Source organism: Pecten maximus, chromosome 17 (genome assembly GCF_902652985.1).
Source record: "Pecten maximus chromosome 17, xPecMax1.1, whole genome shotgun sequence".
Taxonomy (NCBI): Eukaryota; Metazoa; Mollusca; class Bivalvia; order Pectinida; family Pectinidae; genus Pecten; species Pecten maximus.
In genome coordinates, this window is record NC_047031.1 from 32,857,927 (window position 1) to 33,146,284 (window position 288,358).

The 288,358-nt window shown below is 36.3% G+C and overlaps 5 protein-coding genes and 1 non-coding gene across 7 annotated transcripts; 4 read left to right on the forward strand and 2 right to left on the reverse strand.

Annotated features, from left to right (window-relative positions):
* Nucleotides 1-30,216: 30,216 nt before the first annotated feature.
* LOC117315547 (aminopeptidase N-like) lies at nucleotides 30,217-97,790 on the forward strand. The gene is made up of 21 exons (XM_033869788.1): nucleotides 30,217-31,270; nucleotides 75,739-75,848; nucleotides 77,509-77,678; nucleotides 82,947-83,067; nucleotides 83,867-84,021; nucleotides 84,687-84,800; nucleotides 85,099-85,236; nucleotides 85,407-85,472; nucleotides 85,933-85,998; nucleotides 86,279-86,442; nucleotides 86,968-87,056; nucleotides 87,677-87,801; nucleotides 88,414-88,469; nucleotides 89,154-89,301; nucleotides 90,022-90,095; nucleotides 90,416-90,520; nucleotides 91,734-91,901; nucleotides 92,158-92,298; nucleotides 92,733-92,814; nucleotides 95,101-95,174; nucleotides 95,520-97,790. The coding sequence occupies exons 1-21, from the start codon at nucleotides 30,438-30,440 to the stop codon at nucleotides 95,596-95,598; spliced, it is 3,078 nt and encodes a 1,025-aa protein (XP_033725679.1). The 5' UTR covers nucleotides 30,217-30,437; the 3' UTR covers nucleotides 95,599-97,790.
* Nucleotides 97,791-99,587: 1,797 nt separating this feature from the next.
* On the reverse strand, nucleotides 99,588-99,660 carry Trnav-aac. Its single transcript has one exon. It is a non-coding gene; the product is annotated as a tRNA-Val (tRNA).
* Nucleotides 99,661-108,599: 8,939 nt separating this feature from the next.
* Nucleotides 108,600-134,102, forward strand: LOC117315587. Its single transcript, XM_033869848.1, has 8 exons — nucleotides 108,600-108,632; nucleotides 109,479-109,564; nucleotides 111,003-111,077; nucleotides 112,978-113,019; nucleotides 117,670-117,728; nucleotides 118,397-118,492; nucleotides 132,461-132,728; nucleotides 133,263-134,102. Exons 6-8 carry the CDS (start codon nucleotides 118,418-118,420, stop codon nucleotides 133,502-133,504), a joined length of 585 nt encoding a protein of 194 aa, XP_033725739.1. The 5' UTR covers nucleotides 108,600-108,632; nucleotides 109,479-109,564; nucleotides 111,003-111,077; nucleotides 112,978-113,019; nucleotides 117,670-117,728; nucleotides 118,397-118,417; the 3' UTR covers nucleotides 133,505-134,102.
* A 12,737-nt stretch (nucleotides 134,103-146,839) lies between these two features.
* On the forward strand, nucleotides 146,840-154,424 carry LOC117315633. The gene is made up of 4 exons (XM_033869915.1): nucleotides 146,840-150,725; nucleotides 151,221-151,316; nucleotides 151,921-152,188; nucleotides 152,774-154,424. Exons 1-4 carry the CDS (start codon nucleotides 146,985-146,987, stop codon nucleotides 153,415-153,417), a joined length of 4,749 nt encoding a protein of 1,582 aa, XP_033725806.1. The 5' UTR covers nucleotides 146,840-146,984; the 3' UTR covers nucleotides 153,418-154,424.
* Nucleotides 154,425-169,727: 15,303 nt separating this feature from the next.
* On the forward strand, nucleotides 169,728-175,634 carry LOC117315810 (E3 ubiquitin-protein ligase RNF19A-like). The gene is made up of 4 exons (XM_033870207.1): nucleotides 169,728-169,792; nucleotides 171,449-171,605; nucleotides 173,631-173,907; nucleotides 174,295-175,634. The coding sequence occupies exons 2-4, from the start codon at nucleotides 171,462-171,464 to the stop codon at nucleotides 174,930-174,932; spliced, it is 1,059 nt and encodes a 352-aa protein (XP_033726098.1). The 5' UTR covers nucleotides 169,728-169,792; nucleotides 171,449-171,461; the 3' UTR covers nucleotides 174,933-175,634.
* Nucleotides 175,635-178,767: 3,133 nt separating this feature from the next.
* On the reverse strand, nucleotides 178,768-230,354 carry LOC117315557 (spermine synthase-like). Of its 2 annotated transcripts, none has more exons than XM_033869798.1 (11): nucleotides 229,779-230,354; nucleotides 210,670-210,793; nucleotides 210,115-210,211; nucleotides 209,044-209,108; nucleotides 203,559-203,734; nucleotides 193,852-194,006; nucleotides 193,452-193,541; nucleotides 193,056-193,164; nucleotides 180,466-180,551; nucleotides 179,923-180,032; nucleotides 178,768-179,323 (listed from the first exon to the last, which is right to left on the reverse strand). In XM_033869798.1, the coding sequence occupies exons 1-11, from the start codon at nucleotides 229,837-229,839 to the stop codon at nucleotides 179,287-179,289; spliced, it is 1,110 nt and encodes a 369-aa protein (XP_033725689.1). In that variant the 5' UTR covers nucleotides 229,840-230,354; the 3' UTR covers nucleotides 178,768-179,286. The 2 variants fall into 2 exon arrangements, with proteins under 2 accessions (XP_033725689.1, XP_033725688.1); XM_033869797.1 differs by lacking the exon at nucleotides 229,779-230,354 and adding an exon at nucleotides 216,056-216,161.
* Between the last annotated feature and the right edge of the window lie 58,004 nt (nucleotides 230,355-288,358).

The window sequence follows — 288,358 nt, forward strand, 5'->3', positions numbered from 1 at the left end:
CAGCAGGTACAATTCTTACGCCCTACCTGCAGGGCAGTGATGTCTCAGATCAACACAGTTTCACATCAGTCTCTTACAAATAAATAAAATCAGCACAGTTCAATATAATTCCTTAATTTTTGGTTTGCAGTAGATTTGAATGACAAGAAGTTTGGTCTGCCGATCACCTTGCCATACGGTCTGTTGAAGCTGAAAATGATATTCTGACAAAGGAGATAGCTAAATGGAAATATTTAAGATGTATACCACATACTATTTAGATATGGGCAACACCGTTGTTACACCGATACTACCATAGTTAAGAATATGTTGTATAAATAGAGAAATTTGTACATAATTTTAACAATCCTTTTTTGAGATTAAATACAATTGTGATTTTATTTACACACGGCCTTTCCGGTCATTACTTGTTCCTTTAGAAAGTAACCATCAAATTGTTACAGATGTACTCACTGTCTAAATACAATATGTATGTCCGACTCCAGTCTTCACATATAATGATATGTTTATGTCGTGCAAGGCAAATTGGTGAAAAGAAAGGAAGTCAAAATTATCCCCGAGACAGAGTGTCTTGACTTAGTTGGATCTTGTCACGCGAGAGTTTTTCTAGACCACACGAGAATTGCCGGGGAATTTTGTTTCGTGATTCGAGGGAAGTAAACTGTGTTTGACGATGATTGCATATGGCAGCGCCATTACGGACGCTATGATTATGGTGAAGTCAGCGAAATATGCCCTGCACAATATGTAGATGTCTACACTTTAAAATGGACTCCTTTCTATGGCTTCCTTTGTGTATCCCATCATCCTCTGCGCGCTGTATGAGGCAACAATAGAAAACTATGTCAGGGTGACATCGCATCTGATAATTTATAAGGTTTCACAACTGTTTGTACGTACATCTAAAGTCTATATACCCGATTTGACGATTATAGACCTGGTCGACGGCTTTCCTATTTGTTTTATTATTTAACATAGGTGAGATAATTAAGATCAAGTTAATTAAGTACGGTTTTCAATTATTTAAATGAAATGTTAAAATAATCAAATGCGTATAAATAAAAGGATAACTTATGCATTAATAAATAAAACTGAATATCGTATAAAATCAATGGAGAAATAACACAAATGTAGATTCAGATGTTAATCTATAACGTCAATTTAACTTAAATTGAACAGTTCAAGGACGATCTGCTACATGTTGTTAGCTTTTGTATTTGGGGCCGCGGTGGCCGAGTGGTTAAGGTGTCCCGACACTCTATCACTAGCCCTCCACCACTGGGTTGCGAGTTCGAAACCTACTTTGGGCAGTTGCCAGGTACTGACCGTATACCGGTGGTTTTTCTCCGGGTACTCGGGCTTTCCTCCACCTCCAAAACCTGGCACGTCCTTAGATGACCCTGGCTGTTAATAGGACGTTAAACAAAAACAAACCAAACAAACCAAAATTAGTATTTGATTATGACCCATGGGCTGATTAGATGAGGTTTCATTTATGTCAAAAGGCATCAATGTATGTATGTATATACTCACTCACAGTATAAATGTATATTCGCCTAGATGTCATTGATTTGTGTTGACATCAAAATTATCATCTAGATAAACACGACAGTCAGGATGTTGTAATCTGACATCTAGTGGTTGGAACTTTCATAAAAATGATGAAATTACAAAAAAAAATATATGGCAGATTGAAAACAAGTACTTGTCTTGGCATATTTCAATACAAAGCCAAACGATCCATACGTTGTCTCACCGCCTCGATAGGTTGAGTTTCAATTTTTATCAATTAAATTTAAAATCATATATATTTATTATACACCATGTATATCAGCTATGTATCTTTTTAGAAGCATTGTAAACGCTGCCTGCGATCATCTTATAAGTCAATCCTGACTCTCACTGTTTACGGTTTGTATCCGTGTCCATGTCACAGTAGCGATCAATCAACAGAGAGATATGTTTACTCTACACGGTACAAACATTTACATCTCATCAGAACATTGTTGTATCCCTAATATCTTACCAACACGATTTAGACAGATCAAGTCAAACGGCCAGTATACGATATGTGTAAATAAGAGTTTTTTTTGTTTTTGTTTTTTTTATTTTACACAGGAAGTACACCTTGGATTGGAAAAAAAGAGTCGAAACCGTCCATGAAATCCGGGTGCTGCTCCTCTTCTAGTTGCCAGTGTAATCCTCACAACATTAACTCAAACTTTATGCAAGAGGGAGTGTTTTGTTATTCTGAGATACAATTGGCTGATAAACAATGTTTAGTTTTAGAAAAAAAAAATAAAAAGTTATCGTAGACGTACTTTCTTATACACAAATGTATCAAATACAAAACGTAATGTCTGTGGGGATTCGATCCTCGTATCTATGATTAGTACATGTATGTCATTAGTACCGGGGGGGGGGGGGGGGGGAGGGGGTGCTATAGTTTCGTCTTGTGTCCGTTAGTCTGTCCTTCTGTCCGTCAGTCTGTCCTTCTGTTCGTCCGTCTGTCATTCTGTCCGATCGTCCGTTCTTCTGTCTGCCCTTCCGTTATCTTGTGTTGACCCTTCTATTACACTACTTGTCTCTAGAGCGTCATACTTAGGGTATAGGTTAACCTTGATGAGGAGGTTTGTTATGCATTCAAAGTAGGTCACTGTGACCAACATTTTGACCTTTGACCTACATTGAAGGAACGTTTGTCCCTGCTCTATCTTTTACACTACCTATCACTAGAACTTCATACTTGGGGTATGGGTCATCTTATTTATTACAAATGTATCATATGTGTATTCTTGACAACTACTTTCACATCAGAAAAGGAGACTGTAATCCAACGAATAGTGTTGTTAATTTTAATATTCACCTATTCACTGAAACATATCCTCGAGTGACTATATAATGTAAATGTGACGTCACCGTTACTATTAAAAAAAAAACTCACTTTGTAGCCACTTTTGTAAAATAAAAATTCTCTGTAAACTTAAATTTATTTTCAATCAATTTTCAATCAAAAACGTAATATTTATCTAAATTGGCTATGCCTTTTGTCGGCTTTGTTTCATATATTGTAGATTTAAAATGTTGCGCATGCGTTTCTGACATAGGGAAATTCTAATCTACAGTGCAAATTATATGTAGGACATTCCGCACAGTCAGCGAAACGTAAATTGAAATGTATCCATACGTACTTTGTCATACAGTATCCCGGGACACACGGGGGTCCAAAACTCTCCGTAGATGTCATAGGGATAAATCTCCTCACATCTATCATCTACAGACAGACTGACCCCGAGTTACGACACACGGCGATTGTATTTCCACGGAAATGCATCTGTACAGCGTCACTTCCTTTGTCCTCCCCTCCGAGAAATTCTATAAGTGAATAAAACAGACAATTTCGTTCCGCCATTTTCTCATTTTGATCAATAACATGAGCGGCTGATATTGCTTAAGAGTCGTAATCTTGATTGTGTTTGACACTAGCGTCGCTGTGTGCCTATTTACCGTATTAGTGCGCCACCTTACGTACAGACGCTTTGATAGGCTATGACGTAGACACTTCCTTATATGGATGTGGAGCGATAATCTCGTCTGTCCCGCCAGTTATTCTACCTCGATGACTTAGAATAAAAGAAATTATATGCTGTCCATTTCATATCAACATTTATCAACGAATCCACTTCGCTCAATTTAACTTTCTCTTCATCAGATGCATTTAATACAGTATATTAGTCATGTCAAATAGATTAGATGTAAGATCAGGGTCAGGTTGTTCTACTATCGTCCTAAACATTCAATCGTTTTGGCAATCAGATTGTTTTCAAGTTTCATCCCGTTTTCGTAATGTACTCATATTTACGTAATGTACTCACCTTTAATAGATGCATAAAATTGAATTATGTGCATTTTTTTCTTATTTCATTTCGCTTCTTAATCAAATAACATCATTGCCCATACTAACATTATAATAGAAACACTATTATATACCTTTGTAATCCATAATGTTTTCTGCTAGTGCCGACGTGAGACAACGAAATTAACGAGAGTACCGCATTTTATTTATTTGGTTTTGTTTCATTTGTTTAATGTCCTATCAACAGCTAAGGTCATTTAAGGACGACCTCCTGTGCATGCGACATGCATGCGTGTGGTGAGTGCGTATGTGTGTTTTGGAAGGCTGTGGTATGTTCGTGTAAAGTCTCCTTGTGATAGTACGGATCTTTTGCCGATTTATAGTGCTACCACACTGAAGCATACTACCGAAGACACCCAGCAGCACACCCCACCCGGTCACATTATACTAACAACGGGCAAACAAGTCGTCCCACTCCAAATATGCTGAGCGCTAAGCAGGAGAAGCAACTACCATTTTTAAAGACTCTGGTATGTCTCGGCCAGGGAACGGAACCCAAAACCTTCCTCACAGCGGCGAACGCTCAACTAAAGGCGAAAAGTGAGGCATTGTCAAGGGAGACATTAGGAAGGAAAAAGTTGTTAAGAAAGAAGAGAAAATATAAAATCCCAAATTTAGCCGCCTCTTACGATCATGTCATGGGGGCAGCAGGTACAATCCTTATGCTCTACTATCTAAGCAACATGAAAAAATATGTACACCGTCTCGTCACCTCTGCGTAACGCAAACAATTCTTATCTCGTTATTCTTACTATCCATCTTTCTAAAATAAATCCTCTGTGTGTTTCCGTTGGTAAATATCACAAAACCGCTATACATAAACAACTACTGGAAAGGCGGTATCGAGATTTCGGAGTTTGGTCTTTACTATAATCCTATTGACATATTTATCTTCATATATAAACCAACAATTTACAGCTGAGATCGATATTACAAGTCGGTACTGCCATTTGTCTGATCCAGTTCTAATTCCGAGACATAGGATACCTCTAGTTTGTTTTAATTTTAATTGATTGTCGTTCTGTGTAGAGACGTCAGTAAGCTGTGTGACACTAAATCTAATGATTGCCATAGAGATTAAATACCCACGGTATGAGTTTTGGTTTGAAGAGATAGTATATATACATAACTATTACGAAATTGTACAACATGGGTTTTGTTTTGAAGAAATAGTTACATATATTATGAAATGATACATGAGGAGACAGGTTATCGTTTTCCCGGTACCCGCAATGCCCTCTGTTTTAATTAAAAGTATCTCTTTGACTTGATTTTGTTTATTTTCTTTCAATGAGATAATAGTTATTATATAGTTTTATATCAAAATGACAAAATCGACGGCCATACCTTAAAAAAGAAACGCTAACATATTCCTGTTTCTCGTTTTATTAAAACTAAACCGAGAATGTCCTTTAGGATGCCGTTTTTTATCAAAATGCCAAGGGCAGCAACTCTGATGAATTTAAGTCAATAATTTACCATTAATTGTTACAACCTACAGACTAGAAAACGTTTATCCGGAGTACACGTTGAATTATACTAAGTCACGTGTTGATTAAACATGTTTTGTGTGACTGATTGTGTTTTTCCGTTAGTTTTTTCCCCGTTTGTTTCTCTCGTAAGAAATTTTTACCAAAACACGTGGGAAATTTATTTTTAACTCACAGATATGTCGTCACATAAACCTATCGTTACTTGAGTTCTGTTTGTTCCAGAGCTAATCATGCAGTCTGAAGCTGGAATCTACTGAGGATCATCCCTGAGCCAATAACCGTTGACGTTATTTTTTATGTCACGTGATTTATGTAAACTAATCAGATATGCTGTTATATTGATAGACTATAAATAAGTCTTAAGTCCCTCAACACAAACAGCTGCGGGTACAAAATGACATTCGATTTTAACAGCATTTCCTTAGAGGGCGTCAAACCATCCTAGAAATTAAACATATATATCTATATTGTTAGGGACTAGCTCTGAGAGGGTGTAGATTTGAGTCAAACACGCACGGGTTTCTAACTTCCATCTTTGTTCTCTCAAAAACTAAACATAGAAACAACTTCCGGTGACGGACATAATACAAAATGACGGATTCTGGATATGCGATTGATGGTCTATAATAATATATATATATAAATGTATATGATATATTTAACAATATATATTAAGATCATTCGGTTCTGTTTTTTCGGTTTAAGTTCTGGATTTCCATTTCTTGGTACTTACGATCATAACTATCATAAAAAACAGTTCAATGCTAACATTAACGTTTCCTTCAAAGTGGCATGGTTTAATTAGATTTCCATTGAAATCAAACTTCAGTTTTCATTACGGACAGTATGATTCTTTAGATGCCGTCGTCATGACTACACTTACGATGTCACTACGGGCACGCGATGGATGTCATTTACAGGCTTTAAATCACACTTCATCTTTCAAGTTCATTTCTATCGTTTATTTATTTATTTATTTTTAGTTATCCTCACTTTGGGACAAGATTTTGTGCTAATGATAATTGACCGGTTTACCGGACAATGTTAACAAAAATCTAACAAAAAGACATTGTAATCTGTCTAACAGTCGGAGTCATATGATGACATGTGTCAAGTGGGCATCGGCCATTGAGGTCATATGGAGACGATTTTTCTAAGGGTCACCAACAACCAGATTCATAAGAAGACGGGTGTCAAGGGCAACACCAACAGACGGGTCATACGAGGACTGGTGTCAAGGGGGAAACGCCAACAGACAGGGTCATATGAGGACAGGTGTCAAGGGCAACACCAACAGACAAGGTCATATGAGGACGGGTGTCAAGGGCAACACCAACAGACAATGTCATATGAGGACGGGTGTCAAGGGCAACACCAACAGACAGGGTCATGTGAGGATGGGTGTCAAGGGCAACACCAACAGACAGGGTCATGTGAGGATGGGTGTCAAGGGCAACACCAACAGACAGTGTCATGTGAGGACGGGTGTCAAGGGCAACACCAACAGACAGGGTCATGTGAGGACGGGTGTCAAGGGCAACACCAACAGACAATGTCACATGAGGACGGGTGTCTAGGGCAACACCAACAGACAGTGTCATGTGAGGACGGGTGTCAAGGGCAACACCAGCAGACAAGGTCATATGAGGACGGGTGTCAAGGGCAACACCAACAGACAGTGTCATGTGAGGACGGGTGTAAAGGGGGCAACTCCAATAGACAGGGTCATATGATGACGTGTGTCAAGGGGGCAACAACAGACAGGGTCATATGATGACGTACAAAAGTGTATGTCAAGAGGAACAACAACAGACAGGGTCATGTGAGGACGGGTGTTAAGGGGAACCCAAACAGCAGGTGACATACGAGGACGGGTGTCTAGGGGGACACCAACACAACATTCAAAATCTGAACGCCATTCATCATATGTCGTATATCGAGCTACATAACATTAAAAATCTGAATGTCGTATGTCATTTGTCTTATTTTGAGCTACACATATTCAAAATCTGATTTTCATATATCATGTTTTATGTGTCATGAGTCGAGCTAAACGACATTCAAAAGTTCCGTCGTTGGAAAGTGAAAACATATTGACCAAGCATCACGTAATCGATTTATAATGAATAACTCATCGCTTGACATTGAACTTTGACCTATGTCCTAGACTTGTGGTGGTCGTTTCGACCATATTACTCAAGTCGACAGGGAGGGTTTAGTTACGGAATAATAAACCATCTGCAATGGGGTCAATTTTCAACGGCGCCCATATTCCATTATTATGTCGGAGTGAAGCACGCGCCGATGGTTCAATTGTCAACGGCATGCGGGGTCAATATTCAAGGTGAGAAATTGACCCGGGTATATTGTAAAAGTGTCGCGGTGAACACGATGTACTGCTTTGTCCGGATGTCCATTACTAATGCCTTCCAATTACAGAAATGGAATTCTACTGTCATTAACAGGGGTTGTTTTATATAGTAACCTGGACTGTAATTGGAGGAAGTGCGACATGACAATAATGTACTGTTAACTGTACTAATGAGCGCCGATAGCTGCCAGCATCTTGTCGCTGGAACGCTTTCTATGTAGATGTATCACCGCTTCAAACGCAGTTCAGATCAAGATGTGTACTTGTCAAAATAATAACAGGAAACAAGCTTCATTATGGATATAGTAATGGCTGACAAATGGAGAAAATCTGTGGAACACCACAGGTCAGACCGAGCTACGACCAAGCATAAACCAATCTTATAAAACTGCAAAAAATGAGAGATGGTAATTAATTTTAGGAACCGCGAAGAAGAAATAAACATGGAACACAAGTCGGATAAAAGCTATTTTCTATGAGTAAGGTGTGTCATAGATTCACCGTAATCACTAGTGCAATGAAAATGCATGTTTCACGAGATATCATATCGCAAAAGAATCCAGCCATCCTTAACAGTCGGTTGGCGTAGTGGATAGAGAACCAGTTTTTCACTGTGACGGCCGAGGTTCATCTGATGTGACGGGTAAGTGGCCCCCTGACATAACTCAAGGTACTCTGGCTTCCTTCATGAGAAACCTACCACGCTTCCATCTTGGCCAATTCTATAATATACGTAATTAACAGCAGATTACAAGTTGTTTTGTATTGTGTCTATATAAATAAAGTGTTTATGTAGTCATTACACATACTGTAAATAAAGTGTTTATGTAGTCATTACACATACTGTAAATAAAGTGTTTATGTAGTCATTACACATACTGTAAATAAAGTGTTTATGTAGTCATTACACATACTGTACCACAGAAAAGATAATTCTCAACATACTCGTACATACTAACATTGTTGTACCACACCAAGTAGGAGTTATCGCCCTTTAACATGTTATCATGTTTACGGCATGGCAGTTCATATCTACGGTCTAGTATCAAAGATAATTGATTGACCTATAAATGAATTTGTTTTTATTTGTAACAGACAATGTATGTGTAGTATATCCGGGTAACTATCATAAACAGATTATAACAATGTCAATATGTTGATGTCACGTTCCGCTATACTCTAATCTAGCGACCCCTTTATCAGCTGTTCGCTGTTACTTTATCTTTACCATGAATAATGTCATGTTGATTTCTTGTCTACAATGTGTCCCTGTCTTAGATCTTTGTTTTATTATACTTGTCTTACTACACAGATAATCTCTCTAATGACTCGTAATCTGTCTGTCTATTCAATCCGCCATCGCCTCGTCGAACAATGGAGATAGTGTTGGTCTAATGGTAGAATGGCTGGTCACATCACGGTCACTGTACATGTGTTCTACACATTTCTTCATTCTATTTTATATTTTTCGTTGTAATCAGTATTTTCAGGTTTTACAATAAAACAAGTTTTTGAACAAATTAATCTTCACCTTTTCCTTTTATTTTGATGTATAATGATGTTGTCTTCTCTTTTGTTTTGGTGTATTATGATGTTGTCTTATCTTTTGTTTTGTAATATCATGATGTCTTCCCTTTTGTTTTGGTGTATTCTGATGTTGTCTTCCCTTTTGTTTTGGTGTATTATGATGTTGTCTTCCCTTTTGTTTTGGTGTATTATGATGTTGTCTTCCCTTTTGTTTTGGTGTATTATGAAGTTGTCTTCCCTTTTGTTTTGGTGTATTATGATGTTGTCTTCTCTTTTGTTTTGGTGTATTATGATGTTGTCTTCCCTTCTGTTTTGGTGTATTATGAAGTTTTCCCTTTTGTTTTGTAATACATGTACCATGATGTCTTCCCTTTTGTTTTGGTGTATTATGATGTTGTCTTCTCTTTTGTTTTTGTGTATTATGATGTTGTCTTCCCTTCTGTTTCGATGTATTATGGTGTTGTATTTCCTTGTCTTTTATTATTATCTTCATCACTGCTGTTATTATCACCTCAGTACGTTGAACACTTAAGTTTTCCTTTTATTTTGTAGATACTTATACATATAGAAGCCCTATTGCTATCCTTGTTCGGAACTCAGTCAGAACATTTATGAATCTTATTCAATAACAAACATATACACTGGAAACCAGATGACCGTTCGGAACGCTAAACTAGCATAATATTGATAGCGTTTATTAATATTCAAATATACATGCATACACCTGATGACCGTTCGGAACACAAAGTGATATAGACTTTACCATACATCTATTATACATCTGTCAATGAGGATTCTTCACCCTATACGACCTGAAGTACGTGAACATGTCTTAAAGACCCCCGCTCAGGTTAACCTTTGACTTGTGTACTGAAACGCTTGGTCGACATCTACGTGTTTACAAAAGCGGAAATAAAGGATTTTCTGCAAAGCGTGCATGTATAAAAGGTATTAATTTCAATATTCGTGCGAAGACGCCGTTCATTTCTTTGCCAGTTAATACAGGTACATCTCAGACAGTCACAAAAGGTAAATCTGATCAGGGTATTATATCACCTACTAATCTCTGTATCTCTGAGAGCGAGAAGTCTGTAAAGAATATCCATACCTAATCCTCGCGCTAACGTAACATGATGATTGATATGTATACCAATACATGTTTTAGGGATTTCGTGAAGCGAAAAAATTATATAAGATATCAAAATATATTAAACTTTACGTCTGGTGGATAATGCAGGTACACGTGTACATGCTGATACGAAAGATCGGTTGTATGTGTGAACAGTAGAAAGAGAAATTCATGTGAAGCTTCAATTAAAATCGTTATTAAATATCTTTTTAATATTTAAGTATTTTCACTTTGATATTGTGTATTCTAGACAACCGTCTTTTTGTAGTCCCTAGAGCCTAACTGGAAATTTTGTCATAAAAATATAAAAATAAAACACTTCTGAGCTCATTTGAGGACATCTGTAGTACATTCGATTCTCTCTTAGCTAGCTAGCTTATATAACTATCTATATATATTCATATATTAATAAATAAACATACATGTATATATTAAACATTTGTTGACATGTAAACGCCTGTAATAGTCTGTTAAACTCGTATTTCCGGACAGAAACGTTACATACTCCGTAATGTCATTTGTACGTGTACATGTTGTCCGGTAATTTGAATTCCGGCTCCAGACTTGGGATATTTATATATTTGTTTTCTTTACAAATCTCTACATTGAAGACACGTATTAGGTTGGTATCCAAATGTTAAAACTAAGACATCTGTGAAACACCACCTAAAGCAATAGACACTAGCGGTATTATCAGTACAAGTCATGGTACCTCAGCTGTGACCGGGAGATCAACACCCCATGCTCACATTAACTTACCCACACACAGTACTCGCAAACTCGCCCAAAACAAAAGCAAAAATAATATATTTCTCTGTAGGGGGTAAGATAAAAAAAAGTTAACCGGTTACAATATAGTCAAATATCAGGGAACAAATGTTTGCCGGGAGTCAATAACCTTGTGACTTTGTCTGAATAAGTAATTAACAGACAACCTTGGGACATACAGTTCTCAATCACAATACACATACTTTATTTTTAAATTATAAAAAAAAAATCAAGAGAAATGTTTATATACACAGCGAGACACAGCAGTACGCCTGGCTAACTGGTTTTTGTAGAACGTGACACATTTGTGACCTCTATACAAATTTTACCAGAGACATTCACACTGTATAATGGTACAGTTTTCCTTCGATTCCACCTCCATGTATTGATTACGTTCTTTCTGCAATTAGAGACCTATTTTCTTCTCCGCTAAACACTGCAGTGTTGTAAGGCTAGACTACAGAAAGTACGTCCTACTATCTCAATGACTTCACGTCTTCCATAGGGACTCGTATAAAGTGTGCACGAGAGTTACACGTTCTGGAAGAATATGTATATGTTGTGACGTATTTGTGGAACAAAAGCACGTTCGGATATACTACAATTATATAGTTCGTGAAAGTGGAGTGGAAATATACGTCCTTGTCAACTGTCATTTATTCCTATGAGATTTCTACGATTACACGAGAGATTTGCTTTGCATGGCGGAGACTCATAAATCAGTGTTTACGGAAGTTGTGATTAGGTGAATCAATCATTATATATGAATAATTGGTATTATTGCGCTGATTTGTGTGCAGCTGATTTTTGTTTTAATTAAACAGTAGCAGTGTAATTACCGTTAAAACGCCAGTGGTTACAGGGGAAATTAGACAACAAACGATTTAAACAATTTATAGTGTTAATTAGAAACCACGTGCGCTCGCGCCAAAACCCCGAGTGTCTGCTGTACTTGTATAGCGACTCTCATTAGGCAGATGTGTAGAGGAGTCTGTCTCACATTGATGCTTGTAAACCGTTTGAGATCTTACGTAAGTTAAGCGTGTGAGTGATGGGATCTATCGAGTAGCTTCCTACTCTACTCGTGATAAACGGCCGTACGGTCCTGACTGAATTAATCTCCCTTAACAAACTGGCCTATTTCGCTCTGTGGTTTGATGCTGAACGCAGTTTTTATTGACGTGGATTTCGAGTTTTATTGTCGGTAAGTATATATACTTATTAGGATCACGTGAACAATATTAATATAAGATAGCATCTTTCTACTTTGAATCCTTTTGTCATACGATGTTTAGATATTAAAAAAATCTATTGTGATTTCAATTCCTCATTCTTTCTGTCAATGAAGAAACGTGAGGCATATAACATTGAAATCTCGTTATACTGAAAATATTTCCAGAGGAAATGTTGGCAACATAAAACCATTTTATAATCAAACGAGCAAAATGCGTCATTTGACGTATAACGGACGATTTGTCATTGTATATGAGTCTGCCAGAATCTCGGGCTGTTTACATCCAGACATAGTTATAACGATTTCGTCCTGACGCAGTGTTTATACTGCCTTACTTATACCTGGCCAAAGTTTCGTCAACGTTCCTGAATTTAAGAAAATCCTTAACTAATGTGATTATTTATTTATCTTATATATTCAGGCAATGATACTTTCTGTACTGTGATGTACCCTTTAACATGAGGATCCCCGAGGTAACGAAACTTGATGACTCACTTCCATATTATCATATTTACCAACATTCCCATATTGTCATTCTGATGAGACCATATTCTGTAACAAAGTATTAATTCATCAAATCAGTGATGTATTGTACATTTCCAATGCCGGTAGATATTTGGAGTGTTTTATATGGATGGAAACATAACCCCTATGTACCGAAATACCGCCGCGTCTAGGTCAAGGTCAAGGTCAAGGTCAGTTAGCATTGTTCATCAATTCTGTATGGTTTCTTTAAGAAAAAGGTTCCGCCATTGGACTCGGCACAGATATCGGGAAACCACAAAGTGTACGAAATGACAATTAATGACTCCACAATGTGAAACAGGTTGTCATCAAGGTTATAGTTATGGAGGGGTTGTGGAGGGGTTGTACTGTACAACAGGCTGTCATAATGGTTATAGTCATGGAGGGGTTGTACTGAACAACAGGTTGTCATAATGGTTATAGTTATGGAGGGGTTGTACTGTACAACAGGCTGTCATAATGGTTATAGTTATGGAGGGGTTGTACTGTACAACAGGTTGTCATAATGGTTATAGTTATGGAGGGGTTGTACTGTACAACAGGCTGTCATAATGGTTATAGTTATGGAGGGGTTGTACTGTACAACAGGTTGTCATAATGGTTATAGTTATGGAGGGGTTGTACTGTACAACAGGCTGTCATAATGGTTATAGTTATGGAGGGGTTGTACTGTACAACAGGTTGTCATAAAGGTTATAGTTATGGAGGGGTTGTACTGTACAACAGGTTGTCATAATGGTTATAATTATTGAGGGGTTGTTCTGTACAACAGGCTGTCATAATGGTTATAGTTATGGAGGGGTTGTTCTGTACAACAGTCTGTCATAATGGTTATAGTTATGGAGGGGTTGTACTGTACAACAGGTTGTCATAAAGGTTATAGTTATGGAGGGGTTGTACTGTACAACAGGTTGTCATAATGGTTATAATTATTGAGGGGTTGTACTGTACAACAGGTTGTCATAATGGTTATAGTTATGGAGGGGTTGTACTGTACAACAGGTTGTCATAATGGTTATAGTTATGGAGGGGTTGTACTGTACAACAGGTTGTCATCAAGGTTATAATTATGGAGGGGTTGTACTGTACAACAGGCTTTCATAATGGTTATAGTTATGGAGGGGTTGTACTGTAAAACAGGTTGTCATGAAAGTTATAGTTATGGAGGGGTTGTACTGTACAACAGGTTGTCATAATGGTTATAGTTATGGAGGGGTTGTACTGTACAACAGGCTGTCATAAAGGTTATAGTTATGGAGGGGTTGTACTGTACAACAGGTTGTCATAAAGGTTATAGTTATGGAGGGGTTGTACTGTACAACAGGCTGTCATAAAGGTTATAATTATTGAGGGGTTGTACTGTACAACAGGCTGTCATAAAGGTTATAGTTATTGAGGGGTTGTACTGTACAACAGGCTGTCATAAAGGTTATAGTTATGGAGGGGTTGTTCTGTACAACAGGCTGTCATGAAGGTTATAGTTATGGAGGGGTTGTACTGTACAACAGGTTGTCATAATGGTTATAGTTACGGAAGGGTTGTACTGTACAACAGGTTGTCATCAAGGTTATAGTTATGGAGGGGTTGTACTGTACAACAGGTTGTCATAATGGTTATAGTTATGGAGGGGTTGTACTGTACAACAGGTTATCATAATGGTTATAGTTACGGAAGGGTTGTACTGTACAACAGGTTGTCATGAAGGTTATAGTTATGGAGGGGTTGTACTGTACAACAGGTTGTCATAATGGTTATAGTTACGGAGGGGTTGTACTGTACAACAGGTTGTCATCAAGGTTATAGTTATGGAGGGGTTGTACTGTACAACAGGTTGTCATAATGGTTATAGTTATGGAGGGGTTGTACTGTACAACAGGCTGTCATAATGGTTATAGTTATGGAGGGGTTGTACTGTACAACAGGTTGTCATCAAGGTTATAGTTATGGAGGGGTTGTACTGTACAACAGGTTGTCATAAAGGTTATAGTTATGGAGGGGTTGTACTGTACAACAGGTTGTCATAAAGGTTATAGTTATGGAGGGGTTGTACTGTACAACAGGTTGTCATAAAGGTTATAGTTATGGAGGGGTTGTACTGTACAACAGGTTGTCATAAAGGTTATAGTTATGGAGGGGTTGTACTGTACAACAGGTTGTCATAAAGGTTATAGTTATGGAGGGGTTGTACTGTACAACAGGTTGTCATAAAGGTTATAGTTATGGAGGGGTTGTACTGTACAACAGGTTGTCATAATGGTTATAGTTATGGAGGGGTTGTACTGTACAACAGGCTGTCATAATGGTTATAGTTATGGAGGGGTTGTACTGTACAACAGGTTGTCATAATGGTTATAGTTATGGAGGGGTTGTACTGTACAACAGGCTGTCATAATGGTTATAGTTATGGAGGGGTTGTACTGTACAACAGATTGTCATAATGGTTATAGTTATGGAGGGGTTGTACTGTAAAACAGGTTGTCATGAAAGTTATAGTTATGGAGGGGTTGTACTGTACAACAGATTGTCATAAAGGTTATAGTTATGGAGGGGTTGTACTGTACAACAGGCTGTCATAATGGTTATAGTTATGGAGGGGTTGTACTGTAAAACAGGTTGTCATGAAAGTTATAGTTATGGAGGGGTTGTACTGTACAACAGGTTGTCATCAAGGTTATAGTTATGGAGGGGTTGTACTGTAAAACAGGTTGTCATAAAGGTTATAGTTATGGAGGGGTTGTACTGTAAAACAGGTTGTCATAAAGGTTATAGTTATTGAGGGGTTATACTGTACAACAGATTGTCATAATGGTTATATTTATGGAGGGGTTGTACTGTACAACAGGTTGCCATAATGGTTATAGTTATGGAGGGGTTGTACTGTACAACAGGCTGTCATAATGGTTATAGTTATGGAGCGGTTGTACTGTACAACAGATTGTCATAATGGTTATATTTATGGAGGGGTTGTACTGTACAACAGGTTGTCATAAAGGTTATAGTTATGGAGGGGTTGTACTGTACAACAGGTTGTCATGAAAGTTATAGTTATTGAGGGGTTGTACTGTACAACAGGTTGTCATAAAGGTTATAGTTATTAAGGGGTTGTACTGTACAACAGGTTGTCATAAAGGTTATAGTTATTAAGGGGTTGTACTGTACAACAGGCTGTCATAATGGTTATAGTTATTAAGGGGTTGTACTGTACAACAGGTTGTCATAAAGGTTATAGTTATTAAGGGGTTGTACTGTACAACAGGCCGCCATAATGGTTATAATTATTGAGGGGTTGTACTGTACAACAGGCTGTCATAATGGTTATATTTATGGAGGGGTTGTACTGTACAACAGGTTGTCATAAAGGTTATAGTCATGGAGGGGTTGTACTGTACAACAGGTTGTCATAAAGGTTATAGTTATTGAGGGGTTGTACTGTACAACAGATTGTCATAAAGGTTATAGTTATGGAGGGGTTGTACTGTACAACAGGTTGTCATAAAGGTTATAGTTATTGAGGGGTTGTACTGTACAACAGGTTGCCATAATGGTTATAGTTATGGAGGGGTTGTACTGTACAACAGGCTGGCATAATGGTTATAATTATTGAGGGGGTGTACTGTACAACAGCTTGTCATAAAGGTTATAGTTATTGAGGGGTTGTACTGTACAACAGGTTGTCATAATGGTTATAGTTATGGAGGGGTTGTACTGTACAACAGATTGTCATAATGGTTATAGTTATGGAGGGGTTGTACTGTACAACAAGATGTCATAATGGTTATAGTTATGGAGGGGTTGTACTGTACAACAGGCTGTCATAAAGGTTATAGTTATTGAGGGGTTGTACTGTACAACAGGTTGTCATAATGGTTATAGTTATGGAGGGGTTGTACTGTACAACAGATTGTCATAATGGTTATAGTTATGGAGGGGTTGTACTGTACAACAGGCCGTCATAAAGGTTATAGTTATTGAGGGGTTGTACTGTACAACAGGCCGTCATAAAGGTTATAGTTATGGAGGGGTTGTACTGTACAACAGGCTGTCATAATGGTTATAGTTATGGAGGGGTTGTACTGTACAACAGGCCGTCATAAAGGTTATAGTTATTGAGGGGTTGTACTGTACAACAGGCCGTCATAAAGGTTATAGTTATTGAGGGGTTGTACTGTACAACAGGCCGTCATAAAGGTTATAGTTATGGAGGGGTTGTACTGTACAACAGGCTGTCATAATGGTTATAGTTATGGAGGGGTTGTACTGTACAACAAGATGTCATAATGGTTATAGTTATTGAGGGGTTGTACTGTACAACAGGATGTCATAATGGTTATAGTTATGGAGGGGTTGTACTGTACAACAGGTTGTCATCAAGGTTATAGTTATGGAGGGGTTGTACTGTAAAACAGGTTGTCATGAAAGTTATAGTTATGGAGGGGTTGTACTGTACAACAGATTGTCATAAAGGTTATAGTTATGGAGGGGTTGTACTGTACAACAGGCTGTCATAATGGTTATAGTTATGGAGGGGTTGTACTGTAAAACAGGTTGTCATGAAAGTTATAGTTATGGAGGGGTTGTACTGTACAACAGGTTGTCATCAAGGTTATAGTTATGGAGGGGTTGTACTGTAAAACAGGTTGTCATAAAGGTTATAGTTATGGAGGGGTTGTACTGTAAAACAGGTTGTCATAAAGGTTATAGTTATTGAGGGGTTATACTGTACAACAGATTGTCATAATGGTTATATTTATGGAGGGGTTGTACTGTACAACAGGTTGCCATAATGGTTATAGTTATGGAGGGGTTGTACTGTACAACAGGCCGTCATAAAGGTTATAGTTATTGAGGGGTTGTACTGTACAACAGGTTGTCATCAAGGTTATAGTTATGGAGGGGTTGTACTGTACAACAGGTTGTCATAATGGTTATAGTTATGGAGGGGTTGTACTGTACAACAGGCTGTCATAATGGTTATAGTTATGGAGGGGTTGTACTGTACAACAGGTTGTCATAATGGTTATAGTTATGGAGGGGTTGTACTGTACAACAGGCTGTCATAATGGTTATAGTTATGGAGGGGTTGTACTGTACAACAGGTTGTCATAATGGTTATAGTTATGGAGGGGTTGTACTGTACAACAGGCTGTCATAATGGTTATAGTTATGGAGGGGTTGTACTGTACAACAGGTTGTCATAATGGTTATAGTTATGGAGGGGTTGTACTGTACAACAGATTGTCATAATGGTTATATTTATGGAGGGGTTGTACTGTACAACAGGTTGTCATAAAGGTTATAGTTATGGAGGGGTTGTACTGTACAACAGGTTGTCATGAAAGTTATAGTTATTGAGGGGTTGTACTGTACAACAGATTGTCATAAAGGTTATAGTTATGGAGGGGTTGTACTGTACAACAGGTTGTCATAAAGGTTATAGTTATTGAGGGGTTGTACTGTACAACAGGTTGCCATAATGGTTATAGTTATGGAGGGGTTGTACTGTACAACAGGCTGTCATAATGGTTATAGTTATGGAGGGGTTGTACTGTACAACAGGTTGTCATAAAGGTTATAGTTATGGAGGGGTTGTACTGTACAACAGGTTGTCATGAAAGTTATAGTTATTGAGGGGTTGTACTGTACAACAGATTGTCATAAAGGTTATAGTTATGGAGGGGTTGTACTGTACAACAGGTTGTCATAAAGGTTATAGTTATTGAGGGGTTGTACTGTACAACAGGTTGCCATAATGGTTATAGTTATGGAGGGGTTGTACTGTACAACAGGCTGTCATAATGGTTATATTTATGGAGGGGTTGTACTGTACAACAGGTTGTCATAAAGGTTATAGTTATGGAGGGGTTGTACTGTACAACAGGTTGTCATAATGGTTATAGTTATGGAGGGGTTGTACTGTACAACAGGCTGTCATAAAGGTTATAGTTATGGAGGGGTTGTACTGTACAACAGGTTGTCATAAAGGTTATAGTTATTGAGGGGTTGTACTGTACAACAGGTTGCCATAATGGTTATAGTTATGGAGGGGTTGTACTGTACAACAGGCTGTCATAATGGTTATAGTTATGGAGGGGTTGTACTGTACAACAGGCCGTCATAAAGGTTATAGTTATGGAGGGGTTGTACTGTAAAACAGGTTGTCATAATGGTTATAGTTATGGAGGGGTTGTACTGTACAACAGGCCGTCATAAAGGTTATAGTTATGGAGGGGTTGTACTGTAAAACAGATTGTCATAATGGTTATAGTTATGGAGGGGTTGTACTGTACAACAGGCTGTCATAATGGTTATAGTTATGGAGGGGTTGTACTGTAAAACAGGTTGTCATAATGGTTATAGTTATGGAGGGGTTGTACTGTACAACAGGTTGTCATAAAGGTTATAGTTATGGAGGGGTTGTACTGTACAACAGATTGTCATAAAGGTTATAGTTATGGAGGGGTTGTACTGTACAACAGGTTGTCATAAAGGTTATAGTTATGGAGGGGTTGTACTGTACAACAGGTTGTCATAAAGGTTATAGTTATGGAGGGATTGTACTGTACAACAGGTTGTTATAATGGTTATAGTTATGGAGGGGTTGTACTGTACAACAGATTGTCATAATGGTTATAGTTATGGAGGGGTTGTACTGTACAACAGGCTGTCATAAAGGTTATAGTTATGGAGGGGTTGTACTGTACAACAGGTTGTCATAAAGGTTATAGTTATTGAGGGGTTGTACTGTACAACAGGTTGCCATAATGGTTATAGTTATGGAGGGGTTGTACTGTACAACAGGCTGTCATAATGGTTATAGTTATGGAGGGGTTGTACTGTACAACAGGCCGTCATAAAGGTTATAGTTATGGAGGGGTTGTACTGTACAACAGATTGTCATAAAGGTTATAGTTATGGAGGGGTTGTACTGTACAACAGGTTGTCATAAAGGTTATAGTTATGGAGGGATTGTACTGTACAACAGGCTGTCATAAAGGTTATAGTTATGGAGGGGTTGTACTGTACAACAGGTTGTCATAATGGTTATAGTTATGGAGGGGTTGTACTGTACAACAGATTGTCATAATGGTTATAGTTATGGAGGGGTTGTACTGTACAACAGATTGTCATAAAGGTTATAGTTATTGAGGGGTTGTACTGTACAACAGGCTGTCATCAATGTTATAGTTATGGAGGGGTTGTACTGTACAACAGGATGTCATAATGGTTATAGTTATGGAGGGGCTGTACTGTACAACAGGTTGTCATAATGGTTATAGTTATGGAGGGGTTGTACTGTACAACAGGTTGTCATAAAGGTTATAGTTATTGAGGGGTTGTACTGTACAACAGGTTGTCATAATGGTTATAGTTATTGAGGGGTTGTACTGTACAACAGGCCGTCATAAAGGTTATAGTTATGGAGGGGTTGTACTGTACAACAGATTGTCATAATGGTTATAGTTATGGAGGGGTTGTACTGTACAACAGGTTGTCATAAAGGTTATAGTTATTGAGGGGTTGTACTGTACAACAGGTTGTCATAATGGTTATAGTTATGGAGGGGTTGTAGTGTACAACAGGTTGTCATAATGGTTATAATTATTGAGGGGGTGTACTGTACAACAGCTTGTCATAAAGGTTATAGTTATTGAGGGGTTGTACTGTACAACAGGTTGTCATAAAGGTTATAGTTATGGAGGGGTTGTACTGTACAACAGATTGTCATAATGGTTATAGTTATGGAGGGGTTGTAGTGTACAACAGGTTGTCATAATGGTTATAATTATTGAGGGGGTGTACTGTACAACAGCTTGTCATAAAGGTTATAGTTATTGAGGGGTTGTACTGTACAACAGGTTGTCATAATGGTTATAGTTATGGAGGGGTTGTACTGTACAACAGGTTGTCATAAAGGTTATAGTTATGGAGGGGTTGTACTGTACAACAGGCTTTCATAATGGTTATAGTTATGGAGGGGTTGTAGTGTACAACAGGCTGTCATAATGGTTATAGTTATGGAGGGGTTGTACTGTAAAACAGGTTGTCATCAAGGTTATAGTTATGGAGGGGTTGTACTGTACAACAGGTTGTCATAATGGTTATAGTTATGGAGGGGTTGTACTGTACAACAGGTTGCCATAATGGTTATAGTTATTGAGGGGTTGTACTGTACAACAGGTTGTCATAAAGGTTATAGTTATGGAGGGGTTGTACTGTACAACAGGTTGTCATAATGGTTATAGTTATGGAGGGGTTGTACTGTACAACAGATTGTCATAAAGGTTATAGTTATGGAGGGGTTGTACTGTACAACAGGTTGTCATAAAGGTTATAGTTATGGAGGGGTTGTACTGTACAACAGGTTGTCATAAAGGTTATAGTTATGGAGGGGTTGTACTGTACAACAGATTGTCATAAAGGTTATAGTTATGGAGGGGTTGTACTGTACAACAGGTTGTCATAATGGTTATAGTTATTGAGGCGTTGTACTGTACAACAGGTTGTCATAAAGGTTATAGTTATGGAGGGGTTGTACTGTACAACAGGTTGTCATAATGGTTATAGTTATGGAGGGGTTGTACTGTACAACAGGTTGTCATAAAGGTTATAGTTATGGAGGGGTTATACTGTACAACAGATTGTCATAATGGTTATATTTATGGAGGGGTTGTACTGTACAACAGGTTGTCATAAAGGTTATAGTTATGAAGGGGTTGTACTGTACCACAGGTTGTCATAATGGTTATAGTTATGGAGGGGTTGTACTGTACAACAGGTTGTCACTTCCGGTCTTGTCACTTCCGGTGTCGTCCCAGTCTTATAGATCCCGACCCCGCCTAACACCTATAGATCCCGACCCCGCCTAACACCTATAGATCCCGACCCCGCCTAACACCTACAGATCCCGACCCCGCCTAACACCTACAGATCCCGACCCCGCCTAACACCTATATATCCCGACCCCGCCTAACACCTACAGATCCCGACCCCTCCTAACACCTACAGATCCCGACCCTACGGTACGATACAGTAATCAAGGAAAGACGCGAATCCCTGTCAATGGAATTATAAATAGAACGTGGTATATACCTATAGACATCCCTGGCAGTGATACCATCCAAACTTGTGTCTGTTTTACGTGCTTAATGAAACAAGTGTAACTAGAGAAATGAGACGTAATGAGTGCGCGTGAGAGGTCAAAATGCAGCACGTGCAGGGTCTTAAACGAGGGCAAACGTTTTGTGGAGGGAATATATCTGTGGATCCATTACACTAATGCTAGCTATCAAGTAACGTGGTCGTTTGGCACCATGTATTATGCATGTAGACGATAAAACCATTGTATATATACACTTACCAAATTTGATATTTGTAGAAGCTTTCAGACATATCAACTCCTTTATCGTCTGCTTTAGCCTTTTCTGCAAAGTATAATTAGCGAAATTCACTGCCTTTTTAAGAAATTAACCATGATAGCTTACACACAGTAGTGGCAAAAAATGAGATTTTTTGTGGGTGCCGTGAACAGCCTGGGTTGTTTTGAAACGAAGTATTTATGTAGTAGTTAGTGGCTACGTCACTGATCAATATACAGGAGACCCGTTTCATGTTATAAGTGTAATTGGGTTTAAGTATTATATATAATGGCTTTATTATTGTGTAACTTGACTTGTGTCATATACGTTTTCTAATCATACGGCGTTATGTCCACTTCAAGGCTCTCTTCTCTCCATAACGTCGCTCTCGGATCTAACAAAACACTGCTGTGGAATAAGATATCACGTATCACGTTATCGTAGAGCAAAATTCTCTTCAGACATTTCACGTCTCTTAACCCTCGAAAAAAAATCAGCATTTTGATTCGAGTTGGTTCCTAATTTATCTGTTACAGGTTAAGTAACAAAAGCATAGCCATAAAACACGGCGATATAACGGTAGTTTCCATGGTAACCAGTGTTCTACGTCACGCATTCGTGACACCTTATGTGATGACGAGGTGAGCCACTTAGTCCGGCGATGATAAGGCGGACACTTGGGATATCGGTAACACGGTTAGTGATAGGACTGCAGTTCATTTCAGGCGCGCTTAGTACAAGATAATAAAATGCGACATTTGTATTACTGAGGTACCCAGGCAGGAAACAACTCTCCTTTCAATGAACTAGAACGTACCAACTTGTCAATACTGTAGTCCCTCACCGATAACATAAAAACAGCCTTTCTTTAAGAATCTTTTCTCATTAATTGTCTGATGTCTTTTTTGTTTGCTTTGAGTTTTCTTCTCCTTTTTTTTGTTTTTGTTTTTGTTGGCAACTTTTAATCGATTCTTTCTGAAACCTTGCACCAATACCATTATCCTCCTTGTGAGAATGAAGACTTTTTTTCTGTTTTCAATCAGATGACTCCTTCTTCACTTGAATCTGCGGGAAATAAACAGTGTTGTAACCAGTATGTTATATATCTTTTTAATTGATTTTATTCCCCGACGTTTTATTGAGAAGCCAGTGTTGGGAGACTTCCCGTGTACCAACAGACATTTATAGACATCAGTGAAGCCTGCATTCGCTTTCTTCACATTTACATTATATCATAAAAATATATTTTACATCTCAATCCATTATCACGAAACTTTTACAAAAAGATGTGTAATCACTGTCGAACAATCTAGGCTAATGGTGTGTGTTCATATGTTTAAACAAATCCGGGTATTTTTTCCATGATTGATTCCACTTATTAGTTTAAACTTCAAACATTAATCGGCCTTTACGACTTTCCGTTCCGATATTGGGTCCCCGTGATGCTTTTATCAGCAAATCCGGAAATATTTATTGCTAGGTTTCCGTTTATTAGTTGACCATATCAAATATATAGTAAATATTGGTAATTTGATAAGCTGTTTATATTATGAACAATAAAATGTTTCCCGTCATGTAATTAATTTATTTATATCTCCGAGAACAGCAATCTTCCAGGATATATTTTAACAACAAACCTAACACCATATTTATCGGGCGAGCGTTACACGTCTTGTCGATAAATTAGTTATCATATTATACGAAGGCATTATTAGAATATAGCCCATAAAAAGATCAAAGTAACCGATAAAATGTCTAAAATGAGTGATAAAAGTTAAAGTAAACTGTAAAATGTTTAAAATAAATGGATAAATAGATTAAAGTAGTCGATAACTTTTTTGTAAGAGATAAAAAGATTAAAGTAACCGATAAAATATAAGAACCGAATGAATCGTTGGCTAAGTACACGCGTACTTGACGTTTATGTTGTATTAAATCTATGTTATGCAGGTTCGACCTTGTTTTAGAGGAAAACAAACATGATAACTAGAACAAGCGCAACAAAACATGTAACCGATACGATCTGAAATGGAAGAAAGATAAATAGAGTGAGTTCGGTCACGTGTCTCACAGAACGTCAGATAAAGTAGGTATACGGTGTTAGGGTGCTACTCCGTGTTATCGGACCGTACATCTGTTTTAACGGCGCACGTGTTTTGTGACGTATAATCTGCAAAAAGTGGTTTTATTTTGAATTGGGCAATATCGAAAAAAAAACCGCTCAGGTTAATCACGCCCTTTAGAATATGTACTAATTATTGTAGGGACACAACATAAGATAAATTTATACAATCTCGTCGTTATTTTTCTGTTGATAAGAGAAAAGGAAAATTATGGATCTCTACACCTGTAAACTAGGACTAGTGATGTCGCACCTGAAAAGTAGGACTAGCAATGTCACACCTGTAAAGTAGGACTAGCGATGTCACACCTGTAATGTAGGACTAGCGATGTCACACCTGTAAAGTAGGACTAGCGATGTCACACCTGTAAAGTAGGACTAGCGATGTCACACCTGTAAAGTAGGACTAGCGATGTCACACCTGTAAAGTAGGACTAGCGATGTCACACCTGTAATGTAGGACTAGTGATGTCACACCTGTAAAGTAAGACTAGCGATGTCACACCTGTAAAGTAGGATTAGTGATGTCGCACCTGTAAAGTAGGACTAGCAATGTCACACCTGTAAAGTAGGACTAGCGATGTCACACCTGTAAAGTAAGACTATTGATGTCACACCTGTAAAGTAGGACTAGCGATGTCACACCTGTAAAGTAGGACTAGCAATGTCACACCTGTAAAGTAGGACTAGCGATGTCACACCTGTAAAGTAGGACTAGCGATGTCACATCTGTAAAGTAGGACTAGCGATGTCACACCTGTAAAGTAGGACTAGCGATGTCACACCTGTAAAGTAGAAGGTAGCGATGTCACACCTGTAAATTAGGACTAGCGATGTCACACCTGTAAAGTAGGACTAGCGATGACAAACCTGTAAAGTAGGATTAGCGATGTCACACCTGTAAAGTAGGACTATTGATGTCACACCTGTAAAGTAGGACTATTGATGTCACACCTGTAAAGTAGGACTAGCAATGTCACACCTGTAAAGTAGGACTAGCGATGTCACACCTGTAAAGTAAGACTATTGATGTCACACCTGTCAAGTAGGATTAGCGATGTCACACCTGTAAAGTAGGCTTAGCGATGTCACACCTGTAAAGTAGAAGGTAGCGATGTCACACCGGTAAATTAGGACTAGCGATGTCACACCTGTAAAGTAGGATTAGCGGTGTCACACCTGTAAAGAAGGATTATCGTTGTCACACCTGTAAAGTAAGACTATTGATGTCACACCTGTAAAGTAGGACTAGCGATGTCACACCTGTAAAGTAGGACTAGCGATGTCACACCTGTAAACTAGGACTAGCGATGTCACACCTGTAAACTAGGACTAGCGATGTCAAACCTGTAAACTAGGACTAGCGATGTCAAACCTGTAAAGTAGGATTAGCGATGTCACACCTGTAAAGTAGGATTATCGTTGTCACACCTGTAAAGTAAGACTATTGATGTCACACCTGTAAAGTAGGACCAGCGATGTCACACCTGTAAAGTAGGATTAGTGATGTCACACCTGTAAAGTAGGATTAGTGATGTCACACCTGTAAAGTAGGACTAGCAATGTCACACCTGTAAAGTAGGACTAGCGATGTCACACCTGTAAAGTAGCACTAGCGATGTCACACCTGTAAAGTAGCACTAGCGGTCGGCCGTGTAGTATAAAACGTTTGACAGATACGGTCGGTCGTGTAGTATAGAACGTTTGACAGACACGGTCGGCCGTGTAGTATAGAACGTTTGACAGATACGGTCGGCCGTGTAGTATAGAACGTTTGACAGACACGGTCGGCCGTGTAGTATAGAACGTTTGACAGACACGGTCGGCCGTGTAGTATAAAACGTTTGACAGATACGGTCGGCCGTGTAGTATAGAACGTTTGACAGATACGGTCGGCCGTGTAGTATAGAACGTTTGACAGACACGGTCGGCCGTGTAGTATAAAACGTTTGACAGACACGGTCGGCCGTGTAGTATAGAACGTTTGACAGATACGGTCGGCCGTGTAGTACAGAACGTTTGACAGATACGGTCGGCCGTGTAGTATAAAACGTTTGACAGATACGGTCGGCCGTGTAGTATAGAACGTTTGACAGACACGGTCGGCCGTGTAGTACAGAACGTTTGACAGATACGGTCGGCCGTGTAGTACAGAACGTTTGACAGATACGGTCGGCCGTGTAGTACAGAACGTTTGACAGATACGGTCGGCCGTGTAGTATAGAACGTTTGACAGATACGGTCGGCCGTGTAGTATAGAACGTTTGACAGACACGGTCGGCCGTGGAGTATAGAACGTTTGACAGACACGGTCGGCCGTGTAGTATATAACGTTTGACCGATACGGTCGGCGGTGGAGTATAGAACGTTTGACAGATACGGTCGGCCGTGTAGTATAGAACGTTTGACAGACACGGTCGGCCGTGGAGTATAGAACGTTTGACAGACACGGTCGGCCGTGTAGTATATAACGTTTGACAGATACGGTCGGCCGTGTGGTATAGAACGTTTGACAGATACGGTCGGCCGTGTAGTATAGAACCTTTGACAGATACGGTCGGCGGTGGAGTATAGAACGTTTGACAGATACGGTCGGCCGTGGAGTATAGAACGTTTGACAGATACGGTCGGCCGTGGAGTATAGAACGTTTGACAGATACGGTCGGCGGTGGAGTATAGAACGTTTGACAGATACGGTCGGCCGTGTAGTATAGAACGTTTGACAGATACGGTCGTATGTTGATGTAAATAACTTTTCACAGACAGGGTCAACGACGATGTGAAGAACGTTTAAATTTTACGGTTGGACGTGTAGCATAAACTGTTTCGATCGTCAGCAAGATTAAGTCAGAGCAGGTTGTTGGGCCTTGAGCTAATATCACGTCTTGTCTTTAATAAATTTAAAAAAATCATTACAGTTCGTCATCAATTACTTTTTCTTATTCACAGTTGAAATGTGTATTTTCTGTGAAGAGCGATATTTCATCAGTATAAGGGAACATTAAATGGGCCGTGAAGCGAATAAAAAATAAGCATTATAAACACGATTCTTACAATAAATGACACAAATGTATTCATAAAAACATTGTAAACAACATTCTGCCTACTGAATATTGCTAATGACGATAATTGACGTGGGCCCGCGGTAGCTCTAAATATACCGCATCGGGCAATGTACCCTCGGGTGAAGTTCCGAGGTGGGTGTTCGATGTACCTCGGGCTGGTACGTGTCATGGCCATACCTGTGTAATCGTGGTTGTGTCTATCCGGGAAACTATAAATACTCTAAATAGCAACACGCCTCACTTATGTTGTTCAGTGAAGTAGCCAATAGCTACAACTAATCTCCACCGCGAAAATGAATACGAAAGTCAATTGGGAGATAGATGTAAATGTCACGAGATACATTTAATTGAGACTGAATATTTCGCTACATTTCAATGTAAGGTAAAAGCTACAAGGAGTCTCCTCCACAAAATGAGTATGAAAGTCAATTGTGAGATAAATGTATAAATAAACCATACAATTTAAGATAAATATCATGAAAAGCACTTTAAAGAGACTGAATATTTCACTTCATTTTAATGTAATGTACTTTGCGCAGATACTAAGTTGTATTTAAAATACACGAGGATTTAGTGGCCTCGTTTAAGTAATAAGTATATACCTTTATATATTTCAGTGAAGTCGGAGCAGGGACATAACTTGTTACAAGGAAGTAAATACATATCGATTGGAGTTACCTAATGCTGTGAATCACAATAGGAGGGAAGTCACTCAGGAAATATACTTCTTTCAATTTTTTTCTTCAAAATCTGACTTACATAAACCTTGTTGGAAATGTTCAAAAGTGAAGTTGATTGGTGACCTTCGGATAGGCCTGTTTTCATATCGAGAAGCTATGTACGCTGTGTGGAATACCAATGACGTATATATTGTGTAGATTTCAACGTGAACGGAATTCATATCGAAGATCGGTGTTATTTATAAAGATATAAACTACTGAAGAACGAAAGGATTTAAAGTTTTGAATACGATTCCAGGTAATTTATCGGATATTTCTACTGGATTCCGTGTGAGTTTGTACCTCAAATCTCCATATTATTCAGACAACAGCAGCACAGACCGATAAACGTCTTCTGGAGATTGAACAAGAGAGTGTGATCTATACGGGAATAGTATTTATCTCGTTGCGATGAATGTTTAGATTTAACTAAAATCAATTAGAACAGGTACCGTAGCACAGAAAAAGACACCTTTTATCGAAACATGTTTGGAAAATAAGTTCGGCGTAGTGTTATGTTAATTACCATCTAATTAGACATGTTCTCCATGGTAACTGTAACGTGCTTGTCAGGATTTGTCAGGTAAGGGTGTAAACAGTTTTGAAATCTTGGTCACATCACTCTACAAAGAGACATAACATCTCAGTTGGCGCACTATATAGAGAGATTAGGATATTGTACTTAAAATTAATTAGAAAAATATTGATTGATTTAGAAATATATGTAGCTGTGTACTTCCGCTTATAACGGCACAGACTTCGGTAATGGTGAAATGTCTGTGAATCCTCGATACTCTGTACCACAAACAACTTCATAGAAATATTGGACGAATATCTTCCCATTCGACCCAGCAAAACATTCGCGGCCTTGTACGTAATTAAAAAGAGTGTTCCTACATTGTATATAAGAACAGGGACGGTATTATAACGTACTGTCAGACTCAGTCCTGGTCCCTTAAATGAGCCTGTTACTCGTTTAATTTTCAATTTTGATTTCGGAAAGATATTGTGATGCTAATTTGAAAAGCGTGTCAAAGCTACACAGCATTGTGTGTATATCTATATAGATCTATCTCCGTAAACATTCTGATTTTCGTGATCAATAACAGATAAAGCAAGGTTAAATTATATGACACAATTCCACACAGCTACGTAGTCTGAGTGAAGTCCACACTTAGAGACAATGAACGTAGTTCGTTAGTTCTGGGTACATGTATATCTAAACAGGTTAGAGATAGGTAACCTTGGAAACAAAAGACCCAGGGTATATCTAAACAGGTTAGAGAGTAGGTAACCTGGGAAATAAAGGACCTAGGGTATATCTAAACAGGATAGAGAGTAAGTAACCTGGGAAATAAAGGACCTAGGGTATATCTAAACAGGTTAGAGAGTAGTAACCTGGGAAATAAAGGACCTAGGGTATATCTAAACAGGTTAGAGAGTAAGTAACCTGGGAAATAAAGGACCTAGGGTATATCTAAACAGGTTAGAGAGTAAGTAACCTTGGAAACAAAGGACCTAGGGTATATCTAAACAGGTTAGAGAGTAGTAACCTGGGAAATAAAGGACCTAGGGTATATCTAAACAGGTTAGAGAGTAAGTAACCTTGGAAACAAAGGACCTAGGGTATATCTAAACAGGTTAGAGAGTAAGTAACCTAGGAAACAAAAGACCTAGGGTATATCTAAACAGGTTAGAGAGTAGTAACCTGGGAAATAAAGGACCTAGGGTATATCTAAACAGGTTATAGAGTAAGTAACCTTGGAAACAAAGGACCTAGGGTATATCTAAACAGGTTAGAGAGTAAGTAACCTGGGAAACAAAGGACCTAGTTGTTCTTGTTACCATGTAACGCGGGTACAGGAAGGTGTCTATGACCGCGTCTGACGTGAATTGGAGCTGTACTTTACTCACCAACTCTACAAATAGTTTGGTTTCCTGGACTAATTCTTCGTAACGTTTGAAGAGGTTGGATGTAGTCTCTGTACAAATTGTTATGTAGAGGGCCGCTCGTTCTGTCAGAGTCAATTGTCGGCGGAGTGTACAGGGCCGCGGGAGTGTGTGTGCCGTGTCGGTCCCGACAGTTGTTAAACACGAGTGGACGGTGCAGGCTCGGGATAGAAGGACAACTCGTACCGCACCAATCATTGTCAACAACAATGCACTGTCAACCCTAATGACTGTCGAGTAAGGTGGCTGTCCAACAGTAACGATGGAGGAAAATGGCAACCTGACAGGGATAGGGAATGGCAGTGTACTTCCACCGGGTGTCCCTGATGGACAGGTGGCAACCATACCCGTTACCCAGGATACTATGGTAACGTTACGTCAGAACCGGAAAGGGTGTTATTTTACGCGCGTGCAAGTCGCAATTTTCACTGTGGCGTTTGCTCTTTCAATAATTCTTGTGGTTTTACTTTTGACTTTTGTACGAAAAGAGCAGATAATACACGTATCATCCCCCGGAGCGTTACAAGATTGTAATCCGAAAATAAAATATAATACTACCGGGATATCTGTGGAATCGGATATTGTACAAAATGAAACAAGTTCTGTTTCAGCTGAAAATTTAACTCGTGTTGAAAACGCGACTGATAATACTACAATTCCTGAAAAAGTAAATAGCACGGACGTTTTGGTTCCGGAAAAAGTTTCCAGACCCTGGGATAATATTCGATTACCACGTGATATACTACCGGAAAGATACGATATATTTCTCAAGATTGATTTAGAAAATAGAACATTCAAAGGAAGCGTTAATGTGACGGTGAAGACGTCGGCTCCGAAGAAAGTTCTATTGCTGCACATCAATCTTCTGTGGATTTTGAAAGATTCCGTAAAAGTTAGAACTCTGGATGGAAGTAGAGTTTTCAATATAAAACGACAATTTCAGGTTTGGAAAACACAATTCTGGGTTATAATTCTCGAGGAGGAACTTACTCTAACCGGATATTACGTCATTGAAATTGGCAATTTCCGAGGAACCATGTACACGGATTTACGGGGGCTATATCTCAGCTCGTATGAATCGTCAACTGGTACAAGGTGAGTACAATTGTTTTATAGTTCCTCTATGTAACGTTGTTGTGGGTTATATATGACAAGCTGGTGTATGTTTTCCGTATGATATCTTGGTTGTGATATGAATTACACCTGCGTAGAGAAAAAAGTCCCGAACTATTACCGATCATACGAACGCTGGATGCGTTCAAGGAGTTCCGAACTGCAGAAAATAACATAAATCATATAAACACTTTTTATCTTTGACGTGTAGAACCCACGATAAATTACACACAGAACAAGCAACATTTATTCTATAACGATTATACGGTATTAATGTCGCTACAATATAAGGAAGAGTATACCATCTAATAAAAGTACGCTAAAAAGTTTGAAATCCTTGTGGTTTTGTCGTTATATTCACCATCACAGGGCAAATTGTACAGTAAACATTTTGAATTACAACAAACTGTTACTGGAATGCGCTACAAACCAGTATACATTCTAAACGTTAAAAATACTTAACTAAATAAACTTTACAGCTAAATATACTAACCATATAAACTTTACATCTCTCTTTACCAACCAGATAATCTTAAAAGCTCAATATTGACCAGATAAATTTTACTTTTTACTTTACTAACCAGATAAGCTTCAACGCTGGATACCTTTCACGAGATATACTTTTCACCTTGTACTACGCGGATAGACTTAACAGCTCTTTATACTAACCTTTTTATAATAAACTTTATTGCTCAATCTACTTACCAGAAAAACTCTACTGCTCACTTTACTGACCAGATATACTTCACTGCTAACTATACTAACCAGATAAACTTTACTGCTCACCCTACTAACCAGATAAACTTTACTGTTAACTTTACTAACCAGATAAACTTTACTGTTAACTTTACTAACCAGATAAACTTTACTGTTAACTTTACTAACCAGATAAACTTTACTGTTAACTTTACTAACCAGATAAACTTTACTCTTAACTTTACTAACCAGATAAACTTTACCGCTCACCTTACTAACCAGATAAAATGACTTAAAGTTCAATATCCTAAACCAGATCAATTTTATAGTTGACTATTGTTTACCGGATGAACTTGCCTGTGGAATATTGAAGATTGTAGTCTACTGAAAAACGTACTGAGATTTATCTCAAAATATTTTACCAAATAAACTTTACTTTAACCTGTTACAGTTTGAGACCTTCCCTCCGAACGAGAGCTTATCACATAAAATACTTTATTACCGATCTGGCGTTACGTAATTTATTACTTTTAATTTAACGGCTTCTGCGGATAGGTAATCTTATATAACGATGTAACACACCAATTAACTTATATATGTATCATGTAAGATAACGTTTAGTCATAACACATGGGATCTATACCGTTATCTGTAACATATCCCGGGCTAATTGACTTTTATGTGCTTTATCTTGTATCCATAAACCCGCTATATGTTTACCGTTCATTACAATGTATTATACCAACACAACTGGGGTTAGACCGCAGACCGCGCTTTGTTTTTAATTTCGCATTCATGCTGTTCTTATGATTAAATGTTTTAATTTTAATTAGACAGTTTTTAGAAAATTAAACCGGTATTGTGTCACAGAATTACTTACATTTCTGCTTCATTTTTGTTATTATGATTTTATGTTTTAATTTTAATAACCTACATTTCTGGTTTTTTTTTATTTTTTTTTTTCTATTATGATTATATGTTTTATTTTTTATTAAACAGTTTTTAGAAAATTAAACCGGTACTGTGTCACTGAATTACCTACATTTCTGCATTCCTTCTAATGTCTTTGAGATATAATCAGATCTGGAGTCTGTAAACGTAAATTCGAATTATGTTTGTATCGGAAAACTTACTGAACCACCTCTAATTATTCCACCCCTTAAAAACAGGTATTTTAGCTTGGTTCAATTTAAGACATTTCATAAATAGTTCCAAAACGAGATCATGTAAGGATGATATTTTCAATTAAATAAACAGCAGAATGTCACAGAGAGACATTATCATATAAGTTGGTTAAGAAAACTAGACTTGACTGGACCCGATCCACTTGTGATAGTTTGTCTAGGGTTATGTTAGTACTGGAGTTTATGTTTGTTAGAAAACCAATCATAACAAACACAAACCAAATATCTATTTTATCTACATAGCGCGCCTTATTGTTACAAAAAAAAACTATTGTTAAGGAATGCTGGTAGCCAAAAATCGACAGAACAATTGTTTTTTATTCTTCGTTAAGTTGATGAAGCTTGCTGCAAAAAGTTATTTCCGCCTAAGTAACTTAATAAAGCTGGCCTTATCTCCCCTTTAATCGGAACTCTTTAATGTTTTCCTTTGGGTCAGTGTGCGTTACAGCCTGCAGATAGGTGCAGCGCGTCTGGTGCAGTTTCCCAATTGTAAATCTATCGTAATGCTCCCTGGTACACCGTCTAAAATACTCCTTAGCCTTGAATCCGCGATAAAGGTGGTATGTTTTAATTCATGATATCACAAGTCTTTGAATATAAACCTCTAAACATGTGTTAGTTTTAAAAAATTAACCGCAATTTGCTGTTTATTCTAAAAACTGTCCTAGATGTTTGACGTATTTTGATTGAGTCTAAGTTTAGTAAAAAGGATTTCGATGGGCTACCATCTATTTTCAAGTGTAATGTCTGCATTAAGGAAAGTCAGAATCAAACAGTCAGAGTTTTAGTATCAGATATATACTTTTAAAACACATTTATAAACTATTATAGTTTATATCGAGATTGTGTAAAGTTCTATATGCTCGTAGAATATACATGTCCGTGATTGTTCCGGCAAAGAGCCAACAACCCTATAACATTATAAAACTAGAGTGTAGTTTTCCCAAACAGAATTACAAATATATCTGATGTGAGTAACTATTATATTAATGTATATAAATGACATCTACTTTTCTTGATGACGTCATCTGTTACACTGGTCATCAGTTCTTACATCAGAAAAAAACCCATTTGGAAACATGTTTTATGGTGTTCATACCATTGTGTTTTTATGTCATTGTAAGCAACTCGATAAGGAGGCATTAAAACAAGTGAAAAGTGACATGTAAACGACACGCATTCAGCTTCATCCACGTTATGTGTCAGTCTAGGTTAATTCTAAGAAGATAACACAACTTACTTACACCACGACGTTTCGCGAGCACAGCTCTCATTTCTTAGTTTAGATGTTTGTAAAAAATAATGACTGGTGTTCCATTTTAAAATATACGTAAATAACACAAATGTTTTCAAAATAGGAAAATGGAAAGTGACAAATGAAACAATTAAAGATATTTTAAAACATAGAATTAACTATCCCCGTTATTGCTTGTCGTAAGATGTCTTTAAATATGCAATGGTACCTCTATACCCGAGTTCCTGATAGGATCCTGTCCTGTAGGTAGGGCGTAAGAATTGTTCCTGCTGCCCCCATTGCATGATCGTAGCAGGCGACTAAATTTGGGATCTTATCTTTTCTCTTCTTACTGAACAACTTTCTTCTTCCTAATGTCTCCCTTGACAATGCCTCACTTTTGGCCTTTAGTTGAGCGTTCGCCCCTGTGAGGAAGGCTTTGGGTTCTGCCCCTGGCCGAGACATACCAGAGTTTTAAATCGGCAAAAGTCCCGGCCTATCACAGGGAGACTTAACATACGAACATACCGCAGCCTCCCAAGACACACATACGCACTCACCACACGCATGCATGTCGCACGGGAGACCGTCCTTAAATGACCTTAGCTGTTAATAGGACGTTAAACAAAATAAACCAAACTAAACCAAACCTTATAGGACCAGGGGATGTTTATGTTCCCTTCGATGTTGTCTGCCTTGTATTGTCTATATTGCAGTCTTTGAATTTGAACCTAATTAGCCAATATCGATAATATTGTGCGACTAAAATTTCGTCAATTATATTTATTTACTGTGTCCTCTGCTTAGAGAGCTTTGGAAAGACCAGAATTGAATCAGAATTTGATCATGATCTTTTTTCTTTCCTATTCATCTATTCTTCCTTATATATTTTATATTTATTTATTTATTTCCGTCGAAATACCGATGCAGGTCTAGATCTTGGTATTAGTTTTTCAGCTTTGACGACCTTGATAACGTCATACAAACCATGTAGAATTTAAAAAAATACATATATTAATTATAATCCGAGACTAAGGTTTCTCTGAAAGATGGGGCCGCGGTGGCCGAGTGGTTAAGGTGTACCGACACTTTAACACTAGCCCTCCACGAGTTGCGAGTTAGAAACCTACGTGGGGCAGTTGCCAGGTACTGACCGTAGGCCGGTGGTTTTTCTCCGGGTACTCCGGCTTTCCTCCACCTCCAAACCTGGCACGTCCTTAAATGACCCTGGCTGTTAATAGGACGTTAAACAAAAACAAACAATCTCTGAAACCTAATATTGTATGTTGTCATTGGTCGATTCCCTCCGTCGTCACGAATACATACTGTGTCAATACGTCAACCCTTTGCATTACTGACGAGTTTGGAGGATGAAACAGCTTTTTGATGCAGATTTTTTAAAAATCAATTCAATTTTGTTCCGTAAGTTTTACAACTTAATTGATAACACTGAATATATATAACAAAAGGACGAAGGCACCCACTGTTACTATTGACAACAACACATCTACCATCCACTTACTGTAAACGTGGAAATTTACGCTAATTACACGAAGTCCTTTTGATCGAAATCGTGAAAATAACCACGTTTACAGTACAGGAATATAGCAATTCACACGTCATAACTAGCACAAGACAAAATAATAATACTCCAATTTAAACAACCTTCGATACAATTGTATATGATAAGTTGTAAATATAGTTTTCTCTATACAGCATGTCTGTATGTGAAAAGAGAATAAAATTAATTTGAATTTGAACAACTTACATCATTCTTCGTCGGCAAAAAGTACTGATGCATGCGGCATGTTGACATATTCACATATAAATCGTAGAAGGTGACCGATAATGTTACCAAATATCTACGGAGGCATATAAAAACAGACTTCAGTATTAATTCGGAATTATGTGGCCAGACTCTAACTGTGATGTCTACCAGGGCCAGGTGTTCAAAGGGTGATTAGGCTAATCACAGTTTAACTATAAAAATAATAAATACTTTCTGATCAAACTGACTTGAGATACTTAGTAATTTTATACTATTTTTAGGAATACACACACGGATGTTTTGAAGTAAAGGAGACGTAAGACTTCCTCACTTGATTAAGCTAATTACTTTTAGAACACTTGGGCCTTTGTGGCTGATTACCATGTCAATGAAGCATTTCGTCATATTGTTTGCTTGTTTGTTTGTTTTTTAAGAGGCTTTATTTTTCTAACCCATTTTGAGTATGGAATGAAATCGAGAGAGAAAGATACAATTATAAAGAAAGTTTTACAATATCCAGGACAGAAATATATAATTCTTCACAGTTTTGGTAAAACCACGACAATTTGAATGATGGAAAACAGGAAGCTAATTGTACCTTATCCGTTACGTAGGAATATAATAGAAATATCAAAAGAACCAAACAAAAATATCCATACTTTCTGGCTGTCATCCTCTGTGTAAGCGTTATATATCGAGAAATATAATCAAATCCGAGAACAATCACATTTATTTCTTAAAATGCGTCTTGAACAAGTGACGAGATCACCAGTTAGACTAGCGATAGTTACGAATGTCAAAATACTCCCAAACCAAAACACACATATACTGTAGGTGGTCCACAACGGCCGTACCACACGCTCCGTAATATATCATGTCTATTCCTTCAACAGACTGATTTTATCCTTAATTTACCACTCACCCCAATCTTTAGGTTCCATCTGACGAGCAACAGCTTATGGCAAAGCCGGGACCCGGCACGAGGCTACCAACGAGTTGTCTATTGAATGATACTGTTAGATAGTTAACGGGTATATTATGATATCAAAGTACATTCAGAGGAAAAGGAATATTTGGAAAAGCAAATGTGTTTTCAAGGTAAACCGGAAAACCATTCTTTTATTAAAATGATCTCATTTGTTTGTTATTCTTTGAGATTTAACATCCTAATAACAACTAAAATCACAGACAGACTGATTTCGGAAACAAAACAGTAGACAACATTGGTATGTAATCACGATTCATTCTCCAGTGCGTTTGATTCAAAGAGATACTTACTAAACAGAATAATTCTTTGGACAGAAAATAACATTGGCAAACAAATTCGATTTTTTCTCTCGGATACTTGCCATTACTGGTAAAGTCTGTGATAAATCAAATTAATTTACAGTATTGTTACAGGGACAATGTATTGGTGTAAATATTTACCGGATGATACATAAACAATAGACATTACCTAACCATATATTCAGACCTAAATATATAGACGTTATGTTCTGTATCAGAAAAGCTATGTTAAGTGTATCTGGTTTACGGTTGTGTTGATAGCTATCAGACAGTGTTGATATCAAATCTATTAATAGGTCTCCTATCAGACGTCGACCTCCGTCCTACATTACATACAGAAAGATGTTTTCTTTTCACCGTCTTAATTTTTATGTTTTTGGTTTTGTTTGTTTTTGTTTTTTGTTTTTTGTTCTTTGGTACAATTATGTCAACAAATAGATAACCGATATAATAAAGGAAGTAGAATTCAAATTAAAACTTTGTTAAACGAGTGTAAAATGCCAACAAAAAGATAGATTTGAACGGACCTGAAAACGAAAAAGTCGAAAAATGAAACAAGCGCTCCGGACGAATAAGCGTCTCCCCATTCATCGACAACAATTGCCATACAATTCTAGGTCACGGCGACACTTGCCATACAAATCTAGGCCACGACGACACCCGCCATACAAATCTAGGTCACGACGACACCCGACATACAAATCTAGGTCACGGCGACACCCGCCATACAAATCTAGGTCAAATCGACGAATCTCGTGTCTGATCGGGAATCAAATCCCGGGCCTCTTTGGAAAAGGCAACGAGTTACCACTGTGCTATCCGATCATCCAGGCTTTAGTTCTGACTATCAATGATGTCCGAGTCAAATACTTCGTAATTTAAAGCATTTTTTTGTTACTGATTATTTTAGCGTTAACTCATTATTTACCTTTTTAGCAGACATTTACTCATTAATAGACATTGACTCATTAACTGGACATTGACTCATTAACTGGACATTGACTCATTAACTAGACATTGACTAATTAACTAGACATTGACTCATTAACAGGACATTGACTCATTAACTGGACATTGACTCATTAACTGGACATTGACTCATTAACTGAACATTTACTCATTAACTGGATATTGACTCATTAACTAGATATTGACTCATTAACTGGACATTGACTCATTAACTGGACATTGACTCATTAACTGGACATTGACTAATTAACTAGACATTGACTCATTAACTAGACATTGACTCATTAACTGGACATTGACTCATTAACTGGACATTGACTCGTTAACTGGACATTGACTCGTTAACTGGACATTGGCTCATTAACTGGACATTGACTCATTAACTAGACATTGACTCATTAACTGGACATTGACTCATTTACTGGACATTGGCTCATTAACTGGACATTGACTCATTAACTAGACATTGACTAATTAACTAGACATTGACTAATTAACTAGACATTGACTCATTAACTAGACATTGACTCATTAACTAGACATTGACTCATAATTAGGAAAGATTATTATTATTACCTCATGAATGAGACATTGACTCGCGTAGTAAGTTACTGGTGAAAATTAAAACCAAGTGAGTTCCACTATGTCTCTCTAGATCCCCCGCCATACTAATCTGTCCTCGAGATTTAATAGGACTGAAGATTAAATCTAGAGATACAGCATTTCTTAAACCAAATCATTGTCAAACTATTTATGAATTAAATAGGTTTGAAGATAGATCAAAGTGGCTTTAGGTTTGTTTATGCCTCTCATTTCCGCTGTCCTTCCACGTCATATTGATACATACAAGAGGACCCATGCAGAATCGCGGGTTTTATACCGTGTCTTCTATTATCAGTACATTCGTATTTTGTAGAAATCGAAAATGAAATTCTGTCCGCATGGCTATGGAGGGTTAAAAGGGACATAATTATATGTTTAACTTTTCTTGTTTGTTTAACCATTTAACTTATTGTTTTGATTATTGTTCCTTTATCTTTTATTTTTTCATTTCTTTATTTTTACATCGTGATAAGTGTTGATATTAAATTTCTTTTATTCAGCGGTAGATAGTTTGTGTTTCTTTGTTTCATATTCCTATTGCTGCAGACTGATGCTATAAACTAAGTAAAATTGTGTTTAACAATTTTAGATATTAGTCGGCTATTTCTATTTTGTGACCAAAAACTTTGATTTAATATGTCATTTTTTCAGTTTCTGCTTGATAGTTTTATGGTTTTCAAATTTAGTGGTTTAATATCGCATTTTCTTCTTTTCCTATTTGGTTATTTAAGTATATTTTGTTTCACAACAACAATGTAAGTGTTTCAGAATTATGTCCCAAAAAACCCTTGATGCATTTTTTCCAACTATTCTAACACCAGGGGGCAGTAAAATCTAAACATAAATATATAATCACGGGGCGCTCCCCAACAACCACCGACTGGTAACTTCATATTATGATTTTATCAAAACGGTTAAATCCTAGGCATTGTGCTTATTAGATATGTAATTATTAGTATTGAGACACCGTTTGTGTACCCATAAAATGTTTCTTTTTGACGATTTTTCCGTGTCGTTTTACGACATCGCTCAACTTTTGTGACGGAAGTGGGTCAATCAGCTGTTCATCTTTTCGATAACAAATCTAATCTCTTATGGAGTCGTAGGTTTCCAGTAGGTTTCCTAGGTCTAGTATAAATGTTACGTGTTCATTCACGTTTTAGAGACAGGCGACGTTTAAATATGTAATATTTTTAAAATGTCTTTATTGTTTGTTTGTTTAATGAAATTGCTGTGTCGTTAGTTTATGCTTTGATGTCTTGATCAGCTGATATTTGTTTATGTTGTGGAGCAACGACATTTCGAGAATCATATCTCGTACACATTAGCTAAGTACGATGACACGAACTTTCAAGGAACTACGTATACTGTACATGTACTTCAGTACACACTAGCAGTATATTAAATAATTCTTTTTCAGTAATAGAAGTTTTTTTCTCAAATTCTTAATGAAATATAGATATGTTCTAATTAATGCTTTAAATTTTGACAGTGTCAAATTATATCATCTGTTGCATTGATTAATAAATGAAATAAGTTTTCAAATATATTTAAACCCTTCACTTTTATGCACCAAAGAAAGCAATATGCAAGAAAGCTGTTCTGACAAATTTTAAGCTAAAATATTGTCAATTATTATGTTGCATTAGGAAAAATTCTGTTGCTTTGGGTGTATAGAAAGATGTCATGCATTTTTTTTATCTTTTAAAATTAAATCAATTTCAATTTATTACAAAAAATTATCAGATAGAAAATTATTTGAAAAATCAAAGAGTTACCAGGTTTTAGCTATCACAATTTTACAAAATAGTTTACTTTGAAATTTCATGAATTAGTAAATTTTCAAATATCTATAAGTTGCTTTATTATCAATTCCATATCAACATATTTCAACCCTTTGCTTACATGTGCCAAAGAAAACCATGTGCGAGAAACCTGTTCTGAGAATTTTACTAAAATTATGTTGATTGTTATATCACATAAGTTAATTAACTAATTTAGGGTGTGGAACCATGTTGTAGTTTTGTCTTTTGAATTTGTAATCAGTTTCAACTTATCACAAAAGGTATAATAGAAAACTACTTGTCAAAATTAAAGAATTGCTAATATTTTGTTATCACTATTTAAAAAAAAAAGGTTTTTCTACAAACTTTCATCTGCACATAGGTAGCAAGTGGTAAATTTTGACATATCTTTGCTTTAAATATCATTCCAACATATTTCAAACCTTTCGCTTACATATACCAGAGACATATATACAGTATATATGTCTCTGCATATACCAAAGAAAACAATGTGCAAGACACCAATTCTGACAAATTTATACTTAAGTTTTTGGAATTATTATGTATTTACTGTGTTGCACTATGTTAAATTCAATGTTGGGGAACAAAGTAGTTGTTTTTTTTATCTTTTGAATTTAAACTTTACTTATATAAAGGTATTATAAAAAAATTATTTGACAAATTCAAACAATGACCAGGATTTAATGATAACCATTCTACAAGATAGTCTTCTTCATAATGTCATCTCCACACAGGTGAAATACAGTAACACTACAGTAGGACTAGTGTACATGTAAATAGTTTATATGTTTCTTTTTTTTAGGCCAACACCACCATATGCAAACATTTACATTAGGAAGGGTGTTACAAATTGTTGGCCAAAGACTGCAGTTAATTTCCCTCTATATTCCACTGAAGAAACAAATTCAGGATTTTGAAACTTTACATAAAATCTGGTTTTAATTTCATATTGTAGAACTATTTTCTCAATATCAAACTATTTTGATATTGGGATAACACCATTTTCTTTTATTTTCACATCTTTTACAATTGCAACTGTAACAAATAAAAATTAAAAAGTTTTAAACAGGTACTGAAATTGCAGGCCTTAGACCGCAAGTAATTATCCTCTATGTTCTACTTAAAAAAAAAATTCATTAAAATGTTTTTGAGACTGCATAAAATATGGTTTTCATTTCATTTTGTAGAAGTCCTCTCTCAATTTCAAGCCATTTAGATATTAAGAAACAAATTTTCCACAATTTTCACTTCTTTGGTACTATTGCCACTGTAAGATAGTTAATTATTTATTATTGAGGGGCCGCGGTGGCCGAGTGGTTAAGGTGTCATGACACTTAATATCACTAGCTATCCACCTCTGGGTTGCTAGTTCGGAACCTACGTTGGAAGTTAACTGGCCATGGTACTGACCATAGGCCGGTAGTGTTTCTCCTGATACTCCGGCTTTCCTCCACCTCTAAACCTGACACGTCCTTAAATGAACTTAGCAGTTAATAGGACGTTAAACCAAATACACCAAGTATATTAGTATTATATATATAGACGAAGTATAGTTTGAACAGTTATCCTGCAGAAGAAAATGGAAGCTGACAATCGGTCCGGTATGTGCTGTCATGGTTATGTCTTTGGACAAGACCACTTTACCCTTTTTGTTCTGGATGGCATGCAATGGGCCTCTTGTATGTTCTTCAGTCAGGTAGTCACCAACTACTACAAGGAGACCCAGCCTCAGACTTAAAGATGCTACTTATTTTTTAGAATCTTGGCAAACTGGTCTACACTGCTACCTTACAAGAAGTTTAAATCATTTATTTGAAAAGAAAATATTATTTATTTTGCTTGGTAAGCTCAATTTCCTGGATGGCTTGTGGACAGACAGGTCTCCTGCATGTTGTTCAGAGGTAGTCACTAACTACTACAAGGAGACCCTGCCTCAAACTGACTCAGCTGGCTATTCAAAGGGTGATAAACAAAGCTAACAAATAACAAAGCAAATAAGAGTAAGAGATAATTTGCCACTTAATTTTCAGAAACTCCAGGGCAAACTGGTGTACACTGCTACCTGATAAAAGGTTGAAAAAGTTATTTAAAAATAAAAATATGATTTATTATGCATTATTAAGCTTCCTTTACATGAATTATTGGTCAAATTCACATAAATAATTTAAAACTTGCTAATTACTTAATTTTCATCTGTGATAGAAAAAGGGAGATAACTCGCTCACCTGTTCTTGATATTAAATTACATGGGTAATAAGATATTTCCCTAAGGTTATATTCATGATCGATCAATTATCGATATGATGATTGATAATGAACTTATTAGTGATTCCCAACACTACTGAAGAAGTTTTTGAATAAAAAAAATATGGCGCGGGAAGGATGTCATAATTAAATATATTTGCCTAGGCAAAATTATTTTTGCCTATGCAGAAATCGAATTTTGCCTAGGCAAAAATAATATTGCCTAGGCAAAATTCGATTTTTGCCTCGGCAAAAATATTTCTGCCTAAGCATAAATAATTTTGCCTAGGCAAAATTCGACTTCTGCCTAGGCAAAATTCGATATCTGCCTAGGCAAAATTCGATTTCTGCCTAGGCAAAAATAATTTTGCCTACTGCAGTAGGTAAAAATATTTAATTATGACATCCTTCCCCAGCCATAGACCACTGACAAAGACGCTTGATGCTGATTTTGATCGAACTATGGGGAAAGTCCCGAAATGAAATTTACAATTTAATATATTGCAATATTCGGCAAAATCATCCGGTTGATGGAAGTCTAACCGTTATATCGAAGTCTTGGAACTGGCAGTACGGGCGCTGTATGATCAATCTAATTAAAATCTAGATGGTCATTATCACTACACGTTTCTCATGTAACGTAGTGAGAATGACCATCTAGATTTTACTTAGATTGCTGTATGATATGCGGAACTACGAAAACCAGTCTAGTACTTCGAGCTCTTGGCCTACTGCCTGTGCCATTCAACCGGAGCAGACACGAAAAAACGGGCTCGGTGTCGTAAACACTTTTTTTAAACTAGGATTTTATCATCTGAGGATATAATATTGATATTATTTCGAATATTAAGGATAAAAAGCAGTGAGTGTATAATTTAGGGCCAAAGCTTAATCCAAACAATGATGAAGTGTTTCAGTCGGGCATTGGTAGAATTTGAGAGTCACTGTTGCCATGGCTGCTGTAGGGAGTAATCCTTACTTCCGAAGCGATTGATTTGAGCACCCTCTGGCGATAGAATGAAGATGAAAAATTGCATAAGGGTTTTTTGGGACATAATTCTAACTTTCTATTTCTTACTTTTTCCCCTTTCTTTCTCTCTTCATTTTTAGTTTTCATCTTTCATGTAACATGTTTTAGCAAAAATAGTTATTTTACAAGTTGTAAAATTGGAGAACTTTAAAGTTTAAATATAAAATCTTAACAACAGTAAAAAAAAACAAAAACAAAAAAACAAAATGCACAATTGAAGATAAAATGTTAAAATAAAGAGTGTTGAATTCAAAAAAGTAATAACGTAAAATGAAGCATTAAAATTGTGAGAAATAAATCAGTAATGACAAATAATGAGAAGTTGCAATTAGAAAAGTAAAAAAAAGTAAGAAAAAAGATTGAAAATAGTATGTTTGACTTATGTCCCTTTTAACCCTCCATACATGGCGACACTTGGGATGTTTACATTTTCCTTATTTCTCTTTTCCTCTCCGTCTATTCGTCCTTTCTGTACTTTATTTTTTTTCGGTGTCATACACATCCTATATCTATGTGTAAGGCGATGACTTTAACTCGGTACAGACCTCCATGACTGTTCCTGAAACAAATAATGCAATCTTGTCAATGTCTTAAACATAATGTTTCCTAAGTTAACAAATACGATAAATAGTGCCACCATTCCTAAACATGACTTTGTAAGAGATGAACATTTTCCTTTCTTTCTTTCTTAAGGCACATTATAGAAGTCGTTCAACATATACCCGATGTCACTTGGCATCTATTAACAGACTTTTGTCCTTTTTTGTTATTAGTTTCGGATTAATTTCTATCTAAAATGTTTCAGCTGCCAGATATGAAACTCTTAATTTGAGTAAAACAATGAATAATCACCTAACTCCCAAATTAGCGATTCAACAACGTTGTCTAACCAATACGTATATATTTGTATACTCTGTAGCTTTATTAACTACCTGTTTTCCCGTTATTCTTTAATCAATACGTGATATAAATGCTCTGTACATAGACATAATGGCGGTCATCGCACCAATTCCATGTCTGCATCTCAAAGTTATCTGTTTGTACAAATATATCAGAGACGTAAAGGTCTGTCGTCATGTGAATAGACATGTATGGATTTAGGTTTATCTACAAATATAAACAATATTCAGACTAGCCATGTCGGCCAGACCCATTTATATCCAATAGGCCTGTTTATATACTTCACGCTAATCCGTACACTAGATAAGTCTCCAAGTAATAATCGCTATTGACTACAAAAGGACGGTTATTGCCGACAAGTATTACTTATATAGATAGGTATTTAAAGTATCCTATTAAACTCGCCACTGATTTATGGTGGCCATAAAACACTATCTCTTTACTCCAACAATCTCAGATGATTCGGCTTCAAGTGAGAGCGTTATTGGAATGTCGTGTAAGTGAAATGTCTCTTATTCTGGAAATAAGTTTAACTTTAGGTTGAACTATTACCTTTTGAGTTTGACTTTAAACATATTTTATTGCCAAAATAGATTAAGGATTAGGCACAAGTTTTTTTCAACTTATAGACGACCTCGTCCATCATAGAAATGCATGGCATGAAAACATTGAGATAGGCATACACATACAAATTATATAACATAGACATAGGATATCAAGAAAGAGTATGTGAATACACATCAAAATTTGTTGCTGGATTTGACGTAGTTTTGATATAAATTGAAATATTACCTTATTTCCCATGAAATGGACATATCTATCTGTTGACCAATTGTAGGTATCAGCTTGTTAGATAGGTAGCATCACTGACGAGTCCTAGAAAGACGAACCATATGTAGGATGCTGGCTATTTGATTAATCAATCTATTTGGTTCTTCTGTATATAATTATAAAATTGTTTTAAAAAGGGTTAATATACTGTGTGTCGTTTGAACAATCAAATATATTAAACTGTTCTTGATGTCCCAGGTACCTTACAAATATAATTATCTTTTTTCGGTAAGTATAGACACAACATAACGCTGTAAGGTCCGTATCGACAGTTCGCTGTAAGGTCCGTATCGACAGTTCGCTGTAAGGTCCGTATCGACAGTTCGCTGTAAGGTCCGTATCGACAGTTCGCTGTAAGGTCCGTATCGACAGTTCGCTGTAAGGTCCGTATCGACAGTTCGCTGTAAGGTCCGTATCGACAGTTCGCTGTAAGGTCCGTATCGACAGTTCGCTGTAAGGTCCGTATCGACAGTTCGCTGTAAGGTCCGTATCGACAGTTCGCTGTAAGGTCCGTATCGACAGTTCGCTGTAAGGTCCGTATCAGCAGTTCGCTGTAAGGTCCGTATCGACAGTTCGCTGTGTTGATAAAGATAACACAATCCGTACTTTAGCGCTTCATACTTAACCAGTCCCCAGCTGTAGTTTCTCAAAGGATCAAACAACTGAACGACGTAGTTTTATGTTCATTAATTACCCTATTCTGCATCTATTAATGTATTGTGAGTTTAAGATGGTAATATATTTTTAAAATCATTTGAAATACCACTATATTTTAGTCCCCAGCATGTCCTCTAAGGACCAAACCATGGTACGATGTTGTTACGTAATCATTAAACACCGTATACTGTATCTATTAATACATTGTAAGGTTGACCCTGGCTGTTAATAGGACGTTAAACAAAAACAAACAAACAAACAAACATTGTAAGGTTATGATGTATTAATGTTTCTGTAAAATCATTTGTAATACCATTTCCGAGGGGCCGCGGTGGCCGAGTGGTTAAGGTGTCCCAACACTTTATCACTAGCCCTCCACCACTGGGTTGCGAGTTCGAAACTTACGTGGGGCAGTTGCCAGGTACTGACCGTAGGCCGGTGGTTTTTCTCCGGGTACTCCGGCTTTCCTCCACCTCCAAAACCTGGCACGTCCTTAAATGACCCTGGCTGTTAATTGGACGTTAAACAAAAACAAACAAACCATTTCCGATTAAGATCATCACAAGCAGATATCATTAATTTGCTGACGTAGATATCCCCTAGTATATACTGTAAATGAATTAGTGGAATCATCCTCTGATTTGGTGAGGGTTGTTTTATAAAATCAATATCTAATCATGTTAAATCTGAAGTTACAATTTCGCCTGATGAGGAAGCAGTAGAGTTGACAGTTGCACTGTTACAACACTTTAGATATAAAGTTTTGGTAATGTTTGTATTGAAGAAGACATACAGTTTCGTTCGTTGTCTAATCAAGACAGGAAATGAATGACAACAGTGGAATGTACAATAGAATGAGTGTATAAGGGTGCTGCGGGTGTGTGCCGTCGAGCTGATTTAACAAATACGGAGCCTGAAACATTTATACAGAAAACACCAAATTAAATCAATATTCAAACAAACATATTTGCCTTGAAGCAGTTTCGCTGCCATTGTTTTCTTCAAGGTCAATATCATTTCTCTTGTTGTATATACAATAAACACTCAACAGCATTATATACGTATCACTCCGCTGTGATGGGTTTTACACATTTAAAATGAAACGTAACGAAACACACAATTTGATTTATTGTACAAAATATAGTTCTCTCGTCAAATGTCTGATTTCGGGCATCAGAAGTAAATATTTAATATTTTAAACAATAGATATAATATATTCCTTATATATGTGTCAGTCAGTACTACTATCGGAGCAACTTGTAGTCAGCTTACAAAATACGAAACGTAGAGGTGTTTATAGTATACATGTCACTGATTATGCAAAAACTTCCACATCAGAACGTGATTTTTTTTACATGTGTATGAAACATATATATCTTTATTTATTCGTGTCAAATATAAACTCATTTATAAATATCATTCTACCTTTTAATTGTTTTAAGACGAGAACAACAACTCTGTCAAGGACTGTATCGACAATTGCCATGACATAACACAATCAGTAGCTGAGCACGTGATTGTCCCGTGTCTTCGTCATGCACCAAAATAAATGTATTCCCTAGCAGGAGAAAGCACTATAAATATAGCATTTATTGGAACCAGATATAGTATTAGATCACATGATAGAACAGGGCGTAGACGGGAGATGGGATATATATCTATTCCCATAGTGTTCTGTGGTTTGCAGTTTACTATAGAATGCAGTGCAATAGTTTTATGCAAGGAAGTGTAGTTTTAATGCAAATAGTTGTATAAAAAAACAAAAGCGGGTATCAATTTAAAATACGAATTACGTAATAGTGGTGAAGTGGAATAATGAATATATAACTGCATCATACAGAGTCTCGTCTTTTTTTTAACTCGTCATGGATGCTTGGGTCATAATACAGATGGCCTTTCTCTTGAAATCGTCAGTGATACTTGGGTCGTCATACAGTTGTCTCGTCCCTCTAGAGTTCGTCAGTGATGCTTTGGTCGCCATACAGTTACCTCGTCCCTCTAGAGTTCGTCAGTGATGCTTGGGTCGTCATACAGTTACCTCGTCCCTCTAGAGTTCGTCAGTGATACTTGGGTCGTCATACAGTTTTCTCGTCCCTCTAGAGTTCGTTAGTGATGCTTGGGTCGTCATACAGTTTTCTCGTCCCTCTAGAGTTCGTCAGTGATACTTGGGTCGTCATACAGTTGCCTCGTCCCTCTAGAGTTCGTCAGTGATACTTGGGTCACCATACAGTTGTCTCGTCCCTCTAGAGTTCGTTAGTGATGCTTGGGTCGTCATACAGTTGTCTCGTCCTTCTAGAGTTCGTCAGTGATACTTGGGTCGTCATACAGTTACCTCGTCCCTCTAGAGTTCGTCAGTGATACTTGGGTCGTCATACAGTTACCTCGTCCCTCTAGAGTTCGTCAGTGATGCTTGGGTCGTCATACAGTTGCATCGTCCTAGAGTTCGTCGGTGATGCTTGGGTCGTCATACAGTTGCCTCGTCCCTCTACAGTTCGTCAGTGATACTTGGGTCGTCATACAGTTGCCTCGTCCCTCTACAGTTCGTCAGTGATACTTGGGTCGTCATACAGTTACCTCGTCCCTCTAGAGTTCGTCAGTAATGGTTGGGTCATCATACAGTTACCTCGTCCCTCTAGAGTTCGTCAGTGATGCTTGGGTCGTCATACAGTTACCTCGTCCCTCTAGAGTTCGTCAGTGATGCTTGGGTCGTCATACAGTTGTCCCGTCCCTCTAGAGTTCGTCAGTGATGCTTGGGTCGTCATACAGTTGTCTCGTCCCTCTAGAGTTCGTCAGTGATGCTTGGGTCGTCATACAGTTGTCCCGTCCCTCTAGAGTTCGTCAGTGATACTTGGGTCGTCATACAGTTACCTCGTCCCTCTAGAGTTCGTCAGTGATGCTTGGGTCGTCATACAGTTGTCTCGTCCCTCTAGAGTTCGTCAGTGATACTTGGGTCGTCATACAGTTACCTCGTCCCTCTAGAGTTCGTCAGTGATGCTCAGAACGTCATACATCTGTGTCATCTTATCTTAACTCCTCGGTGATACTAAAATTTTGAAGTAACATAAATTTCTTTTTTTCGTGAACTCGTCACTAATCCTAGGGACAATCACTGTAGAAATCCTGAATACAAAACAGGAAAATCACCTTATACGTTGCTGCCATTGTAACGTTTCCACTATGTGGTGTGTCAGCCATTAACACTATCTGAAGGTGTTGTTTATGATGAATGGTGACACCGAATCAGAAAAAGAGACACTTGCATTTCATGATCTTTTAAAAGATTTTTTTTTTTAATAATTGAATACATTTTAAAGTTAATGCACATTACTTTCCCCCTTTGACCTATTTCCTGCCCCATTCGTATTTGCTCTCCATCCTTGACCTATTTCCTGCCCCATTCGTATTTGCTCTCCATCCTTGACCTATTTCCTGCCCCATTCGTATTTGCTCTCCATCCTTGACCTATTTCCTGCCCCATTCGTATTTCCTCTCCGTCCTTGACCTATTTCCTGTCCCATTCGTATTCCCTTTCCATCCTTGACCTATTTCCTGCCCATTAGTATTTGCTCTCCATCCTTGACCTATTTCCTGCCCCATTCGTATTATACTGATTTTCTTCACGTTCTCCACACCCGTCAGTGATGGTGTGAGGACTAAAAGTGAAGAAATCTAAAAAGGAAAATAAACCCACAGTGGGAAGTCGAAATCCACAGAAGAAAGGCAAACCATGAAATGTTTGTTAATTGAAACCTTTGAAAGATATTACCAGGTGTTCCGCAAGAGAAGCGACGTATGCTTCATCAACAACACCGTCTTAAAAATCTAGGTCACGGCGAGAGCCGCCATACAAATATAGGTCAAGGTGACACCCGCCATACAATTATAGGTCACGGCGACTCCCACCATACAATTATAGGTAAAGGTGACATCCGCCATACAATTATAGGTCACGGCGACTCCCACCATACAATTATAGGTCACGGCGACACCCACCATACAAGTATAGGTCCAATCCGTGCAAAAAAAAAACTAGTTTCGTATCGACGAAACCACTAGTCAGACATTGAACATTATATATACACTTGCCATAAAATGTTTATGATTTGAGAGGAGGTTTTATAACCCTGTAATCAATTGAGTAAAGTTTGGAATACACACAAAGCCAGTAAATGAAGTGATAAGTGAAATTTCTCCCTCGAGTTTGATGAAGCGGTGTGGTAAACAGTAACCAATCTGGCAACTTTCCATTCCCTGTCTTTAGGAATTAAGACACGGAACACTCATTGTAGTTAGTTGTACCTTTGTTTATTTAGCTTTGTTCTATATATTTATTGTTTGTTTACTAGCTGTTGTGTATTTTTACTTTCTTTTAAGTCTAGTTATATTTGCCTCTCATTGCAGTCGCCTTAACTTTGGTTGAATATTTTAGTTATCTTTTATTTACTCGGGTTTTTAAAAAATCTCGAAAATGTACTAACGTTAAAGTGTCTGATTTAATACAATGCCCGATATCCGACACTCGTTCGGTAACAACTCTCGCCCAACTCTCGACTGGTTTGGCAACTGATGGTGTGTCCGGTAACAAGATCCACCTCGCGGTCTGGGCTTGGCAAATGACGGCTGTCCGGTAACATTTTCTGTCCCGCGCACGCCTGGCTTGACAAATGACGGCTGTCCGGTAATAAGCTCCGCCTACCTCTCACTTGTGATTGGCTTAGCAATAAACATCCGATTGTAGGTGTGTTTTAGTTCCCAGACTAACACACAAGACTAAAACCTTAGCCTGTATATTTCAATTCACTCTGGTAACATCTGTCTCTTTTGCCATCAAAATGACAGAGTAAAGCTACAGAGCCTGTGTCTAACGTGTATTTCCGAGTTGATGTATCTGTCCGCGCTGTATCAGTACAATACAACTGTTAAAGTATCGGGGTGAGGAGTATGTTTCTGATTTACCCTGTCTATTCCCCTCAGACTCGGTAAAACCATAGTTGTTGCTTATTCTTCAACAACTCACGTGTTGTAATTGTTTGATTATCCCACTGTCATGATATTGCATGTGGTAGGATTAAAATTATCAATATCAATTTATTTTTTCACACTTGCACTGAAGTGGCACTTCCCTAATGAATCGTGCGGGTTTAGTTAAACATATCTAATTGCATTAGTAGCAACTGGGAACAATGTGTGACGATTATTGTCGGGATTTAAATCAAAGCCGTTTAAACACGTGCCCGCTTTTAGTTAATGCGTCTGGGTGCACTAATATTTGTGCGATCGCGTAAGTGTTAATATACATGGCTATGTTTGATGCCCCCTGATACAAGTATGTAGAAAGTGTAATCAACTTCATGCTGATGGAAACATCTTAAGGATTATAGGGATCTCTAGCGTAGGAGTCGAACCTAGGGTTGATAATGTATCCATAGGACGTGTATTTCATACTGAAGTATTGGTGATCTGTTTATTTTTTATCAATTTTATATTACAAGATGGTTACAACGCTATGGTAGTGACAAAAATTAAAAAAAAAAATAAAACTTAAAACCCAAAACACTAAAATACAAGAAAGCTAAAAAAGCAAGATAATAATAGAAAAAAGAATACCGACATAATAACGAAAACGTAATTTTATCTCGTAATGGATAAAACAAGAGCAGAAAATCAACAAAGGTAACAATTTGCGATTAAAGACAATATACGAGGAAAATAAGACCTGGTGTTTCGGAACGGTGAACGTCCTGTGTCATCGACGACACAATCCATACAATTCTTGGTCTTACCCTGGTTAAGTGACATTCATAAATGAGAGCAAGGTTATTGACAGCCATTGAACACGTTTGACTTTATACCATGGTAGCCCTCACACACAAGGTAGTTGTCAGTACAGTATGATTGTTATCTAGCCTTTTTGCTCGAAGTCCTTGTCAGTACACTTTGGCTGAGCGGGCTCTATCTTTTTCAGCAATATTACTCTGTAAATATTCCGTTATAATATATATCGGCACTTAAGAGTTTGTCGACATCTGAAAAAAAGAGAGACAGAGACTAAGGCGTATCTTCTGTTTATAGTGAAGTTCCATGTCGCCACATTCTACCCTTCATTGGCAGTAAGTAGTAACCTCAATAATTAAAACTATCTTAATTACACACGTATTGCCTAATGAACGTTTGGAACTACCGGGAACATTGCTTTGGAATTTTACTAATCTCCTACAAAAAAACATGGTTTTAATCTACAATAACGGATATGGATCCCTTCGGGGCATATATAGGAACGCTTTTCTTAATAGGTAGACTTACAGTTAATCAGACAAACAGAATTGTTCAGAAATTGATAGAAGACGAGTGTCTATCGGGGCCAAGCCGGGAACCTTTCTACGAATGAGTGGAAAGATGGAGCTTCCAGTACTTGGCAACAGATTCACTTTGACTTGATGTAATACAGGCACCTGTAGCTGGCATCCTAATGTGCCACAGACATGCTATTACATACGTACAGCACTATAGGTCCGTCCTAAAATAGCCTGATTGTGCTGGTCTTATCAACAACTGTAATCAATTTAGGTCAGACTTCCACGTGGAGCGATACGTGCCTGCAGTGCACGTGTTTTTGGGAGGCTGTGGCATGTTGTTTGGGAGGCTGTGGCATGTTGTTTGGGAGGCTGTGACATGTTGTTTGGGAGGCTGTGGCATGTTGTTTGGGAGGCTGTGGCATGTTGTTTGGGAGGCTGTGGCATGTTGTTTGGGAGGCTGTGGCATGTTGTTTGGGAGGCTGTGGCATGTTGTTTGGGAGGCTGTGGCATGTTGTTTGGGAGGCTGTGATATGTTGTTTGGGAGGCTGTGATATGTTGTTTGGGAGGCTGTGACATGTTTTTTGGGAGGCTGTGATATGTTGTTTGGGAGGCTGTGATATGTTGTTTGGGAGGCTGTGATATGTTGTTTGGGAGGCTGTGACATGTTGTTTGGGAGGCTGTGACATGTTGTTTGGGAGGCTGTGGCATGTTGTTTGGGAGGCTGTGACATGTTGTTTGGGAGGCTGTGGCATGTTGTTTGGGAGGCTGTGGCATGTTGTTTGGGAGGCTGTGGCATGTTGTTTGGGAGGCTGTGGCATGTTGTTTGGGAGGCTGTGACATGTTGTTTGGGAGGCTGTGGCATGTTGTTTGGGAGGCTGTGACATGTTGTTTGGGAGGCTGTGGCATGTTGTTTGGGAGGCTGTGGCATGTTGTTTGGGAGGCTGTGACATGTTGTTTGGGAGGCTGTGGCATGTTTGTGTTAGTCTCCCTGTGATAACGGGGAACTGATGCCGACTTTATAGTGCTATCTCACTGAAGTATATAACGAACGTTAAACAATAGCAAAGAGAAAACCTACACAACTCTTGATTCAGGAGAGGGGCCGCGGTGGCCGAGTGGTTAAGGTGTCCCGACACTTTATCACTAGCCCTCCACCTCTGGGTTGCGAGTTCGAAACCTACGTGGGGCAGTTGCCAGGTACTGACTGTAGGCCGGTGGTTTTTCTCCGGGTACTCCGGCTTTCCTCCACCTCCAAAACCTGGCACGTCCTTAAATGACCCTGGCTGTTAATAGGACGTTAAACAAAAACAAACAAAGATTCAGGAGATATACATACATAGTATTACTCAATACCGGCTGAGGGCTGGTTTTTATTTTTTTTTAAACTTTCAATTACAACTCCAAACATAAAATAATGTATTTAAGAGGTTGATAAAACTATATAATTTATTGTACATTGGGTTGTTGTACAATGATAAAAATCCGGATTGTTGATTATTAATCAAATAATGTTTATGTTGGAGATGTGTTTAGCTTAAACGATTGAGAATAATACTCGGTGTTAAGAATTCTACACTGTGGTGGGCGTGGTAGATTCTACACTGTGGTGGGCGTGGTAGATTCTACACTGTACTGGGCGTGGTAGATCCTACACTGTACTGGGCGTGGTAGATCCTACACTGTACTTGGCGTGGTAGATTCTACACTGTGCTGGGCGTGGTAGGTTCTACACTGTGGTGGGCGTGGTAGATTCTACACTGTGGTGGGCGTGGTAGATTCTACACTGTGGTGGGCGTGGTAGATTCTACACTGTGGTGGGCGTGGTAGATTCTACACTGTGCTGGGCGTGGTAGATTCTACACTGTACTGGGCGTGGTAGATTCTACACTGTACTGGGCGTGGTAGATTCTACACTGTACTGGGCGTGGTAGATTCTACACTGTGGTGGGCGTGGTAGATTCTACACTGTACTGGGCGTGGTAGGTTCTACACTGTACTGGGCGTGGTAGATTCTACACTGTGGTGGGCGTGGTAGATTCTACACTGTGGTGGGCGTGGTAGATTCTACACTGTGGTGGGCGTGGTAGATTCTACACTGTACTGGGCGTGGTAGATTCTACACTGTGGTGGGCGTGGTAGATTCTACACTGTGGTGGGCGTGGTAGATTCTACACTGTACTGGGCGTGGTAGATTCTACACTGTACTGGGCGTGGTAGGTTCTACACTGTGGTGGGCGTGGTAGATTCTACACTGTGGTGGGCGTGGTAGATTCTACACTGTACTGGGCGTGGTAGATTCTACACTGTGGTGGGCGTGGTAGATTCTACACTGTGGTGGGCGTGGTAGATTCTACACTGTACTGGGCGTGGTAGATTCTACACTGTACTGGGCGTGGTAGGTTCTACACTGTGGTGGGCGTGGTAGATTCTACACTGTGGTGGGCGTGGTAGATTCTACACTGTGGTGGGCGTGGTAGATTCTACACTGTACTGGGCGTGGTAGATTCTACACTGTGGTGGGCGTGGTAGATTCTACACTGTACTGGGCGTGGTAGATCCTACACTGTGGTGGGCGTGGTAGATTCTACACTGTGGTGGGCGTGGTAGATTCTACACTGTACTGGGCGTGGTAGATTCTACACTGTGTTGGGCGTGGTAGATTCTACACTGTGGTGGGCGTGGTAGATTCTACACTGTGGTGGGCGTGGTAGATTTTACACTGTACTGGGCGTGGTAGATTCTACACTGTGTTGGGCGTGCTAGATTCTACACTGTGGTGGGCGTGGTAGATTCTACACTGTGCTGGGCGTGGTAGATTCTACACTGTGCTGGGCGTGGTAGATTCTACACTGTACTGGGCGTGGTAGATTCTACACTGTGGTGGGCGTGGTAGATTCTACACTGTACTGGGCGTGGTAGATTCTACACTGTGGTGGGCGTGGTAGATTCTACACTGTACTGGGCGTGGTAGATTCTACACTGTGGTGGGCGTGGTAGATTCTACACTGTGGTGGGCGTGGTAGATCCTACACTGTACTGGGCGTGGTAGATTCTACCCGCTCGCAGTAACATATTAGCCCATTTAGGTGTAACTTTATTTAATCGGAGAAATGCCATGTCATTATACTTACAACATACCATTTTATCGAACTCAAACTTTAAAACGTCGTTATTGTTGTGTTAACCCGAAAATCAGCGCCCTCCAGAATTAAACTTATCAGTGATCTGTTCACAAATTACAGGAAACAATTCACTTTATACACGGATATGATGAACAGTCGGTTTGCGCCAAAATGGGAACCCTGAATTTCGTCATGTATATGTACAGCACAATTGTATGAATTTCTTTTATCAACATCAGTATTTATTTCACCCTTTTAGTAACCACGTGTGTTTGATAGATAACCACTAAACAAACAGTTAGATACAGTTGGAGTTTTGTTGTAAGGAGTTGGCATATTTAGACCGGTGTGGTGCATGTCACGTGTGGTGCATGTCACGTGTGGTGCATATCACGACCACAGTTTGTACATCTGTATAAGCTCGACATCAACTCTAGGTAGTAAATGTCCCCATCACATCTGGTGATGTACGAGGTAGACAGATTTACGTCATCCCCAGTTAATACTACATTTAAACACTGTACTTTTAAGAGAATTTAAATTTCTAAATATAAAAGCCATAAGTGTAATCTATGAGATTTCACGTGAATAAATGTGCAGTAAAATTTATTTTGCGGGATTTTACAACGCCGACTCAAAACTTAATGTGCCTTGTCAGCTTCCTGTTGTGTCTTTGTGGTTTTCTGTTGTCTGTCTGAGCTTAAAACAGGTCAACTTATTGTATCTTATCGTCCATTGTAGTAGATAAAACCAATCACGGCCATCGATATCCGGATATACCATGTCATTCTTTGATATGAATTCGACCGGATATTGAATCAATTCGCAGGATTGCGCATGTGCAGATTGTATTTAACGACATACACACATAGTTTATAAACGAATTGGATTTTATTATTTCCTCGATAATGAAAGTAGAGGTAAAGAAACGCTGTAGACACTAAAATTGATTTATTGCAGGAATCTCCTCTTTTATGGTTTGACCGAGAACATTTGCTACTAAAAGTCTATTCAGAGCGCACCACCCACCAGCGAAATACTCATTAGTTTTCTTTCCAGCATCTCGCTTTACATTCTCACTGTCATATATGTGTTAAATAGAAATGGCTGTAACGTTGTCATTGTTCAAGTCAACATTTTGGCGTTTAAAGGGGATTTGTCGTTTCCAAAAATCACAAACATATGTTGCATAAAACTGAAATAGTAAAAAAGTAAAAGAGGACGGCAATAGTTTTGGCATTATATTAAGTGTTGTTGTGTTGTAAATGTCAAAAAAATTTAGCCTTTTTCGCGGACACGTATGTGTTACTATAGAAATAAAAGTTGAAAAAGAATAATTTAAGCCTTTTTTTAGTTAATTATGTACCAAAACAAACAGAGAAACACGACAGGTAGCATCAAAGGTAAAGAACAAGGAATACATCACAGTCATATAAATTATATCATTACTGATATACAAACCTACATTACCGATACATCAAGGTTTATAACTGATATACAAACGTACATTAGTGATACATCCAGGTTTATTACTGATGTACAAACCTACATTAGTGACACATCAAGGTTTATTACTGATGTACAAACCTACATTACCGATACATCAAGGTTTATTACTGATGTACAAACCTACATCAGTGATACATCAAGGTTTATTACTGATGTACAAACCTACATTAGTGATACATCAAGGTTTATTACTGATGTACAAACCTACATTATTGACACATCAAGGTTTATTACTGACGTACAAACCTACAATACCGATACATCAAGGTTTATTACTGATGTACAAACCTACATTACCGATACATCAAGGTTTATTACTGATGTACAAACCTACATTACCGATACATCAAGGTTTATTACAGATGTACAACCTACATTACCGATACATCAAGGTTTATTACAGATGTACAACCTACATTACCGATACATCAAGGTTTATTACAGATGTACAACCTACATTACCGATACATCAAGGTGTATTACTGATGTACAACCTACAGTACCGATACATCAAGGTTTATTACTGATGTACAAACCTACATTAGTGATACATCAAGGTTTATTACTGATGTACAACCTACAGTACCGATACATCAAGGTTTATTACTGATGTACAAACCTACAGTACATATACACCCTAGCTGTATTCCCCTATACCGATATAACTATTACTATGATGAGTCGTCGCTCGTCTTTCGTAGTTGAACGGTTCTGGGATTGAACCACATTTTCAGACAATATCTAATTATAACAGTTTTATCGATCTACCTAGAAAATGTAATTAATACCAAGGAAGAACGAGGAATACATGACTAGTAGATCGGTTTGATTTGCCGCTGAATTAGAATGTATGGAATGTTGCACTATTAGATGGATTAAAACATTAAAGAAAAAATTATTTAAAATGTTGTAAAAAGCGAACGTTTTGTAAACCTTATCTGTCTCCTTTTAACGTAGCGGGATGATGAAACCCGAGTGAATCTGAGATAGTTTACTTTGTGTTTGATTACGTGTATGGTGCTTGCTTGTTTGTTTTAAAGAGTTTTACGTCCTCGAAACAACCATGGTCAGAGCCCAGTAATATTAAAACAGCATGACAATATCTAGTAGATGGTTAATAAGTAACAACCGATAGGACACAGAGACAATGGATTAAGTTGCAGGTTAAACAGTTTTTGTCTGAACATCGTTTCCCAAACATTCTTAATCAAGTCGTTGTAATTGTAAAAGTTCAAGGAGTAGTAGTGTACAGCCAGCCGGGATCGAACCCGCGACCCTCGGCTTACTGGTCCGCCGCTCTACCGACTGAGCTAAAGGGAAATTCCCCCTAGCCGGAAGCTAGAAGGCGACCATACAACTATTTACAATTAAAACCCGGCCTGCTACACTACTCCCTCCTTCAAACGTGTTCGCCCCCGAACACACCAACCCAGGTTCTATCTCCAAGGAAGCCTCTTGCTTTCACTTGGAGTGGTCTGCGGCACCAATGTAAAAGTTCAAGGAGTAGTAGTGTACAGCCAGCCGGGATCGAACCCGCGACCCTCGGCTTACTGGTCCGCCACTCTACCGACTGAGCTAAAGGGAAATTCCCCCCTAGCCGGAAGCTAGAAGGCGACCATACAACTATTTACAATTAAAACCCGGCCTGCTACATAATAAAAGTACAAAATTAATCAAATTATATCGATCAAACCCTGTAACAACAACGTATAAATTGATAAGACAGCTTGAAGGAAGTGACGGCCTTTTCGTGCTCGTCAGTAACCTCCCGGTGTATTTCGTATGAACGGTGTCGGATATAAGTAAAAAGTAACGTGTCAGCGCGTTATGACCGCGGCACGTCTAACGCCTGTTAATATTGGGTTCGGTGTAGTCTCTTCGCAGTGAATTAGACTTACTTGGCACAAGCAACAGATACTGGTAATAAACACGCGTCGACCCGAATCAATGTCAGGATGATTTAGTTCCGGGAGTATGGATGCACCTGATAACCGCTACACACTCTCGGGATACACTCTGACTCGAATGTAATATATTCTTTACTGCGATGTAGCTTCAAAAATATGTTAATGTTACAATTAAGAGAAATATACTCGTAATAACTTATTTCAGAAATGTTCATGTTCACAAAATCCGTTACATAAACATTCTGCTCTGTAAATTAAATAGCACGTGACTAAATCTCCAAAATATGTAAACCATTGGCCAATGATAAAACGCAAATCCCTAAGCACATTTAATACCACTTATTATATTTTGCCCTGCAACATGCAAAGCGTCAAAACGTGAAATCGAGGCTTTATCCTAATGATGGACCCGAAATCAGGACAAGCATATCCGGAATTAACTTCTCCACATGCGGTGTAACTATTAGTGGCGACATGTAATAGCAGTAGTCACAAACCGTGTCCCTGTGTGACAGACAAACAGTACTGTTAAACTAAAGCTCGTATTAGGAATCATATTCCTTCTTACTTCAGGACCTACATGCATGTATATTTAGTTTTTAAAAAATGTACATTAAAGACAAAAATGTCCATTAAGATCAAAATGGAATTTCACGAGGATGCAGATAATATATTTCGCTTGAATTCTCAATTTAACATTTAAAATTTAATTACATATTTTTAACATTCCTGGCGGTTAAACCCCGATACATGTACGTCACTGATAATTACTATGTCTGAAATGATCGACCCATACAGAGCAGGATCGGGATAATATGAAAGGAATGAGAAATGTGTATTCCCCTGCGTGATGCCGTTGGTGCAGGTTGGCCCCCTATATAATTAAGGGCATTCGATCGTCTTTATAATACTTGAAATGTGTTGATAAGACATTAGATAATAACCATCAACATTGATTTATTACGGTGAGTTATGTTAATTGATCTAAACCGACCGTTTAATACATAAATACAGACTGTTTTCTGTGTTTTTAATAACAAGGTATTGATGACACCACATTTTATCTGCTGCTAACATTCCCGTGTAATAACCAGAACAAATTTAATCGATTAGTTATAAGAGATTTAATTTTCTTTTTAAATATAATGTAATTTGAAACTGTTAGACAGAATAATTAAAATCATTTTAATATATTTTAAGGCTTCGTAATTTCCTGTATTAAATGGACATCGCGGTAAAACCTCATTCTTTGTTACTGACTGTACGTGTTTTATACAATCCTAGTTACGTTTTTATCCATTCCGATATTCAAAGTCAATTTCAATGTCCAATTAAGAAACTACGAAAAGTTGTTTTTATTAATATCTTCATGTACATATTTCAACGAAACTAATGTAACTACATTTGTATCATTGTCCATAAGGTGAAACACGTAATATATATGTGTGTGTTATAGAACAGAAAAAGGAATTACTGTAAAAGTGGAAATATTCGCGGTGTGGAAATTTTCGCTTATTTCGCTATCAGTAAATCTCCGCGAAAATTTCCACACGCGAATATATTAACACATAAACATACTAAATATAAAAGATACAAGTTAGCGCAAAAATATCTTGACGGCGCGAAAATATCCACACCGCGAACACTTTGGAAGCTGGCTAAGCGAAAATTTCCACACGCGAAAAAATCCACTTTTACAGTAGCTTACCGTGATGTCGCTTGAAATAGTTCTGCATATTTCTATTTTTCAATTGGTAATACACACGATTTAGATACTGTACATGTAGTTACATCTGACAGGTTTAATTTCGTTATTTAGATAAGAAGACAATATATAAATATGCATGAGGGTATTTCCGCTATCAAAAAAAAAAAGAATACCACTTCAATCACAAAATATTACGCGGAGAGAAATTTTCGAGATTGAATGGCCTTCGCGTAATTATACAAATTCTCTCTTGATATATATTGTAGTTAACAGACATTTGAATCTGTGTCTGGTACAGTAGTAAACAGACATTTGAATCTGTGTCTGGTACAGTAGTAAACAGACATTTGAATCTGTGTCTGGTACAGTAGTTAACAGACATTTGAATCTGTGTCTGGTACAGTAGTAAACAGACATTTGAATCTGTGTCTGGTACAGTAGTAAACAGACATTTGAATCTGTGTCTGGTACAGTAGTTAACAGACATTTGAATCTATGTCTGGCAGTCCAACTTGTAACCTTTTTGGCAAGGACTGTCCGACATAAAGATAACTTATTTTTCTACTTCCGATGTAGATACTCATTTCAGTGAGGTGACACATGAGGTTCATCCGTGTCACCAGGATGTTTATCTGGCTGTTAATGAATTTGGTAAGTTTTACTGTAGGTCTGACTGATACCTGTAATTTATCACGTCTGGTCTCGAATTTTCTGAAGGTGGGGGACACTGGGGAGTCAAATAATATGATCTGTTTTATTATTATTATTAGTTTAACATACTATATTTGCTTCAAAAGCATAAAGAATTAGGCACAAGTTATTTCAACTTTAATAAGGCCCTGTCCACAACACATACTATATAAAGTGAGAAAAAAAGCATCATGATAGGATCTGTATCGTTAATACACGTGCTCATCGTAGGTATAGGGGGCAACAAATAGCGGGTTTTCCAGTAGCTATAGACGATTATCATACCCATGTGAACTGATTCCCTCTGTTGACTAACTTATTGTCGTCTTTATGCGAGGCTTGTTATCTTATCTGTTCTCTTATTTCTAATCAGCTTCCTTCTTTCTCCTTTGACATTGTCTCGATTTTGGCCTTTAGTTGAGTGTTCGCCCCTGTGAGGAAGGCTTTGTGTTGTGTACCCTAGAATATTAAAATTATAAATCAAATTGGGGTTTATCATTGTTGTCCCTTGGATATGTCTGATCCTAAGTTTCAACGTTTGGGGAGGGGGGGGGGGGGGGGGGGTAATCTTATTTTAGAATTTAGTGGAGCAATTCTTACAGAAACCTTCGGAGCTGGTGGTCAGTCTAATTCCTGTTGAACGCTGGGCAGTTTGGGAGTGGGACGGCTGATTCGCCTGTTGTCATTATGATGTGACCGGGTGGTGTGTCCTGATGTTGTCTTCGGCAGTATAAATCTATAAATTCGGCATCATCATTTCTCGCTATCACAAGGAGGCAAATACGAACTTACTGCAACTTCCTAAACACACACACATCTACCACACGTATACATCATAAACACAGAGAAACCGTCCTTAAATGACCAGAACTGTTGATAGGACCTTAAACAATACAAAACCAACCAATCGGCAAAAGTGAATGTTTATAATATATGTTAAAAAAACCGCGGTATATTTAAGCATTGAACTGTTACCAAATGGTAGTATACAGTCGATATGAATGGATGACAGATAAATAGAATGTCGCCCGTTATCTGTCACCCAAATTGTATTCATATCGACTGTATATTATCATTTGGTAACAGTTCAATGCTTATATTTATATTCATATATTTTTTTTATTTACTTAGCTTAAGACGCGTTTAAATTTGCCGCTTCCCCTATCACTGACGTCATCAGGTTCAAATACCGGAACAGCCGAAACTTCCAGAAGGATTAATATAGTCCCTCATGTCGTTAATAATAGCAAACACATACAAGTGTTTTGCAGAAATTTGACTTTATTTTCTATTTCATATACGTTTGTAGATATCGTCAAGTTATTCACAATTGCATAATGTCTGATTGTTTAAAATCCAAGCTGTTTTTTGGCGCAATGCTGTACGGTTTACATTTAGAAGTGATGCGGCTTTGAACGGGTACATTGCACAGGACAGACTCGATTCCTCGGAAATACTTAAGTTTTTATCGACTGGATTTGCGTTATTTTCAGAAGAATATCAGTTCTTAAATTCTAAATGAAAGTCGTGTTGACAGTAGGTGAAAACGATTCCAAAGATATTTCGTTCGAAACAGATTCAAGTCTAACCAGTCGCATCTTAGCAGACGACTTTCAACTTCACATGGGCTCGATTTTGTAAGGTAGGCCTTTGACATCGGTGAATAACCACAATATTAAAATCCAATATACATAAACAATCGGAATCCATGTCGATGCTCCCGATTTTTCACAAGATTTTTTTTTTTAATATAAATACTGAACTTTTAATGTTGTCGTGTCTTACATTTCTGAAAACTCGGAAACGAGCCCCTGTGAGTGTGACGACATTGACAATTTGATAATTCCTAGATCAAGAACGGCGCTTATAGTTATTTTGTGTTGACTACATTTTGTTTTAATTATAAAATATTACTCTCATAACTTGTGAAGTTTCTTTATTTTTTGTGCTGTGGATTATAAATGCTAGCATTCGAAATCTCTCCAGGCCGAAAGTAACTGGCGGCCATTGTTTTGACCAGCAACACCCGGGGCTGTATTCCTACTCTGACCGAATCACTGTAAATTGTAGTATACAGTCTCATGAATACAATTTGGTTTACTAACGATATATAGGCAAATGCAACACAGAATGTAAATATATAGATGATAAACTAGTAAGATAATATACCAAATTATTGATTACCTGTGTTCTTAAACTCGTATCCAATCAGAAATAACTTTATATTAAGTATCGATAACTCTAACGATTCTGTGAGCTGTGTCCCTTTGTTAGACATGTTTGTTTTGTTTTGTCTTTTTTTTTTGTATGTATGAAAATGTTTTATCGAACAATAAAGGAAACATTGGTGTTCAGTGCGTCCAAAGGAAACATTGGTGTTCAGTGCGTCCAGAATGTAGGCTATATGTAGCATGAGAGTCTGTATCTAGTTCGGGGCAGTATATTGAAATTGCGATTTAATGCTAATCTACGTGCACCGTTTTGAATGCAAACGTAGTATGTGGGGAAGGTAGATGGAGGACAGTGTAAAAGGCAACTGACTGGCACGTTATTGAGAGCTGATCCGGTGATACTTCCGTCAAGTGTATGTCTTGGTCCATGTATAGTGTGGAGGCTGGTTTAACTCTGAAGTACTTAATAGTGTGGTGTAGTTGTGTTATGTTATTGTGTAAAGTTAAATCCTGTTTCATATTTAATACCTCATGTCTGCATTGCATGGCGTCTTTTAAGTCACAATGACCTGGATTGTATGTCAAAATCAACCCGTTACAACTCTACCGATCGCCAGGTCTAACATTCGACAGCTTTCTACTTAACTACCAAAGTTAACCCCATGCACCAGGTTTCGTAAAAACCAAAAGAAATACATTAATAGCTACAGACCACATCAAAATTCCACATCGTCATTCCGAAAGACATAAAAAAGCGAATGAAGGAAGGAAGATTAAGCGGCCTAGATAAATAGTAGTGACGTTTAATAGATCTAGTGATCTCTGGTAAACACACCTGTTGATGGAGGTAGTGATGTGAAGGTTAGGACCACCCTAACGTAACGTTAGGTAACGGTATCTACACGCGAGGATAGCCCGGATGTATCGGTATCTACACGCGAGAATAGCCCGGATGTATCGGTAGATACAAATACAGTGGAACTTCGTTAACTCGAACTCGGATAACTCGAATACCCCGCTTAACTCGAAGTACCTCGCCGGTCCCGGCCGAATTCTCTCTTTATCTTAGTAAAATAAACTCGGATAATTCGAATTCGGATAACTCGAAAAACTCGGATAATACGAAGTAAAAATTTGGTCCCAACAATAAAAATCCTACTTGAAATGTTCGAATAACTCGAAGTATAATTTTCGTCGATCGGTGGCAAACGCCGATATTTTTTAAGAGCTAAATTCCGTTTGTAATACTGAACATATCGGCACTACTAACCTACATGCTATTATAAGTGTTTCATAAATTCATAAAAGAAATTGTCGGTTGAATCTTATAACAACAAGTCTTGGTGATAAAAAGTACTGCTTTACTTACATCAGGTAATTTCCCAAGGCGGTCGCCGATATCAGTACACACGATAGTCAACAACTCATCTACCCGTTCGCTCAAGCGGAACTAATCTCTGACACACCGGTAGATCTACCCGGCTGATGTTTTTACAGGTGTAGAAATGACACAGTCACCGGCGCCTATTAAATCTTTAAACTGCTGAAACAATAGCGTAATTACTGCCGAGGTGTTCAGAGTACAACTGTAACGGTCAGTGCTGTCTATTAAATCGGATAAAACGCCAACTCAGTTACAGTAACATTTTATACGCACATGCGCAGCCCAACTTCCGGTGCTAATACACATGGAAATGGTGTGGTTTTCAATAAAAAGTAAGTAGCCGATCAAACAGTATTTTATATATGTCCAATAAAAGGTAATGGTTCTGTTACGTTTTGTATGCAATCTGTGTTAAACTTAAACGGTTATTTGTTTTGACATTAATAACTTGTTATTTTGTCGAATTCCGTTTTATCGTTTACCTTTTGCAAACATGACTTGCACATCAGATCGTTATTGAAGTGACTAAGTGAAAGAAACTTTATCGTGACTGTATATCGGCAAAACTACACCAAATTACAAGTGACATAACGAAACATTACATATATATTAACATGTATTGACCAGTCTTCACACTAAACTGATGAGCGACAGAGCGAAGTTATAATGATTATATAATGTTGACAAATATTGACCAATCTTTTCACCAAAAATGATAACTCGCTTAATTCGAACACTCGGATAACTCGAAGTTTTTTCGTGGTCCCGTCGACTTCGAGTTAACGAAGTTCCACTGTATAGGTTTCGGCATTTTTACCTCGGTATTTAAGGATTGAATCTTGATTTGGTCGATTTCATCGGGTCATGAATTGAGTTGCTCTTGAGACAAATTTAATGAACTGCGAAGCAGTTCATGTTGAATTTGTCTCAAGAGCAACTCAATTAATTACCCCACGAAACCGACCAAATCAAGATTCAATCCTTATATTTCAATTGTTGTTTTTTTTTTTCGAATAAAAAAAGTCGGTCTAGATATTAATATCTCGAAGCTTGTGCAAGTCCAAATGCGGAAAAGCCCGAGGAGTTCCGGATTGTGCATGTCTAGTCGGTCGAGTTAAATAAGTCGCAATTTTAGGATTAAAAACAGCATTATTTTGTCAAAATAGAAGTATCTAGCATATCTGGTCTTTCATAAAATACAAGAATACATTATAAATTTGATAATTTTAATAATTAATCCATGTTTATAACAACAATATAGAAAAAGTGAAATCGTTCCGCGGAAGGATTTTAACCATGTATTCATACGCACTGATCAGTGTTAATCTAGTCAAATTCATGAGCAAATGAAACAGATTAAGTTTGGTAGTTTCATTGAGTCCAACTTGAGTAGAAATTGAAATATTTGTCTATATAGCATGCTTTTTTATTTGAAAACATAAGTATGACTGATGTTTGGTAAATTTTTAATATATCGCATGGTGTTCGGAAACGTCTTGATTAATTAAGTACGCAGTATTCAATAACATATCTATACATATTAGTGTGTATGCTAAAATATCGATATAGTAGAGTGTACTATTAAATATCTATATAGTAGAGTGTACAATACAATATCTATATAGTAGAGTGTACAATACAATATCTATATGGTAGAGTGTACAATACAATATCTATATAGTAGAGTGTACAATACAATATCTATATGGTAGAGTGTACAATAAAATATCTATATAGTAGAGTGTACAATAAAATATCTATATGGTAGAGTGTACAATACAATATCTATATGGTAGAGTGTACAATACAATATCTATATGGTAGAGTGTACAATAAAATATCTATATAGTAGAGTGTACAATACAATATATATATGGTAGAGTGTACTATACAATATCTATATAGTAGAGTGTACAATACAATATCTATATAGTAGAGTGTACTATTAAATATCTATATAGTAGAGTGTACAATAAAATATCTATATGGTAGAGTGTACAATACAATATATATATAGTAGAGTGTACAATACAATATCTATATAGTAGAGTGTACAATAAAATATCTATATGGTAGAGTGTACAATAAAATATCTATATGGTAGAGTGTACAATACAATATCTATATAGTAGAGTGTACAATACAATATCTATATAGTAGAGTGTACAATACAATATCTATATGGTAGAGTGTACAATACAATATCTATATAGTAGAATGTACAATACAATATCTATATGGTACTTTTATCTAAAATGACTCCATTACTCTAGTAATACTTTATTTTGCGATTGTTTTTTTAACAATATCTTTACAAAGAATTAACAACAACTGATTAAAAAAATTCACTGTTTTTGCTTAACTTTGACATTAATCGGTGGAAATTTTAGGAAAGTGAAAACTAATGAAGAGAACAAAAATGATGTGGTACGACAAAGGAATCAAACATCCACAGAAAGCATCTATTATTCTATTCTCATCTATATCTGTTTGGAATATATCCGTTTATCTGTCAAGTACAACGTAGCAAAAACCGTTCTAAATATGGCTGTCTGACGTCATGGAACCGAAACAAATATATCGGTATGGTACAGAATGATCCATTGGGATCCTTAGAAGTAATACATAACAAAGCGTCTACCAGATCCAGATGACATTTTTTGTATTTTAACGACCACGGTATACATCGGTCGACATACATATCATACATTCCTGTAAGTGACGTTTACATCAAAACGTCCATCACAAATGAAAGTCACCGCGGTTTAATCCCCAGAAATAAGATAATTCTATGTAATAAGTCAGGGAGAAATCAAATCCATTATCAGAGCACCTCAAACATCCGACTCACTCAGGTGCTTGAAGTTGATATTGCTGATAGAAATGAAATACGATCGTAAACAGCGGAACAAAACCGCATATTGTGAGACATGGTTATATTTACGAGGGGTATTTGAATAACAATGGTAATTTCGTTCCGTACTCCCGACACAGACCCGGCATTCAGACATATTAATGTTTCGATCATTTTCAGTCGTTATTGTAATCTGCAGACAATACTCTGCTTACTTCCAATCAGGAAAATAACAAGAAAAATAAATTTGTCTGTCATTATATATGTCTGTATAAAGTATCATCGTTAATGAAAAACCTATTTGTTTCTGTTTATAAACAGCATATTGCTTTCACGAGATGCCACGTGATATTTACTAATTAGAAAAGAAATCCTGTGTACAGGAGCTTAGATGTCTGGTGTAATTGACATCGAGGGACATATAATACGTAAACGTCGTCCGATACTGTTATAACATTGATTGTTTGATCATACAATCGACCTTCAGCAGAAGGCATGGCCATTTTACAACCACATTTCTATAAGATTGTACAAAACATAAACAAGATATTAGCACCTTTCAATACAAATTCGGAGCTATATACATTAGAGGAAAAATTAATTATACTGTTGAATGTTGTTGTTACGTCCTTGTACGACTGGTCGGTGGTTCTAAGGATCCGAGAAGGCGATAAAACACCAAACTGGACAAAGGTCAGCCAAAAGCTTGTTACAGATTTTATAAATTAGTGAACTGTAGTTAATAACATATTTAACATTTTATGCTAGATTTAGACAATATTTCCAATATTTTTTATGTTTGTGTACAACATAAAACATCCTGGACGGTGACAAATCGAACTGAAATCTATACAGTAATTTTAAATTGTACCCAAAACACATTTCCGTCAGTAAATCTTAGATATGATTTCACTAACAATGAATTATTAGACAACTTCTGTGACAGAGATGTGTACCGAATCTAATACGATACGACCGATCGTGTGCTTTCTGTAGGATAAGTTTCCCTTCTCTGTGGGTAACAAAATGTAAACAGATTAGTCAATTTTTCGGCACGTGCAATCGCAGCACGTGCGCCAAGGGAGGTATCATAGTACGTATGCAATTGTTGATAGTAAATTAAAGTTAAGTATGGCCCCGCGTCAGAGGAATAGCAGAGGGAGGTCTCGTTATTCTTCATATTAGTTTTGTCAGCTCTGACTAATGATCCCTCCCTCGAGGAGCTGTGTGGTTTCCCCAACACAATGATATTAATTATCCAATCTTATCCTTACACTACCATTTTACATTCTACACGAGTCGGGTTTTACCACAACTATATCGTCTTAACGTGGTAATTTCCTATGGTTTGCCTTGGCATGTCTGCTCCCATCTTGATGGCTTCCTAGTCGTTGAGCAGTGTGATTGGCTTACATTACAGATGGCTTAATGTTGAAAGTTCTCTAAAATAGTTTTATCTTTTTCGGCATTTCTGTCTCTTATTTTTTCAAAATCACATTAAATCTATCTCGTGGGTTTTGCATTCGAAAACATCAAGAAACTTATGTACACGGCCAGAAATTATTTGTTACAGGTTGAGAATGTTCTAAGTTCTACAGATATGAACTTAATGAAGAAGTTCTAATAGGATCTCCATTTGTATATTTTTCCTATCCGCAACATGGACAAAATAGCAGGATTTAAAAAAAAAATTCTTCAAATATCATGTCTTTCTTAATTTAAGAGAACACAATCAATAACATTGCAATGGGTTCATCTTCAGGAAAATATTTGTCGAAAAAAAAGAACACCTTCAACTTCTTCCTACTAAATTCGGGGTGACAGTCTATAACAGACATACACTGTGATAGTCCTAGAGGCCGTTTATCGACAGTAAATCGACACACTTAGCAGTTTTATAATTACATAAAGAACATACGATTTTTTCGACTGATAGAATTATCCTTAAACCTTAAAGAAATTTAAAATGTGCTTTAGAATTAGTGTCATACCACGTCTCTGTAATTTGTTTTATTTACATTGATCCATTCAAGCAATACAATTTAAATCGGATTGTTATGGTTGTTGTAGATAAGTGTACAAGGAGCATTTTGGATTTATTGAATATATGGATACATTTCTATAACTACGCCGATTGTTGTATAGACTCTCTGTGAATTACCTCAAATCTCCACGGAGCTTCCCATATTGAATTGTAATATCTGTCTGTAGATCTTATGTAAGTGATTACTAGCTATTTATTGAAGGTCATTGTTAAGAAACGGCATTCCGGTAAATCGTTCACATTAGATAAGCCGCTGTTTCGTAAAGAAAATCTTACAAGATGCCGTAATTGATAGAAATGTACATGTACTTTGTATTTCCAAAACAACAGGAGTCTATAAGCGTATATATTTACAGACAACACAGATGTTTGACCTCTTCACCAATCACAAAATTGGATTTAGAGACACATTCTCTTTTGATCTGCACGAAATTTTCCTGTAGCATATATAATCTATGACATTCCCCTGTAGTATATAATATATGACATTCCCCTGTAGTATATAATCTATGACATTCCCCTGTAGTATATAATCTATGACATTCCCCAGTAGTATATAATATATGACATTCCCCTGTAGTATATAATATATGACATCCCCTGTAGTATATAATATATGACATCCCCTGTATTATATAATATATGACATTCCCCTGTAGTATATAATCTATGACATTCCCCTGTAGTATATAATATATGACATCCCCTGTATTATATAATATATGACATTCCCCTGTAGTATATAATCTATGACATTCCCCTGTAGTATATAATATATGACATCCCCTGTATTATATAATATATGACATTCCCATGTAGTATATAATCTATGACATTCCCCTGTAGTATATAATATATGACATCCCCTGTATTATATAATCTATGACATTCCCCTGTAGTATATAATCTATGACATTTTCCTGTAGTATATAATCTATGACATTTCCCTGTAGTATATAATATATGACATTCCCCTGTAGTATATAATCTATGACATTCCCCTGTAGTATACAATCTATGACATTTCCCTGTAGTATATAATATATGACATTCCCCTGTAGTATATATAATCTATGACATTCCCCTGTAGTATATAATCTATGACATTCCCCTGTAGAATACAATATATGACATTCCCCTGTAGTATATAATATATGACATTCCCCTGTAGTATATAATATATGACATTCCTCTGTATTATATAATATATAACATTCCCCTGTAGTATATAATATATGACATCCCCTGTAGTATATAATCTATGACATTCCCCTGTAGTATATAATCTATGACATTCCTCTGTAGTATATAATACATGACATTCCCCTGTAGTATATAATCTATGACATTCCCCTGTAGTATATAATATATGACATTCCCCTGTAGTATATAATACATGACATTCCCCTGTAGTATATAATATATGACATTCCCCTGTAGTATATAATCTATGACATTCCTCTGTAGTATATAATCTATGACATTCCCTGTAGTATATAATATATGACATTCCCCTGTAGTATATAATATATGACATTTCCCTGTAGTATATAATCTATGACATTCCCCTGTAGTATACAATCTATGACATTTCCCTGTAGTATATAATATATGACATTCCCCTGTAGTATATATAATATATGACATTCTCCTGTAGTATATAATCTATGACATTCCCCTGTAGTATATAATATATGACATTCCCCTGTAGTATATAATATATGACATTCCCCTGTAGTATATAATATATGACATTTCCCTGTAGTATATAATCTATGACATTCCCCTGTAGTATACAATCTATGACATTTCCCTGTAGTATATAATATATGACATTCCCCTGTAGTATATATAATATATGACATTCTCCTGTAGTATATAATCTATGACATTCCCCTGTAGTATATAATATATGACATTCCCCTGTAGTATATAATATATGACATTCCCCTGTAGTATATAATATATGACATTCCTCTGTATTATATAATATATAACATTCCCCTGTAGTATATAATATATGACATCCCCTGTAGTATATAATCTATGACATTCCCCTCTAGTATATAATCTATGACATTCCTCTGTAGTATATAATACATGACATTCCCCTGTAGTATATAATCTATGACATTACCCTGTAGTATATAATCTATGACATTCCCCTGTAGTATATAATCTATGACATTCCCTGTGGTATATAATATATGACATTCCCCTGTAGTATATAATCTATGACATTCCCCTGTAGTATATAATATATGACATTTCCCTGTAGTATATAATCTATGACATTCCCCTGTAGTATATAATCTATGACATTCCCTTGTAGTATATAATCTGACATTCCCCTGTAGTATATAATATATGACATCCCCCTGTGGTATATAATATATGACATCCCCCGTGGTATATAATATATGACATTCCCCTGTAGTATATAGTATATGACATTTTCCTGTAGTATATAATCTATGACATTCCACTGTAGTATATAATCTATGACATTCCCCTGTAGTATATGATATATGACATTCCCCTGTAGTATATAATCTATGACATTCCCCTGTATTATATAATCTATGACATTCCCCTATAGTATATAATCTATGACATTCCCCTATAGTATATAATCTATGACATTTTCCTGCCCTCTATTATTTATTTCAGAAAATAGGCTGTCTTCTTTAAAATACATTCTACATTTTTTATTTTATAAAAACAAGTTAATCACTTAATACTATTCTTATTTACATGTATTGAAACGTGCATATCAGTATTATAGGGTTATACCTAATAAATTCAATGGTGATAATAATGAATTAAGATAATATGTATTTTCCACATTAAATTTTGCTCGTTTACATTATATTAATTAGATTCGTTTCATTTTGATAACATTTATGGAACGGTTGCATGATTTTGTTCTGGGTACAATGTCCGTCATAGTAGAGTTATCCAGGAATCCTGGTTATAAGTGTGTATTTGATGTGACGATACGATTGGCCCAGAGCTAATGACGGGAATTAAGTTATTGTTTTGTCAAATATCTCTGACTGTAAATACTTACAGAATCTGTAAGTTTATTTAGGGAATGTGATAAATGAAGAAGTTCACGTGGTATATATTCAAAGATATAAGGACACAGATATCGTAAAAGTTTTACACTCTGGGTAAATGAAAACAACTTGACCCCTTGCTATTTTAACAGCCAGTACAGTTAAAGTGCAGAGAAGATCACAGTTATCTGCCCTTACTTCCGACTGTTTACACGTCAGTTACGCTGCTCTTATCAACATCACAGACGATACGAGTTTATCTCGTATGAATACGGGACACCGCTGACGTCACGGTAGTCTGCCATCCAACAATTTATTTTTGAATTCAAAATATATTTAGCGTATTTCTCACAAAGATAACTTATTACACATTCGCTGGAGAAATGTGCGATGTAGGATATCGCCATCTCGTTGATAACATATGTCTGTATATATGTCTAACACCTATAACACGACAAGACAAGATAAGACAACTCTACTTATATCAGGGGAGATAACTGCGTCATGTTGACAAGAGAAGATAAACTAGATAGATAGTATATTTAGATTGTAGATTATCTGTCACGTCTCGTCAGATTTATCCAGATATCCAATCCATCATTTTATATGTGAATCTCCGTAGTTTTTTCACCAAATAGTCGACATCGTTTGACTTGCCCCAATTTTAAATAGAAACAATAAAGACATCAGATAACAAAGGCGTTCTTCACCATTACACATATTTTATTTTCTATGATATACTTTTTATACCACCATTCCATACAACAAAAATACGTCCGTTGTGATCATGGGAATTGTTATTTAGTGTAGGGACACACAATGATATATGTACAAACGAGGATGGAATAATAAAGCTGTGTTATAAACAAAGGAAATTCAATGTAGATGTATGTTTGGTTAAAGGAGAGGAAATGTGATGTAGATCTACGTTTGATTAAACAAATACGATTGTAGAAATGTAGTTCTACAGGCGGCCATATAATTCGTGCAAACATTTTGTTTTTAATAGTGGCTGAAGATTCATTCGGTATAAGATTCCATATTAGATTTGTGATTCTGATTATAAACACGAGGACTATCTATCTTCTATATAAAGATTCGAAATATTTAAGAAATGTTAAAATATAGATATGTAAATAAGTCTGCATGAATCAAAAGCAGTTTTTCTGAAATGCTATGATATTTACAAATCATCTCCCATTCTTGACATGGCTGACGTTTTCAATCGTCATGTAGATATTATTTTTTAAACGATAACATCATTTAAACGTCAAAAGTGTTTTCTGTAATTATTCTTTAGACGCGTATCTTCTCAGGGGAGATAACCGGACTACCTCCCAGTGTAAAGATCGATAACGAGGCTAAGTGATCCACAAGACCACCTGTAGAGGTCAGGTCATATAAGTTTGACGTTTAAAATTATAAATGGCGGCTTTTGTGTTTATTTCTAACAGTTTAATCGAAGAAAATCAACCAAACTCTACTCAAAGAATATTGGTGTCGACGTAGATACATATGCAATACATTATTTATACCTAACCGCATGTTTCCCGAGTGATTCGACAATCATATAGCTATTTACATTACTTGTTAATTATACAGGTGTTCATTGTTACGTCGCCGATGACGGACTGTAGAAATGAAATGGTTACACTTACATAAAGAAACATGTACAATGTGTTGTTTAAAGATCACCTACTTTATATATACTCATCAGATAGATCATACCATATCCTTGTACGGGTATGTACGTACATGTATAATGTGTTGTTTAAAGATCACCTACTGTATTTATACCCATCAGATAGATCATACCATATCCTTGTACGGGTATGTACGTACATGTACAATGTGTTGTTTAAAGATCACCTACTTTATATATACTCATCAGATAGATCATACCATATCCTTGTACGGGTATGTACGTACATGTATAATGTGTTGTTTAAAGATCACCTACTGTATTTATACTCATCAGATAGATCATACCATGTCCTTGTACGGGTATGTACAATGTATGTTGTGTCTAACTTTTGACGTGTACGATACAGGTACACGGATGTCTTATGATACTGAGGGTACATTTAACATGTAGGCTGTAAATATTTGTATTGTATATGTATTTTCTAGAGACTGGACATTGACGAATAAATCCCGAGAAATATCAACTTATTTCATAAAACAAATATGGTGTTTACTTATGAAGTAAATAAAGACTCATTTTTCGAAACAAAGATGAACGATAAACATCAAACCGAACTGTAATACACTACAATTATATATAATTACTATGGTACAATGCTTATATTTCCATTAGATATAATTACTTTGGTACAATGTTTGTATTTCAATTATATATAATTACTATGGTACAACGTTTGTATTTCCATTAGATATAATTACTATGGTACAACGTTTGTATTTCCATTATATATTACTATGGTACACGGTTTGTATTACCATTAGATATAATTATGGTACAATGTTTGTATTTCCAGGTATCTAGCGGCCACACAGCTCCAGTCTACTGACGCCCGTAAGGTGTTCCCATGCTTTGACGAACCCGACATGAAAGCCAGGTTTAAACTGACAATACAACACGAGGAAGGTTTGTTTTGTTTATTATATGTATCTGTATATTATATTGTTTTACTACCAACACTTTCAGTCATTTAGACAAAATGATATTGGAAGGACGTACACAGACAGGAACGCATCAATTTCAAACTCAAATGTTACACTATAAGATACAAATTTGAAAAAATTAGTTCTATCACATTTGTTGCAACACACACATCGTATGGTATTGTCCTTTATGAAAGAAGTGGCGTCATGGTAATATAAACATAGCGAACGAGAATATATCAATATGAAACATTTTTTTTATTAATTACATTTCGGACAGGACATCTTTATGCTACTTTTTGTGTAGTTTTTTGTGTTGTTTTGATTTTTGACAGTTCAAATGTTAAAGTTATGTTTTAATTGTCGATGAGCCATGAACCAATGCATATCAGCCAGGTATAAAAATGTATTTATATCCATTGATTATTTTTTTTCTATTTTTTACATATGTTATTGACATGATAGAGAGATCAATAGTATTAGACATCAGACAAGGCCTATCTAAGTCTTCTCCTTAGATTGACAACAGGTGGTAAGAAATACTTAAGGATTAAACTGTCTTTTTTGGTGTCTATGGTCGATATAGATGCCAGAGCTTTGCAAACAAACGTCATATTGACAATGTGACATGTTTGTTTGCAAATCTCTGGCATCTATATCGAACATAAACACCAAAAAGATGTAATGCTTATATTTACATTCTCGACATATTTCTTTGTTATTTTGAAAATTATAATTGAGTTAGCATAAAAAATGCCAATATTCAGCGACTTCGTCAATGGGGTTCGATAAATGGAACAGCCTATTTTTTCAAAATTCATTTATCACATGCAAACTGGCAAAAAAAACGACATAGTCCTAGGCTTTTTTCATAAAGCCATACTTGTTTACGTTAGCTACAAGTAGTTCCGGTGGGTGAATATATTCATGCGCGGCATGGATTGATGTCACGTTTTGGGTGTCAATTATGGTCACATAGACTGCAAATCTTTTTACTTAGTTCATATCGTGACTTTGCCACCAAAATGTAAATATAGACAAAACTATATACATGTATATATATTATTACCATATATTGATTTAAGGGGAAGTAACTCCTCGAAGTAAGTAGACTTGTTCAATGTTCTTTGAAATAGTCACTTCACTAGGGTACTTAATTTGAAATACCTACAAAAGTACTCGACCATCATGTTTCAGCGAATAAAACTAGACATAAACTATTGATATTTAATTAAGATAAACTGTTGAGCATAAATATTTCGATGAATATTACTATATCCCCAATAGATACAAGCCATACATTTTAGTTATATACATTAACATGACCAACGTCTCTTTGCTGACGATTTCGAATCGTTAACAATTCATTTCATTTGTAGCGATTGAAACAATCATCGTGATTAAAAAAAATATTTATAAAAAATGCGTGCTTCCAAGTGATTTATCGGGGACTACTCAGAAGACAAAATATACCCTTAAGCCAAAAGTGACTTATTTCATATTTTTTTGAACTCACTAGGTTGTTAATGGAATATCGTTATTTGTACCTATGTTTTATCTTCTTACTAGCTTCTCGTGGTTATCCTTACCACGACTTATAATCTTACCACAAATCTTCACTATCGCTATATTTGATTCCTAAGGTTACACGGCCCTTAGCAACATGCCCGTGGAGTCCAAACAGTACCTGTCAACAGAACCCGGATGGTTGAGAGTAAACTACCACGAAACCCCGATTATGTCGACATACTTATTGGCCATTGTTGTTTCCGACTTCGAGTACAACGAGGCTATCCTAGATGGCGATTACCAGGTAAGGTTTTCACAACGAGGCTATCCTCAGTGGCGATTACCAGGTAAGGTTTTCACAACGAGGCTATCCTTAGTGGCGATTACCAGGTAAGGTTTTCACAACGAGGCTATCCTCAGTGGCGATTACCAGGTAAGGTTTTCACAACGAGGCTATCCTTAGTGGCGATTACCAGGTAAGGTTTTCACAACGAGGCTTTCCTTAGTGGCGATTACCAGGTAAGGTTTTCACAACGAGGCTATCCTTAGTGGCGATTACCAGGTAAGGATTCCACTGGCATTGGTGCGGAGATGAAGGTGAAAGGATGTACACAAACATTGAGTACTGTCTGTTAATATAAGTCCGGTAATATACAAACGCCATCATATATAGCTGTTTTATCCTTCTGGGACTCGCTAGTCAAGCTTGGAGCTAACGGCTGAAACGTAAAAAGGGAAATTTTATCGAAATGAATGAGAGTAAAACAACACAAAACCAAAACTTAAAAATTCTATCTTGAATTTTTAATGTCAGGATGCCTTTGGCACCTGCCGTTATAGTCGTGGTGGGTAAATTTTGTTAGTCACACTTTTGTTTCCGGCTAGCAACTTCTCTTTTCTCTAATACAAATGATATTCATCTGCAGCCTAATAGAGTTCCTATTTTAACAGCAATTAGTGACACAATTTAACAGATGGTTCCCGTGTTTACTACAATTATTTAAAATGAAATATAAATGTTCGGTATTCTAGACTTTTTTAGATTATAAATATAAACATTTTCCTCGTGCAATTTTGTTGGCGTAGGATTACGCAGTTCTGTCTCAATCCTGCCTTGGAAACGAAAGAAAAAAAAATCATTTTGATCGTCGGCGAAATTTACATGCGTCCACAGAGAAGCTGTCCACATGTCTTAGACTGATATGTTCATCCTGAGATCATATGCAGAAACATTTCATACAAGCCTAAAACCAACCGTGTTTACGTAGTAAAATTTTTACAATTCTATAAATAGCTGTGACTAATCAAGTTTTTTATCGGAGGTAAATATTTGCATTTTCGATGTTACTAGGGGTCATCGAATAGATGTTTGCTAGGCCTAATTAACATCCTAATTAACATCCTAATTAATATCTTAGAATATATATAAAATAAAACTTAGGCTGTGTACATCTTGGATGTTATCTCTGGTTGTACATGTAACTGTTAATAGACCGATTTGTCCTTCAGTTGTTTTTTTTTCCAAAGTTTACAAGCAGCTTTACTGATTCAGAAGTACATTATGTATATCAATAATCTTCTACAAACATTTAATAATTAGGCCAGGGAAAGAACTATACTCAGCTATTGGAAAGTTTTCAGCAGATAAATATGTTATATATATTTTCTTGAATATATATAGAATATTATAGGAATAACCAGATTAAGAAATAGCATCTGATACAAATGTAGGTGTCTGACTATTAAATCCAATTTTTAATTTCTTATTCTATGACCTCAGACCCTGACGTTTCTCAGGGCCTTTGACTCTTTGATTATTGAAAGTTGTTGGAATAGAAATCACTGGTACTGTTATCATACTATTTTGTATGTATTCAGCGATGTTGAAAAAAATATTCTAGAACGTGTGATTCTTAACGTCCTTTTGAAATCAAATATTTTATATTATGAAATTTATCGAAATATAGAGATTTTTGTACCAAATATTGACATTTCTTTAACCCATTTTGAGTTTTTGCCGATCACCTCCTAGGTATCAGCAATTTAGACCTTTATCAACTGTGACAAGTCCTAGAAGGACGAAACAGTGACTTCATCTTAATTATCTTATTTAAAGTTGATCATATCACGTGTGTCTCTTGTATCATCCTTTAAATCATTAGTGGTCTAGCGTTACAGTTCATGGCACACAAGATTCCAATGGACCCTGATGAGTTCCAGGTCATTTCCTCAGCCTTTCATCAATAAGACAGTACAGGTGGTTTAAACAGTGTCATCATTGAATAAGTGGATATATTTTGTGGAATAACTAAGTGTTAAACTTATTCACAACCATTCGCGAAACTTTCACATCAGTAATGTCGTTATATTGTTAATACAATAATACATTTCTATCTACATTGTAATTAGAAATTATTAAATCGACAGAAACTACAGCACTTGTGATGCTTATATTGTCCTTTATAAGCTTCATATGCGGGGTTTAAATATGTTAGATTGATTGTGTAATGGTAGAACCCGTATGTAAATATTATGGTATAGTATAGCGTGGTTAAAACAGACGTTAGGTTGATGTGGCTGACATACATATGTAAACGGACATGTTTACATTACTTATAGAATAAGGTACAGAGGCCTGATAAATAAACAACATTTATCAGATAAAGAAATTGTACACATCATTATGTTAAATATCATTACCCATACCATATTGATTATGACTGTTGACTTTCCAGGTCAGCTGACGATATCAAAATACCTCTAAAATAAACATGTCTAAATTGTAACGTCATGGAGGCGGCATGTGAAGAATGATTAGCTTTTAAACAATATTACAAAAGACGGCTTGATAATATCTTAATGAAAACAGAAGCAAATACATGTATCAGTGGTGTATTACATCCAAACTAGCCATTGTGAAGCGTTATGTTAGTGATACATAATCTGATATGCTGCAAATCAAACACTTTATTGTTGTATTTTCACCTTGTGTTTATGGCAAAAAAAAGCTAAATATATTAGATGTCTTGTTAACTTGACATTTTTTTTTAATTCTCAGATACAGTGAATTTTATGTATCTATCGGCATACGAACATATCAAGCACACCGTCCATTTTAAATACAAAAATCTAGATTCTCCAGTTTATCATAAAACAGCCTAGTTAGAACAAATGGACACATCTGAATAGTGCTAACAGCTAATTACACTTGTGTGAGCTGGCAGACAAACCAGTAACTGATGGCCAGACGAACAGACATGTGTATTGGGCAGACAGACATGTGTTGTAGTCTCTGTTTATAGACCAGAACAAACCTCCCCCGCAACTAAGACTTGGCTTGACTCCCCCGCACTGAGCGGCCATTAAACTTTCCTCCCCACACAAACCAACGTTTGATTCCGCTTTGTGATGCAGAACAAAGAAGGAAAGTGTTTCGTCCCGGTTTGACAGCCACAGAAATGAGATAAGTGCTGCTGACACAATAATGTTTATTATTTATAGGGACGAGTCATTGAATTCCTTAATAGTCTCTTTCTCTTCATTTAGTAATATTTACGGATTGCATTCACTCCAGCTGTTAACAGTATATTGCCGAAAAGATCAGGTACATGTCATTGATGTTCTCGATACAAATATTGCCCAGTTTCCAACACAAAGGACTACAAGGCATGCCCTTTGCACATCTTGTGGTATAAGAATTGACAAGATTTGAGGTGGAGTATCTTGTTTATTTATATATTTTTTATTTAGATATGTCAAAGATAACTTGTATCGTAAAACTGACACTTTAAGGAGTCCGAGAATACACCTGTAGTAACGCACGTCATGATTGACAGGAGTGATTAATACGGTGGCCGAGTGGTTAAGGTGTATCGACACTTTAACACTAGCCCTCCACCACTGGGTTGCGAGTTCGAAACCTACGTGGGGCAGGTGCCAGGTACTGACTGTAGGTCGGTGGTTTTTCTCCGGGTACTCCGGCTTTCCTCCATCCCCAAAACCTGGCACGTCCTTAAATGACCCTGGCTGTTAATAGCACGTTAAACAAAAACAAACAAACCAAAGATTAATACATTTGCATATGGGACCTTCAGGCTTATAATCGATAGCATCCTCTAAACTTTGCCACCCTATACGCTGTCTCCTCATCCTCTTCCAATCCTTTGACCATTAAGGCCGGGCGTTCTATATTCTCCCTAACCAAGTGTTTCTGTTGGCATCTGTCCTTATATCGCTATTTCTAAGACATTAAGGAAGGAAAAAAACATCAGAACTAATGCCGTTGCGCGGGACCCGAGTGACCTAAATGTCCCGGATTGTATGGTTCTATGACGAGGGATGTATCAGCCACCCTACTATGTCAGCACGTCCGTTCTGTCTCTTTTTAAAAAAGAATACATTATTCAGTTTGTTTGTCTTTGCTGCAGTCTGATATCAGGAAATTACATTTTGTTTTTATTTCTTTTGTTTTATTTGTTTTACCGCTCTGTATTAATGCTATGGATTTTTAACATGGTGACCACAAACGTTATGTGATCGGTGGTTGGGTAGCACAATGCCAATACAATTGCCTTTTATCTAGTCCCAGTTGTTACTTTAGTTAGGAAACGTGGCTGTTATCAAAACAGCATCATACAGCTGTTCGTCCTTCTAGGATTCTTCAAAGATGATAAGAATTAGCTTTTACGTTTTACACAGATAAGTAATCCTGATAACGTATTAAGTTAATTTTCCTACGGCTGTTATAACTATTCAATTGCACTTCAGAAACAGACTAATTATTGCATAATTACAAAATACTCTCTAACCATATTGGTAATACTCTCTAAACAAATGGCAGTAGTAATTAATCGTATCAAAATGCTGACTGGATTGCAGATTGGTATTGCGTCATACACGAGTGTGATATTTATAAACAAATGACGTGTACATGATAAATATGTCTTTAAGGTGTTTTATTAATTATAACTAAAACTATTTTTTTATTGTAAAGTATGTGGAGAAGGTTATTGTATGGATAACAAACTATGGCTGAAAAATATTACGTATTTTGTTAAACAATTTTAGCAAATTAGTTCAGGGTATGACGAAAGGAAAAACAAAGAAAACACCGTCAGCGTAACGTCAGATTCTGGTGACGTTATCCCTAACACAATACCAGTTTAATTAGGCGTATTTTCTCTTAGAAATTAAAATTGTTATTGATATGTACATATGCATTTTTTTAAATGCAAAAGTAAGAAGCTCATGTGCTACTGATTTTACATTTAATCCCTCAGTGTATGGGCTGATGTCTGTACAGTTAATAGAAAGCTCCATTCTTATTGGCCATTCTCCAAGATAATCTTCATTTCTGACAACGTTGTGACCTTTCTGATATTTCACCGGTCAATATATTCATATGTCCTATATTAATTGACTTTATTTACATTGTTTAACCGTTGTTTATCCGTGGTTTTACCGTTGTTTTACCGTTGTTTAACCGTGGTTTTACCGTTGTTTAACCGTGGTTTTACCGTTGTTTTACCGTTTTTAGCCGTTGTTTTACCTTTTTTAACCGTTGTCGTTTCAGCTGCGGATCTGGGCTCAACCAAACAAGATCAACCAGACGCTGTACGCCCTCGACTTGGGGATCAAGCTATATGACTACTTCACGAACTACTTCCAGATCACAGACGTTGTCCCGAAATCCGGTAAGTAATGATTCTATTGGTCATATCACGTGTATTGCAGGCATCCATCTCTCAAAATGTATCGTTATAATTTTAACCATTGTATATGCAGGCGTCATTAAACACCTAGACAACTGCTCTGTAGTCCCGAAATTACAAAACATATTCTAGTTTATATTTTATCCCAAATAAGGACACCATTTCCTACGTGATTTTAACCCGTGAGAAGCCTATTTATGGGAATAACTATCTGTCTTTCTAATCGTGTGTTATCTGAGGCGACGTGAAATAATGTAGGTCAAGGTCGTTATGAAATGACGTCATTTTACTATGTTGATATATCCGCTGTATCTTTACACCTTCGTTTTTTATGAATGTAAAATGTATTAAGATTGATATGGAGTTACTGGAAGCCTTTTATAACCAAAATATCCAAACATATTCTCCTTAGCTATCAGTGCCATCGGATATACGAATGAATGCTTCAAATTAGTCGCTTAAGGCCGATGACGGGCATTTTTGTTTTAAATTAATTATTCTCTTTTGTTTTAATTTTGACACAAACACTTGAATAATGACTATTGTAAAAGTTATAAGCGATGTACAGTTAACATATTGGCTGTTTTTTTTTAATCATTGTCAAAATATGTTTTGATTCGTTGACTTCAATCTAATACCATAAATATTACACAACTAAATTGTCCTACCCTAGGGATATTGATTTAACTTTATACATTCCGTCTGTTGTAGATGTATCACACATGAAGCTCATATATTCCTAAGAGACAGTGTAGATTGCTTTCCATTGCGTATGTTTCAGATCATGTGGCCGTGCCTGATTTTAGTGGTGGTGCTATGGAAAACTGGGGTCTCGTGATTTATCGCGAGACTGCCCTTTTGTTTGACCCGGATGTCTCGTCCAGTGAAAATCAGTTTATGGTCACATTGATCGTTGCACACGAGATAGCACATACGGTAGGCAATATACCATGGCGAATTGTGTATTTGCCATTTTTCTTGGCTGTCATATGACTGTTAGTCTAAGACTCACAAATCAAATACAATGAATGCTTGCCATTTTTTATATTGGATACGGAAGCTTGCAGTGAAAAAACATGTTGTCTTGTTATGGTTTTTCTCTCGGTATGATTTATGTTTGAGTGAATGTGACATTACGTAGACAGAGCATTGTTTAGTGGTCACATCGATTAACTTCCAAGTTGTTGACATACCTCTGTATATATAGTCTGACGAAGTCACTTTCATCACAATCGAAACATACATATCATTAAGTATATCTGACAACATTGAACTCTTTTCTGCAAAATAAAATTCAAACTATGGTTTCCTAGATCAATAACTTTGTTATAATGCAACGGTAACACACAACAGCAGCCGCAGAGAATTGCATTTTCATTAGTTATCTTAATTTGATTTCAATAAATCATACTGCATATATTATAATTAATACAAGACAATAAGATCACTGGCTCTGTCTATATCAATTGTAACATTTATTGATTAAAGTGGTTTTGACTATTTATCAGTTATATACACTCAAGGAGGTACATGTGAGGTTTTATCAACCCGAGAATGATATATTAACCGATGTATATGGTGCTGTTTTCCTATTTCCTTAGTGGTTCGGTAACATGGTGACAATGAGATGGTGGGATGACCTATGGTTAAATGAAGGATTTGCTAGTCTACTCATGTACTTTGCCATGGATCACGTGTTTCCGGACTGGGAAGTGGTTAGTCAACAACTGTTTATACATGCTTATATGCGTAATATTATCTATAATGGAAAGCTGTTATAATAGTCGTCGAACTTATTTACCTGATAGGATAATCAAATTATTTCATTAACTGGATTGAGTTTCCATTATCATTTAATAGATCTGTTATCCTAGAATTTATGCGTTCGATGGTTCGATTTGAAAATATTACATTACTTTGATTTGGTCTAGGTTTAAATAACGATTGTTATTTGTGACCTTTTTGTTTGTATTCCTACATCATATTCAGATCTATACACATGCTTTATTGTAGTTTACACTTCATGTCGTCGTGAAGGAAGTGTTTCCGGTTATGGTGCGAGACGCCCTTACCACGTCACATCCGGTTTCAACACCTATTCTTACACCCGATGACATTACTCAATCCTTTGATGCTATTTCCTACAGTAAGGTAAGCTATTCTTATATAGATGTATAACGTGATTTGCTTAGGTTTTAATATGAAAAAAGCTTCACCTTAACAGTGAATACAATATTTGATTCTATTCATTTTATGCAAATTGGTGAGTTTTATGCGGTTTAGTCTCTTTTAAAAACTGGAACTTTGATTTTACATTTCAGGGAATGGCAGTTCTGAGAATGTTGCTAGGCTTTGTTGGATGGGAAGACTTCAGAACAGGTTTACAGGTACATTATCCGTGTAATGTTGAAGTTTTTCTTTGAGTATTGCATTTATAATAATAAGTTTTGCAAAAAGGTACTCGGACTTTTCAAATTTGTTAAACGATTGAAATTAAAAAAATTTATTTTTCCGTATAATTGTGAGTTATGGGTAGAAGTCATTGAATCGTTAAATAACAATTCCATGATCAATGGACATGAAAGATGGGAGATGATACGTGAACAAAAACACGGGTCATTTGCCCATACAGGTACTTGTTCTCCGGTTGTCGCCCTCAGAGAGACTACGGGTTTGCCTTGTGATAGTGCCAACAGGAATGATGAACATGGTTGATAAAACATGTTTTGCAACTGTTGTAAAATGACTAAAATTTATAATTAAATACACAATTATGTCAGGTATGTTTTAGATACAGATTATGAGCTAACCAATGTTATATATTTTATCAATACTTAACTTCCACAGGTGTATGTAACTAGGTACAAGTTTAAAAACGCCGTCATGGAACAGTTGTGGCAGACGTTCTCGGAGGTGAGTACACTATTATCGATATATCTTCTTAATAGAGGTAAAGGGTAAATCTGTTTAGTTATCAGAACGGTTTGGAAAATACTTCTATACGCAATGGTGTTAAATATTACAGAAAAACAATACAGCCTGATTTGCGAAGCAGGGACACCTGGGTATAAAACATATACCTTATCATAACTTTGGGCTTTCAAACGTCAAGGAACATTAACATCACATCACTGCTAAATTTTGTTAAATTGATCAGCACACTTTCACCTGTGTTTTTGTTGCTGATTTACAGGCAGTAGAAAATAAATTTGTGATAGGAGAAATCATGGACACGTGGACACGACAGATGGGGTACCCCGTGGTGACCCTCCGATCAGATGGGGATCACTACATTTTAGACCAGGACCGCTTTCTGCTTGATGGCAACTCCAGTATGGGTGACCCAAGTCCATACAAGTAAGAGAACACAGCGTTATAGAACAAAAATTAGAAAATGAAAAGAAAACATATAAATGTTTCGAATAAGTTTATATTTACTCGTTTTCTTTCGGTAGTTTTGTTATAGATAGTTTCAGACAAAATACTTTAAAGATGAAAATAATGTTTTATTTAGTTATCACAGATTTTGCCATATCCAAAGGAATCGCCAAGCAAATGATTTGCCTTTTCAACGCATTTCTTTTTACATTTCCTGTTAACGAGGTTACGGACCTAACTATTAATTAAATCTCTCTACTGTAACTGAGGTCATTTTCGTGAGAGTGTAATTTGCACTTAACACTTGAAGGTCATTAGACAACAGCAGTTTCTTCTATCGAAGACGTGAACTTAAAACCCAGCGAAAATTACCACATTTACAGTATATAAACTTAAAAGAACTATAAAGAAAGTAAAGTAAATAACGCTTCGAGACCTAGACGTAATTGATTCATTGTTTGATAGTATTAGATAATGTGTGAACACTGATGACCTGCCTTTCAGTTACAAGTGGCACATTCCGTTTACCTACGTCACTGAAGCAGAACAGGATATAAATAACCGGAAGTTGGTGTGGCTCAACATGGATTCAGGTAAATACAACTTGTTTTCTGGTGTACATTTACCAAATCATTTATGGTTATGTTGTTGGGGTGCTGGACAATGGAGTATTTTTTTCTTCAAACCGAACTTTGCTACGACAACGTGAATGTCTGGTATTAGCTACAAGTATGAATTCAATTGACCTTGTCATTGACCTGAGAACAGAACAGTCTTCCTCTCACGTCACGTCACGTACCACAGTGAGCCGGTGTTACGAAAGATATACAGAGTCCTACGTACTAGTTGATGGAGAGGATTTCTGTTTAAATATTTCGCATATCAGTTTGCGTATACATGGTTCTTCTAGCCTTGTAAATTGTTACTAATAATTGAACAGGTGACAAACACAATGAACTGATTTTAATATTATCAACTGAAAATCAAACATTTTATACTTCTGCATATCTTTGGCAAAAAAAAATCCAGAGAAATATATATATAAACAAAACATTTTTTTAAGAAAACTGCATTGACAAAGGCACGAGGGGCGCTTTACCAATGGGAATTATGAATTTGGAATGCACTGTATTAGCTTAAAAATAAGCATATATCAATTTGATATGTGATATAATGTCATGATATCGATGATGAGGATTTCATTGGATTTCAGCGAGGATACCAAAAGGTGAAGACCAGTGGATTCTTGGAAATGTTGATTATATAGGCTTCTATCGAGTAAACTACGAGCTCAGCATGTGGCGCTCTCTAGCGGAACAACTAAACAACGACCACACGGTAAGATATTGGTTTTAGTATTTAATAACTTCGTTAATGATGTCATTAAGCTAGTCACTGTATTGATGTTCGATGATTTTTGGAACTATTGATGTATATAATTTTCCTCGCGTATTTGTTTATTTCTATATATACATGTACCCATACAACCAATTGTAACAAACAGGGGATTCCGTTGTATTATAGTGAATTAATTTCTTCATACAGATCCGTCTCCATTGTTTTAAGCAAATAACGCAATGAGTTACCCGCCTTTTACACATTACACAGAATTGCACTTTCCATTACTACCATAAATGATATTAATGTTATGAATATACGGGTAGGCAAACAAACTTGACATAGATACACTAGACATGTATAATTAATGTAAATACAAGGGTTAACATTTCTACAAGGTATATTTAATTATGGCTTTACACAACGAAACAATGTTTTAGCTATTTGTATTGCATCACCACATAGCGTGTAATGACATCATATGAAGTGGTTTATCAATTTTTAGTTTTCGGGTATTATTTCTTGTTCTATGAACAAATCATGTTTTGTTTTTTGTATGTTTCTATTTTTTTTAAACATTTTCTTACATAACGATATGAATATTTTATGTAGGTTTTCCCCGAGGCAAACAGAGCTGGATTGATCGGTGACGCCTTCAACTTAGCAAGGTATCAATTTGTGTTTTAACTAATTGGTAATTACACTAAGTGGTACGTAATGTATATATAACAAAGCAGATAAGGTGACTTAAAGCAAGTGGCTTTGTTTTATGATAGCATCTTTTATAGTTATTAATTTTCAAGATTTCACATTGGACCTAGAATGGGGGTTATCAATTCAAGGCTACCACGAAATCAATTCCCTCGCAAATATTACTAACTATACATTGATTCGTTCAATTATCAAAGCCGGATATTCGACAATGATGTGATTAGTTGTGTTTATATACTCATTTGTGTAATGTGGATATCAATGTGCTATCATGCATTGTGAAACGAGTGTCACCAAATCTGAAAACTAATTTTGTATTGCTGATAACCATTATTTCCATTGACTTAATTAATACTATCAACCCATAATATAAAGTATGCTGTCGCACTGTGTAACGTCACTTTTGATTGGTTTATACGTACACAGCGGCGATAATATAAAATATCGGAGTGTGTAGTCGTCATAAACCGCACGCGTTTTCTATTTTCCTGTGTGTGAATATTATGAGTCTATTACATAAACCTATACATGTTAATCCAAAAATATATATTAGATATAACATTGTTTTTCAAAAAGACTGGATTTGTTCATGAACATCGATGCCTGAATATGATTTTATGTCTTTTGGTCTTTTGTAATAGGGCCAAACTGCTGGACTATGACGTTGCGTTTAATATGACGACATATTTAAATAAGGAGGAGCGTTATGTCCCTTGGGAAGCTATGTTGGAATCCACCAGGTTCATCAAGGGCATGCTATCAAAACAAGGCGCATACATACTCTTACGGGTAACTATTGCACTTTCGGAAATCTTGTTTGGATAAACAAAAAACCAGTAGTAAAATTTGTCATCTCCACGTATCTTAGGAAATGATAATTTAAAGAGAAAAAGTCAAATTTTATTTATAATCGTTATCAAAAATGAAGTAGTAATAATTTCTAAGAAATTAGGAATATTTAATTAAATAACGGAGGGGATTATTTTGATAATCAAGTAACATCTTCTACTAATATTTTGTTATTCTTAATAAACTAGTATTTTAAGACAAAACAAAAGATGCACGCATGTATGGTGCACGTACGGGAGGCCGTCCTTAAATAACCTTGGCTGTTTATAGGACGTTAAAAACCATAAACCAAACCGATGACGGTCAGACGTCCGGCCAGATGGAAAATAGGTTATTCTTCTCCAGTATAAGTGTTTCTACGTCCGTGTCGTCAAATATATATATATATAAAAAAAAAATACCGCGACTTACGCCAATTTATACATTAAATTACTACAGTAATCAAAGAAACACACACTACAATGGGATATTTCGGTCATTATTCTAGAAATACGTTATCTGAGATCTTGAATATTTTACATTTTTGTGAAGCATGTGTGATTGTTTAAACTGTAAAGATGGATATTTTTGTTACAATAAAACCGACAAACTTTATAGATTATGTGTTAACAGCTGTGTTTCAGCACTATATTATGTTCTGTGTGTTTTGTTCATCTATAGCAATACCTACACGACCTCGTGGCGCCGGTATTTGATAAGGTCGGGACGTCGCCTGGGGGTATCCTTCCAGAAAAGTAAGCATGATATACTATATCTTATTTAACCTAAATTCAGAGGGGAATTATCGAGAAAGTTTTATTCTGGCAATAACTTATCTAGGAACTTTTAATTTGTATTTTTATTTAGTAAATATGTCTGACTTTACTGGGTGTTAATGCTTTGAAGTCATTCAAAGTAGCATGTTGGAAGGTTGTCACTGTTGATGGTAGTTAAAACCAAGAAACAGGGTCACTGTGGAAACCTTTGAATATTTGGAGTGAAAAGATCGGCGGTAAGTTAGATATGAATCACTTATGCATGTATGAGTTGATACCGGCTTTTTTTTATTCACTAGATATCTCCGTGAGGTAATATTGACTACAGCGTGTGACGTAGGCGTTACCAAGGCAATAGATTACGCTAAGGAGAAATTCCGCCAGTGGAAGGAAGATGGCGTTCTGTAAGTTCAGCATTTATATCTCAATTAACATTGACAACATAATCATTCTTATGGATGAATATAAAGCAATTCGAGACGACCATTTGATTGTATTGAGTCACATTACATATATTGATCTAGACCATTCAAAGACATATTGGTTTGAAATATGTTATGGAAAAGTCGACGAGAATGTGTATGATAAAGCCGGAATATGTGTAATGTCATGAGAAAATGACCTATACAGACTGATCTTGTATGCGGCTTTAAAGATTAAATTTATTTTATTTGCCAATATTCCGTTACAGTTATTTGGAAATTTATATTTAGAATTGAAACTAAATCTCGAGGATCACATTTTAATGACAAAGTATAGATATTGGGCACGAGTCCTAACATCTCCCAACATTACAACACACAATAATTAATTGCATGTTAAAACTAATGACACAGTTTTACGCATGCTCTAATACGCCTTATATATACATGTAAGCAGTACTATTTTAAGTGTCATATAAAAGGTAAGAAGGCACGGGAAGAGGAAACAATAACCAGGTTAAGTTCTGGTTATGCTGATCACTAATTTGGTTCGAATCCTAGCTAATCTTTTGATGAAGGGAGCCAGATTTCATGTCGTACGATATATTTGCGATCCTTTGCATCTCGGAAGGTCAGGGCCGCGATAGCTCAGTCGGTTAAAGCGCCGGGCACGCCAGGTGAAGATCCGGTTACGTGGTTCCACGCTCCCTAACCGTGTCGTTTGTGTTTCTCAGTAAGCTGAGAAACGGGCCCATGTGTGCCTTCGTTTGTGCCTTGAGAAAGGTACTTTACCCTAGTTACTATGGATGGCATCTGACGAACTTACCGTATGTTGTTCAGTGCGAAAGTCGCCAACAACCACAAAGAGACCCCGCCTCAAAATTATCCTGGCCGTTCAAAGGGCGATAAACTCAGCAAACGGAAACGTAAACTCGGAAGGTCCTAAAGCTGTATCTATCGAACGATAATTTTCAGACCCTTTTCTCGTTATCTCTCAGACTCCCTTACCACTATTCCCCTTTACATTCCAGACCACCGTCTCACTTTTCGTTGTTATTTTTCAGACCATCGTCTCACATTTTGTTGTTATTTTTCAGACAATCGTCTCACTTTTTGTTGTAATTTTTCAGACCACCATCTCACTTTTCGTTGTTATTTTTCAGTCCACCATCTCACTTTTGGTTGTTGTTTTCAGACCGCCGTCTCACTTTTCGTTGACGATCTACTCGGTCGGAGTACGTGAGGGGAGCGTGGAGGAGTGGGACCATGTCTGGAATCGGTCACAGGCCTCAAACGTCGCATCGGAACGACAAATGCTTATGGAGGCGCTCGCTCAGACACAAAAACCTTGGTTATTATGGAGGTAATGTCCAGTAGTTGATGTAATGTTGGATCACATTGGATCAAAAGTGATGTCGAGTGAGATTTGTCGCCTCTTACTAATAAGGCAATTTGAACATTGTTTTCATTTTATACAAAAAGACCGCATAGCTTGTCTAAATTATAGCCAAAACAAACATTTTTGAACAAAAAGACCGCATCGCTTGTCCAAATTATAGCCAAACAGTATTTTTGATATTTTAATTAGTATGTGATCTTTCTATTATCTGATTTTACAGGTACGCTAATTGGATTTTCGATGAGACAAAAATAAAAAGACAGGATGTACGACTGGTGGTCAGCTACTTCGCTAAGAACCCCCTAGGCCGTATGATCGCTCTACATCTCCTGATGAATAAGTGGGAACAACTCAATGAGCAGTGAGTCTGCCTTTGTGTAGAGTTGGTAATCTTTTGGTCGCAAACGAAATCGTAATACTTCTTAATACTTGACCATTTTTTCTGAATATTCTAATAATTATTAATATCAATATACACACCTTAGTGATAATCATATTTAAGCGATTTTTGCATAACGTATAAAACTGTTTTTGTTTTGTTTTCACCAACTAAAGTTATTATATATTCGAACTAAGATGATCACATAAATGGAAATCCCGTTCATTGAGGAACGATTCTATGCTAATTTAGATATCCCCTGAGGCCACTAGTGTTTCTATTGATATTGAAGACAAGTGCTCAAAACAAGTGCTATGTCTATGTCTGTTATAGGCAAATTCTATAACCCAGTCATTTTGATTTCTCAACCTCGCTTTGATAATGCCTTTCATTGATTTGACTGCTCATATTTACAGGTTCGGAGGAGACGGATTTTTACTAAGGGAAACAATAGCAGAAGTTACGCAATTTGTTAACACGGAATTCGAACTGGACCAGGTATGAAAATATGAGAAATTAGTAATTTGTGAAAAATGCACATTGACTCTTATTTTAACTCTATCTTAAGTGTATCTTTGGGAAACTAACATGACCGTAAGCAGCACATCCCTAGTTGGGAAGATTTCCGTTGGTAACCGGTATTACATGTAAATCCACGGTCGACAACTAATGTCTTCTCGGAAACTACTATTTATTTTCAAATTTACTTTGATCAATGATAATTCAAAGATGCTTCGTCTAGACAATGGGTAAGTATCATCGAATGAAAAAAAAGCGCTGGCAATACATTACCAAGCATGACATGCGTTCTGCTATTATTACACTCCGAAAGTTTAAACTTTTCCCTTTAGCCTATTAATTTGAAACGGAAAACATTAATTGCTTCCCGAAGAAATTATATCATGCACTGTCTCGTCGATTTGTACACAACTTTAAGTTTTATAAGCGATCATTGTAGGACACTATCATGTTATTTTAATTTTAGGACAATGATATTGTGATATTTTGGGGCATTGATATGATATACTATTTCATGACACTTTTATGATATTCTATTTTGGGACTGTTGTTTGATGTTTAATTTTAGGAAAACATTATAATATTGTTATATAGGTATTCATTGTCCATTGACATTGTAAGTTCCATATTTTTCTTTAACATGGATGCTATTCCTGTGAGAAGCAGTATGTGTAGCTTCTTCAATTATTCCCTAGCCTTAACCTTAACGGATGACAATTAATAGACAATATACCAATCCACTCATTTTTAAAGTTCAAGACATCTTAAAACTGTATGTTTCTATACACACTTGAGTGGAGGAATGTTTTTCGAAAATATTTCATTTCACGAACAAAAGGAAAAGTGTATAGTACAGATATTTCTATATTTGGGTTATTCGTGATACCGAGTTGATATACATATTGTACATAGAAGTTTGTATATATTTGGGTTATTTTTATACCGAGTTGATATACATATAAGTTTGTATATATTGGGGTTATTTTTATACCGAGTTAATATACATATAAGTTTGTATATATTGGGGTTATTTTTATACCGAGTTGATATACATATAAGTTTGTATATGTTGGGATTATTTTTATACCGAGTTGATATACATATAAGTTTGTATATGTTGGGGTTATTTTTATACAGAGTTGATATACATATAAGTTTGTATATATTGGGTTTTTTTTTATACAGAGTTAATATACATATAAGTTTGTATATGTTGGGGTTATTTTTATACCGAGTTGATATACATATAAGTTTGTATATGTTTGGGTTATTTTTATACCGAGTTGATATACATATAAGTTTGTATATGTTGGGGTTATTTTTATACCGAGTTGATATACATATAAGTTTGTATATATTGGGGTTATTTTTATACCGAGTTGATATACATATAAGTTTGTATATGTTGGGGTTATTTTTATACCGAGTTGATATACATATAAGTTTGTATATGTTGGGTTATTTTTATACCGAGTTGATATAATAGAAGTTTGTATATGTTGGGGTTATTCGTGATACCGAGTTGATATACATATAAGTTTGTATATGTTGGGGTTATTTTTATACCGAGTTGATATACATATAAGTTTGTATATGTTGGGGTTATTTTTATACCGAGTTGATATACATATAAGTTTGTATATGTTGGGGTTATTTTTATACCGAGTTGATATACATAGACGTTTGTATATGTTGGCACATTATAAATATATCAGGGGATAAAGATATTTATAAAGAAGTTATATGCTAGGAAAGGTAGTATAAGGCACTCATATTACTCTTCTTGTTCTTCTTGTTCTTCGCCTTCCATATTTTGTTCACTTTATCTACACAAATTATCCCACATTTAACTACTGACATCGAACAGGCCACCTTTATGTAAGCCAATGATAACGTTAAGATAAAATATGGACTTTGGAACAGGCAAACTATTTCGACTCGGGGTTTCAATTTTCAATTTTAAAATATCTTTACCACAATGTAAACTTAATTCGTCAATCACTGTAATCTATTCTTAACCATTCGTTCACTTTAACTCTGCATTATCTCGAAATTTCAGGTGCAGAGAGAACCCAATAGGATTTCTTTCTTGTAGATGAAACATCCATTGTTCTTTTGTTCCGTTTTGTTTCACACTTTCTGATCTCTTTTCATTGTGTGGTGATATTGGGCAAGCAGAGATACATTGCATGGGTGTCTATAAATCAGTTTATCTTGAGCTTGGGGTATTAGATGTGATCAAAATTATGTCAAATTCATTTTCAGCTTGAATCGCTGTTCAGTGCAAAGATGCCAACCATAGCGTTTAGAGAGACACGGAATTCCCTAGAGTTGATAAGGTAATGTTCCAGACACCTCTTAATGCAATTCATGACGTTAAGTAGATATGCCTCAATCGCCAGCTTTCAATAGAAATCAACGGTTTATTATAAAGATTGACGCTGACATATATAACATTTTATATTCCTATAAAAAAAATGAATTATAATTTGCGTCCATCATTGTCATAATTTAATGGTTAATATTCATTCCGTATTCGTATCCATTCGATTTTAATATTGTTTCTTTTACTTCATACACATTATGATGACATCATCAGGTGAAATAGATGTAAAGGGGGATAACTCTGACATTCTTATGCATTTTTGGGCTGATCGTGAATATTAAATTTTGTCTTATTTCAGAGGTAACATTAAGTGGATGAAAGCAAACTATCAAACGATATCGGACTGGCTTCGTCTGCACGTGGTGGGGATGCTGTAAATAGCACACAAAAAAACATATATGAAACATTTAAATTTATTTTTATTATACAACTGACTGTTATAAATAAAGATGTGTACATATTATCAGGATGTATATTTTGTTGATTGAATATAATTCATGCCAATGGATGTAAATTACAATGTTATTGATCTAGAGATATTAAGATAGCATTGATATATGTTATGTTACTGTTTGTCAAAGTAGACGGATAATCCTAACATGACGTATCAATATATATTGGAAATGTTTGAACATGACCAGACATATTTTCATTCACGAGTTGTTATGTTTTGTAAATGTCGTTGTTTCTTGAAACAAATTTGTTTTTAATTTTGTAAATACAAAATATAAGCAATATGCTGATATACTATCAAATGGTTTGTGTGTGTACTTGTTCATATAGATCAATATACTATTCTTATCCAAAAATGGTCTCTGTTGGAATCAATATAAAATAGATTAATTTAAATATGTATGCATATATTTATATAGATCTCAATGTGACATTGATATAATCTGTTCATACCATTGTACAACGTACTTACCATGCAACTATCACTTTGTCTGAATGCATAGGCTGTCGTACATGCTTCCCCCCCCCAATCTACTGGATTCTAGTATTATCATAACAATCGGTCGTTTCATTACTTACCAATAAGACTCAAATATTCGATGAGCTATGAAACAATGCATTACCCTTCGTAACCCCTCGAATGTGTTTCACACGTAACCATAGTTACAATAGGTTTATTATGAACAATTTATACGCCGGAAATAAGTTTACTCCCAAATGCAGAAAACTATAGGGGTTGTACTTTATGATTCGATATTATAAACTTAAACAGAGAAAATTATCAGAGTTTAGGGCGTGGAGTTCTGGTTATTATTATAATTATGCAGATACAAGTTAAGGTGTTATGTACCCCTTCTATATCATATGTCCCATTTTGATTTTCCTTGCTTCCAAATAGAATTTACACTCATTAATTCCTTAGCTTTACTGACGGTCATAGCATGACAAAACAGCTGTATGTTGCACTAATCATTTTTTATCAGTAATACTATCTATTAATAAATTCGTGCGATAGGTTTTTTTCTATCTTTATTTAACGGTTCACGTTATTAATCATGTAGACAGACCGGCATTTTCCCTATTTGTTTTACTGTAAGATCTGTGCCATGTTATCTATATTTTTAAAACAGAATTATGGGTCGAAATCTATTTTTGACGTTCAAATAGTTTCAGATTTTTCTTTAAAAACATTAGGAAAATTGTGTTATGTTTAGAAACTTATTGGGGATAGCTCTTATTTAATGTATCCAGGTTTGAAATCCCTCGACTACGATGTAAAAGAAATTACAATGCATACAGGGCACTATTACTATTCACATTAACGTTTGAATTCCCGTTTTTACTAAATTACTGGTAGCAATTTGAATTGTTTAGCTTAACGTTGTAGATTCACTATACCCTGATACTACAGCAGACATTTGAAAGCCATACCCAAGTAAAGTGTCATTATCCTGCCGCGCTCGACACTTTCCACAGAGTCACTATCGCTCTCTACATCAACGGAATATGGTGTCACAATATCAAAGCTCAGTCTCTGCCATCTGGTGGATAAAAGATGTACTCTTTGTACAATATTGCACGAGATCGTCATGTGGGTTGTTGATCCTCTTTAATCTTCAACAACTTAGCGATTGGTTATTTGTCCTATCATGGTAACAGTTACATAGCTAGTTGGTTTAAACAGTATTTTATTACCAAAAATACTTACAATACATTGGTCAATATATACAAAAATTAAGTACAGGCAACAAGAGTGCTAGTTGTCTTTGATATTGCAATGACATAACCCAGGGGTGCAAAGAGAGAATATATATTAATGTCAAAATAAGTCCTGAAGTTTTTAAGCTGTAGCCCCACACAAATGGCTCTTAACTCATTTGATCATGAACGTTCCATATTAAGGACTTAAATCTAGTTACCTAAATTATACCCATACCTTTATCTATCTGAACATACTATAATGTCAAGGACGTGTTAATGTACAGTGTTGTTATTTGTAAATTTTGTTTATATTAAGTATGAATACAATATTTATGTAAACAAATATCACATGTAAAGTTTAACGTTTTGTACTATTTATTGTGTAATCCATAATAAAACAAAGTAAAACACCATGCTTTGTCTTAACATTTATACATTGTATATGAAATATAATGCTTTATATTTAAGGATTAACATCAATTATTTTTTCTGTTATACAGTCATAACAGAAAAAACTGGAGTGTACTCTAAATAAACGCGAAGAGAGTACACTCCAGTTTTTTATGTTATGACTGTATAACAGAAAAAAATAATGTTAATTCTTATAATTTAATTTCGTCTTATACACACCAAGATATTTCACTTTCTTTGGCGAACTCTTTTCTGTGATAAATTATTACGCAACGTCATCAGCCAATCAAAAATGACGTTACATTTCGCAACGTCAAAAATTTTGTTATGGAGGTATAACAAAATTATTTCAGCCAATGAAAATGCGTGTTTCATACAAAATTAAATTATTATACATTCAATGTGACATTCAAATAAAACAAAGTTTTTCTACAGTTAAGGTATGGATCATTCAAGTTACTAAAATCCAAGGGGAACGGAGCTTTGTACTGAAGTGTTGAATTTTGCTTGGTCTTGATAGGCATGGTATGAAGGAGGATTTGGAATACTACGATGGCGGACATGAGCCTGAACACATCATTCCATATCATTGGTAAACTTTCATATGGCACATAAAAATATTGAAATACATCTATCTGTGTATTAACAAAGTGTATTGTGGTACATAAATAAAAAATAGAAAAAAATCAAACACGTAGTGCTTTGCATAAGTTTTGAATTTTACTTTTTTCTGTTTATCAATTCATGATTCAAATGTCCTTTTTGTAACGAGTTATATCTTTTGCTTATGACCAGAACCGACCGGAAAAACGTTAATAACAGCGTCAAAATAGAACGTGAAGTTCATTAATCACGTTATTATGAAAAGCGTAGTAAGTTCCAGCTGTTAACGTACTGGGCTACTGATAGGGTCTCCAATATAGTTAAAGACACCTGTATATTTTCGTCATCGCTTTGAAAGAATCGCACAACTAGCCCATGACATTTTGCAAATGAATGTTCATATTTATCAGTTAATATGCCAACTTATTACTTGGTAAACGTTTTGTCTGATGGTTTCACGGGTTTTGGCCGCTATTTTGGTAAAACCAGATTAAATATATATTCATTTCTGCTTTCTTATACTTTTGTACTAATGATGGCAAACGAATGGTTGAATTCCATATCTTGTGTACCTGTACCGAGTCAAAGTGTACATAGATATGAAATATTAATCGGTGAGTACCATCGCAAAAAGCGCAGTGGTAAATAAAAGATGTACTGAAAATCCATAACATTTTGTCAGGCTCCCCATCTCTTAGTTACATGTACATTAAAATGCAGATAAATTCGACACAGGAACTACGTAGTTATGGGAAACAGAACTTAACTAAATTCAAATTAAGTTGTAGATCTACGTCACTATATAGAACAAATTGTCTCTGCCGAAAATCTCTGAAATGCTCTACCACAGGAAGCTATCATTGAGTCTCATTGGTTACAAATGTGCCATTTCAATTCATAATAGAAGATGTGTATTAACAGCACCGATAATCTACCAAAGAAATCATCGAGATTCACCGAGAACAAATGCGTCTTTTCAAGTCACAAAAGAAAAAATTGCCGATTATCAAAGGAGTAACTTGGATGTCTAAAATCGCACTAGAAATACACAAACACAAAATAATTATCATTTACAATTATTGACATAATTGAATGATTATCTTTCGAATATCATGAGTAAAGCTACAAAACTGATTATACCAACCTTTTTGCATTTATTATGATAAATTAAAAATAAGCATTACAAATTTACTCAAAAAGGTTCCGACGAGTTTCGAACTCGTGACCTTCTGCGTGTTAAGCAGACGTGATAACCACTACACCACGGAACCCTGTGTTCACACCGCCTGTGTATACATCTCGCGACTGACGCTATAGGTCGTGCTGCATGTGGTGAGTGTGTTAATGGAGGCTGCAGTATAAAACACTGTTTTTATGTTCAGTCGATCATGACTACCCTTAGTCATCGATATTGTATATAGAATGTGTATCAAAACTTATTCATTTTATACTACTTAATCAGAAACAAATGTTAGGTGTAGCTTGTAATTGTTTAAGTAGGGCACAGAGAACTGCTAGTTTTGAACATTTTAATCTTGAATTGATCCACTCTTGGTAATGATAGCAAACATACGCCAAACGTATCATTTTGATGCAATATTTCCTCCTTTGTATTTGCAATTGTAAAGCGTTTACAAAATGTATTAATCTAATAAGTACATACTCAACCAAATGTGTATTATATAGTGTCTTGATAAACATAACTATCAATAGCAAGGAAAATTGATAATAATCCAAATCGATATTCATTTCCAAGACAGAAGCTTTATCCCTCAGCATGCTATCAACAAATATTGTCATTTGAAAATGCATGGCCTCAACTGTGTAAGGAATGCATCATGAGGCTGCGGTATATATTAATTTAGACTTCTTCTGATAGCCCGAAACGGTGGACAACTTTATAGTGCTACCTCACTGTATTATACTACTGATGACATTCAAAAGAATACACACAAGGTCACATAATACTAAAAACACGCAAGCCACTCGTCCCTCCCCTATTTGCCGAGGAGCAGTAACACTCCGGTATGTCTCGGGCAGGGGCTAGAACCTGAAGCTTTCCTCACAGGAGCGAACGCTCAATTGAAGGCTTAAATTGAGGCATTATCAAGTTATCAACTGATATATTAGGAATAGGAAAGTATTTATAAAGAGGAGAAACGATAAGATCCCATATTTAGTCGCCTTTGCGAATCTTAGGGTAGTAGATACAATCGATATCCTCACGGATTTCCATTCGGGCATCATTTACATAGCATCTGTACTGTAAATATGGAGCTTATGTTACCAGATGTCGATTTGAATCAATATGCTTTTAAAAACACAATCGTCAGTCTGATATATAATGAAAGCAGCATTTAAATAAAATTATCTGGAAATGATGCTGACGTCAGATCTTTGATGAATCGTAGATTTGAAATGTTTTCTTTTCGTGGCTTTATGCTAGTTCGATTAATTCATTCCGATCCAAACCACCGGCAAATCCGTGAAGAATTAAACCAAAATTTTCTTCCAAATTTAGGGCTGCGTTAAAATAAATGAATCTTCAGTTATATTTCTCTATGATAATTATATGATACACGTAATATGAAACGTAAGGGAGTGTAGACATATATGTGTATGCCTTGCGCGGTAACAGATACAATGTATACGGGTGTAAGTATGCATGCAATAAAGAAGTTTAGTATCTTAAATACATTCCGTTAAGTTTTTTTCTTGAATATTGTTTTAAAGTCTAGACATGTCCCTGTGATCCGTGGTTAAAAAGGGACTGGTCAAAACTACTTCAATGTATTTAAATGTCTCGGGCTTATAATCTCTTTGGATGCCAACGGACCAGGCCATTAGCAACCAGTCCATGCAGAGACAGGGCCCATAAATATGTTTCAACAAATAACAACTACTACCTAGATATTCATGTGGTACGCCACGGTCAGTTAGGTAAATCAGGTTCTTTGTGTTGAACTATAACTTCTATTATTTCCTTGGGAAATAGTTTCTTTGTCAAAACCACAAATAATAAAAAACATATATGGTCCCTTCACACGAACATTATACAACAACCTGGGAATAATAACATCCCCGACGTACAAAATATTTTCGTATAGTTGTTATCCACTTTGGTTTGAACAACATATATCATATAATTAGAAATGCCTCGCTTTGCTGTTCCCGACCTGAAGCTGATATACAGTTGTGTAGGTTCTATATGTGATATTTACGTCTCTGCTAAAAAATGAATGAGTAATGCCCTACCTAAATAAAGCCTTGCAGATCGAAACAATTACCGGTTTAAAGCTCCTCAAATTGCTATCGATAAATGGAGTACCTTATCAACCCCCGCCATTCTAAGGTGCCGTAGTAATGTCACGTATATAGCTATGATGCTACTGATATTATGTTAATTTTAGAATGTTCCCCTTAACTTTGGTAACTTAATCTAACATTATAATAATGACTAGGATTAGAATCAAAAGGTGTATTTTGATTTATGGAAAATTTTAGCATTAAATACTGTTATGCTGTCGTGTGGGATTTGTAGATTGTGAGGCTTCTTAGAATCGGAACACGCGCACTCGGTGCATACGGGTCAGCTGGGACATTCACTAACTTGCTGTGAGTTCGGGAATCAAAACACCAGATAAAGAAGACGCTATTTATACTGTGATTTGTGTGATATATTCCGCAGAATAAGGAGTTAAAAATACTGAATATTGTAAGTGATCATGTTATGTAATAATTATGATTGTCTATGTATCTATTAACATTTCCCTTACCTGTCGTGTAATTGTGGTTACTGAGTGTTCAGACCATTTTTGAGAATTTCTAATTTCCTGCGAATTAATTCATTTCTGAGTTGTCTTATTTGAAGTATTACCAAATATGAACAATAAGTAAAACTTTCTTAAAGACAATCATCATATTCATTACATTAATACTAAGGAACCTGTCTAGTTACTACAGAACATCATTAATCATTAACAAGTTAAAATTGACAAACACTCATTCAGATATACGTTTACATTACTAATTCAATAATTTATATAATATAGATCTCATCAGTCTATATACCACGATTTAATCCTGGATTTTTATTGATTTCAGTGAAACAGAATAATATAACCAACAAAGTTAAACGTCAAAGATAGAACTTATCAGCACAACCAGCAGGAAAACAAACCAAGTTTTGTTAGAGTGTCACAAGAAGCGGATCTAACGTCAAAGATAGAACTTATCAGCACAACCAGCAGGAAAACAAACCAAGTTTTGTTAGAGTGTTACAAGAAGCGGATCTAAAATGGTATTTCCAGGTTTAGTCATAATTGCCTTTGGAGTCGTCATAGATCTGTTTATTATTTTGGAGGAGGAGGCAAAGAAAGAGGAGATAGAGGAGGAGGAAGAGGAGGAGGAGCAGCAGCAGCAGCAGCAAGAAAAGGAAAAGGAGGAGGTAAATCATTAGAGAAAAGAGGATGATTAATATTAGAGTCAAGAATGACCATTGTTATGTCAGACTGATTATAACATGGACATAACAATACTAATCTTCAACTCGTTTATTTTTTTAATCAGATTCAGATTTTTTTGCGCACACCTAAGGACTAAGGTCAACCTACATATTTCAAAAATTCTCATGATATCGCAATAACAAACTTCAACTGTCAAAATCAATTATGGCCGGCCGATGGTAGTTTTTCCTTGTTCCTTGTTATGCCAATCGAATTGTGCCTGATGGGATAGCCAATATCCCATCAGGCACAATTCGATGGGCATAACAAGGAACAAGGAAAAGCTACATGTGGAGTAAATATTTCCTAAAATCCCCTTCTTGTCATAAAAGACAGTATTGTGTATCTGTGTGTTTCGTTATCTATTTTGTTGGGTATTCAGAAACAAAACAAACAAAAAAACCTCTACAGTAATCTAACAAATATTGTTAAATTTAGTACATTCTAACAAACAACGAAACTCCAACTTTTCCATTTTTGCAATGTGTACAAACTCTATCTTGTGCAACATTAAGTCATTCTCTATCACCTAGATCTTTAAGAAAAACACACAGACATCGAAGAATAAAAAGCTTTTCACTTTTGAATAAACTGGTCGTTTTAAATATATTTACCTCTTAACTATCTTGTGTGTAAATATACAGTACCCTGTCTATATTTCTAACTGAGCAGAAAATGGATGAATTTTGAGCACATTAAGGACATCCTATCCGTGGCTATGATTAAGAGAACGTTAAGGACACCTGATTTGTGTCTATGTTTGTGGATGTTGCAAATACCCTTTTGTAGCTATTGTGTTAACAGCTTGATATTCCACTTGTCCAAATACCTTTTCTTGTTTAAACAATCCCATGATCAGCATACGTTTTCTAGCTTTAACAATGCCAAAGTCCATATATGTTTTCTAGTTTTAACTGTCCCATGGTCCAAATAGGTTGGCTGTCGAACTGTTGTATATTTGAATTTCGAGGGAGCTACGAAATCATGAAAACCTTTAAGTGGTATCTAATTAATATAAATAGCAATGATGTCTAAGGTTAACATTGGTAACTCAAATTAAATTCCTATATAGTATATCATAAAACACACCATGCATGCAGGTAAAATGTATGCATCTACATATTTTCAACAACCCTTGTTGTTTGTGGTAGAGATATTCTGATATAAGGTAAGGAGTTACATCATTCTGTTACCGTTCTTTTTAATGTCATAATATTTCTATTTATTTATTTATTTTTCAGAATTTAATCTGGCTTTGGGGATCTGAGTTTTTGCTGAATTACTGAGATACCATACAATGGAAGGATTACCTTAAACAATGGTTATCAACCGAAAAAAAAAAGAAAGAAAAATAAACTTCTATAATTCTAGCAGAAGTGTTTAACTGTTATATAACTGAAATGATTCTGAAATGGTCCGGATCAAGTGATGCTGTTTTTTGGTATCATCTCAAAGTCATTGATAATCAAAATAAAAAAAAAACAAGGCAGAGATGGAACTACATTAATAAACAAGTTATTCAGAAGTATTGCCTTCATTGTGTGGCATTTGTTGTGTTCTGTGTGATGCATTTTCAAAAACGTGTTAGAGTAAACGAACGATTTCAAATGTTTTTACGCTTATGTGGTAAGGTGATGACTTCAGGTAATAAATTATATACTGGGTAAAACTTTGTCTGTTTTAGGGAACACGGGTGAACAGCCATGGTCGTGTTTTTGGGTATCACCATTACGATGTAACTGGGGCAAAATTCAAATAAAACAAAATATATAAGACTATAATCTCCCGAGATAACAAGACAATTTTTTTCATATGTGGTCGCTTTATACAGGTGTTAATGGTTATATTAATGTACAGACATTGGTGGTACAAGTACGGTCACCAGTCTTTCTACTAATAGTCTGCTGTTATAACAGGAGAAAGACGGTGTTTCTGGTATTAGTAGATATTACCTTCCAAAGGCTTTCATTCGTTAAGACGACGTTTTATGAACTGCATATATGACCTGAGGTAGCAAACGGCATTACAATATGGTTTGGTTTGCTTTATTTTGTTTAACATCCTACTATCAGCCAATGGTATTTAAGTATATACCATGTTTGGAAGGTGTAGGGAAGCCGGAGTTCCCTGGAAAAAAACAATGACCTACGGTCAGTACCAGGTAACTCCCCCACGAGGGTTTCGAATTCACGACCCAGAGGTGGAGGCCTAGTGATAAAGTGTCAGGACACCTTAGCCCCCGCATCCCCTTATAATTAGGCATTTTTGGGGGGATATCTTTTATGCCTCTCCCTCCCAACCTATAGATACCAGTGTACAGTAAAAATGCCCGATTCTGAAAAATATGGCACATGTTTTAGATATGTGAACATTGCCAGATAACCCTATAGTTTGCCTCTAGTAAAGTATATATATTTGTAATCTTTACAACATTTGCAATTTTAATAGAGCTCTGAAGGATAAGATAACTTATTTTTTCTGTTATTTTTAGAGCTGTTAGTACCATAATAGTAGCTTAAAAAGTGCTCAAAAATTACAAAATATTATGATATTTGACCCAAAATCACACAATTCTCTACACTATTTATTTTTTGAAACCTTTTAAAAATTAAATATCTCTGTCCTAAACACAGAACTAATCTTGTTTTGACATATGTTGTACTTACCTTTTCGGTGGGCTTCCATTTTTCGCTGTCGGCAAAACTAAATTCCCTATGTAAACACACTTTCGAAAAATCCGGAAATTTAAAATCCGGAAATCGATTCATTAATTTTTGATTGAACAAATGTGAAGCCTGTATGTACTACTTCACACTGAATATACCAACTATAGTGTACATTTATTTTTTTTATTTGTTATGCCTATCATAATACAAGAGTTATTTACTTAACAAAAAAATCGGCCATGGCCAGGCCTACCCCAAGCCCTACTGTAGTGTGCTACCATAAAACCACTGTATTTGTCCCTCTCTGTCAACTACACATATCCAGTCACTTACTGCCCCGTGTGCCAGGTGACATATCTATTACAACCGTTACATAATGCAATCTGGATGTTTACTTAATGTCATAATTCTTATCTACATTTCGGAACATGAATATAGAGGTTTGTAACACATACAAAACAAAACAACCACAACAATTACTTCAACACCATTAAAACAATAGACTAGTATTATTATAAATTATGCAGTCCGAATCAACTGAATAAGATTGTCCACAGATATTCCGTATCAAAATACAAAAGGTATGTGTGCCTGCTGTATATTGTCCTTAATCGATACTAAAATTACACAAGGTGTATATACATTTGTACATACCAACTCTATCGAACCGAATAGGAATGACATTTAATCAAGATTTAATCAAGATATTACCTCACAAATTGGTTATACCAGCTAAGAGAAAATGGTGATAGCAGGTATCGTTATATTATTGGCCGGATCTGCATTGTTAGGCTGCTTGGCTTACTTTCTAAGCCAGCAGCAGCCAGCACCACCTGATGGAGGAGATGGCCCAGGGACAGGAAGATGGCCGACAGAGATAATCCAAACAGAAAGATAATGTTTATGTATCTGATGTCAGGCGCCATATCGTATATAACGCGTCCTTGTTCTCTGTCAAATTGGGTCTAGGAGACCAACAATAAGTTATCGTCTGAATCGCTAGTTCTTTATGATGTTGGATTTGTTTTACCATGTTACTGCTTCGTACCCAGAAGACGACACTAACCATTAAACAATACCCGCTCGATTAAAGTAATACCAATTTGTATACGTCTAGTTTAAAACTCAACCCGTTTAACAGACTAGTACTATGAATGATGAGCTAACAAAACAGGTAAGAGGAATCTGGCCATCTGACTACCTGTAAAATCGAAAGTGAAAGTATTCAGCCATTTTCCAATTACACGTGTAATGCTATAACTAAATTATATGTGTGTATAAGAAATATCTGGTTATAAAGGCAATATGTTTTGGTTGCTAACGTAAACATCCCTGTATGAAATCACTATATATATAAACAACACATCACATGTCCTATTTAGTGTCCTGTGTACACATTTAACTGTACTTTATCATTTTAGATAAAACATTTCTAAAACCTTGTTATCGATGCAATCGGAACTCCTCGGCTGTGCTTATTGAGTAGCTACATTCGAGAACCTCCGAGCGGTAACTATGACTTAGACAAACGTCGTCAAGGTAAAGCAAGCATATATAAAATCCAGATCTGAACATAAGCTTTAAAATGTTCAAATGTTTACTCTTTGTATTCTATTTAGAGTACATAAATATTTTATAATACACTGCTCAGGCGTGTTTACCTATGACGCCCAGACGTGCGCTTCCCCGTCACGTATACAGTGTTGTTCTTGATGCTACACTTCCATGGCCGTGTTATCAATGATAACAAGAGGCCAAGGGCCTCGTAGCTCTCTGGACGTTGATACAGTAACGTGCCAATTTTAGTCTTTTTTTTTTTTTTTTAAATTTTGCTATATATTCTTTGTATTTTTAACTTTTTCAATGAATTTTTCTGACTTTGTGTATTGATCGTTTTAAATGAAATTTTGTACTCTTATAGAGAATTGTTTCCTGTTTCATCTCATAATATTTTCACTGTTTTCCGATGTATATGACTAGAGAAATCATATATTTTTTTTACAATACCTTATTTTTTGAACGCCATTTTGACGTTATTTTAGTAACGTCATATAGAGAAATGGCGCCACACGGAAATTATCAGTGTAGACAATTCTGTATTGCTCCATAAATACTCAACGGAAAAATAAATAAGTATTATGAGAAGAAACTATGGACATTTCTTCATAACATGACGAAATATTGTCAAAATCCGTTCACATAGTAATGTTTCATATTAGTGTGTTTGCCAGGGACGTATACGTATACCTCGCGAGACACTCTGTACACTGTAGCAGACGACATAATGTGTATAAAGTAACACGCATAGCAGCATTTTTTTGCAGCGGCACAGGGATACGTATGTTGCAGCACATTACTATATACACATTACAGTGGGTTGATATAGGAACTTTGCCTCATAACTCCTCAGAATAACGTTCGGCATGTCCCTGTGACACCGAATATGTCAAAAATGACACCGTAAATTGACGATTACTCGAAAATGAAAACATTTAACAACTCAAATTTCTTGTCAAATCTAGTTCGTGTCGACCCCAATCATGTGTCTTGAAATCCATTCTGACAGTCCCACTGTTTCTGATATCCTCTGTCCACAAAATTTTAATAATTCTACTTCCGGCAAAAACATGAGAATGACTGCGTAAGCTCTCCTGGACTCCGTCCAGAGAGCTAACAAGCCGAAAGTAAAATGGTGGCAGTAAAGTTGGTTGTACTTGGGGTAGTTGTGACAGTAGCAGTAATAGTAACGATATCAGCCGCTATACATTATTATCGTAATAGACCACAGCAACATGGAGGGCAAGGAGGCTCAGGAGGGGGAGGAGGAGGAGGAGGAGGGGGAGGAGGAGGCTCAGGAAACTCATGGACACCGAGAGCAGAAAGAACAGGGTAAGAATTAACACCCTTTCCAATACATGGAATGTATCAGATGTTGTATGTTTATTTGTTGGTTTTTTGTTTTTGTTTTCTTTTTTGTTAACGTCCTATTAACAGCCAAGGTCAGTTAAGGACGTGCCATATTTTGGAGGTGGAGGAAAGCCGGAGTACCCGGAGAAAAACCACCGGCCTACGGTCAGTACCTGGCAACTGCACCACATAGGTTTCGAACTCGCATTCCTGGGGTGGAGGGCTAGTGTAAAATGTTGTATGTACCATTGATGACGTTGTAAGAGGTTATATACGTACCACATGTAAATAGATTTGTAGTATGTCTTATTATGTGTTGCCGATATTGACACAGTCATTGAATTCTCAGCTTGGGATTTTTAACATTGTACCATTCACACGATATAAAGGTGTAATCGTTATCAATTTTCATCCTCGGGTTTAATAATGATAATTTTGATAATGAAGGCCCACGCAATTTTTGACTGCCAATGTTGAGGATGAATCATAGCACGGTTGTTGGCGATAGCATTATCGATTTATTACTGATTTATGTAAACAGTACGCACCTTTATCAGTGAAAGATAATGTTTCATGACGAGAATACATACATTCCAAAAACATTCTGCTTTCTCTTTCAGTTTCATTTAACTGATGATGAAGATTTAATTACCTTTAATTAAGCAAAAATACATTTGTAACGTTAGAGAAAACCAATGTGTTCTTTTATAATGTATATGATATTGTATCATGATACAGTATTGTTGTGTTTTATGTTATATAAAATATATATTAGAATTACAATGTTTAGACAATAATGGAGAAAACCTCCGGTAACATTTCCTATCTGCCCTCAATGTACTATATAGTCCTGTCTTAAATCACCAAACAACTAGTACCAATAAAATCCTCTAATATCACAAATTCCTGTCAGGTTATATAGCTATGTATAATCCGCTGAGTTCGTATGTACATTTTATCATTATTTAATGTAGTAAATGATACAATGTTGTTGTTTTTCTTACTGATCAGTACCCCTCCGACAGTCAGACATAGATCAGTTAGGAAACGCAAGGATGAAAAGAAGGAAGAAGAGGAAAGACAAACTGAAAGATCAGGTAATGTAATAAAGTCATCATACATAGAACGTTAGGTTGTTATACAAACTGTACATTGTCAATATACTTGATATCCAGCGATAAGTGTTGGGGAGGGGGTTAATATAATACAACACAAACAAAATGCCTTATGAATAACACATAAGGGTTTATTTTTACAATAAGTATGAGTGTCGTTGAGATCTTTTACGTGATATCCAATAATTTCGAAAAAAAAATGTTGTTGCAGAGATAGTTTTGTCATGTTTGAAGAGCATAGTTTTTAAGTGATACCATGTAGTATCAAAAACATGAAGATTGATATGATTTTTTGACATTTATCAGACAGAAATGCGCTATCACAGTCTTTATATTTATGATGATAGGAGGTACCTTTTCACAGCCATGTAATTACATGAGCAGCTTCTAAATGATCAGATGTTTTAGCATATGTGTAGACTGTCTCGTGCAACTGTCATTCAGAGGTCTGACATATAGACATCAAACAAACAGCATGTAGACAACAGATTTAACGGCCTGCAGTTATTTAGTAGCTCCATATGAAAAAAAATGTGTTAAAAAATATGTTTTTGGAAATAATCATGCATGTATAACAAATGCTGACATTTTCGAAAGAAATCGGCAGTAAAATGAAAGTGTTTGTTTTTTTTTTACTTTAATATAATATTGTGAATATTTTGTTTATTTTTTATTGGTAAACCCACAGTGCAATATATATATTATATAACTTCCAATTTTATCGCCTATGGAAAATATTATAAATTAAAACCAGCAGATATTTCCCAACATGACCACACGGACATTTAACTGAAATTGTAATTCTAGCTCAAAATCAATATGCGAGTATAATCTAGGAACGAGTATTATTAGGAAGGAGAACGTATATCTTGCTATATAAAGGACACGGACCGGTTTTACCTAGCAAATGTGTATTCAGTTTGTACTTTCACTTTCACTTTTAATGGGTTTTAAATTGCGTGTGTATGTATGTAGAGAAATGGTTATTGAAATTTTGCTGATATTGGTAGTATGCATAATTTGTAAATTATATGACAGCCATACTCCTAGTAGACAAACAACTACTGATACAGCAAGAGTAGGGCATTAGTCAGCGACGGTCAAGGTAACATATTACAGCAGTCGTTATTTGTCTGTTGTTTTCATATCTGCTGATATACATGTATAATACACGTAGTGATTAGTTTCAAGTTGTCTTTTAAAAATGGTAAATATCAATAATAAATGATGTACCTGTACATACCATAAACAAAGTAATCAACTAAGAAGTATATATTGATTTGGAAACCTTTGGACGCTTTATATGGGTTATGGTATTTCCTACTTTCATTTTCGGTTTATACTGAATGACAAACGATCTTCAAAATGTTTTATGAAATGCTTGTAATTATCATAATACTGTGCGCTATCCTCATCCCAGATGAAAGTGAAAGTAGACGAAGGGAAATCACAACAGTCCACTCTGGTGATGAAGCAGATTCCAGATCCGAGAAAGGTAGATGTACACTTTAATGTTCATAAAACCATGGTATGTGGTTTAGATGTACGATAACACGACTGTAGTAAAGTGTGTGTGTGAGAGATAGTGTGTGTGTGTGTGTGTGTGTGGGTGTGTGGGTGTGTGTGCTACTGTAAACACTCAGACTAGGAAGTTTTCCTTAACGTTGATGGGTTATACACAGTAATTAGATCCTTTCCAATGTAACCTCAGAGTTTAAGTGGAGGCGTCTGTACGATAAATATGTTAACTGTTACAGAGTTACATAGAGAATATCCAATTTTACATTGGTGTCTAAACATTTTAAAAATAAACCGTGTTAGATAGCGTCAATGTAGGTAACGTTTTACTTTCGTCATTCAATGATTAGACAGGGCTTTATTTCGTGATGAACATGTCCCTTATATTCTATAAGATTCCTATAAATATACATGTAATTGCTTCAGCCACAGATAGCATTTTGAATTCAAAGTCACTCCAGTTTATAATAACATTTAGTGTAGTCTATGACGTGATAACGAGTCTCTGGTTTATCTGGCATAGAAACTATCTATATGGAATTTTGTTTTTTCTGTGACATGTTTTATCTAAACAATAAATTTCTGGTTAAACTTTCGTAAAGGATTTCACTGCTAACAAAGATATCGTTATAACGTTTAGCGTAATCTATGAAAGGTTAAACTAAACAATAAGCCTTAGTTAAGGTCTAGTGAAGGGTTTCACTGCTAACATAGATATCTATAACACTTAGCGTAATCTATGACAGGTTAAACTAAACAATAAGCCTTAGTTAAGGTCTAGTGAAGGGTTTCACTGCTAACATAGATATCTATAACACTTAGCGTAATCTATGACAGGCTAAACTAAACAATAAGCCTTAGTTAAAGTCCAGTGAAGGGTTTCACTGCTAACATTCAGGGTTAGCACGGGCCTTGAGAAAGTCTTGAATTTCACCTTGAGCCTTGAAAAGCCTTGAATTTCACATTGGGCCTTGAACAGCCTTGACAATTGGTTTATAGCCTTGAAAAAAGCCTTGAATATTAAGGTTTCATTAGGATAAGTGAAACCCTGGCCACTGATCATTTGGATTCAATTTTGTCCATGTCGCCTCCCCTACAGAGGTTAATAATTACCATGTCAAGTTGTGTTTTTATCTAGTGGATAGTTATAAGTTGCCTTTTTTGTTCTCTTGTTTCCTCTCAAGATGACTTAGATGACGAGTAAAATGGGCCTTGAATATTTAATTAAGACATTGAAAAAGCCTTGAAAAGGCCTTGAATTTGGTATGACAAAATCCGTATGAACCCTGACATTGATATATATATATAAATATATAACACTTGGCGTAATCTATGACAGGCTAAACTAAACAATAAGTCTTGTTTAAAGTCTAGTTTGATAGTCCACACGTAAAGCTAACAGATATATTTCCTGTTCGATAGCTACATCTGTCACGAGAACAACCCTGTAAAAGTAGGTCATGATAGTCCACCCGTAAAGCTAACAAATATATTTCCTGTTCGACAGCTACATCTGTCACGTGAACAATCCTGTAAAAATAGGTCACGAAATGATAACCTGTCGTGATATCAGCGGATGACAAATTTCAGGATATACTAAATATATCTTTCAAAGAAGAAGGATGTACTTCTGTTGATGAGTAGTGTAATGCTTTACTATATTAATCTTTCAAAGAATAGCGATGTAGTTACGGGATAGTTTTCGAGTGTGTACTTCCAGTGTAGTGTATAATGTTTGGCTGTAGTTAAAGTCTTTATATACATGTTTTGATTTCAACGTGACAATTAAATTCGTGTGTTATCATATCATAATTTTTTTAACTGTATAGCTATGGTCTATGTTTTTATGGTTTTAATCTGTTTATTTTCTCTCACAGATAAGAGATTGGCTAATACCCCTGAAGACTCTGACGGTACAGGTAAGTTTTCTCTATTTTGTAAAAATACAAATGTATTGTATGCCATTTCTCCGCTTTCTTACGTTTTTTAACTTGTTATTTATTTGAAAACGAAAGTAGAATGTAAATATATTAATGTGACAAAAATATTTACACGTAATACCAGCTAACATTGTCTAATCTTAGACGTAGAAGTCTGATATTAATTGAACATTTTAACCTTAATTTTCTAGAGAAAAAAATACCCGTGTGCTATAATTGCATACACTTACACGTATAATGAATATGTAGTGTTAGTACATGTTATGTATTTAAAATGTATATCAAGGGGCTTGTGGCGGGTACAGAAGACCACCTGTCTATACAGATATGTGTTGTTGTCGACATGGAGTAGTTCTTTGTCTACAAGTTTGACTGTATTAACAGGACTGTTCCCTGTAATAGTATATACTGCCTTGAACACAGCTGTAATGAGTTAGGTTTGTCGTGGTTATGTACATTTGTATCCCCTGTACATGTGTTTTACGATAATGATATCCGACATTGAAATAAACAATATTGTATGATGTCAGATAAACCACATTGTATTGTATCGTATTATTCATTTATTCAATATTATTCATGTGATATACACGACAAATATCCACCTTATGTTACCAACTCGTGTGACGTTTTCCTATACATGGAAAACTAATGAGATTACAGTCTGCTGGATTTGTTAGGATGCCGCTATGGAAATGACAGCCAAGAGTTCGATCTTGATGGTCGGAAGGAGTATTGCTCTCCAATATTTATCAGGATATTTTGAGATATAATTTCAAATCATCATACACAAAGGAAAATGAAAAACTATACAGATATACAGCATTATCTACGAAATGGAATCTGTTCTATTCGAAGATTCTGTTTCTAACAGGGAAAACGAAATCAACAAATCTTGTGTGCAATTTACCTTAGTCTGACGAAAGTGGATAGAACAGGCTATTAATTTGGGATATATGCATTAATAGCAAACTTCTGGCATCTTTTTTTTTTATTTTTATTGAATCTCCCATGTCCTGCATTCAATTAGTTGAATAAAACAATTTACAATACATGAACCCGTTGTCTAGTTGACTTTATTTTGAAGCAAATTTTGAAGAAAAAAATCTTTTAGATCAGTTTAAAACAGTTTAAATGATATCAACATTTTTCATTCCACGATCTAACAACGTTCATGTTGTTATCAAACATTGGAAACATATAATTATCCAAACAATGTATCAATCAGCAGTACCTACCATATATGGTAATGAGTCATTAATATTTCCCAACTACAATGCCCTTGGAATGTTTACCAAATAGTGTTTTGGGTTGCATTTATTAAATTAGGATTAACTTACACGGAGTGTGTAACGCAGTCTTCACTGGACCGGTTAAACTGGAATCAATGTGGGGAACGCTTCATTAGTAATCGTTAATTAAACATAGTATAACATTGATGACATTTTTTCGAAAATTGTCCATTTTATAAAACTGATATTTTATTTTAAATATGACTTTTTTTGATAATATCATTTTGTTCTGATTTGACCAATCAAAACACTCCTTACAACGACTATTGGCAAAATCAAAAGCTGACCTGGTACATTTTACTACAAAAATATCTACATTGTAGCGTTGTACAATGCATATATTTTTCTAGTATCATTTTTAAAGTTTTAAAAATCCATCGAAAACAATACAACTCAAAATCGATTAATCGTTGTCAAGATTTAAGACCAGGGATTACCAGAACTCAATACATTAAAAAAAGATACTTCAACTTTTAATATCGAAAGTAACAGTCAATGCCATTTATTACAAATGAATGAATGAAGACATTGCTCACTGTTAACAATAGTTAGATGATACAATACGCTGTCTACAGACAAACCGAAACTACTAAATATAGATCTAGACAACACCATGTCCTTACAAGCGTGTGTGGAAATTACACAGACGACATTTATGGTGGTTGGTTACAGACGTTCACCTGGAAAACCACAAGTTCTATATACGGTGTCTCAGTCGACGTGCATGGGTAGATTTTTAAACAGATGAAACAATTGTAAATGGATTTCCACAGTATTACGTCATACGCTGTATACACATGTCAAGGTGTCGTCCCTATCAGACCTGGTACAACACACTACTTTAGTTTGGTGAGTATTTTATTATCTCTAGTGAGGGATGAATCCATTTTCAAATATACCTCGTTGAAGTCGTTGTAAACATGTTCTTTGGCGTTAAGATCTGTATTTCAGGAAAAGGGAAGCTTTATCGATTTTAAATATATGGAAAAACCACTCAAAATATTTCAAATGAATGTATGATCATAATTAGATAATAAGCGTTAAAAAGTCTATAACACAGTATAGTCACAACACTATATGAAAAATGTTTTCAAATCTATAAATATAATATGAATAAGTAACCTGTATTTTGATGATAATGAACGTAATTTTTTTTTCAATGTTACTAGAAAGATCTAAAAAGAGATTATGGAAATTTCAATAAAAACTGGTAATAGTTAACTAAACGATGATATCACCTCACAACACACTACCAATATGATATGATGAAATAGTACATAGACTAATGTATATAGTAGTTGTTACAGTTTTAAATAATTAATATTTACATTAATATTACTTACATGACGTTGTATCTTTCTTATACTTTTTGTGGGTTACCAATCATCAATCGAAAGTGAAAGTAAATATCGTGTATACGTAATACGTAGTAGTAATATTGGAAAAGTACAGAATTTGTTTTTTGAATGCGACCATATCGATTTGTACTTATACAGGATATTTAGAATAGGGAAAAATAAATGTTTTCAAACTTTCAATTGCAAACCAACCTTGTACGTTATCTATCTGCATTATAATGTTGTAAGGTCAATATAAAATGACAATTTACATAATGTACAGTATGCATATCATATATATTAATAAATTCAGTATTCATCAAAGATCTGACAGCAGTCTGTTCAACTTTTACATCGTTTTAGAGATTATGCGTCTTTATTTCTAGAGATGCTTTGTTCTGTGTCACAACGTATTAGAAAACTTATTTAGACTTGTTAGATCCCAATCGTCAAGTATAGTTATAACTAATTATTTAAACAGTTTAAATGTGATTACTTTACATGTTCGTCTGTCATTATTAGTGTGATTATTATCATTTTTTGTTGACAGATTAGACCGTTGCATGCCATAGTGAATTTGCCAGAAAAATGACAACTGGATAAACTGCTTATTGGCAAACAAAAAAGCAATCTTATAACAGCCATATTTGTAAACGAAACTGTTTACATTATCAAAATAAAACCATTCCGAGTACATATACATACTGTATAATGGAATCAACATATAACGATGAAAACCCACCAGTAGCTACTGTCAGTAATCAACGCAATACGATGTCAGTTCGGCAAATGCAGAAACCAAGCTCGCAGTGGTTTTCTGGCTTGCGAAGTTCAAACGAGTACTCTTCGGACCTCGATGAAGTGGACAACGAAGAAGTAGCTTCAGAATATATCACAGATTATAGTGATAATCAACTGACTTCATCTTCAGTCGAGGAGGAAGTATACGATGAAATTACTCCATATAGCACTTACAAGTTATGTCCTGTAGGTTTCGAGGAATATTGTTCAATAGAGGAGCATTTGACACCACAACAGAGACAGGATAGTCAAGAACCTCCAGAAGACATGATAGCTAGAGAGGACAGTGACTATGCCGAAAATGAGGACGAATCAGTTCTAGTCGGATGTCGACAAGAGAGCACACTCTGTAAATCAAGGTCTGCTCGAGGTTCGCGACCAACCGTGTCAACACTGGTTTCCCATTTTCAGGAATCGTTTGACTTACAACCACAATCTGGCGTGGTAGACAAAAGAAGACTGCATGGCAGTAATCCAAGGAAAGATGATAATGAACTGGGAAATGCGTCGTCAAACAAAATAGCATACAAGGCGATTTATCCTGGGAATTCAGAAGAAATGAATACTGTTCCGACCGAATATCACGCAACGATGACGTCACCACATCAACAGAGGGAAAATGATAACAAAAAAGACAACTGCTATCCTTTCCCTGTATATCCTGGTCCTGGCTTAGTAGCACAGGGCTATCCAGACGAGACTGATCCGCCAATACAACCATACAGGTCCGAGGATTATTCACAAGGATGGTCAGTTCCCAGATATGCAAGCATTCTATGATAGCGTTGACAGGATAACAAATGTTCGGTCTGCTGAGTGTAAAACACGTCATCAGTATTGTAGCCAACCTAATGTGAATTCGCCCCGGTCACCTGCATCTTTCTATGGACATGCATCACATTATTCGGGTAGAAATGTTCAAACACTGAACAAACCAGTGAATAGATACTCGAATTTTATACAGACAAGAACGAATGACGCCCCTCGTGTTAATAGAACACCAGCACCAAGAGGGCTACAGAGATCCATGACGATGCGGGAAACATCGCGGTCCAAAGTAAATAGGTCTACCCCCAGAATGTCTCGTGTGTCGGGGATTTCTAACTCTCCAACCTACAACAGTAAGCCTCTTGTTAACGAAAGACCCGTGTTTTCTAATTATGTCGAAAAGACTACCAATTCCTTTCGCTTGTATTCAGATTCCCAGGTATCCAGTGGAAGGCCTCCAGTCCTTGACCCTAATGCTTCTCCACAACAGGTAAATATTTATTCAGAAAGTATGTATTGACGTCATCGTAATAGCATGTCAAGTGAAAATTTGAGATCACCATGTCAACTGATTAGCATGATAATTATTGGATATTAATATACATCTAAGTATGACGTATTGAAGAGGTCATTTACAAAAAGAAAATCACGAATCATTAAGGCATGTTAAGGAACAAATACACGTTGAAACCAAGAATGGAATCGGAAAAATCACATGTAAATGGTTGTCGGTGTCCTAGGTGATATCTTAAAATCCTACTGAACACTAGAATCTTCCTTGATGATGTGTTAAAGAAATATATATTATAGAATAGAAAATCTTGATCAGGATAAACGGGAAATGAATCTGTGAATGATATGAGAAACGAGGATCACTTACGGACACTTTCCTATTTAGTAGGGACAAGCAGCTTCAGCAGATTTCCAATACGATAACGAATAAATAAAACTCGTGAGGGTACCATGATATCTAAAGGTTTTTGTTCACTTTTATGCCTTTTATATTACATTAATGTACGATTCTACATGTCTGTTTGTTAACGATCAGCTCGATATATTGTCTTCATATATTATATGTAGAATCCCAAGTCGTATCTCCGTGTGTAAATAGGTGGTGTTTGTATCAACCATAACGCTGTGTTTGTTTTATTTCCGAAGCGGGGACCGAGTCAGAAGACGATGATGCAAGTTCCACGAGACAGTGTGGGTGTTTGGAAGTTCGGCGAAGACAACTTTTTCACTACGGTTCCAAATGTATTTGGTTTTTTTTGTCATAATGAAAAGTCTTTCTGTGTCATTACTAGGGATATCTTTCTCGCCATTACATGTCCCCGAGGAACCAGTGTCAAACTAGGAATGTATACATTGCAACCCGGAATCAGACCTGAGTATCAACACGTTCTACAATGTCTATGTATATGCACGATCTGTGTATATATACGATCGATGTATAAACGGTCTATGTATATAAACAGTCTGTGTATATATACGGTCTGTGTATATATACGGTCTGTGTATATACGGTCTATGTATATACGGTCTGTATATATATACGGTCTATGTATATACGGTCTGTATATATATACGGTCTATGTATATACGATCTATGTATATATACGGTCTATGTATATACGGTCTGTATATATATACGGTCTGTGTATATAAACGGTCTGTGTATATACGGTCTATGTATATACGGTCTATGTATATATACGGTCTATGTATATATGGTCTGTGTATATATACTGTCTGTGTATATATACGGTCTGTGTATATATACGGTCTGTGTATATAAACGGTCTATGTATATACGGTCTGTGTATATATACGGTCTATGTATATATACGGTCTGTGTATATACGGTCTGTGTATATACGTTCTGTGTATATATACGGTCTATGTATATACGGTCTATGTATATATACGGTCTGTGTATATATACGGTCTATGTATATACGGTCTATGTATATATACGGTCTATGTATATACGGTCTGTCTATATATACGGTCTATGTATATATACGGTCTATGTATATATACGGTCTATGTATATATACGGTCTATGTATATATACAGTCTATGTATATATACGGTCTGTGTATATAAACGGTCTATATGTATATATACGGTCTATGTATATATACGGTCTTTGTATATACGGTCTATGTATACATTGTATATAGGGGGGTCTGTGCATATAACGTCTATGTATATATACGGTCTGTGTATATATACGGTCTGTGTATATACATGTATACGGTCTGGGTATATACCGTCTATGTATATATACGGTCTATGTATATATACGGTCTATGTATATATACGGTCTATGTATATATACGGTCTATGTATATATACGGTCTGTGTATATATACGGTCTATGTAAATACGCTCTGTGTATATATACGGTCTGTGTATATATACGGTATATGTATATATACGGTCTGTGTATATATACGGTCTGTGTATATATACGGTCTATATATATATATACGGTCTATGTATATATACGGTATGTGTATATATACGGTCTATGTATATATACGGTCTGTGTATATATACGGTCTATGTATATATACGGTCTTTATATATATACGGTCTATGTATATATACGGTTTGTGTATATATACGGTCTCTGTATATATACCGTCTATGTATATATACGGTCTGTGTATATACGGTCTATGTATATATACGGTCTGTGTATATACGGTCTGTGTATATATACGGTCTGTGTATATATACAGTCTGTGTATATATACGGTCTGTGTATATATACAGTCTATGTATACATTGTATATACGGTCTGTGTAAACATTGTATATACGGTCTGTGTATATATTAGGTCTGTGTATATACGGTCTGTGTATATATATATACGGTCTATGTATACAAGGTCTATGTATGTATACGGTCTGTGTATATATACGGTCTATGTATATAAACGATCTGTGTATATATACGGTCTGTGTATATATACGGTCTATGTATATAAACGGTCTGTGTATATATACGGTCTATGCATATATGAGGTCTGTGTATATATACGGTCTATGTATATATACGGTCTGTGTATATATACGATCTGTATATATACGGTTTGTGTATATATACGGTTCGTGTATATATACGGTCTCTGTATATATACTGTCTATGTATATATACGGTCTATGTATATATACGATCTGTATATATACGGTTTGTGTATATATACGGTCTCTGTATATATACCGTCTATGTATATATACGGTCTGTGTATATACAGTCTGTGTATATATACGGTCTGTGTATATATACAGTCTGTGTATATATACGGTCTGTGTATATATACAGTCTATGTATACATTGTATATACGGTCTGTGTAAACATTGTATATACGGTCTGTGTATATATTAGGTCTGTGTATATACGGTCTGTGTATATATATACGGTCTATGTATATAAGGTCTATGTATGTATACGGTCTGTGTATATATACGGTCTATGTATATAAACGATCTGTGTATATATACGGTCTATGCATATATGAGGTCTGTGTATATATACGGTCCATGTATATATACGGTCTGTGTATATATACAGTCTATGTATATATACGGTCTATGTATATATACGGTCTGTGTATATACGGTCTATGTATACATTGTATATACGGTCTGTGTATATATACAGTCTATGTATATATACGGTCTATGTATATATACGGTCTGTGTATATACGGTCTATGTATATATACGGTCTGTGTATATATACGGTCTGCGTATATACATGTATACGGTCTGTGTATATATACCGTCTATGTATATATACGGTCTATTTATATATACGATAAATGTATATATACGGTCTATGTATACATTCATGTATATACGGTCTGTGTATATATACGGTCTGTGTATATATACAGTATATGTATACATTGTATATACGGTCTATATATATATACGGTCTATGTATATATACGGTCTGTGTATATACGGTTTGTGTATATATACGGTCTGTGTATATATACAGTCTGTATATATACGGTCTGTGTATATATACAGTCTATGTATACATTGTATATACGGTCTGTGTATATATAAGGTCTGTGTATATACGGTCTGTGTATATACGGTCTGTGTATATACGGTCTGTGTATATATACGGTCTGTGTATATAAGGTCTATGTATATACGGTCTGTGTTTATATACGGTCTATGTATATATACGGTCTATGTATATACCGTCTATGTATATATACGGTCTATGTATATATACGGTCTGTGTATATATAAGGTCTATGTATATATACGATCGATGTATATACGGTCTGTGTATATACGGTCTGTGTATATATAAGGTCTCTGTATATATACGGTCTGTGTATATACGGTCTGTGTATATATACGGTCTATGTATATATACCGTCTATGTATATATACGATCGATGTATATATACGGTCTGTATATATACGGTCTATGTATATATACGGTCTATGTATATATACGGTCTATGTATATATACGGTCTGTGTATATACGGTCTGTGTATATAAACGGTCGATGTATATATACGGTCTGTGTATATATACGGTCTGTGTATATACGATCAATGTATATATACGGTCTGTGTATATATACGGTCTGTGTATATATACGGTCTATGTATATATACGGTCTGTGGATATATACGGTCTGTGCATATACCGTCTATGTATATACACTGTCTATGTATATATACTGTCTGTGTATATACGGTCTATGCATATACCGTCTATGTATATATACGGTCTATGTATATATACTGTCTGTGTATATAGGTCTATGCATATACCGTCTATGTATATACACGGTCTATGTATATATACGGTCTATGCATATATACGGTCTCTGTATATATACCGTCTATGTATATATACGGTCTGTGTATATACGGTCTGTGTATATATACGGTCTGTGTATATATACAGTCTGTGTATATATACGGTCTGTGTATATATACAGTCTATGTATACATTGTATATACGGTCTGTGTAAACATTGTATATACGGTCTGTGTATATATTAGGTCTGTGTATATACGGTCTGTGTATATATATACGGTCTATGTATATAAGGTCTATGTATGTATACGGTCTGTGTATATATACGGTCTATGTATATAAACGATCTGTGTATATATACGGTCTATGCATATATGAGGTCTGTGTATATATACGGTCCATGTATATATACGGTCTGTGTATATATACAGTCTATGTATATATACGGTCTATGTATATATACGGTCTGTGTATATATACGGTCTGTGTATATAAACGGTCGATGTATATATACGGTCTGTGTATATATACGGTCTGTGTATATACGATCAATGTATATATACGGTCTGTGTATATATACGGTCTGTGTATATATACGGTCTATGTATATATACGGTCTGTGGATATATACGGTCTGTGCATATACCGTCTATGTATATACACGGTCTATGTATATATACTGTCTGTGTATATACGGTCTATGCATATACCGTCTATGTATATATACGGTCTATGTATATATACTGTCTGTGTATATAGGTCTATGCATATACCGTCTATGTATATACACGGTCTATGTATATATACGGTCTATGCATATATACGGTCTCTGTATATATACCGTCTATGTATATATACGGTCTGTGTATATACGGTCTGTGTATATATACGGTCTGTGTATATATACAGTCTGTGTATATATACGGTCTGTGTATATATACAGTCTATGTATACATTGTATATACGGTCTGTGTAAACATTGTATATACGGTCTGTGTATATATTAGGTCTGTGTATATACGGTCTGTGTATATATATACGGTCTATGTATATAAGGTCTATGTATGTATACGGTCTGTGTATATATACGGTCTATGTATATAAACGATCTGTGTATATATACGGTCTATGCATATATGAGGTCTGTGTATATATACGGTCCATGTATATATACGGTCTGTGTATATATACAGTCTATGTATATATACGGTCTATGTATATATACGGTCTGTGTATATACGGTCTATGTATACATTGTATATACGGTTTGTGCATATACCGTCTATGTATATATACGGTCTGTGTATATATACGGTCTGCGTATATACATGTATACGGTCTGTGTATATATACCGTCTATGTATATATACGGTCTATTTATATATCCGATAAATGTATATATACGGTCTATGTATATATACGGTCTGTGTATATATACGGTCTGTGTATATATACAGTATATGTATACATTGTATATACGGTCTATATATATATACGGTCTATGTATATATACGGTCTATGTATATATACGGTCTATTTATATATACGATAAATGTATATATACGGTCTATGTATATATACGGTCTGTGTATATATACGGTCTGTGTGTATATATACAGTATATGTATACATTGTATATACGGTCTATATATATATACGGTCTATGTATATATACGGTCTGTGTATATACGGTCTGTGTATATATACGGTCTGTGTATATATACAGTCTGTGTATATATACGGTCTGTGTATATATACAGTCTATGTATACATTGTATATACGGTCTGTGTATATATAAGGTCTGTGTATAAACGGTCTGTGTATATACGGTCTGTGTATATACGGTATGTGTATATATACGGTCTGTGTATATAATGTCTATGTATATACGGTCTGTGTTTATATACGGTCTATGTATATATACGGTCTATGTATATACCGTCTATGTATATATACGGTCTATGTATATATACGGTCTGTGTATATATAAGGTCTATGTATATATACGATCGATGTATATACGGTCTGTGTATATACGGTCTGTGTATATATAAGGTCTCTGTATATATACGGTCTGTGTATATACGGTCTGTGTATATATACGGTCTATGTATATATACCGTCTATGTATATATACGATCGATGTATACATACGGTCTGTATATATACGGTCTATGTATATATACGGTCTATGTATATATACGGTCTATGTATATATACGGTCTGTGTATATATACGGTCTGTGTATATAAACGGTCTATGTATATATACGGTCTGTGTATATATACGGTCTGTGTATATACGATCAATGTATATATACGGTCTGTGTATATATACGGTCTGTGTATATATACGGTCTATGTGTATATACGGTCTGTGGATATATACGGTCTGTGCATATACCGTCTATGTATATACACGGTCTATGTATATATACTGTCTGTGTATATACGGTCTATGCATATACCGTCTATGTATATATACGGTCTATGTATATATACTGTCTGTGTATATAGGTCTATGCATATACCGTCTATGTATATACACGGTCTATGTATATATACGGTCTATGTATATATACGGTCTATGTATATATACGGTCTGTGTATATACGGTCTATTTATATATACGGTCTATGTATATATACCGTCTATGTATATATACGGTCTGTGTATATATACGGTCTGTGTGTATATATACAGTATATGTATACATTGTATATACGGTCTATATATATATACGGTCTATGTATATATACGGTCTGTGTATATACGGTCTGTGTATATATACGGTCTGTGTATATATACAGTCTGTGTATATATACGGTCTGTGTATATATACAGTCTATGTATACATTGTATATACGGTCTGTGTATATATAAGGTCTGTGTATAAACGGTCTGTGTATATACGGTCTGTGTATATACGGTCTGTGTATATATACGGTCTGTGTATATAATGTCTATGTATATACGGTCTGTGTTTATATACGGTCTATGTATATATACGGTCTATGTATATACCGTCTATGTATATATACGGTCTATGTATATATACGGTCTGTGTATATATAAGGTCTATGTATATATACGATCGATGTATATACGGTCTGTGTATATACGGTCTGTGTATATATAAGGTCTCTGTATATATACGGTCTGTGTATATACGGTCTGTGTATATATACGGTCTATGTATATATACCGTCTATGTATATATACGATCGATGTATACATACGGTCTGTATATATACGGTCTATGTATATATACGGTCTATGTATATATACGGTCTATGTATATATACGGTCTGTGTATATATACGGTCTGTGTATATAAACGGTCTATGTATATATACGGTCTGTGTATATATACGGTCTGTGTATATACGATCAATGTATATATACGGTCTATGTATATATACGGTCTATGTATATATACGGTCTATGTATATATACGGTCTGTGTATATATACGGTCTGTGTATATAAACGGTCTATGTATATATACGGTCTGTGTATATATACGGTCTGTGTATATACGATCAATGTATATATACGGTCTGTGTATATACGATCAATGTATATATACGGTCTGTGTATATACGATCAATGTATATATACGGTCTGTGTATATATACGGTCTATGTATATAAACGGTCTATGTATATATACGATCAATGTATATAAACGGTCTATGTATATATACGGTCTGTGTATATGTACGGTCTGTGTATATACGATCAATGTATATATACGGTCTATGTATATATACGGTCTATGTATATATACGGTCTGTGTATATATACGGTCTGTGTATATAAACGGTCTATGTATATATACGGTCTGTGTATATATACGGTCTGTGTATATACGATCAATGTATATATAAGGTCTATGTATATACGGTCTGTGTATATATACGGTCTGTGTATATATACGGTCTATGTGTATATACGGTCTGTGGATATATACGGTCTGTGCATATACCGTCTATGTATATACACGGTCTATGTATATATACTGTCTGTGTATATACGGTCTATGCATATACCGTCTATGTATATATACGGTCTATGTATATATACTGTCTGTGTATATAGGTCTATGCATATACCGTCTATGTATATACACGGTCTATGTATATATACGGTCTATGTATATATACGGTCTATGTATATATACGGTCTGTGTATATACGGTCTATTTATATATACGGTCTATGTATATATACCGTCTATGTATATATACGATCGATGTATATATACGGTCTATGTATATATACGGTCTAAGTATATATACGGTCTATGTATATATACGGTCTGTGTATATATACGGTCTGTGTATATATACGGTCTGTATATATACGGTCTATGTATATATACGGTCTATGTATATATACGGTCTGTGTATATATACGGTCTCTGTATATATACGGTCTATGTATATATACGATCTGTGTATATACGGTCTGTGTATAATACGGTCTATGTATATATACGGTCTATGTATATATACGGTCTCTATATATACGGTCTATCTATATATACGGTCTATGTATATATACGGTCTATGTATATATACGGTCTGTGTATATATACGGTCTGTGTATATATACGGTCTATGTATATATACGATCTGTGTATATACGGTCTGTGTATAATACGGTCTATGTATATATACGGTCTATGTATATATACAGTCTATGTATATATACGGTCTATGTAAATGTACGGTCGGTGTATATATACGGTCTGTGTATATATACGGTCTGTGTATATATACGGTCTATGTATATGCGGTCTGTGTATATACGGTCTATGTATATATACGATCTGTGTATAAACGGTCTATGTATATATACGGTATATGTATATATACGGTCTGTGTATATATACGGTCTGTGTATATATACGGTCTATGTATATATACGATCTGTGTATATACCGTCTGTGTATAATACGGTCTGTGTATATATACGGTCTATGTATATATACGGTCTGCATATATACGGTCTATGTATATATACGGTCTATGTATATATACGGTCTATGTATATATACGGTCTGTGGATATATACGGTCTGTGCATATACCGTCTATGTATATACACGGTCTATGTATATATACTGTCTGTGTATATACGGTCTATGCATATACCGTCTATGTATATATACGGTCTATGTATATATACTGTCTGTGTATATAAGGTCTATGCATATACCGTCTATGTATATACACGGTCTATGTATATATACGGTCTATGTATATATACGGTCTATGTATATATACGGTCTGTGTATATACGGTCTATTTATATATACGGTCTATGTATATATACCGTCTATGTATATATACGATCGATGTATATATACGGTCTGTGTATATATACGGTCTAAGTATAGATACGGTCTGTGTAGATATACGGTCTGTATATATATACGGTCTATGTATATATTCGGTCTGTGTATATATACGGTCTATATATATATACGGTCTGTGTATCTATACGGTCTGTATATATACGGTCTATGTATATATACGGTCTGTGTATATATACGGTCTGTGTATATATACGGTCTATGTATATATACGATCTGTGTATATACGGTCAGTGTATAATACGGTCTATGTATATATACGGTCTGTATATATACGGTCTATCTATATATACGGTCTATGTATATATACGGTCTATGTATATATACGGTCTGTGTATATATACGGTCTGTGTATATATACGGTCTGTGTATATATACGGTCTGTGTATATATACGGTCTATGTATATATACGATCTGTGTATATACGGTCTGTGTATAATACGGTCTATGTATATATACGGTCTATGTATATATACAGTCTATGTATATATACGGTCTATGTAAATATACGGTCGGTGTATATATACGGTCTGTGTATATATACGGTCTGTGTATATATACGGTCTATGTATATGCGGTCTGTGTATATACGGTCTATGTATATATACGATCTGTGTATATACGGTCTGTGTATCTATACGGTCTATGTATATATACGGTCTGTGTATATATACGGTCTGTGTATATACGATCGATGTATATATACGGTCTGTGTATATATACAGTCTGTGTATATACGGTCTGTGTATATACGGTCTGTGTATATATACGGTCTATGTATATACGGTCTATGTATATATAAGGTCTGTGTATATATACGGTATGTGTATATACGGTCTATGTATATATACGGTCTATGTATATACGGTCTGTCTATATATACGGTCTATGTATATATACGGTCTATGTATATATACTGTCTTTGTATATACGGTCTATGTATACATTGTATATACGGTCTGTGCATATACCGTCTATGTATATATACGGTCTGTGTATATATACGGTCTGTGTATATATACGGTCTGTCTATATACATGTATACGGTCTGTGTATATACCGTCTATGTATATATACGGTCTATGTATATATACGGTCTATGTATATATACGGTCTGTGTATATACGGTCTATGTATATACGGTCTATGTATATATACGGTCTATTTATATACAGTCTGTGTATATACGGTCTATGTATATATACGGTCTGTGTATATACCGTCTATGTATATATACGGTCTGTCTATATATACGGTATATGTATATATACAGTCTATGTATATATACGGTCTATGTATATAAACGGTCTATATGTATATATACGGTCTATGTATATATACGGTCTATGTATCTATACGGTCTATGTATATATACGATATGTGTATATACGGTCTATGTATATATACGGTCTGTGTATATACGGTCTATGTATATATACGGTCTATGTATCTATACGGTCTATGTATATATACGGTCTTTGTATAAACGGTCTATGTATACATTGTATATACGGTCTGTGTAAACATTGTATATACGGTCTGTGCATATACCGTCTATGTATATATACGGTCTATTTATATATACGATAAATGTATATATACGGTCTGTGTATATATACGGTCTGTGTATATACGGTCTGTGTATATATACGGTCTGTGTATATATACAGTCTGTGTATATATACAGTCTATGTATACATTGTATATACGGTCTGTGTATATATAAGGTCTGTGTATGAACGGTCTGTGTATATACGGTCTGGGTATATACGGTCTATGTATATACGGTCTGTGTATATATACGGTCTGTGTATATATACGGTCTATGTATATATACGGTCTATGTATATACCGTTTATGTATATATACGGTCTATGTATATATACGGTCTGTGTATATATAAGGTCTTTGTATATATACGATCGATGTATATACGGTCTGTGTATATACGGTCTGTGTATATATAAGGTCTCTGTATATATACGGTCTGTGTATATACGGTCTGTGTATATATACGGTCTATGTATATATACGGTCTATGTATATATACGGTCTGTGTATATAAACGGTCTATGTATATATACGGTCTGTGTAATTATACGGACTGTGTATATACGATCAATGTATATATACCGTCTGTGTATATATACGGTCTGTGTATATATACGGTCTATGTATATATACTTTCTATGTATATATACGGTCTGTGTATATACGGTCTATGTATATATACTGTCTGTGTATATATACGGTCTATATATATATACGGTCTGTGTATATATACGGTCTGTGTATATATACGGTCTATGTATATATACGGTCTATGTATACATACGGTCTGTGTATATACGGTCTATGTATATATACTGTCTGTGTATATACGGTCTATGCATATACCGTCTATGTATATACACGGTCTATGTACAATGTATATATACTGTCTGTGTATATACGGTCTATGCATATACCGTCTATGTATATATACGGTCTATGTATATATACTGTCTGTGTATATAAGGTCTATGCATATACCGTTTATGTATATACACGGTCTATGTATATATACGGTCTATGTATATATACGGTCTGTGTATATACGGTCTATTTATATACGGTCTATTTATATATAAGGTCTATGTATATAAACGGTCTGTGTATATACGGTCTATTTATATATACGGTCTATGTATATATACCGTCTATGTATATATACGATCGATGTATATATATGGTCTGTGTATATATACGGTCTAAGTATATATACGGTCTGTGTATATATACGGTCTGTGTATATATACGGTCTGTGTATATACGGTCTATCTATATACGGTCTGTGTATATATACGGTCTGTGTATATACGGTCTATCTATATACGGTCTATGTATATATACGGTCTATGTATATACGGTCTGTATATATATACGGTCTATGTATATATACGATCTGTGTATATACGGTCTGTGTATAATACGGTCTATGTATATATACGGTCTGTGTATATATACGGTCTGTGTATATATACGGTCTGTGTATATATACGGTCTATGTATATATACGGTCTGTGTATATATACAGTATGTGTATATACGGTCTATGTATATACGGTCTATGTATATATGCGGTCTGTGTATATATACAGTCTATGTATATATACGGTCTGTATATATATACGGTCTGTGTTTATACGGTCTATGATATATACGGTCTATGTATATATACGATCTGTGTATATATACGGTCTGTGTATATATACGGTCTGTGTATATATACAGTCTATGTATATATACGATCTGTGTATATATACGGTCTGTGTATATATACGGTCTCTGTATATACGGTCTGTGTATATATACGGTCTGTGTATATAAACGGTCTGTGTATATATACGGTCTGTGTATATATACGGTCTGTGTATATATACGGTATATGTATATACGGTCTGTGTATATAAACGGTATGTGTATATATACGGTCTGTGTATATACGGTCTATGTATATACGGTCTATGTATATATAGGGTCTGTGTATATACGGTCTATGTATATACGGTCTATGTATATACGGTCTATGTATATATACGGTCTTTGTATATACGGTCTGTGTATATATACGGTCTGTATATATATACGGTCTGTGTATATATACGGTCTATCTATATATACGGTCTGTGTATATACGGTCTGTGTATATATACGGTCTGTGTATATACGGTCTATGTATAAATACGGTCTGTGTATATACGGTCTGTGTATATATACGGTCTGTGTATATACGGTCTATGTATATATACGGTATATGTATATATACGATCTGTGTATATATGGTCTGTGTATATATACGGTCTATGCATATACCGTCTATGTATATACACGGTCTATGTACAATGTATATATACTGTCTGTGTATATGCGGTCTATGCATATACCGTCTATGTATATATACGGTCTATGTATATATACGGTCTGTGTATATATACTGTCTGTGTATATAAGGTCTATGCATATACCGTCTATGTATATACACGGTCTATGTATATATACGGTCTATGTTTATATACGGTCTGTGTATATACGGTCTATGTATATACGGTCTATGTATATATAAGGTCTATGTATATAAACGGTCTGTGTATATACGGTCTATTTATATATACGGTCTATGTATATATACCGTCTATGTATATATACCGTCTATGTATATATACGATCGATGTATATATATGGTCTGTGTATATATACGGTCTAAGTATATATACGGTCTGTGTATATATACGGTCTGTGTATATATACGGTCTGTGTATATATACGGTCTATGTATATACGGTCTATGTATATATACGGTCTATGTATATACGGTCTATATATATATACGGTCTATGTATATATACGATCTGTGTATATACGGTCTGTGTATAATACGGTCTATGTATATATACGGTCTGTGTATATATACGGTCTGTGTATATATACGGTCTGTGTATATATATGGTCTATGTATATATACGGTCTGTGTATATATACAGTATGTGTATATACGGTCTATGTATATACGGTCTATGTATATATGCGGTCTGTGTATATATACAGTCTATGTATATATACGGTCTGTATATATATACGGTCTGTGTTTATACGGTCTATGATATATACGGTCTATGTATCTATACGATCTGTGTATATATACGGTCTGTGTATATATACGGTCTGTGTATATATACAGTCTATGTATATATACGATCTGTGTATATATACGGTTTGTGTATATATACGGTCTATCTATATATACGGTCTGTGTATATATACGGTCTGTGTTTATATACAGTCTATGTATATATACGATCGATGTATATACGGTCTATGTAAAATCCTTCACCGGGGTCACATTACGCATATAGGTCTGTGTGTATCCTTTCCATCTGTCATCCCTCGTATATACGATCTAAATATATCACTATGACGTCGTCTCGTCAATTATTACATTGCGAGAACTGTTAAATAATTTCATTCATGGAAAGGTATTTTTATCTTTCTTTTTTTCAGGCATGGACTGTTTCCGATTGCATTGCGCATGTAAGAAACAAAATAGGAAGATTCGGATACGGTGACCTTGACCTTTTGATCAAGAATCGTTGCATCATGCTAGACAAAGGGAAGTCACTCTCAGATTACCCTGGGTTAAAATCACTTTACGTCATCCGGAGACCGTCCTCCAGAGACCCACATCCGTTCCACCAGACATCAAGGCCTGACGACACAGAACCGTTTTCAGACGACACGTGTGTAGCGATGTCATGTGGCCATGCTGTCTGTAAGTTATTATAGGTGAAATAAAAAGTAAATTGAAACAGGCCTGTCTTATCTTAGATTATGCCAGAAGTACTGCATGACGTAGTCGTGTAACATGGCGTCACAACATTACCAAGTAGGGAATCATATCGTGAATATCGTCTATGTAGTAAGTGTTATTCTATACTAGTTACCCAATATGACATAACATATCAAATAATTGCATTTATTATGAGATCGTTATTTTTCTTCTCTTTTTTCATTAACAATTTATTTCAATTAATACTTTTGTACTTCATTTCATTTTAATTAAAAAATCAGTTTAATACTTTAATATAAATATGTCATTTTCGACCAACAACACTGTCTCGTTCTCCTGATTATCTTGTTATTTTTTTTTCTGGATTACATACTCAATGTTTCATTTTTCGCCAACCAATCTGTGCACATGCACGTGATTTTGGAAATCGTCCCATTTACCTGAGGACACCAGCTGGTATTGATTGCTGGAAACATATCATACTCTATTTTTATTATGTCTTTCATTTTATTTCAGCTCCAGAAAACCTATATCTATACGCATGGAAAAAGATACAAAATGGCGGCATCGAAGTCACGTGTCCAGCTGTACCGGATATAAACAAGCCAGGTGAACAATGCTCAAAAACATGGGAGTTTCAGTCTATAAGTAAACTAGCATGTCTCTCTAATGACGAAAATAACTTGTTTTGTAGCAAATTATTTTCAAATGTTTTAGAAAAGAGAGGCCAATATTTATCTCTGTCCAGTTTGCAATGAGGCGATTTTCAGTAGTTGTAAAACGGCGTTCAAAGTGCTTCAACTGCGAAAAAAGTGGAGCCTCGTTCTCATTCTGTGTCAGATGCAACCGAACCACTATTGGTGACATCTGCTACAATCCTGAATGTCAAGAAAGTTTACCAAAAATAAGAGCATTGTTAAGGAACTGCGGAACGAGAACTCTGGTAGATGTGCCGAACTGTCCTTCCGTTCGCGCATGCCCAGTGTGTCACTGTGTCATAGAATACGATGAGGGAGAAAGTTGTAAACACATGACGTGTCCACGGAACTCTTGTCAGACGAAATTCTGTTTTATTTGTCTGAAGGTGAAGACGGACAAGTATTACTGGCCGTGTGGGGGCGCTTTTGAGCCATGTAGTCCTAGTCCGACACAGAATATCTAGGATTTGTCCTAGTGGTGGATGCGGGTGGGGGATTGGGTTCGAACTTCTTTTTCTTGGAACCGTGCATATTTACTACCGGGGTGTATTAACTATACATATGTAAAGGATTAAAGTGCGAATCATTAAAGTTTAAATACCCAGTGAATCACAAGAATTGTCTAAACTGGGACATAAGTTCTTCTACCAGTCGTAATAACATACAGTTGAGTGTAGACTAAAGGTTACACCCAAGTCCAAATGGAGTGCACTCTGAGTGCACTCCATTTGGACTTGGAGTGCACTCCGTTTGGACTCCAGGTAAACTTGGGAGTGCACTCCAAGTGGACTCCGAGTCTACCTGGAGTCCTATAAGACACCATGTCTGCCCCGGGTCTATAATCAGACTATATTATCATATATTAATACTTTGATGCTTTTAATATAATTTATATATAAATAAATAGATTTTTACAAATTACTTTTGTTCTGTTAATATTACTATTAACATTTATTTAGTCTACTAGGAATATTTATTTTATTGTTAATACATGGTAATAATGCCTACATGTTAAATTTTTATTTATTTAGATCCATAAAAACAGTTATACAATTTATGCTATAATCAGGTTTCTATGAAAGTTAATTACTCATTATTTCATATTTTATTAAGAAGTAAGCAAATCGTATTTCATTTAATTAAAGAATTAGAAATTATTTCAATTAGAATATTTATTACAGTAACTGTACATATATCATGACTGTAAAGGAAGTTTACAGTATTTAATGAATTATGTGTTTTTTTAATAAAACATTTTCTACATATATGTACTCAGTTCAGGCAAGTAATTATAAAATAAACATAATTATTTTAGTTTATATAGGATATATATTTAAATGCATCATTAGAAAAATATACATTTACAACTGTACATATTTACGAGCATTACCTGGTTAAATTAATGTTCTGACATAATGTACACACAGGTATGTAGTTCTGGACTACCCTTCATGAATGACAGTATCTGTTTAATTGCTATTATTATTGGTCATGCATGACTGACTCTGGCCTGACACACCTGAGAACTGTGCCAGGTGAGTTTTAGAAGCCAGCTACAGGTACTGTCCTGGGTTCACAGAAATACCTACCTGTATGTCAATTATGTCACTCTATGGCTTCAAACAAATGATGAAGCTGTGCAACGCAGGCTGTGTTATAACCTCAGGCCAATTGACAGAACAGTAAGATTATCTCCTGACTTGAAGGAAAGGATTGTAGATCTCCATCTGAGAGGCCTTAATCAGACCAAAATTACATGTATAAACGAAATACATGAATTGAATTGAATTGAATTGAATATCTTTATTTCCTCCAACGTGTGAAGATCAATTCGACAATATTGAAAATATGAAAATGAGAACGTATGTACATTGATTAAATAGACATTAATTTGATATTATGTATGTATTAAATTAATATTGAAACTCAGTACATGGACTGAAATTCGTCGAAGTCATATGAGCTGATTATTGTTTAACACAGTTCGTCAATCTTGTGATAGAACACTACAGGCGGGATAGCTAATGTACAAGAGCTGATTTCATTAGAAAGAATGTCTTTGCGGACTCGATCATCAACAGTTTCCAATTCTCAGGACTGATATCAAGCGTATCATTATCTCCTCCAAGAAGAAAATTTACAAGTTTTTCATCATCATTTAAAATACTGACACTCTGAATAACCGGAAGTACATTCACTATAGAAGTTTGTAGGATGTCTCTTTCCTCAAAATATACACGGCAGTCTATTAATAAATGTTTAACAATGTCGTCGACATTTTGTTTACACGAGTCACAAATACAGTTTGTTAAAGGTATACTTCCAAGTTTGACGAGGAATCCAAATTCCCGACACATGTTGCTTATATCGAGGCACAAGAACCACAGTCTGTGTGGAGCGATACGTTGGTGAATATTTCTGAATCGCGTCAGTTCTGATCGTCTTGCTACGCGTTCTTTCCATTTAAGCTCAGACGTCTCTAAAATCGCTTTATTTACTGTATATTTCCAGGCGGTTTTTGTAGGGAAACATCCGTATCTTATGAAACTATCCAAGAAGTCTTCAAGACCATATTCGTAGATAGTGGAGATTAATGTCCGAAAAATATCGGTACATTCTGATAATCCGAACATGAGGTATATTCCTATGTTAAAATTAAATAAATGTTTGTGTATTTTTGTTAGTTGAGTCAAGCACAGTCTTCCAAAAAACAATAGTCTATACTTATCGATGTAGTATGAGAGACGACAAATCCCGAGAGTTTCGATGGTACTATCTGAGGGTGAATTTCTATCAAACCCCTGCAGGATTCTGCAGCTATTTCTTTGCGTTACCTCGAGTTTGTCTAAACTCCTCCCCGGCACTTTTCCCCATATTTCACACGCATAAATTCCGGTAGGTACTATGACGCGTTTCCATATAACAGATGACGCTATAGGAGTAATTTCTCCAAACCGGAGACCTACATCTCGAAGAGAGTGAAACGATCTCTGAAGCTTCCGACAAGCTCTGTCAATGGCTTTATTTACCATATTTTTATTTGCGATAATTGTTCCTGCATATACTACACTGTCATTTGACACTATTTTATTTTCCCCCATATAGAATTCATGTTTTCCAGATTGGTTTCTACTATTAAAAGCAACAATAGCACTTTTGTTGGCGTTATATTTTAATTGCCATTTGAAGGCATATATCCTTGACGCGTCTATTAGAGTTTGTAGGCCACTTTTAGTAGATGATATCAGACAAGTGTCGTCCGCAAGAAGAATACCGGGAATATGTCTGTCCATTAGATTTATGCCACAGTTTGCTTCAACTAGGGTATTTAGCAATCCATCAATATACAATTTAAACATACACGCGCTGAGAACTTTTCCTTGGCCGACCCCGCGCGTCACCTGTACATAGTTACTTAGTTCTCCCTTAATTCGGACGCATACTTTTGTATCCATATAAGAGTTGTAGATGACTTTCCAAAGTTGACCGCGTATACCGAGCTCGTACAGCTTATAAAAAAGCCCATTCAGCCATATCCTGTCGAAGGCTTTTTCATTATCTAGAAAAGCTACGTATAGCGATGATTGCCTTTCAGTGAAAAACGATATTATTTCTTTAAGTGTAAATATAGCTGGGATTGAACCCATGTCTTTCCTAAAACCAAACTGTAAAGCGTGTGGAAAATCTACATTCTCTTGTGTAATCCAATTCTCCATCCTTTCTAATAATATTTTTTCAAATAATTTTCCTATGGAAGAAGTCAGTGTAATCCCGCGAAAACTTGCTGGATCCGAAGGGTTTTTATCTTTACCTTTGAACATTGGTATCACTATCCCTTCCTTAAATGTGTGTGGCACATGTGTTGTCGATATAATACGATTGAAAATGATGCACAACGATTTGACCAAAGTGTTCCCGCCATATTTCAAATGTTCATTGCATATTTCATCAATTCCTGGTGATTTCCCAGTTTTTAACTTTCTTATTTGAGATTGGAGCTCCTTTTCAGATATTTCTCCTTCGAGGGCGTTTTCCGAACGGGAGGAAGATGACATATGTATAAGTTTTTGAACAGATTCATCAACCTCAACTTTAAATTGTGTGTCAAATAGATCCTTTTCATCTGGAGATAATAAATCACCATAGTACTGAGCCCATAGGTCACATTTGGATTTATCATCTGTAGCCACAGTACCTTTGTAGATAAGAGGTTTATGGATTTCGGCAGATTTAAGCAACTCGTTCTTTTTGTCAGTTTTCCATTTCTTTTTCGCATAACGATTTTGTTTCCTAAACTCTCGTTTCGTATCTTTATATATGCGATACGACATCATGTCGGATTCCGCCCTCGGTTTCCCATTTGCTATCCAAGAGCGCCTGGCTTGTCTCATATCAAAATGGTAAAGGTTCAGTTCATGTCTTTTCCAGTATGGATTTAAATATGTTTTAAACGTTCCACTTGGGATATTGTCTTCAGATGCCGTCTTCATAACATTTATCACATTTTCAAGAAGTTTTTCTAGCGATGACGGACTACATTTAGGTGAAGGGCCCTCTAAATGTAAGTTTTTTAACGATTCTTCAAGTTGACTTGAATACAAACTAAGTTCAAAGTAGGATGCTTTATTCCACTTGGGAAATCCACGTATATTCTTTTTTTTATTTTTGGGAAATGCAGATTCGTCTATCGATGCAAGTATCGGGAGATGGTCAGAAATTTCATATGAACATGCACTGTCTATTTTGCACGATGTAATTAATCTTTCTAGATATGCCGGCACAGCGATAAAATCTATCAACGTCTTTGATGAACGACACTTGTTTGACCATGTATATGTTGGACCAGTCCGTATCGGAAGACTCGCGACATTGACCAGGTTTCTTTCAGCCAAGTGTTCTAATAAAATTCCTGATCTATAGCTGTTAGATGAAGTGTCTGCATTGAGATCGCCGCACACGAACGTTGTCCCTTGCTCGCAACATTGATCATATAGAGCAAATAACTCATATACACTATTACAATACTGCTTATCTGTTTTGTTGCTGGAAGGCAGCAGCGCACCGATCACAAATATCCGTTCTATGTTTTGGTTACTTAAGCAAACCGCTGTAATGTTATCAATGTTATCAGTGTCTAGTTGACGTATTGTACTGAACATTGACTTTCGCGACAAGATCGCTACACCTCCAGACCCCCGTAGTGATACATTATTCTGGTTTATAGTTCCAGTGGCATGAAATGTTTCATCGATGTTTTCCAAGAACCCAAAAGTTGTCTTGTTTAGCCAATGTTCACATACGACGCATATATCTGTGTTGTTTAAATGTTTCGTTAAAAATGATGTCCCATACATCACACCTCTTGCATTCCATGTACAAAAATTAATCATGATCGGAAGCAGTGTAAGTATGATGACAAATTTAAACGTTGGTTTTGCATCAAGAATCATTGGAGAAGACTCCTGTGTTCATTTACTCCACGGGAGATCCATTCGCGACAAGTTACTCCGTCTGGCCAAAAGTTTGGGTCTAGTACCATCGATATGTTCCTCGCAGCAACATTCACTTTAACAGTAAATGATGGTATACGGAACCTTGTTTCCTCTTTCATTCTGAGTAATTTCACAAATGTGACAACTACGCCATTTTCACTGCAATGTGTAACCTGTAATTAGTTCACATTGTTCTCGTTCAGGAAATAAGATGATAGAGCCTGGGGTACAATTTGCCTCAGGGCGGTTGGACACAGCAACCTATGTACCATTTACCTGTAAAACTGACCTGTTGGAACTGCGTCGTTTTCTATTCCCATTCAGTCAATATCTATCATAATATGTGTCACTCATACATTTTGAATTGAAATGACCTGCCAAACATTTTATGTAACAGATACAGGTCATGAATGTACAATGGTTGTTCAAGTTAAATGTTCAAACTTAAAAAAAATACATAAGGCCAGCTGCAGTTGGTGTATGGAATGTTTGATAAGAATTTACCTAACTCAAACATGAAAATTAGATTAATCTATGTTCATTTACATATTGACTTCTTATACTCTATACAGTTGTACATACTTCCATTATAATATCAAAGACATAAAGTAATAGTACCAGTTTGAAATAAAATATCTTTTTTTTTTCAAATATTTTTGTATAATAATGACTTATAACTGTTGTAATAATACTGTAATAGGAATGGACAGTCATATCATTTCAAAAGTGTCAGATATAGAAAGTCACAAGTCTGTACCTATATTCTATATGACCTTGGTATAAGTCAGCCTGAGTTTCCTCTAGCCCTGACACCATACCAGACATGATGTCGGGCCAGAGGAAACTGGGGCTAGGTAAAGTTAAGGTGTGATGACCAGTTTCCATCTAACAATTAAGGGGGTCTTTATCTAGTTAGATGACCGTGACCGTGTGTACACCTGTCCAGATCTTCACACCTAACGAGGTATACTTGGAGGAAGGGGTCATTATTGGGGTCAGTGTAAGTCTGTCTTTTCTCCACACCCCTGTAATCACGCTTGATATACAGGTAAAGTCTGGAAGAAGTTTGGGGGGGGGGGGGGGGGGGGGGGGGGGAGAGAGAGATTGTATCTTATATAACAATATAAACTGTTAAAAGAACTCCATGTATGACCAGGATTTAATAAAAAAAAAGTTGGTTTACCAAATGGAATTTTTTTAAGTGATGTTAAACTGTAAATCAATATTCGACATTTGATCCGGAAAATGCAATCAAGGTGATAAAAAAGCAACAACCTTCTTTTGTATTGTATGTTAAGATAAATATAAACTGTTGGAGGTAAGGTATTTGAAATATTAAAAACAGTAGTACTAGTACTTTGAATACAAGAAAGTTCCAGTACACATTCAGACTCTACATTTTGAGAGACCACAAACAACTTGGGGGGAGATTGTATCTTATATAACTGTTAAAAGAACTCCATGTATGACCAGGATTTCATGAGGCAGGTATAACAAAAAAAAAAAAAAGGTTTACCAAATAGAAATGTAAGTCGGTCTGATGTTAAACTGTAAATCAAAATTAGACACTGGATCCGGAATATGCTATCAAGGTGATAAAAAAACAGCTCTCTTTTGTATTGTATGTTAAGATAAATATAAACTGTTGGAAATAAAGAATTTGAAATATTAAAACCAGTAGTACTTCGAGTACATGATGTTTTCAGTACACAATCAAACTCTACATTTTGAGAGACCACAAACAACTTGCCAAATACATTTTTGTTTATTACCAATTTCTATTCATTTACGTGGCTTGTTAAAACTCTTCAAATCAAAGGAATGCTATCATACATTTTTCAACGAAGTCTATTAATTTTATATAGGGTTTACTAATAGAAAAAAATCAATTATATTATATGCTGTTAGTTAACCAACTAAAAATGAACCAACAAAATGATAAGATGATATACATGTATACAAAGATAAAACAGTAACACATATCTTATTGTTACATGTTTAAGGAGTCTAAATGTATAAGAGTATACATCTATCTATAAACATTATGTATACAGGTTACAGGTACATGTAATACATGTGGAACCAGGTAGGATTGGAGCCTGATAGGACCCCAGGTAAACTTGGAGTGCACTCGGAGTGCACTCCAAGTTTACCTGGAGTCCAAACCGAGTGCACTCCAAGTCCAAACGGAGTGCACTCGGAGTGCACTTTGTGTAACCTTTAGTCTACACTCAACTGTATATCAGCTTGGATGAGAGAAATACGACCATTATTTACACTGTTTATACTATCTAAGCGATGTCGAATCTAACGAGGCGGTACATGAGAGTATGTTTTGATTATACACGTGTATGTGTGTTGAACTTTTGTTAGTCCGGACACGTGTATGTGTGTAGTTAAAAACGGTGTATGTACCAACATGTGTATTACCATCAATAAGTTATATGATTATGTTTATTGGTTTGTAAAGGGCGGTCTAGAGGCATAGGCACTTCTGACCGGGCCAATAAGTGTGATTGATATAATTATCACTTGTTTCGCAATTAAAATAACTTTAACATTATTTGTATTCATAAGAACTTCATTAGTCCGGACACGTGTATGTTTATAGATCAGAACTTTGTAACATCACGTTCTGACACGTGTATGTGTGTACATCAGAACTTTGTAACATTACGTTCTGACACGTGTATGTGTGTACATCAGAACTTTGTAACATTACGTTCTGACACGTGTATGTGTGTACATCAGAACTTTGTAACATTACGTTCTGACACGTGTATGTGTGAAGATCAGAACTGTGTAACATGTAGGTCTGACACGTGTATGTGTGTACATCAGAACTGTGTAACATGTAGGTCTGACACGTGTATGTGTGAAGATCAGAACTGTGTAACATGTAGGTCTGACACGTGTATTTATGAACTTTGCAGGCACTCGTTGACTCAAGATCAAATAAAATATCTTTTGTTATTAACTTATTTTTGTTTTATGATTATTTAAAGCAAATTGAGAAACTCGCAAAATACGTATTGTTTTAAGTATTATCTGTAGCAGTTAAACGTATTCCTGTGTTGTATATAGCCTCCTGGCGTCTACTGAGTTACAGATATATTGTGAAGTGCTGTCTCCTTTGTGCTACGTTGTCTATAGCGAAACCGAAACTAAATACGGATTTCTTGAAGGTGTTTATAAATAGAACTCCGGTAATAAATGGTGATAGGTTTTAGTGAAACGAAAGTGAAAGCGGCCGTTATGGTAATCCCCAACATCACGAGATGTAGTGTCCATATTAATGTCTCGACGACGGGAAAGGATACAGCATAATTTCCTCTGTCGTAAGTGTGTGAACGGATACAGCACCATTTCCTCTGTGGTAAGTGTGTGAACGGATACAGCATAGTTTCCTCTGTGGTAAGTGTGTGAACGGATACAGCACCATTTCCTCTGTGGTAAGTGTGTGAACGGATACAGCATTGTTTCCTCTGTGGTAAGTGTCTGAACGGATACAGCATCATTTCCTCTGTGGTAAGTGTGTGAACAGATACAGCATCATTTCCTCTGTGGTAAGTGTGTGAACAGATACAGCACCATTTCCTCTGTGGTAAGTGTCTGAACGGATACAGCATCATTTCCTCTGTGGTAACCGGTGAACGGATACGGCACCATTTCCTCTGTGGTAAGTGTGTGAACGGATACAGCATCATTTCCTCTGTGGTAAGTGTGTGAACAGATACAGCACCATTTCCTCTGTGGTAAGTGTCTGAACGGATACAGCATCATTTCCTCTGTGGTAACCGGTGAACGGATACGGCACCATTTCCTCTGTGGTAAGTGTGTGAACGGATACAGCATCATTTCCTCTGTGGTAAGTGTGTGAACAGATACAGCACCATTTCCTTTGTGGTAAGTGTCTGAACGGATACAGCACCATTTCCTCCGTGGTAAGTGTGTGAACGGATACAGCACCATTTCCTTTGTGGTAAGTGTGAACGGATACAGCACCATTTCCTTTGTGGTAAGTGTCTGAACGGATACAGCACCATTTCCTTTGTGGTAAGAGTCTGAACGGATACAGCATCATTTCCTCTGTGGTAAGTGTGTGAACGGATACAGCACCATTTCCTCTGTGGTAAGTGTCTGAACGAATACAGCATCATTTCCTCTGTGGTAAGTGTGTGAACGGATACAGCATCATTTCCTCTGTGGTAAGTGTCTAAACGGATACAGCATCATTTCCTCTGTGGAAAGTGTGTGAACGGATACAGCACCATTTCCTCTGTGGTAAGTGTGTGAACGGATACAGCACCATTTCCTCTGTGGTAAATGTCTGAACGGATACAGCATCATTTCCTCTGTCGTAAGTGTGTGAACGGATACAGCACCATTTCCTCTGTGGTAAGTGTGTGAACGGATACAGCACCATTTCCTCTGTGGTAAGTGTGTGAACGGATACAGCACCATTTCCTCTGTGGTAAGTGTCTGAACGGATACAGCATCATTTCCTCTGTGGTAAGTGTCTGAACGGATACAGCATAGTTTCCTCTGTGGTAAGTGTCTGAACGGATACAGCACCATTTCCTTTGTGGTAAGTGTCTGAACGGATACAGCATCATTTCCTCTGTGGTAAGTGTCTGAACGGATACAGCACCATTTCCTTTGTGATAAGTGTCTGAACGGATACAGCATCATTTCCTCTGTGGTAAATGTCTGAACGGATACAGCATCATTTCCTCTGTGGTAAGTGTCTGAACGGATACAGCACCATTTCCTTTGTGGTAAGTGTCTGAACGGATACAGCATCATTTCCTCTGTGGTAAATGTCTGAACGGATACAGCACCATTTCCTCTGTGGTAAGTGTGTGAACGGATACAGCACCATTTCCTCTGTGGTAAGTGTCTGAACACTTTGAAATGAAATCCGTTTTAAACAGATATAACCATTGTTATCAGTATTCGTCAGTCATCCCAGATTTGCTTGAATATGCACTAATGTGTTGTAGGAATGGGTTATCAATCTTGAGTACTAATTTTTGTTTGGATCAGACTTAAACAACTTACAGGGGTACCACAGATATAAACAATAGGTCAATTTTCTTATGATTTTGAGTTATAAATCAAGAGGTAGAAGGTTACTATATGTACTTTCTAAAAACTATATAAATATTTACATTTAAATGATAATACAAGTGTAAGTAATGGCACCTATCAATACTCTCATATCAGTTTAAAGAAATGCAAGAGTCAAACTGGAATGTTAGTGAGGAGTGTAGGTGGATTTCGTCCCATCTATAGTGACAGTCACTGACATGTGAACGTATGTTACTGGTATATAAAGGTATGTTACTGGTATATAAAGGTATGTTACTGGTATATAAAGGTATGTTACTGGTGTATAAAGGTATGTTACTGGTATATAAAGGTATGTTACTGGTATATAAAGGTATGTTACTGGTATATAAAGGTATGTTACTGATGTATAAAGGTATGTTACTGGTATATAAAGGTATGTTACTGGTATATAAAGGTATGTTACTGGTGTATAAAGGTATGTTACTGGTGTATAAAGGTATGTTACTGGTATATAAAGGTATGTTACTGGTATATAAAGGTATGTTACTGGTATATAAAGGTATGTTACTGGTATATAAAGGTATGTTACTGGTATATAAAGGTATGTTACTGGTATATAAAGGTATGTTTACTGGTATATAAAGGTATGTTACTGGTGTATACAGGTATGTTACTGGTATATAAAGGTATGTTACTGGTATATAAAGGTATGTTACTGGTATATATAGGTATGTTACTGGTATATAAAGGTATGTTACTGGTGTATACAGGTATGTTACTGGTATATAAAGGTATGTTACTGGTATATAAAGGTATGTTACTGGTATATAAAGGTATGTTACTGGTATATAAAGGTATGTTACTGATATATAAAGGTATGTTACTGGTATACAAAGGTACGTTACGGGTATATAAAGGTATGTTACTGGTGTATAAAGGTATGTTACTGGTGTATAAAGGTATGTTACTGGTATATAAAGGTATGTTACTGGTATATAAAGGTATGTTACTGGTATATAAAGGTATGTTACTGGTATATAAAGGTATGTTACTGGTATATAAAGGTATGTTACTGGTATATAAAGGTGTGTTACTGGTATATAAAGGTAAATTACTGGTGTATAAAGGTATGTTACTGGTATATAAAGGTATGTTACTGGTGTATAAAGGTATGTTACTGGTATATAAAGGTATGTTACTGGTATATAAAGGTATGTTACTGGTGTATAAAGGTATGTTACTGGTATATAAAGGTATGTTACTGGTATATAAAGGTACATTACTGGTATATAAAGGTAAATTACTGGTGTATAAAGGTATGTTACTGGTATATAAAGGTATGTTACTGGTGTATAAAGGTATGTTACTGGTATATAAAGGTATGTTACTGGTATATAAAGGTATGTTACTGGTGTATAAAGGTATGTTACTGGTGTATAAAGGTATGTTACTGGTATATATAGGTATGTTACTGGTGTATAAAGGTATGTTACTGGTATATATAGGTATGTTACTGGTGTATAAAGGTATGTTACTGGTATATAAAGGTATGTTACTGGTGTATAAAGGTATGTTACTGGTACATAAAGGTATGTTACTGGTATATAAAGGTATGTTACTGGTATATAAAGGTATGTTACTGGTATATAAAGGTATGTTACTGGTATATATAGGTATGTTACTGGTGTATAAAGGTATGTTACTGGTATATAAAGGTATGTTACTGGTATATAAAGGTATGTTACTGGTATATAAAGGTATGTTACTGGTATATAAAGGTATGTTACTGGTGTATAAAGGTATGTTACTGGTATATAAAGGTATGTTACTGGTATATAAAGGTATGTTACTGGTATATAAAGGTATGTTACTGGTATATAAAGGTATGTTACTGGTATATAAAGGTATGTTACTGGTATATAAAGGTATGTTACTGGTATATAAAGGTATGTTACTGGTATATAAAGGTATGTTACTGGTATATAAAGGTATGTTACTGGTATATAAAGGTATGTTACTGGTATATAAAGGTATGTTACTGGTATATAAAGGTATGTTACTGGTATATAAAGGTATGTTACTGGGTATATAAAGGTATGTTACTGGTATATAAAGGTATGTTACTGGTATATAAAGGTATGTTACTGGTATATAAAGGTATGTTACTGGTATATAAAGGTATGTTACTGGTATATAAAGGTATGTTACTGGTAAATAGAGGTATGTTACTGACATGTGAAGGTATGTTACCAATATATGAAGGTTTACTGCTTATGTGGGAAGGTATGTTACTGATTTTTAAGTCAAATATAAGCTGTACCCGTTCAAGGTGTCGTTTTGTATGTATTTTAGGTTGAGTATTGTGAAACGATAGTGAAAGTAGGAGTCCATTAGCAATTCGATATTTTGATATTTTTTTTTTCTTTTTAAATATGCATTGACGAGTTAAATTGGTAAACCAGCCAAGAAGTGTGATGTTAAATTAAATTCCAGTCTAGTATTCATTAATCATACTATCACGACATTTATTTTGCTTGAAAGCATATGTTAAGTATTCATACATAAAATGGTCTGTATAAACGATTTTTTTATCAAATAGTCTTCTCTTTTGTCAGTACTAAATATATTATAAAAAGCATAGAAATTCAAACTTTTGTATTGAACCTGATAACCGCATTTAAAGACAGTTATCTTAAGCATAATGCCCTGTATGAGAAGCCGAAACAGCGGACACCTAGCCTGTATGCCTTCCTAACAATAAACGATCATGTTAACACTAGTGTAGGTAAAACATGTACATTAGTCTCTTCATTCACAGGTATGATCACTGTTTGGAATAGAGAATTACTCGGGAAAAATACTTCGAATGCTGTACATTTTAAAGCGTTTTAATACTAAACGTTACCTTAAAGGTTCAAAAGACTGATCTCCAGAACGTAGTCGGCTTCAATCTATAATAGTAAATAAACTGTAACATGGGAAATACACAGACAGATAGGGGAGCAACAGGCAGAGATGACGCATCCCCACCTATCAGCAGTACTTTCGGCAGATCATCGACAATTCGTAAATCTCAGACAACAAGCTCGACATTGTCTTCTCGCTTGAGAAAACCGGGCTCTCCAGGCTATGAAATAGCAACCGATACAAAATCACAATGCAATCGTCTGCGGGAAACCAATGACAATCCCATGACAACATCTTCACCCAAGGAGAAAGAACCTGATGAAAGAACATCACAAAACACTGAGGTATTAAGTCAAAGGGATTTAAATGAAAGTTTCCAGATAAAGGAATATCAGGTAAAACGGCAAACTACGGATCAACATCGGGAAAAGATTACGGATCAACACAAGGAAAAGATTACGGATCAACACAAGGAAAAGATAACGGATCAACACAAGGAACAAATTACGGATCGACATAGGGAAAAGATTACGGATCAATACAAGGAAAAGATTACGGATCAACATTGGGAAAATACTACGGATCAACATAGGAAAAAGATTACGGATCAATATTGGGAAAATACTACGGATCAACAAAGGGAAAATATTACGGATCAACATAGGGAAATTATTACGGATCAACATAGGGAAAAGACTACGGATCAATACAAGGAAAATACTACGGATCAACATAGGGAAAATATTACGGATCAACATTGGGAAAAGAATACGGATCAACATAGGGAAAATATTGCGGATCAACATTGGGAAAATATTACGGATCAACAAAGGGAAAATATTACGGATCAACATTGGGAAAATATTACGGATCAACATTGGGAAAATATAACGGATCAATATTGGGAAAAAATGTCGGATCAACATTGGGAAAATATTACGGATCAACATAGGGAAATTATTACGGACCAATACAAGGAAAAGATTACGGATCAACATTGGGAAAAGACTACGGATCAACAAAGGGAAAATATTACGGATCAACATTGGGAAAATATAACGGATCAACATAGGGAAAATATTACGGATCAACATTGGGAAAATATTACGGATCGACAAAGGGAAAATATTACGGATCAACATAAGGAAAAGACTACGGATCAACAGAGGGAAAAGAATACGGATCAACATAGTGAAAATATTACGGATCAACACAGGGAAAAGATTACGGATCAATACAAGGAAAAAATTACGGATCAGTACAAGGAACAGATTACGGATCAATACATGGAAAAGATTACGGATCAACACAAGGAAGCTGAGGAAGACGGTTTATCTTCAGACGATGGAAAACCGTATCCACTTAGTATGCAGGACAAAATTAAAATTTCGCGAATTCAAATCACGAAAAATGAGAACAAACATAATGAGAATACACAATCTGTTAGTCTGGAGTTAAGTCAGGGAAGTTTTCACGAAAGACGCGTGATAATGGAGACTACAGCTCAACAAGAGAAAGTAGGGGAAGACGCTTCCTCACCGGGCCTTGATAGAGGACCACACCCATTTAGTACGCAGGAAAATATTGAAAATTTGCAAATTCAAATCTCAAACAAGGAGGACTACCAGGATGAAGTTGCACTCAAAAGCATTCAAATGTTAAGTCCTACAAGTGTCCTTGACCAGGAAAAGATGACGAACAATGCCGAAAATGAAAAGGAATCAGTTCGGGAAAGGTGTCGACAGACAACTACCCTTCGTAGATCCAAGTCAGTTCGAGAACCACGGTCTACATTGTATTCCTGTCAATCTCCTTTGAAGGAATCAATTGGTTTCCGTCCACGATCAGACATGACTTGCGATATACGTCTGTATGACAATAATTCAGACGATAAAATAATGGTAAATTCATGTTCAGCCCAAGTAGCGAACAGACGTTTTTACCCTGGTATTTCAGAAGGTACACCAGAAAAAATAGTCAAACCAACGACATCACCACATCCGCAGAGACGATGTGACAACAGTACTGGCGACACTGACCAATTGGACGTATGCCCCATACAAGAAGAGAAATGGGAGATTTGTTTACAACACCCAAAGTCATCTGATACAGATAATGATGTTGTACCCAATAAATATTCAGAAAGGACATATTTAAAGCTCTCTGAACCACAGAAGCAAACATACATATCCGAGGAAGCTACTCCTCCGTCTTCACTACCGGCACTCCCCAAACAAACTGAACTTGTTGACCATTTCGTCAGCTATTCATATTCTGACCAACCAGCAATAGAGACAGGACCTACATTTAGTACGCAGGAAAATATTGAAAATTCGCAAATTCAAATCTCAAACAAGGAGGACGACCAGGATGAAGTTGCACTAAAAAGCATTCAAATGTTAAGTCCTCCAAGTGTCCTTGACCAGGAAAAGATGACGAACAATGCCGAAAATGAAAAGGAATCAGTTTGGGAAAGGTGTCGACAGACAACTACCCTTCGTAGATCCAAGTCAGTTCGAGAACCGCGGTCTACATTGTATTCCTGGCAATCTCCTTTAAAAGAATCACTTGGTTTCCGTCCACGATCAGACATGACTTGCGATATACGTCTGTATGACAATAATTCAGACGATAAAAGAAAGGTAAATTCATGTTCAGCCCAAGTAGCGAACAGACGTTTTTACCCTGGTATTTCAGAAGGTACACCAGAAAAAATAGTCAAACCAACGACATCACCACATCCGCAGAGACGATGTGACAACAGTACTGCCGACACTGACCAATTGGACGTATGCCCCATACAAAAAGAGAAAAAGGAGATTTGTTTACAGCAACCAAAGTCATCTGACACAGATAATGATGTTGTACCCAATAAATATTCAGAAAGGACATATTTAAAGCTCTCTGAACCACGGAAACAAACATACATATCAGAGGGAGCTACTCCTCCGTCTTCACTACAGGCACTCCCCAAACAAACTGAACTTGTTGACCATTTCGTCAGCTATTCATACTCTGACCAACCAGATGTAGAGACAGGACCTACACATGTATGCACGCGTAGACATGATCGTAAGGAGAACAAACCAACCTTTCAGTCACTCATAACATCTAGACAGTCCATTCCCGTGGACAAACCTGTTGTAGAGGAGATATTACCACGTACATACACATCATCGAGTAGGCTAACACAGAATAGATCTGAGAAGTTGATCTTATCTGAACGAGAAATGATCGCCTCATCTAGAAGGTACAAGACCGTTGGCCAACCAGTTAATGAGAAAACATCGCCACGTAAATATGTATCAGCGCGAGCACTAGGTCAAATGAAAAGTGAACCTGCGAAAAGGAACCCAAGTGACATAGAATCAACCGCCAAATCTAGAGGGTACCTTGCCATTGGTCAAAGTCTTGTGGAGGAAGCATCGCCACGTGCGTATGAATCATCGCGTAGATCTTTCCTTACACAGAATGAACGACCGAGGATTACTACGTCTGACTTAGAATCAAGTACAACATCTTGTGAGCCACTTGCTGTTAAACGAACGCCTGCAACGAAAGGATTGCAGAGATCTATGACAATGCAGGACAAGTCAAGGACATCTGTATCTAAAATGTTTAACCCCTACATGCCTCAACTTTCGGAGAGTCGTGATACACAAACATTCAGCAATATGTCGATGAAAAGCACAGGATCCATGCCTCGAAATAATTATAAGAAAGCTACAAGACGAATTTGTTCGGATTCAGATTCCCAGGTCACTAGTCGAAGGTATCGGACCACTGACGTAAAAGCTTTGTCATATCAGGTAAATATTGATAGCTGGCAGAATTTCTGCTATAAGATCAAAGTAATAACATCTCAAATTAAAAAAAAAAATCCTTTGTTTGATATAAGATCGTGGAGTAATGAACTGTTTTTAATTTTAATTACTTAATTAATGTCGTGTCGAATTGATGGTGTAACAGGCCAGATGTGTCACACATTGGGTGAAAACTTAACAATATACATGTATATACAAGATAAGTAGTAAGTATCCCCTTTGGATACAAATTTAACAAGTAATGCAGTATATGCCGAATAGAACTGCGTCCCACATCTGAATTCGAAAAAAAAACAATTTAACTTTAGTTTGTTGTGTACAATACATCGTCGTACAACAATTTATGTATATTTTTGCCACTGCAGTATGTCATAGGTTTTTAAACATCATCTTAATAAAGTCACGCGTCATATTACTGAAATTTGATTGGTATAATAGGTGTAGATAAGCAATAACGTTATACTTACTTTATTAATGAAGCGGGAACCGACCCAGGCGACGATGATGCTTGTTCCAAAAAACAGTATTGGGGTTTGGAAGTTCGGAGAGGACAACTTCTTTACTACCGTTCCGAAGGTAAGATTTAATTCCTTTCACGATTTGTTTAAAATACATTCCATTTTATGTGTTAAAATTATATAATATAAACATAAATTCAAGTTAATACGTACAATACAATTCACAATACACTATCCCTGTGAAAATTCATTTTTTATTGTCGAACTATTTTCTCTTAGAAATTATTACGTTGCTACATCAGCCAGTCAAATACGACGTTAAAAACTGTGACGTCATTGTTTACGTTATTGGCTGATGACATACATGTTGAAGCCAATGGGAATGCTAGTTACAAGCAAGATTAAATTCTTTATATTGATTAACAGTCACTTCAGATTTGGAAGTCACGTGTAACCACCTGACAGAATATATATATATATATGTTCCTCTGTTAAGGACAATACGTGTCAGGTGAGCGTTTACAATATAATTTAGATGTTTACCTACAATGCAGCTGGGGAAATGCTATAGGTTGTGTGTGTAGTCTCCGTCTCTCACTCTTCACTTCCCCTATAACACAAGGTATTATATGTCTTAGTGTTGCGATTTAACTGTCAATCCTTGGACATTAGCTCATACTGTCAGCCTGCATCAATTTACATGTAAATACCGCATTCTTCAGGCATGGTCTGTTTCCGACTGCATTGCGCATGTAAGAAACAAAATAGGAAGATTCGGATACGGTGACCTTGACCTTTGGATCAAGAATCGTTGCATCATGCTAGACAAAGGGAAGTCCCTCTCAGATTACCCTGGGTTAAAATCACTTTACGTCATCCGGAGACCGTCCTCCAGAGACCCACATCCGTTCCACCAGACATCAAGGCCTGACGACACAGACCCGTTTTCAGACGACACGTGTGTAGCGATGCCATGTGGCCATGCTGTCTGTAAGTTATTACGTCACTTCCGTATCACATACCTTTACATTGTAACAGGTCTGTTTTACCGTGTCAGAAGTACCGTATGACCTGAAAGAGTATTATTATCAGAAATAGATGACGTCACACTGATGCTCTAAGTATGGAATCATATCGTGAATAAGCGGATTTTTTTAATGAAATGGAGATTTGACTCATTTTGTAATTCTAAGCTTGGAACATATCAGAGCACTCTACTTGTTTGATTAATTCAAATTGTTATGATTTCGTAAAATCATTTTTGATCCTTATTGACTCTTTGATATATTCAACGGTACTGGCAAAGTGAAACTAGGGAAGGGTAAATATGGTGGTTCAGAATAAAAATAGAGGAAATAAATCTGGTAGGTCAGAATAAAAATAGGGGAAATAAATCTGGTAGTTCAGAATAAAAATAGGGGAAGTAACTCTGGTATTTGTTACGGTACTATAAATAACATTGAGACTGTCAGTTTATCTTGATTTATCGCTGATGACCACTAAGACACCAGCGGTGATTGATAACCAGAAATAAATGTCATGCTATAAATCACATTTTTTTAAATTACATTTCAGCTCCAGAAAACCTATATCTATACGCATGGAAAAAAATACAAAATGGCGGGATCGAAGTCACGTGTCCAGCTATACCGGATATAAACAAGCCAGGTGAACAATGCTCAAAAACATGGGAGTTTAAGTCTATAAGTAAACTAGCATGTCTCTCTAATGACGAAAATAACCTGTTTTGTAGCAAATTATTTTCAAATGTTTTAGAAAAAGAGGCCAATATTTATCTCTGTCCAGTTTGCAATGAGGCCATTTTCAGCAGTTGTAAAACGGCGTTCAAATGCTTCAACTGCGAAAAAAGTGGAGCCTCGTTTTCGTTCTGTGTCAGATGCAACCGAACCACTATTGGTGAAAACTGCTACAATCCTGAATGTCAAGAAAGTTTACCAAAAATAAGAGCATTGTTAAAGAACTGCGGAACGAGAACTCTGGTAGATGTGCCGAACTGCCCTTCCGTTCGCGCATGCCCAGTGTGTCACTGTATCATTGAATACGATGAGGGGGAAAGTTGTAAACACATGACTTGTCCACGGAACTCTTGCCAGACGAAATTCTGTTTCATTTGTCTGAAGGTGAAGACGGACAAGTATTACTGGCCGTGTGGGGGCGCTTATCAGGCTTGTAACCCTAGTCCGAGACAGATTATCTAGGATTTGACAACACGAGAATGCGTCATTTTGTGTTAGAACATCAATTAAACTTAGAACATTTTACTTTTTCCATATCAACTATACGAATATGAAGGAGATTCAGACTAGGACATTAACCCTTTATCGGTCTTTATAAGATATTTTAGCTAAGGATAGAAATCTGACGAGTACTGCTACTTGTCAGATCATTTAGTCGATGTTGTAACAAACCACGCTAGAAATAGACAAAAGGTTTTGATTAAACTTCCAAGTAAGTATGTGTGTATATTAGAGCTTTGTTAGTTCGGACACGTGTACAAGAACTTAGTTAGCCTGGACACGTGTATTTGTATAGATAAGAACTTTCTTAATTCGGATACGAGTATTTTTGAAGGTAATGATAATGACTTTGTTAGTTCGGACACATGCATTCTGTACAAATAAGTATTAGCTCTGATAGGTGTGTATGTGTACACAATAATTCGGACATTTATAGAACGTGTGTATGTACTGTATATATATATATCGACTTGAATGGGAATCAGTATTTAATATTGTAATGTTTATCACGGAGGTTTTATGGAAGTCTGCGTGTGAATTCGGAAAGCATGAAAGCAAAGTGACTCAATATCACTTCAAATCCGACCACGAAATCTAACTCCGGTCGCCATAGCAAATGAGTGTATAGCCACTGTATCATCCGACCACCCAGAAACTTTCTGTATATACATATGTATATGTTGTGTGTTAGTTCTACAGTGAAGCTTCGTATAAACATGTTTGCCAAACTATAACAAAAAAGTTAGACGATTTTAGAATAATATGGAATATTTTGAATCGTTATGAAAATTAATAATGTGCAACGCTGTCCTGATGGAGAGATTCAGGGTGTTATCATAATTAATATAATTATAACATTCAACTGTTATTGTATTCTCACTCTACTAGTTTGGTTGTTTTTTTTTTACATTTTTCTTTTCAAATTGTATTACTTTATTATATAAAGCATTAAAATATAATGATATCGATGACTTGGGTTATGTGTTTACTATGTGATGTTTGCAAGTTCAAATATAAATTGACCATCATCACATTTTATCATTATTTATTATAATATCACCTGTATACATTTTTGTATCACTCGACAAACAATTTATCTGTGTTATCCATTGCCATGAGAGTATTTTAAAGTCATTCAGAATGATGATAATTTGCTGAGGGACTACCCAGGTATGTCTAATCGCCACTCTCCGGGCTGACACACCTCAGAATATGGAAGTCTTCCTTGACACTCCAGGAAGATTATTTATGATCCATTACAAAACAAGAAAAGCGCCTTCGCTCTCTGCGGTGTAATATCTTCAAACGAATTTGGCTCAATTAGCACCGCAGAGGAAATATATAACATATATAGTATACAGGTGGTGTTCATTTCATAACACATACAGTATACAGGTGGTGCTCATTTTATAACACATACATGTACAGGTGGTGCTCATTTTATAACACACAGTATACAGGTGGTGTTCATTTTATAACACATACAGTATACAGGTGGAGCTTATTTTATAACACATACAGTATACAGGTGGAGCTTATTTTATAACACATACAGTATACAGGTGGTGTTCATTTTATAACACAAACAGTATACAGGTGGTGCTCATTTTATAACACACACAGTATACAGGTGGTGTTAATTTTATAACACATACAGTATACAGGTGGTGTTCATTTTATAACACATACAGTATACAGGTGGTGTTCATTTTATAACACATACAGTATACATGTGGTGTTCATTTTATAACACATACAGTATACAGGTGGTGTTCATTTTATAACACATACAGTATACAGGTGGTGCTCATTTATAACACAGTATACAGGTGGTGTTCATTTTATAACACATACAGTATACATGTGGTGCTTATTTTATAACACATACAGTATACACACAGGTGGTGTTCATTTTATAACACATACAGTATACAGGTGGTGCTCATTTTATAACACATACAGTATACAGGTGGTGCTCATTTTATAACACAGTATACAGGTGGTGCTCATTTTATAACACATACAGTATACAAGTGGTGCTCATGTTAACTAACACATACAGTATACAGGTGGTGCTCATTTTATAACATATACAGTATACAGGTGGTGCTCATTTTATAACACATACAGTATACAGGTGGTGCTCATTTTATAACACACACAGTATACAGGTGGTGCTCATGTTAACTAACACATACAGTATACAGGTGGTGTTCATTTTATAACACATACAGTATACAGGTGGTGCTCATTTTATAACACATACAGTATACAGGTGGTGCTCATTTTATAACACAGTATACAGGTGGTGCTCATTTTATAACACACACAGTATACAGGTGGTGCTCATGTTAACTAACACATACAGTATACAGGTGGTGCTCATTTTATAACACACACAGTATACAGGTGGTGCTCATTTTAACTAACACATACAGTATACAGGTGGTGCTCATTTTATAACACACACAGTATACAGGTGGTGCTCATTTTATAACACATACAGTATACAGGTGGTGCTCATTTTATAACACATACAGTATACAGGTGGTGTTCATTTTATAACACACACAGTATACAGGTGGTGCTCATTTTATAACACATACAGTATACAGGTGGTGCTCATTTTATAACACACAGTATACAGGTGGTGTTCATTTTATAACACACACAGTATACAGGTGGTGTTCATTTTATAACACACACAGTATACAGGTGGTGTTCATTTTATAACACATACAGTATACAGGTGGTGCTCATTTTAACTAACACATACAGTATACAGGTGGTGTTCATTTTATAACACATACAGTATACAGGTGGTGCTCATTTTAACTAACACATACAGTATACAGGTGGTGCTCATTTTATAACACACAGTATACAGGTGGTGCTCATTTTAACTAACACATACAGTATACAGGTGGTGCTCATTTTATAACACACACAGTATACAGGTGGTGTTCATTTTATAACACACACAGTATACAGGTGGTGCTCATTTTATAACACACAGTATACAGGTGGTGTTCATTTTATAACACACAGTATACAGGTGGTGCTCATTTTATAGCACATACAGTATACAGGTGGTGTTCATTTTATAACACAGTATACAGGTGGTGCTAATTTTATAACACATACAGTATACAGATTGTGCTCATGTTAACTAACACACACAGTATACAGGTGGTGTTCATTTTATAACACAGTATACAGGTGGTGCTCATGTTAACTAACACACACAGTATACAGGTGGTGTTCATTTTATAACACATACAGTGTACAGGTGGTGTTCATTTTATAACACATACAGTATACAGGTGGTGCTAATTTTATAACACATACAGTATACAGGTGGTGTTCATGTTAACTAACACATACAGTATACAGGTGGTGTTCATTTTATAACACATACAGTATACAGGTGGTGCTCATTTTATAACACATACAGTATACAGGTGGTGCTCATTTTATAACACATACAGTATACAGGTGGTGCTCATGTTAACTAACACACACAGTATACAGGTGGTGTTCATTTTATAACACATACAGTATACAGGTGGTGCTCATGTTAACTAACACACACAGTATACAGGTGGTGTTCATTTTATAACACACACAGTATACATGTGGTGTTCATTTTATAACACATACAGTATACAGGTGGTGCTCATTTTATAACACACACAGTATACAGGTGGTGTTCATTTTATAACACACACAGTATACAGGTGGTGTTCATTTTATAACACATACAGTATACAGGTGGTGCTCATTTTATAACACACACAGTATACAGGTGGTGCTCATTTTATAACACACACAGTATACAGGTGGTGCTCATTTTATAACACATACAGTATACAGGTGGTGTTCATTTTATAACACATACAGTATACAGGTGGTGCTCATTTATAACACACAGTATACAGGTGGTGTTCATTTTATAACACATACAGTATACAGGTGGTGCTCATTTTATAACATACAGTATACAGGTGGTGCTCATTTTATAACACATACAGTATACAGGTGGTGCTCATTTATAACACACAGTATACAGGTGGTGTTCATTATAACACACAGTATACAGGTGGAGCTCATTATAACACATACAGTATACAGGTGGTGCTCATTTTATAACACATACAGTATACAGGTGGTGCTCATTTTATAACACATACAGTATACAGGTGGTGCTCATTTTATAACACACACAGTATACAGGTGGTGTTCATTTTATAACACATACAGTATACAGGTGGTGCTCATTTTATAACACACACAGTATACAGGTGGTGCTCATTTTATAACACAGTATACAGGTGGTGCTCATTTTATAACACATACAGTATACAGGTGGTGCTCATTTTATAACACATACAGTATACAGGTGGTGTTCATTTTATAACACAGTATACAGGTGGTGTTCATTTTATAACACATACAGTATACAGGTGGTGCTCATTTATAACACACAGTATACAGGTGGTGTTCATTTTATAACACATACAGTATACAGGTGGTGCTCATTTTATAACATACAGTATACAGGTGGTGCTCATTTTATAACACATACAGTATACAGGTGGTGCTCATTTATAACACACAGTATACAGGTGGTGTTCATTATAACACACAGTATACAGGTGGAGCTCATTATAACACATACAGTATACAGGTGGTGCTCATTTTATAACACATACAGTATACAGGTGGTGCTCATTTTATAACACATACAGTATACAGGTGGTGCTCATTTTATAACACATACAGTATACAGGTGGTGTTCATTTTATAACACATACAGTATACAGGTGGTGCTCATTTTATAACACACACAGTATACAGGTGGTGCTCATTTTATAACACAGTATACAGGTGGTGTTCATTTTACAACACATACAGTATACAGGTGGTGTTCATTTTATAACACAAACAGTATACACACAGGTGGTGCTCATTTTAAAACAACACAGTATACAAGTGGTGCTCATTTTATAACACACACAGTATACAGGTGGTGCTCATTTTATAACACATACAGTATACAGGTGGTGCTCATTTTATAACACAGTATACAGGTGGTGCTCATTTTATAACACACACAGTATACAGGTGGTGCTCATTTTATAACACATACAGTATACAGGTGGTGCTCATTTTATAACACAAACAGTATACAGGTGGTGCTCATTTTATAACACAGTATACAGGTGGTGCTCATTTTATAACACATACAGTATACAGGTGGTGCTCATTTTATAACACACAGTATACAGGTGGTGTTCATTTTATAGCACATACAGTATACAGGTGGTGTTCATTTTATAACACACACAGTATACAGGTGGTGCTCATTTTATAACACATACAGTATACAGGTGGTGCTCATTTTATAACACATACAGTATACAGGTGGTGTTCATTTTATAACACACACAGTATACAGGTGGTGCTCATTTTATAACACATACAGTATACAGGTGGTGCTCATTTTATAACACACAGTATACAGGTGGTGTTCATTTTATAACACACACAGTATACAGGTGGTGTTCATTTTATAACACACACAGTATACAGGTGGTGTTCATTTTATAACACATACAGTATACAGGTGGTGCTCATTTTAACTAACACATACAGTATACAGGTGGTGTTCATTTTATAACACATACAGTATACAGGTGGTGCTCATTTTAACTAACACATACAGTATACAGGTGGTGCTCATTTTATAACACACAGTATACAGGTGGTGCTCATTTTTAACTAACACATACAGTATACAGGTGGTGCTCATTTTATAACACACACAGTATACAGGTGGTGTTCATTTTATAACACACACAGTATACAGGTGGTGCTCATTTTATAACACACAGTATACAGGTGGTGTTCATTTTATAACACACAGTATACAGGTGGTGCTCATTTTATAGCACATACAGTATACAGGTGGTGTTCATTTTATAACACAGTATACAGGTGGTGCTAATTTTATAACACATACAGTATACAGATTGTGCTCATGTTAACTAACACACACAGTATACAGGTGGTGTTCATTTTATAACACAGTATACAGGTGGTGCTCATGTTAACTAACACACACAGTATACAGGTGGTGTTCATTTTATAACACATACAGTGTACAGGTGGTGTTCATTTTATAACACATACAGTATACAGGTGGTGCTAATTTTATAACACATACAGTATACAGGTGGTGTTCATGTTAACTAACACATACAGTATACAGGTGGTGTTCATTTTATAACACATACAGTATACAGGTGGTGCTCATTTTATAACACATACAGTATACAGGTGGTGCTCATTTTATAACACATACAGTATACAGGTGGTGCTCATGTTAACTAACACACACAGTATACAGGTGGTGTTCATTTTATAACACATACAGTATACAGGTGGTGCTCATGTTAACTAACACACACAGTATACAGGTGGTGTTCATTTTATAACACACACAGTATACATGTGGTGTTCATTTTATAACACATACAGTATACAGGTGGTGCTCATTTTATAACACACACAGTATACAGGTGGTGTTCATTTTATAACACACACAGTATACAGGTGGTGTTCATTTTATAACACATACAGTATACAGGTGGTGCTCATTTTATAACACACACAGTATACAGGTGGTGCTCATTTTATAACACACACAGTATACAGGTGGTGCTCATTTTATAACACATACAGTATACAGGTGGTGTTCATTTTATAACACATACAGTATACAGGTGGTGCTCATTTTATAACACACACAGTATACAGGTGGTGTTCATTTTATAACATACAGTATACAGGTGGTGCTCATTTTATAACACATACAGTATACAGGTGGTGCTCATTTTATAACACATACAGTATACAGGTGGTGTTCATTTTATAACACAGTATACAGGTGGTGTTCATTTTATAACACATACAGTATACAGGTGGTGCTCATTTATAACACACAGTATACAGGTGGTGTTCATTTTATAACACATACAGTATACAGGTGGTGCTCATTTTATAACATACAGTATACAGGTGGTGCTCATTTTATAACACATACAGTATACAGGTGGTGCTCATTTATAACACACAGTATACAGGTGGTGTTCATTATAACACACAGTATACAGGTGGAGCTCATTATAACACATACAGTATACAGGTGGTGCTCATTTTATAACACATACAGTATACAGGTGGTGCTCATTTTATAACACATACAGTATACAGGTGGTGCTCATTTTATAACACATACAGTATACAGGTGGTGTTCATTTTATAACACATACAGTATACAGGTGGTGCTCATTTTATAACACACACAGTATACAGGTGGTGCTCATTTTATAACACAGTATACAGGTGGTGCTCATTTTATAACACATACAGTATACAGGTGGTGCTCATTTTATAACACATACAGTATACAGGTGGTGTTCATTTTATAACACAGTATACAGGTGGTGTTCATTTTATAACACATACAGTATACAGGTGGTGCTCATTTATAACACACAGTATACAGGTGGTGCTCATTTTATAACACATACAGTATACAGGTGGTGCTCATTTTATAACATACAGTATACAGGTGGTGCTCATTTTATAACACATACAGTATACAGGTGGTGCTCATTTATAACACACAGTATACAGGTGGTGTTCATTATAACACACAGTATACAGGTGGAGCTCATTATAACACATACAGTATACAGGTGGTGCTCATTTTATAACACATACAGTATACAGGTGGTGCTCATTTTATAACACATACAGTATACAGGTGGTGCTCATTTTATAACACATACAGTATACAGGTGGTGTTCATTTTATAACACATACAGTATACAGGTGGTGCTCATTTTATAACACATACAGTATACAGGTGGTGCTCATTTTATAACACAGTATACAGGTGGTGTTCATTTTACAACACATACAGTATACAGGTGGTGTTCATTTTATAACACAAACAGTATACACACAGGTGGTGCTCATTTTAAAACAACACAGTATACAAGTGGTGCTCATTTTATAACACACACAGTATACAGGTGGTGCTCATTTTATAACACATACAGTATACAGGTGGTGCTCATTTTATAACACAGTATACAGGTGGTGCTCATTTTATAACACACACAGTATACAGGTGGTGCTCATTTTATAACACATACAGTATACAGGTGGTGCTCATTTTATAACACAAACAGTATACAGGTGGTGTTCATGTTAACTAACACATACAGTATACAGGTGGTGTTCATTTTATAACACAGTATACAGGTGGTGCTCATTTTATAACACACAGTATACAGGTGGTGTTCATTTTATAGCACATACAGTATACAGGTGGTGTTCATTTTATAACACAGTATACAGGTGGTGCTAATTTTATAACACATACAGTATACAGATTGTGCTCATGTTAACTAACACACACAGTATACAGGTGGTGTTCATTTTATAACACAGTATACAGGTGGTGCTCATGTTAACTAACACACACAGTATACAGGTGGTGTTCATTTTATAACACATACAGTGTACAGGTGGTGTTCATTTTATAACACATACAGTGTACAGGTGGTGTTCATTTTATAACACATACAGTATACAGGTGGTGCTAATTTTATAACACATACAGTATACAGGTGGTGTTCATGTTAACTAACACATACAGTATACAGGTGGTGTTCATTTTATAACACATACAGTATACAGGTGGTGCTCATTTTATAACACATACAGTATACAGGTGGTGCTCATTTTATAACACATACAGTATACAGGTGGTGCTCATGTTAACTAACACACACAGTATACAGGTGGTGTTCATTTTATAACACATACAGTATACAGGTGGTGCTCATGTTAACTAACACACACAGTATACAGGTGGTGTTCATTTTATAACACACACAGTATACATGTGGTGTTCATTTTATAACACATACAGTATACAGGTGGTGCTCATTTTATAACACACACAGTATACAGGTGGTGTTCATTTTATAACACACACAGTATACAGGTGGTGTTCATTTTATAACACACACAGTATACAGGTGGTGTTCATTTTATAACACATACAGTATACAGGTGGTGCTCATTTTATAACACACACAGTATACAGGTGGTGCTCATTTTATAACACACACAGTATACAGGTGGTGTTCATTTTATAACACATACAGTATACAGGTGGTGTTCATTTTATAACACATACAGTATACAGGTGGTGCTCATTTTATAACACACACAGTATACAGGTGGTGTTCATTTTATAACATACAGTATACAGGTGGTGCTCATTTTATAACATACAGTATACAGGTGGTGCTCATTTTATAACACATACAGTATACAGGTGGTGCTCATTTTATAACACATACAGTATACAGGTGGTGTTCATTTTATAACACACACAGTATACAGGTGGTGTTCATTTTATAACACACAGTATACAGGTGGTGTTCATTTTATAACACATACAGTATACAGGTGGTGCTCATTTTATAACATACAGTATACAGGTGGTGCTCATTTTATAACACATACAGTATACAGGTGGTGCTCATTTATAACACACAGTATACAGGTGGTGTTCATTATAACACACAGTATACAGGTGGAGCTCATTATAACACATACAGTATACAGGTGGTGCTCATTTTATAACACATACAGTATACAGGTGGTGCTCATTTTATAACACACACAGTATACAGGTGGTGTTCATTTTATAACACATACAGTATACAGGTGGTGCTCATTTTATAACACACACAGTATACAGGTGGTGCTCATTTTATAACACAGTATACAGGTGGTGTTCATTTTACAACACATACAGTATACAGGTGGTGTTCATTTTATAACACAAACAGTATACACACAGGTGGTGCTCATTTTAAAACAACACAGTATACAAGTGGTGCTCATTTTATAACACACACAGTATACAGGTGGTGCTCATTTTATAACACATACAGTATACAGGTGGTGCTCATTTTATAACACAGTATACAGGTGGTGCTCATTTTATAACACACACAGTATACAGGTGGTGCTCATTTTATAACACATACAGTATACAGGTGGTGCTCATTTTATAACACAAACAGTATACAGGTGGTGCTCATTTTATAACACATACAGTATACAGGTGGAGCTTATTTTATAACACATACAGTATACAGGTGGTGTTCATTTTATAACACATACAGTATACAGGTGGTGCTCATTTTATAACACACACAGTATACAGGTGGTGCTCATTTTATAACACATACAGTATACAGGTGGTGTTCATTTTATAACACACACAGTATACAGGTGGTGTTCATTTTATAACACAAACAGTATACAGGTGGTGTTCATTTTATAACACATACAGTATACAGGTGGTGCTCATTTTATAACACATACAGTATACAGGTGGTGCTCACTTTATAACACATACAGTATACAGGTGGTGCTCACTTTATAACACATACAGTATACAGGTGGTGCTCATTTTATAACACATACAGTATACAGGTGGTGTTCATTTTATAGCACATACAGTATACAGGTGGTACTCATTTTATAACACACACAGTATACAGGTGGTACTCATTTTATAGCACATACAGTATACAGGTGGTGCTCATTTTATAACACATACAGTATACAGGTGGTGTTCATTTTATAGCACATACAGTATACAGGTGGTACTCATTTTATAACACACACAGTATACAGGTGGTACTCATTTTATAGCACATACAGTATACAGGTGGTGCTCATTTTATAACACACACAGTATACAGGTGGTGCTCATTTTATAACACATACAGTATACAGGTGGTGCTCACTTTATAACACATACAGTATACAGGTGGTACTCATTTTATAACACACACAGTATACAGGTGGTACTCATTTTATAGCACATACAGTATACAGGTGGTACTCATTTTATAACACATACAGTATACAGGTGGTACTCATTTTATAACACATACAGTATACAGGTGGTACTCATTTTATAACACATACAGTATACAGGTGGTACTCATTTTATAGCACATACAGTATACAGGTGGTGCTCATTTTATAACACACACAGTATACAGGTGGTGCTCATTTTATAACACATACAGTATACAGGTGGTGCTCATTTTATAACACATACAGTATACAGGTGGTGCTCATTTTATAACATACAGTATACAGGTGGTGTTCATTTTATAACACATACAGTATACAGGTGGTGCTCATTTTATAACACATACAGTATACAGGTGGTGTTCATTTTATAACACATACAGTATACAGGTGGTGTTCATTTTATAACACATACAGTATACAGGTGGTGCTCATTTTATAACACACACAGTATACAGGTGGTGTTCATTTTATAACACACACAGTATACAGGTGGTGCTCATGTTAACTAACACATACAGTATACATGTGGTGCTCATTTTAACTAACACATACAGTATACAGGTGGTGCTCATTTTATAACACACACAGTATACAGGTGGTGTTCATTTTATAACATACAGTATACAGGTGGTGTTCATTTTATAACACATACAGTATACAGGTGGTGTTCATTTTATAACACATACAGTATACAGGTGGTGTTCATGTCAACTAACACACACAGTATACAGGTGGTGTTCATGTCAACTAACACACACAGTATACAGGTGGTGTTCATTTTATAACATACAGTATACAGGTGGTGTTCATTTTATAACACATACAGTATACAGGTGGTGTTCATTTTATAACACACACAGTATACAGGTGGTACTCATTTTATAACACATACAGTATACAGGTGGTGCTCATTTTAACTAACACATACAGTATACAGGTGGTGTTCATTTTATAACACATACAGTATACAGGTGGTGCTCATTTTAACTAACACAAACAGTATACAGGTGGTGCTAATTTTATAACACATACAGTATACAGGTGGTGCTCATTTTAACTAACACAAACAGTATACAGGTGGTGCTAATTTTATAACACATACAGTATACAGGTGGTGCTCATTTTATAACACATACAGTATACAGGTGGTGTTCATTTTATAACACATACAGTATACAAGTGGTGTTCATTATAACACACACAGTATACAGGTGGTGCTCACTTTATAACACATACAGTATACAGGTGGTGTTCATTTTATAACACACAGTATACAGGTGGTGCTCATTTTATAACACAGTATACAGGTGGTGCTCATTTTATAACACATACAATATACAGGTGGTGCTCATTTTATAACACATACAGTATACAGGTGGTGCTCATTTTATAACACATACAGTATACAGGTGGTGCTCATTTTATAACACACACAGTATACAGGTGGTGTTCATTTTATAACACATACAGTATACAGGTGGTGTTCATTTTATAACACACACAGTATACAGGTGGTGTTCATTTTATAACACATACAGTATACAGGTGGTGCTCATTTTATAACACATACAGTATACAGGTGGTGTTCATTTTATAACACACACAGTATACAGGTGGTGTTCATTTTATAACACATACAGTATACAGGTGGTGCTCATTTTATAACACATACAGTATACAGGTGGTGTTCATTTTATAACACACACAGTATACAGGTGGTGTTCATTTTATAACACATACAGTATACAGGTGGTGTTCATTTTATAACACATACAGTATACAGGTGGTGTTCATTTTATAACACATACAGTATACAGGTGGTGTTCATTTTATAACACATACAGTATACAGGTGGTGTTCATTTTATAACACATACAGTGTACAGGTGGTGTTCATTTTATAACGCATACAGTATACAGGTGGTGCTCATTTTATAACACACACAGTATACAGGTGGTGCTCATTTTATAACACACACAGTATACAGGTGGTGCTCATTTTATAACACATACAGTATACAGGTGGTGCTCATTTTATAACACATACAGTATACAGGTGGTGTTCATTTATAACATACAGTATACAGGTGGTGTTCATTTTATAACACATACAGTATACAGGTGGTGTTCATTTTAACTAACACATACAGTATACAGGTGGTGTTCATTTTAACTAACACATACAGTGTACAGGTGGTGCTCATTTTAACTAACACAAACAGTATACAGGTGGTGCTAATTTTATAACACATACAGTATACAGGTGGTGCTCATTTTATAACACACACAGTATACAGGTGGTGTTCATTTTATAACACATACAGTATACAGGTGGTGCTCATTTTAACTAACACATACAGTATACAGGTGGTGCTCATTTTAACTAACACATACAGTATACAGGTGGTGTTCATTTTAACTAACACATACAGTATACAGGTGGTGCTCATTTTAACTAACACATACAGTATACAGGTGGTGCTCATTTTATAACACATACAGTATACAGGTGGTGCTTACTTTATAACACATACAGTATACAGGTGGTGTTCATTTTAACTAACACATACAGTATACAGGTGGTGTTCATTTTATAACACATACAGTATACAGGTGGTGCTCATTTTAACTAACACATATAGTATACAGGTGGTGCTCATTTTATAACACATACAGTATACAGGTGGTGTTCATTTTATAACACATACAGTATACAGGTGGTGCTCATTTTATAACACATACAGTATACAGGTGGTGCTCATTTTATAACACATACAGTATACAGGTGGTGCTCATTTTATAACACACAGTATACAGGTGGTGCTCATTTTATAACACATACAGTATACAGGTGGTGTTCATTTTATAACACACACAGTATACAGGTGGTGCTCATGTTAACTAACACATACAGTATACAGGTGGTGCTCATGTTAACTAACACATACAGTATACAGGTGGTGTTCATTTTATAACACATACAGTATACAGGTGGTGCTCATTTTATAACACATACAGTATACAGGTGGTGCTCATTTTATAACACATACAGTATACAGGTGGTGCTCATTATATAACACATACAGTATACAGGTGGTGTTCATTTTATAACACATACAGTATACAGGTGGTGCTCATTTTATAACACATACAGTATACAGGTGGTGCTCATTTTAACTAACACATACAGTATACAGGTGGTGCTCATGTCAACTAACACATACAGTATACAGGTGGTGTTCATTTTATAACACATACAGTATACAGGTGGTGGTCATTTTATAACACACACAGTATACAGGTGGTGCTCATTTTATAACACATACAGTATACAGGTGGTGTTCATTTTATAACACATACAGTATACAGGTGGTGTTCATTTTATAACACATACAGTATACATGTGGTGTTCATTTTATAACACATACAGTATACAGGTGGTGTTCATTTTATAACACACACAGTATACAGGTGGTGTTCATTTTATAACACATACAGTATACAGGTGGTGTTCATTTTATAACACATACAGTATACAGGTGGTGTTCATTTTATAACACATACAGTATACAGGTGGTGTTCATTATAACACATACAGTATACAGGTGGTGTTCATTATAACACACACAGTATACAGGTGGTGTTCATTTTATAACACACACAGTATACAGGTGGTGTTCATTTTATAACACACACAGTATACAGGTGGTGTTCATTATAACACACACAGTATACAGGTGGTGTTCATTTTATAACACACACAGTATACAGGTGGTGTTCATTTTATAACACACACAGTATACAGGTGGTGCTCACTTTATAACACATACAGTATACAGGTGGTGCTCATTTTATAACACACAGTATACAGGTGGTGTTCACTTTATAACACATACAGTATACAGGTGGTGTTCATTTTATAACACATACAGTATACAGGTGGTGCTCATTTTATAACACATACAGTATACAGGTGGTGTTCATTTTATAACACATACAGTATACAGGTGGTGTTCATTTTATAACACATACAGTATACAGGTGGTGTTCATTTTATAACACATACAGTATACAGGTGGTGTTCATTTTATAACACACACAGTATACAGGTGGTGCTCATTTTATAACACACAGTATACAGGTGGTGTTCATTATAACACATACAGTATACAGGTGGTGTTCATTTTAACTTAAATCTCTGTGTTAATGGTGCCGGTGTTCGTAATTAATTATACTGGTACATGACCAACACAAGATGTATACAATGTGAAAGTAGACTTTTAAACACGGTTATAGGTTATCATTGAAGTTCATGTCTGACTATATGGGAATACAGTGGATCATATTTATATTACATATTTTTAGGTTTTGTTGAAATTTTCGACTTAATAAAGTAGAATGGGGGCAAGTTAACATTTATGTCGATTTCGTCATATGTATACCCAAAATTAGTGTGCTTATTTTACCATGACATTCCTTAACTGTAAGGGGCCGAGTGGTTAAGGTGTCCCAACACTTTATCATTACCCCTCCACCTCTGGGTTGCGAGTTCGAAACCTACGTGGGGCAGTTGCCAGGTACTGACCGTAGGCCGGTGGTTTTTTCCCTTGTACTCCTGCTTTCCTCCACCACTAACCTGGCACGTCTTTAAATGAACCTGGCTGTTAATAGGACGTTAAACTAAATAAAGCAAACCAAAACCTTAACTATAAAAAATGTACTTGGTAGATGCCAATACATTTTCACATAAAAAAGACGTTGTATTTATACATATTTTAATAATTGTTTATTTTTGTCACTAAGCTTTGTAGCAAAAGGAAAATTAAACATTTTACAAATTAAACAAAACTATTATGGTTACAGTTACATCTAACGGACATTGCTGGAGGGAATATCCGTCTTCACGATTATCCAAGAATTCACCAGGAAATGTGTACAGATGGTGTCAACGATGAAAAATAATAATTATTTATAGATCAGGATGAAAAAAGCAATGAAATAAAACTTCACTTATAGAAAGTTCGATCCGGTATTTTCAATACAACTGCGTGATTGTTGTACGCCAGGTCAAAAAAATCGATAACAGCTTCAAAAACGAAAGAGAAAGCGAGATATTCCCTCTTAATAGTATTGACATTCATAGATAAACATTTATTTCTGTATCTTACGTGTACGTGAAAACCGAAAGTACAATGTAATGTGAAGTATATACAAACCGAAAGTAGAAGAAATCGGAATTCCAGCTATACACCGATTGTATACACAAACAATTATCATGTGTGCCTAAATGAAATAAAGGAATCTATACAGAGTGACAAATCAGTTAGACCGAGGAATCGAGAATGGAAAACTAGGTGAGTCTGATTTTTCCAAATATTTGACGAATCAGAATGTCAGTTATTTAATACAAAATACAGAAATACACACGTATAAAGATATGTGTACTGTACTTGTCATTGTGCCACATGAAAATATCTCTCAATCCCCAGTGCTATGGCGTGCTCTCGTCTCAACTCTTATTAGGACCGAACATATATACACATGTATGTAATGTTTTATGTTGAAACTGTCATATCCTTGTATCGTCCTGGGGTTAATAATGTACAGTTAAACCTGTTTTAGTTTAAACATATTTTATTGACATTAAAAAACAACTAATAAATTACTTCTCCCGTAATAATGACACACTGAAATAAATGTACAAATATTGTAAAGTACAAGGTATGTTTAGGTAAAGACAAGGAAAAACAATGCAGTAGGTAATATTAAGTAAAACCTGTCTATAAAGGAAACCTGTCTACAAAGGACAGACTCATCAGACCCACTCCTTCTAATTTACTAAATAATTAACCTCTGTATAAAGGACACCTGTCTATAAAGGACAGACTCATCAGACCCACTCCTTCTAATTTACTAAATAATTAACCTCTGTATAAAGGACACCTGTCTATAAAGGACAGACTCATCAGACCCACTCCTTCTAATTTACTAAATAATTAACCTCTGTATAAAGGACACCTGTCTATAAAGGACAGACTCATCAGACCCATTCCCTCTAATTTACTAAATAATTAACTTCTGTATAAAGGACACTTGTCTATAAAGGACACTTTTTATCTGTCCCTTTGGTGCCATATATATTCGACTATATTTTAAACACATATGATGCCACAGCGCCGAAAGTCATTACACTGCATGTCACGAATATGAGTAAACTTACACCCACGGTATGCTGACTGTCTAATTAACTCCCCAACTCCAACAAATAAAAACAATGACAATAGTGTCCTGATAATGATAGATTTTAACACCTAGATTTATAAACCCATCAGATTTACCTGTCATGTTGACTTTTCATTGAAAGACTAGTCAAAGTCCGTGTAAGGAAAACATGTATACAAGCACGTATTTCAAATGTGTAACATTCGACCAGTACAGGTAGATCAGTGTTATTTTTCTTCCTCTTTTTTATTTTTCCTTTCCTCTTTTGTTCCAATTCAACATTTCATTTTTTACTGTTATCCTCGCTGGCGAACTGAGTCACTCAAGTATGAAAAGACAGAGATAATCTAAAGACCAAGAATATTCGAATTCTTAAATGTTAATAAATAAAATAAGTAAAATTGTTACATAACCTTAGCTAATCAATGTTGTTTAACCTTTATAATCAACGTACATACTTCAAGGTCAATGTTATTAAACCTTTATAAATCAACGTACATACTTCCATGTCAACGACTTGGTCTACGTGGGGACGTTGAGAGTATGACCTTGTTACATATACGTGTACAATGATCAATTCTTTACCATGTGACCTTGTTAATTTTCATAGATCAATTCCTTACCACGTGACCTTATTGATTTTCAGATATACGTATACAATGATAAATTCCTTAACACGTGACCTTATTAATTTTCAGATATACGTATACAATGATCAATTCCTTACCACGTGACCTTGTTAATTTTCATAGATCAATTCCTTACCACGTGACCTTATTAATTTTCAGATATACGTGTACAATGAGTAAAAGACGCCACGATAATGAAGACACACGTGTATCTAAGTTTAAAAAACATAACTCCCAAACTCCGGTATCGGTGCCGGCGGACCAGATTGGCGTGTGGAGGTTTGGTGAGGACGAGTGTTTTACTTCTGTCAAAAAGGTAATTTTTTTTTAGGGTTTTTGTAATGTCTGTGTTGTTATCAAAATTTGCTTAAATTACTGGGTAAAGTTCTCGGCGTTAATTGTTCACGAGACATGTCAAACGATTTAATCACGAATGGGTTTACCTGTATAAGTAATCCCTTCACTGTATAATACAGTACCATTAATCCTATCTAAGTTAATGTTTTATCTAATGTTCATAGTTAACTGTATCGTAATAATTATCACCACACTCTTAATAGAAATACTCAAAACGAAGTGTGACGTCACAATATTAAATCAGTACGCTAGCTATGTACTTATACGGGAGTTTTTGCATCATTCAGTTTTAATCTGACTTTGATTCGTTTTTGTTATTTGTTGTTGTTGTTGTTGTTGTTGTTGTTGTTGTTGTTGTTGTTGTTGTTGTTGTTGTTGTTGTTGTTGTTTAACTTCAATGACGACAATGACATCTCTTTTTCTGATAGACTTTCTAATACCCGTACAACCCATAAAGTTACAACGTGTTTGTATATCAGTATTTGACAGTTATGGATACGCTGTTTTCATATGACCTAAAGTTCATTGTCTATGGGATTCAACGGTTCATTCTCACTTAGCCAACATTCTGAAACTTACCTGAATTACCTGGCCAACGTGTCAAATTTTACACTTTTTCAACTATAGTCTGTTCTTACTTTTCACGTAAGAATGTAGGCTACTTATCGTAATAAATTAAATCTTAGATGTTTTTGGTAGCTTTACCCAATTTTATTTAATCGACATATATTATGAAACCTAACTTCATCTCTAGTTTCAACTTTAAATTGTGCTTTTAATAATATCTGTATTAAGTACAATTGTCTTCAATCACTTAAATCTGTGTGTACGTATTTTTTAAAATTATCTTTTTAACAATTTAGAATCTAAAAAAGAAACCAGATGAAATATATTCCGTGAATACCAGTACTTATGAAATTACATCAAACTAGCAGTGGATGTGTTATTTAATGAAGTAAAGCAAGGTTGCTGTGAAGAAGTTTGTGCTATTCCTTATACCATTGATGAGGTGATGTTAGTGAGATACTACACGATTTAAATTACTTACCCTCTGTTGTACGTTTTCCCAAAACCTTTCATTTTTGCCATGGCAAAGGAAACACATGTGTATGGCTCACTCCAATTAAGTGGTTAGTAAAGCGACGCCAATATTTGGATTTTTAAAACGTATTTGCAGGCCATTTACAAACATGTCTGTTATCTGCTCTCTGCACATAAGTATGGTACACATCTCGTAAGAAACATACGCCAGGTGGAAGTAGTAGAGAGAAAGTTTTTGAAGTTTCTGCATGAAATCAAAATTAAACTTTTATCTTACTTGAAAATGTGTACATAATTCAACTTTCCCAGTCGTGAATGTTGACGTAAATTCATATATTTTATATGTTTATTCAAATCTATAGCCTGCTTGGCATGATTGAACTTTGTTGAATTGAATTTTTATAAATTTACTATGAAATGAAAAAAAATACATGTATAACTGACATTTAAGGGAGATAACTCAAACATAAAGAGTCACACATCATTCATACATTTTGATTATATACACATGTATACATAATATTTGATAATAAAATATTTAATTAAACTTTATCTATAAGAATCATTGATTGACAGGCATTGCCCAAAATTCCATGTACATAAATATGCACAGGTCTCGCCTGTCAATACTCTAAGCGAAAATAATATAAATAAATGTAAGGTATTATATTATACATTGTCAGAAAAATGACTGTCAATCAATTTTTTTTTACAGACACTATACTTCACATACATACAACAAATACATGGTAGAAACAGTGGTGATGACTTCAGTGTATGTCTCTGTATATGTATTTTAATTCTTAAAACCTTAAAATCTTAATTAAGAAATACGTTTTCCCCTGCCGTGACAAAAATTACCTTGGATATTTTGTATCTCACGGAGACGTGGTGTTTCGTGATAACGTTCATTCTCGCACTTTCTCGTACTATCTCGTTGCAGAAATGGAGTGTCTCGCATTGCATAACATATCTCATAAATAAGTTAGAAGAAGCTGACGATTGTGACTGTTCCGACCTTGACCTTTGGGTCAAAAATAGATGTATCATGTTGGACAAAGACGATTCCCTGTCCGACTACCCCGGCCTGACTAAACTGTACATAGTCCAAAGACCGGAATCAAGAGATGCGCCGACTAAGTACCAAACAACAGATGATGACGTCATAGATCCGTACAGTGACGATATGTGCGTCCTCATGACGTGCGGTCACGCCACATGTAAGATTTAATTGAACTTTGTAATAATAAAATTCAATATGTGTCTTTAAATATACATATACTTCGATTTTATTGCATTTTTTTTTATACTTTTCCTTTCTTTTTTAAATCGATGTTAAAAATATATCCATTTTTATGGAAACCACAGAAATCATATCTAGTATTTTGTAAATGCAAGGCTGGACATTTTAATGTATTAAAGTATTTGTATAAAAGCAATCGGCTCTAATTTTCAGCAATATTATAGACTTCTAGCTTGTTTCTTTAAGTCTATAAGGAGAATGTCGTCCTACCATTTACGACGTTTGTTTCAGGACAATACCACCTCGATCTGATATGAAATACTAAAGACACTATATATTAAACCGACGTTTTCTATATTTTCAGCTCCAGATAATCTGTATGCATATGCTTGGAATCAGATTAATAATGGCGCCATTGAGGTCAGGTGCCCTGCCATACCGGATGACCACCGACCGACTGATCAGTGCGCAAGTCTGTGGACGTTTAAAGCTATCTGCGCACGCGCATGCCTGTCGAATGACGAAATCAACCTTTTCCTATCGAAATTATTTTCGAATTGGTTAGAGAGACACAAAAATGTCTACCTGTGTCCGAGTTGTGATGAGGCTCAGGACGATAGCTGTGGTAGAAGTGTAGTAAAATGTCGTTATTGTGGACACTCCTTCTGTGTCCGATGTCTAAGATTTGTGGACGAAAACGAGAAAACATGTACTAGTTCGGAATGTAAACAAAGTATACCAAAAATTCGAAGTCTTCTTCGTAATTGTTCCATGCGGACCCTTGTTGGTGTTCCGAACTGTCCTTCCGTTCGCGCATGCCCAGTGTGCCAATGTGTCATTGAATACGACGAGATTGACAGTTGTAAACACATGACCTGTCCACGAAACACGTGTCAGACAAAATTCTGTTTTATTTGTCTAAAGGTAAAGACGGACAAGTATTACTGGCCGTGTGGGGGCGCTTACGAGAAGTGCGTTCCCGCAGGAAGACAAATGATCTGAGGGTCACGTGATCAAATCTTAGTATTTCTATCTTACCTTATTTACAAATATTTACCCACCTGATTAGAACATTGTGTTCAAACAGTGGTGAAAAAAAATCAAATTAACCAAGTGATCTACCTGTTAACTGTGATCAATTGATATCCCGATTTCTAGTAATGTTCCGGATCCAGTTGCATTTGACCGATTTGAATTACTCTTTATAAAAGATCCTGGTTCAATTTATTATATCCAGCGTCTTTGCTTAGATGTGTGTAAGTCGTTTATGCTTCTCTGGGAACTAACACACACCTACTGAACTAAAACACCCCTGCTGAACTAAAGCACACCTGAACTCGGGTGTTTCCGCTAATCAAGAGAGTCGAGTAGAGATTGTTACAACGCGTCTTCTATTTTTGGCTCTGTAACTGCTTTCTAAATTAGACGAATGTGGGATCGGTATACGTCAGAAAATCATTTGTCAAGTCGGACACGAAACAAGGATATCATAACCGACAAATCATTTGTCAAGTCATGTAAATTTGTTAAATCATGTAATTGATGAGGAACTTTATTATTCTGTTTATTTACCAGTTAAATCTCTTAATGTAGTATCTGTTGTGTCTAATTATGTTATCATACTTATGTTTGTGTCACTAATAGCTCGCACGAGCTAATGTTCTTTGTTTCTATGCGACGTTAAATAAAGTTTCATGTACCTTGTATCTTGTTAGTATAACCCAGCCTATTCAGTTTGTATCTTGTACCTTGTATCTTGTTAGTAAAACCCAGCCTATTCAGTTTGACTTGAAATGTAGATCACTATAACCGGTAAATCAATTCCGTGGCATTTGGTTCCATGCCAATATAAAGGTTTACAAATTAGTTGTTGGCTTCTCTCGACAAATAGTGTAAGGGACCAAGGGAGACAACTCGTAAAAACGACAAACCACTAACAAACGGTATCAATTTTATTTGTACTCTGATTATGGAAGTGAAAAAAATAGAACAGTTAGTTAATAAAATCTGCATAATTTACACACATAGAACCACACACTCACACACTAAACCACACACGCTACAGTAACACACACGCTACAGTAACACACACGCTACAGTAACACACACGCTACAGTAACACACACGCAGTAACACACACGCTACAGTAACACACACGCTACAGTAACACACGCTACAGTAACACACACGCAGTAACACACACGCTACAGTAACACACACGCTACAGTAACACACGCTACAGTAACACACACGCAGTAACACACACGCTACAGTAACACACACGCTACAGTAACACACACGCTACAGTAACACACACGCTACAGTAACACACACGCTACAGTAACACACACGCTACAGTAACACACTTCATCAACACGCTACAGTAACACACTTCATCAACACGCTACAGTAACACACTACAGTAACACACTACAATAACACGCTACAGTAACATACTACAGTAACACACTACAGTAACACACACGCTACAGTAACACACACGCTACAGTAACACACACGCTACAGTAACACACTACAGTAACACACTACAGTAACACACTACAGTAACACACTACAGTAACACACACGCTACAGTAACACACACGCTACAGTAACACACACGCTACAGTAACACACACGCTACAGTAACACGTTACAGTAACACGCTACAGTAACACACTACAATAACACGCTACAGTAACACACTACAGTAACACACTACAGTAACACGCTACAGTAACACACTACAGTAACACACACGCTACAGTAACATACTACAGTAACACACTACAGTAACACACTACAGTAACACACTACAGTAACACACACGCTACAGTAACACACTACAGTAACACACACGCTACAGTAACACACACGCTACAGTAACACACACGCTACAGTAACACACACGCTACAGTAACACACTACAGTAACACACACGCTACAGTAACACACACGCTACAGTAACACACACGCTACAGTAACACACACGCTACAGTAACACACTACAGTAACACACACGCTACAGTAACACACACGCTACAGTAACACACACGCTACAGTAACACACACGCTACAGTAACACACACGCTACAGTAACACACACGCTACAGTAACACACACGCTACAGTAACACACACGCTACAGTAACACACACGCTACAGTAACACACACGCTACAGTAACACACACGCTACAGTAACACACACGCTACAGTAACACACACGCTACAGTAACACACACGCTACAGTAACACACACGCTACAGTAACACACACGCTACAGTAACACACACGCTACAGTAACACACACGCTACAGTAACACACACGCTAGAGTAACACACACGCTACAGTAACACACACGCTACAGTAACACACACGCTACAGTAACACACACGCTACAGTAACACACACGCTACAGTAACACACACGCTACAGTAACACACACGCTACAGTAACACACACGCTACAGTAACACACACGCTACAGTAACACACACGCTACAGTAACACACACGCTACAGTAACACACACGCTACAGTAACACACACGCTACAGTAACACACACGCTACAGTAACACACACGCATACAGTTGTAGCTTTACACAGACACGTGTTACTGTTACAAGTAGAAGATGAATTATGCATAGAGAAAACCTGGTCGAATAAGATCACCTAGATTACAAGTAATGGTCCAAATTATACGGTTAAATTTTCTCGCTGGGACTCTTTTCAAGTGGGGATAAAAAAAACTCTATTTTTTATTTTATTTTAATTTTGTTTCGTTTGTTTGTTTGTTTGTTTTTTTACTCTAATTTCCTGTAATTAAAACGTGTTAATCTCTGTATGTTGTATTCGTCGTATTGGTCCCTCTTAAATCACAATTACGATCTCCTGAACAAAACAAAACTCTCCATTAAAATCCTCAGGATGAGATTCAAGTTGTGAATATCTATGTTTGGTACAACTTTATAAACATTTGAGTAACTCCTTGCTTTCTGTTCCGGGAATTCGAGATGCAAGATGTGACAATAATAGCTATAGTAAGATTTTACAATTGTTCTTAAAGCATTTTACGTTAATGGTTAAAAACATGATTACGGCAAATCTGACGAAAGTTTCTTTGGTTTGGTTTCTTATAAGGCATGACATTATCAAACTCTATATAATGTTGGCTATGGTACCGCATTAATCGTTACAAAACACAATTTCGACAAAAAAACTGACGAAAGTTTCTTTGGTTACAGATTTAAGGCGTTATCATATCACAATTCACACAATTGATTTTCGTCATGATATGTTAAATCACATTAGTTAATTTTACATACACTGTAAAAAAACGCACACTTAAAAAGTAACGAAAGCCATAGATTTTTTTTATATGTTATAAACTATCCTACTGTGTACGTGGTTATTTTCGCGATGGCCTAATTTCGCGATTTCGAAGTGTAAACTATACGCGTGGGGGTATTTTTCGCGATCGATCGACCTTCGTTTGTGGTTCGAGATTACCGAAACTGATATCAAAATAATACGCGTGGGGGGGAATTTTCACGAACAAAATGACTCCGCGTAATTACCGTAAATGTCCCACTTGCGTAAATTTCCACGTTAACAGCATTTCAAGTTTTCACCCAAATGTAAATTTTCTTAAAAACAATACAGTACTTTAAAAGCCTGAATATCAGAAAATTACTAGAAAAAAAACTCAATCCTCAGTATAAAAATTAGCTGAATCAATAACCTTGACCTGGATATCCATAATATAAGACTTGTATATTCCTTAAGATGGCTGTGCATTACAACAACGACGTATCAAACGCCACTGTGTATGTACATAATGTACCACGTTGTCCGTACTTGATCATGCCTGTTTTATGTACCACGTTGTCCGTACTTGATCATGCCTGTTTTATGTACCACGTTGTCCGTACTTGATCATGCCTGTTTTATGTACCACGTTGTCCGTACTTGATCATGCCTGTTTTATGTACCACGTTGTCCGTACTTGATCATGCCTGTTTTATGTACCACGTTGTCCGTACTTGATCATGCCTGTTTTATGTACCACGTTGTCCGTACTTGATCATGCCTGTTTTATGTACCACGTTGTCCGTACTTGATCATGCCTGTTTTATGTACCAGTTTCTGGTGATTTTGACTCCGTGATAAGCTCTTCCTCTTCTTGTCGTCGTCGTCATCGTCGTCTTTCATTTTCCCCCATATATCAAAGTAATTACGGTCAAACGCGAATACACAGGATTAATTGAAATACGAGTCAACAAATTGGAGAGTTAAAGCACAAAATACATCAAATAAGAATTCAAAATAAATGTGAATTAATTCAGAACCGGTCCGTTCACTGCAATGGCTTCCAAATCTCGTAAATGCAATATCTGGTAAAGGTCAAGGACAAAGTTATAGATGGTGTGTTGAAGGTCAAGGATGACAGTATAGACTGATGTGTTCAAGGTCAAGGACGAATGTATAGACTAATGCGTTTAAGGTCAAGGACTAAAATACAGACTTGTGTGTTTGAGGTTGTAAGGATATACCGGAGTATAACAAACCGTCAATACTCCATCAACTCTATATATCATCTATGCATTAAGATATCACGGAAAATGCCGAAGATGTCCGATTGTAGCATGGATGTAACGAAACTGAGGCTTTGGTGACGACTACTTTATTTTACCTACATTGACTTATGGAGACAAGTGACGTAACAATTCGGCCCTGGTCCGTTGGTATTTTACATTTATCTTAGTCCGTTTTATAGTACAGTTCCTATTTTCCCAGTGGTCGAACCAGTCTCATTGATATAAATCATTGTCGTCACCCAATGATATTTCGGACCAAATTTGGTTGAAGCGTTTGGAAGTAAAATTTTACGTACGACGTACAGTGGACAGCGTACGAGTGGTGAGGACGGACGAATCATTATAGATATAAGTTCTCCTCACACGTTGGGTCACATGACATAATAAAAGGATACGGTTCCTGGAAGGAAGGCACAGCCACTACAAACCGACGAAACTCGAGCTGCAGAGCCCGGATGTCAGACTCGAACTTGTCCGTGTAACTCTTGGCATTAACGCCGTTTCCCTAGAAGCAAAGGAGGGAATATGATTATGTGGGTGTATTTCATAAAATATGTCAAGTTCAAATTAAGTATTAAGTGCATGAAATCAACTAGTCTTGAAAATGTTCAAAAAAATAAATAAAAAAAATCATTTTGGGTGTTTTAATAAACCTACTTATTCTATAACGATTTAACACATAATACATTTATCATGTCCTTTTCGAGTCGATATTACACATCATAGGTCAGACGTCCTATACAACATGGAACAATGGAATCTGTTTTCCATTGTCTTTGTGGATAAACGATATTCAGAAGTAAAACATGCAGGAATGCTTGTTTTTTTTTTTTTTTATTATTATTATTTTTCATTATTATTTATTTATTTATTTTGTTTTCTGAACGATATCTATGATAGTTGAATTCGAGACTGTGATTGGTTGATTTAGAACTCACACGTGACAGGTACTTCCCTCCCTTGTTAAGAATCTTCATGGAGAATTCTAGGCTATACGAGGAAGTCTCCAGGTCGTAAATGTAGGCTGTGGAAATAAACACAATATTAGTTAACATCTGAGGTCGGGCTAGAAAATTAACCTAAATAATCACTGTAGAATAGAAAATACGCAAATCAACTAATGCACTTAATCTTAACATTAAATATAATGTATTGTCTTTTTTTGAATTTCGCGGTTGTTCACATCGAACCTAGTTCGAGAGTATTATTTCACACAGTCTTATTTATCCTGCAACTGCCATCCAGCAGATTTATTTTTGCTGTTCTGTAGGAACGGAAATAGCTCTATTTCAAAATCTTAGCACGTGCGGGTTAATTCGACTGACCTTCTTCCAAGTGAAACAACGTTCATAAGCCGAACATATTTGGAACACTGTTGATACCAAATCATTTGAACATTGTTATTTTTGATGACATTTTGTATGATACATACATACATGGTTATTGTCTTATAATATACAAATGTATGTTGTATTTTTGTTCGGGACAGAGAGACAAAAGTAGCTCGCCAAGCCTCGCACGTTTGTCTTTCTTTACCCTCGCAAAAATACTGCTTATATTTTAAGACATTGATCATGTACTACTCTAAACATGTATGTGCGTATAAAAACAAATGATACAGGTACAAATGATACAGGTATATAATGATACAGGTATATAATGATACAGGTATATACTGATACAGGTATATACTGATACAGGTATATAATGATACAGGTATATACTGATACAGGTATATACTGATACAGGTATATAATGATACAGGTACAAATGTACAGGTATATAATGATACAGGTACATAATGTTACAGGTACAAATGTACAGGTATATAATGATACAGGTACAAATGATACAGGTATATACTGATACAGGTACAAATGATACAGGTATATACTGATACAGGTATATAATGATACAGGTATTTAATGATACAGGTATATAATGATATAGGTAGATTATTGATACAGGTATATAATGATACAGGTACAAATGATACAGGTATATAATGATACAGGTATATAATGATACAGGTACAAATGATACAGGTATATAATAATACAGGTATATAATGATACAGGTATATAATGATACAGGTATATAATGATACAGGTATATACTGATTCAGGTATATAATGATACAGGTAGATTATTGATACAGGTACAAATGATACAGGTATATAATGATACAGGTACAAATGATACAGGTACAAATGATACAGGTATATAATGATACAGGTACAAATGATACAGGTACAAATGATACAGGTATATATATATATATATATAATGATACAGGTATATAATGATACAGGTATATAATGATACAGGTATATACTGATACTGGTATATAATGATACAGGTATATGCTAATTTTTTCGGTATCCTTAATGACAGCTTATAAACATTTCTATACAAACTGTTCTATGTATGTTGGTACTACTGCTCCACACACAGTGAATACCATCACACGATAAACTGAATAGGCATGGTATATAATAGGAATTGAGACATAACGCAACTCCCCTTTTCTACTAGGTAGATGTAGATGGCCTTCGATTCAGCTCCACGAATTGAAACAAATCTAGCATTCTTTAGACTCGGCATGGATTTGTGTTTACTCCACCAATCTTTCTCCGGGCAATAAGTATCTACAGAACCTCGTGATCAACGTCGATGTTAATCACAACACATCGTGTGCGGTGTAATTCAAGTTTCACAAAAACCGATGACACCATAATTGCTTTCAACCTCAGTAATCTTTGTGGTACCTTTTGTGTAGTTAATATCCGATGTTTACTATAACAAAAGTCAGTATCGATCTGGTACCTCGCTTCTTGTTGCCAACAAAGTACCTCGAGCTACCTGATGCCTGGTTTAGTTTCGTGCAATTTATTTTCAGTTTTATTTATTTAGTCAGAAGAAGAGGAAATATTAGATGTTAGCTTGGCAATTATGTTCCTCAGAGCCCCGTTCGATTTGCACTCTTCTCATTCTAGAATATATCTTCCGGTCACTCGATTTGAAGCTCTTCTGCTTCTGGAAGATCTTCTACTCTTTCGTCTCGAAGCTAGAAGATTTATCTTCCAAGATGGCGGCAACCATGTTTTAAGTGTGCGAGTGATGAGTTTCACTAGAGAAGGATTTATAACACATACATGCACATGTTTGTGTCATCGTGTTTGAGAAAACTTAAAAACTTGCTTATTTTTTGTTTTATTCTCCCGGTTTACTCGATTTCATATAACGGAATACGATCTTCTTAGAAAGCTTCTCTTCTTAGAAGAGTGCAAATCGAACGGGGCTCTTTACTCACCAATGAGAACGCCGCATTGTAAGTTTTATTGTACAGGTATTAATTTTACTTACTTTTCAAGATATCGAATTCACAACACAATATACGTAGACACTTTATAATCGGCGTCTTTTCGCCTCGCAATAACGGGGTGTATCGTTACGGCGGGGCGAAAAGACCCTGTTTAGCGGGGCGCCATAACGATAAACAGCCTTATGGTGGGGCGAAAAGACGCTGTTTAGCGGGGCGCCATAACGATAAACAGCCTTATGGTGGGGCGAAAAGACCCTGTTTAGCGGGGCGCCATAACGATAAACAGCCTTATGGTGGGGCGAAAAGACCCTGTTTAGCGGGGCGCCATAACGATAAACAGCCTTATGGTGGGGCGAAAAGACGCTGTTTAGCGGGGTGAATTAACTCGCCCCGCTGATTAGCGACCTCGCGTTTTCGTTATTTCGCGTTGAGATGTGGCGTCTTTTCGTTATGACGCGGCGGCGAAAAGACGAAAATGGGCACCAGAACGAAACAACGAAATGATAGAAATTAGCCACTAAACATTGATGCATTAACTCTAAAACTCTACCATGTTCGATATTTTATAGACCTTTATATTTATATATATATCTATGTGTTAAGGTTGATCAAATTTCCCTCGAGGAATGAAGGTGCTAGAGCGCTGACAAACCTAGGCATTAACGGATCTGGGCCAAATCTGCGCCAAGTGCAAGCTCTCAAAATGAGAAGTAGGGCGATGACATTTAGAAAAACTCGATGAGGTTTGATCAACAGAGAATGATGAATCCATGAGTGTGAGGTAGAGATGTTCATGTGTATGTTTTGTGTTTTATTTCATTAATTTCATATCAATACAGCGACAACGAATGATTGTGCAACGTTTTTAAGCAACCAGAAAACATCACAGCGGTACTGTAATACAATGTACATGTAGTGAGACGTATAAGTTTTATCTGAACCCTACACTTCACCACTGTACTGTAATACAATGTACATGTAGTGAGACGTATCAGTTTTATCTGAACCCTACACTTCACCACTGTACTGTAATACAATGTACATGTAGTGAGACGTATCAGTTTTACATGGACCCTACACTTCACTACTGTAATACAATGTACATGTAGTGAGACGTATCAGTTTTACATGGACCCTACACTTCACCACTGTAATACAATGTACATGTAGTGAGACGTATAAGTTTTACATGGACCCTACACTTCACCACTGTAATACAATGTACATGTAGTGAGACGTATAAGTTTTACATGGACCCTACACTTCACCACTGTACTGTAATACAATGTACATGTAGTGAGACGTATAAGTTTTACATGGACCCTACACTTCACCACTGTACTGTAATACAATGTACATGTAGTGAGACGTATAAGTTTTACCTGGACCCTACACTTCACCACTGTAATACAATGTACATGTAGTGAGACGTATAAGTTTTATCTGAACCCTACACTTCACCACTGTACTGTAATACAATGTACATGTAGTGAGACGTATAAGTTTTACATGGACCCTACACTTCACCACTGTAATACAATGTACATGTAGTGAGACGTATAAGTTTTATCTGGACCCTACACTTCACTACTGTAATACAATGTACATGTAGTGAGACGTATAAGTTTTACCTGGACCCTACACTTCACTACTGTAATACAATGTACATGTAGTGAGACGTATAAGTTTTACCTGGACCCTACACTTCACTACTGTAATACAATGTACATGTAGTGAGACGTATCAGATTTACCTGGACCCTACACTTCACCACTGTACTGTAATACAATGTACATGTAGTGAGACGTATAAGTTTTACCTGGACCCTACACTTCACTACTGTAATACAATGTACATGTAGTGAGACGTATAAGTTTTATCTGGACCCTACACTTCACCACTGGACTGTAATACAATGTTCATGTAGTGAGACGTATAAGTTTACCTGGACCTTACACTTCACCACTGTACTGTAATACAATGTACATGTAGTGAGACGTATAAGTTTTACCTGGACCCTACACATCCACCATCGATTGTTGTCTCTCTTCTAAGGAAGAGACCGAAATTGATTGAAATCTATGACACAGTTTTTGTATTTAATTTCATTTTCTCCCGTTATGGAATTTCTGCTCAATGGAGAGAGCATAGGATAAACTCTCTGTGGTGCTGTGTCATTGGGCAAAATTGCACTAGATACATATGGCGGATTAAGCCGGATATGTTGTTTGGGAGTACATGTAGATGTCACAGTAATACCAGGTCTCTTATATGTTGTTTGGGAGTAATTATCAGTAATATCAGGTCTCTAATATGTTGTTTGGGAGTAATTATCAGTAATATCCGGTCTCTAATATGTTGTTTGGGAGTAATTATCATAGTAATATCCGGTCTCTAATATGTTGTTTGGGAGTAATTATCACAGTTATATTAGGTCTTTAATACGTTGTTTGGGAGTAATTATCACAGTAATATCAGGTCTTTAATATGTTGTTTGGGAGTAATTATCATAGTAATATCCGGTCTCTAATATGTTGTTTGGGAGTAATTATCAGTAATATCAGGTCTCTAATATGTTGTTTGGGAGTAATTATCACAGTAATATCCGGTCTCTAATATGTTGTTTGGGAGTAATTATCATAGTAATATCCGGTCTCTAATATGTTGTTTGGGAGTAATTATCAGTAATATCAGGTCTCTAATATGTTGTTTGGGAGTAATTACCAGTAATATCCGGTCTCTAATATGTTGTTTGGGAGTAATTATCATAGTAATATCCGGTCTCTAATATGCTGTTTGGGAGTAATTATCACAGTAATATCCGGTCTCTAATATGTTGTTTGGGAGTAATTATCACAGTAATATCCGGTCTCTAATATGTTGTTTGTGAGTAATTATCATAGTAATATCCGGTCTCTAATATGTTGTTTGGGAGTAATTATCAGTAATATCAGGTCTCTAATATGTTGTTTGGGAGTAATTATCAGTAATATCCGGTCTCTAATATGTTGTTTGGGAGTAATTATCATAGTAATATCCGGTCTCTAATATGCTGTTTGGGAGTAATTATCACAGTAATATCCGGTCTCTAATATGTTGTTTGGGAGTAATTATCACAGTAATATCAGGTCTCTAATATGTTGTTTGGGAGTAATTATCACAGTAATATCCTGTCTCTAATATGTTGTTTGGGAGTAATTATCAGTAATATCAGGTCTCTAATATGTTGTTTGGGAGTAATTATCACAGTAATATCCGGTCTCTAATATGTTGTTTGGGAGTAATTATCATAGTAATATCCGGTCTCTAATATGTTGTTTTGGAGTAATAATCAGTAATATCAGGTCTCTAATATGTTGTTTGGGAGTAATTATCAGTAATATCAGGTCTCTAATATGTTGTTTGGGAGTAATTATCACAATAATACCAGGTATCTAATATGTTGTTTGGGAGTAATTATCACAGTAATATCAGGTCTCTAATATGTTGTTTGGGAGTAATTATCAGTAATATCCGGTCTCTAATATGTTGTTTGGGAGTAATTATCACAGTAATACCAGGTATCTAATATGTTGTTTGGGAGTAATTATCACAGTAATATCAGGTCTCTAATATGTTGTTTGGGAGTAATTATCACAGTAATATCAGGTATCTAATATGTTATTTGGGAGTAATTATCACAATAATACCAGGTATCTAATATGTTGTTTGGGAGTAATTATCAGTAATATCCGGTCTCTAATGTGTTGTTTGGGAGTAATTATCAGTAATACCAGTTTTCTAATATGTTGTTTGGGAGTAATTATCAGTTATACCGGGTATCTAATATGTTGTTTGGGAGTAATTATCATAGTAATATCATGTCTCTAATATGTTGTTTGGGAGTAATTATCACAGTTATATCAGGTCTCTGATATGTTGTTTGGGAGTAATTATCACAGTAATACACTGTACCAGGTCTCTAATATGTTGTTTGGGAGTAATTATCACAGTAATATCAGGTCTCTAATATGTTGTTTGGGAGTAATTATCAGTAATATCAGGTCTCTAATGTGTTGTTTGGGAGTAATTATCACAGTAATATCAGGTATCTAATATGTTGTTTGGGAGTAATTATCAGTAATATCAGGTCTCTAATATGTTGTTTGGGAGTTATTATCAGTAATATCCGGTCTCTAATATGTTGTTTGGGAGTAATTATCAGTAATATCAGGTATCTAATATGTTGTTTGGGAGTAATTATCAGTAATATCAGGTATCTAATATGTTGTTTGGGAGTAATTATCAGTAATATCAGGTCTCTAATATGTTGTTTGGGAGTAATTATCACAGTTATATCAGGTATCTAATATGTTGTTTGGGAGTAATTATCAGTAATATCAGGTATCTAATATGTTGTTTGGGAGTAATTATCAGTAATATCAGGTCTCTAATATGTTGTTTGGGAGTAATTATCACAGTTATATCCGGTCTCTAATATGTTGTTTGGGAGTAATTATCAGTAATATCCAGTCTCTAATATGTTGTTTGGGAGTAATTATCACAGTAATATCAGGTCTCTAATATGTTGTTTGGGAGTAATTGTCACAGTAAAATCAGGACTCTAATATGTTGTTTGGGAGTAATTATCACAGTATGTCAGGTCTCTAATATGTTGTTTGGGAGTAAGTATCACAGTAATATCAGGTCTCTAATATGTTGTTTGGGAGTAATTTTCACAGTAATATCAGTCTCTAATATGTTGTTTGGGAGTAATTATCAGTAATATCCAGTCTCTAATATGTTGTTTGGGAGTAATTATCACAGTAATATCAGGTCTCTAATATGTTGTTTGGGAGTAATTGTCACAGTAAAATCAGGACTCTAATATGTTGTTTGGGAGTAATTATCACAGTATGTCAGGTCTCTAATATGTTGTTTGGGAGTAAGTATCACAGTAATATCAGGTCTCTAATATGTTGTTTGGGAGTAATTTTCACAGTAATATCAGTCTCTAATATGTTGTTTGGGAGTAATGATCACAGTAATATCAGGTATCTAATATGTTGTTTGGGAGTAATTATCACAATAATACCAGGTATCTAATATGTTGTTTGGGAGTAATTATCACAGTAATATCAGGTCTCTAATATGTTGTTTGGGAGTAATTATCAGTAATATCCGGTCTCTAATATGTTGTTTGGGAGTAATTATCACAGTAATACCAGGTATCTAATATGTTGTTTGGGAGTAATTATCACAGTAATACCAGGTATCTAATATGTTGTTTGGGAGTAATTATCACAGTAATATCAGGTCTCTAATATGTTGTTTGGGAGTAATTATCACAGTAATATCAGGTATCTAATATGTTATTTGGGAGTAATTATCACAATAATACCAGGTATCTAATATGTTGTTTGGGAGTAATTATCAGTAATATCAGGTCTCTAATATGTTGTTTGGGAGTAATTATCACAATAATACCAGGTATCTAATATGTTGTTTGGGAGTAATTATCACAGTAATATCAGGTCTCTAATATGTTGTTTGGGAGTAATTATCAGTAATATCCGGTCTCTAATATGTTGTTTGGGAGTAATTATCACAGTAATACCAGGTATCTAATATGTTGTTTGGGAGTAATTATCACAGTAATATCAGGTCTCTAATATGTTGTTTGGGAGTAATTATCACAGTAATATCAGGTATCTAATATGTTATTTGGGAGTAATTATCACAATAATACCAGGTATCTAATATGTTGTTTGGGAGTAATTATCAGTAATATCCGGTCTCTAATGTGTTGTTTGGGAGTAATTATCAGTAATACCAGTTTTCTAATATGTTGTTTGGGAGTAATTATCAGTTATACCGGGTATCTAATATGTTGTTTGGGAGTAATTATCATAGTAATATCATGTCTCTAATATGTTGTTTGGGAGTAATTATCACAGTTATATCAGGTCTCTGATATGTTGTTTGGGAGTAATTATCACAGTAATACACTGTACCAGGTCTCTAATATGTTGTTTGGGAGTAATTATCACAGTAATATCAGGTCTCTAATATGTTGTTTGGGAGTAATTATCAGTAATATCAGGTCTCTAATGTGTTGTTTGGGAGTAATTATCACAGTAATATCAGGTATCTAATATGTTGTTTGGGAGTAATTATCAGTAATATCCGGTCTCTAATGTGTTGTTTGGGAGTAATTATCAGTAATACCAGTTTTCTAATATGTTGTTTGGGAGTAATTATCAGTTATACCGGGTATCTAATATGTTGTTTGGGAGTAATTATCATAGTAATATCATGTCTCTAATATGTTGTTTGGGAGTAATTATCACAGTTATATCAGGTCTCTGATATGTTGTTTGGGAGTAATTATCACAGTAATACACTGTACCAGGTCTCTAATATGTTGTTTGGGAGTAATCATCACAGTAATATCAGGTCTCTAATATGTTGTTTGGGAGTAATTATCAGTAATATCAGGTCTCTAATGTGTTGTTTGGGAGTAATTATCACAGTAATATCAGGTATCTAATATGTTGTTTGGGAGTAATTATCAGTAATATCAGGTCTCTAATATGTTGTTTGGGAGTTATTATCAGTAATATCCGGTCTCTAATATGTTGTTTGGGAGTAATTATCAGTAATATCAGGTATCTAATATGTTGTTTGGGAGTAATTATCAGTAATATCAGGTATCTAATATGTTGTTTGGGAGTAATTATCAGTAATATCAGGTCTCTAATATGTTGTTTGGGAGTAATTATCACAGTTATATCAGGTATCTAATATGTTGTTTGGGAGTAATTATCAGTAATATCAGGTATCTAATATGTTGTTTGGGAGTAATTATCAGTAATATCAGGTCTCTAATATGTTGTTTGGGAGTAATTATCACAGTTATATCCGGTCTCTAATATGTTGTTTGGGAGTAATTATCAGTAATATCCAGTCTCTAATATGTTGTTTGGGAGTAATTATCACAGTAATATCAGGTCTCTAATATGTTGTTTGGGAGTAATTGTCACAGTAAAATCAGGACTCTAATATGTTGTTTGGGAGTAATTATCACAGTATGTCAGGTCTCTAATATGTTGTTTGGGAGTAAGTATCACAGTAATATCAGGTCTCTAATATGTTGTTTGGGAGTAATTTTCACAGTAATATCAGTCTCTAATATGTTGTTTGGGAGTAATGATCACAGTAATATCAGGTATCTAATATGTTGTTTGGGAGTAATTATCACAATAATACCAGGTATCTAATATGTTGTTTGGGAGTAATTATCACAGTAATATCAGGTCTCTAATATGTTGTTTGGGAGTAATTATCAGTAATATCCGGTCTCTAATATGTTGTTTGGGAGTAATTATCACAGTAATACCAGGTATCTAATATGTTGTTTGGGAGTAATTATCACAGTAATACCAGGTATCTAATATGTTGTTTGGGAGTAATTATCACAGTAATATCAGGTCTCTAATATGTTGTTTGGGAGTAATTATCACAGTAATATCAGGTATCTAATATGTTATTTGGGAGTAATTATCACAATAATACCAGGTATCTAATATGTTGTTTGGGAGTAATTATCAGTAATATCCGGTCTCTAATGTGTTGTTTGGGAGTAATTATCAGTAATACCAGTTTTCTAATATGTTGTTTGGGAGTAATTATCAGTAATATCATGTCTCTAATATGTTGTTTGGGAGTAATTATCAGTAATATCATGTCTCTAATATGTTGTTTGGGAGTAATTATCACAGTTATATCAGGTCTCTGATATGTTGTTTGGGAGTAATTATCACAGTAATACCAGGTCTCTAATATGTTGTTTGGGAGTAATTATCACAGTAATATCAGGTCTCTAATATGTTGTTTGGGAGTAATTATCACAGTAATATCAGGTCTCTAATATGTTGTTTGGGAGTAATTATCACAGTAATATCAGGTATCTAATATGTTGTTTGGGAGTAATTATCAGTAATATCAGGTCTCTAATATGTTGTTTGGGAGTTATTATCAGTAATATCCGGTCTCTAATATGTTGTTTGGGAGTAATTATCAGTAATATCAGGTATCTAATATGTTGTTTGGGAGTAATTATCAGTAATATCAGGTATCTAATATGTTGTTTGGGAGTAATTATCAGTAATATCAGGTCTCTAATATGTTGTTTGGGAGTAATTATCACAGTTATATCAGGTATCTAATATGTTGTTTGGGAGTAATTATCAGTAATATCAGGTATCTAATATGTTGTTTGGGAGTAATTATCAGTAATATCAGGTCTCTAATATGTTGTTTGGGAGTAATTATCACAGTTATATCCGGTCTCTAATATGTTGTTTGGGAGTAATTATCAGTAATATCCAGTCTCTAATATGTTGTTTGGGAGTAATTATCACAGTAATATCAGGTCTCTAATATGTTGTTTGGGAGTAATTGTCACAGTAAAATCAGGACTCTAATATGTTGTTTGGGAGTAATTATCACAGTATGTCAGGTCTCTAATATGTTGTTTGGGAGTAAGTATCACAGTAATATCAGGTCTCTAATATGTTGTTTGGGAGTAATTTTCACAGTAATATCAGTCTCTAATATGTTGTTTGGGAGTAATGATCACAGTAATATCAGGTATCTAATATGTTGTTTGGGAGTAATTATCACAGTAATATCAGGTCTCTAATATGTTGTTTGGGAGTAATTATCAGTAATATCCGGTCTCTAATATGTTGTTTGGGAGTAATTATCAGTAATATCCGGTCTCTAATATGTTGTTTGGGAGTAATTATCAGTAATATCCGGTCTCTAATATGTTGTTTGGGAGTAATTTTCAGTAATATCCGGTCTCTAATATGTTGTTTGGGAGTAATTATCAGTAATATCAGGTCTCTAATATGTTGTTTGGGAGTAATTATCAGTAATATCCGGTCTCTAATATGTTGTTTGGGAGTAATTATCACAGTAATATCAGGTATCTAATATGTTGTTTGGGAGTAATTATCACAGTAATATCAGGTATCTAATGTGTTGTTTGGGAGTAATTATCAGTAATATCCGGTCTCTAATATGTTGTTTGGGAGTAATTATCAGTAATATCAGGTCTCTAATGTGTTGTTTGGGAGTAATTATCATAGTAATATCAGGTATCTAATATGTTGTTTGGGAGTAATTATCAGTAATATCCGGTCTCTAATATGTTGTTTGGGAGTAATTATCACAGTAATATCAGGTCTCTAATATGTTTTTTGGGAGTAATTATCACAGTAAAATCAGGTCTCTCGATTTTGTGTCTTATTCCAAGTGTTCATTTGGTGATTATTCCAGCAAAAAAAAAAATAAATAAACCCCAGTTATCGTCTCCAAACGTTCCTTGGTGTTATGAAGATGTTACACATCACAACAGGGACCTTTCCAGTGATGTGTTATCGACGTTTACTGCGGACGGTATTTACTGTTGTAGGTACATGTAGGTTTTCTTGTGCCATGAACTGACACAGCAAGAATCTCTAGACTTGTGAGTTTCACACGAAAATCACTGATCGGAAGTAATTTATGTCAATGATTTCTCCCCTGGTGGCAACAACACAAGTTCAATAACTTCTCCCTTGGTACATTAAGCTGTCCAACTCCAGCAGTCGCATTATCTATCACTGTGCACGGAATCAGATAGTTCTGTGTCGCGGTGTGAGGTAAAGAAGGTCGACGGCATCAGGTTCAGGGAGTAGTAGACGGGCATGTTTGGAATTGTGAGTGTTCGTAAGGTAAAGATAGCCCATAAATACATCGAATTATGAGTTTGTCGGGAAAATGTAGCCGATAAATGTTAGGAATTGTAATATAATGAAATACAGCCGATAGCCGGTAAAAGTATAAATTAGATAAATTAGAGACACCACAGGAGAGAAGCTAACACATTTCCTTATAAGTTAAACATTCTACGTACTTGTATATTATAAATCTACATGCACGCGAGACATGATAGAATTATAGACTAGATTGAGAAAATGCGGTCCTAGTTTTATCAACATGATTGCTTTTCATGATGTTCATAACACGACTTACATCGAACTTGTAAATATAACTGCGTGAATTGTCAAGAGGTAATCAAATGTTTTAACCAAAATGTTGTGTTGTACACTCTTATCTTTCGAAAGATAAAAAAAATAGCACCGTCAAATGTATTAAACAGCCTTAAAAACTTACTGTTTTCCTTGCCAACTATATATTCTGTGAGGTCATTGATGACGTAATCAAACTTCCTCCCGGACTCAATACTCTCTTTGAGTACCTCAAAACAGTCCCCAATGACGATCTAAAATAACGATAAAATGTTACCCTTCTTTAGTAGCTAAAAACGAAAAGAAAATGTAATTAATCTAAGCTGTGATCCTAACAAAGTAACAGGTCTAATTTGTATCGCGGTGTATCGTAGAGGGGCGGAACTACAAGTATTATTTTATTCGATGACCCTAAAAAATCCGCACATTTTTTAATAATCTTATCTACATTAGCACTATATCAATAAAATCTGTTGAAAACTTTCATGTTTAAATCTGACCGGAGCATCACTTTAGCTGTTTACTGTCACGAGGAACCTACCTTGTGGTTGGGTCCCTCGAATTTCTCAAAGACATCATGACAGACGTCCTTCATGTGTGTCGAGCACGCGCTGATGACGTCTTCATCGATCTCAGTAACGTTAAGGTATTAATGTCAAGAAGCTTATAAGTTGAGAAAACTTCCATCATTGGTTAAGAAGGACATTTGATATCGAACTGGATTTCATCGAAGCAGCAGGATGTTTTTGAGGTACCTGTATAAGTACATGAGCATGATTTGGCATTCATCGCCGTAATGAACGACATCGCCTTACAGTAAGGTATAGATAGCAGATTTTGGTTTCAAAGCTGTGTTATAGACATTTAATTAGAATATACCATGGTTCTATAAATATAACAAACGTTTAAAAAAAACCGTAATAACGTTGGATTAAGGATACTTCCACCATCAGCACGTGCCGTGGTTCCATCTTGAGCAACTCGTATAGGAGGCCACCGTCCCCACCCCCGAGAATGAGCACCGTCTTGTCCCGGAAGTCGTTACGCTCGATCCCCAGGAGTGTCTGGGTATAGATAAGGTCACTTTCTCCTAACACTGGAAAAAATAACAGTAATACGAAATTAAGGACAGATTTGTATGTATATATTCATTGAAACCTTTCAAAACTAACATATATATATAAGAATAGTACAGTTCCTCTGTATACATTAAAAGCGGAATTACAATTCTATAATCACTTACTATACAGACAGATAGAGGAATATTCCATACTTCTACTGGTAAATCCAATAATAACAGATAATTAATTAATTATTAATGACAGATAGGTAGTATACGACAATGACAATGTATTATGATAATTATTTGTAAGTTACCGAGGCCCAGGGTTTCTTCACAGTCCCTCTCTCGAGGAACTTTTTAATTAAATAATTCAACAGGAAAGTATTAAATAAGTCAATGGAGATCCCGTACTCAGATACTTTGTCTACTGAATGTTTTATAGAACGTTGATGGAACCGTTTACTGACAGAATAACAATGTACCGTCTGTCCTGTCTGTGTGTTGGAGGTGGAATATATCAACCCTTAACACGGAAGAGTTAGCTCCCTTGTGTTTACAGGAAGATTTCTGTATATATAATGTCTTCGGCATCGTCTCGATTAAAAACATATTCCAACAGAAAAAAAAATAGTTTGAGTATGATTGAGCGATTTTATTATCATATAGATAACAATACACGGTATATTTAACCGTAACAATGGGGTGGTCTGGTGACGCGCTTGCCTTTCACCTAGACCACATGAGTTGTCTCCGAGACTCCCGCGCGCTCTCCGGACCAACAAGAGTGATTAATATAAGTTGATATAACTTGTTTCTTAATTGTTGCAAAATAAAAGTAACTGCCTTGCAACCATGAGCCTCACATATTAATGTAATAAACATATTTGACTCATTCCCGTATTTCGTTCGTCCCGCCTATACAACCGCTCAGAAATCTTGTGTCAGAAAATCTTCGGTTTTACAAAACTCGCCAGGGTTTTCGTTGAAGTTGGCCAGTATATTTCACCAGAAAGTCAACACTCCTGTGGTCGATAAGGAATAATGTGATACTTCTGTCAGATGTAAAAGTTTAGTTACGAAAGGCCAGGGGACCCATAAGTTAGACCAGGGAACTAGCTCCTATCGCCGTTTATAGTCAGAGTGGGAAATATGTTTAATATTGACTAGACGGGTTCATATAAATATTTCATATAGCATACAGAACTGGAGCACGTGGGGATATTTATATATATACCTACTACAGTATACGTATCGAACGAGATATGTCTCCTGGGAAACCTTGGAATTATTATATTTACGAGTAGGAGAGTGTATATCGATATATTAGACATACACCAGCAATAAGCCTACATTGTGTAGTCGGTGTTAGTGGGACGATAAAAACCTATCAGCGATTGTTTTGAGACAGGAATCTCTAAAAACCTGGCCTGCTTTACTAGTCCCTCCTTCAAACGTAATCGACCCCGAACACACCAACCCAGGTTCTATCTCGAAGGAAGCCTCTTGCTTTAACTTGGTGCGGTCTGCGGCACCAATGTAAAAGTTCAAGGAGTAGTAGTGTGCAGCCAGCCGGGATCGAACCCGCGACCCCCGGCTTACTGGTCCGCCGTCTACCGACTGAGCTAAAGGTAAATCCCCCCTAGCCGGAAGCTAGAAGGAGACCATACAACTATGTACGGTATTTACAATTAAAACCCGGCCTTCCACATCGCGAAACAAAATCGGACCCGTTCTCTTCTTGTTTTAAACCTGTTATCATACAACTATCGGTGTATTGACTTGGTGTACATGTGGTTCCTGGTGTATTGACTTGGTGTACATGTGGTTCCTGGTTGGTATTGACTTGGTGTACATGTGGTCCCTGGTTCGTATTGACTTGGTGTACATGTGGTTCCTGGTGTATTGACTTGGTGTACATGTGGTTCCTGGTGTATTGACTTGGTGTACATGTGGTTCCTGGTTGTATTGACTTGGTGTACATGTGGTTCCTGGTGTATTGACTTGGTGTACATGTGGTTCCTGGTGTATTGACTTGGTGTACATGTGGTCCCTGGTGTTTTGACTTGGTGTACATGTGGTTCCTGGTTTGTATTGACTTGGTGTACGTGTGGTTCCTGGTTTGTATTGACTTGGTGTACATGTGGTTCCTGGTGTATTGACTTGGTGTACATGTGGTTCCTGGTGTATTGACTTGGTGTACATGTGGTTCCTGGTGTATTGACTTGGTGTACATGTGGTTCCTGGTGTATTGACTTGGTGTACATGTGGTTCCTGGTGTATTGACTTGGTGTACATGTGGTTCCTGGTTCGTATTGACTTGGTGTACATGTGGTTCCTGGTTCGTATTGACTTGGTGTACATGTGGTTCCTGGTGTATTGACTTGGTGTACATGTGGTTCCTGGTTCGTATTGACTTGGTGTACATGTGGTTCCTGGTTCGTATTGACTTGGTGTACATGTGGTTCCTGGTGTATTGACTTGGTGTACATGTGGTTCCTGGTGTATTGACTTGGTGTACATGTGGTTCCTGGTGTATTGACTTGGTGTACATGTGGTTCCTGGTTGTATTGACTTGGTGTACATGTGGTTCCTGGTGTATTGACTTGGTGTACATGTGGTTCTTGGTTGTATTGACTTGGTGTACATGTGGTTCCTGGTTTGTATTGACTTGGTGTACATGTGGTTCCTGGTGTATTGACTTGGTGTACATGTGGTTCCTGGTTTGTATTGACTTGGTGTACATGTGGTTCCTGGTTCGTATTGACTTGGTGTACATGTGGTTCCTGGTGTATTGACTTGGTGTACATGTGGTTCCTGGTTGTATTGACTTGGTGTACATGTGGTTCCTGGTGTATTGACTTGGTGTACATGTGGTTCCTGGTGTATTGACTTGGTGTACATGTGGTTCCTGGTGTATTGACTTGGTGTACATGTGGTTCCTGGTGTATTGACTTGGTGTACATGTGGTTCCTGGTGTATTGACTTGGTGTACATGTGGTTCCTGGTGTATTGACTTGGTGTACATGTGGTTCCTGGTGTATTGACTTGGTGTACATGTGGTTCCTGGTGTATTGACTTGGTGTACATGTGGTTCCTGGTGTATTGACTTGGTGTACATGTGGTTCCTGGTGTATTGACTTGGTGTACATGTGGTTCCTGGTGTATTGACTTGGTGTACATGTGGTTCCTGGTTGTATTGACTTGGTGTACATGTGGTTCCTGGTGTATTGACTTGGTGTACATGTGGTTCCTGGTGTATTGACTTGGTGTACATGTGGTTCCTGGTGTATTGACTTGGTGTACATGTGGTTCCTGGTGTATTGACTTGGTGTACATGTGGTTCCTGGTGTATTGACTTGGTGTACATGTGGTTCCTGGTTGGTATTGACTTGGTGTACATGTGGTTCCTGGTTGGTATTGACTTGGTGTACATGTGGTTCCTGGTGTATTGACTTGGTGTACATGTGGTTCCTGGTGTATTGACTTGGTGTACATGTGGTTCCTGGTTGTATTGACTTGGTGTACATGTGGTTCCTGGTGTATTGACTTGGTGTACATGTGGTTCCTGGTGTATTGACTTGGTGTACATGTGGTTCCTGGTGTATTGACTTGGTGTACATGTGGTTCCTGGTGTATTGACTTGGTGTACATGTGGTTCCTGGTGTATTGACTTGGTGTACATGTGGTTCCTGGTGTATTGACTTGGTGTACATGTGGTTCCTGGTGTATTGACTTGGTGTACATGTGGTTCCTGGTGTATTGACTTGGTGTACATGTGGTTCCTGGTGTATTGACTTGGTGTACATGTGGTTCCTGGTGTATTGACTTGGTGTACATGTGGTTCCTGGTGTATTGACTTGGTGTACATGTGGTTCCTGGTGTATTGACTTGGTGTACATGTGGTTCCTGGTGTATTGACTTGGTGTACATGTGGTTCCTGGTGTATTGACTTGGTGTACATGTGGTTCCTGGTGTATTGACTTGGTGTACATGTGGTTCCTGGTGTATTGACTTGGTGTACATGTGGTTCCTGGTGTATTGACTTGGTGTACATGTGGTTCCTGGTGTATTGACTTGGTGTACATGTGGTTCCTGGTGTATTGACTTGGTGTACATGTGGTTCCTGGTGTATTGACTTGGTGTACATGTGGTTCCTGGTGTATTGACTTGGTGTACATGTGGTTCCTGGTGTATTGACTTGGTGTACATGTGGTTCCTGGTGTATTGACTTGGTGTACATGTGGTTCCTGGTGTATTGACTTGGTGTACATGTGGTCCCTGGTGTATTGACTTGGTGTACATGTGGTTCCTGGTGTATTGACTTGGTGTACATGTGGTTCCTGGTGTATTGACTTGGTGTACATGTGGTTCCTGGTGTATTGACTTGGTGTACATGTGGTTCCTGGTGTATTGACTTGGTGTACATGTGGTTCCTGGTGTATTGACTTGGTGTACATGTGGTTCCTGGTGTATTGACTTGGTGTACATGTGGTTCCTGGTGTATTGACTTGGTGTACATGTGGTTCCTGGTGTATTGACTTGGTGTACATGTGGTTCCTGGTGTATTGACTTGGTGTACATGTGGTTCCTGGTGTATTGACTTGGTGTACATGTGGTTCCTGGTGTATTGACTTGGTGTACATGTGGTTCCTGGTGTATTGACTTGGTGTACATGTGGTTCCTGGTGTATTGACTTGGTGTACATGTGGTTCCTGGTGTATTGACTTGGTGTACATGTGGTTCCTGGTGTATTGACTTGGTGTACATGTGGTTCCTGGTGTATTGACTTGGTGTACATGTGGTTCCTGGTGTATTGACTTGGTGTACATGTGGTTCCTGGTGTATTGACTTGGTGTACATGTGGTTCCTGGTGTATTGACTTGGTGTACATGTGGTTCCTGGTGTATTGACTTGGTGTACATGTGGTTCCTGGTGTATTGACTTGGTGTACATGTGGTTCCTGGTTTGTATTGACTTGGTGTACATGTGGTTCCTGGTGTATTGACTTGGTGTACATGTGGTTCCTGGTGTATTGACTTGGTGTACATGTGGTTCCTGGTGTATTGACTTGGTGTACATGTGGTTCCTGGTGTATTGACTTGGTGTACATGTGGTTCCTGGTGTATTGACTTGGTGTACATGTGGTTCCTGGTTGGTATTGACTTAGTGTACGTGTGGTTCCTGGTTGGTATTGACTTGGTGTACATGTGGTTCCTGGTTGGTATTGACTTGGTGTACATGTGGTTCCTGGTTGGTATTGACTTGGTGTACATGTGGTTCCTGGTGTATTGACTTGGTGTACATGTGGTTCCTGGTGTATTGACTTGGTGTACATGTGGTTCCTGGTTTGTATTGACTTGGTGTACATGTGGTTCCTGGTGTATTGACTTGGTGTACATGTGGTTCTTGGTGTATTGACTTGGTGTACATGTGGTTCCTGGTTCGTATTGACTTGGTGTACATGTGGTTCCTGGTGTATTGACTTGGTGTACATGTGGTTCCTGGTTTGTATTGACTTGGTGTACATGTGGTTCCTGGTTCGTATTGACTTGGTGTACATGTGGTTCCTGGTGTATTGACTTGGTGTACATGTGGTTCCTGGTGTATTGACTTGGTGTACATGTGGTTCCTGGTGTATTGACTTGGTGTACATGTGGTTCCTGGTGTATTGACTTGGTGAACGTGTGGTTCCTGGTTCGTATTGACTTGGTGTACATGTGGTTCCTGGTGTATTGACTTGGTGTACATGTGGTTCCTGGTGTATTGACTTGGTGTACATGTGGTTCCTGGTGTATTGACTTGGTGTACATGTGGTTCCTGGTGTATTGACCTGGTGTACATGTGGTCCCTGGTGTATTGACTTGGTGTACATGTGGTTCCTGGTGTATTGACTTGGTGTACATGTGGTTCCTGGTGTATTGACTTGGTGTACATGTGGTTCCTGGTTTGTATTGACTTGGTGTACATGTGGTTCCTGGTGTATTGACTTGGTGTACATGTGGTTCCTGGTGTATTGACTTGGTGTACATGTGGTTCCTGGTGTATTGACTTGGTGTACATGTGGTTCCTGGTGTATTGACTTGGTGTACATGTGGTTCCTGGTGTATTGACTTGGTGTACATGTGGTTCCTGGTTGGTATTGACTTGGTGTACATGTGGTTCCTGGTTGGTATTGACTTGGTGTACATGTGGTTCCTGGTGTATTGACTTGGTGTACATGTGGTTCCTGGTGTATTGACTTGGTGTACATGTGGTTCCTGGTGTATTGACTTGGTGTACATGTGGTTCCTGGTGTATTGACTTGGTGTACATGTGGTCCCTGGTGTTTTGACTTGGTGTACATGTGGTTCCTGGTGTATTGACTTGGTGTACATGTGGTTCCTGGTGTATTGACTTGGTGTACATGTGGTTCCTGGTTCGTATTGACTTGGTGTACATGTGGTTCCTGGTGTATTGACTTGGTGTACATGTGGTTCCTGGTGTATTGACTTGGTGTACATGTGGTTCCTGGTGTATTGACTTGGTGTACATGTGGTTCCTGGTTGTATTGACTTGGTGTACATGTGGTTCCTGGTGTATTGACTTGGTGTACATGTGGTTCCTGGTGTATTGACTTGGTGTACATGTGGTTCTTGGTGTATTGACTTGGTGTACATGTGGTTCCTGGTTCGTATTGACTTGGTGTACATGTGGTTCCTGGTGTATTGACTTGGTGTACATGTGGTTCCTGGTTTGTATTGACTTGGTGTACATGTGGTTCCTGGTTCGTATTGACTTGGTGTACATGTGGTTCCTGGTGTATTGACTTGGTGTACATGTGGTTCCTGGTGTATAGACTTGGTGTACAAGTGGTTCCTGGTTTGTATTGACTTGGTGTACATGTGGTTCCTGGTGTATTGACTTGGTGTACGTGTGGTTCCTGGTTTGTATTGACTTGGTGTATACGTGGTTCCTGGTTTGTATTGACTTGGTGTATACGTGGTTCCTGGTTCGTATTGACTTGGTATACATGTGGTTCCTGGTGTATTGACTTGGTGTACATGTGGTTCCTGGTGTATTGACTTGGTGTAGATGTGGTTCCTGGTGTATTGACTTGGTGTACATGTGGTTCCTGGTGTATTGACTTGGTGAACGTGTGGTTCCTGGTTCGTATTGACTTGGTGTACATGTGGTTCCTGATGTATTGACTTGGTGTACATGTGGTTCCTGGTGTATTGACTTGGTGTACATGTGGTTCCTGGTTCGTATTGACTTGGTATACATGTGGTTCCTGGTGTATTGACTTGGTGTACATGTGGTTCCTGGTGTATTGACTTGGTGTACATGTGGTCCCTGGTGTATTGACTTGGTGTACATGTGGTTCCTGGTGTATTGACTTGGTGTACATGTGGTTCCTGGTTCGTATTGACTTGGTATACATGTGGTTCCTGGTGTATTGACTTGGTGTACATGTGGTTCCTGGTTCGTATTGACTTGGTGTACATGTTGTTCCTGGTGTATTGACTTGGTGTACATGTGGTTCCTGGTGTATTGACTTGGTATACATGTGGTTCCTGGTGTATTGACTTGGTGTACATGTGGTTCCTGGTGTATTGACTTGGTGTACACGTGGTTCCTGGTTGGTATTGACTTGGTGTACATGTGGTTCCTGGTGTATTGACTTGGTGTACATGCGGTTCCTGGTGTATTGACTTGGTGTACATGTGGTTCCTGGTTTTAATGTTCACATTCCTGTGGTATTGTGTCTGTAGATCTCCTGTTATATCGCGATCCTCTCGTACTCTATCTGCTAATGATTCCCAATATAACAGCCGACCGTAGCACAACACTTTAAATGTACCCTGTCATTACATGGTCACTAGATGAAACTTATCAAGCCAAATGTTTTCAATTTTTAATAATCACGAACGGTGATTCGGCGTATACATCGATATCGGCGGCCTCGTCACGCCCTTGTCAAAGAATAAATGCGCGACGATAACTTATGAGATTATGCAATTGGACTAAAGAAATATATATTAATGATGAATTTACAATTCTCCAAGATTCTTATAGATATGTATCGTAAAACATGTTGACAGCGTTTTTTCCTTCCCGAACTATTTTGTTTATGGTCTGTCGTAAATGACACCACGACAGCGCCATCTAGAGTTTTCCTATTCCTTACTGTGAGTTCCCGTAGAAAATCCGCGTGGTTGGGCAGGCTGGTGATCCCATACCTTTTCACGTCCGGTTATCGAACCCAGCTACCTACATGTACAATGTACGTGAAAGGCACGTGTGTTTCCATTGTGTCACACGACCCCTCGCCACCATTTATGTCTCATGCCTTTAAGTCCAATACCCCACCCTTCCTATCCATTGGCTCAATCCGGTGTTGTTGTAATGGACCGAGAGAGATGTCTTATATCTTACGTGACATCTCCGTGAACTAGTACTTTACAATCTTTGATAACCTGATTATGTTGTTATGACAACAGCACACCCAGTTATTTAACAACAGCACACCCAGTTGTATAACAACAGCACACCCTGTTGTAAAACAACAGCACACACTGTTATATAACAACAACACACCCAGTTATATAACAACAGCACACCCAGTTGTATAACAACAACACACCCAGTTGTATAACAACAACACACCCTGTTGTATAACAACATCACACCCAGTTGTATAACAACAACACACCCAGTTGTATAACAACAACACACACTGTTATATAACAACAACACACCCTGTTGTATAACAACAGCACACCCAGTTGTATAACAACAACACACCCAGTTGTATAACAACAACACACACTGTTATATAACAACAACACACCCTGTTGTATAACAACAGCACACCCAGTTATATAACAACAACACACCCTGTTGTATAACGACAACACACACTGTTATATAACAACAACACACACTGTTATATAACAACATCACACCCTGTTGTATAACAACAGCACACCCAGTTGTATAACAACAACACACCCTGTTGTATAACAACAACACACCCTGTTGTATAACAACAGCACACCTGTGATAACCATACGTTGTTATAACAACAACACACTGTTATATAACAACAGCACACCCTGTTATATAACAACAGCACACCCAGTTGTATAACAACAACACACACTGTTATATAACAACAGCACACCCAGTTGTATAACAACAACACACCCTGTTGTATAACAACAGCACACACTGTTATATAACAACAGCACACACTGTTGTATAACAACATCACACCCAGTTGTATAACAACAGCACACCCAGTTGTATAACAACAACACACCCTGTTATATAACAACAGCACACCCTGTTGTATAACAACAGCACACTCAGTTGTATAACAGCACACCCAGTTGTATAACAACAGCACACCCAGTTGTATAACAGCAGCACACCCTGTTGTATAACAACAGCACACCCTGTTGTACCCACCAACTGCCCCCTGTTGTACCCACCAACTGTCCCCCGGGCCATTTGTGATGGTTTGGGTTGGGGTCTTCGTGTACACCCTGTGAGTGAAAACAATGAACGTTTCAATTTGTATCAAATACAAACACATTTACGTACTTAGATCATCGTCCAGACACAGCACGTTTCCGAACTTTTCCGAGTGGTAGATTTTGATGTTCTGCCATTTCGATTCCTTCTCGCAGACCAGTTTCAGGGATCCGTATTCAAACAGGAGGTCCTCACTGGTGGAGAAGTATGGACACACCTCTCCCCTACTGATCTGACCAAGGATACTGCAAAGGAACAAATTGATTATGATAATATTAACAAACATGCATTCGCCTCCTATGTAACTTTCGGCCATTACTGACGAGTCCTAAAAGGACGAAATAACTGTATGATATCCCTACATGTACCATCAATGACGAGTCCTAGAGACCAACACAGATCTATGACGTCCCTAACACCCATGACGAGCCCTAGAGACCAACACAGATCTATGACGTCCCTAACACCCATGACGAGTCCTAGAGACCAACACAGATCTATGACGTCCCTAACACCCATGACGAGCCCTAGAGACCAACACAGATCTATGACGTCCCTAACACCCATGACGAGTCCTAGAGACCAACACAGATCTATGACGTCCCTAACACCCACGAGGAGCCCTAGAGACCAACACAGATCTATGACGTCCCTAACACCCATGACGAGCCCTAGAGACCAACACAGATCTATGACGTCCCTAACACCCATGACGAGTCCTAGAGACCAACACAGATCTATGACGTCCCTAACACCCATGACGAGTTCTAGATACCAACACAGATCTATGACGTCCCTAACACCCATGACGAGTCCTAGAGACCAACACAGATCTAGGACGTCCCTAACACCCATGACGAGTCCTAGAGACCAACGCAGATCTATGACGTCCCTAACACCCATGACGAGTCCTAGAGACCAACACAGATCTATGACGTCCCTAACACCCATGACGAGTCCTAGAGACCAACACAGATCTATGACGTCCCTAACACCCATGACGAGTTCTAGATACCAACACAGATCTATGACGTCCCTAACACCCATGACAAGTCCTAGAGACCAACACAGATCTAGGACGTCCCTAACACCCATGACGAGTCCTAGAGACCAACGCAGATCTATGACGTCCCTAATACCCATGACGAGTCCTAGAGACCAACACAGATCTATGACGTCCCTAACACCCATGACGAGTCCTAGAGACCAACACAGATCTATGACGTCCCTAACACCCATGACGAGTTCTAGATACCAACACAGATCTATGACGTCCCTAACACCCATGACGAGTCCTAGAGACCAACACAGATCTATGACGTCCCTAACACCCATGACGAGGTCTAGAGACCAACACAGATCTATGACGTCCCTAACACCCATGACGAGTTCTAGAGACCAACACAGATCTATGACGTCCCTAACACCCATGACGAGCCCTAGAAAAATGAAACAGCTGTATGATGTCCCTTACATCACTGACAAGTCCTATAAAGACAAATAGCTGTAAGATGTCCCTTACATCACTGACAAGTCCTAGAAGAACAAACAGCTGTATGATGTCCCTTACATCACTGGCAAGTCCTAGAAGGACAAACAGTTGCATGATGTCCCTAACACCCATGACGAGCCCTAGAGACCAACACAGATCTATGACGTCCCTAACACCCATGACGAGTCCTAGAGACCAACACAGATCTATGACGTCCCTAACACCCATGACGAGTTCTAGATACCAACACAGATCTATGACGTCCCTAACACCCATGACGAGTCCTAGAGACCAACACAGATCTAGGACGTCCCTAACACCCATGACGAGTCCTAGAGACCAACACAGATCTATGACGTCCCTAACACCCATGACGAGTCCTAGAGACCAACACAGATCTATGACGTCCCTAACACCCATGACGAGTTCTAGATACCAACACAGATCTATGACGTCCCTAACACCCATGACGAGTCCTAGAGACCAACACAGATCTATGACGTCCCTAACACCCATGACGAGGTCTAGAGACCAACACAGATCTATGACGTCCCTAACACCCATGACGAGTTCTAGAGACCAACACAGATCTATGACGTCCCTAACACCCATGACGAGCCCTAGAAAAATGAAACAGCTGTATGATGTCCCTTACATCACTGACAAGTCCTATAAAGACAAATAGCTGTAAGATGTCCCTTACATCACTGACAAGTCCTAGAAGAACAAACAGCTGTATGATGTCCCTTACATCACTGGCAAGTCCTAGAAGGACAAACAGCTGCATGATGTCCCTAACATCAATAACGGTTCCTAGGACAAACAGTTGTATGATGTCTCTAACATCACTGACGGGTCCTAGGAGGACGATCAGCTATATCATGTCCCTTACATCACTGACAAGTCCTAGAAGGACAAACAGCTGTATGGTGTCCCTAACATCACTGACAAGTCCTAGAAGGACAAACAGCTGTATGGTGTCCCTAACATCACTGGCGGGTCCTAGAAGGACGAACAGCAATATCATGTCCCTAACATTACTGACGAGTCCAAGAAGGACGAAACAAATTTCTTCATTTTGGCTGTACTTTTTCTAACTCTCAAACTTTAATAAAAGGTGGCAATACAAATGTATCTGATGCGCTGTTGGTATCAACATTAGTGTTAATAACTATGTCTACTGTTACACGAGCGATTCCACTGAGTACCAGGTCCCCTATCAGATAACAATCAAATCTGTCCCGCAGATCAGGCGAAAGAATTTCATTAATTAAACGAATGCAAAGAAAATCCTATATCTTAAGACCTATTTAAAATATTTAAAATGCATGTACAGATATTATCTATATCATGAACTAATCCACGCAAAAATATTGATTTTGAATTTTAAATACTGCCCTAATTGGTCCCGGATATAAAGTGTTTCCCGACCTGCACAGACACGTGTGGGTCTCCAGTCGGAACGAACCTATCGATTTTATTGTGAAGCCGGCCCTCATGTACGTACATACATACGATCAAATACAACTAGAATCTAGGTTATCTTATATTTCAAATTATCGATATTACATGTATATATGATATGCTGATATGCACTTTTACATCTATATATGATATGCTGATATGCACTTTTTACATGGAATTTTTTATTTAAATATCTTAAATTAACATGAATTGGCATGTATTTAGAATAATATAAATGTACTTTTAGTTTTTACCCCTGATAGCTGTACCGTTGAGCCTGTTGACGACGTGTATTGGATCAAGCGTTATCGCCCCATACATAGTCAATATAGTTTTAAGACATGTTTTCCTATTAGATAGTTGATACTTCATTTAACAACATATGGTATTCAGAGCAATAAGGGTGACCTGTCCAAGGACACAGTTACCACAAAGAACAGTTCGATTCCTAGCTTCCCAGGAAACAAACCGACACCGACAGGGATCGTCGCTCCACGCGCCTGACGTCATGTTCCTGACCCTCCACCCGACTGACCTATCACCTATCATTAGGAACAAACCAGTTTCGTACGGGTTAACGTTGTCCCACCCACAATATTGTCATATGATGACGGGAGTCCAAGGAAGACAAACAGCCAGGGTTATATACAGACGGGTTTCCAGGGGACATCAACAGCCAGGGTTATATACAGACGGGTATCTAGGGGACATCAACAGCCAGGGTTATATACAGACGGGTATCTAGGGGACATCAACAGCCAGGGTTATATACAGACGGGTATCTAGGGGACACCAACAGCCAGGGTTATATACAGACGGGTATCTAGGGGACACCAACAGCCAGGGTTATATACAGACGGGTATCTAGGGGACACCAACAGCCAGGGTTATATACAGACGGGTATCTAGGGGACACCAACAGCCAGGGTTATATACAGACGGGTATCTAGGGGACGTCAACAGCCAGGGTTATATACAGACGGGTATCAAGGGGACACCAACAGCCAGGGTTATATACAGACAGGTATCAAGGGGACATCAACAGCCAGGGTTATGTACAGACGGGTATCAAGGGGATATCAACAGCCAGGGTTATATACAGACGGGTATCTAGGGGACATCAACAGCCAGGGTTATATACAGACGGGTACCAAGGGGATATCAACAGCCAGGGTTATATACAGACGGGTATCTAGGGGACACCAACAGCCAGGGTTATATACAGACGGGTATCTAGGGGACATCAACAGCCAGTTTATATACAGACGGGTATCTAGGGGACACCAACAGCCAGGGTTATATACAGACGGGTATCAAGGGGACGCCAACAGCCATGGTTATATACAGACGGGTATCTAGGGGACATCAACAGCCAGGGTTATATACAGACGGGTATCAAGGGGACGCCAACAGCCATGGTTATATACAGACGGGTATCTAGGGGACATCAACAGCCAGGGTTATATACAGACGGGTACCAAGGGGATATCAACAGCCAGGGTTATATACATACGGGTATCTAGGGGACACCAACAGCCAGGGTTATATACAGACGGGTATCTAGGGGACGTCAACAGCCAGTATTATATACAGACGGGTATCTAGGGGACATCAACAGCCAGGGTTATATACAGACGGGTATCTAGGGGACACCAACAGCCAGGGTTATATACAGACGGGTATCTAGGGGACACCAACAGCCAGGGTTATATACAGACGGGTATCTAGGGGACACCAACAGCCAGGGTTATAAACAGACGGGTATCTAGGGGACACCAACAGCCAGGGTTATATACAGACGGGTATCTAGGGGACGTCAACAGCCAGGGTCATATACAGACGGGTATCTAGGGGACACCAACAGCCAGGGTTATATACAGACGGGTATCTAGGGGACGTCAACAGCCAGGGTCATATACAGACGGGTATCTAGGGGACACCAACAGCCAGGGTTATATACAGACGGGTATCTAGGGGACACCAACAGCCAGGGTTATATACAGACGGGTATCTAGGGGACACCAACAGCCAGGGTTATATACAGACGGGTATCTAGGGGACATCAACAGCCAGGGTTATATACAGACGGGTATCTAGGAGACACCAACAGCCAGGGTTATATACAGACGGGTATCTAGGGGACACCAACAGCCAGGGTTATATACAGACGGGTATCTAGGGGACACCAACAGCCAGGGTTATATACAGACGGGTATCTAGGGGACGTCAACAGCCAGTATTATATACAGACGGGTATCTAGGGGACATCAACAGCCAGGGTTATATACAGACGGGTATCTAGGGGACACCAACAGCCAGGGTTATATACAGACGGGTATCAAGGGGACATCAACAGCCAGGGTTATATACAGACGGGTATCAAGGGGACACCAACAGCCAGGGTTATATACAGACGGGTATCAAGGGGACACCAACAGCCAGGGTTATATACAGACGGGTTTCAAGGGACAATGCTTATACTTAGTATTTCATCTAAAATGATAGCTGAATTTAAACTTTAAGACAAGGACAGTTTTAACAGTAATTACACACTGTCACGTAAGACACCCATAGTTTGTTAGTTGTAACCTTCATTACCTGCGGCTATATTTACATAACTCCCCGAAGTATTCCCTCAGCTTCATCTCCATGTCCTTCACCACCTTAAAACAGAGATTCGATACTTGATACTCACGACTAGATTTTCTCAGAAACGAAAATTATAGTGTCCGCGTCGATATCTCCGTGAACACCAGCTGATACTGACATATATGTCTCCATGGAAACACTATACTAATGGAAATATATCCATGGAAACACTATACTAACGGATATATATCTATGGAGACATTATACTAACGGATATATATCTATGGAGACATTATACTAACGGATATATTATATCCATGGAAACATTATACTAACGGATATATATCTATGGAGACATTATACTAACGGATATATATCTATGGAGACGTTATACTAACGGATATATATCCATGGAAACACTATACTAACGGATATGTATCCATGGAAACATTATACTAACGGATATATCTCTATGGAAACATTATACTAACGGATATATATCCATGGAAACATTATACTAACGGATATATCTCCATGGAAACATTATACTAACGGATATATATCCATGGAAACACTATACTAACGGATATATATCCATGGAAACATTATACTAACGGATATATCACTATGGAAACATTATACTAAGGGATATATCTCTATGGAAACATTATACTTACGGATATATATCCATGGGAACATTATACTAACGGATATATCTCTATGGAAACATTATACTAACAGATATATCACTATGGAAACATTATATTAACGGACATATCACTATGGAAACATTATACTAACAGATATATCACTATGGAAACATTATACTAACGGATATATATCCATGGAAACATTATACTAACGGATATATCTCTATGGAAACATTATACTAACAGATATATCACTATGGAAACATTATACTAACGGACATATCACTATGGAAACATTATACTAACGGATATATATCCATGGAAACATTATACTAACAGATATATCACTATGGAAACATTATACTAACGGATATATATCCATGGAAACATTATACTAACGGATATATATCCATGGAAACATTATACTCACCGCTATGTCACCATTTTCGGGTGTCGATTCTGCCTCCACAAGCCTCTGTATATCCACCGTCACGAGGCCTTTAGGATACATCCGTACAGTCACGTGACTAAAACGTCATCATTAACATAAGTGTAAATATGATAATAACTTGTCTAGTTGATGCTTTGTTATGTAAACTTTTCTTAGTTGTTTAAAACGCCATCTTTCATTTTCAGAATTTCCATTTTCCATCAAGCATCGCGATTATTGGGATATGCTGGATGTGGTTCACGTTCGAGTTAACCCCCTTGAATTTCTTTTCCCCTTATTGATACGTCCAGGCAGCCTCCTACTGAGCCTTTAAGTTATCTTATTCTTATCTTATGACCATATTATCGTTACGTCAAAAGACTTGTAAGGAGAGGATCCCGGACTTAATCAAGTATTCCGTGTGACGTACACATACCGAATATATAACAACATACAAAACGCATGCTAAAAATACATGTACGTGTATTATGATAATCGTGATGAAAAAACGTGGCAATAGACAAAAAAAAACAGCAAAAAAATTGTTTTCATTACCTTCCATCCTCAGACATTCCTACGACCATATGTCCTTGGGATTTCCCATAATTCCGTGAAATGACGTCAATAACAGGTCCGGACAAACACTTTTCCGGTACACCCTTGAGCTTGTTTAGCACATCTGTGTGGAAAGAAACGTTGTTAAAATCAGATCAGACTGGTAATTACATCTTTACGTGATAATCCTAATATGATATGACTAATTCGTGTCTTCACGGCAGCCCATCTCGTCGTGTACGTGGATATACCGTAAACTATGACAGGATTTATATCAAGTTATCTCGATATAAAGTTCCACTTACATATGTATATATAATGAAACTCTACATACAAATCCTTATTAACATCGAGTTTAATATTAAACTGATCTAGAATCTTGGATATCATTTAAAATATACATTTTCGAGTCATACACTGAGAGTTCCGTCACGGACACAGCCAGATGTGTTCTCGCAGCTTCATCTAAAGTTATTATCGTTTACAATGAATAACGAGATCGTTATTTCCGACCTGTATCGGACTTCAAACCTTTTTTTAATTATCACTTTTAAATAAAACATCAAGGTTGTGAAACGACCGACTTTTCCTATGTTGTAGCGAGTTAATCATTAATAGCTTTGGTGAACATAATCTTTGTTTTAAATTTAAGTCAAAACCGATTTCTCTGACGTTGGTTATAACCGATCTCTATAAACCTCATACCTGTGTAAACCGGTCAAATTGTCTGACCTCAGTCACTTCCGGTTAAAACAGTTAATACTGTACATGTATAATAGCAATGTGACTGTTTAATTAATATTACATAATAGATCTGTTAAAGTTATATTCTTTTTCGGCCGTTCAAAATAATTCCTCTGGGACGATCTGCTCGCCTAAAATATACAGGTCTAAGGAACTATATCGTATTAACTATTAATAGTACAACATGTAGACATGACCCCGTCGGTCTATACGAGCATCATTATCTCTGTACCGTGCGATAAGTAGAGTCTAAAAAAACAAACAAAAACATTTATTTAAAACACAGAGAATGTCCGAACGACCGTAGGTGTCTTTGTTAGATTTAAATACCCAGCTTCGTGTGCCGTTTAAGTTGTTAGGTTTAATTAATTATCATTGCTTGATCACGTGTACTATTTAGTACTGCACAGCTCGCTGGACATAAGTCTAGATTTTAACGTGTAGCGATCATGTACGGCCCACTACAAGTATGGTATACATTACTGTTATTTGTTACTGGTCATATTTTGAGTTTTAGATTTTTGAAGAATACGATTATCGATGCGATAGTATGTCTGCTGGTACATTATATTTCTGTGCAGCATTAAGACTGTTTGTGTGTGGTTTGAATTTGGTAGGTTAACTTAAGGTCCTATTCAAAACTAATCATACATGGGTTTTTTCTACAGTAAAGGTTTTTTATGTTGATCTCCCCCCGTCTTTCGTGGAAGTGCTTTGACAGCCAGCATCTGCTTCAGTTCGTTGCGTTACCAATGTATTAACACGGGCCTCTATACAATGACGAGAGTCTCCGATTTCATTAATTGTTGGTTATCTAATATTGTTGCACAGCCTTGATTTATGAAGTGTTACACAAATACAGATGTTTGTTAAAGTCTCGCCTTCCGTGTCATTGCTATATGAACAATCACATAAAAAGCCACCCTTAACGAGTTATTAGAGACTATAGGTGTTTATAGATAAGGAAACATTATGTGAAGTAACGTCAATAAAAACTACAAAGCATACATAAAGCTACATGATTTAGCACATTGTCTGCCCGATAGACACTCTAATAAAAATCTAGATGGTCATTATCACTATGTTACATGAACAATTTGTAAAGTAGTGAAAATGACTATCTGGATTTTAATTAGATACCTCGATAGAACATAATACAGCTTCTGAACATTACTAATATGATTCATGCTAGTGTCAATATCTACTGCTTTAATAGAAAGAACTTATTATACTTATATCCTCATAAATGAGACATTCTGTCACACAGCTTTTTAATGTCACTTTATCATCGCCTGCGAAATATAAACATGGAAATGGCGAAAGTCAGTCTGATGTCTGAAATATGAAGGATGATATTTTAGGTCTAAACTCTTGAAGTTGGAGAGTGTAACAATAAAATGTACAATATTTACAGTATGTGTTAGTAAAACATCACAGACAAATTAAGTGTATCACAGTGAGCCTAAGGATGTTGTCTTGTCGGTACCCCCATACTGTTTGTGTTAACGGTCGTAATGTATTATCTATAATGTGTTGTAGCGTCCCTGTACAGACGACAAGTATCAACGTACTTGTTGATGAAAAGACATCTTCAAAACAACTGTGCTGTACACAGGTACAGGTGTGGGGTCGCACAACGTATCACGATATGCGAACTACACATGATGTCTGCACGATAAAAACGCAAATATCTCTCAAAAAGCGGGTATTGTTTAATTAATGTATTCACCTGTTTCAATATTACAAGTCCCTGTGTTATAGCATGATATATACATGTTCATCAGTATAATATTCAATAACAATCCGAGTATTATTACAGTCCCCTGTGGATTATAACAACCCCCTTTGGTATACTTATATATGTATCGATATAACAACCCCCTGTGGTAGTTATATACATACCACTATTACAATCCCTTGTGATAATTATATACATTGTATCATTACAATCCCCAGTGGATTATAACAACCCCCTTTGGTATACATATATATGTATCGATATAACAACCCCCTTTGGTGTTTTAATACACATGTCATCGCATGTCCGTGTACTGTCTTTATCTTAAACACGCGCAACGTGCGCCACATGCACGTGTGCTGCGCGGCCCAGAATCTAATTGTGAGGTGATTATGCACCTGAGTCGTTTGAAAGGCATTACTATGATGTAACACGCTAGTAACGCCTTGATGACAGCTCTCTGTCGTCGTTAGGGCTAGGCCAGGTATGATGGAGGAACATCAACATCAGAAAAGCCTTATCATACACCATGGCACTCATTATGTTCCATAATAACAGTGACCCGATCATGTTATACGTATCCTACTAACGTAAACCACGTGTTTACATCATTGATACTTAATTACAGTTTGAGACAGTAAGAGGTGAGTTGGTACAGTTATCCTAGATGTGAGTTTCGGTTTTGACTCTCAACGGATTAATATGCTTCGTAAGATCCTCGATTTTCCTGTTCGACCATGTTCCCCTGGTAAATCACTTTAACCCTCATACTACCTAACAACCTAAAATTGTATCAGTTGCACTCCAAGATGCTTATTCACGCCCTCCTAACATTAAAATGGCCATTTGACTGGACGCTTGACCGGGAAATCCCATTATCCCAGCACCTGAAAACTGGCAAGATGTCGGGTTTATATATAAATAAACGTATTTCCGGTTATGGTCGCCTCGGTGCCATTGCTCTGAACTTGTCTTTAATAGTACATGTAGCTGAGCAAATGTTAATGTATGGTTCCCATTATTCAAGTTGTTGTGTACAGTATATGATATATAACAAGAGCGACAATAAATCGTCATCGGGCGTGTTCGAATGTCACCGTTTATATTCCGTCCTTCGGGACATCTCTGTATGTACTCATGTTAAACGAGTCGACACGAGTTCAGAGTCAGAAGCAGATCGTGACGTCATGGAGGATATGTCTGACTACGTTCGTTAGTTTGCTGTGTCCTATTTCAGAATTATGAAATATTTATTGTCATTGTTACATGATTATACCGTATATTGTCACATTTGTATTGTTTGTCTCGTACTACAGAATCCTATACATTATGTAGTTTTACATACAGGAAGTCTAGATGACGTTATCACAAACAGTATACACTGTAGTTATGTTTATTTTATGTCTGTTTCGTTTCGGTGACTACACTGTCACCTTCATCAGACAAATGACCAATTATACTGGTTGTGATACCCATTACCCATACACAATCAAACTTACCATAATGAATGGGTTTTTTTTTATCATTACGCTACGCGGATTCATACAGTTTGTAAACAAAATTTGTTTCATACCCCGATGAAACTAAACAAAAAAATGACATCAATGCTGAAGTATCACTATATTTTTATCTATTATTTATTTATCTATTATTTTTATTTATCGGCATTTTAAAGTAACCGTGCCTGAAGAAGCATTGTAGAGCATCGGTAAATTATGTAAGAATAAGTGTACTTTTCTTAAACGGACTATAATTTACATGTTTACTACGATGGCCGATATCAGCCGTCACGTTACTCGCATTTATGTGATGCGAGTAACCTGAAATAGTAAAAACCATTTTCTACAGTCGCCATGATAACCTCTTTTGAAAGGTCTAGTAAAACTATACTCTGGAATGTTAATGGGTTTTTTAAGTGTACAGTCATCTCATTCGCGACTGTGTACAGTTACTCGCATCACATGCTAGTAACCTGTCACGTGATTTTTACTATGTCAGGTTACTCGCATCACATGCTAGTAACCCGTCATGTGATTTTTACTATGTCAGGTTACTCGCATCACATAAATGCGAGTAACGTGACGGCTGATATCGGCCATCGTAGTTTACAGCTAACGGATAGTCTAACAGTGGTGGAAATGATGGCACACACAAGTAGTTTGCAACTGTTTTTCTGATAATCCATTCTTTTATGGCCGGCTACTGTACAATAAAACATGGACCGATTAAATGATTTATTAGACCAATCACCCTGATATCACCTTAACTTACTTACACTGGACTATAACTGTAGATACCCTACTCATTTAACACTGATTTCTACTTCTAAATAGTAAAACGGGCTCAATACAGCAGTCTATACCGTATATGTTCTATAAATATAGGTTTACGGATATCAAAACATTACCTCGGCCTATGTTTGTAAACAATGTTCTCTCAGAAAGCCGGATGGAGCTACGTGGGTGAGAGACGAGTATACACACAGTTTGTTTTATTGTATGACCTACGGAATGCTAATGTAATGTTCTGTATCTATTTAGGTATTAAATATACAGATGCTGACACTTTTAGCGTTCGTTATTAAGGGAAGAAACTTGCTATATATCTATGCTACATTTGTATTACACAGCTTCAATACCCAATCAAAATCAGCGTTACAAACAACGACGTTTATCTTATTACGTCACGATACCTAATAGTAATGACCTTTGTCTTATATCAATGTAAGGAGCAAAGGTCAACAAAAACCCCAAAGGATACCAACAGCCATTCTATTTATTAAGAAATAATTGAATCGTTGTCCTACATTAAAACAAGATACGGTTTTAAGGTCAATTATAGAATATTTAGAAATGTATGTATTGAGAACAGATTATCTTTGAAAGGTAATATTGATATAAATACCGTCATCCGACGTCTGTGTTTCGTACAGCTGAAAGCAAAGCATGCTGGTTTGTGCGGACGGTATCATCTTCAGGACAACTTAACACTTTCCTGCGAAACAAATGTATTAACGACAGGCGGTCCGGGTTAACGTCAGGCGGTCCGGGATCTCTTCCTTCCTTGAATTTTGTGGCGGAACAACGATACCACATATTATTTATAGCAAAAAAAAAATGTTAATTCTTGATCCCTTTGATGTACAGCACAGCTCCGGGTACTGAGCAGGCAAATCAAGTCTGATTGGCTGACCAATCGGTGTACATTACGTAGTTAGAATACAAATGTTTGATTGGCGCACAATATACATGTACTTTTAGTGTTTGAATAGGTGGGACCTTAACCACGTTTATTAATAAAACACTCACATTAACCATTGCCAATCAACGGGTCGAGTCTGAAATTCTTTGGCATGTTACGGGATGCAGTCTTACTATCAGGGAGGGCCAGTTGTCATGGATTTTACATTTTACCAAAGTTAATAAAACCAGAGACCTATATTATACAACACTTCTAATATTAAAATGTCCCAATTCATCGGTCAGTTAGAAAATTTCTTCAATCACGTGAAATAGTAGGCGCGAACAAACATTCAATACCTTACCAATCCCAACCTGATGTGTCCAAGTATTCGTCAATGTTACACGTTTGCCACCTTGAATTCAATAGCTTATTGTGTTGGGGATCGCTTAGCTGTGTGTTTACCTTTTTATTATTATTATTCTCAACTAAACATCACTTCCGGTGATGGACGGACACACATTACGGAACACTATACTAGCAAAGTCAGATGACATTTTATTATTCCGGAAACACACTTGATGTTTAATAAAATATAAATATGTGATAAACACACATTTGTCATATACAACATATTGTAGGTGGTTACGTACACAGGGGCCCTGTGGTTACGTAAGGCGTTTTGTTTGGTCACGCACAAGTTCCTTCTAGGGGTCTTATAACAATACAACACTGTCAAGTGAAGTCACACACCGTGTATATTATGTATGTATATTTATCAAGGACTTACTGGTATCATACATGTAATTTATAAAATGTATACCATGTATTTATATATAATAAATTTCATGTAGATAACCTACTCTATCTACATGTGTTTGTATTGTATAAACTGACCGGTATGCTTTTTCCAGTGGAGTTTTATTGAAGGATGAGGATGTCAAGAATACACTCATCGATATCGTACATATTTATGTTCTTTTCTAATCAAACCGTTGTTGTTGTTTTTTACATGATTGGTTTATCCCGTCCTCGATACGTTAGGGGTTACCATCACAATACGCTCTCCTCAGACTGACCATAACCTGGAGTATCGAGGATATGTATACAGATATCTGTGCTATACGTCAACGCGAGTGTTTTTCGTAATTAAGAACTATATGGCGAGTTATTTTCTCGTATAATATCATTATTGTCAAATCTATCATCCTAAAGTGAGAAACGTGTAATTGTTTTATTGTAGTCTACCATAAAGTAAAACATAGCTCCGGTTAAATAATTGATTAAACCAATCTTCCTGAAATGTTATCACCTTCATCACCTAAACTAGACTATAACTGTAGATGTCCTACTCATTTAACACTGATTTCCGCTTCTAAATAGTGAAACGGCTTCAAGATTAAGCATGCATGAGTCTATACCGTAAATTGCTCGATAAATATAGGTATACGGGTATCAAAACATTGTTTACCTCGGCTGATGTTCGTACACTGGTACACTCTCAGAGGATGGAGCCACGCGAGTGCGTCTGAGGAATACACAGTGTTCTGCCTACGAGCGGTAACACTCGTATTGTTGAATAACGTATGTCTGTACACTAGATATGACGTATGTCTGTATACTAGATATGACGTATGTCTGTATACTAGATATGACGTATGTATGTATACTAGATATGACGTATGTATACTAGATATGACGTATGTATACTAGATATGACGTATGTCTGTATACTAGATATGACGTATGTCTGTATACTAGATATGACGTATGTCTGTATACTAGATATGACGTATGTCTGTATACTAGATATGACGTATGTCTGTATACTAGATATGACGTATGTCTGTACACTAGATATGACGTATGTTTGTATACTAGATATGACGTATGTCTGTATACTAGATATGACGTATGTACACTAGATATGACGTATGTCTGTATACTAGATATGACGTATGTCTCTATACTAGATATGACGTATGTATACTAGATATGACGTATGTCTGTATACTAGATATGACGTATATCTGTATACTAGATATGACGTATGTCTGTATACTAGATATGACGTATGTCTGTATACTAGTTATGACGTATGTCTGTATACTAGATATGACGTATGGCTGTATACTAGATATGACGTATGTCTGTACACTAGATATGACGTATGTATACTAGATATGACGTATGTCTGTATACTAGATATGACGTATGTCTGTACACTAGATATGACGTATGTATACTAGATATGACGTATGTCTGTACACTAGATATGACGTATGTATACTAGATATGACGTATGTCTGTATACTAGATATGACGTATGTATACTAGATATGACGTATGTATACTAGATATGACGTATGTATACTAGATATGACGTATGTATACTAGATATGACGTATGTCTGTACACTAGATATGACGTATATCTGTATACTAGATATGACGTATGTCTGTATACTAGATATGACGTATGTATACTAGATATGACGTATGTAAACTAGATATGACGTATGTCTGTAAACTAGATATGACGTATGTCTGTACACTAGATATGACGTATGTCTGTACACTAGATATGACGTATGTCTGTATACTAGATATGACGTATGTCTGTAAACTAGATATGACGTATGTCTGTACACTAGATATGACGTATGTCTGTATACTAGATATGACGTATGTCTGTATACTAGATATGACGTATGTATACTAGATATGACGTATGTCTGTATACTAGATATGACGTATGTATGTACACTAGATATGACGTATGTCTGTATACTAGATATGACGTATGTCTGTATACTAGATATGACGTATGTCTGTATACTAGATATGACGTATGTCTGTATACTAGATATGACGTATGTCTGTATACTAGATATGACGTATATATACTAGATATGACGTATGTATGCACACTAGATATGACGTATGTCTGTATACTAGATATGACGTATGTCTGTATACTAGATATGACGTATGTCTGTATACTAGATATAACGTATGTCTGTATACTAGATATGACGTATATATACTAGATATGACGTATGTATGTACACTAGATATGACGTATGTCTGTATACTAGATATGACGTATGTCTGTATACTAGATATAACGTATGTCTGTATACTAGATATGAGGTATGTATACTAGATATGACGTATGTATGTATACTAGATATGACGTATGTCTGTATACTAGGTATGACGTATGTCTGTACACTAGATATGACGTATGTCTGTACACTAGATATGACGTATGTCTGTATACTAGATATGACGTATGTCTGTAAACTAGATATGACGTATGTCTGTACACTAGATATGACGTATGTATACTAGATATGACGTATGTCTGTATACTAGATATGACGTATATCTGTACACTAGATATGACGTATGTCTGTATACTAGATATGACGTATGTCTGTATACTAGATATGACGTATGTCTGTACACTAGATATGACGTATGTCTGTATACTAGATATGACGTATGTATACTAGATATGACGTATGTCTGTACACTAGATATGACGTATGTCTGTATACTAGATATGACGTATGTCTGTATACTAGATATGACGTATGTATACTAGATATGACGTATGTATACTAGATATGACGTATGTCTATACACTAGATATGACGTATGTCTGTATACTAGATATGACGTATGTCTGTATACTAGATATGACGTATGGCTGTACACTAGATATGACGTATGTCTGTATACTAGATATGACGTATGTCTGTATACTAGATATGACGTATGTCTATACACTAGATATGACGTATGTCTGTATACTAGATATGACGTATGTATGTACACTAGATATGACGTATGTCTGTATACTAGATATGACGTATGTCTGTATACTAGATATGACGTATGTATACTAGATATGACGTATGTCTGTATACTAGATATGACGTATGTCTATACACTAGATATGACGTATGTCTGTATACTAGATATGACGTATGTCTGTATACTAGATATGACGTATGTATACTAGATATGACGTATGTCTGTATACTAGATATAACGTATGTCTGTATAGCAGATATGACGTATGTCTGTACACTAGATATGACGTATGTCTGTACACTAGATATGACGTATGTCTGTATACTAGATATGACGTATGCTGTATACTAGATATGACGTATGTCTGTAAACTAGATATGACGTATGTCTGTACACTAGATATGACGTATGTCTGTATACTAGATATGACGTATGTATACTAGATATGACGTATGTATACTAGATATGACGTATGTCTCTATACTAGATATGACGTATGTATACTAGATATGACGTATGTATACTAGATATGACGTATGTCTGTATAGTAGATATGACGTATGTATACTAGATATGACGTATGTCTGTATACTAGATATGACGTATGTATACTAGATATGACGTATGTCTGTATACTAGATATGACGTATGTCTGTATACTAGATATGACGTATGTCTGTATAGTAGATATGACGTATGTATACTAGATATGACGTATGTCTGTATACTAGATATGACGTATGTCTGTACACTAGATATGACGTATGTCTGTACACTAGATATGACGTATGTCTGTAAACTAGATATGACGTATGTCTGTACACTAGATATGACGTATGTATACTAGATATGACGTATGTCTGTATACTAGATATGACGTATGTCTGTACACTAGATATGACGTATGTCTGTATACTAGATATGACGTATGTATACTAGATATGACGTATGTATACTAGATATGACGTATGTCTGTATACTAGATATGACGTATGTCTGTACACTAGATATGACGTATGTCTGTACACTAGATATGACGTATGTCTGTATACTAGATATGACGTATGTATACTAGATATGACGTATGTCTGTATACTAGATATAACGTATGTCTGTATAGCAGATATGACGTATGTCTGTACACTAGATATGACGTATGTCTGTACACTAGATATGACGTATGTCTGTATACTAGATATGACGTATGTCTGTATACTAGATATGACGTATGTCTGTATACTAGATATGACGTATGTCTGTATACTAGATATGACGTATGTCTGTATACTAGATATGACGTATGTCTGTATACTAGATATGACGTATGTATACTAGATATGACGTATGTCTGTATACTAGATATAACGTATGTCTGTATAGCAGATATGACGTATGACTGTACACTAGATATGACGTATGTCTGTAAACTAGATATGACGTATGTCTGTACACTAGATATGACGTATATCTGTATACTAGATATGACGTATGTATACTAGATATGACGTATGTATACTAGATATGACGTATGTATACTAGATATGACGTATGTATACTAGATATGACGTATGTCTGTACACTAGATATGACGTATGTCTGTACACTAGATATGACGTATGTCTGTACACTAGATATGACGTATGTCTGTATACTAGATATGACGTATGTCTGTATACTAGATATGACGTATGTCTGTATACTAGATGTGACGTATGTCTGTAAACTAGATATGACGTATGTCTGTAAACTAGATATGACGTATGTATGTACACTAGATATGACGTATGTCTGTATACTAGATATGACGTATGTCTGTATACTAGATATGACGTATATCTGTATACTAGATATGACGTATGTATACTAGATATGACGTATGTCTGTATACTAGATATAACATATGTCTGTATACTAGATATGACGTATGTCTGTACACTAGATATGACGTATGTCTGTATACTAGATATGACGTATGTATGTACACTAGATATGACGTATGTCTGTATACTAGATATGACGTATGTCTGTATACTAGATATGACGCATATCTGTAAACTAGATATGACGTATGTCTGTATACTAGATATGACGTATGTCTGTACACTAGATATGACGTATGTCTGTAAACTAGATATGACGTATGTATGTACACTAGATATGACGTATGTCTGTATACTAGATATGATGTATGTCTGTATACTAGATATGACGTATATCTGTATACTAGATATGACGTATGTATACTAGATATGACGTATGTCTGTATACTAGATATAACATATGTCTGTATACTAGATATGACGCATGTCTGTACACTAGATATGACGTATGTCTGTATACTAGATATGACGTATGTCTGTATACTAGATATGACGTATGTCTGTAAACTAGATATGACGTATGTCTGTAAACTAGATATGACGTATGTATGTACACTAGATATGACGTATGTCTGTATACTAGATATGACGTATGTCTGTATACTAGATATGACGTATATCTGTATACTAGATATGACGTATGTATACTAGATATGACGTATGTATACTAGATATGACGTATGTATACTAGATATGACGTTTGTCTGTATACTAGATATAACGTATGTCTGTATAGCAGATATGACGTATGTCTGTACACTAGATATGACGTATGTCTGTACACTAGATATGACGTATGTCTGTATACTAGATATGACGTATGCTGTATACTAGATATGACGTATGTCTGTAAACTAGATATGACGTATGTCTGTACACTAGATATGACGTATGTCTGTATACTAGATATGACGTATGTATACTAGATATGACGTATGTATACTAGATATGACGTGTGTATACTAGATATGACGTATGTCTGTATACTAGATATGACGTATGTCTGTATACTAGATATGACGTATGTCTGTACACTAGATATGACGTATGTCTCTATATTAGATATGACGTATGTCTGTACACTAGATATGACGTATGTCTGTACACTAGATATGACGTATGTCTCTATACTAGATATGACGTATGTCTGTATACTAGATATGACGTATGTCTGTATACTAGATATGACGTATGTCTGTATACTAGATATGACTTATGTATACTAGATATGACGTATGTCTGTATACTAGATATGATGTATGTCTGTATACTAGATATGACGTATGTCTGTATACTAGATATGACGTATGTCTGTACACTAGATATGACGTATATCTGTATACTAGATATGACGTATGTATACTAGATATGACGTATGTATACTAGATATGACGTATGTATACTAGATATGACGTATGTCTGTATACTAGATATGACGTATGTCTTTATACTAGATATGACGTATGTCTGTACACTAGATATGACGTATGTCTCTATACTAGATATGACGTATGTCTGTACACTAGATATGACGTATGTCTCTATACTAGATATGACATATGTCTGTATACTAGATATGACGTATGTCTGTACACTAGATATGACGTATGGCTGTACACTAGATATGACGTATGTCTGTACACTAGATATGACGTATGTCTGTATACTAGATATGACGTATGTATACTAGATATGACGTATGTTTGTACGCTAGATATGACGTATGGCTGTACACTAGATATGACGTATGTCTGTATACTAGATATGACGTATGTCTGTATACTAGATATGACGTATGTCTCTATACTAGATATGACGTATGTCTGTATACTAGATATGACGTATGTCTATACACTAGATATGACGTATGTCTGTATACTAGATATGACGTATGTCTGTACACTAGATATGACGTATGTCTGTATACTATATATGACGTATGTCTGTATACTAGATATGACGTTTGTCTGTACACTAGATATGACGTATGTCTGTATACTAGATATGACGTATGTCTCTATACTAGATATGACGTATGTCTCTATACTAGATATGACGTATGTATACTAGATATGACGTATGTCTGTACACTAGATATGACGTATGTCTGTACACTAGATATGACGTATGTCTGTATACTAGATATGACGTATATCTATACACTAGATATGACGTATGTCTGTATACTAGATATGACGTATGTCTGTACACTAGATATGACGTATGTCTGTATACTATATATGACGTATGTCTGTATACTAGATATGACGTATGTCTGTACACTAGATATGACGTATGTCTGTATACTAGATACGACGTATGTCTGTATACTAGATATGACGTATGTCTCTATACTAGATATGACGTATGTATACTAGATATGACGTATGTCTGTACACTAGATATGACGTATGTCTGTACACTAGATATGACGTATGTCTCTACACTAGATATGACGTATGTCTGTACACTAGATATGACGTATGTATGTACACTAGATATGACGTATGTCTGTATACTAGATATGACGTATGTCTGTATACTAGATATGACGTATGTCTGTATACTAGATATGACGTATGTCTGTATACTAGATATGACGTATGTCTGTATACTAGATATGACGTATGTCTGTACACTAGATATGACGTATGTCTGTACACTAGATATGACGTATGTCTGTACACTAGATATGACGTATGTCTGTATACTAGATATGACGTATGTCTGTACACTAGATATGACGTATGTCTGTATACTAGATATGACGTATGTCTGTATACTAGATATGACGTATGTCTCTATACTAGATATGACGTATGTCTGTATACTAGATATGACGTATGTCTGTATACTAGATATGACGTATGTCTGTACACTAGATATGACGTATGTCTCTATACTAGATATGACGTATGTCTGTACACTAGATATGACGTATGTCTGTACACTAGATATGACGTATGTCTCTATACTAGATATGACGTATGTCTCTATACTAGATATGACGTATGTCTGTATACTAGATATGACGTATGTCTGTATACTAGATATGACGTATGTCTGTACACTAGATATGACGTATATCTTTATACTAGATGACGTATATCTTTATACTAGATATGACGTACATGTCTGTATACTAGATATGACGTATGTCTGTATACTAGATATTTGTATACTAGATATGACGTATGTCTGTATACTAGATATGACGTATGTATGTATACTAAAGATGACGTATGTCTGTATACTAGATATGACGTATGTCTGTATACTAGATATGACGTATGTCTGTATACTAGATATGATGTATGTCTGTATACTAGATATGACGTATGTCTGTATACTAGATATAACGTATCTCTGTACACTAGATATGACGTATGTCTGTATACTAGATATGACGTATGTCTGTATACTAGATATAACGTATGTCTGTATACTAGATATGACGTATGTATACTAGATATGACGTATGTATACTAGATATGACGTATGTATGTATACTAGATATGACGTATATCTGTATACTAGATATGACGTATGGCTGTATACTAGATATGCATATGTCTCTATACTAGATATGACGTATGTCTGTATACTAGATTGACGTATGTCTGTATACTAGATATGACGTATGTCTGTATACTAGATATGACGTATGTCTGTATACTAGATATGACGTATGTCTGTATACTAGATATGACGTATGTCTGTATACTAGATATGACGTATGTATACTAGATATGACATATGTCTGTACACTAGATATGACGTATGTCTGTATACTAGATATGACGTATATCTTTATACTAGATATGACGTATGTATACTAGATATGACGTATGTCTGTACACTAGATATGACGTATGTCTGTATACTAGATATGACGTATGTCTGTATACTAGATATGACGTATGTCTGTATACTAGATATGACGTATGTCTGTATACTAGATATGACGTATGTCTGTATAGTAGATATGACGTATGTCTATATACTAGATATGACGTATGTCTGTATACTAGATATGACGTATGTCTGTATACTAGATATGACGTATGTATACTAGATATGACGTATGTCTGTACACTAGATATGACGTATGTCTGTATACTAGATATGACGTATATCTTTATACTAGATATGACGTATGTCTGTACGCTAGATATGACGTATGTATACTAGATATGACGTATGTCTGTATACTAGTTATGACGTATGTCTGTATACTAGATATGACGTATGTCTGTATACTAGATATGACGTATGTCTGTATACTAGATATGACGTATGTACACTAGATATGACGTATGTATACTAGTTATGACGTATGTCTGTATACTAGATATGACGTATGTCTGTATACTAGATATGACGTATGTCTGTATACTAGATATGACGTATGTCTGTATACTAGATATGACGTATGTCTGTATAGTAGATATGACGTATGTCTGTATACTAGATATGACGTATATCTTTATACTAGATATGACGTATGTCTGTACGCTAGATATGACGTATGTATACTAGATATGACGTATGTCTGTATACTAGTTATGACGTATGTCTGTATACTAGATATGTCGTATGTCTGTATACTAGATATGACGTATGTCTGTATACTAGATATGACGTATGTACACTAGATATGACGTATGTATACTAGTTATGACGTATGTCTGTATACTAGATATGACGTATGTCTGTATACTAGATATGACGTATGTCTGTATACTAGATATGACGTATGTCTGTATACTAGATATGACGTATGTCTGTATAGTAGATATGACGTATGTCTGTATACTAGATATGACGTATGTCTGTACACTAGATATGACGTATGTCTGTATACTAGATATGACGTATGTCTGTATACTAGATATGACGTATGTCTCTATACTAGATATGACGTATGTCTGTATACTAGATATGACGTATGTCTGTATACTAGATATGACGTATGTCTGTACACTAGATATGACGTATGTCTCTATACTAGATATGACGTATGTCTGTACACTAGATATGACGTATGTCTGTACACTAGATATGACGTATGTCTCTATACTAGATATGACGTATGTCTCTATACTAGATATGACGTATGTCTGTATACTAGATATGACGTATGTCTGTATACTAGATATGACGTATGTCTGTACACTAGATATGACGTATATCTTTATACTAGATGACGTATATCTTTATACTAGATATGACGTACATGTCTGTATACTAGATATGACGTATGTCTGTATACTAGATATTTGTATACTAGATATGACGTATGTCTGTATACTAGATATGACGTATGTATGTATACTAAAGATGACGTATGTCTGTATACTAGATATGACGTATGTCTGTATACTAGATATGACGTATGTCTGTATACTAGATATGATGTATGTCTGTATACTAGATATGACGTATGTCTGTATACTAGATATAACGTATCTCTGTACACTAGATATGACGTATGTCTGTATACTAGATATGACGTATGTCTGTATACTAGATATAACGTATGTCTGTATACTAGATATGACGTATGTATACTAGATATGACGTATGTATACTAGATATGACGTATGTATGTATACTAGATATGACGTATATCTGTATACTAGATATGACGTATGGCTGTATACTAGATATGCATATGTCTCTATACTAGATATGACGTATGTCTGTATACTAGATTGACGTATGTCTGTATACTAGATATGACGTATGTCTGTATACTAGATATGACGTATGTCTGTATACTAGATATGACGTATGTCTGTATACTAGATATGACGTATGTCTGTATACTAGATATGACGTATGTATACTAGATATGACATATGTCTGTACACTAGATATGACGTATGTCTGTATACTAGATATGACGTATATCTTTATACTAGATATGACGTATGTATACTAGATATGACGTATGTCTGTACACTAGATATGACGTATGTCTGTATACTAGATATGACGTATGTCTGTATACTAGATATGACGTATGTCTGTATATTAGATATGACGTATGTCTGTATACTAGATATGACGTATGTCTGTATAGTAGATATGACGTATGTCTATATACTAGATATGACGTATGTCTGTATACTAGATATGACGTATGTCTGTATACTAGATATGACGTATGTATACTAGATATGACGTATGTCTGTACACTAGATATGACGTATGTCTGTATACTAGATATGACGTATATCTTTATACTAGATATGACGTATGTCTGTACGCTAGATATGACGTATGTATACTAGATATGACGTATGTCTGTATACTAGTTATGACGTATGTCTGTATACTAGATATGACGTATGTCTGTATACTAGATATGACGTATGTCTGTATACTAGATATGACGTATGTACACTAGATATGACGTATGTATACTAGTTATGACGTATGTCTGTATACTAGATATGACGTATGTCTGTATACTAGATATGACGTATGTCTGTATACTAGATATGACGTATGTCTGTATAGTAGATATGACGTATGTCTGTATACTAGATATGACGTATATCTTTATACTAGATATGACGTATGTCTGTACGCTAGATATGACGTATGTATACTAGATATGACGTATGTCTGTATACTAGTTATGACGTATGTCTGTATACTAGATATGTCGTATGTCTGTATACTAGATATGACGTATGTCTGTATACTAGATATGACGTATGTACACTAGATATGACGTATGTATACTAGTTATGACGTATGTCTGTATACTAGATATGACGTATGTCTGTATACTAGATATGACGTATGTCTGTATACTAGATATGACGTATGTCTGTATACTAGATATGACGTATGTCTGTATAGTAGATATGACGTATGTCTGTATACTAGATATGACGTATGTCTGTATACTAGATATGACGTATGTCTGTATACTAGATATGACGTATGTATACTAGATATGACGTATGTCTGTACACTAGATATGACGTATGTCTGTACACTAGATATGACGTATGTCTGTATACTAGATATGACGTATGGCTGTATACTAGATATGACGTATATCTTTATACTAGATATGACGTATGTCTCTACGCTAGATATGACGTATGTCTGTATACTAGTTATGACGTATGTCTGTACACTAGATATGACGTATGTCTGTATACTAGATATGACGTATGTCTGTATACTAGATATGACGTATGTCTGTATACTAGATATGACGTATGTATACTAGATATAACGTATGTCTGTATACTAGATATGACGTATGTCTGTATACTAGATATGACGTATGTATACTAGATATGACGTATGTCTGTACACTAGATATGACGTATGTCTGTATACTAGATATGACGTATATCTTTATACTAGATATGACGTATGTCTCTATACTAGATATGACGTATGTCTGTATACTAGATATGACGTATGTCTGTACACTAGATATGACGTATATCTTTATACTAGATATGACGTATATCTTTATACTAGATATGACGTATGTCTGTATACTAGATATGACGTATGTATACTAGATATGACGTATGTCTTTGATGTTTTGTTTGGTTCTAGAGACTGTTGAGAAAACTGAAAAGGGAATCATTGTCATATACCCAAAGATTTCATTAAAACAAGAAACAGTTTTAAGATGAATCCTACAATATTTATAATTATTTTTTGTTTATAATTGATTTAATATTTTAAAGACAATATTGATATAAATACCGTCATCCGACGTCTGTGTTTCGTTCAGCTGAATGCAAAGCATGATGGATTTTGCAGACATGGTCACCTTCGGAATAACTTGACACTTTCCTGTGAAACAAAGGCATCAACACGAGGGGCTCCGTGGTCTCTTCCTTCCTTCAAACACTGGACGTTTGTGGTGGTAGTTTTGAAAACGTTGATGCTACCAAAAATCTGTTCGACACTTCACACTTGCGTTATGACTGTGAATTATGTCAAGATATGTAATAATAGTGAACCTTGAAAGTCAGATCTATAAATATCTTAATCCTGAGTTATTTACGGAGATGTACGGATACGGTTCTTGTCACCTTTGTAGAAATCTTCAGTTCCTGGAAAACACAACACTATCAAAAAGGCGTCGAATCCTTGTATGGAAACGCTCCGAGAAATTTACACAATGTTTGGCAGCAGAGGCGTGATATGTGGAGAGAAAGAGCCGTCTGGGATAAGAGAGATACCGTGGGTATATCGATGTGTTTACATTCAGAGCTACTACGACAACCTGTAAGCTTTAGACTGCTGCACCGAACTCGGTCAGTTGTAAAACGTAGTGTTGTGTAATTCTAACACGATACGACGTATACACGTCCCCTGTTACTGTCTGTATACTAAAGCTGCGGTCGTCTACCGAGACCGACCCCCATACCTATACATAAACGGGTAATACACGTTCGGACTCGCGTAACCAGCGTCCTCTTCAATTATTAACGTTTTTTGAAACCTGTTAATTTCGCCCTTTTTCCTCGCTGCGTTGATAGCTATTCTACAGAAGGTAGAAACCAATAATGTTTCAAGGTCGGCTCAGCTCGAAATATCAAACTTTTAAACGTACATAATCTCTTCCGGTTTTCTAAGTGTAACTTTTTAAAACAGGCCAATGCTTTTTGAAGACACAAAGAAGGCTGTTTTTCTTCCAATTGCTAATAGCGAAGTTTTCTTCTGCGTGAAAAGCGTTTGAAGTGTTTACATCGAGAACCTCACGAAGCTGGTATTGAATGTAATCCTCGACTCATAGCGAGACATGCTTACTGTCGGTATACAGGGTAATTCAAGTCTAGAATGTGTATTAACATGTCATTAAAGATAGATTTTAAAACAATGAAATGGGATATGTCGTTTTAACATAAATGCTATATACAGCTTGTTCTGTGGAGGAGGTCAACCGTGACCCGATAGACACCCATTATTGTCTCGTCCTACAATATCGGACGTTAGTTGTTTGTGTCACTGTTTAAATAGCCAGAAACACTACAAAGATTATCAATGATAGCAGGACTCAAAATCGCACTGACTTCTTAATAGTTTAATGTGAAATAGTAAACATTTTGTTAGAGACAATACCACGTAAACATGCTCTGATGATATCGTGAATTGGTAGGGTAGTCATGTTAAAGCATCTGTAACTTATAACGAAATACGAAGTATTGGTTACCAATTCGATCGAAGCGTTTCCGTGATGTCAAGGATACCAAAGGCTACACTATTATCCTCTATGTAATAGTTACAATGTTGTTCGATATGGCGATGTTTCCTCGTCCTAAAGTAACGATTTAAAACTGTCGATGTTAACTAGATACCTGGGATGAACGTAAATTAGCCGTGTCCGGTAAACACCTCAAAAGGGAGACTTAGGTTAATTTGCATATCTATATAATATTTCAATCTACTTGTTTGTATACTTTTTATGATATTACCTACTTCCTGGTATATCGTTACTAGTTCTATAATCGCTGATTAGCTGTTTTTAACATGACACACACTTAACTGACAAATATTCGCTTAAGGGGGCATGGTATGCTTTTGGTGGACAAATATTCGCCTGAGAGGAACATGACAAGCCTTGGGTGGACGAACAATCGCCTAAAGAGGATATGACCCGCATTGGGTGAATAAATATTGGTATGAGGGGGACATGGTATGTCGAGGATGAACAGATATCAGAAATCAATTTCACATTTGGTGGATTTGATCTTTGAGGTTTTGTTAGAACTATTCTGCACATGCATCAACATAAAAACAAAATATACAGATTAAGTGTGCATGTTATGTTAGCCGCGCGTGTATTACATGCAATAAAACCCGTATGTATATAGAACATAGGATATTAGATAGGCAGAATCCATTTCACTCGGCGTAATGAATCAGTCAACATGCATCAGTCGATTTCTGATATGCGACCAACAAAATCCAAATGTCTGTGATAAGATATATACCACGTTTCTGCCAGTCTGCGATACGTAATATTGTGTTCCGGAAAGTTAAAGCGACTATATCTGTAGATATCGTACTCATTAAAGCGACTATATCTGTAGATATCATACTCATTAAAGCGACTATAACTGTAGATATCAAACTCATTAAAGCGACTATATCTGTAGATATCATACTCATTAAAGCGACTACATCTGTAGATATCATACTCATTAAAGCGACTACATCTGTAGATATCAAACTCATTAAAGCGACTATAACTGTAGATATCATACTCATTAAAGCGACTATATCTGTAGATTTCATACTCATTAAAGCGACTATAACTGTAGATATCAAACTCATTAAAGCGACTATAACTGTAGATATCATACTCATTAAAGCGACTATAACTGTAGATATCAAACTCATTAAAGCGACTATAATTGTAGATATCATACTCATTAAAGCGACTATATCTTTAGATATCATACTCATTAAAGCGACTATATCTGTAGATATCATACTCATTAAAGCAACTATATATTATATATCTGTAGATATCATACTCATTAAAGCGACAATATCTGTAGATATCATACTCATTAAAGCGACTTTATCTTTAGATATCATACTCATTAAAGCGACTATAACTGTAGATATCATACTCATTAAAGCGACTATAACTGTAGATATCAAACTCATTAAAGCGACTATAATTGTAGATATCATACTCATTAAAGCGACTATATCTTTAGATATCATACTCATTAAAGCGACAATATCTGTAGATATCATACTCATTAAAGCGACTTTATTTTTAGATATCATACTCATTAAAGCGACTATAACTGTAGATATCATACTCATTAAAGCGACTATAACTGTAGATATCAAACTCATTAAAGCGACTATAACTGTAGATATCATACTCATTAAAGCGACTATATCTGTAGATATCATACTCATTAAAGCGACTACATCTGTAGATATCATACTCATTAAAGCTACTATATCTGTAGATTCCATACTCATTAAAGCTACTGTATCTGTAGATATCAAACTCATTAAAGCGACTATATCTGTAGATATCATACTCATTAAAGCGACTGTATCTGTAGATATCAAACTCATTAAAGCGACTTTATCTGTAGATTTCCTACTCATTAAACCGACAATAACTGTAGATATCATACTCACATACTCATTAAAGCGACTATATCTGTAGATATCAAACTCATTAAAGAGACTTAGCTGTAGATATCATACTCATTAAAGCGACTATAACTGTAGATATAATACTCATTAAAGCGACTTTATCTGTAGATATCATACTCATTAAAGCGACTATAACTGTAGATAGCATACTCATTAAAGCGACTATAACTGTAGATAGCATACTCATTAAAGCGACTATATCTGTAGATATCATACTCATTAAAGCGACTATATCTGTAGATATCATACTCATTAAAGCGACTATATCTGTAGATATCAAACTCATTAAAGCGACTATAACTGTAGATATCAAACTCATTAAAGTGACTATCTGTAGATATCATACTCATTAAAGCGACAATATCTGTAGATATCATACTCATTAAAGCGACTATATCCTTAGATTTCATACTCATTAAAGCGACTAAATCTGTAGATATCAAACTCATTAAAGTGACTACATCTGTAGATATCATACTCATTAAAGCGACTACATCTGTAGATATCATACTCATTAAAGCGACTATATCTGTAGATATCAAACTCATTAAAGCGACTATAGCTGTAGATATCGTACTCATTAAAGCGACTATATCTGTAGATATCATACTCATTAAAGCAACTGTATATTATATATCTGTAGATATCAAACTCATTAAAGCAACTATATATTATATATCTGTAGATATCATATTCATTAGAGCGACTTGATCTGCATATTTCATACTCATTAAACGGTGATTTCCTCTTATGAATAGTGGACTAGGTTTTAAATAAAATATACCGTAAAAAAATAAATTCGGGTTGCAAACACTTTTACACAATTGATGTTTGCTAACAATGTTACACAGAAACAAGAAATATCTCTAAACAAGTTAGTTTTAAACTTCTTCTTTCTCTTCTGTTCAAGGGACATTGTAAAACCAAAGAATAAGTCCTGCTGTATACCACAGAAAATGAAGGGGAAGGTCGAGGTCATATGTGTCTAGGCGGTGGAATAAGAGTAGAGAAGAGGGACAACCGGAACAGAAGGTTAAGGTCATATGTGTGTCCACGCAATGGAATCAGAGTGGAGAAAATGGACAACCGGAACGGAATGGAAAGGTCCTGTCATTTGTGTCCAGGCGGTGGAACCTGAGAGGAAGTTTACATTGCACAAAGGACCAAGTACAAGTTTTATAGCTCTATGATAAAATTGAAACAAAAGTAAGAAATATAACACTGGATTGATTGTCAGGTATAGAAACAAAATGTAGAGACAGTAAAAGCAGAAATTTATATCATAAAAACAATAGCCCATTGTTAAATGTATGTCTGTAACTAGTACAAACATGGAGATCGATGTTCTCATTGTTAGTGTATTTTCCATTATTCTTAACTTCAAGTTTTTTCTTCGCGATAGAAAAATATTACCTATTCACTCGTTTTGAAGAGGGGAAGTTTTATGTCACAATTATCACTATTATTGTTTTTATAAAATGATAATTCGCTGTACTAGAATTTCACCTCTCTTTCCATAATTTGCTTATGTTAAATATAATTTCCCCTTCGGATTAAAAGAGTTTCGGCCCATAACTTCGATGAACGACGCATACATATTCTAAATTGGTATGTTGATTATTTTGCATACATATTATATTGTTTTAATTTTATATCTAGAGGCTTTTTCAACGATTCTCTGATGGACGAACAGCTGTCGGGTGGACAATTGTCGACATGTACTATATCTGTTTAGATGTGAAAACTCTCCATGCATGATTTTTTTAGATATCTTTGTGATCTTTGATCGCTGTGTTTGGGGTCACAGCTGACATTAGATCATGGTCCCAGGGTGACCGGTGTAGGCCTGTATACAGTTGTTGTTTTAATTTCTATTTTTATTTTTTTTCTTAACCGTTTCATTTTCACTAAAATTGTTATCACATGCTCTGAGAAATTTGATATGTTGTGTAGTTTTCTCGTCATTATTTGGTAAACTATATGAAATTTCGTAAAGTGAATGCTTAACACGTTTTGTGATAGAAATAGAAGTAAATATCAATCGGTTATGTCGGAGGTAAACACTCAATCCATCGAGAGTGACGTCAGAACAACCCTGATCTGAGATCGTTATTAAATGTACCGGGCGTCGCTTCAACTATTAACCAAACTTAACTTAAATATTAATACCTTTCGGTCATAATTCTCACACCGTAGAGTTTGTTGAAACTTAAACTTGATGAAGATATATCTCCAATAGCACAAACCACACACAGACGATTACATTGTTAACATCCTGTAAGGGTACTCTTCTCTCGTAATGTAATACCAAGCGTGGCGAACATCACTCCAAGGTTTACAAATAACCTGAGTTTCTACATACTGTAAAAGTGGAAATATTCGCGGTGTGGAAATTTTCGCTTATTTCGCTATCAGTAAATCTCCGCGAAAATTTCCACACGCGAATATATTAACACATAAAAATACTAAATATAAAGATACAAGTTAGCGCAAAAATAGCTTGACGGCGCGAAAATATCCACACCGCGAACACTTTGGAAGCTGGCTAAGCGAAAATTTCCACACGCGAAAATATCCACATTTACAGTAGTACATCATCCTCGAAACAGCAAATGACAAATGCAGACAGGTGCCAATAAGACAAAGACAGAGAAAACCACAGATAGAAAGAACAAAGAAGAAGGAAAGGATGAGATAAAACCCTCAAATGTCAAATTTTCAAATTGTTCTGGGGTAGGAAAAATATGGCACATGTTTTAGATATGTAATCATTGCAAGTTATCCCTACATAAAACCTCTAATAAAGTATATATATTTGTAATCTTACAACATTTACAGTTTTGATACAGCTCTGAAGGATAAGTTAACTTATTTTCTCCATGATTTTTAGAGCTGTGAATTCCATGGTAACAACTTTAAAATAGCTTAAAAAATGCAAAATATTATGATATTTGACCCAAAATGACACAATTCTCTCCACTTTCTTTTTCTTAAACCTATTAGAAATTAAATATCTCTATCCCAAAGACAGAATTAATCTAGTTTTGACATACATGTATGTTGTACATTAAGTTTTTCCGCTATCCTACCTTGATTATGAGCCTCCATTTTTCGCTGTAGGCAAAACTTAATTCCCTGTGTGAACACACTTTCGGAAAATCCGAAAATTAAAAATCCGGAACTAAATTATTGATTTAGTTTTAACAAATGTGAAGCCTGTATGTACTACTTCATAATGAGCAAACCAATTATAGTGTACATTTTTTTTTTTTTTTTTTTTTTTATTTATTTATTTATTTATTTATTTATTTATTTGTTTGTTTGTTTGATTGATTGATTGTTTGTTTGTTTGTTTGTTTGTTTGTTTGTTTGTTTATTTGTTTGTTTGTTTATTTATTTATTATTATTATTTTTTATACAAATCATAATACAGGAATAATTTGCTTAACAAAAAAACTGTGTGCTACCTGGAGGTATAGCATATTTCGATAATATATAATGTTAATGAGTATTAACGATTTAAACCCACGTTTTTTATTTGTCTTAAATGTGTCGTCGATGAATAAATAGTCGCTTACTCTTCCAGAACGCATGATCCATTCGCCCTTGTATTCTATATAGGGTCGTTATGTAAATTATATTTTGTAGGTGCCCCTCGACGTATCAATGATTTACATACATGCCAGTCAGCATCCCTGAAACTACTGATAGAATGAATTGATAAGTATAGGTGTACAAATATAAATTGGCCGGTGGGTTAATGGTTAGATGCAAACTAATAAAGACGAACAGCGAAGTGTATTGGTTTGTATTGTTGTTTGTGTGAAGGCTGTCGCTGACAAAAATGTTGGGCCGTCCTGACGCCAGGAATGGTCGAATAGTTGTACGTGTCATCTCTCCCGAACCTTTATACTGACGTGTCATCTCTCCCGAACCTTTATACTGACATGTCATCTCTCCCAAACCTTTATACTGACATGTCATCTCTCCCGAACCTTTATACTGACATGTCATCTCTCCCGAACCTTTATACTAACATGTCATCTCTCCCAAACCTTTATACTGACATGTCATCTCTCCCAAACCTTTATACTGACATGTCATCTCTCCCGAACCTTTATACTGACATGTCATCTCTCCCGAACCTTTATACTGACATGTCATCTCTCCCGAACCATTATACTGACATGTCATCTCTCCCGAACCTTTATACTGACATGTCATCTCTTCCGAACCTTTATACTGATATGTCATCTCTCCCAAACCTTTATACTGACATGTCATCTCTCCCGAACCTTTATACTGACATGTCATCTCTCCCAAACCTTTATACTGACATGTCATCTCTCCCGAACCTGTATGCTGACATGTCATCTCTCCCGAACCTTTATACTGACATGTCCTCTCTCCCAAACCTTTATACCGACATGTCATCTCTCACGAACCTTTATTCTGACATGTCATCTCTCCCAAACCTTTATACTGACATGTCATCTCTCCCAAGCCTTTATACTGACACGTCATCTCTCCTGAACCTTTATACTGACATGTCATCTCTCCCAAACCTTTATACTGACACGTCATCTCTCCCGAACCTTTATACTGACATGTCATCTATCCTGGACCTTTATACTGACATGTCATCTCTCCCGAACCTTGATACTGACATGTCATCTCTCCCGAACCTTTATACAGACATGTCATCTCTCCTGAACCTTTATACTGACGTGTCATCTCTCTGGAACCTTTATACTAACATGTCATCTCTCCCGAACCTTTATACTGACATGTCATCTCTCCCGAACCTTTATACTGACATGTCATCTCTCCCGAACATTTATACTGACATGCCATCTCTCCAACCTTTATACTGATATGTCATCTCTCCCAAACCTTTATACTGACATGTCATCTCTCCCGAACCTTTATACTGACATGTCATCTCTCCTGAACCTTTATACTGACATGTTATCTCTCATGAACCTTTATACTGACATGTCATCTCTCCCGAACATTTATACTGACATGTCATTTCTCCCAAACCTTTATACTGACACGTCATTTCTCCCAAACATTTATACTGACGTGTCATCTCACCTGAACCTTTATACTGACATGTCATCTCTCCCAAACCTTTATACTGACATGTCATCTCTCCCAAACCTTTATACTGACATGTAATATCTCCCGAACCTTTATACTGACATGTCATCTCTCCTGAACCTTTATACTGACATGTCATCTCTCATGAACCTTTATACTGACATTTCATCTCTCTGGAACTTTTATACTGACATTTCCTCTCTCCCGAAACTTCATAGCGAGATGGGTTTTGTTTTCATTATACTGACACCGAAATTAGCCAGCTCTGTTTACTTGTAAAATGGCGTTAGGTGTCCTTAAATGACCAATAGCCTTCCTCATGGGAGCTATTCTTTTAAAATATTTTATTCCAACAAGTATAAAAAGAAGGTATTTTTACATATCATCAAGATTTTGTGTTGACAAAAGGGATTGGACAACAGGCTCAGTCTATATTTGTCTTTTCCTAAAGCCTCCTCGCAGAATCTACTGCCCCACTAAAGGTCAAACGTTATAAAGTGTTATGAGATACATTAGGAAGATGTAAAACTGTAAATATCGGATACTTTATTTATCCAGGAATTTCCTTATAAAATCTGCTACCTAGAAGGTTCCGCTATGCAGTTATCCCCCTGACTACGAAACACGATCGATTCTAACGCCATCTACAGCCCTGTTAGGAACGATAACTCTCTTATCACAAATTACAAGGTACGTAGTTCGTATTGGAGCGATAGCAACCTGACGCAAAAGAAATTACTTCCCTTAAAAAATATCCGAACGTAAAGCTTGAAATCAATACAATATCTAACAGTTGTACGTGTAGTCTATCTGGTGGTACAGAGAAATTGGTTCGTAAAGGCAAAACCGACTGAGATTGGCTAGAAGTCGTCTCTGTAGAATTAACTCCAAACTACGTACCAGTACAGTACACGGAGGATAAGGAAATGCTGGACATTAGTTATATAAGGACTACCTACAGTCAGGAAACATTCGTCATCTGGAAACCCTCAGTGAGCATATGTCTGGACGATTTTATTAATTTCAACTGTTTCCGTTTTGGAATTTATCATGTAACACTCTCCTGGTATGATACTATATTGTTGTTCCACCGCTCCCTACATGTAGTCTCCGCATAACCAACTAAAAATCAATCAGGTAAAATTATTTATTACATTTCGGTAACCGTTCCCGTGCATTTCCGTCCGGACTGTGAGTTTTCCGGACTATCGGCGTCCGGACTATCGCGGGTCCACTGTATACCTCCTGATCTGGTCTTATTTTATTTCAAGGAAGTTTTTGTTTTATTTCTAGTGTCTCTCTTTGTCTCACTTTGGCTTTTAGGTTTCTGTTCGTCCTTCCGATGAATGTTGTTCGATTACAATATTCATCTTATGCCTCTCTGTCCTTTTCCGCCTATTTTATACTTAGTGTTATGTTGTTGGTACCCCTCTGGCTTTTGGTGACTCCCTCGAAACCCGTCCTCTTATGACTTTGACCTTTGTTGTCTCCTCGACTCCCGTCTTCACATGACCTTGACCTTTGTTGTCTCCTTGACTCCCTGTCTCATTTGACCCTGACCTTTGTTGTCTCCTCGACTCCCGTCCTCATATGACCTTGACCTTTGTTGTCTCCTCGACTCCCGTCCTCATATGACCCTGACCTTTGGTGTCTCCTCGACTCCTGTCCTCATTTGACCTTGACCTTTGTTGTCTCCTCGACTCCCGTCCTCATATGACCTTGACCTTTGTTGTCTCCTCGACTCCCGTCCTCATATGACCCTGACCTTTAGTATCTCCCTCGACATCGGCCCTCATGACCCCTGATTGTTATTTCTAGGATTCGGAGATCTGTCCCATGATACATACTATCACATGTTCGTCCGTTTGTCACATCTCTATAGAGACACAGATAGCTTGTTACGTAGATTCCATACAGAATTGAAGTCTATATATATAAGATCATGTTTACATAACTTTTTATATGAACGTCGTCAGCAGTTGACAATCTCGTATATCTGATATATTTTCTGTGTACAGATGGTGTCTGATATTACATACAACCTACATTTACCTACAGGGAGACATCGCCTCAAAATGATAATGACTATTCACGGGGCGATAAACCCAGACAATAGACCTACATTTACCGGAGCTGCACTTTCTAGTTGATGGTGTACGTCATAGACAAGAAATAGGAGACGAACCAGAATATATAATTACCAATAACTAGGTAATGTAATGGTCTACTAGGAATATCTACTGATGAATTTCAGGCAAAAAAAACACTTTGATATGTGACAAAATACACGTGTATATATTATTATATATAACTATACCATTGCTTCCTGTATATAGGTAACGAATCCCAAGGGTCTAATGTTACCCCACCAAGGCGTATAGTATATGTCGTGTAGTAACCTACTTTGTTTACATCACCTACAGATGTATAATTGATAGACTCGTCGTTTCCATTTCAGTTCTGTGTACCTGACCCTGACGTCTGTGTGTAAAGCTGACAATACATTAACACGTAATTCAAATACACAGCAGCACAGGTACTTGGGGGGGGGGGGGGGGGGGGGGGGTATTCTCGCGATATAAGTACGGGGACATTTATTTGTAACCCTGTGTGAGAAGTACAGATGTGTGAAGTGGTTATTCTCGCGTTAGAAGTACGGGGACATTTATTTGTAACCCTGTGTGAGAAGTACAGATGTGTGAAGTGGTTATTCTCGCGTTAGAAGTACGGGGACATTTATTTATAACCCTGTGTGAGAAGTACAGATGTGTGAAGTGGTTATTCTCTGTGTTAGAAACAGACTAATCTCGTGCTACTTGGTATACAGACATAGGGACATTATATTATACATCATTTAATGGTAACGAGAGCAAAATTACGTATGTTTATAACTCTTTGTGTAAGTATCACAGGGACATGTTACTTATTACTGTTTGTGTAAGTATCACAGGGATATGTTACTGATTACTGTTTATGTAAGTATCACAAGGACATGTTACTTATTACTGTTTGTGTAAGTATCACAGGGACATGTTACTTATTACTGTTTGTGTAAGTATCACAGGGACATGTTACTTATTACGGTTTGTGTAAGTATCACAGGCATATGTTACTTATTACTGTTTGTGTAAGGATCACAGGGATATGTTACTGATTACTGTTTGTGTAAGTATCACAGGGACATGTTACTTATTACTGTTTGTGTAAGTATCACAGGGACATGTTACTTATTACTGTTTGTGTAAGTATCACAGGGACATGTTACTTATTACTGTTTGTGTAAGTATCACAGGGACATGTTACTTATAACTGTTTGTGTAAGTATCACAGGGACATGTTACTTATTACTGTTTGTGTAAGTATCATAGGCATATGTTACTTATTACTGTTTGTGTAAGTATCACAGGGATATGTTACTGATTACTGTTTATGTAAGGATCACAGGGAAATGTTACTGATTTCTGTTTATGTAAGTATCACAAGGACATGTTACTTATTACTGTTTGTGTAAGTATCACAGGGACATGTTACTTATTACTGTTTGTGTAAGTATCACAGGGACATGTTACTTATAACTGTTTGTGTAAGGGTCACAGGGACATGTTACTTATTACTGTTTGTGTAAGTATCACAGGGACATGTTACTTATTACTGTTTGTGTAGGGATCACAGGGACATGTTACTTATAACTGTTTGTGTAAGGATCACAGGGACATGTTACTTATTACTGTTTGTGTAAGGGTCACAGGGACATGTTACTTATTACTGCTTGTGTAAGTATCACAGGGACATGTTACTTATTACTGTTTGTGTAGGGATCACAGGGACATGTTACTTATAACTGTTTGTGTAAGTATCACAGACACATGTTACTTATTACTGTTTGTGTAGGGATCACAGGGACATGTTACTTATAACTGTTTGTGTAAGTATCACAGGGACATGTTACTTATTACTGTTTGTGTAAGTATCACAGGGACATGTTACTTATTACTGTTTGTGTAGGGATCACAGGGACATGTTACTTATAACTGTTTGTGTAAGTATCACAGGGACATGTTACTTATAACTGTTTATGTAAGTATCACAAGGACATGTTATTTATTACTGTTTGTGTAAGTATCACAGGGACATGTTACTTATTACTGTTTGTGTAAGTATCACAGACACATGTTACTTATTACTGTTTGTGTAAGTATCACAGGGACATGTTACTTATTACTGTTTGTGTAAGTATCACAGACACATGTTACTTATTACTGTTTGTGTAGGGATCACAGGGACATGTTACTTATAACTGTTTGTGTAAGTATCACAGGGACATGTTACTTATTACTGTTTGTGTAAGTATCACAGGGACATGTTACTTATTACTGTTTGTGTAAGTATCACAGACACATGTTACTTATTACTGTTTGTGTAGGGATCACAGGGACATGTTACTTATAACTGTTTGTGTAAGTATCACAGGGACATGTTACTTATTACTGTTTGTGTAAGTATCACAGGGACATGTTACTTATTACTGTTTGTGTAAGTATCACAGGGACATGTTACTTATTACTGTTTGTGTAAGTATCACAGACACATGTTACTTATTACTGTTTGTGTAAGTATCACAGGGACATGTTACTTATTACTGTTTATGTAAGGATCACAGGGACATGTTACTTATTACTGTTTGTGTAAGTATCACAGGGACATGTTACTTATTACTGTTTGTGTAAGGGTCACAGGGACATGTTACTTATTACTGTTTGTGTAAGTATCACAGGGACATGTTACTTATTACTGTTTGTGTAAATATCACAGGGACATGTTACTTATAACTGTTTGTGTAAGTATCACAGGGACATGTTACTTATTACTGTTTGTGTAAGTATCACAGACACATGTTACTTATTACTGTTTGTGTAAGTATCACAGGGACATGTTACTTATTACTGTTTGTGTAAGTATCACAGGGACATGTTACTTATAACTGTTTGTGTAAGGGTCACAGGGACATGTTACTTATTACTGTTTGTGTAAGTATCACAGACACATGTTACTTATTACTGTTTGTGTAAGTATCACAGGGACATGTTACTTATTACTGTTTGTGTAAGTATCACAGGAACATGTTACTTATTACTGTTTGTGTAAGTATCACAGGAACATGTTACTTATTACTGTTTGTGTAAGTATCACAGGGACATGTTACTTATTACTGTTTGTGTAAGTATCACAGGGACATGTTACTTATAACTGTTTGTGTAAGTATCACAGGGACATGTTACTTATTACTGTTTGTGTAAGTATCACAGGGACATGTTACTTATTACTGTTTGTGTAAGTATCACAGGGACATGTTACTTATTACTGTTTGTGTAAGTATCACAGGGACATGTTACTTATTACTGTTTGTGTAAGTATCACAGGGACATGTTACTTATTACTGTTTGTGTAAGTATCACAGGGACATGTTACTTATTACTGTTTGTGTAAGTATCACAGGAACATGTTACTTATTACTGTTTGTGTAAGTATCACAGGGACATGTGTGTTTGTTACTGTTTATAAAAGGATCACAGGGACATATGTGTGTGTTACTGTTTGTGTAAGGATCACAGGGACATGTGTGTCTGTTACTGTTTATAAAAGGATCACAGGGACATGTGTGTTTGTTACTGTTTATAAAAGGATCACAGGGACATGTGTGTTTGTTACTGTTTATAAAAGGATCACAGGGACATGTGTGTGTGTTACTGTTTGTGTAAGGATCACAGGGACATGTGTGTTTGTTACTGTTTATAAAAGGATCACAGGGACATGTGTGTGTGTTACTGTTTGTGTAAGGATCACAGGGACATGTGTGTTTGTTACTGTTTGTGTAAGGATCACAGGGCCATGTGTGTTTGTTACTGTTTATAAAAGGATCACAGGGACATGTGTGTTTGTTACTGTTTATAAAAGGATCACAGGGACATGTGTGTTTGTTACTGTTTATAAAAGGATCACAGGGACATGTGTGTGTTACTGTTTGTGTAAGGATCACAGGGAAATGTTACTTATTACTGTTTATGTAAGGATCACAGGGACATGTGTTTGCTACTAAGTATTTCACATTCGATGATTTACGATTCCCGCTATGTTACCATTTTTCACTGAACTTGACCTGCAATACGTGATGGCATCGAGCGTTGGTCTTAATACACAAAACATCTAGTACAGCTGTATTTCTCTCTCGACATTGAAATAGGTTCACAAATTCCTAGCTTAACAAATTATCAATTTCTGACTTCCGGCATTTCATATACAAGAACCATCTGGTACCTAGAAAAGCAAATATTTTATCACTTTTTATTTTTTTTGATTTTTTTTTAACCTTTCATCACAAATGTTTAAACAAGTAGAGACAGATGTTCCTATAGTTATAACAATAACAATTGACACCTGTCGTTGTGTCCCGTTCTTTATTGTTATTCATCAAACAATCGATTAACACGATAATAGATATAAAACAGGTAAACCTTGACCTGATACAGTATCGGTATGTCAATCATTCGGACAATGTGTTTTATCGTACGGAACACAATGCTATGTTCATCTTTACTAAGTATCTACCTACAGTACCTATAAAACAAACCCCATTAAAGGAGTCTGAGGTTTATTTCCAGTTTGTATTGATCAAATGGCATCATTTCACTTTATAATGAATATTATAAAGGCACATGAAATCTGATAAACTCTTTTTGAGCTTGACGAAGCATTATAATGATATTTTTATTCATAATCTAACATTCAACAAAGCTGAGCGCAAAACTCAAAATATCCAACCCTCGACTATCCTTTAGTTGCTTGTGCATGTGTTCTAAATCTATACTGGAAAAACAGTTGACTTTTACCAAATTATAGACTAAATGAATCTTGATTTCCATGACATACAATTAAGTATTTAAACTATTTAAGATATATAAAATTACAGATAAAATTCAGATATAACGACCCATTAAGATTGTTTATTTGCTAGGTTTCTTGCCCCGTAAACAACTAGTGTCATTTTGAGGCAGGGTCTCATTGTAGTAGTTGGTGACTACCTCACTTAACACATGTTCTTACATTAAGAAGTTTACTGCTAGAGTAAATCATTATGAACGGTCGAGATTCGCCTCGGTCTCAATAGCTGTCAATATTACTGATTGAATCCTTTCAACACAATGAAGAATTAAATACCGCCATCAGGGTCCAGTTGTTCAAAAGGTGATTAGCTTAATCACTTGATTAGTGAAAATTTCATTTCTCATTTGTTGAAAAACCTGTGAGTATATCGTCTTTAAATGATGCCAGCTGGAAGAGAATTAAGAATTACAGAATTTCATAAAGTTTTGTCAAGCTAGTTCTACCAGAAATTATTATATCAGGATTTGAAAAATGTTGTTAAAATGTGATTAGCCTAATCACCTTTAGAACAACTGGGCCCAGATAGATAGGAACAGTTACAAATGTAGCTAGAGGAACATTTGCGGGTAGGGTATTTGTCGGACATCGATATGTCAGCCAGGGTGGTGATGTTACACTTGGCCAGTCAGGTTACCGTGCCATTCTGATGGCCATTTAAATACACAATAGATTCTGTATGAATACCATTTCTATGTTTATCGTTTGGTATTGTACACTGTGGTCTGGCCATCCTACGTTTAGCTAGTCAATCGTCTAGTAATTACATTTACCGATAGGTATAATTTAAATTCTAATTGAACAGATCAGCAACATCACATATTCGTAATCATACTTTTTATTTCTTTGTGATTAAGGCGTCCAAATTGTACAACGCTACATATCTTCGTTTTAGGGGGATTTTTTTTTCTTTTCTTTAAATCTTAATATTATGATTTTGTATATATACCAATCTAATTAAAATCTAGATGGTCATTCTCACTACGTTACATGAACATCTAACAACATCCCATAAGGGGTCACGTTCTGATGACCTCTGAGATGTGTGCATCTCACTTTCAGGGCGAATTGGCATTTTGTCGATGTCATCGAAGCAAAACATTTCGTCATAGCATGCATCTGAAGCAAACCATTTCGGTATAGTATATAGCAATATGCTTTATGGGACGAAATGACTTGAAACAAATTGACAGAATATACAAGCTATGCACTCTAGTCATGCTAATTCGGACATATAAAATTAACTTCCAAGATTCTGGAAGTAGTCATTTGATTGGCTAATACAAAAGGTCACCCTGACGTGACCCCTTATGGGATGTTGTTAGATGTTCATGTAACGTAGGGAGAATGACCATCTAGATTTTAATTAGATTGTATATATACTGTTTATATATACTCTGTTCTAGAAATCTCTACAAAAAATGTAGACTATTTATATAGTCCCTGTACTAGAAATCACATATTTTTATATTTGTAGTACAGAGTATATATCAACAGTCTGTATATATTTTATGGAGATTTCTACCACAGAGTTTCTATAAATAGCCTGTACATGTACATCTATTTATAGATATTTCTAGAACAGAGTATATATAAATAGTCTGTGCATCTTTTTATAAAGATTCTAGTACAGGGAATATATAAATAGTCTACATTTTTATGTAGAGATTTCTAGAACAGAGTATATATAAACAGTCTATACATCATATATAGAGATTTCTAGAACAGAGCATATATACATATAATCTGCACATCTTTATATGGACACGTGTAATATATGTAAATATTGTTTACATATTTCTATTGTGTTGCATATATCGCACATAAAAAATACGCCTGGATAGCTCCTTTGACAATGATCTATGCGTAAGATTGCTGGAGTTACCTACCTTCATTTTTGATACAAGGGAGGTAACTCTAGATCTTTTAGCTAAACGCTGCTACAATCAACAGAAATTTTTTATCACAAAAGCTGTTTATTATCCTAGTTTTAATCATACATATCATCATCATTGTTTTAATCATACATATTATAATCATTGTTTTAATCATACATATTATAATCATTGGTTTAATCATACATATCATCATCATTGTTTTAATCATACATATTATAATTATTGTTTTAATCAGACATATTAAAATCACTGTTTTAATCATACATATTATCATCATTGTTTTAATCAGACATATTAAAATCACTGTTTTAATCAGACATATTACATCATTGTTTTAATCAGACATATTAAAATCACTGTTTTAATCATACATATTATCATCATTGTTTTAATCAGACATATTAAAAACACTGTTTTAATCATACATATTATCATCATTGTTTTAATCAGACATATTAAAATCACTGTTTTAATCAGACATATTATCATCATTGTTTTAATCATACATATTATCATCATTGTTTTAATCTTACATATTATAATCATTGGTTTAATCATACATATTATCATCATTGTTTTAATCATACATAATATAATCATTGGTTTAATCATACATATTATAATCATTGTTTAAATCATACTTATTATCATCATTTTTTAATCATACTTATTATCATCATTGTTTTAATCATACATATTATCATCATTGTTTTAATCATACATATTATCATCATTGGTTTACTCATGCATATTACAATCATTGTTTTAATCATACATATTATAATCATTGTTTTAATCATACTTATTATCATCATTGTTTTAATCATACATATTATCATCATTGTTTTAATCATACATATTATCATCATTGGAAGTCAGACGTATTATAATACCCTACAAAACACTGTCACACTGACGACGAATAAAGCATGGTTTCCATTGTTTCATATTGGCTTGCCCAGAGTTTTCCTGGACATCCAATGATTTTGAGTCTTACATACAGTGTTGACACTCAGTATAAATACTAAAGACGGCTCACAGTACCGAGAGAATTTGTCGATTATGTCATTATTATTGTTAATTTTATTTATTTATTTTCTTATTTTATTTTATCTATTTCTAATGTATTATTTCTTCTATGAATATGATTATTCATTTACTTATTTTCGCCAAAACAAAAGAAAATATTTTAGGAACATTTTCTGTAGTTGATCAGTTGGTAGAGGTAATTGTCTTACTCCAAATGAAAACCAAAATAGACACATTGGCGACCAGTGCTACAGCATTATTAGAAGATAGGAATGATAACTGGTTCTCTCACTAGGTGGCGATATATCTGTAGTCAAGTGTGACGTTGGTGTATACGGTATGATATTTGGCTCACGAAGGGGAAGCCCTGTAGGTTGGTCGTAAGAATTGTACTTGCTGCCCCCATTGCATGGTCGTAAGAAGGAATATCTTTTCTATCTTTTCTGTCAGAATAATGTGACCGCGCGGCACTAAGTTCCATTGAGGCAGCATTTCATGGTCGCCATCGGTTAAGCGCTGTCACCAGGAAACACACACTTACACACGGCTGCCTCCAAAACACACGCTTACAATATTTGCGTGCATCTCTCATACAGACGAGGCCGTTCTGACAAAGTTAATGACAATAGCTGTTGATAGGATGTTAAATAACACAAAATAAGCTTCGTGAAGATGACCGGTAATGTATTACTGCTATCGCGTGTTTTCAAAATAATGTTTATTTTTTCGTCGTTATGACGGCTAGAACAAAAATCCTATATATGTATATCAATCAAATTATTCATGCAATTTAAATCGTGAAATAAGTCCCTGGTCATTACGATACTTTACTACAAACAAAAGCGGGTGCATTTTATTCCACGCGAGTTATTTCTCTTCGTACGCCAGTCATCACGGCGGAGTCGCATGCACAATGTTCGGCCAATAGCGTCACGGAGCATCTACAGATGAATGAATCAGCTCAAGTTTTATATTCTGATTCAGTAATGCGGCATTCACCCGTGTCGTTTTGTACAATTCGTTTACCTAGTTGTTTGAAGGTTTAAAAAAACATTTTATATTGGAAAGGTCTTCTTGTGTCCTCCTAATTGAGACACGAAAAAGATTTCCGCCGAACTCGTTAAAGCATTTGGGATACATTTGTTTTCCTTTACTAATGAATTTGTTGTCTAGTTCTTTCCTGTACCACTGTTGTTGGACTCAATTTTGTACAATTCCAACGAAGCGAGGATAATCATGCTGTGGTTTCCTCTACCTGCTACTGTAGGAGAGTTCAGTGTCGGTAGAGTATCGAGTGCTCTGTAGTTGACCATCAGCCTTGACTTAGTGGAGGTGTGACAGGGACGTAGGGTGGTTACCGGGGTACAGGACCCGTGACGATATTTTAGATTGACTCATGAGGTTACAATGTATCTTATATACACCATGATGGTGTGGATGGAAAGGTAGCCAAACAAATAACCCCAAACAAACAGAACTTGCATAGTCCTGAAGAATGCAATACATTTGAGTTTGGTTTGATATTTCTTATCATCTTATCTATAGGTACATATATTATCATGTAAGGATGGCCTCCTCTGCGTCGGTACAAGTGTATGATTTGATTTGGTACGTTTGATGTCCTATCAACAGCTATGATCATTTAAGGACGGCCTTCTCTGTGTGGGCTTGTATTGTTTAATATCCTATCAACAGCTAAGGTCATTTAGGGAAGGCTTCCCCTGTGTGAGTATGGTTTGGTTTTGACGACCTCAACCTTATGCAAGATACATGCGTGTGATGAATGTGGTGTGTTTGAGGCTGTGTTATTTTGGTATCTCTTTCTTTGTGGTAGCGAGGAAGTAATTCCATCTCATTGAAGTGTCAGTAGGCCTGTTACAGACCCGGGTAGCGGTTATATATTGTTTACGACAAAAAGACAAGTTGAGTCAAATAGGGTCAAACAACATCAGACTAGATGTACGTTCACAGGAAGAAACACATCAACCTCAAATGATAAAGGGTGAATATATGGAAATCAGTTAAATAAACCGAACTCGATGCAAAACACACTATATTTTAAGTGCTTGCTCAATTCTCCTCAAATAATTTAACAATCCCACTTGGAGACAGATATAAAATCGAAAATATAGTCTTTTTTACGAAGAGCTAGCACGCTAAACAGCTATTTCTATGCTTCAAAGCACTACCGTTGTACATATAGTTTTATCAAAAGACTTGCTTTTTTCCAAAGCGTGAGAAAAGATCGCTATCAAATGATTAAAAAAACGGGCGATTGTCGAGTCCAAATAAAATAATTCAGTTGCCACAATCATTGACTCCAAATGCTCGTCAACCTACGCCAATATAAGATTGTTTTTCAGAATAGAAAAGTTATCCCAAATTATTCCGCCTACTATTCGTGCATCAGGTGTCTTTTCTATTAAGGGGATATTGAAAAGATCAAAAAGGATCTGCCAAATTGTAACATTTGGGATCTTAAAGATTCCCTCTCTGTATTCTCTATCGTTTTTGTTCTCTTGTAGGTGTCTCTCTGACACCTGTTCATATATAACCCTGATTAGCGAAGACGTTAAACACCTTACACATATATATGGGTTTTTCTTGTTTTTTTTTCTTTTTAATTTTAGTTAATTCCAGATTGCTTTGCATAATGTAATTTCTAATTCATTAGCACCTTAATTGTATCGCTGTTCTTGACAAGGTTACACATGTCTCCTCTATATTGGTATCTGTTGTATGGATATTAAACAGATATATGTGATAGTTGTGTGTTATATTTCTGAATACTATAAAGCCATTTGTGAGTTATGTACAATGTATAATATTCTTGGTATAGATATTCAATGCTGATCTTACACTCCTAAAATGAGAAGACAAACAAACATATTGTATCTTACTGATGCCAGTACCCATCCATTTTCGATTTCTAAACAATCAATTTTAGTATATTCTAACTGTTTGTATACCATTGGGGATTTATATAAATCTTGTCCAATGCGGGGAGTAGAGCCCGTATGTACTGCGGTGGATCGTCATGACTGTAATGTTCACAGACTGAGCCTAGCAAACATAATCTAGAGACACTGGAAACGGGTATGATCCGCCAAGATTATTCAGGAACCGATTTCTCCCTGAGATTTCGTAACTGAGGTGTTTTGGATGTTGGTTTTGAGATTTTGTAGTTCCTGTGTTTGTTAGCCGGTGTTGCTTTGTCCTTACTTTCAGTATTTCCTCACCTCTCATCATTTTGACATTGGCTTGTGAAATTCAAATTGCTGACCTATTTGTATAGCTTTGTTTATGGTTATGTCCTGACCTTGATCAAGTAGACGTTCCTATACCTCTGTCTGTTTTACACCAGCAATAATCAGGTTTATCGGCACATAGTACTGTCTGTGTATTCACAATCCACTGTCAATAACTTCAGGTCTTTGGCAAAACTATTTCCAATGTCTCAGAGTCAGTTTGTTTTCTTTGGTGAAGATTGTAACGAGCAATTCGTTTGTTTATCTTGGGCCTGATTTAAATATCTAATTTGTCAAAGATTTTATCAGGATCGTTTGTATCATTACCGTTTTCTCACGTGAATGTCTTAACTATCTCCCTACCTTCTTGTCCTATCAATATTCCGATATATCCTGCCTTGTCAACATCTTCGGCCTTGGCGAGCGGGCCTCTGAAGCAGAACGCCACGTGATGTCGGAATCGGAGACATTTCTTGGTACTGATCGCCTGCTCCCCAATCCAGGCGTGGTTGGTCAAATGGTAAAGCAGACATGGTGGTTTCTGTTCAATGTCGGTGGAGTAATATTTAGTGTTCAATGGATTTGATAAAAACAAAACAAGCAAAAATAGGCATATTAATGACTGAAATAAGGTTTTTGTTTCAAAATGATTCCTTTTTAAGAAATATCAACATACTATTTTTAGACGCAGTAGTACAACTCAGTGTGTGTTTGACGACTCACAGCTGAAGGGACAGTAATGACGCCGATCAACAAACCCAAATCAGCTAGTCATTTACCAAGAGGAAATTGCATATAAACACTACAATTTTATTCGTCTATAGGTCAGATAATTTTCTCAAGCTATAATCTAGTCACTGTCACAGTCAATCACAGGAATTTGTCGTTTCCTCGCAGAAATGTCACAGCACGTGCAGTTTCGAACCCTAATTGTTCCCGAAGTTTTTCCAATGTTGTTCTCAAGTTAGAGTATACATGATACATATAATTCACCAATGTTAAATATCCTTCTATGATTAATGTTATTCAAGAATGATTTACGTCCTACTATGATGAATATTATTCACATATGAGAAATGTTCTTCTATACTTAATATTATTCACCAATGGTAAATATCCTTCTATAATTAATATTATACACCAATGGTAAGTTTCCTATTATTATTAATTTCATTCACCAATGATAAATGTCCTAATATAACTAATATCATTCACTAATGTTAAATTTCCTACTTTAGTTAATGATATTTTCAATTATAAATTTGATGGTCCAATTGTAAATTGTGTATTTTCTATAAATTATATTCTATAGGACTAGAAGTGATACATGCACATTTATACGTATAATAATTTCCGTTTGCCTAGATCTTAGTGGAGTGCGCATCTTAACATTATGTCTCCATTTACTCAGACTGGTAGTCTGGCTGTCTGTCATCGTGGTATAAAGTGTTGGCTGATGAAACTGATGACTCATACGAATTGTCGCCGAATGAATAAAATAAAACATTCAAACATTTCAATAGCTCTTGAATTGTCGACGTAGCGTCATTGTATTGTCGACGTAGCGTCATTGTATTGTCGACGTGACGTCATTGTATTGTCGATGTGACGTCATTGTATTGTCGACGTAACGTCATTGTATTGTCGACGTGGCGTCATTGTATTGTTGACGTGACGAAATGCAATCGATGAACGTGTACAGCAAATCTCACACCGGTTAAATTATAGGTATCCATGTCCAAGGTAAGATCATAATAGAATGTAACACAGGTCTGTTCTGTGGACAGGGATATATCAACCCGAGTGTAAAAATGCTCCTGAGAATGTGCGTCAAACTCGATGACTTCATTACTTACGGGATGGTTACTGAACGTAAAATAATGACGTAACGTTATTGTTAATAGCGTCATATAGCGCGTGCCAGCTGTCTTTACTCCGTGTGAGATCGATTTATGTTTTCCCTAGCAACAACGGGATAACCCTGTGAATTTGAAGTATGTGAGAAATAGTTTTCACCCCTTCCGTATACAGGGACTATTTCGACACCTTATACAGGGAATATTTCGACACCTTATACAGGGAATATTTCGACACCTTATACAGGGAATATTTCGACACCTTATACAGGGACTATTTCGACACCTTATACAGGGACTATTTCTACACCTGATACAGGGACTATTTCGACACCTGATACAGGGACTATTTCGACACCTTATACAGGGAATATTTCGACACCTTATACAGGGACTATTTCGACACCTTATACAGGGACTATTTCGACACCTTATACAGGGACTATTTCGACACCTGATACAGGGACTATTTCGACACCTTATACAGGGACTATTTCGACACCTGATACAGGGACTATTTCGACACCTGATACAGGGACTATTTCGACACCTTTTACTGGGACTATTTCGACACCTTATACAGGGACTATTTCTACACCTGATACAGGGACTATTTCGACACCTGATACAGGGACTATTTCGACACCTTATACAGGGAATATTTCGACACCTTATACAGGGACTATTTCGACACCTTATACAGGGACTATTTCGACACCTTATACAGGGACTATTTCGACACCTGATACAGGGACTATTTCGACACCTTATACAGGGACTATTTCGACACCTGATACAGGGACTATTTCGACACCTGATACAGGGACTATTTCGACACCTTTTACTGGGACTATTTCGACACCTGATACAGGGACTATTTCGACACCTTATACAGGGACTATTTCGACACCTGATACAGGGACTATTTCGACACCTTATACAGGGAATATTTCGACACCTTATACAGGGACTATTTCGACACCTTATACAGGGACTATTTCTACACCTGATACAGGGACTATTTCGACACCTTATACAGGGACTATTTCTACACCTTTTACTGGGACTATTTCGACACCTTATACAGGGACTATTTCTACACCTGATACAGGGACTATTTCTACACCTGATACAGGGACTATTTCTACACCTGATACAGGGACTATTTCTACACCTTATACAGGGACTATTTCGACACCTTTTACTGGGACTATTTCGACACCTTATACAGGGACTATTTCGACACCTTTTACTGGGACTATTTCGACACCTTATACAGGGACTATTTCTACACCTTATACAGGGACTATTTCGACACCTTTTATTGGGACTATTTCGACACCTTATACAGAGACTATTTCTACACCTGATACAGGACTATTTCGACACCTTATACAGGGACTATTTCGACACCTTATACAGGGACTATTTCTACACCTGATACAGGGACTATTTCTACACCTGATACAGGGACTATTTCTACACCTGATACAGGGACTATTTCTACACCTTATACAGGGACTATTTCGACACCTTTTACTGGGACTATTTCGACACCTTATACAGGGACTATTTCTACACCTGATACAGGGACTATTTCGACACCTGACACAGGGACTATTTCTACACCTTTTACAGGGACTATTTCGACACCTGACACAGGGACTATTTCTACACCTTTTACAGGGACTATTTCTACACCTTATACAGGGACTATTTCGACACCTGATACAGGGACTATTTCTACACCTTTTACTGGGACTATTTCGACACCTGATACAGGGACTATTTCGACACCTGATACAGGGACTATTTCTACACCTTATACAGGGACTATTTCGACACCTTATACAGGGACTATTTCGACACCTGATACAGGGACTATTTCGACACCTTATACAGGGACTATTTCGCTTGTTCCTTCTTTCCTTGGAGTCTCCTCAATTTAACCATTTTATATAATCATTTAAAGTCCCTCCGGTTGCTGTGATATTCCGATATAATTCTTCCCCAAACGTAACCGGTGGTTGGTATAGGTTACGTCCGAAACCAGGCCAACAACGTCGACATCATCGGCATTGTGACCCGAAATACCGAGATGCCCGCCATCGGTTTGCCGGGGTGTGAGGGTATGATTGAGTAGACATGGTTTTTGACGAGAGTATTCATAGTCGTCAATCAATTCTTACGTTATCCATTATATTGGATTGGTGCTCTGGCACGTAATGTTCCCGTTTATCTTGTGCGTTCCCTTGGTAGTATGACTCGTAAATGTTCTGCTAGGCTCCATATATTTCCGGACAATTCCGCACGGACCACTCCCATTTCCGGGGACCCTGCCCCGGTATATATCAATCCTCACTAGAATGTCTCTGATAGACCTAGGTTTGGTGCAAGCCACCAACATGGTGTAATATAGAAGTTGTTTAGTTTCCCAGCTGTCCGCGTATATGTTCGTTCGTACATGTTTTTGTTCGTGTTTTGTTTCAGGGGTTTAACGTCCTTTTAACAACCTGGGTCATATGAGGAGGGTTGTCAATGAGACAACAAGAGTAAGAAATCGAAGCGAAGAAACGCAGGGTCGTAAGGGGAGAAAGGCAATATTTAAGACCAAAAGTCAAAAAATGGAGACAAACAATCTATTTATATATAATTTCATTATGTCCTTAGTAGAGTTCACGGAAGAAAATACCCGATTCCTCAATGGATCCACTTTAAGTCTCCTACGATCAAGATTCACTGGGGTACAGATGGCCCTATTCTCGGGATCTCCGATGTCCGCTTGACAGAAGACGAAGGAGAAGCAACCCCCGGCCCGAGGAGAAGTGGTGTAAGTGAGAAGATTCAGAGGGCTGTGCTTTATACGAAAAGTGAAACTTCATGTTCCATGGCCCTGTAATGTACAGGTTGTTTCTGTTTGCATTTATAGCCCTCGCTTATTTTATCACGTGGTCAGGATATCCCCTTCTGACCAATCGGTGGTACCGCATGGCTTATTCCTGTTCAAATGTGTAAGGTTGTGTTGGTAGATAGTACAAATATAGAAAGAACTTCGTAGGTTTTGTTATTTAACGTGGTGCCTAGGCTGTCATCTGGTAGAATGTAAGTAAAGTGGTCTGAAGAAAACTCAGCTCCATGTTGATTTCAAAGGTGAATATAATGCTAAAACTGTGTATGTTGCCAATCAAAGAGAATATCGACATATCTCAACCAGACAAAAACAACTACATGTAATGCTTGTGTCTTTAGAAGTCCTGAGGTTAAAAAAATTTGTCCTGAAAAAGCTTGCTCACTAGCAAAACCAGGTGACAATCACCTAATGAATTAACGTAACCCTGTGACTGTTGTTACTAACCTGACCTACCACTTTTCGGTATAGTTGTTTACCTGCTTTATCTCTGATATACATTCAATGGGATCCCTCTTCAATCATAGCAAAATAATAGTTTTCGTTACTTTGGTTCTTTCTGTACTTCCGGTATTGTTGTCAATGTACAACAATGGTGATACACAGATACTGCCGATTGTATGTCTGCCTCCTCCACGACCTTCTACCGAGTTCGTTCTCACCTGTTGCAGTATCTTAATCCCCTACACTCGACGTGCACCTGCGAGTTATTTTACGTCTTACTTATAGCTATCGTCATGTAAGGATTAATGTAGACCTCCCCTGTGTGGGTTTGGTATGGTTGTAAATTGTTCAATGTCTATTTACAAATATGGTCATAAAAGGACGATCTCCTCTGTGTGGGTTTGTTTTGATTTGCATGTGTTGGTTTGGCTTGGTTTTGCAATGTTTAATGTCCTATTTACAGCTATGGTCATGTATGGACGGCCTCATCCGTGTACCAGATTTGGACGTGTTTTTGGAAGGCCGTGCTAATTTCGTATTTGTTTATTTCGTATTTGTTTATAAGAAAGGCGTCATTATGCAGTCGATGGGTAACAGAGGTTGATTAAAGGATGTACTCAAATAAAGTGGTACGAGAGAAACTGTAACAACAATTTAACACCCAGTAAATCAAAATATCCTTACTAGTGATGTTAATAAATCTAACCAATCGAACTAATAACTGTAATAAAGACATATACCTTGCAATACTTTCAGATATCAAGCAATAGTTGGTTATTATCCAGTAAGCTTATATTACAGAGATGTCTTAACAATCCTGAAACTTGATAAAACCTTTTCCAGAACTAAATTGTGTCATGTTTTAACCTGTTGAGTTAATATTTAGCATGTGTCTGTCTACAGGTGTCTATCCGGACACGTAGAAATCAATAACCGCTTCTCCGTCAAATTATCTACTCTCATGTGCTCTTGTCTACTGTTGACGAGATTTTTTAACATCAACTTGAAACATATATGTACTAAATCAATTAACTAAAATAATAAATGCAAGTTGTATCGTTCACTTCATTAGTTATTTAAAAGATAGCATTTTAAATATTCCAAATGCCTTTAGTAAAGATTTTGAATTTCTGATCTCTAATACTGTAGATATTTTATTTAATGACAATCAGTTACACTTACATATACGTTGCACAGAAGGGAATACGTATTCCATTCGCCGCATTGCATGAAAACCTATTGACGTCACGGCGTGCTTTGGTTTTATTTAAAGACTGCGTTTCTATTTTGATCAGATTACAAGTCAACAAATTTAGTGTGTTATAAGAATTCCTGTGCTGTGTTCAATGTGTATCTGGTTGCGCGTCATCAGAACCAATGTTTTGTGAAGGCAATGGCCGGGGCTGATCGGTTTATACCGGGGCTGATCGGTTTATACCGGGGCTGATCGGTTTATTTAGGGACTTCCACGAGAAGTCGCGCTATAAAGATTTGCAGTTGATAGTTTTATTTATATTTATTATTTATTTTTTTTTTTTATATCTGAATTCTGTTTTATTTAGGGGTAAACGCCCTGACAAAGCCAAGGTCATAAAACAAAAAGAATTTGAGAATGAGTGCAACTATAGATACGGAAGACAGAATGATGACAGGTGATGAGCGTAAGGGGATGTAGTTTAATTAAACCCAGTCTCATCTTATGTAGACTTGGACAGTAATCCCTAATACTGAAAAAAAACGTTCGAAAGAGATTTTTACAATATTGCAAATTTTCAGATTTTCAGTTTTTTCGAATATCCCCCTTTTGATGACATACAGGTTCGGTAGTCGTATCTCAAGTAGTGCCGACATTCTTTGCTGTGCTAGGTGACGACTACACGCATCAGACCCTTTAAAGCACGTGAGCTGTCATGTTTATAACGCTCTATCAATATAGCGTCCTCAAACAGAGATGTCTAAGAGAGGCCTTTCGAAAAATTAAAATTTAGATAAATATCTTTTAACTATTACTTGGTAGACTGCTAACTTGCTTTACGAGCTTTCACAACAAGGGTGAAAACGTAGATACGTTTTAAGTAGTTAGTTAATTGTATATATCTTTTTGCTATTTTGGCTTCGTTTCATATTATTTTATTGGTCATCGTATACTTCTATAGCGTCATCACACTGAAATGATTCACCTGAGTGAAGCAGCTCGCCATCCTGACCTGTCACGTTATGATTACGGCCGGTTTGAGGACGTAAGTTCCTAATGACCCATCAGCACTATCAAGGGCATAAGGGTAAAAATCAATGTAACTTCGGCAAACATGAAACAACATCAAACAAACGAAACATTTTAAAATGGAAATATATATTGAACCAATTAAGTAAGGTTTAAAATGAAACATTAGTTGTGGTAACTTAAATCTTGTGATACAGATAAAGAGCTTGCAGACAGTTTAAGATTTAGTTGATGTCAACAGTTTTAAAAAGAACTTTAAGACTTGTCATGTTTTCTCTTGTATATTGTATATCAATGTAATACCAGGAATTGGCAAAGGGACTCACTGTAAAATCATATTATCAACATCAAAAGAAATGTATACGAAAGAGGATTTTATTTCATATAAAAAGATGGTGTAATAATAACTGTATCAAGGCAAAAAAATTACAAATATTCAAAAATACAAAATAGCTACAAGCAGGAGCAACGAAACGGGGACTAATGAAGAACGGCTGTGATAGAGCGAAGCAGAACCTCCGGGATATCGTACTGGTCCATACAAACACTTCCGGTAAACAAAACCTCGTACGCTTAAACATTTTTGCTTCGGGTTACAGCAATCACTACTTAAAGCGCATGTTTCCCAGTAGTCGGCACAACACTTGCGTTTTGGGCCACAGACGAGCCTACTTTCACAGTGATAGCTATAGAGGCATTCTTCGTGCATCGAACACTTTGTACATCGTGGATTAGTACCCGGATGTGACTGTACACAACTTTTGCTGCAGCATTCCTTTCCCGACTGACATCCTTCGTTAGACCACTTACATCGAAAACCTGAAACGACACAAATTAATTAAGGCATATTAAAATTTGTTCTAAAATGGGTCCAGTTTTCCTAAAGAAGTAAAACAAAATACCTTACACTGTGATCTTGTACCTTGTATTTTGCTTTCACTGAAAAGAATAGTTATACAAGAGATATTGACGAATGTCAATAGTTCCGATAACCATCATTTACGAATTTACGAAAATTGCAATTCTCGCAGAACATTCGAGGTAAACGTAATTTCCTTACGTATTTCATTACACAAAGTAATATCAATGAAAATGGGTTTTAATTTCGGGAGAATATGTCTAACATCCACTGCGTTTTAAATTGTATTCCTTTTGGTTCACGTTTTAATTTACATGAAATAACAACGGTTTTAAATTATATGTGCGTAGAAAAGGATGTATGCAACATAGCCAATTGGATACGACGACTGATTCGATGCATCAGCCAGGACCGACTACGGAGTTCTCACGACAGAAACAACCAGTTATACTACAAGGACGACCCTGCTGAGCGTACAGATAGATTCTAGATTAAATTTACTGTTGTACAAATTAATTCATTTTATGTGTATATTGTGTATGTCCATGGATCTACGTTTGTAGAATACTGAAGATTGATCTCACAATTACCTATCAAAAACAGCCATGCAGTATTCGCCGTGGAAAATGGAACTCATAATCATGGATGTACTTTTCCTGTAGCTAATTATATATATCAAGTAACCAAATCAAATCCCTTGGGAGAGGATTTTCAGTTCATGAGTTATACAAATGTTTTCGCTTTTAGACGTTTATTAATTAAGTTGATATTGATTAAACACAGAAATGGTGAATGGGGCTGCTGGTGTCACGCGTGGAAACATCAAAGGAACCTGTGTTTGTTTAGTTTATATTATCACCTTGGTACGGAACGGCCATTATAGTCAGAAATCAGGTCAAATACTTTAGACATACTTTTGACTGAAGTCCAAAGATACATGTATATGCAAAAGCTTTTATCCAAACACAAGATACAACTGAGCAAGAATTTCTGGCAAAAAAAGTTTTAGTAAGATTTAGTTAATTCTATTTGAATTTTATATTTATACTTTTTCATATATTTTTTTTCAATTCTATTATTTCGTATTTGACTTCAAAGTAAACAAACATAATATTTTGCTACCTATATTGATTTTTCTGACAACATTTATACACGTACAGTTGTATCAAAACAAAGATACCAATAAATTGAGACGCGAAGAAATGTCGACAAGATATTCTGACCGAGCAATCAACCGGCTCGATGATAAAAAAAAAAGGCCAGGCCGGTTCGTTTATTCTAAAATGTATTTTCAAACATAACCGCGAAATATCTGCAAAGGTGCCGTTGCAGGAATGTTCTAAAACCACCCACGAAGGAAATCGATCCTTTACCTAATGCCCGGATAGACATATCCATGGGGCATCTGATAGTACATATAAAAAACCTTGTTCCGTTCCGGACATGCCAGAACGAGGCCATTTTGTACCAAAGTCGTAAATACTCACAAGCACACTTTATCAAGTATTTATAAGGTCAAAATGTTATTTGTTTGGAAGGAAAATTGTACTAAAATTACATTTATGTATCGGACAACGTAATCGGATATCGATTGTATGAATCTTTTCGTTAGTTTCTGTGAAATTTGACATTAAACATAAACAATGATATTTCTCATAAAGTTGAATGCACGTTTAAACGGCATTTTGTCTAATTCAAACCCCGAGTACTATCGAATTTTGTCGATAGAAAATATCTCCATTGATTTGTGTAATCCATGAAAAAAAAATTGCGCTTCAGAATTACTGGATATGCCTCGTTTTTGCAACTTCTATTAGTCAACCCCCCATAAATCTTCATATAGATCAAAGAACTGCATGCTAGTGAAGACATCTCGTCCGGACAAGAAATACGTTGAAATATTATAGGAAACACGATTGGACGAATTCGCCTTCAAGGAAACTATTTGTTTCAAGATTTTTGTCAGGATAATGTTAGTCCCTTTACCAATTTTCCTATCTCCATGACTTTGTTGTACAACTAATGTGCTTTGTTCTTACTCATTCAGCACATCATGTATTATTTGTGTATTTAGAACTTAATATCATATATATATATGAATATTATATTCCTTCACAGTTACATTCTAGACACTGTCGATCATTTTTGAAGAGTGACAATGACGCTACGTTGTGTATATCAGAAACATTCAATGTAGTATCTTCCCTACATTCTGGATTATATGTATTAGCGGGCTATTTACTTCATCAGTGGCATAAACTTGGTTGGTCGAAGTGGTTTTCGAGACTGGCTATGGACATAGACCCCAATATTACAGTGACTTTGTTGCCGAAGAATGTTTTTGTGAAAACTGTATTGGGATCCATCGCTTGCGCCCTAGACACGTGATCCGGACCAAGATGTTTGGAAACTACGGCTTGATTTAGAGCATCTGTAACGATCTGGAAAATTCTGCTGACGTTCGATTTGTGAATGCGGAAAAGAGAAGCCAACTGAGTGAAAGATATGCCTGATTTGAGTTTAACCCAAAACAGCAGAAGGGCATTTTTAGATGACAATGCTTTTGTACCAGTAATATGTTCGGAACATGCATCGTGTATTTGATTGAATTGATAACAATCCCAGCCTGTCCAAGCTTGGCAATCTTCATCATCCATGTTGTCGAAGTTATTGGACATGTTCTGTATGATTTTGAGTAAATCGTTGATAACAGCTGGTGACTTGGTGGCTAAGTGATTAACAAGTTTATCCCTCCCTGTCAAAACCGGCTCAATGTCAGGACTGATATCCTTACCAAGAAGATGACTTGAACACACCCTGGAATTCTCAGGCATGTACAGTTTATGTTTGATAAGCAGCTGGTGTCTTGCTTTCTTACCGATGCAGCTAGAACTCTTCATGTTGTAAGATCGACAAATGCTACATTTTCTGTTCGAAGAAGGGGCATAGTATAAATCATCTACAGAAAGATACCCGTCCAGAGTGTCAGATTCGTCAACAGAATCACCATTGTCTACGGAAGCTTTTTTCCGTTCCGGTTCATTGGCATTCTCGGATGCAGGACGTTTCTTGAGGTATCTGAGAAAGCATTTTGGACACATCTTTGCTTCTGTTGATTCAGAAGGTATGACACCTTCAGTAAAGAAAACATCTTTCATCCAGTCCTGAATTTTTCGCGGATTTTTACCATCGCCAACCTGGTTGTACTTGAACTTAACTTTACATCCTAACCCAACGCAGGAGTTCTCCATATTCCTATTTGCGACAAAGACAACTTTACTACAGAATAACTGAACTAGATAGAATTGTAAAACGTAACAGCAATTATAACAACACGCCGAGCACCATTCACGGTGAGTAGTCAAAAGACCAAGTGGCAAAGAAAACTTTTGTGTGGCACACCCCAACGGAGGAGAAGCTTTGAAGAAGTACTGAAGACGAAGATGGTCAAGTGAAAAAAATGATGAATCATACGTAATACGGAACTACTATAAGTATGTTAAACATAGTAGAACATAATACATTGCCATGGACATTGTATCAAATCATTTTCATAATAAATCAATACGTTGTATTATTGTGTACGACAATGACCACTTGTATCGCCCGTGCTTTTTTTCCACATACATTTTTCAGCATTGAATTACTGCCCTTATCCAGTGATTCGGTACGACTTTCTTTTGCTGGTATACAGAGGGATAGTCAAATATGTTTTTAAAACACTAACATCGATAGTACTCGCATATTATCGTGCCGAATTTGCCGCTTGATTTTAAAAAATGGTATTTTGAATTTGATGAAAATTTTCGAATTTTGGTTTTCCAAGTCATCTTGTACTAAACTCGTTTATTTTTTCATGATCAACTGGGTTTTTTTAACTACAATGTATGTACAATACGTAGTCGTGAGAAAACCTCTCAGTGACAAACAGAAATACCACTTATTCGTCTGTGAAAAACACAGGTATGCTTGTAAACGAAACAGTGAAGTAGATGGCGCTATGGGCGCGCTTATGGGTCAAGTGGAAAATAACATCTTGTTCCATATGTATTTTTCATAGCTTTACTGGAAAATATAGTCGATTTCAGGAAATCTCTGTGGGCGGTTCTGCAACAGCACCTTTAAATATATATTTTGTTCTCACATTAATACGTATTTTGTTAGCGTTATATTGATTCTGAGCTTGAATCAATACGTTGTGTACCTGTTGGCATATATATTGGTATCGGTAGGCTGCTGTTCCTGATTGATTATCCCTGGTCAGCCAAACTTATAAATGCAATACAGGATAAAAGTTAGAGTAAGATTTTGATGTCCCCGATCGGACTGATCACGACTTGTCATAATTTGTTAGAGGTATAATACCAACAGACACCACAAAGCATTGTACGAACCTATTCGAATATTCCCTAAGGAATTCAATGGCACAACTCTACTTTTTCTACGACTTTTTAATCGTAAATCAATACAGTTAGAATGTGTGGCACACTTCACGCCAGAATCCCGAACGCATTGGTTCTTTTCTGTTATACCAGAACATCCGGTTGAAAGAATCCGGAAATCAATTTCTTGATTTGTTTTTATTATTAGGTTGTAGGAAACATCAAACGAGACCCTCCATACATCGGTATCACGCAGGTTGATCACTGACCCAGATCTGTAATGAGTACGGGTCACTGAAACGCTTGTATGTGGCGATAAAACGCGTTTCCCGTGTTATATATAACACAAAAACTTGGTTTGTATAAGGTCTGTGGTGAGACAAACGGAGGTTTGTCAGTTAACTGATGGTTTAGCATCAATTCAGTAGTGTTATAGTCTTGTATTATTATATCTCTTACAGCTTCATGTTACCCCGATCACACAACAATTACTTTTGTAAGGTCAAATTATATTTTGTTTCTGTGTTTGTTCGAAATTGAAATTGCTCGCAATAACTATGGTCGTAGAGGGACGGATGACAAGCAATAGGGGGAACCAGATGGTAAGAGGAGATACGGAATATCTTTGTTTTTACTGTCGTAAGTGTTTGTGTTGTTTAACATCATATCATCATCCTTAGGTCGGTACCTACTTAAATGGCGCCAACATATATAACGATTACTTCAAATTTCCATCTCTATAGAATGTTTCTTCAAATGGCCTGTTCTATGGACAATGGAAGGTTAACCTGCTGGTTATTGCGAGAACGTTAATCCCGAAACAAGCGGCTGTTTCAGATAAAGGGTTGACAAAGTTGCAATATGTCAGAATCTCTATGTAAATTTGTATTGTTTTAGTCCAGCGATAATTAAAGGTACAAGGGACAAAAAATATAGTAAAACATTTACTTAAACAAATGAACCCATCAAACTAAACCTATCATCTACACTCTAAATAGTCTTCATTATATCATCATACTCGGGAAAAATGATTTTCCCTTTGAAATTCAACGAAGACACAATTTAATTTAGGCTACGCTGTCGGGCGTTTGTCATACCTACATGCAATCTTTATTCGAAACAACCATAAATCGATTTATATTGCAACACTAAAATGTTTCAGGTTTGATCATAAAGCTACTGAGAGAGTAGGTTTTTCTATTACCGCCATCAGTAAGATAAGTATTAACATATAAGTGCGGGTTCGCCAATCAAACGTAATCAGAATGTGTCGATTTGAAACACAGAAGAAGTTGTATTCCCCAATCAGACCAATAACATTCCTCATTGTAGCTGTTAACATTCATGTCCTTCTCTCCGTTATAGCTACACGAGGCGTGTTTCTTCAATGTTATCACAGTATTATGTGATTCAGTGGAAAAACAACGACCAATTCTGTGTGGGGTTTTCGATAGAAAGCACGCTATCTACATCGATATGGACTTTTTACTAATGTACTCATACTTGCATTTCTTTAGTCGGTTTCCTAGCAGGAGAGAATGAAGTATGTGTGTTTCTGACACGTGTTTGTCGAACGGAATCCTGTCTTTACCAGGTAAAACGTTAATATTACTTTTCTAGGCACTAAGGATGTGTCTGTTTCAGCGTACGTAACAGAGTATCATATGTATATGGCAGTGATATAACGTGAAAGTGAGCTAGTACATTCACGTTTAATTTGATTACAGAGACAAATAAATATTGGGTTTGGAAATGTTAAATAATTATTTTGCCGTTGCCTTTATTCAAAGTATTATATTTGCATCTTAAATCCAAAATAAGATTCGAAGGAAATCCCTATTGACTATATAATCTACCGGTAGGGCATGCGCGTGCATATAAGATGTTGAATGAGAAACGAGCAGAAAAGATAAATAATCAGATTAAATTCCCAACCACAGACAACTAAACTGAAATCCATACGCCAGCCATTGTTAAATCGCATGTTTAGTCTCCTCGTGTCCTGATTCGTTCGTCATGACCTTCTGACCTGTAGAAACACTTACGTCCATTATACGTGTTAAGTGGATCCGTCAGGTCGTTAAACGAAATGTCCACAGAACATTTCCCAGATAGATGGTGTCATTTTATTACGTTTTCGTACCTCGCAGCAGACCCTGCAGAAATCAGGTGTTAATTTTCCTATTTTGTTATTTGAAATGTCAATCAGCGTAAGCCTAGACAGCGACTAGGGTCCAGCATTGAAATGTCACTGGCAGGTAAAATGTATTTAAGGAACTAAAGAGAAGAATTGATCGCAAAGCCCACAGGTAATTATTGTTACTCAAACCACGTGATAATGTTAAAACTGAAATACGAACATCAGAAATTGATGACTCTTCTTCTGATAAATGCCATTAAGATAATTCATACGTAGTTGTAAAGTGAAGTTTTATTCACATATAAAAAAAAAAATATCGAACGCAATAATTGCCTAACGTCTGACTTCAACATTATCAATGATTGATCAGTATGATTCCGTGCATTTTGTAACTAAGTTAAACATCATTGACTGGCAGTATAATCTGTCTTTTCCATTACTTTGCGTTCCAGATTTATACTGGAACCAAGCAGCCTTCAATATGTATTAGCGTACTGCATACTTTTGATATATTATTGTCCATATTTCTGGTGCCGAGATTATGTAAATCTGTACAGTAATCAGAACGTATAATGGCTATGTCCTGATATAAATATTCATATGTGTAAATGTTTATAGTGTAGCTATCTCTACTATGGTCTATTACGTTTCATCAGAGGAAATGTGGATATGAACAGAATGCAAATGAAAGAAATTGATTTCAAGGATACAAAATATCATTTCATATTGATTCATCTTGTATCCATGGGAACATGAAGTCAGCTCTTAACAGAAATGTCCCGCTATCCTGTAGTAAATGGTTTAAACGCTACTGTATGTTCGAATATATAGAAAATAGTGCAATAGTATATAATATTAGGGACCTAGGTAAAGGGGAAATTAGGTTTATTTTGTTTAACGTCCTATTAACAGCTAAGGTCATTTAAGGACGGTCTCCCGTGCGTGCGACATGCATGCGTGTGGTGAGTGCGTATGTGTGTTTTGGGAGGCTGCGGTATGTTCGTGTTGAGTCTCCTTGTGATAGGCCGGAACATTTGCCGTTTTGTAGTGATACCTCACTGAAGCATCCTGCCGAAGACACCCAGCAGGACACCTCACCCGGTCACATTATACTGATAACGGGCGAACCAGTCGTCCCACTCAAGATATGCTGAGCGCTAAGCAGGAGTAGCAGCTACCATTTTTAATGACTCTGGTATGTCTCGGCTAAGGGACAGAACCCAAAGCCTTCCTCACAGGGGCAAACGCTCAACTAAAGGCCAAAAGTGAGACATTGTCAAGGGAGACATTAGGAAGGAGAAAGTTGTTAAGAGAGAAGAGAAAAGATAAGATCCCAAGTTTAGTCGCCTCTTACGATCATGCAATGGGGGCAGCAGGTACAATTCTTACGCCCTACCTGCATGGAAGAAAAAGAGAAAAGGGGAAGGCTCTGATGTTAAGCAATACTGTAGTAGTAACACTGATTGTTTAATAATAACCAACAAACGGAAGAAAAATTGAATCATAAGAACGAGCTGTCAGCTCTATCAGCCTTTAACTTAAATGTTTTTTTAAGTAATTTAAACGAGGACCTGTTAACTGTATGGCAGGTCAACGTACTCTAATGTTTTACTGTTAAATATTTCGGCAAACTATTTATTCATATTTGCTGTTGAAGCGGTAAGAATACATGTCTCCATCAACAGCCACTGGCAATCTAAACCTGGCGCCTCAATTTCGATACAGCTTTAATCCATGCTGAGAGAAGAATTTGTTTTCTTCAGCGTAGCAAAATAAGGTAGCACATAATGAAATACTATCACTGACTCGCTGGCGAGAAATTTAATCAAACATGATAATATGTTATGAACTGTAGCTGAATTGGGGCTTGTCCTGGCGGAAATGGAATTGAACAAATAAATCTTAACAAGTATACGTACCGAATGTCGTTGCCATGAATGGTAACATGGCAATAAACGCCCACAGCCGAGGATTTCCGATCATAATATTGCATAGTTCAAGACAGGTTTCTGAAATTAAAAAATAAATAAATTGAGCTGGTCCAGCCGCATTTGAAACGTCAGGTACTAGTAAGGAATAACATAAATCTTACATTGGTCTGTTGTTTTGACAGGATATTGCAAACCGAGTTTAGCAGGTCTGCACGAGGTTTAGCGAATTCTGACCACAAACTTTGTCATCAAAACAAAAACTACCCTGAAATTTTCAAGCAAGTTAACATAATTCCAGCTAAAAAGAATACACACCGCTAAAATAAAAAAGGAAGGTTTGAGAGAGGGATTACCAAATAACAACAATCGATAGTGACACCGTAATCGGTGAAACACCATGCTGTCAAGCCGACGATTCATTATAATTACGACGTGGCGCGTGTCAGCTGTCCCTCCCTAGTCTGTATCTCACACTGGCTTGTTTGGTTAGGTTTGGGTTTGTTTAACGGACTATCAACAACTAATGTCATTTAAAGATGGCCTCTCCTCGGTGTGAGATGCGTTCGTGTGGTGAATGCGGGTATGCTTCGGAGGCTGCGGTATGTTGTTTATATTACAGAACTATGCCTACTTTAAAGTGCTATCTCATTGAAGCATTAGGTAGAATTCACCTAGGGCACCTTACCCGGTTACATCAAACAGGTGGGCAAAACAGTTGTCCCACTCCTTTCACTGTCTAAAAATTTAGTTAGGTTTAGTATTGGTTAACTATCAACAACTACAGCTATGAAACTTGCGTGTTTGTAGATTGCGCAGGATTTCACTGTTACATGCGTGCGTGCGTGTGTGTGTGTGTGGGTGTGTGTGTGTGTGTGCATGTAAGGTATGAATGCAAAGTTTTATGATTCCACGATTCAAACAGTATCAGTCATCCACTAAATACAAATAATATGATCTGCTGTTGGCTAAGCTCAAAAGTTCACCCCATGTCGTTGGAGCAATTGTCATTTTAGTGTGTACCTGTTGGGAGCACGTACGATATCATCACGTGTAACCATGGTAACGAGATTAGAAGCCACGCATTACAGATCTACCAGGGTAAAGTACGCTATTTAGTAACATTTCCAATCAGATATGTCGCTCATTTAGACGGGTTTGTCTGATCAAATCAGGGCACCCGAGGGTCTAATGCCCTAACAGGTCTCATTTTGCCTGAATGTCGTAATTTAACAATTATTTCCAAGAAATGTAATGGCATTCATTGATTTATAGACGCAATAGGCTGGCCTAAATTATAATCAATTATTGACGAATCTGCCTCGGTCTGGTAAATGTTAATTACTTTGTACAGACGTGTTGTTGACATCCTTCCTCGCAGGGGTATTTCTAGTTTTAAGTTACATTGTGCATAAATGGCATATTAACAACACAGATTGTGTTTACCATGGTGTTACTAAATATAAACTAACTGGTGACTCTGGGGAACTTACATAAAACATCTTAGAACGAGGCATCCTATGAGTCTTTAGACACTGGGATAATGATAATTAGTCAAGGTTGGTTTTGGTTTTGTTTGGTATCACTTTACATCCTTTTAACACATTAAAGTAAGTAAAGGACAAATAACTGATCAAGACTTTATTAAACAGAATAATCAGGCCATAGGGGACTAGCTGATGATACCCACAATGAACCTCAGTTATATAAAAATACTATCATATACTGTACATAATATATCATCAGGCCATAGGGGACTGATGATACCCACAATGAACCTCAGTTATATAAAAATACATAATACATAATATAGATGTATGTACCTGTTGAGATGACACACGTGACCACTTACGGAAAATATTAGTCACAACTAATTATGTTGAATATGATGTATACTTCTCGACAGCTTTCAAAAATAAACAACAATATCCACTTTTCTGTGGTTTTGAACAGGTACCTTTTAAATTTGACAAAGATTCGTCCCGTACTTATAAGGAAATAACAATATACACCACTTGTAAAATGAAAAATCAAGATGGCTGCCCTTTGACTATTTTGTTTCTCAAAACAGAATCTATAAATGGAAGTTGAGAAATCACGGCTTCTCAAAACAGAGCGATCCCAGGTATTGTTTACGTATGAAAGGAGAAAAGGCGATCTGACCAGCATATGTTTTGATGATGGAAAGTACAACAGAGAAAATGTCACACATCCATTGTTTTGGACTGGAGATGGATCTCGTTGATTTACTGCATGTCGCGTAGTAATCTGTTGTTCTATAAAAAAAAAACTAGATATTTTATACTAATTACAGAGAGTTGCCATATTTTCACACGATGATGCCAGAAATAAAATATACAAGTATCACAGAAATACGAAAAAATAAGTAGACATCCTTCAAAGCTTCATCGACTAAATGGAATTCGGATTTCCAGGGACTAAACAATGTTAGGACTCCCAGGACGCAATCTTTGTCACCTTGACACCTAACAAGTAGCTATAATCTTCGTACCGAAACATAAACATTTTGTTTCGATGCAGATTTTCTCTTTTCCTCTTGACGTTTGTATTATTTTGAAAGATTTGAAACAAATAGGTAACCTTTTCTGTTCTAGTTACTTTGAATATATATCCACAAAAGCTAAAGCTGTCATGCCGAGACACGGATGAAGACGGCGTCACACGCATGTCAACGCCTCGTTACCAATTTGTGCTCATTGTCTGAAGTAGCTCTTGCTGTGGGTCTTGGCCACCTCTCCACGGGAGTAAATTGCTTTTCTATGATTTGTAATTTCCTTAACACAGGAAAATCTAGACAATACCGTACGTGTTTTTATAAAACTGTATCCTACGTGTAAATTCCACAGGATATATTCATCAAATTAAGTTTGAATTTGCCATCGACAGAAGGTAAAATAGTGTATGATTATCTTTTCTATGTCGTACATATATCCGTATATTTCAATAAGAATTAGGTTTATAATTTGTTAAATGTATTTTGATGTTACTTAATATCGACATCAGTTTCACACTATAACAAACACAAACATACTGCATCCTCCAAAAACACACAAATGGGAAGCGGTCCTTAAATGACCATGATTGTTGATAGGATATTAAACAATACAAACCAAACCAGCAAAGGGGGTCGTCGTTAATTTACTGTAACTGTTGACAGGACTTCAATCCTATTAACAGCCCGGGTCAGCACCATGCAACCGCCCCACGTGGGTTTCAACCTTGTAACCAAGAAATTGAGGGCTAGTGATAAAGTGTAGGGACACCTTAAACCAAAGGGTAATCGCGGCCAAACCAAACCCACACAGGGGAGGACGTCCTTTAATGGCCAAAGATAGGACGTCAGACGATACAAAACCAAACCCACACAGGGGAGGACGTCCTTTAATGGCCACAGATAGGACGTCAGACGATACAAAACCAAACCCACACAGGGGAGGACGTCCTTTAATGGCCACAGATAGGACGTCAGACGATACGACACCAAACCCACACAGGGGAGGACGTCCTTTAATGGCCAAAGATAGGACGTCAGACGATACAAAACCAAACTCACACAGGGGAGGACGTCCTTTAATGGCCAAAGATAGGACGTCAGACGATACAAAACCAAACTCACACAGGGGAGGACGTCCTTTAATGGCCAAAGATAGGACGTCAGACGATACAAAACCAAACCCACACAGGGGAGGACGTCCTTTAATGGCCAAAGCTAGGACGTCAGACGATACAAAACCAAACCCACACAGGGTAGGACGTCCTTTAATGGCCAAAGATAGGACGTCAGACGATACAAAACCAAACCCACACAGGGCAGGACGTCCTCTAACGGCCAAAGATAGGACGTCAGACGGTAAGATACCAAACCCACACAGGGGGGGATGTCCTTTAATGGCCAAAGATAGGACGTCAGACGGTAAGATACCAAACCCACACAGGGGAGGACGTCCTCTAATGGCCAAAGATAGGACGTCAGACGATACGAAACCAAACCTTCAACATTAGCTATATATTGATGACTTTCTTTTGATTCTGCCTGCAATCCACCTGCAGAGGACGACATAAACTTCTATAAGAAGGAATCGACAATGACAATAGGCCGAGATAATCAATAATACACTGTTTCCACCTGATGTTGATGAGTTTACAGTTAGTAGAGAAAACCGCCAAGAAAAAACTGTCATTGACTGTCTAAAACACGAACGCCATTTTACACATTTTAAGGATGTATAACAATTCAGAAGCAGCCTTGGACACTTCGACCAGGAACAGTTGATTCCGTCAAACGTTTGTTTTCAGAGGTGTGTCCTCGCAACTAGAGGATTGAGCGTTATGACTTATAAATACGTAATACATGCTAACCCATGTTCATCAATGTAATCCGACTTCATTGAATGTTTTCCAAGACTGTGTTTATTTGTGAAACAAGTCCCATTTATGAACACGTCAATATAAACAAATCCATTTGAACTTAACAGGTGTGAACTGGTATGCCTAACAACTCGTTTATCTTACAGTGATCGGGAAGAAATCCTCTTGTCTCTACGTTCGGCACATCAATGGGGGGATATCCATTTAAACCTAATTCGAAACATCTCAGTCAAAATAAATCAAACTGCATCATACCGCTGTTTCGTCCTTAGTGGATCCGTATGTGATGTTAGGGACATCATACAGCTGTTTCGTCCTTAGTGGATCCGTATGTGATGTTAGGGACATCATACCGCTGTTTCGTCCTTAGTGGATCCGTATGTGATGTTAGGGACATCATACAGCTGTTTCGTCCTTAGTGGATCCGTATGTGATGTTAGGGACATCATACAGCTGTTTCGTCCTTAGTGGATCCGTATGTGATGTTAGGGACATCATACAGCTGTTTCGTCCTTAGTGGATCCGTATGTGATGTTAGGGACATCATACAGCTGTTTCGTCCTTAGTGGATCCGTATGTGATGTTAGGGACATCATACAGCTGTTTCGTCCTTAGTGGATCCGTATGTGATGTTAGGGACATCATACAGCTGTTTCGTCCTTAGTGGATCCGTATGTGATGTTAGGGACATCATACAGCTGTTTCGTCCTTAGTGGATCCGTATGTGATGTTAGGGACATCATACAGCTGTTTCGTCCTTAGTGGATTCGTATGTGATGTTAGGGACATCATACAGCTGTTTCGTCCTTAGTGGATCCGTATGTGATGTTAAAAGTCGAAAGTGTTGATGACTGAGGCAGACCTAATGGCAATTGTGTTGAATTAAACAAAATCCACATTTTTTTAAATTTCAATGCATCGTAATTCATAGGAAGAGAAATTCCCTGCTTTCAGTTGAACATGTTGCTCGCTGGTGTCGCTGGTCCTCCGTTGTAAACTCACTCTACCGGTCCAATTACCCTGTATTGATCAAGTGCGTGTAGTTCCTGGAGCGAGAGCATGGGAAGAACGCTGATGCTTTTAATTCAAACACATCACATTCGAAATCAAGTAACCTGTTATTATTAGGAATCCCATACACTGAGACACGATTCCTCATGATCAAGTAGTTTTCACGAGTGCCACATCCCACTCGACCATAATACCCAACTAATGGTATCAGGAATATATTTAGTCACAATCAAATTGCCACGAAAGAGGATTTTAAATAACAGCCCGGAGACAATTTACATAAAACCAAAATTTATTATAGTATTGTGGTGAGTGGAATCTTTGAAACAATCAATTCTATCATCTACTCCACTACTCTGTGATTGTATGAGACAAAGATGTATCTTCTGCCACATTTTTCACACTGGAGCATTTTATCTTGTACTTCTCTACCGCTCTTTCTTTCACTTTTTCCAAAATGTGACTTAACCTTAATTTGATCTACACCTGTATATTGGGTGTCGTTCATGAGGTAAAAGAGGATTATCCTTCCGGAATACCTCATCTTATAATATTTGTCTGGTTTCCATGGAAATCTATATTTATTTTCGTATTTTGTCTCTGTATTACAGTTACTTTGCCCCTGTCTTGTCGATGTTGAATTATAATAACAGTATGTTGTGTCGGTATTCTCTGTTATTTTTCCCTCGTCTTGTCGATGTTAATTAGAATAACAGTTTGGTGTATTCGGTTTCTTTGTTAAGTTTGGTATGACGTAGAATTGTTTAACATATCATCACAAGCTATGGTCAGTGAAGTGTGTGGGATACATACGTGTGGTGCAGTGTTTGGGAAGGCTGCAGTATGTTTGTGTTTTCTTGTAACAGCGTTTAGAGTTTAATTGTGGTTTCTTTAATATATTGGTACTTTTTTATAGCCTGGGGCAAGAACAAAAATCCTCGTTTTGCAACTGTTTTGCCCCATTTCTAAAAATGGAATTGATAACGAATTTTACGAATTGGCTGTAGTGTTTTGGGAACAACAACTATGGTGTAGTTCCATGGGGATGGTAGAGGAGAGATATAATTTCTTTCAATCGCAGAAGCTAGAGTCAGGTGGTAATGGTGGTGTAGAGACAGATTATAAGTCGTAAAACAATCATAAATTAACAGTAAAACCACCAAATCACAAATATCTTACCCTCAATTAACACGTGTTTACACGTCACACCTGCTATTGTCAGAACTGTTATCCCAGGTCAACGGACGAAGATTGTATCTTCAATATTATCTTAATACGCGCTGTGATCAATGCGTTTTAGTCGTCTCGAGTACATACATTATATGTAAATAAGTATGTCTTTTCCAGACTCACGCGAAAAGGTTATTAACGGACCATTGACGTATGTCGTGTCCGGAAACAATTGTCTGGCTCCGTGTCCGGTCATTAGTTGTAAAGAGAAGTTAATAACAATGATTCAGACGGCTGTGGTTTGAATAATGCCAATAACGCTTCCATGTTCGATATACAGCTTAGTTCACGTTGCGTCATCGTCTTCGTTTCCATAAAAGTATATAATTGTATTTGCCGAAAATGAACAAAACGTTATACTTTTTTTCAAAAACACTTAAATAGTCTCTCAAGGAGGTTACGTAAAGAAAGGGTAAAATGTTATTTCAGGGAAAGTCAAATTTTCTCCAGTCACAGTAATTGAATAGTTGAATAGAGTGTATAAAAAAGTAAAGCGAATAACCGGAATTATGTTTTTAGGTTTTGAACGGGGCTGTTACCCTGGCGACAACCAAAGTCAAACAGACACAAAGTATACTAACTATAGATAAACAACCTATCCTTAAATAGGGCAATGATGACATCAGGTCAATAATGGTCTCTGTCCCCTAGTATCCGTACAGCCAACGTCTCCTTCCCTACGATCATGGTGGTGTCATTATCTGTCAAGGTAATTCGAGCTAACATATTAACCATGTCACGGTAAAATGACGGGTTTTGGGGTTAGATTTAGTAGTGTGTGAGATACAATAGGCGTAGTCTTCTATCGCTTGTAAAAAGCAATGTGACTGACCAATTAGAGACGAGTAAGGGTGTCTATCTTTATAACCAGGACACCATTCACCGATGGCAAGTTTAATAGCGTGAAACTTGCTATTCTTGTGATTATATTGCAATGAGAGAGGCAATCTACCGCGCCCATTTTATTATGATGTCACCATAGCAACGTGTAACATTGACCACGTCAACCGTTGAAACCATATTGAAAACTACGTTATTTTGTTGTTAAGCCGTTACTCATGTCAAACCAGCCCATTCGTATATCTAACTGTTCATTCCTTTTCTTACTGTGTCTTATACCCAACCGATTGTTAATAAAGATGTTGAACATAATAATAATTATATAAGTTTAACAGAACGTATGATTAATTAAATTTAAATCACTGCCTCCGCTAGGGATCGAACCCGGGACCTCTGCCTTACTAGTCTTCCGCTAAAGAGAAGATCTCTAGCCGAGCGGTATATTGCGACTAGTATTTACCAGGGTTACATGTAAGCGGTATATTGTGGCTAGTATTTACCAGGGTTACATGTATTCTCTCTAGCCGAGCGGTATATTGCGGCCAGTATTTACCAGGGTTATATAAGTTTGACTATGACTGGTGATGCGACACCGATAGGTATTTGTCTTGACTTTCAAAATGCTAACTTAGTTATATACACAAACTATGACTAAGGTTATCGAATAATAATTAATTACAAAATTAACAAATAAAACGGAAACACGGGTGTCGTGTATTTGATACATAATCTTAAGTATCCACTGTTTGTCGTCACAACCCACAAGGATCCAAAACGATCGAAGCTCATCGCTGTTGATAACCATTGATCCCCTGTAATCTGTCGTATCTGATTAAAGCTTACACCCTGAGGACTCCTTTGGCTTTGATTAATTTGAGTAATCCTGGCGGAAATTAGATTGGATTCGATTTCTATGAAGATATTGAAGAATTGATTGAAGTATGATATGATATAGTCTGCACGACTTTCATTGAATTTCAAGGTCACAATGTATCCGTACAGAAATGCGAAGCATATCTCGTGTAATGTTATAAACACTCAGAAAATATAGACAAGATAACATGTTAACTTAATAAAATATAGGATGTTCATGCAATCAACTTTAAGTCAGTAAGATTACAACGTAAACCGGAATACAGCAAGGTAATAATATCAACGTGAATATAGCAAGGTAATAATATCAACGTGAATATAGCAAGGTAATAATATCAACGTGAATATACAGCAAGGTAATAATATCAACGTGAATACAGCAAGGTAATAATATCAACGTGAATATAGCAAGGTAATAATATCAACGTGAATACAGCAAGGTAATAATATCAACGTGAATATAGCAAGGTAATAATATCAACGTGAATATAGCAAGGTAATAAGTGAATACAGCAAGGTAATAATATCAACGTGAATACAGCAAGGTAATAATATCAACGTGAATATAGCAAGGTAATAAGTGAATACAGCAAGGTAATAATATCAACGTGAATACAGCAAGGTAATAATATCAACGTGAATACAGCAAGGTAATAATATCAACGTGAATACAGCAAGGTAATAATATCAACGTGAATACAGCAAGGTAATAATATCAACGTGAATATAGCAATGTAATAAGTGAATACAGCAAGGTCACAATGTCAATGTGAATATAGCAAGGTCACAATGTCAAAGTGAATACAGCAAGGTAATAATATCAACGTGAATACAGCAAGGTAATAATATCAACGTGAATACAGCAAGGTAATAATATCAACGTGAATACAGCAAGGTAATAATATCAACGTGAATACAGCAAGGTAATAATATCAACGTGAATACAGCAAGGTAATAATATCAACGTGAATACAGCAAGGTAATAATATCAACGTGAATACAGCAAGGTAATAATATCAACGTGAATACAGCAAGGTAATAATATCAACGTGAATATAGCAAGGTCACAATGTCAATGTGAATATAGCAAGGTAATAATATCAACGTGAATATAGCAAGGTCACAATGTCAAAGTGAATATAGCAAGGTCACAATGTCAAAGTGAATATAGCAAGGTCACAATGTCAAAGTGAATATAGCAAAGTCACAATGTCAAAGTGAATATAGCAAGGTCACAATGTCAAAGTGAATATAGCAAAGTCACAATGTCAAAGTGAATATAGCAAGGTAACAATGTCAAAGTGAATATAGCAAGGTCACAATGTCAAAGTGAATATAGCAAGGTAACAATGTCAACGTGAATATAGCAAGGTCACAATGTCAAAGTGAATATAGCAAAGTCACAATGCCAAAGTGAATAAAGCAAAGTCACAATGTCAAAGTGAATACAGCAAGGTCACAATGTCAAAGTGAATATAGCAAGGTCACAATGTCAAAGTGAATATAGCAAGGTCACAATGTCAAAGTGAATAAAGCAAGGTCACAATGTCAAAGTGAATATAGCAAGGTCACAATGTCAAGTGAATATAGCAAAGTCACAATGTCAAAGTGAATAAAGGAAGGTCACAATGTCAAAGTGAATATAGCAAGGTCACAATGGTAACGTGGATATAGCAAGGTCACAATGTCAAAGTGAATATAGCAAGGTCACAATGATAATGTGAATTTTAAAGTCAGACAATCTATATAGAAAATGCATGTTGACCCAAAAATATAGCAAGGTCACAATGTCAAAGTGAATATAGCAAGGTCACAATGTCAAAGTGAATATAGCAAAGTCACAATGTCAAAGTGAATACAGCAAGGTCACAATGTCAAAGTGAATATAGCAAGGTCACAATGTCAAAGTGAATATAGCAAGGTCACAATGTCAAGTGAATATAGCAAAGTCACAATGTCAAAGTGAATAAAGGAAGGTCACAATGTCAAAGTGAATATAGCAAGGTCACAATGGTAACGTGGATATAGCAAGGTCACAATGTCAAAGTGAATATAGCAAGGTCGCAATGGTAATGTGAATTTTAAAGCCAGACAATCTATATAGAAAATGCATGTTGACCCAAAAATACAAGACAAAACGACACTAACGAATGGTCAGACATGCAAAATATAACACAGATCCAGGATATAATCTCCAAACTGACAAGCCAATCAAATAATCTTCCCGCTAAAGCCATTATATAAATAACAACACAATAAGGTTGGTATTCGTTTGATTTGATGGATTTCATACAAAATTGAAAATTAATCGATGAAACGTGCAGTTGTCTTTAGGGCTTATCGTGCGAGACTCACTCAGTGTGAGTACCAACTACATCCCCAAGTATCGGGATTCATCAGAGATTTATAAGGAAGGCGTGGTCTTCCCCATTTCTTAGCATTGACGGAGCAGAAAATCACAATGGAACTTTTACAAATACAAGTAATTTGGTTGTCATGTATCCGTCCCACTCATCCTGTAACCAGACGATTGGTTTGGCTTGTTTGGTTTGTTTTTGTTTAACGTCCTATTAACAGCCAGGGTCATTTAAGGACGTGCCAGGTTTTGGAGGTGGAGGAAAGCCGGAGTACCCGGGGAAAAACCACCGGCCTACGGTCAGTACCTGGCAACTGCCCCACGTAGGTTTCAAACCCAGTGGTGGAGGGCTAGTGATAAAGTGTCGAGACACCCTAACCACTCGGCCGCCGCGGCCCCTTGTAACCAGACGATTATGGCTTGTTAACATTTTAAAAGCTCGATTCACATGGATACGATGGCTCCATAGATGAGTCGAGTTAAATTGACATTTTTTTTAATAACGCTCTTGGGAATCCATGAATCGCGTTATACAAGCAAACTTAAGGATTTTGCTTTTTAAAAAAAGTGCATAATATTTATGTAAATATGCATTAATACCCATCAATGTGTTACTATGTACATACTGCGATGATCGCGTGACACAGAGAAATAAAATCAAACTTAATCAATGATTTACGACAACCCGGTAATGGTTCCACGGTAAACGGTCATCGTTATACACAAATCACTGATGGAACTATAAATGGTTTCCGACATACTTAACGTCATAATATATTACTGCAACGTATGCTAATTGCCTTGGTTTCAGACTGGGGTAGATAAGTGTACTGTATATTAATTGCCTTGGTTACAGACTTGGGTAGATAAGTGTACTGTATATTAATTGCCATGGTTACAGACTTGGGTAGATAAGTGTATTATATATTAATTACCTTGGTTACAGACTTGGGTAGATTAGTGTACTATATATTAATTGCCTTGGTTACAGACTTGGGTAGATTAGTGTACTATATATTAATTGCCTTGGTTACAGACTGGGGTAGATTAGTGTACTGTATGTTAATTGCCTTGGTTACAGTCTTGGGTAGATCAGTGTACTGTATATTAATTGCCTTGATTACAGACTTGGGTAGATCAGTGTACTGTATATTAATTGCCTTGGTTACAGATGGGCTAGATTAGTGTACTGTATGTTAATTGCCATGGTTACAGACTTGGGTAGATTAGTGTACTATATATTAATTGCCTTGGTTACAGACTGTGGTAGATCAGTGTACTGTACATTAATTGCCTTGGTTACAGATGGGCTAGATTAGTGTACTGTATGTTAATTGCCATGGTTACAGACTTGGATAGATTAGTGTACTGTATATTAATTGCCTTGGTTACAGATGGGCTAGATTAGTGTACTATATATTAATTGCCTTGGTTACAGACTTGGGTAGATCAGTGTACTGTATATTAATTGCCTTGGTTACAGATGGGCTAGATTAGTGTACTGTATGTTAATTGCCATGGTTACAGACTTGGGTAGATTAGTGCACTTTATGTCAATTGCCTTGGTTACAGACTGTGGTAGACTAGTGTACTGTATATTAATTGCCATGGTTACAGACTTGGGTAGATTAGTGCACTTTATGTCAATTGCCTTGGTTACAGACTTGGGTAGATTAATGTACTGTATATTAAGTACCTTGGATACAGACTGGGTAGATTAGTGTACTATATATTAATTACCTTGGTTACAGACTTGGGTAGATTAGTGTACTGTATATTAATTACCATGGTTACAGACTTGGATAGATTAGTGTACTGTATATTAATTACCTTGGTTCCAGACTGTGGTATATAAGTGTACTGTATGTTAATTGCTTTGTATTTTGATAGTCCAGATTGTTTTCCGATTTATTGTGCTACCTCACTGAAACATATTGCCGAAGACACCCAGCAGGACACCCCACCCGGTCACATTGTACTTACAATGGGCTAACCAGTCATCTCACTGTTGAAATGCTGAGCGCTAAGCTTGAGTAGCAACTACCATTTTGAAATAATCTGGTTTATCTTGACCAGTGGACAGAGCCAAGGCCTTCCTCACAGGGGTGGCATAATGCTGAAGTGACGAAATACTCTAAAGTTAGTATCCTTTGTGAGAAAAACACAAACATACTGCAGCTTCCTATAACACTCTTGCTTCTCGCAAACAGGGGAGGCGTCCTTAAATGACGTTAGCTGTTGGCATGGCATTATAACAAAACTAATCCTAAACATATTCACACAGAGAAACCTATCCTTAAATGACGTTTTGATCTGTCATTAAACAATACTAATCCCAATCTAATTAAAATCTAGATGGTCATTCTCACTACGTTACACGAACATCTAACAACATCCCATAAGGGGTCACGTCAGGGTGACCTTTTGGATTAGCCAATCAAATGACTACTTCCAGAATCTTGGAAGTGAATTTTATATGTCCGAATTAACATGACTAGAGTGCATAGCTTGTATAATCTGTCAGTTTGTTTAAATCATTTCGTCCCATAAAGCATATAGCTATATACTGTGCCGAAATGGTTTGCTTCAGATGCATGCTGTGACGAAAAGTTTTGCTTTGATGATATCGACAAAATGCCAATTCGCCCTGAAAGTGAAATACATACATCTCAGGGATCATCAGAACGTGACCCCTTATGGGATGTTGTTAGATGTTCATGTAACGTAGTGAGAATGACCATCTAGATTTTAATTAGATTGTACTAATCCTAAACATATTCACGCAGATAAAGCTATCCTTAAATGACGTTAGCTGTTGACATGACATTATAACAAAACTAATCCTAAACATATTCACGCAGAGAAAGCTATCCTTAAATGACGTTAGCTGTTGACATGACATTGTAACAAAACTAATCCTAAACATATTCACACAGAGAAAGCTATCCTTAAATGACGTTAGCTGTTGACATGACATTATAACAAAACTAATCCTAAACATATTCACGCAGAGAAAGCTATCCTTAAATGACGTTAGCTGTTGACATGACATTATAACAAAACTAATCCTAAACATATTCACACAGAGAAAGCTATCCTTAAATGACGTTAGCTGTTGACATGACATTATAACAAAACTAATCCTAAACATATTCACACAGAGAAAGTTATCCTTAGATGACGTTAGCTGTTGACATGACATTATAACAAAACTAATCCTAAACATATTCACGCAGAGAAAGCTATCCTTAAATGACGTTAGCTGTTGACATGACATTATAACAAAACTAATCCTAAACATATTCACGCAGAGAAAGCTATCCTTAAATGACGTTAGCTGTTGACATGACATTATAAAAAAACTAATCCTAAACATATTCACGCAGAGAAAGCTATCATTAAATGACGTTAGCTGTTGACATGACATTATAACAAAACTAATCCTAAACATATTCACACAGAGAAAGCTATCCTTAAATGACGTTAGCTGTTGACATGACATTATAACAAAACTAATCCTAAACATATTCACGCAGAGAAAGCTATCCTTAAATGACGTTAGCTGTTGACATGACATTATAACAAAACGAATCCTAAACATATTCACGCAGAGAAAGCTATCCTTAAATGACGTTAGCTGTTGACATGACATTATAACAAAACTAATCCTAAACATATTCACGCAGAGAAAGCTATCCTTAAATGACGTTAGCTGTTGACATGACATTATAACAAAACTAATCCTAAACATATTCACGCAGAGAAAGCTATCCTTAAATGACGTTAGCTGTTGACATGACATTATAACAAAACTAATCCTAAACATATTCACAGAGAGAAAGCTATCCTTAAATGACGTTAGCTGTTGACATGACATTATAACAAAACTAATCCTAAACATATTCACGCAGAGAAAGCTATCCTTAAATGACGTTAGCTGTTGACATGACATTATAACAAAACTAATCCTAAACATATTCACGCAGAGAAAGCTATCCTTAAATGACGTTAGCTGTTGACATGACATTATAACAAAACTAATCCTAAACATATTCACGCAGAGAAAGCTATCCTTAAATGACGTTAGCTGTTGACATGACATTATAACAAAACTAATCCTAAACATATTCACAGAGAGAAAGCTATCCTTAAATGACGTTAGCTGTTGACATGACATTATAACAAAACTAATCCTAAACATATTCACGCAGAGAAAGCTATCCTTAAATGACGTTAGCTGTTGACATGACATTATAACAAAACTAATCCTAAACATATTCACGCAGAGAAAGCTATCCTTAAATGACGTTAGCTGTTGACATGACATTATAACAAAACTAATCCTAAACATATTCACGCAGAGAAAGCTATCCTTAAATGACGTTAGCTGTTGACATGACATTATAACAAAACTAATCCTAAACATATTCACAGAGAGAAAGCTATCCTTAAATGACGTTAGCTGTTGGCATGACATTATAACAAAACTAATCCTAAACATATTCACACAGAGAAAGCTATCCTTAAATGACGTTAGCTGTTGACATGACATTATAACAAAACTAATCCTAAACATATTCACGCAGAGAAAGCTATCCTTAAATGACGTTAGCTGTTGACATGACATTATAACAAAACTAATCCTAAACATATTCACAGAGAGAAAGCTATCCTTAAATGACGTTAGCTGTTGGCATGACATTATAACAAAACTAATCCTAAACATATTCACACAGAGAAAGCTATCCTTAAATGACGTTAGCTGTTGACATGACATTATAACAAAACTAATCCTAAACATATTCACGCAGAGAAAGCTATCCTTAAATGACGTTAGCTGTTGACATGACATTATAACAAAACTAATCCTAAACATATTCACGCAGAGAAAGCTATCCTTAAATGACGTTAGCTGTTGACATGACATTATAACAAAACTAATCCTAAACATATTCACGCAGAGAAAGCTATCCTTAAATGACGTTAGCTGTTGACATGACATTATAACAAAACTGATCCTAAACATATTCACGCAGAGAAAGCTATCCTTAAATGACGTTAGCTGTTGACATGGCATTAAACAATACTAACCCTACACATACCCACACATGGAAGGCCATAATTAAATGACCTAAGCTGTTGACAGAATGTTTAACAACACTAAACCTGTCTGTTAATCACCCTATGTAAGCTTGGGTATCACTTGTTTCGTAATTCCTCCACTCGATGGTTGTAATTTCATAAAATAGGTATAATGTATATATAGCCCCTGACACCGTCGACACTTTCCAATTACTCCATCACGCTATATGCAAAACCAGTATGATATATGGGAATTGAGTATTGATTTAATCAGTCTATTAATTACTACTGTTGAATCAAGATATGCCTGGTCTGGCAGCCGATACCTCGGGAGACGCTATGTGATTAAATGCCAATTTGGTGGAGCTATCCTGATTAAATCTCAGCGTTATTTCGGATCATTTCCTGGTTCTAATTTCATCGGATTTACTCTCTAGAGAATTTCTATTGTGTTTGAAAAAGAAAAAAAAAGAAAATGTATGCAGTATGCATTTTGCATTATTGCGTTTTAAAATGATATGTATACAACTACGTCGTTTCCTGTGTTTTTTTCGGATGTATTGACAATAACATATTTTCGATTTGTTTACTAGTGAAGAACAAATTCATAATTCAAAATGTTTTTGATCTCAAAATCAAATCGATAGGATCATTAATTGAATGTGGATTCAACTTGATCAATTTCTTTGTACTCGACCCACGCAATTCCAATAACAATATGTTCCACAGAAGACATTGTGATTAGGCTGGTAGGAGACTATTGTTTTATATTATGTTCATCACAAAATGTTAACTTCAGTATCTAACCTGATACAATTCTATTAACATTTTACGTAATCCCATGTCATTTTGCAGCTGTTAGCAAATAAGTAATTATAGTCTTAATTGCTAATATATACTGTCTGTCTTCGTAATTACAGAATTTATAAACATGATTTAAGTTTAGAAAAATATCTACTTGACCTCCCTCCTAAGCTAGCTAATTCCTATTGTAAATTTCGAACTTGTAACATTAAATTACCAATCGAATACGGAAGATGGAATAACATCCCAAGAGAAAATAGAATCTGTAGTCTGTGTAACCTGAATGAAATAGGAGACGAATTCCATTATCTATTTAATTGTAGCGATCATCAAATAACATTAAACAGAAAAAAATATATATCTAGATACTATTATGAAAGACCAAGTACATTCAAATTTAATACACTTTTTAATTTTGTAGTAGACGATGAATTGAAATCACTTGTGAAATTAATTAAACAAATAAGTATACGACTCAACAATATTAAGATAATCTCTTGCTTAACAAATGTATCGATGTATTATATCATATGTCCTGTACAAATTGTGTATGTATATAATTCTCTACACTTTATATGTTTATGAGAATAAAATATTGTCATTGTCATTGTATGATAACATTAAAGTATATTGACATCTGTCTTACATTAACTTGATTTACCTGTGTTATTGGGCTGATATATAAAATAATAATCGCAAGAAATTAGTAAAATTGACATCAGCTTATAAGTATGACACTAGATTATACCTACAACGCAGCTCATACATATGACACGAGTTTATCAATATGGCACGAGCTTAAACGCAAGACACTTGTTTCTAAGTATGACATCAGTTTATACTTATGACACTTGTTTCTAAGTATGACACGAGCTTATACATATGACACCTGCTTCTAAGTATGACACAAGCCTATATACATAATACATTTGCTTGTAAGTATGACATAAGCTGATACTTATGACACTTGCTTCTAAGTATGACACGAGCTTATACTTATGACACTTGCTTCTAAGTATGACATCAGTTTATACTTATGACACTTGCTTCTAAGTATGACACAAGCCTATACATATGACACTTGCTTCTATGTATGACACGAGCTTATACATATGACACTTGCTTCTAAGTATGACATCAGATTATACATATATGACACTTGCTTCTAAGTATGACACGACCTTATACTTATGACACTTGCTTCTAAGTATGACACAAGTTTATACTTATGACACTTGCTTCTAAGTATGACACAAGTTTATACTTATGACACTTGCTTCTAAGTATGACATCAGTTTATACTTATGACACTTGCTTCTAAGTATGACACAAGTTTATACTTATGACACTTGCTTCTAAGTATGACACAAGCCTATACTTATGACACTTGCTTCTAAGTATGACACAATCCTATACTTATGACACTTGCTTCTAAGTATGACACGAGCTTATACTTATGACACTTGCTTCTAAGTATGACACAATCCTATACTTATGACACTTGCTTCTAAGTATGACACAAGCGTATACATATATGACACTTGCTTCTAAATATGACACAATCCTATGCTTATGACACTTGCTTATATGTATTACACAAGCGTATACCTACAATACAGCCCATACATATGACACTAGCTTATCAATATGACACTAGGTTACAAGTATGGCAGCAGTTTATCAGCATGCCACTGAATTTAGTCATTAAACTTATTTATAATTATACCACTAGTTTATACGTTTATAAATCACACCTGGTTGTCATATCAATCATTTCCGTTTTGTGTTTATTACAGGGTGGTTACTACTTGAAACGGGCTAGTTTACTGAACTAAGCATATTGTAGACATGTTTAATTTAAACGACTTGAAAATAGATAAGTGTTTAATGAATGTAAAACGATGATTCTGCGGGTGTTTTAGTATTAGTAATTTTGGAGTTTCGTCTATTTTAACGAAATGTTGTTATCAATGAAACTAGCTAATCAATCCTCTGTCCGTACGTGTTCACTTTTCGCCTGATTCTTACCGTGTATTACATCACACCGGAAGTCATTCACTTCTCTAGGCCGATAGTAATACTCATTACAAAGAATGTTTTAATACGTGTGTGTTTTCGTCAATTGACACTTTGGATGAACAACACTTAAATATATGTGTGAGGTTGGCTGTTATTTTTGTACTAACACCCGTATTCATACATAATTAAATGTGGAAAACATTTTAAGATAAATTTCCTAGCCGGGTGTTGGTGGAGATGCAGATCATTCTGGAACACCTGCCAGCATTTCTTGAACGTTTCCAATGGTTTCCGTATACATACTCGTTTTAAGCGACTTGGACTTTATGTTCTGGTTTCGTGTCGATACTAGTGTTATGGTGTCGCTTATAGAATTTAACAATATTGACCCAGTTTAGCGGGATATAGAGGTAAGGCAGACATGAAAAGACAGTAGCTCATTGGGCTGAACAGATCACTTTTCATCTTCATCAATTCGCTCTGGCAGACGACACGCCAATATCCCGGGACCCCTTCGATTCTGCAGATATTACGGTAATGCAATGAGAAATTGTATCGTAATGTACATCGGAACAGACACTGCGACGCGTATTACTGAGCTTGTCTGATCGATATCATTGATTTTGGCAGGGGAACTTTATCCAGTCACTTTGAACTATCAGATGTCCCAACTGTTAATACTATTTGCAGCTACATACATTCCTTACGATACCCCAAAGCGTTGCTTCCCTGGAAAGAATATACCTGATTGGTGATGAAGTAGGCTTCTACCATCCAGTTTGTTTTAATGGTTAAAATATCCCGTGTGCTTTTTTGTTTTTTGTTTTTGTTTTGTTTTTTAAGTCTTAAGCTATCCTTCAAGGGGGAGGGGGCGTAAGATTTACACCTGCTGCCCCCTTTGCATACTTGCACTTTGCCCCCATGACACTGCCTCAATTTCGGCCATCAGTTCTCCCCAGTAGGGAAGGCTTTTGGTTCTGTCCCCTGGTCGAGACAACCCAGAGTCCTTTAAATGGTAGTTGTTACACCTGTTTAACTCACATCATTCCGGAAATCGGATGACTGGTTTTCCTATTTTCAGTATAATGTGTCCTACTTGGCATCCTCGGCTGTTTGTTTCGGTGAGATAGCACTATAAAGTCAATTTTTTGCACTATCAAAATGGCATACATACGAACAAACATGAACGGACACCTTCCATAATACAAACACATACACTTCATGCATGCAAGCAAACATATACAAACCAAATCATACCCACACAGGGGGGGAGCGTCCTTAAATTACCTTACAAAGCCAAACCATACCCACACAGGAAGAATCCAAACAATCAACACATGGTTTTTAAAGGATACTTAAAATGTGATATGTATACAAACACCGAGGATCTATTCAGCAGAATCCAAATACGAAAACCAAACTAAGAAGTTTCGATCTAACGTCCTATGAACAGTTTGGTTACGTTTAGTCACAAATTTGGCCGAGGTAACAAGTCTATTGCAGTGACTAGCCATCGCATTTGCTCTTAATATTGGACATGTTAGTTTGGTTTGGACATTTTAGTTTGGTGGATTTGAATATTGTTC

Excerpts from the sequence above, each read along its gene's own strand:
- LOC117315633 (XM_033869915.1), top strand. The coding sequence starts at position 146,985 with ATGGGAAATACACAGACAGATAGGGGAGCAACAGGCAGAGATGACGCA. Across the intron at positions 150,726-151,220 it reads TAAAAGCTTTGTCATATCAG|CGGGAACCGACCCAGGCGAC; the intron begins GTAAATATTGAT and ends TTATTAATGAAG. Across the intron at positions 151,317-151,920 it reads TCTTTACTACCGTTCCGAAG|GCATGGTCTGTTTCCGACTG; the intron begins GTAAGATTTAAT and ends CGCATTCTTCAG.
- LOC117315810 (XM_033870207.1), top strand. The coding sequence starts at position 171,462 with ATGAGTAAAAGACGCCACGATAATGAAGACACACGTGTATCTAAGTTT. Across the intron at positions 171,606-173,630 it reads GTTTTACTTCTGTCAAAAAG|AAATGGAGTGTCTCGCATTG; the intron begins GTAATTTTTTTT and ends ATCTCGTTGCAG. Across the intron at positions 173,908-174,294 it reads GACGTGCGGTCACGCCACAT|CTCCAGATAATCTGTATGCA; the intron begins GTAAGATTTAAT and ends CTATATTTTCAG.
- LOC117315547 (XM_033869788.1), top strand. The coding sequence starts at position 30,438 with ATGGAGGAAAATGGCAACCTGACAGGGATAGGGAATGGCAGTGTACTT. Across the intron at positions 85,999-86,278 it reads TGTGGCAGACGTTCTCGGAG|GCAGTAGAAAATAAATTTGT; the intron begins GTGAGTACACTA and ends GCTGATTTACAG. Across the intron at positions 92,815-95,100 it reads CGGAATTCGAACTGGACCAG|CTTGAATCGCTGTTCAGTGC; the intron begins GTATGAAAATAT and ends ATTCATTTTCAG.
- LOC117315557 (XM_033869797.1), bottom strand. The coding sequence starts at position 216,122 with ATGATACCGTCCGCACAAACCAGCATGCTTTGCTTTCAGCTGTACGAA. Across the intron at positions 210,794-216,055 it reads AACACAGACGTCGGATGACG|ATGTGCTAAACAAGCTCAAG; the intron begins GTATTTATATCA and ends CTTTCCACACAG. Across the intron at positions 180,552-193,055 it reads TATAGTTGGCAAGGAAAACA|CCTACATTTACGACCTGGAG; the intron begins GTAAGTTTTTAA and ends TTATTTCCACAG.
- LOC117315587 (XM_033869848.1), top strand. The coding sequence starts at position 118,418 with ATGATGCAAGTTCCACGAGACAGTGTGGGTGTTTGGAAGTTCGGCGAA. Across the intron at positions 118,493-132,460 it reads TTTTCACTACGGTTCCAAAT|GCATGGACTGTTTCCGATTG; the intron begins GTATTTGGTTTT and ends TCTTTTTTTCAG. Across the intron at positions 132,729-133,262 it reads GTCATGTGGCCATGCTGTCT|CTCCAGAAAACCTATATCTA; the intron begins GTAAGTTATTAT and ends ATTTTATTTCAG.